Source organism: Eurosta solidaginis, chromosome 5, assembly GCF_040869045.1.
Source record: "Eurosta solidaginis isolate ZX-2024a chromosome 5, ASM4086904v1, whole genome shotgun sequence".
Taxonomy (NCBI): domain Eukaryota; kingdom Metazoa; phylum Arthropoda; class Insecta; order Diptera; family Tephritidae; genus Eurosta; species Eurosta solidaginis.
The window spans coordinates 41156004-41444361 of NC_090323.1; the positions used below are offsets into that span (position 1 = coordinate 41156004).

A 288358-nucleotide genomic window follows, 5' to 3' on the forward strand; every position below is an offset into this window, starting at 1 on the left:
TATACGTCCAACCTTTACGAAGCGGCCAGTGCAACTGACCAAATTTTTGCTGCGCATTCAAACGTCATTAAATAGGTTTGCCACAAAACCGCTGCCAGAACCCTCTCGGGATGACTGCTGACCGCCATTTCCACAATAAGGTGAAAATTTTCAATGTTAAATGACACAAATAAATGGTTAATCTTCTGGAAAGTCATCTTACGAGACACTTCCACACACAACAGATTACCGCATAACCGCTTCCCCGCAGATAGGGCAACATCCTCAAGATTATATACGTGATATCACGTGATTTTTTCAATACCGATTATTTTGATATATGGAAGTCTTTATCTATCTCTTTATACCTGCACAACAAACCGTTATCCAATTAAAGTCATAATACCCCGTGCACAAGTAGAGCTGAATATAACTACCACATCCATTTCTGAAGTATGCAAGAATTAAGTTTTCCACATTTTGATAATACGCGCAGCAGTTCTATGAGCGAATGCAAATATAGTGTTGTAATGGAAATGAGTGTAATGGTGTGAGGAGTAAATCAACTGCCCTTCGTTTATTCTGCTAACAAATTGGTTTGTCATGTACGTGTTGTTAATATTAAAATAATTTCAGAAAACATTGGCAATGCTTTTGTGCCAAACAATATGCTGCATTTCATTCTTCTATTGCCTTACGTAAAATAACCGTGTGCCCATATTGTTCCGCTCTAAATTTTCAAAAATAATCAAGATTACTTTTCGCGTTGACAGAGAAAAGTGAAAGTGAATGATATTTTACAGCCCAATCTTAAAAATCGCTTTTAGTTTGTGATCATTTAAAAGTAAATATCCTTGGATTCATATAGCATCTTTTACGAGTAATCAAAAGACTGAGCGAGACATCATGCCAACTTTTAAGGTGCAAGGGAAAGTGTACCATATGGCGGGGCTTCTCAATCGAAAACCAAAACTCTTTACAATCAAAGTAAACTATCCACATACATGGATGTGTACGCTAGGCACGTTGCGAAGCCTCTTCCGGTCAAGGCCAGTTTGTCCAGAATAAACTCTGAAATATTCAATGTTTGTACCGCATGTGAAGAGTCGACGAACGATATGTTTCACATCTTCACACTCTGCTAAAAGACAGATATAACAAGGTCTGTGAAACGGGTGAGACAAGCTTGGCGCTTGTTTGGATATCTTAATCTATATACATCTAATTTAAATATATTATAAATGGGAAAGTTTGGATGTCCAGACGTTTGTCTTTGTGACTCAATCACGTAAGAACAGCTGCACGGATTTTCATGAAATTTGGAACGCAGATAGGTAATAGTCTACTGGCTAAAACTTTTCTGAAATGAAAAGGGGGCGGGGCCGATGAACCCTCGAACAAATACTTTGTAATCACTTTTACACATTATAACTTAAGTATAGTGAACTTCACCAATATTACAAACTCAATGGGCCAAATAATCTGAGGGCTTACAAAGTGAGCACCCCCCCCTCCTTCAAGCCTCTGGTGCAAAATCCCGTCAGGGCCAACACTCCTGGATGATTTTCTGGATCCGTCCGGATCACTCGGAGTAATCTCGGGACTTTTTCTGGACTATGTCAGGGTAATTTCAGGACTTGTACGAGATCCTTTCAAGATGTTTTTCGGGATCCCATCAGGGTCATTTCGGGAGTTTTTCGGTACTACTTCAGGATCATTTTGGGACCCTTCCGGCATCATTTCTGGAATGTTTTCGGGATCCCTTCAGGGTCATTTCCGGACTATTACGGGATCATTTCTGGATGGTTTGCGGGACTCGTCCGGGATCCCGTCAGGGTAATTTTGGGACCTTTTCGGGAATGGGATTATGGCAGATGCTCGCATCCAAGAAAGTCGTTGGACCAAGCAACGAAAGAAGAAGATTAAAAATTGTGACATCTACAGGAGCGGCCATACAAATAAGCGCAGTTTCAGCGCCGGAATCGTGGTGGGAGAGGGACTTTGTTGCCAAGTACTGGCGTTCACGCCTGTGGACGAACGCCTCGCCGCTATCCGAATAAAAGCAAATTTGTTCAATATATCATTCATCTGCACTCATGCGCCGATAGAGGAGAAAGGCAATGAGGTGAAAGGCGCCTTCTATGAACGTTTATAATGCACACATATCTAGCACGAGGTTCATGCATAAAAATATCCACCCAGCTACATGGTGTCCTCCGAACGAAATACACGCAATCGGATCGACCACGTTACAGTAGACATGCCTCTAGTGTTTTAGATGTGCTCACAATCCGAGGACCTAACATCGACTTGGAGTATTATATCGTCGCAGCCAAGGAAAGCTAGACGTCGAAAGGCTGCAATGAAAAACCCCCAACTAGCCCTTATGTCAGAGTGGCCAGACAGGATGTCGTCTCCCACATTAGCTCACCACTAAACAGCTGTTCAGTGGCTACCCAGAGGAATAATAAATAAACTTATTTTTGGTGTACTTTCAAATTTAGCACCAAAATAGTGCAATGTCAAAGTGTTTGGTGTGATTGTACATTATTTTGATTTTTTATGTAGAACAACACCACAAAGTGCTGTCTTGGCACCAAATATCATAATGTTATGTAATTTCTTCCACATAAAACAATTTTTCTGCTAAAAAAAATCGTTAAGGCGGAAATCAACATGATGGTTAAAAAGGTGACTGTTGCCCGAAAAATCTTGGTAAACTTCTTGAAGTTAATGGATCCTCGAGGATCTCGGAATTAGGTGTTCGGCAAAAAAAAAAAAAAAAACTACTCAAAACCCCAAGGTGACTGCCTTCGAGTTGTTTATGTAAATCTTAGTTTTAGACTCAGAAGTCACAGTGACATAATTTCAAGTAAAAAACTTGGGGCTATGCCATTTGGAATTATGGCATGTATATAACCGCACATGTTTGTCTACGTTTTAGATTCTTTAACAAGACAAATGGGCCTAATGATTAGAAAATAAAGATTTGTTTTTTAAAGCTTTAACGTAAATTTTTCAGTTGTTTTCATACAAATTTCTAAAAAACGAACGTTTCCTTATTTATATTTATTCTCACGACACAATGGAGAACTTAATTAATTTCTCGTTAGCAATTCTGTTGTGTTCTTTTCAGTTGAATAAACAAAGGAATTACTAATTAAAACCCTATGAACGCTAGATAATATTTACTTTTTAATTCAAAATATATTTTTTACAGAGAAGAGTTCGCGTGTGATATAAGGCTATGCTCAACCTGGTTGCTATGGCCTCCAGTAAAATTTTAGGTGATCAATGGCCAATGGTCACACAAATCACTTTTGCGCAAATATTTCGCTTTATCAGACTTTCAAACGTTCGTCGTGCAATATCAAGTTGTAGGTACATCGTACAAAAAAGAAAAAAAAAAAAAAACAAGTCAGGAAGGCTAAGTTCGGGTGTAGCCGAACATTACATACTCAGCTGAGACCTTTGAAGAAAAAATAAAAAAATCACCACGTAGGAAAATTAACCTAGGGTAACCCTGGAATTTGTTTGTATGACATGGGTATCAAATGGAAGGTATTAAAGAGTATTTTAAAATGGATTCGGCCATAGTTTTATAGGTGAACGCCATTTCGGGATATCGCCATAAAGGTGGACCAGGGGTGACTCTAGAATGTGTTTGTACGATATGGGTATCAAATTAAAGGTATTAATGAGGGTCTTGGGAGTGGCCCTTAATTGTATATGTGAAGGCGTTTTCGAGATATCGACCAAAATGTCGACCAGGGTGACCCAGAACATCATCTGTCGGGTACCGCTAATTTATTTATATACATATGTAATACCACGAACAGTATTCCTGCCATGATTCCAAAGGCTTTTGATTTCGCCCTGCAGAACTTTTTCATTTTCTTCTACTTAATATGGCAGGTCTCACACCCATGTTACAAAGTTTTTTCTAAAGATATATTTTGCGTCAGAAAACCAATCCAATCACCATTTTTCATCCCTTTTTTCGTATTTGGTATAAAATTATGGAATTTTTTTTTCATTTTTCGAAAGTTTCGATATCGAAAAAGTGAGCGTGGTCATAGTCGGATTTCGTCCATTTTTAATACCAAGATAAAGTGAGTTCAGATGAGTACGTGAACTAAGTTTAGTAAAGATATATCGATTTTTGCTGAAGTTATCGTATTAACGGCCGAGCGGAAGGACAGACGGTTGAATGTGTATAAAAACTGGGCGTGGCTTCAACCGATTTCGCCCATTTTCACAGAAAACAGTTATCGTCATAGAATCTATGCCCCTACAAAATTTCACAAGGATTGGTAAATTTTTGTTCGACTTATGGCATTAAAAGTATTCTAGACAACTTAAATGAAAAAGGGCGGAGCCATGTCCATTTTGAAATTTTCTTTTATTTTTGTATTTTGTTGCACCATATAATTATTGGAGTTGAATGTTGACATAATTTACTTATATACTGTAAAGATATTACATTTTTTGTTAAAATTTGACTTTGAAATTTTTTTTTTTAAAGTGGACGTGTTCGTCATCCGATTTTGCTAATTATTAGTTAGCACACATATAGTAATAGGAGTGACGTTCCTGCCAAATTTCATCATGATATCTTCAACGACTGCCGAATTACAGCTTGCAAAACTTTTAAATTACCTTCTTTTAAAAGTTTGCGGTGCCACGCCCACTGTCCAAAATTTATCGTGTTTACGGACGGACGGACGGACATGGCTAAATGAATTTCTTTTTTCGCCCAGATCATTTTGATATATAGAAGTCTATATCTATCTCGATTAGTTTATGCCGTTACGGATTACCGTTATGCGAACAAAGTTAATATACTCTGTGAGCTCTGCTCAGCTGAGTATAACAAATTTCGACTGCTGAGTAAAATATCACTCTATCTCAGCTGTAATTCCGAAAACGTCCTCTCTCGGAATTTGTTTCATAAACGCCATATTTCAGAATTTGTTTAAAGAAAAAAATGTTGAAATGGAATGTTGAGCTGAGATACGGTGATATCAAAACACTCAGCAGTCGACCGGTACAATCATACCATCTAATTAAGGGCGCATCCAATCTTGTATTAAATCTTGAACATATTCACAATTTACGAGTACGATAGAACATATTAGCAGTTTGGAAACAGTTGGAACTAATTAAGTGTATGCTTTGTTCTTTTCATAAAAATATAAAGCTAATATAATAAGAAATTTCTATAGAAAAGTCATTTTAAAAGCTGTATAAATATTTTGTATTTTTCATCATTAAGAGCATTGAAATTTTAATTAGGCACTTCTAACCAAAAATTTTCTCAAGTTTAACTTTGTTGAGTGAAAAAATAAAAAAAAATCCGTTCTATAAATTGCTTTAATTCTAATGAGGAAGTGCTTTTATTGTTCAAATTCCTGGAATCTAGAAGTAAAGGTTTTTGCTTATTTTGTATTCGACACGTGCCAACTATGTATAAATAGCGCCCACAAAATTGATCTTGGTGTACTTTATACTTAAAAAGCGGTGGAAATAGTCTTAAACTAAAATGTATCTTCGCAATTATTTAGCGCTCTTGTGTTTCATGCTTGGCTGCATTTTGACTTTTTCGAATTCGGAATATCGCATGGCAGGTGGCACTGATTGGAATATAGAAAAAACTGCACATTTGGTAACAATACGTTATAACAACCAAGATCGTTGCGTTGGTTCAATAGTCACTTCGCGTAAGGTGGTCACAGTTGCAGATTGTGTAATTAATTTAGATGTGAACTTGTTCACTGTTGCAACTGGTGTAATGGACCAACAAGTCCTCAATGTGGAGAGTGCTGATCATCCATGTGGGTATAATGCCGAAACAAAACATTTGAATATTGCTGTGGTGAAAGTGCGTAGTTATATTAACCTGGGTGAAAGAGTAAGAATAATACCCTTTTGGCCTTGCACATTTGACAGGAGCAAAGAAATACAAGTTAGTGGATCTGGTTGGACAACTGCAGTGAATGGGAGGACTTCGGAAATACCCCAACCTTTTGTCTTAACTTCATTTGAATATAACGATTGTGAGCAGCGTTATCAGAGAGCAGGAATTACTTTCACACGAGCAATGATTTGTGCTGGTCATGCTACAGCTGATGTGTGCGTTGTAAATTCTGGGGCACCGGCCGTTATAAATGGAAGACTTTGCGCGGTGGCATCACACAATCTTAATTGTGCGAACTCCGATTTACCGACTGCTTTCACAATTGTAAATAATATTGAAGTTCGACGCTTTCTAGCTGAAAAGATTCGGTATTAATTGCAGGGTGTTGTTATAAATCGACTACTGCGTGGAAAATCCCCCTAACTCGGCTGAACGCCACATTTCAGAAACTTTTTCATACACTTGCAGCTCACGTCAAAGCATATAGAAATTATTCTAATATAGAGCTTTTTCGAAACGGCAGCTGAGATATGGTGATATTCCAATCAGTAGTCGAAATGGCGTTGTTTATTTGTGTTATCTTCAAATAAATGTTTATAATTCCGATTTAAAAAATATATTTTTGATTCTATGCAAAGAAAGTGTGACCAAATGCCTTAGGTTGTGAGATGAAACTTTATTCTTAGCTTTAAAGTTCCCTCTTTAATGAATAAAACATGAGATAAAAAGAAAATTGGGGAATAAGTACTTTATGCCCCTGGCAAACTCCGTATAAAACAGCTGATGCGATCAACCTTATGAAAATCAATGTATTCTGTTATTGATAACCATACCCTAGCTAAGCAATTTGTTTTTGCTTGAAGTATATAGGTGAGCCTAGCCTGAAGTTCACTTATAAATAATTAATTTTTTTCAAAACTCAATAAATCGCTTGAAGTAGGGGTAAATATCAAAAGATGTTAGGCATATTTGTTGCTTTTAAAATGCGTTTATGAAGAAAAAACTTTGAAAAGCTGGAGCAGTCGATACGATCACTGTAGCAGGTTTTATGTACCAGAACGATTCGGGATTTTTACAGATCTTGGGCTGTCATTTTCGTGTAATCCCATTTAACACGAATCGAAAGTTATTTTGATTCAAACAATCAATAATAAAAATAAAATAAAAAAATTTTAAACACTTCCTTTATATAAAGGGACAAAAATCAGCGAAAAATATCTCCTTATATAAATACATATTCTTGCTAAAGTTTGATTTTTAAATTTTGACATATAAATTGCAAAAATATTTATGAGAAGTAAAAATATAAAAGTGGAGCGCACATTACTTGGATTGGAAAGTTGGTAGGAAGGAGATATTATATTTATATTTTTACTTCTCATACATATTTTTGCAATTTCTATGTCAAAATTTAAAAATCAAAATTTAGCAAGAATATGTCTCTATATAAGGAGATATTTTTCGCTGATTTTTGTCCATTTATATAAAGGAAGTGCTTACAATTTTTTTATTATATTTTTATTTTCTCCTTTTCTTAAATTTTCTCGGCGTCTTATCCTATCTGTTAAGTTTTACGCTTGTAGCTCAATGACAACTTACATGAAGATCAATCCCAAATTCCTTCCGTTTCGTACGATTTTTCTAAATATGTCAGTCCGTGCGCCCCTTAGCGAAACTTTTTCTATTGTGTCATCGGCTGTCATCGACCTCTGAATTAAACTCTAAATTTTTAGCCTCTAGCTCACAGAGAAGTTACTTAAAATCCGGTTTCAAATTTCCAAATTATTATCTAATTTTTCGATCCGTGCGCCACCTAACGGAATTTTGCCCTCCTTTTCTTCCTTTGTCTTAACCTGTCTCTTAGGTTTTATGTTTGTAGAACAATGAGAAGTTACTTTAAAATCGATCTCAAAACACTAAATTTCAAATTCTTATCTAAATATTTCGATCCATGCGCCACCTAACGGAATTTATTCTCTTTTTCTTAAAATTTCTTGGCGTCTTATCCTATCTGTGAAGTTTTACAGTTGTAGCTCAATGAGAACTTACATCAAAATCAGTCCCAAAATACCCTCCGTTTCGTATAATTTTTCTAAATATCTAATCCCGTGCGCCCACTAGCGAAACTTTTTTTATTGTGTCATCGGCTGTCGTCGACCTCTGAACTAAGTTTGAAGTTTCAAGTCTCTAGCTCATCGAGAGGTTAGGTTACGTTAGGTTGAACTGGTCGGTCCATGAGGACCTCACATAGACTGATTGAGTCCGTAGTATTACCAAAAGTTTGTTTTAACGACCAAACTGAAAAACCCTATCAAAAACCAGGACCTATGTTATAAAATAACTCCGTCCTCTTGGCAAATACTAGAAGCTTCCTAGGACTTAAGCCACTTGCTGCTTCTAGATCACTCCTAATAGCTGGAGTCTTAGCCTGGCAAGTGCAGGGCACGAGCACAGAACGTGCTCGATCGTTTCCTCCTCCAACCCGCACTTTCTACATCTGCTATCACTGACCAAGCCTAATTTAAAGGCATGTGACGCCAGAAGGCAGTGTCCAGTCAGAATACCCGTCATGACTCTACAGTCCTCTCTTTTTAATGATAGAAGCAACTTTGTTAGTCTAAGGTTGTAAGACCTACACATAATCTGCGCCACTTTACAGCCCCGCGCTTGAACCCACGCCTTTCCCGCTTGGTCGATCATGTGCACCTCTCGCCTTCGCATAATCTCGCCCAGTCTAATTAGGACGTCTACGGAGCAAGCTTCAAGGGATGCGCCCTTTTTAGCTAGTTCGTCCGCTTTTTCATTCCCATCTATTCCCATATGCCCTGGGACCCAATATAGATGTATGCTTCTCCCTGTCCCCATTCTCTCCAGAGACTGCTTACACTCTAACACGCATTTAGATGCTGTGCTATGCGAGATTATCGCCTTAATTGCTGCTTGACTGTCAATATAAAAGTCAACACGGTTGCAGCTTAAGCTATTCTCTTCCAGGGTTTCTACTGCTTTGGTTACGGCTAAAATTTCCGCTTGGAAAACGCTACAGTAATCCGGCAGCCTGTAGGATCTGCCTATTTCCGGATCAGCACAGTATACCGCAGACCCTACTCCTTCCACTACTTTGGAACCATCTGTGTACACATGTATCGCCTCGTCCGCCATTTGCGCACCCTTACGCCAACCGTCCACCTCTATTGTGGCCTTAAGATCTCCCTCGAAGCTCAGATAGGGAATCAGGTAGTCTGTTCATCTTGTGATTGATGACGCTTCTTTGCTACCAGGTCTACAGGTGGAATGTGCAGAATTGCATACAGTGCAGCCGTCGGGGTTGTTTTCAGGGCTCCCGTAATGCTAAGCATCGATAGTCTGCATACCCCCTCTAATTTTTTGCGGTATGTTGTTTTTTGTGTGGCTTTCCACCAAACAAGAACTCCATAGTATAGAAAAGGGCTTACAATCGCTGTAAAAACCCAATGAGAAAGAGAGGGCGATTGGCCCCACGTACACCCCAGCATTCTTTTACATGCATAGAGTGCCGTTGAGGCATTCTTGACCCTCTCCTCCACGTTGAGCTTCCATGACAGCTTACTGTCTAGGATGATTCCTAGATATTTTGTTCAAGGTTTCTCCTGTAGGGTTACCCCTCCTAACTTAGGCCTGGGCCAATTTGGGACCTTGTACCTCTTTGTAAACAAGACCATATCTGTCTTCTCCGCATTGACCTTCAACCCGACATTAGATGCCCAGGTATGAATATCCCGAAGCGCCCGATCCATCAAAGAACTAATCGTTGGAAGGCACTTTCCACTTACGACAATTACAACGTCATCTGCGTAAGCCGTAAATTTTACGGGTCCCTCATCGAATCGCCTGAGCAGTTGGTTGAAGACCAGCGTCCACAGCAGAGGTGATAGCACCCCTCCCTGCGGCGTGCACCTGTCCACTGATTTCGTGGCCTCGTACAATACCCATTGTGATGTAATCTTTTTGCAATTTAACATGCAGCCGATCCATCTGATTAAGGCAGGATGTACTTTAATGTAGTTAAGCCCATCTATAATCACCCATTTTGCAACATTTTTGAAAGCCACGGCAATGTCCAAGAAGACTCTAGAGCATACTCCTTATATTCCAGGGATTTCTCTATGCTTATTACTACCCTATGCAATGCGGTGTCTACCGACTTGCCTTTGGTGTACGCATGCTGTGTTGTGGAGATCAGCTTTTCATCCACGTTGGACTTTATGTACACATCTATCAGCCTCTCAAAAGTTTTGAGCAGAAATTATGTTAAGGTAATGGGTCTATAGTCTTTGGGATACACGTGACCGATCTTCCCTGACTTTGGTAGGAAAGCTACACGAGCAGTTCTCCAAGAGTGCGGTACATGATTCAGCCTTATGCACCAATCGAATATTATTTTAAGCCTTTCCACGACCGCCATACTTGAAACTTGTGACATGGCCGGGAATATGCTGTCTGGGCCCGGCGATTTAAACTTAGAAAACGTTTCCACTGCCCATTCTTGATATCGGTCACCAAGCCCTGCACTACTAGCTCCGTAATCGAGGTGTGAGTGATGTGTGCTGGCTCTTCTAAACCGTCTCCCGATGGGAAATGTGTGTCGAGAAGCACCTCAAGGGATTCCTCACTATTACGTGACCATTCCCCGTTCTCTTTCTTTATTAGTCCCTGGACTATGTTTCCCTTTGCTAGGACTTTTTTCAACCCTGCTGTTTCGCTGGAGCAATCTTATGTCCGTACAGAAACTTTTCCATGAGTTTCTCTTCGCCCCGGTAATTTCACGCTTGTAGATCCTCAGTAGATCCCTGTACTCGTCCCGACACGCTTCGCTTCCCGCGGTGTTTACGAGTTTAAACATTTCTTTTACCTGTCTTCTTAGAAGACTCAGCTCATTGCTGCACCATGGCGGCTTTGATTTTCCTCTGAATCTTCTTAGAGGGCAAGCTTTGTTATACGCAGTCATAAGCGTCCTTGTTAGGAATTCATTCGACTCCTCCAGTTCCTCTACATTGGCAACCTCTTTGGGTCGTCCCAGTTTTGTTTCTACATGTTTCTGGAATTTAGTCCAGTTCGTATACCTAGTGTTTGTAAAGGTTCCTCCCATCTCTACCCTCTTTAGGGGGATGCTGAAGCTGATATACGCATGGTCGGAGAAGGATGGTCTATCAAGAACCATCCAATCATACCTTGATATATCACGCTCGGAGCTCAATGTAATATCCAGTACATTGCTGGATGTTGGACCAATTTATGTAGGGACATTTCCCCTGTTGGCTATCTGCAAATTGGTTTGCAGGATGTAACAAAATAGAGATTCGCGTCTCTCGTTCGTATCTGCTCCTCCCCACGCATTGTGGTGGGCATTTGCATCTGCGCCTATGACCAACCGCCCTTTGCGCCCTTCCTCCTGTACTAGCCTTTTGCACTCCGTCGGTGGAACTTCCGCAGCATGGGCCATGTAGCAGGACCGCAGGATAAATGAATGCTTATTCTTTTACTCAACGGCCACCGCTACGAGATCCTCAGTGGTGAAATTAGGCAGCATATATGAATGCAGCTGTTTCCTTAACATTACTACAGCTCGCACCCGTCCTTCCGTTTGCGCGTAGTAAACGCCAAACCCGCGCGCGCTAAGTCCAAAAACCTTTCCTCCCGATGGGAGCGACGGCTCCTGGATTAGCGCCACGTCATACGAACCCTCCTCAAGGGTTAGGAGGAGTTCGCTCGACGCCGCTTTACTGTGTTGGAGGTTTATCTGTAGGACTCGCAGCACCATTGGGCTGTTTGTCCCCCTCCAGCACCTTCTTCTTGACGTCGTCGTCCTCCCCTTGCCCTTTTGGTTTAGAGTATTCGAGGCCCCCTTCAGCCTCTCGTGACTGTTGTGCCGGGTGTTCCTCTGTGCGAGTCACAGCACCATTTGGCATTTGGTCCTCTTCTAACACCTTCGTGGTGACGTCAGTAAGTACCTTCCAATCCTGTGTCGGTATGTTCGGATTCTGATTCTGCAGAAGTCGCAGTGTATCCTCCGACTTCATCACGCATGGTATCCATACCTTAACTTTTGGTACCGTGGGGATTTGCGCTTTATCCACCACCTCAAACCGCGCGTTCGTGCCTTGCCCTTGGAGGTTTGGAACCACTTCCTCCAGCCACCGCAAGCTCGCGATGTTGTCGCACGCTATCATCTGCACACCATTATACCATCCCCCCGAATCAAAGGTTGGGAGGCGCTTACTTGGTTGTTCTCGCATCATCTTAAGCATGAAGCTAATAAGCTCCCTTTCCACAGATCTCCACCTTTCAGTAGTCATTTGTCCGAAAGGACTGCTACGATCAACTAGCGCCACAGCCAGTGACTGCTTTGCCACATCACTCATCTTCTCGGGAAAAGCCGGAGTCTTAGTGTTATCTCCCTTTGGCACCTCCTTGAAAGCCGGAATCTTAGCGTTCACTCCCTTTAGCACCTCCGAGACAGCCGGAGTCTTAGCCTTATCTCCCTTCGGCTTATCTCCTACTTCGGTAGTTGGAAATTCCCTCTGACTCGCAGCTTTCGAGGTAGTTGCTACCTCGCTATTGGAGCCCATCTGTCTTACAGCTTTGGGCCTACTTGTCTTGTCTATGCAACTGCCCTGCCTCGCGGCTCTAGGACTGGCACCTTTCTGCCTCTTGAAAGCAGGCTTGTCGCCTTCCGCCGAACGTTGCCTCTTCATTCTGCCATTCGACGCTTCTTCCTCCTCGTAACGGTTGCAGAAGCTAGGGTTTCTCGCAACAATCCTTTTGAACTGCCTTCGACCTACTTCTACCGCTTCATGGGCCCATTCCAAGCGCTCGATCTCCACTCCTGTTGGGTCGACCACAGCTCCCAAGCGTTGTACAGTTCTTAGTGCTGCACGGTACTGCGAGATAGCTCTTTACTTCCTCTGTTCCGTACCCTTCTCCACTATTCTCCTCCGTTTTCATTTGTGTGCTTCTCCAACACGGAGTTCATTAAATGAGCACTCCTCTCGCTCCCCGAGTCCGATGCATCGCTTAATTCGTATTTGGATTGCGACTCAGTCCTCCTCTTTACATCGTCCTTATTACAATCAGGTAATGAGTCGTTCATCTTGGTCGTACGACCACCTGCCCGACAAGGCGAGCTCAGCGGTCCAGTATTATATACGGGGAAAGAACCGTCCGCCACAGCAGCGCCCCTTACTGTGGTAAGGCCATAAATACTTCCAGAGGTGGCTCGGTATCGGGAAGGCTCCGTTCGAATACAGCCGAATTGATCCCCTGGCTGCAAGTCGTCCAATAGCCACGGTCCGCATAACACCCTGGATTAGGGGGTTGACAGTTCTTGGTCACCGACATCCCGCCGCCCTCCTATGAGGCAAAACGGCGTAGATGTCAGTCCTAAACAGCTCCGCCTCATAGTCGGGCGCTATGGAGTTCGGCTAAGCCCTCACACCAACGACAAGGTGCCTAACCTAGTGAGGGTCATCGAGAAGTTACTTAAAAATCGATTGCAAGATTTGTATGAAAAACAGACAAACATTCAACCGACCTAATATAAAGGAAATAAAAATATGTAAAACTATGGAATTGGTAGCAAATTGTTAATCTAATAAGTTATCGCGTCGTGGTGACTACCTAGTTCACCATGTTATTTGTTTGATTACCATTTTTGAGCTATTGTTATTCAAAAAATGCTTTTCGACTCGATGTGGAACAAGATAGGGATCCTGATGTAATTCGAAGAATCCATACAAGTTTCAGAAAAAGATATCGGCAGTGAACGGCTTGGTTACAAAGAATAAATTTACTACTCTTTACGAAACTTCACTCCCTCACTAAAGCAGGCAACTTGTCGATGGTGTGAGGGCTTAGCCCAACTCCATAGCGCCCGACGGGATGTCGGCTGTATTTGAACGGAGCCTTCTCGGGAAGTAATGCCGGCCTTACCACAGCAAGGGGTGCTGTTGTGGCCGACAGTTTTTATCTCCATTTTTAACATTCGAATGCTGAGCCTGTTATACTATGTTCAAACAGAAAAATAAATTGAAGCTATTTCGATTTAAATTGAGTGGTGTTCATACAACTCTATTTAGCTTACACAATAGTAATTTGATAGCTGGTTGGCTCATCTCTACAGTAACAACATATCTTTGTTGAGACTGTCAAAATGTGCGTGTTGGTATTAGGTGAATAGAATGGAATGAAAACATAAAACTTTGAAATTTTTGTGTGTTGTAAGAAAATGTGTTCAGTGTTTTGTTTTCATTTTGATTTTGCCATCTTCTTTTGATAGTCCCTACTCCAGTGAAATGAAAGACATAAAATCAGCTGATGAAATGAGCCAACCATATAGTTCAGCCATGCGTAAGTGACGTTTAAATATACTCAATAAACACACTTTACAATGTTGCATTTGCAGGTTGAAACAATTTATTACGCAATTTTTTTTAAATTGGCAATTTATTATTACAATTTATTATATGACAAATTGCGTAATAAATTGCCCAAAGAGTATAAATTGCCAATTTGGTGTGTGTTTGAACCTAGTATTATGTAAAAAAGTCACAATATCTTTGTATATATGCAAATTATAATATGTTTGATAGCTGTCACGGGTGGGACAAGAAATGTACGCAATCCATTAATGAAGCTATATATTCGAAAATCTCTGCGAATATATTAAAGTAGCTTGCTCCATATGTGTGACCCGGCCCATGAAAAGGTGGCTTATGACTAAAAAAAAAAGAACACTACTAAGCAACTGAAGGAATGCATTGTTTATCTTTAACAGCTGTTTCTCGCAATTTCCTTTTTGAGTCATACTTCGTGTGAAATTTTGCTAAGTTACAAAAGTTAGCTGTTTCGAAAAAGATTGAGACAAGTATGAATCAAATAACGAAAATAGCTCCTAACTCCTTTAATCAGATCTAGATAAAAAAAATAAAAATTTGAAAAATATCTTTCATCAGCACTGATCTCTTTGGGTGTTGCACGGAACCATTGCGAGTATTCCGAAATGTTTTTTTTTTCCTTTTCAAATTACGTAAGTTTTTACAATGAAGGGTTGATGAAATAACCAACACGGAAAGGTCATCTCAAATGTCAATTTGTAACTGTCCAAAAATGTATGCTCCCACGCATGCGCGAATGCATTCCACACACTTTTGAACATTTCTCTTCCGCGCCTTTTCCGTCGAACTTGAATTCCTATTTTACACATTTAGGCATTTCTAAACTCATCTGTTATGGTTAAGTGAAGAATTACAAACATAACATGTACAGTTCACAGAGGGTTCATATATGTATGTATGTAAACTACATAACAGAATGCATTCATGGGGTAATTAGAACTGAAGTCATGCGACCAAGCCTATTATTCAAAAGGTTGCGCATGTCGCTTGGTATTGTACAAGAACACAAATGAGAATTCAACAAAAGGAAATTTCACACACACACACACACACAATTCAATGACGTTTGAAAATTCCAAAATTCACATTCATGCAAATGTTAAATTCATCTATATATTAATACATCCATTCATTTACAGTTGGTTCTCATATACCCTGCTTTAGATATTACCCCTATATGATCTAAACTAATTCTTATTGAAACGTTAAATATCAAATTAATCACATATCCATTGCTAAAATATCAAAACCACAAATAACTAGAAATTCACATCAATATTTCGCAAAATTTTGCCCAATTAAATTTGTCATGGGTAATATCACAATTTGTAGTTCGCCTCCTAACTGACCGCATGCTATGGCTCACCCTTGTAGTTGCCTAATTCTTTCAAGCTATTGTTTAATTCTTCACAAATTGCTCACTGGATTGTTGTACGTGTAATTTAAGTGCATGTGTAGTCATAATACTATAGAACATTTTCACACGTGAGTTTGTTTAATTGTCGGTTTTGTGTTTACATATTGCAAATTCATGCTGTGAAAATAGTTTGAAATTGCCAAATTTAACCACAAATAATTTTAAAGTCCATTTGCACCATCTCTAGTTAAGTTAGAATTTAACTGCAGGATAGCAAGCTTTCATTTTCACCAACACCGAGTGAACAACGCCCGTTAAATCGATAATTGTGAATATTTTGTAGAACAAAGCGCAAAGATCTATTGTGAATACGCGAAAACAAACAAAACAGCTAACTTTTGTTTACAGTTTTACCTCGCACTTAATTGACAGTCGATGCTTCAGTTAGCATAGACAAAAGGAGAATTTTGATAACTTATAGAAATATGGTGAAAATGGTCTATATCTTGCTGTTGATGTTGTTGTTGTAGCGATAAGGACACTCCTCGAAGGTTGTAGGGAGTGCTATCGATGTTGATGGTCCTTTGCCGGATATAGATCTGGTACGTTCCGATAACAATCACCATTAAGGTACCAGCCCAACCATCTCTGGAACGATTTAGTATGACCAGATGGTACCTTCTAGGCCATCCCGCCCTCCCCACCATCTAGTTCCATGAGGAGCTTGGGGTCGCCAGAGTCGGGCTGCTAAAGAAACAGGATTCGCCACGGGTGAGGTGTGGTTGACAATTTAGTTTGGAGAAGCTATAAATTGAGCTGGAAAACCCATTCAAAGGGTTGCACTACACAACTCCTTGAATCAATTTGATGGTTTAAACTTGCAACAGGCATACCTGCCGCGGGTATATTCTAAGCCTCTAACCCGCTGGGGAAGCCCATGTCCTGCTATTACTGGGCACATTTAGTGGAGATACCCGCTGAGGTCGTGTATTTGTATATTTAACTAGATGTTAGCAATCTTTCTGATAGATTAATATAGACAGATAGATTTTCCACAAACACAGAGTGACCAGCCCAAAGTTAATTGGGAATTTTTGCTTTATTGTTGATGTTAGCATAGAAAAAACGAAAATTTCGATATATGGAGGTATCATAGGTAATGCACTGAAGATGGTTAAAACAGCTTTAATGGACTGCCCGAATCATAATCATTTTTAATTGGCGTTTCACCACCCACCTATGTGGTTTGCTCCGTTGCGTAGCAAGTCAAGCCTTGCTTTACTCTGTTACGCTATCCCTACTTCTTTATAACTGACGACAATTTCGAGCATCAAGCTTTGGAGCAGCAAGTCTTCCCTAACTTGTTCTTCTCAACTATTTAGAAGGCTCCCCTTCCTTTGTCTCAAATACGGTTGTCGAACAGGAACACTTTTTGGGCCGGAGCGTCTTCATCAATTCGTATACGGCAGCGGGACACCTGATGATAACACAATTTTGCTATTTTAGGGTTTTCTAAGATCTTTGCCTTTGTTTTAAAACAATTTTGTGGTTTTAGGCATATTGTTCGGTTAAGTTTAAAATTTAAACCGACTTTTGAAAACGCAGTAGTTAGCTGAGAGGCTTCCAATCTAGTACAAACCAGTTTGAAAAATTATTTAAATCGATGCATGGTTTAAAAAGTAAAGCTAAAATTTCGAAGCATACAATGAAATATCACCCGCCAGTAAAGGTTTAAAAAACAATTTTTTCAAGTGCTAAGTCGCTTTAATAAATGTACTCTTTAGCCGCTTTATGAAAGTTAGTGGAAACAAAACAAAAAGTTCAAAGTAAGTTAGTTCAGTTGGCTAAGCGGTTTGAGATGAAATCGCTTAAGCAATAGTCGACCAATACTAGACACTATTGCGAACGTGCGAATGAAAAGTACATGCTGTAACTAATTTTTGGGAGTTCCTGATAATTATGCACCTTCTGCTAACGTTCGAATCACTGAACTGTCGAATAAATAACTCCAATATTGAGTATTGTACAATGGTCTTTATTTAGACTACTTTGGGGGTAGTACTTCACAATTTCAATTATACTTCACTATTAGCATGTCTAAATCATACTAATTGACTATCGCAACATGGCCGTCGCGGTCCGAAGGGTAATAAAACAATCCGTATTCTTTAAATAATCTGCGTACATACATACTTACGTTATAAATGGCCAAATAAAACGAATCGATTCTCGTAAATTTTTTCATTAAAAAAAAAAAACAAACGGTTTTTACAATATCAATGAGAAAAATGAAAAATAAAAAAATAAGAGAAAATAGCTCATAGCTAATTTCACCAAACAATTTAATATTTTGCGCCATCAGATATATAAAACTCATGGACAAAAAAAATTTTTCACTTAAATTTCTTTCATGGAACCGGCTCTCAGTTACATAACTTCAAAACAAGTTGCTGATACAAGGTCCGCATAAAACAGGTCCGCCATTTGGTGACCCCTGGTCCAGACGTTTCACAAATATGCCTTCTAAAATAGTTGTATCTCGTGCTTGGTTATTTAGCTATATACATACACATATACATATCTGTAGTTTATGTTTTTCTTCTAGCCATATGCATGTGTATGTTTGAGTAACAACTTCTGCTCTTAGCTGCTGGCTACATATGTATATGTATGTGAAATAATCTATCTGCTTCAAGCTGCTGGTTTGTATGGAATATTCTTCGTTGCCTTGTACATAAGTCTGGCTGCTTGCTTTAATATGTACATGTACATAAGTGTGGCTGCTTTCTTTTTTTTTGTTATGATTATTTCCTAACATCATACTGATGCTAATATAAGCCACAATACGAAAGTGCAGATATCTTTCCATGCATTATGTTTTTTGCAAGTCTCTGATTGAGTGTCGAAAACGTATTGCGCCAGAAGTAGAAACGTCAAGGCAGCTAAAAAAAAAGTACCAATTAGCTGATAAACTTCCACCGCCTGTAGAGTTACGCCATGATTGTATCTAGATACAAAAAAGAAAAACGTGTAAGTAAATGACTTGCAAGAACAACAAATAATAATTTATTCATAATTTTGTTTTCATATTCATATTTCCTATGCTTGTTAGAATTTGTGCGTGGGATGTTGTATTAGCACCTGCTTTTCAGGTGCAGCTCAGAAAACGAAACTCATTCAAATAACAACTGAACAACAACTGTTTCAAATTTCCGTTATAAAAGGCTTCTTCTTTGCCAAGAATATATGAAAATTTGTTTAAAAAGAATTTTTACTTTTAAAAAAAAAATATAAAAAATAAACAATATGTGGGTAAAAATAATAATAAAATAAAAACGGTGACCGTTGTCATAATATACTTCAGAAAATTTTTTTTTTTTTAAGGCGGTCGCCCCTCGGCAGTGATTTGGCAATGTATTTCTGCTCGGAAAAGCCTCTCAGCGTAAATTCTTCTGCCTTGCTGAGGCTGTGTGGAGTCTTTGTGATCGTTTTTATTTTAAAATTTGGACGCTTAGAACTGAAAAAAAAAATTTTTCTATATGAGATTTAGAGTTCAAAATCTCACCTTCAAATTACTTAGATGGTGATGGCGCTATACTCGCTGACCAATTTTATTCAAGGATGCTGGCACAAACATGCTCTAAAGGATCTTTATGACTCACGACAAAATCACTTTCGGCCCGATTAGCTCCCAAAAACGAACAAACAGCTTTCAATACGGCAGCACGGTAAACTATAGCTGTATGCAGAGTTGGGAAAAAATTTATTCGAATAATGAATAAAAGATAAATTATTTCATTTTTCAGTTATTTCGTAAATATATACAGATAGTTTTTTTTTTTAAATAAACCAGTTTCACTTATCATATACCAAGGTGAATCGATACCAGGTGGTGGCAAAGCGAATTCAACCAATTCGCCGTGCAGAAAAATGTCAAATCAAAAGAAAACTTTAATTGATTTCGATTAACTGACATATTAAAGTACAAGACGCTGTATGGAAAATAATTGAGAAGAAGAAATCAGCTGTTGGGATAACAACACCTAGTACTGAGTTCGCCTTGTCATATAAAATTTTTTTGCTTCATATTTAAATGAGCAAACTATGAGTTTTTAGAACAAATTTTCAATCGGATAATCACAAAAAAAATATATATATATATTAGGCCGGGTCGATTTGTAGGGAGGCAAAAAAATCGCCCATCATATTCTAGGGATCAAAATGAGAAACTTTGCCGAAGGAACCATACCTCTAAAACGAATTCTGATGTACCCCCTTTGGGTCGTAGGGGCAAATTTTGAAAAATCCCACTTTGAAATGCCTATGTTTTTTCTTTTTGGAGTTTATTTTTCTCTTTAGAAATTTATTTAGTCAGAACATATGTAAATGAAAAAATGAATTTAACTTAGTAATAGAAAAGAAATTAAAAAAAAATATTAGAAATTAGCGTTTTTACAACCCCCTTTTAAAACCAAGGCATCACTGTGATGCATTTGCATGTCGTAAACATATTTGTGTGGGTTTTTTTTTCAACCGTTTTAAAAAATTAAGGTATCACTGTGACACAATTGCAGATCGTAAAATTGCTTGTGTTGTTTTTTTTAAGCCACCACAAGACACAGCAGGTAGAATTGAAATTGTCCTACCCAAAAGTTCGACCCAAAGGGGGGGGGGGGGGGGGGGGGGGACATCAGAATTCGTTTTAGAGGTATGGTTCCTTCGGCAAAGTTTCTTATTTTGATCCCTAGAATACGATTTTTATAGAGCAATGAGCGATTTTTAAATCGACCCACCCTAATATATATATATGTACATTAGACTGGGTCGAAAAAAAAGATGCCAATGTCCGCCCCTAAATTTGAAGATTATGTTGAGATGGTTTCGGAAATTTTTTTTTAAATTTTTTTTTGATCCTTCGAAATACAGCCGAAACGGGTTTTTCGTTGTAACTTGGTTATTTGACGTTCGATTTTTAAAATTGATATGTCATTATTTTGGCCTTGAGAAGCTTCACATTTCCGTTTAATGTCCTTTTAAGCTATGAAGTCGTTTTCACATGATTAGGTCAGCTAACAAAATTTGACCCCCCTAATGTATGTTTTTTTCCTTTTTTTTTAAACGAAAGTACTTAAAAATTCAAGAAAATGCTGCTTTGAAACCATATTACTAAAATAATAAACAAAGAAGTTATAGCACTTTCAATATTTATTGCAACTGTTATTTTACCTGATTCTTATTATACTTAGACCTGAAACTCATGATATTTTTGGAGGAACATTTGCAGGGTTTGCATTGAAAAGTTAATAAAGATATGCCAAATATCATGAATAGGGGAAGTCAAAGTAAATAAGTGAATAAAACCTGTTGTTTCGTATATATAATAATAACAGTATGCGACAAAATCAACTTTTTTACTGGGTATTGGACAAACCCCACTTTTTCGTAGAGATTGAGGCTTAAGTAAACAAAGTACTATCTCCGTTTTTCAAACTTAGCCACCAAAAAATAGATATCGGCTTACGAGTTTCGAAATTCTACATTTGTGAGTAGAAAAATTTTATTTTTGTAACTTCGAGAAAGCAGTTGCTGTAATTTTTATTGCCATTGTTGCCCTATGTCTTTGTCGAATTCTTCAGCACTCTTTATTTTACTCCACCGGCCTCTACAACTGGAGTAGTTGATGTGACAATAAAATAATATCGTCAGCAATACTTTCACAATCTTTTAACAGTAAGAGACATGAAATTTACGACCAGGAATGCTCCCACCATATTTCCAAACTAGAACTCTTGACATACTAGGGAACTACGCTTATCTGAAAGTAATTGCTTGGCGCTTGAAAATACTCTTTCTGAAGGCGCACTACTAGCAGGAGTAGCAAATATTTTTCGGCTTAGCTGGAATAATGGAGGATATTTAAGTTTATTAAACTCCCACCACTTTAGAACGTCAAAATCGTTGTGCATGACCTCAGAAATATTTTCATATAGCATAAATTCTTGTTGTACTCGGTCAATACTACTAGGAATGTTTTGAGGCTGGAGAAATCCGGAAAATAGGCATTCTTTTTCGTTTGAAAGATAATTCTGCTGACAGTTTTCATTGTTTATCAAACTGTCTTCATTTATTAGCCTTTCAAGCAAAGTTTTACAATGTTCTTTGACTTCATTTTTCTCAACAGCAGTAAACTGGGAGATATTGTTAGTCGGTGGGAACAGAAATAGAGCTATTTTATGAATCATTGTTAAATTACTAAGTACAGTGTCCTTAAGCAATGTTCGCAGCCGTATCCTCAAATCTTGTATGCATTCTGACTCATCGTTGGTTGATTCACAATGCAGCATTAAGTAGTAAACATATACTATTACTAAATGTAAAGTTGGATAGCTATTGCCTTCCAACTCTTCAAATTTAGCCAGCACTTTAAGGGTATCTGTTAAGGCATTTAAGCTTATTCCACTAATACAGCTCAGTTGACGATTTTCCTCCAAAATATTTCCAACGTCAATTATTTTTGAGAGACTGTAGCATGTAGTAAACTGTGTTCCATCTTCGGAGAAATGCTTTTAAGGGTTGTTGTTAATTGTGCATTGGCTCCAAATTTCTTGAAATACCTGACGACATGTGAACATTTTTCTTTCATTTCGCTAATATCGGCTGACTCGTTAAGATATTTTTCCACTATGTTGTGCAATAAATGGGTAATACAAAATATTTGGTTGTGATGTTGGAAAGCGGCTTTCATGTTAGTTCCTCTATACGTAACAATAATGGCTTTATCCAAGGAGCAATCAAATTCGTCCAGAGCTTCCGTCACTTTTTGCAGAATTCTTTGATCTATTGTGAAAAAGTTCATGAAAAAACAATCAGGGTATTCATCAGGGTATTGAAATAGGCAATTCTTACTGGTACAGGGATCGGAGTCCATGGACTTAAAAGCAAGCATTGACTAATTTTGCATTTATAATAAAGTGCAGCGTTAGTGATAAGTAGGAATGCTTTAAAACAGTTTCTGTCCATATATCCGAAGTGAGTCCAAGAAATCCGCCACTTAGTTCCTTTAATTCTGTTCTCATTTCATCGTAAGCAATTTTGTAGAGCTTGTCTATGTTTCTGGATACAGTGGTAGGGTGTGGTAGCAATTTTTTAAACGTCTACATTTGGACCATACTTGGCTCCTATTGACAATATTAGCTCTGTGTATTCCTGCAGGCCTTCATCCTCGACAATTTGAAACGATCGGCAATTTTTTACAACCCATCCTGTAACAGATCGGACAACGTCCTTTCTTGTTTCGTCATCAACATCTATTCGGGGCCTATTTTCAACTCGATCTGTAAAAGTTTTGTAACACTTGTGTTTGACTAAATTCAATGTGATCTTTGTAAAGGTTAAAACGCTACTGCAGTCTTTGCAAGCTACTACTTTGTCCAAAGAGCTGCCACCAATATCTGCTTTGCCGAAAATATTCCAAACTTTGCTCTTTCCGGCAGTAAAAATGATTTTATCGTCTCCCTTGACTATTTTTTCTTTTATTTCGGCAAATTGGCGATTTTTTACGGACATCGGTGAATTGGCTGATGTTAATTGGTCCATGATATATGTATATATTTGTGCACTAAATATTAAAAGGCTTCAGAAAAAGTATTGTGGTTTAGTTGGTGATACTTCAATGTAGTTATCCATTGGTATGATCTTTCTTCAGTTAATTTCTCTATTTATATAGTTCTATTCCGCGCTTTATTTCAAAGCGTATGTACATGTATTCTATATATACTGAAGTGCGTTTAATTATATAAATAGTTAAAGAAATATATGACATTTTTTTACAATGCAATATGTACATATATACATAAATATATCCTAACCCATAATCGATGGCCTTCAGGCAGGCAAGTGTCTATCATCATACAAGTGTATGCATGGTGATTAGCGGTGCACAACATATGTACATGTTTCAGGATCGTTAGTTATGGGAAATTCCCACATAAATTGAGAATGCCTACCATTGTTTTGTATCGCGGATTTTCATTGTCTAATGAAAATAGTTTTATGTATGTATGCGTGCATATCCATTTTAGGGAAATAACGTTTTACCAAATAATCAATGACATTCAGCCTAGAAGAATTCTATACATACATACATCATACAAGTTGATGGTGATAGGGATAACGGTGCAATATATATTTTGAAGTTTTGTTAATTTTTGAAATTTTTTTATGAAAGGCGGGAAACATTGCAAATTTCTCCAGCATGTCTGATTTGTAAACGTTTATTAGCTCTTAAGAAAAGATATTTAGTATTTTTATTTCTTATTAAAAAATTTTGCATTCGCCACTTAAAAATACCCATATTTTTTGTTATGTTTTTCATAGTTTCAACGCAAACATTGAACTTTTCATAAATGCACACATCATTTTAGAACGAAATCAAGTACATAGGTACTTAGTACTCATAGTATATTCATTGGTACAACTTGTACAACGTTTATCTCATTGTGCTTCTCGATGAGACATGTGTATGTATGAATTTCTTTGGTAATGATATGAATGCGCGCATATACAACGCAGACAAAATGCGGGTACATACAACTTCTCTTTGCATACTATCACTCATACAATACAAACTCATTGGCGTGAAGTAAAATGGATACTGAGACAGTATCAGTATGTCTCATTGTACATTCACGTGTGAATGCATTCATGCAGGACTCTAATATGGACATTTGTAATATAATTTGAAGATATATATTATATAGGCGTGGCAAATTGCCAAAATGTAGTAAAAATTCATAAAGTTTTTGTTTACACAGCTATAAATTCAAAACGGATGGATCGATTTCAATATTTATTTTTTGCAGTAAAACTTTGAAATATTTACATTTGTTCTGCACCAAAAAACAAGAAAACTTGATTCCTTTCTAATAGAAAAAAAATGTTTAAACAAAAGTAACACTTTCGCCAAAAAATGCAGTGCGTGCGTTTGTTCGCTGTGAACTGTGCGAGCAAACTTGAGTTGAGTGGGATATTATGCGTCACATACGTACATTCGCTAGCTTAATTTAACTTCGTGAGTAAATTTATATGTATTTCCCTATGCATGTATGTATTTTCATTTCATATCAGCTTGATTATGTATGTACATATATATGCATGTTGCCAGGTTAATACAACATAAATGGTTAAAAATTCATACATCTTTTAAAAAATACTCTTTCGTACAAAATTTTAAAAATTTCGTTAAAATTCTTAAACACTAAGGAGATTCAATCCATCTATCTCTGTACATATGTATATGAACTCAGAAACCACTCCCCGATTTTATTCAGATTTTCAGGGTCGCTCCACGGCAAACCGAAGTGTTCGTGCGAAGTTGCTTCCCGGAAAGGGGACTAGGGACCGAACGGTTCGATTTGCCTGAAGTTTTGTATATACACAGGTAGCCCTTTGCCTGGATTAGTATTTACGTCTGCTAGCATAAATATGTAACTGAGTAAAAGTTTAGCGTATTAACTTAAAACGCATCTTATCAATATTAGTGGTGAGCAAAATGTTTATCGTAAAATATGACAGAAAATTGACAGTAAAGCTGACAAATCATCCTCAGAAAATCTAAGTAGAATCACATTGTGGCGTTAAAAAAAAAAAACATATTGCTTTGCGTGCACGGCAAATAAAAAAAGTGAAAAGCCACAGCAAACAAATTTACTAAGTAAATAATAAATAGAACTAAGGGAAATAAGCATATGTATGTATATAAATCCATGTATAAATTTGTGTGCAACTCAGCACTTGACACTCCCAAAAAGCTTACCTATTTGTTGCTGATTGGTAAAATTTACGTTTTAGTCTAATAATTATTACTTAATGATATTCTTTTATGAATTTATTCGGTTCTTTGTAAAAGACAACTCCATATCGCCTTCCCATTTGGTTCAATTTCATAAAAACAACGTTGAGATAGGGCGCTTTTGAAACAAATTCTGTAATAAGACCTTTTCGGTTGTTAAATCTGAAAGACAAATCTGGCCCTACTTTCAGGAATTTTGTATCATATGGTTGATTTTCGAATTTTGAGACTATGTTTACAATATAGCAAATGCATGACTTTGGTATGTGTTTGTCAAAAAGTCAAATATCGAAGAGTGTTGATTGGAATCCCACTCCCGGGACAAAAAGGCTTTGAAGAGATTGGCAAGGTATAAATAGCTGTCAACTTGTCCATCCTGATGTCGCGTTGTTTTGCTTTTTCCGAAATTATTAACAAAAATAAGTAAGGAAGGCTAAGTTCGGGTGTAAGCAAACATTATATACTCAGCTGAGAGCTTTGAAGGCAAAATTGTCTTTTTCATGGATACATACAAATGTTAATACTAAAAAGCGGAGCAACTTGCCTTTGCTATCTTTCTTCAGCTATCAATTCGTTTTATTTTAACATTTTTTTAAATATGAAAATTTGGTTAAATTTGAACGCATTTCTTTATAATTTTTTTTAAATCACCCCTGAAATATTTTCGAAGCGCTCTTATAATTAATTTCTTTATCCTTAATTAACTTCGTTCATTTTAAATAGCTATCTGAGATGAATGCCAAAGAATCTAAATACTAAATTTCATTAAGATACCTCCAAATTTACTCAAGTTATCGTGTTTACCGACAGACGGACGGAGGGACGGACATGGCTTAATGAATTTCTTTTTCACCCTGATAATTTTGATATATGGAAGTCTATATTTATCTCAATTAGTTTATACCGTTACGGAATACCGTTATGCGAAGGAAATTAATATACTCTGTGAGCTCTGCTCAGCTCAGTATAAATATAGCTGCGTTGGTTTCGTAGGGTTTCGTAGATGGTTTATAAGTGGTGTTTAATTCCATATCAAATACGTTTGGGAAATATTGACCAAATTGTAGACCAAGGGTGATGTTGTTTGGAACGAATAAGGGAAAATCCTTCATCCTTTGTCAAATAAGGGAAAAACAATTACTAGGAAATGTTCCTATGCAAAAGTATAGCAAAATGTTTTGTCAAAGCCACGTTTATTTAATTTCTCTGCAATATGCGTCAATATGAACCTGTTTGTTTAACTAATTAAAAAGTTCCATTAAAGTTATAAATTAAATAGGCTGATTAGGCTCCTATCACAGAAAATTTATATGGAAGTGTTATTATAAACGCTTAGTAATCATTGTACATATATCAATTTGATAACACAATTCAACTGTGCAAATATACATATATATAAACAAACAACTACTAGGAAATTTTCTTATGAAAAATTATAGCAAAATGCTTTGTCAAACCACGTTTATTTAATTTCTCTGCAATATGCGTCAATATGAACCTGTTTGTTTAACTAATTAAAAATTTCCATTACAGTTATTAATTAAATAGGCTAATTAGGCTCCTATAACAGAAAATTTATAATGAAATGTTATTACGAACGCTTAATAATCATTGTACACATATCAATTTGGTAACACAATTCAACTGTGCATATATACATATTGTTACGAATATTAGCAACACGAAGGGGTACTACCATCTCTAAGCCGATGCTAAGCAGTGACTTGAGGCACATCAATAATTCAATCATTATGTCTACACATATGTACGTACACGCAGCAGAGAAGCAAAGCACAAACACATGCAGATATCTTATCTGATATATGCAATTATAATTGTGGAAGTGTCGCTCACAAACACACGCGCATATCTGTAGTTATAATTATAACAGATAACCAACTAGTAGATTCTAGAACAGAAGGGCCTAGAAGATACAACGAGGAAATCAAAGAGTGTAAAAGGCTTCAACAATAGAGGCGCTACAATCAGTGTCGAGCAATAGCAGTATTATTTTGAAAATCAGTTGTAGTGTTATTGTAAAGAAATAGAATAAAGGCCATTTTGCATTATTAAATATTGGAGTTATTTATTCAACAGTTTAATGATTCGAACGTTAGTAGAAGATTGCAAATAAGAGGATTTGCAGTAAATTCGTTACAGTTGGTGTCAGAAGAGGAATTGTTGAATAAATTCCAGAGGACAACAAGGACATGGCAAAGTTCAGTGAATTGAAGATCCAGCAACTGAAGAAGGAGTTGGAGAGCCGTGGATTGAATACAACCGGCATTAAACTCGAACTTCAGGCACGACTACGAGAGGCAATGGAAGCAGAAGGAATTAACGTGGAAGAGTATGTCTTTCATCTTGATGTCGACGAGACAACAAAAATTGGAGAGAAAAATGAAACATCGCAGACAGTGATGAGAACAGACCTGAACATGATTTTAGCTGCAATATCTGCTCAAACATCGACAGTGTCATCTCAACTGGCAGAACAGAAGACATATATGGCATCTCAACTAGAATCCCAGGACAACCGTATAACATCCAAGATGGAAGAACAAGAGGAGCGCTTATCATTACAGGTGACACAAATGTCTTCGCAGTTAGAAGCACAGAATACAAAAATTGTACAGCTCGAGGACAAAATGGATGCCGAGATAGAAGCTTTGAGAGGTCGTATACAGGAGTTGCAAATAAATCGCCCAACAGTTTCAGCGAGTAATCCAAAAGGAAAGACACCATCCTTTGACGGTTCTTTTCCTTTTCAGGTCTTTAAGCTACAGTTTGAGAAGGCCGCAGCAGTGAACAACTGGAATGCTGAAGATAAAGTTGAAAGGGCCTGCAGCTGAGATTTTACAAACCATTCCAGAGGGCGAACGGAACTGTTATGAAACATTGATGGGCGCTCTAGAGAGACGATACGGAACCGAGCATAGGAGACAGATATACCAAATGGAGTTACTGAACTGCTTCCAGAGGCCTGGTGAAACATTGCAAGAGTTTGCGTCGGATGTTGAAAGGCTGGCACATTTAGCGAATGCGGACGCACCCGTGGAATATAACGAAAGGGTAAAAATCCAGAGCTTTATTAATGGAATACGGGATATCGACACGAAGCGAGCAACATACGCAAACCCAAAACATTCACAGAAACGGTATCACATGCTCTGATTCAGGAAACAGCGTCGCTTCTGTGTAAGCCAGTTTTCAAAGCACGCCGTGTGGAAGTAGAAAGGCCAGAGTGGGTAGACGCAATATTGGAGGTGCTGAAAGGATCGCAAAAGCGGAGTGGAAGAGTTATCAAATGCTTCAAATGCGGGAAGCCCGGTCACATTTCACGTCATTGCGATCTTGGTCCCAATAGTTCCAACAATGTGGGTGGCCGCAGACGCAAAGATGGAGGAGACGAGCAAGAGCGTGTCAGATGTAAAGAACGAAAACTTGCCCCAGCTATTGAATGTCCTGTGATATCTGTGTTGCAAATTGGAAGAAAATCGAGCAGTCTTGCCGTCAAAGGAAAGCTGGATGGCAAGGAGCGTGTACTGACTGTAGATACGGGCGCATCTCATTCCTTAATCCGATCTGACTTGGTCAACAGGAGAGTAAAACCGTTACCTGGAGCAAGGTTACGTACGGTCACTGGCGAGTATAATCAAGTCCAAGGAGAAGTGGTATGTGAGGTATTAATTGGAAAGGTCATGGCTCTACACAAATTCATTGTGGCGGAGATTGTTGATGAAGTCATATTGGGAGTGGACTTCTTGGTTGACCATGATATCAAGATCGATATGCAGAGAAGGGTGATGCGTTATGAGAACCAGGATGTGCCACTTAACTTCAGTTTGGAAAAAGGGTTCAGCAGTAAGCGAGTGCTGGTGGAGGAGATTCGACAGAGACCACGAAAGTCAGGGAAAGTAGATCGAGCAAAGGTTGATGCAACAAATGGACCAAACAAATCAAAACCGAAGGTACCTGTGAGAGAAACACTGGCATTGAAAAGCCCTAACGGACGTACTAAAACGAAGGAAAGAATTTCGCAGAAAGAATGCAAGGGTGGTTTCAAGCCAGGGCACACTACTGTTGTGAAACGTCAAGACGATACTGATGATGCAAAGTCAATCCGTAAAGATCAAGCTCTGCGAAGTAGTTCTTCATTGGTCAAACAACAGAGTGCGAGGGAACGATCCAAGATAATGAGTAGTAAGATGAAACACAGGTACGATGAGAACAATAATTCGGAAGGTTTCTTGGAGGGAGATTTGGTACTGCTATACAACCCTCACCGGCGGAAAGGTGTTCCATCCAAATTTCGGTGCAGTTGGGAAGGCCCGTACAAAGTTGTGAAGAAGATCAGTGATACCATCTACCGCATACAAACAAATAGGAAACCACGAAGTAGAAGAGTGGTACAATTGGAGATGCTAGCAGCGTTTAGATCGAGAGACGGGACGATCAGACTTAGGTGGAGGGAAGTGTTACGAATATTAGCAACACTGAGGGGTACTGCCATCTCTAGGCCGATGCTAAGCAGTGACTTGATGCACATCAATAATTCAATCATTATGTCTACACATATGTACGTACACGCAGCAGAGAAGCAACGCACAAACACATTCAGATATCTTATCTTAGATATGCAATTATAATTGTGGAAGTGTCGCTCACAAACACACGCGCATATGAGAGCTATACTCGTACATCTGTAGTTATAATTATAACAGATAACCAACTAGTAGATTCTAGAACAGAAGCGCCTAGAAGATGCAACGAGGAAATCAAAGAGTATAAAAGGCCTCAACAATAGAGGCGCTACAATCAGTTTCGTTCAAGCACGCTATCTGTAGAGCAATAGCAGTATTATTTTGAAAATCAGTTGTAGTGTTATTTTAAAGAACTTGAATAAAGGCCATTTTGCATTATTAAATATTGGAGTTATTCATTCAACAGTTTAGTGGTTCGAACGTTAGTAAAATAAGAGGATTTACAGTAAATTGGTTACAATTGGTGTCAGAAGAGGAATTGTTGAATAAATTCCAGAGGACAACAAGGACATGGCAAAGTTCAGTGAATTGAAGATCCAGCAACTGAAGAGGGAGTTGGAGAGCCGTGGATTGAATACAACCGGCATTAAACTCGAAATTCAGGAACGACTACGAGAGGCAATGGAAGCAGAAGGAATTAACGTGGAAGAGTATGTCTTTCATCTTGATGTCGACGAGACAACAAAAATTGGAGAGAAAAATGAAACATCGCTGACAGTTATGAGCACAGACTTGAACATGATTTTAGCTGCAATATCTGCTCAAACATCGACAGTGTCATCTCAACTGGCAGAACAGAAGACATATATGGCATCTCAACTAGAATCCCAGGACAACCGTATAACATCCAAGATGGACGAACAGAAGAGACGTATTGCAGAAATGTCGTCAGAAATAACATCGAAGATTGAAGCACAAGAAACACGTATTTCAGAAATGTCGACACAGATTACATCCAAGATGGAAGCACAAGAGGAGCGCTTATCATTGCAGGTGACACAAATGGCTTCGCAGTTAGAAGCACAGAATACAAAAATTGTACAGCTCGAGGACAAAATGGATGCCGAGATAGAAGCTTTGAGAGGTCGTATACTGGTGTTGCAAATAAATCGCCCAACAGTTTCAGCGAGTAATCCTAAAGGAAAGACACCATCCTTTGACGGTTCTTTTCCTTTTCAGGTCTTTAAGCTACAGTTTGAGAAGACCCCAACTGGAATGCTGAAGATAAAGTTGCGGCACTGTTCATGGCATTGAAAGGGCCTGCAGCTGAGATTTTACAAACCATTCCAGAGGGCGAACGGAACTGTTATGAAACATTGATGGGCGCTCTAGAGAGACGATACGTAACCGAGCATAGGAGACAGATATACCAAATGGAGTTACTGAACTGCTTCCAGAGGCCTGGTGAAACATTGCAAGAGTTTGTGTAGGATGTTGAAAGGCTGGCACATTTAGCGAATGCGGACGCACCCGTGGAATATAACGAAAGGGTAAAAATCCAGAGCTTTATTAATGGAATACGGGATATCGACACGAAGCGAGCAACATACGCAAACCCAAAACATTCACAGAAACGGTATCACATGCTCTGATTCAGGAAACAGCGTCGCTTCTGTGTAAGCCAGTTTTCAAAGCACGCCGTGTGGAAGTAGAAAGGCCAGAGTGGGTAGACGCAATGGAGGTGCTGAAAGGATCGCAAAAGCGGAGTGGAAGAGTTATCAAATGCTTCAAATGCGGGAAGCTCGGTCACATTGCACGTCATTGCGATCATGGTCATAATAGTTCCAACAATGTGGGTGGCCGTAAACGCAAAGTTGGAGGAGATGAGCAAGAGCGTGTCAGATGTAAAGAACGAAAACTTGCCCCAGCTATTGAATGTCCTGTGATATCTGTGTTGCAAATTGGAAGAAAATCGAGCAGTCTTGCCGTCAAAGGAAAGCTGGATGGCAAGGAGCGTGTACTGACTGTAGATACGGGCGCATCTCATTCCTTAATCCGATCTGACTTGGTCAACAGGAGAGTAAAACCGTTACCTGGAGCAAGGTTACGTACGGTCACTGGCGAGTATAATCAAGTCCAAGGAGAAGTGGTATGTGAGGTATTAATTGGAAAGGTCATGGCTCTACACAAATTCATTGTGGCGGAGATCGTTGATGAAGTCATATTGGGAGTGGACTTCTTGGTTGACCATGACATCAAGATCGATATGCAGAGAAGGGTGATGCGTTATGAGAACCAGGATGTGCCACTTAACTTCAGTTTGGAAAAAGGGTTCAGCAGTAAGCGAGTGCTGGTGGAGGAGATTCGACAGAGACCACGAAAGTCAAGGAAAGTAGATCGAGCAAAGGTTGATGGAACAAATGGGCCAAACAAATCAAAACCGAAGGTACCTGTGAGAGAAACACTGGCATTGAAAAGCCCTAACGGACGTACTAAAAGGAAGGAAAGAATTTCGCAGAAAGAATGCAAGGGTGGTTTCAAGCCAGGGCACACTACTGTTGTGAAACGTCAAGACGATACTGATGATGCAAAGTCAATCCGTAAAGATCAAGCTCTGCGAAGTAGTTCTTCATTGGTCAAACAACAGAGTACGAGGGAACGATCCAAGATAATGAGTAGTAAGATGAAACGCAGGTACGATGAGAACAATAATTCGGAAGGTTTCTTGGAGGGAGATTTGATACTGGTATACAACCCTCACCGGCGGAAAGGTGTTCCATCCAAATTTCGGTGCAGTTGGGAAGGCCCGTACAAAGTTGTGAAGAAGATCAGTGATACCATCTACCGCATACAAAAAAATAGGAAACCACGAAGTAGAAGAGTGGTACAATTGGAGATGCTAGCAGCGTTTAGATCGAGAGATTTGTCTGATCGGGTCGATCAGACTTAGGTGGAGGGCAGTGTTACGAATATTAGCAACACTGAGGGGTACTGCCATCTCTAAGCCGATGCTAAGCAGTGACTTGATGCACATCAATAATTCAATCATTATGTCTACACATATGTACGTACACGCAGCAGAGAAGCAACGCATAAACACATTTAGATATCTTATCTGAGATATGCAAGTATAATTGTGGAAGTGTCGCTCACAAACACACGCACATATGAGAGCTATACTCGTACATCTGTAGTTATAATTATAACAGATAACCAACTAGTAGACTCAAGAACAGAAGGGCCTAGAAGATACAACGAGGAAATCAAAGAGTGTAAAAGACCTCAACAATAGAGGCGCTACAATCAGTTTCGCTTAAGCACGCTATCTGTCGAGCAATAGCAGTATTATTTTGAAAATCAGTTGTAGTGTTATTGTAAAGAACTTAAATAAAGGACATTTTGCATTATTAAATATTGGAGTTATTTATTCAACAGTTTAGTGATTCGAACGTTAGTAGAAGATTGCAAATAAGAGGATTTGCAGTAAATTCGTTACAGTTGGTGTCAGAAGAGGACAAGAAGGAGTTGGAGAGCCGTGGATTGAATACAACCGGCATTAAACTCGAACTTCAAGCACGACTACGAGAGGCAATGGAAGCAGAAGGAATTAACGTGGAAGAGTATGTCTTTCATCTTGATGTCGACGAGACAACAAAAATTGGAGAGAAAAATGAAACATCGCAGACAGTTACGAGGACAGACTTAAACATGATTTTAGCTGCAATATCTTCTCAAACATCGACAGTGTCACCTCACCTGGCAGAACAGAAGACATATATGGCATCTCATCTAGAATCCCAGGACAACCGTATAACATCCAAGATGGAAGAACAGAAGAGACGTATTGCAGAAATGTTGTCAGAAATAACATCGAAGATTGAAGCACAAGAAACATGTATTTCAGAAATGTCGACACAGATTACATCCAAGATGGAAGCACAAGAGGAGCGCTTATCATTACAGGTGACAAAATGGATGCCGACATAGAAGCTTTGAGAGGTCGCATACAGGAGTTGCAAATAAATCGCCCAACAGTATCAGCGAGTAATCCAAAAGGAAAGACACCATCCTTTGACGGTACTTTTCCTTTTCAGGTCTTTAAGCTACAGTTTGAGAAGACCGCAGCAGTGAACAACTGGAATGCTGAAGTTAAGTTGCGGCACTGTTCATGGCATTGAAAGGGCCTGCAGCTGAGATTTTACAAACCATTCCAGAGGGCGAACGGAACTGTTATGAAACATTGATGGGCGCTCTAGAGAGACGATACGGAACCGAGCATAGGAGACAGATATACCAAATGGAGTTACTGAACTGCTTCCAGAGGCCTGGTGAAACATTGCAAGAGTTTGCGTCGGATGTTGAAAGGCTGGCACATTTAGCGAATGCGGACGCACCCGTGGAATATAACGAAAGGGTAAAAATCCAGAGCTTTATTAATGGAATACGGGATATCGACACGAAGCGAGCAACATACGCAAACCCAAAACCTACATTCACAGAAACGGTATCACATGCTCTGATTCAGGAAACAGCGTCGCTTCTGTGTAAGCCAGTTTTCAAAGCACGCCGTGTGGAAGTAGAAAGGCCAGAGTGGGTAGACGCAATATTGGAGGTGCTGAAAGGATCGCAAAAGCGGAGTGGAAGAGTTATCAAATGCTTCAAATGCGGGAAGCCCGGTCACATTGCACGTCATTGCGGTCTTGGTCCCAATAGTTTCAACAATGTGGGTGGCCGTAAACGCAAAGATGGAGGAGATGAGCAAGAGCGTGTCAGATGTAAAGAACGAAAACTTGCCCCAGCTATTGAATGTCCTGTGATATCTGTGTTGCAAATTGGATGAAAATCGAGCAGTCTTGCCGTCAAAGGAAAACTGGATTGCAAGGAGCGTGTACTGACTGTAGATACGGGCGCATCTCATTCCTTAATCCGATCTGACTTGGTCAACAGGAGAGTAAAACCGTTACCTGGAGCAAGGTTGCGTACGGTCACTGGCGAGTATAATCAAGTCCAAGGAGAAGTGGTATGTGAGGTATTAATTGGAAAGGTCATGGTTCTACACAAATTCATTGTGGCGGAGATTGTTGATGAAGTCATATTGGGAGTGGACTTCTTGGTTGACCATGACATCAAGATCGATATGCAGAGAAGGGTGATACGTTATGAGAACCAGGATGTGCCACTTAACTTCAGTTTGGAAAAAGGGTTCAGCAGTAAGCGAGTGCTGGTGGAGGAGATTCGACAGAGACCACGAAAGTCAAGGAAAGTAGATCGAGCAAAGGTTGATGGAACAAATGGGCCAAACAAATCAAAACCGAAGGTACCTGTGAGAGAAACACTGGCATTGAAAAGCCCTAACGGACGTACTAAAACGAAGGAAAGAATTTCGCAGAAAGAATGCAAGGGTGGTTTCAAGCCAGGGCACACTACTGTTGTGAAACGTCAAGACGATACTGATGATGCAAAGTCAATCCGTAAAATCAAGCTCTGCGAAGTAGTTCTTCATTGGTCAAACAACAGAGCGCGAGGGAACGATCCAAGATAATGAGTAGTAAGATGTAACACAGGTACGATGAGAACAATAATTTGGAAGGTTTCTTGGCTACACAACCCTCACCGGCGGAAGGTGTTCCATCCAAATTTCGGTGCAGTTGGGAAGGCCCGTACAAAGTTGTGAAGAAGATCAGTGATACCATCTACCGCATACAAACAAATAGGAAACCACGAAGTAGAAGAGTGGTACAATTGGAGATGCTAGCAGCGTTTAGATCGAGAGATTTTTCTGATCGGGACGATCAGACTTAGGTGGAGGGCAGTGTTACGAATATTAGCAACACTAAGGGGTACTGAAAATTTTTAATTTTTATAAGCTTTTCTGATCTAATTGTTGTTAGTGCGAATAAAAGAGACTTGTTCCACCTTTTAACTCAACGTTTCGCCAAATTTCCTTGGCATCATCAGGAGTTAAGATATCTATATTTATTTAATATAAGAAAGCGAACATTACAATAAGTTTTGTGTATTTTTTTACATACATATATCTAGAGATATGTAAGGGGGAGGGGTACTGCCATCTCTAAGCCGATGCTAAGCAGTGACTTGATGCCCATCAATAATTCAATCATTATGTCTACACATATGTACGTACACGCAGCAGAGAAGCAACGCATAAAAACATTCAGATATCTTATCTGAGATATGCAATTATAATTGTGGAAGTGTCGCTCACAAACACACGCACATATGAGAGCTATACACGTACATCTGTAGTTATAATTATAACAGATAACCAACTAGTAGATTCTAGAACAGAAGCGCCTAGAAGATGCAACGAGGAAATCAAAGAGTATAAAAGGCCTCAACAATAGAGGCGCTACAATCAGTTTCGCTTAAGCACGCTATCTGTAAAGCAATAGCAGTATTATTTGGAAATCAGTTGTAGTGTTATTGTAAAGAACTTGAATAAAGGCCATTTTACATTTTGAAATATTGGAGTTATTCATTCAACAGTTTAGTGCTTCGAACATTAGTAGAAGATTGCAAATAAGAGGATTTGCAGTAAATCCGTTACAATATATATAAACAAACAATTAGTCGGAAATTTTCTTATGAAAAAGTATAGCAAAATGTTTTGTCAAAGCCACGTTCATTTAATTACTCTGCAATATGCGTCAATATGAACCTGTTTGTTTAACTAATTAAAAATTTCCATTAAAGTAATTTATTAAATAGGCTAAATAGGCTTCTATAACGCTTAATAAGGTTTTTCTATTTGCCGGGCGGCCGTCGTGGTGTGATGGTAGCGTGCTTCGCCTACCACACCGAAGATCCGGGGTTCGCGCCCCGGGCAAAGCAACATTAAAATTTTAGAAACAAGTTTTTTCAATTAGAAGAAAATTTTGTCTAAGCGGTGTCGCCCCTCGGCAGTGTTTGGCAAGCGCTCCGGGTGTATTTCTGCCATGAAAAGCTCTCAGTGAAAACTCATCTACCTCGCAGATGCCGTTCAGAGTCGGCATAAAACATGTAGGTCCCGTCCGGCCAATTTGTAGGGAAAATCAAGAGGAGCACAACGCAAATTGGAAAAGAAGCTCGGCCTTAGATCTCTTCGGAGGTTATCGCGTCTTACATTTATTTTTTTTTTGTCGCAACAACTTTTTTTGTTCATTTGATTACTGAAATGGTCAATTATGAATCAGTTGATTCAACATCTTGTTGCGCTGGATAGCAGCATTGAATGTCTGATATTCTAATAAAAATTGCCATAATTTTCACTGGCGCCAGCAATTTGATATCACTTTCCTTTCAATTGCTGCTGCCAAACTAACATTTTTTGTTGTCTTCTATTCTAAAATGTATTCCTCCATATGTTCGTTCCCTTGGATGTAAGCATCTACTCTATAATTTTGCCATTCATTCTTATTGAATGCAACCAATTTTATTGTCATTTTTTCCAACTTCCGCACTGTCGCGCCACTCCCTAATTCAAAGAGACACTCTAACAAGTTTTCCATATTTTATATATTTACTCCTTTTATCCCATGCATTTTTTATTTAGCAGAAAAAATTGCAGTATTGCATAAATTTGCACTTGCATGCAACAACGAATATTTTGTACACACACATACACACGCGCACACATAAACCTATGCTTGTTGCGTGACCATACAACGCCTTCGCACTCTCTTCTATTGTTGGCTCCCTGCTTTGGCCGTCAGTCCACCTCTGGGTGATACGTTTGCTCCTTGAAGTCGTTTGGTGCTCTATGTAGCCATTTTCTATTGAGGCGTTATAATTTATTTATGATTGTCTCGACGAAATGTGTGACCGACTGTCTGCCATGCTGTCTGTATAGCCTTATTTGTAATTTTGTTTGTTCCTGATTTTTCTTCCTTATTTTTTAGATTTTTGTTCGCTGAATAAACGCATATAAATCTGTTTTAAAAGCTTATGCGCTCAGTCGTAAAATCTTTTCGGAAAATTTATGAGAAAGAGTTATTGTTGTCAAAATTCAATCATTTATTAGAAGATGCATGCAGGTTAGGTTAGGTTAGGTGGTAGCTGCCCTGATAATGATAGCTCACCTGGACAACACGAAGGTCCGTTTTGATACCACATACACAAAAATAACGGCGGCCACCGTGGTGTGATGGTAGCGTGCTCCGCCTATCACACCGTATGCCCTGGGTTCAACTCCCGGGCAAAGCAACATCAACATTTTAGAAATAAGATTTTTCAATTAGAAGAAAATTTTTCTAAGCGGGGTCGCCCCTCGGCAGTGTCTGGCAAGCGCTCCGATTGTATTTCTGCCATGAAAAGCTCTCAGTGAAAACTCATCTGCTTTGCAGATGCCGTTCGGAGTCGGCATAAAACATGTAGGTCCCGTCCGGCCAATTTGTAGGGAAAAATCAAGAGGAGCACGACGCAAATTGGAAGAGAAGCTCGGCCTTAGATCTCTTCGGAGGTTATCGCGCCTTACATTTATTTATTTTTTTTTTTTACACAAAAATAACGGTGACTTAGATCTAGCTGCTTAGAGAATCATCGTTGGGTAGAAACGATAAAGCTCCGAATGATACCGATCTCAACTTTGAATAAATCCTCGGGAGATCCAAGTGAGTCGCGACCGAAGTACTTTCGCCTAGTTCTGGCAAAAGCTGGGCAATCAAGCATAAAGTGATTTGGTGATCCCACCTCACCGTCCTCCATACAGCTGCAGCAGGATGGAGTTTCCAAAATATTGAGACGTACCGCATGGATACCCATGGGACAGTGCCCTGTCAAAACCCCAATGACCATTGATAGGTGAGCCTTAGTGAACCCATTTATTTCAGCAGACCTCCTGCCATCCACTTTCGGCCAGAAAGATCTTACTACCCTGCAAGACGTGGTGGCCAACGAAATCCCGAAATCCCTACAGCCATCTTCATTCGGTTCAGTTGTACCAGGATACAAATAAAATAATTGAAAGTAGATTAACTGTTAAAAAATTGCCTCCAGAAGCCCCAAAACTATATACAGATAAGCCTTTTTTTGCATCATTGTTAAGATAGGCCAACAGAAGCGATTCTCCATTAGAGCTTACGATTTCGTCTCCAAAACAAGCGAATATTTCGAGATTTGAGAATCTCGCGAGAAGCGAAATTTACGAGTAAAGCTAGCGCGTTTCTCGACATTAAAATAAGTCCCTGTATTGCCAATATTATATCTAGAGCTTACAATTTCTTCTCTTGCACAAGCAAAAATTTCGATACTCGAAAAATCGAAAACTCTACTTCTCGAGAGAATCTCGAATTTCGAGTTAAGGCTCCATTACTGATACTTAGCATAGACTTGACTTGACTTGAGAACTGTCACTTACAGTTGTGTTAAATGAACATTGCATGTTACTGATTACTCAAAACTTGGCAACACTTAACTTGACTTAGAAGTCTGTTGAATTTTGATTTTCTATGTAAGTTCTAAGTGACGTTTACATTTTGAGATGCCAGTTCTTTGTTTCCATTTTCTTTTGACATTTTGTCATACAAATTGACATTTATTTAAAAATAAATTTCAACGCTGATTATGATGCCAGATTGTATGCGCCAAGTGGAGTATAATCGTGGCTAAGTTGCCAAGTTTACGCCAAGTCAAGTCAAGTCTATGCTAAGTATCAGTAATGGAGGCTTTAGTCAAAGAGCTAGCGCGCTTCTGGGCATTCAGTTAAGTCGCTGCATTGGCTGAATTGTATGTAGAGCGTACGATTTTTTCACGAAAGTCTCGCTTGTGTTGGGAAAGAAATCTTAAGCTCTATATAATACTGCCAATGCAGCGAATAAATTGTATGGCCGGAGGCGCGCGAGCCTTACTAGAATTTCGGTGTTCTGGAATCTCGTGAGAAGTCGATACTTGCTACAACAACCGAAATTGCTTTTCGAACAAACAAATTCGGGAAACCGTAAGCCCTACTCTTCATTCGTTTGCTAATAAAGTGGAGGGTTCAAAAAAAAGTCAGGCGCAATCGTTTTGGTTTTAAAAGGGTACTCAACAGGGAATATCTCCCCTCACCTAATCAGTTGCTCATGGTCAAGATGGTAAACGCCTTACTCCGAAATGACGAATACCCCGTGTAACATTATAGTTCTTTCTACGAGTATATAGTTACTCCCAGAACTCGCCCGCCCATAATTGAAGTGTATCATTGGTATTCTATGACAGTGCTAAATACCATTGAAATGTGTTTGGAATGTGCCCTCTTTGACTGTAAATGCAAAATGAAATGGTACTCGGTTGGCATTGTTATTAAAATAGCAGACCATGCTGTAAGGAGACTTCGAGGCCTACGAGAAGCGTTTTATTATCGATATCCGATCCATGGGTTCTTCAGTATTCTTACTAGGATTGACTTTATACCAGCATGACAGTAAATTGTGTATGCTGCCTCTTTTGCCAGGCAACTTATTTGTTTACCATCCACTTACGAAGGAAAGTAGTTGATGTTACAAAGGAAAACCCCCTTTCTAAAAGTTTAGGCGAGTGTTACTAAGCTTCGGTTCGGCTCGACTTGCTTATCAGTTCTCCATAAAAGGTTTGGAGCTACCGGTGCTACCCACGGTGAAGTAAAGTGTGTGTAAAATTAATCTCCCCATACTGACGAGTGATAGGAGTTATATCCGTTGATCAGCCTTAGAGTTGCACATCACTACCTTTTGCGCAAGCAGGCGAATAACTCAGATGGAGCTCAAAACAAATGTATTTTAGTGGACAGAGTAACGAGTGTGCATCAGCAGGAAAGTTATTCTTCTTGGCCACAGTTCCTCTTATAAGCCAGGATTCATAGCACCGTGTTGATTAGATTGTTTGGGGGAGATCCTGAGCAAAGGGAGCCCATTTGTGTTCGCTGTTTGCAAGATGATGACCTTGAATCGTTTCATACACAGTTGTAAAAGCTATAAAATAAAATTGAGTTAATGGATAGACGTCTTATACAAACGGCAAAGGACGGCCATTTTCGGTAGGTTAGGTTGAGCTGGCCGGTTCATGAGGACCTCACCTAGACTGAATAAGTCCGTAGTCTTACCAGCAGTTTATTTAACGACCAAACTGTAAAACCCTATCAAAAACCAGGACTCATGTTATAAAATAACTCCGTCCTCTTGGCAAATACTAGAAGCATTTTAGGACCTATGCCATTTGCTGCCTATAGTTCTGACAGCTGTATCACTCCTAATAGCGTAGCCTTAGCCTGGCAAGCGCAGCGCATGAGCAGAAAACGTAATCGTTCCCGAGATGGTCGGGCTGGTACCGTAGTGGTGCTTGCTACCGGAACGTACCGGATCTGCATCCGGAAAAGGACCATCAACATCGATAACACTCCTCAAGGGCTTCGGGGAGCGCCCTTATCGCTACAACAAAAACAACAGCACCAAACGTGTTCGATCTTTTCCTCCTCCAACCATCACTTCCTACATCTGCTATCACTGAACAAACCTAATTTAAAGGTATGTGACGCCAGAAGCCAGTGTCGAGTCAGAATACCCGTCATGAGTCTACAGTCCTCTCTTTTTAATGATAGAAGTTTGTTAGTCTAAGGTTGTAAGACCTATACATAATCTTCGACACTTTACAGCCCCGCGCTTGAACCCAACCCGCATGGTCGATCATGTGCATCTTTCGCCTTCTCTTAATCTCGTCCAAATAGGGCTGTCTATGGAGAGAGCTTTAAGGGATGCCCATTTTTTAGCTAATTCATCCAATTCTTCATTCCCATCTATTCCCATATGCCATGGGACCGAATATAGATGCAGATGTATGCTTTTCCCCTTTACGATGCTTCCCAGGGATTGCTTACACTCTAACACACTTTTAGATTCTGTGCTATGAGAGATTATTGCCTTAATTACTGCTTGGCTGTCAATATAAAAGTTAGCACAGCTGCAGTTTAAGGTATCCTCTTCCAGGGTCTCTACTGCTTTGGTTATGGCTACTATTTCCGCTTGGAAAACGCTACAGTAATCCGGCAGCCTGTAGGATCTGTTTATTTCCGGATCAGCACAGTATACCGCAGACCCTACTCCTTCCACTATCTGTGTACACATGTATCGTCTCGCCTGCCATTTGAGCACCCAGGCGCCAACCATCCAACTCTATTGTGGCTTTAAGAGCCCCCACGAAGCGCAGAAAGGGAATCAGGTAGTATTGCACCCATTTCACTCTTGGCTCCGGGAGTGCGAGCACTTCCGGTCTTATTACTTCTGTACTACAGGTCGCACCCTCACGCAGCGGCCATCGGTATAGCTTTCAGATGTAGTTGGGATTGGATATCAGAAAATGGCTTTGCTGACATATGTACAAGACATATTGATTACATCTCGTATTTTAGTGCTTTGTTGGATCAAAGAAATCTGGAACTTTTTCAACCAAAGTCGTCGGTCGGACTTTTAAACATCTGCAGGAGGAAGGCATAAGAACACCTTAGCATTAAATTTGGTGACCATATAACCCTTGTATTTTCTGAGAGCGAGAGAGAGATCATTGTAAGCTTAAGTCAGAGGCTGCGCCGGTTTCTGGGCATAAAAGCAGTCATGTCTTAAAATAAATAAATAAATGTAAGGCGCGATAACCTCCGAAGAGATTTTAGGCCAAGCTTCTCTTCCAATTTGCGTCGTGCCACTTTTTAATTTTTCCTACAAATTGCCGGGACGGGATCTACTTGTTTTATGCCGACACCGAGCGGCATCTGCAAGGCAGATGAGTTTTCACTGACAGCTTTTCATGGCAGAAATACACTCGGAGTGCTTGCCAAACACTGCAGAGGGGCGACCGCGATCTTCGGTGTGGTAGGCGGAGCACGCTACCATCACACCATGGTGGCAGCCATGTCTTAGTGCCTTGTAATATTGATTTTAAACAATGCCACAACTTGTCTGCAGTACTCTATGCTCAAACAAAGCAGACACCTAGCCAGACCTTTGGATATTGATGATATCATAGTTTGGTTCACCTACAATCTTTCGATGCTTACCTGTCTGGTCTTTGTGAATTATTGGTTTCGATGGCCAGAAGCGGGAGCGCTATAGCTGACTGCGGGCTCAGAATTTCGTACCTTTCTAGTCCTTTGAGGTTTGCGAATACCTCAGCCTGAAAGACTGAAGCGCAAATCCCAAAACAAAGGTGAAGTCCGTTTCCATTTTCTTTAACAAACTGCGCAGCCAGCTGTCAGCAAAGATTCTGGAATGTATGAGTTCAACATCAATATGAACCTTGCATGCCTTATTTGGGATTAAGCTCTGAGGTATCGGGTTTGTTTAACCACCTCGACGTGATTAACTCTGGTTTTTGATAGTTAACCTTTAAAATATTTTATAATCTGGTTGGGAGCTACGAGCACATGCGAAGGCTAATGAAAGAAACGAAATAAAGTTCTTATAGCTCAAGTCACTTAAAACAACTGGATCTGGGCCCTTATCGTGTTTTACGATCACGGATCGAAAACCATATTCCCTCGAACGATAGATATGAAACGTTCAATCTTTTTTTGAAAATGACAATCGGTTATAGATATTATGAGTACGAATTGTCCTTATCTCACATATGTATTAATCCGGTTCACCACCTTAGAGCTATTGTGGTTTCAAAAATACTTTACGATCGCGATGCGGGCCCTGGATCTGGAACAATTCATCTATGTTCGATAGGGTTGCCAAATATTTCTTCTAATGAGAGCGGTTTGTAAATGAAAACGCAGCGGTTTTGAAATCTACTTGGTACGATATTGCTGACTGGTGTAGAAAAGAGATGGTGAATTTTGACTTTGCAAAAAACCTTTTCTAGTTTTTTTTTCGTTTGAATGATCTTAGTAAATCGAAGACATTTGACTATCCAGAGAAACATCGACGTGGGATTATTTTCTGACAGCCCACTACTACAAGCGATTTACTAATGGCGATATACATATTAAGATTTTTAAAAATATTTAGAGTTAACATTTTTCTTTTCTAACATGTTTAATTAATTACATAACATGATCTAAACTTAAATCCCTACCCCAATTTCATAGTCGCATCGTTGTGAAATTTTTTTCAAAAATGCCACCAAATTGTCAATTGATGTGACATCATTCGCTTGTCCATCAACTTACGCGGTACCATCAAATGCCATAATAAATGAGAAAAATATTTTTCATCAACACAAAAATATGGTAATAACAATAAAATGTCATACAAAATTAAATGAAAAGCAAAAATATGCAATAAAGATTGTGGCAGCTCAACGAACGGGGTACAAACAGGGAATATTTAAAACAGATGACGGTATTGCGCGCTTAAATTTACTGTCATAGTTGAGTGTTAAATTGTAGCACCCAACGTTGCGTTCTTTCTTGTGTTTTTTTGTAAGTTTTTTGTTCATTGTTGCCATTGCCATTATTCGCATATTTTCTGTGTTGGTTTTAATGACATTCGAAACAACAAAGAATTCTGACAGCTTTAGACGAAAATAATAAATGTTTCATCTTGAACATTTATCGCCACCGCAACAACAATAACAAAAAAAAAAAAAACAACACAAGATTCTAAAAAAAGCACACGAATTTACAAGTAAAGCGTAATAAAATTGCTATGATGCAGGAGCAATGTTGCAACATGTTGCAATAATAAAGTGACACAAGTATGTACACGTATGTGTATGTGTAGCAGTGGCTGGACTGCCGCTAGTCACTTGTCAATCGTTTGACAACATGCAGTATACACATCAAACTGCACAACAACAAAGTAACGCTGTCATCAAGTGTTATTCTTTGACATTTTATTGCAGCACTTGCTGCGAAGGATGTCTGGTGGAAGTAATGGAAACGATAGAATAGTCAAGGCATTCGCAGTAGAGGGTGAAAAAGTTAGTTTTACCATACATTGGACTGAGAAAAAGGCGATATGAAGGATGCTAATGGTACCAATTTCATGTGGTGCGAATTTTCCATATATAGCAGACAGATATCGGTTGATTATTTTTAGGTTGTTTGCTATTGTATGAAGTGAATTCGCACACATGCCAAGGTGATTCCACGAACTGACAATGCTAAAATGCGTCGTTTTAAAAAGATCGACGGGCAACAGCATGCTAGGCTAAAATCGTTTTTCTTAACATCCCTAGAACCGATTTACTATGCACAAAGCCTGTGTAGCAGGACCTTATAATATCCATAGATTGTACTTAGCTGCCAAGGGCCAATGTTATATATCCCCGTAATGATATCATTAGTTGTTTGACACCTAGATATAAAGTGTTATAATACCAAAGAGCATACATAACAAGAGGCGTCAGTTCGTATGTTTGATATCAAACACTCGCCACAAAAGATTGGGGTTACTGACAGTTGCTTCCCACTTTTCGTTTTAATTTTCGCCGAATGTCAAAATAGTAGAGCAGTGTTGCCAGAACTTCTTTGCAGAAAAAAGGCTAGCTAAGAATAATAAATATAAATAAATGTAGGACGCGATAACCTCCTAAGAGATTTTAGGACGAGCTTCTCTTCCAATTTGCGTCGTGCTCCTTTTTAATTTTTCCTACAAATTGGCGAGACTTGACCTACTATTGTTATGCCGACTCCGAACGGCATCTGCAAATCAGATGAGTTTTCACTGAGAGCTTTTCATAGCAGAAATACACACGGAGTGCTTGCCCAACACTGCCGGGGGCGATCCCGCTTAGAAAAAATTTCTTCTGATTGAAAAACCTTATTTCTACAATTTGGATGTAGCTTTGTCCGGGGCGTAAACCCAGGACTTCGGTGTGATAGGCGGAGCACGCTACCATCACACCACGGTTGCCGCCACTAAGAATAAAAGCTAAAAGTAAAAGGCAACTTGTCCATATACATAAATAAGGCCCAAAATATTTCAATATCACAGTGCTATTCATCGTCTGATGTATGAGAATTAATGAGATAATTTCTCATAACAAAGTCGTGTCAGCATACAAATTGTGGCATAACAAAATCGTGGCAATATTTCTTACAGAATAAGAAAAGGGGTACAAAGTCAGCCATTTTGCAGTGTGACAGGTTACCTAGTTCAAGTCGATTCGCTTGAATGCACTAAATGTAAAATTTTGTTTTCAATTAATTTTTTCGCTGGCGATCTTATTGGCTCCATCAATGGCAAGCTTTATAAAATTACCAAGAGGCAAACGTGATTTTGAAATAAATTTTTAATTTAATCGATCGAAATATCTAACCACTAAAACTTCATCAACTACATCTACAAAATTTTTTTTGTAAAATCCGACATTACTCCTTTATATGCCGGAATTGCCTTTGTTCTGCTACAATTAAATGATTGAACGATTTTTAAATCTGTGCAGTAGTGAAAAAGACAAAATTATCAAAATCAAGGCTACTTGCTTAAAAATCACCACAATTTACAAAAAGGTACCAGCGCACCAAACAGAGTCCGAAGTGGCAACCGTGGTTTTCGTCGTGTTTTTGCGAACATCCATAAAGAGTAATGTCAGTAACCCCAATCTTAATCAGCGTGTAGTTTGGGTTCGAATCAAACATGTTAAGTGATGTCTCTTGTTAATTTATCCTCTTTGGTTTAAAGTTGCTTAGTTTATGTCAAAAACGATTTCTTGATTCAGTTTGGTAAAGCAGGAGATATCACATCAACCAGGCAAATCAGTTACATAACATAGTAGTTATTCTATAAACGAAGTAAGTCTTTAAGTTAGTTTACTTCTATGATATCAATGAAATTTAGAATAATGTTTTGTCAGCCTTGTAAAAAATTTTTTATGTAGCTTGGCAGGTTTACATTTTAGGGAAATGATATTTATGATGATATTGGTTGATTTGATTTTATTGATATGATTTTTATGATATGATATGACAATATATTAGGTGTTTTGAAAACAAAAGCAAAAGTCTCATCCCACCCATGCAACAATAGTGATAGTATAAAGGAAAACCGAACACGAGGCAGAATAAATGTATTGTCGATATGTAGCGACAGAAATAAACTCCTAACATTTGTCAAGTGATGCCAGTTTGCTGTATAATAATTCATGTTATGTGGAAGTTAAGATAAAAAAAAAAACGACTCAATTCAGCATATTCGTGCCAAAAACTGTATTATATATGATCCTTACAGAAAATTAAACCAGCTTTGAACTTGCAAATGGGCATGTGCTTGTGGATAAGCCATTATCGATAGCTGATAATTCTTCGAGATGTCTTTTAACTAATATATCTTTTTTAAGGGACTGCTTCCTACTTTGGTTTCCGGTGTATGCCGCTTCATTTACCATTGCATGTTGTAATAAAATTAAAAGCCGTCGCTAATTTAATCAGTCAAGTGAAATATGAAATTACTCTTCTGTTACAACTTTCAACTTTCGTTATCGCATCCGTCGTTTCTGAGGCTACTACGTCTGCTGCTGAACGCCCTTACCAACTTCAATTTTGATTGACATCTGTGAATTCACTTCATCGCCTCCTGCACTTATGGTATTTGCAGTGCACTTTCAATCCTTATACCTATAAAAAGATGCCCGAGTACATAACCGTCGTGTGTCCGCCTCGGTTAACTTAACGTTACGTCAAACACACAATTGTTGCCTCAAGTGCTTGAAGCGTTTCGCAAAATTCGCATCTTTCATATTTTGTGACAATGTTGCATTGCTGTTAAATTCTTTACATATTTGCATTTACAATTTTTTTATCCGCTAATAAAAAAAAAACGAAAAAAATGCTGTTGAAAACTCTCTTATATGTCTGTTTCTGGCTGGCAGTATGCTGCAATTGTTGTTGCAGGCACATGCTGTTAGTGCACTTAATAACTTCATTTTTGACACTTGCCTTGCAACCCTGTGCAGTTGTGTGGAATGAGCTGTGTTTGGTATGTGTGTGTATGGTGAAATGGTGCGAAATCTTTCAATGCATTAATGCCTCAGTTGGCTGTTGGCTATTTTTGTTGTTTTTTGTTGTTGCCATATTACGTCTACTTGATGGCTTTTAACTAATTGCTGTTCTGAAGTGTCATACGTTAAAGTTTTTTGAGTATTGTTTTTGTAAAATATTGTGTATTCTCAAACACCTCAGCTGTCAGCATTAATAAAATGTATTATACATTTATCATTTTTTTTAACCATTCCTTGTTTGACAGTTATAATACTAACGATTTCGATGTTTAAATGGGGGAAGAGTTTTAAATCCCCTTTTAATGGAAATAGTGCACGGAAAGCGCGGCGGAAGTTGCCGTGGCCAAAGTTGCGGAAAGATAAAGAGATGTTGATGGCAACATACAACGTGCCGCCAGTATGCTATTGGATATATGTAAACTAAAGACACCTAAGCTCCGTCTACATCAAAAGGTGCAAAACCTTGTAAATCAGTTCCTGCTACGATTTATGTGAAGTCGCGCAACACCGTAGTCCGGAAAGATATCGATCTTTTAAAAGAGGTGGTTTCAGTTTAACGCTCACTTCGCTGACGTAGAATTTCAAGAACCATATTAACATTTACCTCCGGTTGGCAGCCCAGCACACGAAATCCAAGTATCAGTTGCCACGGGTAATTTTAATTTTAATCGTAAAATAGTTCGATGTAACCACAATGTGTTTCGCATCTATTACAGCCCTGGTTGCAGAGCGATTTGGTATACGTATACATCTTATTCACGGTGGAAGCAATGGTATAGAGGACTACCTTTGGAGGAAGCTCAGATTTGCTTGCTAGTGAAGCTCCCACAACAAACAGTCCAAGGCAACAGAAAATTTCCTATATCTGTTGTCTTTTGGTTGAGGAGAATACCAGGAAACTTCTCCCCTGAAGAAGATGCCAAGGTATCGTGGTAGGCGCCCACTTGGTATTCCACACAGTCTATACTTACTGCAAAAGTCGTTTATGCCTACAATGTAAAGGCGTGAAGAAAGAAGACGACGGCAAATAGTTGGCCACCTTATTGACGCTTGGGATATATATTGTATTTTAGGCATCTCCATAGAGGAAGAATACAAAATGCATACATAAGTAGGCCTGTTTTCGATCTAGATACCGTAATATTTTAAACTCCTGCCTATTTAGGCTGAGTTCCCGGTCACAATTAGAAAGAAGATAATTAAAAGGCAAAACTGCATGTAGAACACATTTCATAGACTTGTCAGTTACAACAGATATTGGAATTGCGGTGTCTAGTATTTGCTCGGAATACGGTAACTCTATTGACACAATAAGTCCACGTGAATTCTTTATTGACCGACAAGCTAAACTTAACCTAACCTAAGTGAAATCGTGACCAGTCTAATATAAGACTCACATGTGAAGCATTCACACACCATGTTAAACGCCTTTTCTAAACTCCATGATGCTAACTCATCTCTATAAAATGCCACTGAATCACACTCCAGGGGCGAGTGTCTAAGCAGCATAACCTTGAGTTATTTCAGGAATAACATCTAAATTGATTGCATTGACTTGCTAAGGAAACGTTCGGTGTAGTAGTTTTTTCCACGACCGTTGACATAACAACAAAAACTAACCTGGTTAATATCAGGCTAAAGATATTCATGCAGACGTCTAAACCAGTTTTTGGATAGCGCTAGTTGCTTTCTGGCTATTTAGGAGTAGCTGCACTTAGAATAAGCTTGGAAAGTGCTGAGTTGACACCACTATCCACATTCGTTGGATTTTTTAGTCTTTACCCACACAAGCGTACCCAGAAGACTTTGTCGTGCCTGAAAATTGGTTTGCCCACATTTGAAAATGGTTCTTCATACCTCCTTTTAATCTCTATACCATCCACGTCTACTTACTGTTTCGTTCATTTCATTTTCTTATTCATGCCCTTCTCTTATCTTAATTCTCTTATAATTCCTACTCGCACTAGCACTCCCACTCCCACCGCAATTGCACCTCCAACTCTCACACCCACTCCTACTCCTAATCGCACTACCACTCCCACCCCATTACCTAACCCTGTAATTATATATTTGAAGCGAATCCTTAGAGCGACGGAAGCTGGAAGTTAGAAGTAATGTGAAACCTGTTCACCCTTGACTTCCGGGCCCTCGGTACAACTCAACAAGGAAATGTAAAACTAATTGCTTGATATAAACGAGAAAATCGCCCCCCCCCCCCCCCCCCCCTACTTCAACACTGCTTGTCATACAAATGCACGTGTCATTCGTCCGTGCGCTATTATTCTGACCCCCCGTTTGATTTGGCCAATTTTTATATTCCACTTTAGTTGTTATTTAAGTACATTTGATTGCATTTAGAGTAAACTTTTGCAGTAACGCGTGTCATTAATGATATTTCTTTTTCGCTTTTCGCAGCTGATGCCAGCCCATCCTCCCTTGAGTGCTGACTTGCAGTCACACAATGCATTTGGGTATCGTTTTTACCTTGTTGAGAGTACTTCGGCTAGAAGTGTGTAATCCATAATGATATCAACTAAAATCCAAATATAAACGTCGTTTGTGCACTCGTATGAAGTGAAAATCGATAAATGTGCAATCAGCAAATGAGCATTGGATGCCCAAAGGATGTATTTATAGAACAGGTAAGTGGGCTTAAGAGCATATGGGCTGTGGGGAATATATTTTACATTTTGCAATGTCTAATCAATATTTTGTGGTAAAATCATTAATGCAAGTGCAGTTGTGGGTAAATAAATGTGCATTTGATTCAAGCACAACCAATTATCGAAAGTAAATAAGTGTGGAATTCAAATCAACTAAACATAATTGAATTTAAATCAGCTTAATTCAGCTTTGAATTCTTTTAACTTGGCTAAACTCACTTATCGCCCTCTCTTTCTCATTGGGTTTTTACAGCGATTGTAAGCCCTATTCTATACTATTGTGTTTGGTGTAAAGCCACACAAAAAAACCTACCTCAAAAAATTAGAGGGGGTATGCAGACTATCAATGCTTAGCATTACGGGAGCCCTGAAAACAACCCCGACGGCTACACTGTATGCCATTCTGCACATTCCACCTGTCGACCTGGTAGCACATAGCGTTAACAACTGCAACCAGGCTCGGTGCCTCGGGGCAGCTTGAGCGCCGACCATACGGCCATAGTAAACGAACAGACTACCTGATTTCCTATCTGCACCTCCAGGGAGATCTTAAGGCCACAATAGAGGTGGACGGTTGGCGGAAGGGTGCTCAAATGCGGACGAGGCGAAACATGTGTACACAGATGGATCCAAGGTAGTGCAAGGAGTAGGGTCTGCGGTATATTGGTATACTGCGCTGATCCCGAAATAAACAGATTCTACAGGCTGTCGGATTACTGTAGCGCTTACCAAGCGCAAATATTAGCCATAACCAAAGCAGTAGAAACATTGGAAGAGAATAGCTTAAGCTGCAACCGTGTTAACTTTTATATCGAGAGTCAAGCCGCAATTAAGGCAATAATCTCGCTTAGCACAGCATCTTAATGCGTTTTAGAGTGTAAGCAGTCTCTGCAGAGAATCGGGACAGGGAGAAGCATACATCTATATTGGGTTCCAGGGCATATGGGAATTGATGGGAATGAAAACGTGGATGAACTAGCTAAAAAGGGCGCATCCCTTGAAGCTTGCTCCGTAGACGTCCCAATTAGACTGGGCAAGATTAAGCGAAGGCGAGAGGTGCACATGATCGACCAAGCAGGAAAGGCGTGGGTTCAAGCGCGGGGCTGTAAAGTGTCGAAGATTGTGTGTAGGTCTTACAACCTTAGACTAACACAGTTGCTTCTATCATTAAAAAGAGAGGACTGTAGACTCATGATGGGTATTATGACTGGGTACTGCCTTCTGGAGTCACATGCCTTTATTTTAGGCTTGGTCAGTGATTGCAGATGTTGGAAGTGCGGGTTGGAGGAGGAAACGATCGAGCATGTTCTGTGCTCGTGCCTTGCGCTTGTCAGGCTAAGATTCCAACTATTAGGAGTGATACAGCTGTCAGATATAGAAGCAGCAAGTGGCTTAAGCCCTAGGAAGCTTCTAGTATTTGCCAAGAGGACGGAGTTATTTTATAACATAGGTCCTGGTTTTTGATAGGGTTTTTCAGTTTGGTCGTTAAAACAAACTTCTGGTAACACTACGGACTCATTCAGTCTATGTGAAGTCCTCATGGACCGGCCAGTTCAACCTAACCTAAACTTACCATAACTTAACTAATGCAACTTGGATTCCGGACGCTAACAGCAATGTTTTGGAACAGGGGCACGTCGATGTAACTTCAGTTAATACCACATTGATCAGTCGAAAAAAAATCCAAAAAAATGAAATTTCGCAGGCTCGAAAATTATTTTTTTGGGTATGCGTAGTGGAACCTTTTTTTCTGGCCCAAATCCTATCGAAAAATCGATGGTGCGATATCGGTTAATAAATCGACCCAGTCTAATGTACAAGTTTACACATCGAACTTTACGGGTACTTGGTTCTCACGCCGTTTTTTCTTTATTAGAAGCCATCGTTAGCAAAAATTTGTTACTCTTACAAAATAAAGTTCGTATTTTGTTTCCTTATAACAATTTGGTTTTGTTTGTTTCGCCTTTTTTGTGAGTATTATTTTATTTTTATATGCTTGAATCATAATTAAGCTTAAAAAGTTGAAAGCCCTTTTCACCATCCCTATTTACTTACTTACATAATTTGCGCTTAACCGTTAAAGCGCGCCAGTCGCTCCTTATCTCTGCCAGCCGGCGCCAATTGGTCACACGAAGGGAGTTTAAATCGTTTTCCACCTGGTCCTTACAACGGAGTGACGGGCCACCCTCTACCTCTGCTTCTATAGGCGGGTTCCGATAGAAACACTTTCATGGCCGGCACGTCATCTTTCATTCGCATAACATGGCCTAGCCAGCGCTGCGTTTTAATTCGCTGGCCTATGTTGATGTCTGCGTATAGCTCGTACAGCTCATCGTTAAATCTTCTTCGGTACTCGCCATCGCCAACGCGTAGTGGTCCATAAATCGTTCGAAGAACTTTTCTCTGGAACACTCATAGAGCCGCTTCGTCTGCTGTTGTCATGGTCCATGCTTCTGCACCATATAGCAGGACGGGTACGATAAGTGACTTGTAGAGTATGCTTTTAATTTGCCGAGAGAGGACTTTACTTTTCAAAGTAGCATTTATTGGAAGAGTGATTGTTCGCTGGATTTCAGAGCTGATCTTGTTGCTAGTGTTGATGATGCTGGTTCCCAAAAAAGCGAAGTCTTACTATTTCGAAATTATGGCTGCCAACAGTAGCGTGGTTGCCAAGGTGCATATACGCCGACTCTTTGCTCGATGACAGGAGGTACTTCGTTCTGTCCTCATTCACCATCAAACCCATCTTTACCGCTTCTTTTTCCAGTTAGGAGTAAGCAGAACTAACGGCGCGGGTGTTTAGGCCGATGATATCAATACCATCAAGCATAAGCCAGTAATTCCACGCTTTTATAGAATATTGTTTTTTAGAGCGGTTAAGTTCTGCAGCTAGTATAATTTTCTCCTGCATCAAATTAAAGAAACCGGACGATAGGGGGTCACCCTGTCTGAAACCTCGTTTAGTTTCCAGCGGCTCAGAGAGTTCCTTCCCAATTCTGACTGAGCTTATGGTGTTGCTCAACGTCATTTTGCACAGCCGTATAAGTTTTGCGGGTAAGCCAAATTCAGACATAGCGGCATATAGGCAGCTCCTTTTCGTGCTGTCGGAGGCGGCTTTAAAATCGACGAAGAGGTGATGTGTGTCGATTCTTTATCATCATTCATTTATTCCATCATCATCGATTGCGGGATCGGTTTCGTCATCCCTGTGCGGGGTACCATCCCTAGTTTAGTTTATTTTGAACAAAACAAAAAAAAAAAAAAAACTTGCCAAGTCGCCTCATATAAAACGTTAATAATTGTTCTTTATTAATAGAAATTGAAAAGTGGTCATTCCAAACATTGGTCAATTTCAAATAAGAAAAATTCATAAATATTTATTAAAAGCTAGTTACATTATAAAGCATACAAACATTATAAAGTTATTGTTTCATATCATAATTTCTTACAAATCTTTACTTTCTATCTTTTATTAATATTTATTTTACTTTTTATTTACAGGGATCGCAATCGCAACAGACCGCCAATGATTTCGAAGCTCGACAAACACACCTGTTCACTGAGAGCAGAAGTCAACCCCACGGAATACAGGGGTAAAGATGGCATATCTCTTAAGCACTTTGCTAGTACGATGCTAAGAGCGCGAGCTGCTAACTACCAGAAATAACGCTCACAAACTTTACCAAAAAATCCGGCGACAGATAGAACGTTTAAAGCCCGAAGCAAACTCCTGTTAAAACGAAAACGGCGACCTGGTTACCCATGTCCAGAGGATGCTTCTATTATAGAGGGAATAGTTCTATATATGTGTGTATATATTAAGATAGCGATTGTACGCCCTGGGAGGATGATGAACCTGTGCCCGCAATCTATGATGATGGAATAAATATTCCCCCACCTGACTATGACTAAGTAAGAATAGCGATAACCATACAAGGCCGAAGGCGTTCATGGATTGCCAGTGCAACTATTCAAATACGGAAGCGACTTCTTAGTAAGGCACATGCATCAACTTCTATGCTAAATATGGGCGAACGAGTGCATACCTGATGATTGGAATATTAAGTGTTCTTTGCTCACTCCGCAAGAAAGGGGATCCTGCAAAGTGCGCCAACTATCGGCTAATCAGCCTTCTTAATATCGCATATAAGGTCCTGTCGAGTGTAGTGTGGGAAAGATTGAAGCCAACCGTGTATCGGCTGATTGGACATAATCAATGAGACTTCAGACCTGGTAAATCTACCAGCGACCAGATTTTCAGTATGCGCCAAATCTAGAAAAACCCCGCGAAAAAAGCATTGACACACATCACCACTTTGTCGATCTTAAAGCCGCCTTCGACAGCACGAAAAAGAGCTGCCGCTATGTCTGAATTTGGTTTCCCCGCAAAACTTATACGGCTGTGAAAAATGACGTAGAGCAACACCATCAGCTCAGTCAAAGGGAACGACCTCTCCGAGCCGTTCGAAACTAATTGAGACAGGATGACCCCCTATCGTGCGATTTTTTCAATTTAATGCTTGAGAAAATAATACAAAAGGGGAATTAAAGGCTCTTTAACAATGTTCTATAAAAGCGTGCAATTACTGACATATCATGGAAACTGGAAAAAAATAGGAAAAGATGGTTTCGATGGTGAATGAGGAGCAAACGAGGTGCCTGCTGTCATCGAGCAGAGAATCGGCGCAATTGCGTTTTGGCTACGACGGCACGGTTGACGTCCTTAATAACGAAATAGTAGTTAAAAGGAAATTGCGAGAAAACGCAAATTTATTTAGTGATTAAGCATTGATTAATTTAATTTATCTTATTTGAATTGAATAAACAAAATACACCGAAATGCTTTTTTGGTTTTGTGTTTTCTTAAGTTATCGAATGAGGTAAGGACAAGAAAGATTTCATAGCTGATTTTCTCAATTTCCACAAAGCGATGGACACCAGTTTCAGGAGGTTTCAGTGTCACCGTTCTTCGAATCAAAATAATCTATTCGGCCTAGGTATTGAATGAGCTTCAAACGGCTATAACTACGGTCTCAGATTAATTACTTTTTACCCGTACTATCGGGATTCATGAATAAGCCTAGTAGGTTCGATAGGTTTCTTGCGTGAGGAAAATTTTAAAAAGTAGTAGATGTAGAAAACATTGCTTACTATAACAGGAGCTCAGAATTTAAACACAAGCGGCAGCGGAAGCAATTGCCCTCTATAATGCTCCTTAGAGTATACTAAACATTTGATAGGTTTCTTGCGTGAAGGAGAAATTTAAAAAAATCGGAAATGTAGCAAAACTTGCTCACTCTAATAGGAGCTCAGAAATTAAAAGCAAGCGACAGAGGAAGCAATTGTATTACAAAATGCCCCTAAATGTATGCTACAAATTTACTCATTTGTATAACGCATTATATACGCCATGACAGGAGCTCAATATAATTTGTATGATCTTGCTAAAGAAGCGGGCGTGATATCTTTTTTGTTGGTTCGTGTAAATATGCTGTCGTTCGCTTACATTGAACCTTCTAAGTTTTTCTACTCCCTCCATGCGTAAAAAGCGAGCACGATTCATATAGCGTAACCTATAAATTGATTCTGTTGGCTGTTGTTATTAATCCTATAAACCTGGAAATAAGTATTTTTGTTATTCTTCAAAATCCACCCCTTCGCTGCGTTCTTTTGTTGTTCTCGTAATCAGAACCTGCTTTCGATGTTTTCACAGTAATCCCAAAAGGACATGACTCCCGACATATTTTTAGACTTGTAGTCAGGACCTGTATTTCTACACTTGAAGGATGTGGCCAACCTTTTCAGCTGGAAGAAGTCAGATTCTCATTGCTTTAATCAAGGCTTTAACGAAATTAGCACTCTCGTTATAAAATCGTCTATGGCAACACGGAATTTTGCAATAGTTTCGATTCCATAGCTGAGCCATCACTATTTAAACACGAGCTCAGTATTGAAAAGCACGATAATAGCATAGGTTTCTTGCGTAAGGAAACTTTTAAAAAGTGGGAGATGTGGAAAATGCTTACTATAACAGGAGCTCAGAATTTAAACAAGCGGCAGCAGGAGCAATTGCCCTCTACAATTCTTGTTAAAGTATACTAAACATTTTATAGGTTTCTTGCGTGGTGGGGAAATTAAAAAAAAATCGGAAATGTAGCAACACTTACCTACTCTAACAGGAGCTCAAAAATTAAAAGCAAGCGGCAGCGGAAGCAATTGCATTACAAAATGCCCCTAAATGTATGCTACAAATTTACTCATTTGTATAACGCATTATATACGCCATGACAGGAGCTCAATATAATTTGTATGATCTTGCTAAAGAAGATTGCGTGATATCTTTTTTTGCTAGTTTCGTGTAAATATGCTGTCGTCCGCTTAGATTGAACCTTCTAAGTTTTTCTACTTCCTCCATGCTTAAAGATTGAGTCTAACAATTGGTGGCTGTTGTTATTAATGCTATAAACCTGGAAATAAGTAAGTATTTTTGTTATTCTTCAAGATCCATCCCTTCGCTGGGCTATTTTGTTGTTCTCGTAATCAGAACCTGCTTTCGATGTTCTGACAGTAATCCCAAAAGGACGTGACTCCCGACACATTTTTAGACTTGTACTTGAGGAACTGTATTTGTACACTTAAAGGATGTGGCCAACCTTTTCAGCTGGAAGGAGTCAGATTCTCATTGCTTTAATCAAGGCTTTAACGAAATTAGCACACTCGTTATAAAATCGTCTATGGCACCACGGAATTTTGCAATTGTTTCGATTTCATAACTGAGCCATAACTATTTAAACACGAGCTCTCAGCGGGTGATAGAAACATCCATCGAAAGACACGATAATAGCTTAGACAGACAAAAAAACTAGACACATAAAAAAGTGTTATCGTGATACAGATTGGACACTATTTAAATATTGCGCATTTGAATAGGTTTTCAGAATATAAAAAACCGACGACAGAGTAAGTACATGATTGATACATTGCTGCTGAATGTATGCTACAAAGTAATGTGGCGCTATCTCAAATTTGCATTTCCTCTGAAAGCTTTAACAATGTGTGTGTTCGGACATTTTGAGGCGATGTATACGTCATTTAAGTACTTCAATTGTCGTCGGTCTTTTTATTCTGAGCACATATTCACTCATTGTGGAATGTAATATACCTAAAACTAACTAACTACCTTAAAACTAAAAAGCACCGATTTAACACCAAATACTGCTCATTTTAATAGGTGCTCAGAGTATAAAGAACGCCGACAATTGAAGTAAATGATTTATACCTTCCCCTTAAAGTTTGCTACAAAATTATGTGACGCTGTCTCAAATACGGCATTTCCTCTCTATCGTTATACAGGGTGCACGTAAATTGAATATAATATACTATACCCTATAGTAGACTCTCGAGAATATATAATATAGCTTTGCGATTTCTATACTATTTTTTTTTTTTTTTTTTAGAGTTACAAAACTAGATTTAAAATGTCCTACAAATGTTTTCGTGGACAATTAAATTTATTTTATTTTATTTTTTAATCTCAAACTGCGCCGGAAACTTTGCCAAAATGACGGTTCTACCTAAAATTAATACATTGTAAGAGCTTTTTGCTCAAGAAACAGACGCCGAATTGCTTTCGACATGGATAAAGGAGCTCCTTCGTGAACAGAACTTGAGATACGGCGTACATAAAACAGACATGTGCGTTCGTGTGAATATTTGGGTACAATCACGAGTCCGCTGCAGTAGAATAACTCATTCAACTCGCATAATATCCACCTAAATACTGTCGCAGGGTAACAATTTTCAAAAAAACTTCTCAAATCTTTTAAATTTCGTGCTCGCTAGCTCTATCTCAAGCTGATCTTGAAGACGATAGCACATACGCAAACATTTTCTGAAGGCTTTGCTTTAAAGCTTTAAATTTTTTTATTTATTAAGTGATAGTTCATCATCAATAAATAACCACCGCCTAATCTCCATTTACCTTAAGACCAAAAGCGTTGCAGTAGACTTCTTTCTAGCCCTTATCAGTCCAAACAAAGCTGTAAAGCTGTTTTCTGACATCGGACTCTGAAAACCATCCTTAACCCCAAGTTCGGTGAAGATACAGATAAAGTTGATCCTGAATGTTAAAAATATTTGTTTAATCCCAAACGATCGTATGGGATCGTATGTGTCCTTATCACAGCGACAGTGATAAGTGTCTGACAGATCCAGAAGTTGCTTAGAAAGGGAAAAAAGTCAGAAATTTTGCAAATCTTGTATACTCTAAATGTATGTTACACATTAACAGAAGCAATTCCCCTGCAGGTGTTATATATTTTAAGGTGCATGCACATTTGCGGAGCGTCATGAAGCAGCAGCGGCGCTACACTTTTTTACCTATTTGATCAACATTGTCGCTCATGTCGCGTGGTGTTGCTGCCTTTAAGTGTGAATTGCTTCATAAGAATACATGCAAATAATATTTCTGCGCGTCGTGCAGCTCAGTATGTCCTAAGCTTACGGCAAAATTTGATTATAATTTGATCTTGCTTTGTTTTTTTTTTTTTTTTTTTTTTTGTTTTGTAAATCTACTTTCCTTCCTTTCCTGCAACAACTAAATTTATTTTATTCTTTTTTATACCAATCTGTGCCTATATTTTGTCAAAATGACAGTTGTACCTAAAAAATACTTTCCGATGACTTTTTGCTTAAAAAACAAGCGTAAAATTTCTTTCCTCACAGATAAAGGAGCACCTCCATGAACAGAACGTTAAGATGGGCGTACATAAAATAGACGCGAGATTTATTCGTGTGAACATTGGAGCACAATCGGAGCCCGTCGCAGCAGAATAACTCGATCTTCCCATTTCGATCTAAATAGTGTCATAGGCTAATTATTTATCCGTCTTAATAGAAAAGTGACATGAACTCGCATAGTGCGCCTACGAATAGTCTCTACATTGTGTAAAACGCATTTTACCATACTCCTTCAAAAACATTTCTTAAAACTTTTAAATATTGCGATCGCTAAGTCTATCGTAAGCCGATCTCGAAGACAATTACACAGGTAAAAAAAATTTCCTATGGTTCTTGGTTTTAGGCTATAAAATTAATAAAATTCATAATCAATAAAGTATAACCTAATCTCCATTTCGCCTAAATCCGGCTGCATTAAAGAAAGCGCAGCAGTAGACTTCGAACCTTTCTTTATCAGTCAAAACAAAGCTGTAAAACTACTTTCTGACATCGGACTCATAACAGCTTACTTAACCTCAAATTCGAAGGAGATGCATATAAAGTTGATCCTGAATGTTAAAAATATTTCGTTTGATACTTCCTTATGACGCGCTAAGTAGTCTGCAGATCAAAATTTTGCTTGGAAGGTTTTTGCTTGCATGCACATTGGACGGCGCCTCATAGGTGTGAATTGCTTCAAAAGAATACATACAAAAAATATTTTCAGTAGTAGTGAAGCTCAGTATGTTCTTTAATTTAGTAACGTTCGAATGACGTGTGGACCAGTTACGGATAGAAATTTAACATGCAAATGCAAGAACAACGTTGTGATCCTGATATTTATCTGGTTCAATTTCTGATCCGTATAGCAGTTCTGTTCGTTTTGTTTTCTGTAGCAGATTTTTCGACAGCTTTGCTCGGCAACGTTTCTTTTTTTTTGATTTCGAATAGGTGGCAACCCTACTCAAAAATGTGCCTATTGTAATGCGGAGTGAAATACCTTTCGTTTGATACCCATATCGGCATATCTCATGCAATTTTTTTTTTAATTCCGAATAGGTGGCAATCCTAAATGGCAACCCTACTCAAAAATGTCCCTATTGTAATGCGGAGTGAAATGCCTTTCGTTTGATACCCACATCGGCATATAATGCAATTTTTTTTTTTGATTTCGAATAGGTGGCGACCCTAAACGGCAACCCTACTCAAAAATGTCCCTATTGTCATGGGAAGTGAAATAGCTTTCATTTGATACCCATATCGGCATATCTCATGCAATATTTTTTTTTATTTCGAATAGGTGGTAACCTTAAATGGCAACCCTACTCAAAAATGTCCCTATTGTATGCGGAGTGAAATACATTTCGTTGGATACCCATATCGGCATATCTTATGCAAATTTTTTTTAATTTCGAATAGGTGCCAACCCCAAATGGCAACCCTACTCAAAAATATCCCTATTGTAATGCGGAGTGAAATACTTTCGTTTGATGCCCATATCGGCATATCTCATGCAATTTTTTTTTAATTTCGAATAGGTGGCAACCTTGTGAAACATTCTGAGTGGCAACACCTAGGTAGAAAGTCTTAGAAGGTGATACATTATCTCTGTGCCAAATTTCATTTAAATCGGTAGAGCCGTTCCCGAGATCGTTCGGCTATACAAACAAACAAGAATTGCTCGTTTAAAGTTATAAGATAAAATAAATTTCACTGATAGGGAAAAGAGAATGTGGAACGCCACCATCAACAAAACAGTTGTTTTATATTAGTGCTGCCAGCAAAGATGATCCAGATGGTTCCAATGAGATTTGATCGTGAGCCAGAGCTCGATAACTCAATGGAACGCTCCTTTTATGTATGTGCTTTACTGCAACAGCTGATTGTTATTTGATCTTGCTTGTTGTTTTTTTAGGTGGTGTTTGTGTCAAATTACTGTACTTCCAAAAAATATTTTATTTTATGTATGTGTGTGTGGGCGAAGTTTTCTTGCGTGTTTATATCGTCTAATAGGAGCTCAGAAATTAAATGCAAGCTGCAGCAGAAACAATTGCATCATAAAATATTCCTAATAGTATGCTTCATATTAATAACGTACAGTGGTGGCAAATCCGTTGCAACCATTACATATTCTACTGCAACTGCTGAATATAATTTGATGTTGTATTAATAAAATTGGATATTTGTCTTTATTTGTTTCCCCCTTTTGTTGATTCCTTTTTACATTATTGCATTTTTTGTTTGTTTACCTACTAGATTTCGATAAATGATAGATAAAAATTCGAAAAGTAGTCAATTAAAACTAGCAAGTTCCACAAAAACTGACCATTAAGACGGACAACTAATTTATGTAGCCTCGCCTCTCAGGTATATAAGAAAACATGTCCGTAAACAGGGTGAGAAGGTGTACGCCAGGGGGTATGCCTTTCCCCCTTGCTTTAGGTCGTGGTAATGAACGACTTGCTTCAGGTCCTTGTGGACGAGGATAGGGGCTTTCAAGTAGGGACGGCCGAGTGATGACCGGTATTCTTGTCGCGGGTGATTATGAATACACTGAGGGACGTTTTACAGGTTTATCTGAGTATAATAGCCAGGCGGTCCGAATTAGGTAGATTAGCTGTCAACCGTAGCAAAACGAAACTTGTTTTGCGTAGCGAAAGTACAAGATTTCTGAACTTAGACCACCCTCTATAGGCCGAGTACTGCTGGTGCTTTTTGACAAAGTTATGTACCTTGGTATTATTCTTATAAGCAAAGTCCTTCGTGCAACAGCTATCCTAGCACTTAACGCAATGAATCTGTACCGAGTTGACATCGTGGGCAAAATGGCAGCAGTGGCAATACGGCTTCGTGACGCGGCACTACATTACAGGCACTCCAACATTCTAACCAAATTCCACTTAATCTCTGACATGACAGACTACTGTGCGCCGGCTTTCATTCCTGTTGCCACATCCACAACTCATATTCGCTCAAGGAAAGCATGGCGGGAGGAATTTATATGGGACGGGAGTCTGGTGAATTTGTTCACGGATGAATATATGTCAGACGGGAGGATTGAAGGCGAAGTATTCTGCCATGAGCTCAATGTTAGCCGAAAATTCAGGCTGCCAGGCGGAGCTAGTCGCTATAAAGGGTACGGCAAATGGCATGCTATCCGCCGTTGTGACTGTGAGGGAATTTAACATCCACTGATATATTCGGTGGATATCAAAATGCTAAGCTCTGTCCCACGGGGGCAAGGGCTGTGAGTGATTGCGTTCTTTGCGGTGACACCTAACGTTTTGGCAATACGGCTTCAAGACGCTGGATAATAGCTTTTTAGTTACTGTGGGCCGGCTTGCCCTCAATGGAAGAGTGGAGTAGTGAAATAATATTTAGGCGCTCTGGTATGGTGGAGAGCAGTAGACATTACTTCCACATTTAAAAGATTGGAAGAAATGCAGGGAATGGCGATGGTTGGAATAAGCGACTCATATTCTCTCAAGGGGGTAATGGAGCGAGGAACTAGTAAGGGACGGGGGTCTGATAAGCTCCTTCACGGCTCTAGGCTGGGCGGTAGGGTGCCACCTCCGGAGGGTACAACCACCTAAATCATATTTTCCATTCCTAACTATATATTAATCTCTTTCCATCTAATCGATTTCTTTCAGTGAGTATTTAAATCGCATAAACATTCCAACCTGTCCGTGGGATGAGCTACGCAGCGAAGTGTGTGATTCATTGAGGCCAAAAGTTGACAACGTCACTACTTAAATGGTATGTTTTAGCACGTGCCCGAGATATTTTTCATCACGCGTATGAATTTCAATGACACGTGCCGCTACTGCTCATCTGTGTTCGAGACGTCCTAAATACAATTCACAGTGAGTGCACACACAGATGAATGTCACTTCAAAGTTTTCTTTTTTTGAAGGGTGGAGAACTTTGTGGAGAGCAATAATTAAAATTCATCACACCTGTAAAAGAAGTTAGAAAGTCGACTTAATAGATTAACTTTAGCTCACGGGCTCTTTGCTTAATATTTAGTTTGTCAAGTTGAATTGCAGCGTGGTCTTTTGGCAGCACTTTTCTTACTGATACATTGTATGTTTTCCTATTTGTGTAGAGATCTGGAGCAGAGTTGAGCTTATGAAAGCCTAACTATTTATCGGATATGCACCAATGGCTCAGATATTCTTTTGAGTTGATTTGTGGTCTCAGTGAGCAGAATGAAGAGCCGTGTTACCTAGGGAAGACATTCGTAATCTGCCGTGATTGCAGTTTTTCGTCGTCTATCTTTCCTTGTATTTTCGGATGTTGTCCTTCCGTTTTAAGGCGTTCGCCGACATCGGATCCGATGCTATATTAAGTCCTCGAATAGTTCCTAAAACCTTGGAAGTATGCCATCAGTCTGCGCGCTTTTAGGTCGTGAGAATTTCATGTAGCTTTAGGTATGTCCGTGTAAATAAGAATGCATTTTCTGATTGTAGGGCCTAAACTACCTTCTTTTCCCATACAGGCCTCGAAGTCGCCTACTACCAACTCAATATCATGGTGGGTGCAGCGTTCTTAAGTTTGTTCCACGCGAAAATACGAATTTTTTCATGTCGTCCTTGAAATTGAATATAACCTTTACGAGCCCATATCCCGAAGCCTATCTGAACTACGGGCGGCTACAATGTTCGCCAGTTTAATATGAGGCGATGCTCTAAAGCTGTACTGGTTTCAGAATCATTTTGAGATCGAATTGGGGCTATTTAGGACCATTTCGGGTTTACTTTCCGGCTTACTTTAAGGTTGTTTTGAGGAACACTTCAGATTCCGAAAACTTTTGGGATCATTCTGGGCCTCTTTTGAAGTAATTTTGGGACTATTCGGAAAACTGTTCAGTACAATTTTAAAGATTGCGATATTATAGAGAGGTTGAGATTTTTCAGGTTTTACATACTAAATTCCTCGGTCAATAAGTAGCGCCTGTCGCGATTGTCGTTTTTTTAGAATCAATGTCAGCATTATTTTCTGATCAATTTGGAACTATTTCGTCATTTTTTTGCGGCCATTTATTGTTGATGATAATTTTTGAACTATATACGGACCAATTTTGGACAATTTTGTTATTTTTGGAATGGCCCATGCTTATAATTACCCCGACCAAACTCGCTATGATCAATGATCAGTTTTAAAATTATCACGAAAATAATCAAAACTAGATCAGGGATCTTTCTGTGGTCATTTCTGATCATTTTTGAACTAATTGTGGCTGAGTTCAGAACCATTTTGGGATGATTTTGTTGCTTTTGAGTTATATGATGATCGTTAGGAACCAAACTGGTTATTTCGAGGCCCCGAATAAGTCCAAATTACTCAATATGATCAATAGACCTAACATAGTCCCGTTTTAATTAATAGTTTTGTCTTTTTTTAAGAGACTTACTTTTTGTTACTTTTTCATTTGAAATTTCGAAAACTATCTACGTTAACTAGCGTTATGTGGAAATGAGAATAGTCAATTGCAAATGCGAAAGTATCACTTCGATAGAACTGAAATATACATTTAGTTGGGGAGATATCAGTCCCTGCTTGGGTTAGGTGAGCTTTTGATTGTTCGTAGACCTAGTTTTGCTGAGCGACAACGTGTCGAGAATCGAGCCTGTGGAAGTTATGCTTTTAGCACCATGCTCGTCAGTGCTGATATAAATCAAGACTGTTTGGCGAAGAGACACGTTGCCATCCCGCAGACAAGCGGGCGGCTTATTATAGAGCAACGACTCCAAAATATAGAGCAATTGGTGGATGAAGCGAAGGAATTTGACACTTGAAATATCGCTTTCACATTTTCAATTGATATTTTCTTATAAACAACTAAGTGTTCTCAATTTGAAATGGTGCTTACTCATTTACAACTGAGTATTTTCAATTATAAAAGAGGCTTTCGAATTTCATATGTGTCATATTATAGTGACACTTTCGTATATACAATTAACTGTTCAGACTTCCATGTGACGCCTTTCCATTTGCAACTCACTATTCACTTTTACAATTGACTGATCTCATTTCCATGTGACGCCTTCCCATTTTCAACTCACTTTACTCACTTACGATTGACTCTATTTCTTTCTATTTTCATTTCGTTTACAACTAACTATTCTCATATCCATGTGGCGCCTTCTCATTTTCAAATTACGATACACACTTACAATTGACTGTTCCATGTGACGCTTTCCCATTTTCAACTCACTATTCTCACTTTGAACTGACTGTTCTCAATTACCAATGACGCATTCGTACTTTCATTTGATGCTTTCTCATTTACAATTCAATATTATCATATCGAAGTGACGCTTTCACATTTACATTTCACTGTTGACATTTTTTTTATAAACCACTAAGTGTTCCCAATGTGAAATAGCGCTTTCTCATTTATAAATGACTATATTCAATAATAAATGTCGCTTTCGCATTTCATATTCGTCATATTGCAGTGACACTTTCGCATATACAATTGACTGTTCTCATATCCATGTAACGCCTTCACATTTCCAACTCACGATTCACATTTACAACTAACTGTTCTCATTTCCATGTGACGCTTTCCCATTTTCAATTCATTATTCTCACTTTTAACTGACTGTTCTCAATTACCAATAACACATTCGTATTTCATTTGATGCTTTTTCGTTTGCAATTAACTTTTCTCACATTGAAGTGACGCTTTCGCATTTACAATTGACTGTTCTCAATTGCAAATGGCGCTTTTGTATTTTCATTTGATGCTTTCCCATTTACGTATAATTCACTATTCTTATATTGAACTGATCTCATTTTCAAATTACGCTTTCTCATTTGCAACTGCCTATTCTCAACTACAATTCACACTTTCGCATTTACATCTCACGCTTTCTCCTTTACCACTCAGTAGGAATATTTCACAAATGAACATGAAACAGAAGTTTCATCTCAGAGCGCTGAAAATGTTAGGTATTTGGGCAGTTCCCTCAAGAGGCCTAGGTCTTTCATTCAATGATGTAATCACTGTACAACCAAAATTCTGCACTGTGTTATACATCCTAGCAACTATCTTTCTATATATTCAAGTATGTAAGTATGTATGTATGTATGTATAAATGAATGATTCATTTAAAATCATTTACTAAGTTGACTTGCAACGTGATTTTAAATGTTCTCAAAGGATTATGGATGCACATAAACCTGTAAGTAGAGCCCTTGTGACACATCAAACATCACGCAACGTCACTTTCATTCTTACAATTATGTAAATTTGTATAAACATATATAATCATCTTAGAATTTGCATATCATATATACACCACCCTCCACGCAACTACTTAACAACACCGCCCATCCTTTAACCCACAACAACCCATTGACTTCAATATAAAAACTTACTGCAGCAGGTACTACTTGCAATATGTTTTATGGTTCTTGTTGACAAAACAGTAAATAACATGTGTATGCAAATGTGTGTGTTGTTGTTGTCATTTAAGTTTAAGCGCGTAATGAGATTAAATTGAAAAAAAAAAAAAAATAAAAAAAACTTGTGGTGGTCTGTTTGGAACTATGAATGAGTAATTGTCGACTCCATTGAAAGTAAAAACAGGTTGATAACTGCGGTGGGTGGTTAGTGGTTGAGCAAGTGTGTTCGTTGGAAAGTCCAATTGCTATCCTGGAGTACTTTGTTCTTGTTGTTGTATTTGCGGTGCCAGGAGCGTGAAAAAAGTAGGTTAAATGCGGCTTTTGTTTATCAGAAATGAGTTTAATTGTGTCAAATGAGTAAATGTGCGTGGGATGGATGGATGGATGAGTGTAAGCATAAAAGTACGGAGTGTGTAATATTACACGGTGTGGGATTGTTTTATTTACATTTACTTTTTTGTTGGTTTTATTTTTCCCCCGCTCCTATTACAATTGCTTTACGGGCCTTTGACATGTACTTGTAAATGTCATTCTGCTATTGTTGTCTCTGCTGTTGTTATTCTTGTTCACGTTAACCCTTTTCAACATTTTTAATGCGTTTGTTGTCTTTTCTCCGCCTCTGCGTAAGTGAAATGCGTATTTTCGGTTTACGTGTGCTTCCAAATACTTTAAAATTTAATTAATTACATTTGCGTCATTTTGTTTGGCTTTAAGTACTATTTCATTGGCATCTGGTTTTTGGTATGATTGTTGACTCTGTCGATTAATGTGGTTTGAAGTAAAGTTGTGTGTGGTACATTGTACTAGAAACGGTGTGGTAAAGGGAATGTGTATTAGTAGTGTGAGGTAGCCGAGCTTAGCAGGCAGAATAGGTACTCTTGTAGGGTAGTTGTTATCTACTCCTAATTGAAAATGGTAAAATTAAAGGAAGCATAGATTTCTCGTGAAAGGTTCTCGGAATTGATTACAAACGAGCGCTTGAGAAAAAAATTGTATCAGTTATTATGAACCACCACAGGTAAATTTCTGCCAACGACACTTTGCGGCATTTCGCGAAGGCCACGGGGTATATCCGACGAAAACTCAACTTGTTGTGTTCGCAAAAAAGCAGACATTCCCATCATCCCTTGTCAAATTTGTTATGAAGATAAACTGGTTCGGCGTTGTGCCATCTTCAGTCTAATTGTTTGTTCGAAACGGAAAATCGTTCCAATTTACATTAATTATCCACCCTGTCGGAAAATCAACAAAACAAAATTAATCAAAAACTCCCTCCGTCAGTTTCCGAGGCTAAACGACACAGCGTTAAATCTCTCTTTTGAAGCCAAATATCTTGAAAGAAGAAACGTTAAGTGAGATCAAAGAACTCTCAGGCAGCTGCCAAGCATGCAAAGGGCTCCCGGGAATTGGGGAGTGTCACCGCATATCATCCATGGCATGCACAATACAGTTCTTCGGCCTATACTAAATTATAGAGCTAAACAAAAAGAACACCAACAGTGATGGTGCAAAGGGTAGCATGTTTTCATCAAGGAAGCGGTAAACGCAATTCTTCACTTGATGCCTCTACAAGTGTTTGTGCGGGTTTTGCCCTTTAAAGGGGCTGCACAACTAAGAAAATCTAACAGTAGAAATCAACAAACCACGAACACGAGACGATATTAGATGATTGGGGATCATAACTGGCCTAACATCCGACTACAACCATGTCACTACGGTGGTTTTTACATTCAAGCGCAGAACATGAAATATTCTCCGAAGGAAGAAGGGGAGGGCATTAAAATTAACATGGTCAGCTGGAAAAGGGAACTGGAGCCTGACTGTACTCAAAGCATCTGCAGGTAAATCAGTCGTACCGACTTTCTGACTCATACAGTGTCTTCCAGGCGGAAGCCTATGCCATAGAGAGAGAGAGCCAGACTGTCCCCGAACAGTATGGTCTCAGATAACGAAGTAGGCCACCTTAAAGCAGGTCACCTTAAAGATATTAGAATCCAACTTGATAAAGTCGGGCGGAGGTGTCGAGCCTTGCTGGAGCCCAAGAGGTATCTAAATCCTTCCAGCATGGTTTTGTCGCTGGTAGATCAACAGTTTCAAATCTTGCTGTTTTTAGTGAATATTGTATTGAATCTTTTTCTGCAGGTTATCAGGTTGATTGCATTTATACGGACTTTTCAAAAGCTTTTGACAAAATCCATCATAGTGTTTTAATTAAAAAATTAGGTTGCCTTGGTTTCCACTCTTCGTTTCTTTTATGGGTAAAGTCTTATTTAAGTAACAGACAGTGTGTTGTTTCCATTGATGGACAATCGTCTAGTCCGTTTGTAGCCACTTCTGGGGTTCCCCAAGGGAGTATATTAGGTCCACTTTTATTTATCTTATTTATTAATGACGTAAGTAGTTGTTTTTCATTCGCGAAGTGTTTGCTATACGCCGATGACTTAAAGCTATTTTCTGCCATTAAGACGCCAGATGATGCCTTAATGTTGCAGAATGATATTAATAAATTGCACCAATGGTGCCTGAATTCCTGTATCTCTTTGAATCCGTCCAAATGCTTTCAAATGACCTACTCGAAGTCAATTAATCTTCTAACTACAAATTATAGTATCTCTAATTGTGAGCTTCAATGTGTTAATGAGATTAAGGTCCTTGGTGTTGTCTTTGACAATAAGTTTTCTTTTAGTAAGCACATAAATTTCATAACCTCTAAATCATATTCTATGCTTGGCTTTGTAAGGCGCAATGCTACCAAATTCTCTGATCCCTACACGTTTAAGCTACTTTACATGTCTTTTGTTAGATCTAATATGGAATATGGCGTATTTATTTGGAGACCAAGTAGTCAAACTGCTATTACCAGAATTGAAAGAGTACAAAAAATTTTTCTCAAATATGCCCTTCGTCCATTAAACTTCTCTGATCCTATACCCGCCTACTCTGCGCGACTTATGCTTTTAAGCCTTAAGACTTTAGATAATCGCAGATCAATACTCTGCTTGTCATTTACGTATGATATTATTAATGGGTTCGTTGACTGTCCATATTTCTTGGATAGGATTCGATTTAATATTCCTCGGAGGTGTCTTCGCAGTTTTTATACATTTTATTGTGACAATTTTAAAACCCACTATTCCAGTAATGCTCCAATTGCTCGTGCTCTCCGTGAGTTTAACTCTATCAGTACTGTTGTAAATCTAGACTTTTCTGCTCCAAAACCGAAACTGCTAAATATGTTAAAATCTGCTTTCTAAGTACTATGTATTATTTTTCAAATAACTATCTCTTAACTTTAGTTTGTATCATAGTCTGTAAGGATTTAAGTCCATTGACTAAGTGAAATAAAGAAATAAATAACTACTTTTGCTGGGCTTCTGCGCACCGCGATGTTCAAGGAGAGCAATAATTAAAATTCATCACACCTGTAAAAGAAGTTAGAAAGTCGACTTAATAGATTAACTTTAGCTCACGGGCTCTTTGCTTAATATTTAGTTTGTCAAGTTGAATTGCAGCGTGGTCTTTTGGCAGCACTTTTCTTACTGATACATTGTATGTTTTCCTATTTGTGTAGAGATCTGGAGCAGAGTTGAGCTTATGAAAGCCTAACTATTTATCGGATATGCACCAATGGCTCAGATATTCTTTTGAGTTGATTTGTGGTCTCAGTGAGCAGAATGAAGAGCCGTGTTACCTAGGGAAGACATTCGTAATCTGCCGTGATTGCAGTTTTTCGTCGTCTATCTTTCCTTGTATTTTCGGATGTTGTCCTTCCGTTTTAAGGCGTTCGCCGACATCGGATCCGATGCTATATTAAGTCCTCGAATAGTTCCTAAAACCTTGGAAGTATGCCATCAGTCTGCGCGCTTTTAGGTCGTGAGAATTTCATGTAGCTTTAGGTATGTCCGTGTAAATAAGAATGCATTTTCTGATTGTAGGGCCTAAACTACCTTCTTTTCCCATACAGGCCTCGAAGTCGCCTACTACCAACTCAATATCATGGTGGGTGCAGCGTTCTTAAGTTTGTTCCACGCGAAAATACGAATTTTTTCATGTCGTCCTTGAAATTGAATATAACCTTTACGAGCCCATATCCCGAAGCCTATCTGAACTACGGGCGGCTACAATGTTCGCCAGTTTAATATGAGGCGATGCTCTAAAGCTGTACTGGTTTCAGAATCATTTTGAGATCGAATTGGGGCTATTTAGGACCATTTCGGGTTTACTTTCCGGCTTACTTTAAGGTTGTTTTGAGGAACACTTCAGATTCCGAAAACTTTTGGGATCATTCTGGGCCTCTTTTGAAGTAATTTTGGGACTATTCGGAAAACTGTTCAGTACAATTTTAAAGATTGTGATATTATAGAGAGGTTGAGATTTTTCAGGTTTTACATACTAAATTCCTCGGTCAATAAGTAGCGCCTGTCGCGATTGTCGTTTTTTTAGAATCAATGTCAGCATTATTTTCTGATCAATTTGGAACTATTTCGTCATTTTTTTGCGGCCATTTATTGTTGATGATAATTTTTGAACTATATACGGACCAATTTTGGACAATTTTGTTATTTTTGGAATGGCCCATGCTTATAATTACCCCGACCAAACTCGCTATGATCAATGATCAGTTTTAAAATTATCACGAAAATAATCAAAACTAGATCAGGGATCTTTCTGTGGTCATTTCTGATCATTTTTGAACTAATTGTGGCTGAGTTCAGAACCATTTTGGGATGATTTTGTTGCTTTTGAGTTATATAATGATCGTTAGGAACCAAACTGGTTATTTCGAGGCCCCGAATAAGTCCAAATTACTCAATATGATCAATAGACCTAACATAGTCCCGTTTTAATTAATAGTTTTGTCTTTTTTTAAGAGACTTACTTTTTGTTACTTTTTCATTTGAAATTTCGAAAACTATCTACGTTAACTAGCGTTATGTGGAAATGAGAATAGTCAATTGCAAATGCGAAAGTATCACTTCGATAGAACTGAAATATACATTTAGTTGGGGAGATATCAGTCCCTGCTTGGGTTAGGTGAGCTTTTGATTGTTCGTAGACCTAGTTTTGCTGAGCGACAACGTGTCGAGAATCGAGCCTGTGGAAGTTATGCTTTTAGCACCATGCTCGTCAGTGCTGATATAAATCAAGACTGTTTGGCGAAGAGACACGTTGCCATCCCGCAGACAAGCGGGCGGCTTATTATAGAGCAACGACTCCAAAATATAGAGCAATTGGTGGATGAAGCGAAGGAATTTGACACTTGAAATATCGCTTTCACATTTTCAATTGATATTTTCTTATAAACAACTAAGTGTTCTCAATTTGAAATGGTGCTTACTCATTTACAACTGAGTATTTTCAATTATAAAAGAGGCTTTCGAATTTCATATGTGTCATATTATAGTGACACTTTCGTATATACAATTAACTGTTCAGACTTCCATGTGACGCCTTTCCATTTGCAACTCACTATTCACTTTTACAATTGACTGATCTCATTTCCATGTGACGCCTTCCCATTTTCAACTCACTTTACTCACTTACGATTGACTCTATTTCTTTCTATTTTCATTTCGTTTACAACTAACTATTCTCATATCCATGTGGCGCCTTCTCATTTTCAAATTACGATACACACTTACAATTGACTGTTCCATGTGACGCTTTCCCATTTTCAACTCACTATTCTCACTTTGAACTGACTGTTCTCAATTACCAATGACGCATTCGTACTTTCATTTGATGCTTTCTCATTTACAATTCAATATTATCATATCGAAGTGACGCTTTCACATTTACATTTCACTGTTGACATTTTTTTTATAAACCACTAAGTGTTCCCAATGTGAAATAGCGCTTTCTCATTTATAAATGACTATATTCAATAATAAATGTCGCTTTCGCATTTCATATTCGTCATATTGCAGTGACACTTTCGCATATACAATTGACTGTTCTCATATCCATGTAACGCCTTCACATTTCCAACTCACGATTCACATTTACAACTAACTGTTCTCATTTCCATGTGACGCTTTCCCATTTTCAATTCATTATTCTCACTTTTAACTGACTGTTCTCAATTACCAATAACACATTCGTATTTCATTTGATGCTTTTTCGTTTGCAATTAACTTTTCTCACATTGAAGTGACGCTTTCGCATTTACAATTGACTGTTCTCAATTGCAAATGGCGCTTTTGTATTTTCATTTGATGCTTTCCCATTTACGTATAATTCACTATTCTTATATTGAACTGATCTCATTTTCAAATTACGCTTTCTCATTTGCAACTGCCTATTCTCAACTACAATTCACACTTTCGCATTTACATCTCACGCTTTCTCCTTTACCACTCAGTAGGAATATTTCACAAATGAACATGAAACAGAAGTTTCATCTCAGAGCGCTGAAAATGTTAGGTATTTGGGCAGTTCCCTCAAGAGGCCTAGGTCTTTCATTCAATGATGTAATCACTGTACAACCAAAATTCTGCACTGTGTTATACATCCTAGCAACTATCTTTCTATATATTCAAGTATGTAAGTATGTATGTATGTATGTATAAATGAATGATTCATTTAAAATCATTTACTAAGTTGACTTGCAACGTGATTTTAAATGTTCTCAAAGGATTATGGATGCACATAAACCTGTAAGTAGAGCCCTTGTGACACATCAAACATCACGCAACGTCACTTTCATTCTTACAATTATGTAAATTTGTATAAACATATATAATCATCTTAGAATTTGCATATCATATATACACCACCCTCCACGCAACTACTTAACAACACCGCCCATCCTTTAACCCACAACAACCCATTGACTTCAATATAAAAACTTACTGCAGCAGGTACTACTTGCAATATGTTTTATGGTTCTTGTTGACAAAACAGTAAATAACATGTGTATGCAAATGTGTGTGTTGTTGTTGTCATTTAAGTTTAAGCGCGTAATGAGATTAAATTGAAAAAAAAAAAAAATAAAAAAAACTTGTGGTGGTCTGTTTGGAACTATGAATGAGTAATTGTCGACTCCATTGAAAGTAAAAACAGGTTGATAACTGCGGTGGGTGGTTAGTGGTTGAGCAAGTGTGTTCGTTGGAAAGTCCAATTGCTATCCTGGAGTACTTTGTTCTTGTTGTTGTATTTGCGGTGCCAGGAGCGTGAAAAAAGTAGGTTAAAAGCGGCTTTTGTTTATCAGAAATGAGTTTAATTGTGTCAAATGAGTAAATGTGCGTGGGATGGATGGATGGATGAGTGTAAGCATAAAAGTACGGAGTGTGTAATATTACACGGTGTGGGATTGTTTTATTTACATTTACTTTTTTGTTGGTTTTATTTTTCCCCCGCTCCTATTACAATTGCTTTACGGGCCTTTGACATGTACTTGTAAATGTCATTCTGCTATTGTTGTCTCTGCTGTTGTTATTCTTGTTCACGTTAACCCTTTTCAACATTTTTAATGCGTTTGTTGTCTTTTCTCCGCCTCTGCGTAAGTGAAATGCGTATTTTCGGTTTACGTGTGCTTCCAAATACTTTAAAATTTAATTAATTACATTTGCGTCATTTTGTTTGGCTTTAAGTACTATTTCATTGGCATCTGGTTTTTGGTATGATTGTTGACTCTGTCGATTAATGTGGTTTGAAGTAAAGTTGTGTGTGGTACATTGTACTAGAAACGGTGTGGTAAAGGGAATGTGTATTAGTAGTGTGAGGTAGCCGAGCTTAGCAGGCAGAATAGGTACTCTTGTAGGGTAGTTGTTATCTACTCCTAATTGAAAATGGTAAAATTAAAGGAAGCATAGATTTCTCGTGAAAGGTTCTCGGAATTGATTACAAACGAGCGCTTGAGAAAAAAATTGTATCAGTTATTATGAACCACCACAGGTAAATTTCTGCCAACGACACTTTGCGGCATTTCGCGAAGGCCACGGGGTATATCCGACGAAAACTCAACTTGTTGTGTTCGCAAAAAAGCAGACATTCCCATCATCCCTTGTCAAATTTGTTATGAAGATAAACTGGTTCGGCGTTGTGCCATCTTCAGTCTAATTGTTTGTTCGAAACGGAAAATCGTTCCAATTTACATTAATTATCCACCCTGTCGGAAAATCAACAAAACAAAATTAATCAAAAACTCCCTCCGTCAGTTTCCGAGGCTAAACGACACAGCGTTAAATCTCTCTTTTGAAGCCAAATATCTTGAAAGAAGAAACGTTAAGTGAGATCAAAGAACTCTCAGGCAGCTGCCAAGCATGCAAAGGGCTCCCGGGAATTGGGGAGTGTCACCGCATATCATCCATGGCATGCACAATACAGTTCTTCGGCCTATACTAAATTATAGAGCTAAACAAAAAGAACACCAACAGTGATGGTGCAAAGGGTAGCATGTTTTCATCAAGGAAGCGGTAAACGCAATTCTTCACTTGATGCCTCTACAAGTGTTTGTGCGGGTTTTGCCCTTTAAAGGGGCTGCACAACTAAGAAAATCCAACAGTAGAAATCAACAAACCACGAACACGAGACGATATTAGATGATTGGGGATCATAACTGGCCTAACATCCGACTACAACCATGTCACTACGGTGGTTTTTACATTCAAGCGCAGAACATGAAATATTCTCCGAAGGAAGAAGGGGAGGGCATTAAAATTAACATGGTCAGCTGGAAAAGGGAACTGGAGCCTGACTGTACTCAAAGCATCTGCAGGTAAATCAGTCGTACCGACTTTCTGACTCATACAGTGTCTTCCAGGCGGAAGCCTATGCCATAGAGAGAGAGAGCCAGACTGTCCCCGAACAGTATGGTCTCAGATAACGAAGTAGGCCACCTTAAAGCAGGTCACCTTAAAGATATTAGAATCCAACTTGATAAAGTCGGGCGGAGGTGTCGAGCCTTGCTGGAGCCCAAGAGGTATCTAAATCCTTCCAGCATGGTTTTGTCGCTGGTAGATCAACAGTTTCAAATCTTGCTGTTTTTAGTGAATATTGTATTGAATCTTTTTCTGCAGGTTATCAGGTTGATTGCATTTATACGGACTTTTCAAAAGCTTTTGACAAAATCCATCATAGTGTTTTAATTAAAAAATTAGGTTGCCTTGGTTTCCACTCTTCGTTTCTTTTATGGGTAAAGTCTTATTTAAGTAACAGACAGTGTGTTGTTTCCATTGATGGACAATCGTCTAGTCCGTTTGTAGCCACTTCTGGGGTTCCCCAAGGGAGTATATTAGGTCCACTTTTATTTATCTTATTTATTAATGACGTAAGTAGTTGTTTTTCATTCGCGAAGTGTTTGCTATACGCCGATGACTTAAAGCTATTTTCTGCCATTAAGACGCCAGATGATGCCTTAATGTTGCAGAATGATATTAATAAATTGCACCAATGGTGCCTGAATTCCTGTATCTCTTTGAATCCGTCCAAATGCTTTCAAATGACCTACTCGAAGTCAATTAATCTTCTAACTACAAATTATAGTATCTCTAATTGTGAGCTTCAATGTGTTAATGAGATTAAGGTCCTTGGTGTTGTCTTTGACAATAAGTTTTCTTTTAGTAAGCACATAAATTTCATAACCTCTAAATCATATTCTATGCTTGGCTTTGTAAGGCGCAATGCTACCAAATTCTCTGATCCCTACACGTTTAAGCTACTTTACATGTCTTTTGTTAGATCTAATATGGAATATGGCGTATTTATTTGGAGACCAAGTAGTCAAACTGCTATTACCAGAATTGAAAGAGTACAAAAAATTTTTCTCAAATATGCCCTTCGTCCATTAAACTTCTCTGATCCTATACCCGCCTACTCTGCGCGACTTATGCTTTTAAGCCTTAAGACTTTAGATAATCGCAGATCAATACTCTGCTTGTCATTTACGTATGATATTATTAATGGGTTCGTTGACTGTCCATATTTATTGGATAGGATTCGATTTAATATTCCTCGGAGGTGTCTTCGCAGTTTTTATACATTTTATTGTGACAATTTTAAAACCCACTATTCCAGTAATGCTCCAATTGCTCGTGCTCTCCGTGAGTTTAACTCTATCAGTACTGTTGTAAATCTAGACTTTTCTGCTCCAAAACCGAAACTGCTAAATATGTTAAAATCTGCTTTCTAAGTACTATGTATTATTTTTCAAATAACTATCTCTTAACTTTAGTTTGTATCATAGTCTGTAAGGATTTAAGTCCATTGACTAAGTGAAATAAAGAAATAAATAACTACTTTTGCTGGGCTTCTGCGCACCGCGATGTTCAAGGGAATGAATCTGTACATGAGATGGCTAGAAAAGGTTCCGTAGGCGAAATAAGCGAGGCGGACAGCTCCGTACGACCACTGCTGGCTTATCTTCGACCAACTGGAATGATTTTAGGTCTCAAGATTCTTCTGGCAATGTTTGTGGAGAAACGGAACTAGCCTCCTTCTCAAACTTAACAAATCTGTGGTGAGGGTACGTGCGGGTTTCATCACAGGTCATTGCGCTATTACACCTATGCTCCGATGGTAGCGCATACCAACGAGCCCCTCTACAGAAGCTGTTAGGATTAGGATACGATTCATCACTTTCTCTGGCGGTGTCCAAGAGGGCAAAAAAGAGTACTCAGATTTCTGGACGCAAGGTCAAGGACAACCTGGCAGAGATTTTGAAGGTGGACATTTCGCTCTTTCTTAAGTTCATCAGGGAAAGCATGTTAAGGACTACTAGGAAGTAATCTGGTTGGACGAATGTTTCTGAGGACATTCGCTGAGGGCATTCTAAGCGGACAAAAATATCTCCCAGCGGAAGTGTGGGAAGTTCCTATGCATGCGCTCTTAATTCAATCTAAGCAAAGCCATGAAGCACCCTAAAATTTTTTGGTATAGTAAAATAAACAACCCCTTTACAATTCTGTGGGTATGCTCGCGAAGATGTAGAAAGACATTTGAATATGTTTGCTAAAGGGTGTTTCAACAAATAACAGTACTGGTATGTTGGCTTACCGCTCATCTAAAGTGGAATGAGCAATTATTTACATATCGGATTACCATTTGCATTAGCACTCAGTTCACAAAACTCTTCTATGCTTTAAGTCTTTTGTATGCATAAAATCCCAGAAATTAATGTTGACACCGTATTTCAACATTTAAACTCAATTTAATGAATATTTTGCATTCAAAGCTGAAAATAATTTAGTGCGCAATAGAAAATTTATATTGAAGTAGTGATGATGAGAGGGACTAATGGAAAGCAGATTTTTGTTGGTTATACCAAGTGTCGTGCACTTCTATGGCGTTTGCAACCAAGTGAGGAGTAAAGACGATAATATGTTGTGAAATAACTGGGGTAGAGTTCTTTTGGGGGATTATTCCTATTGGCTAGTAGCTCTAGCTTTTCACACTCAGACGTATATTTTTCTTTCAAAAAGATGATTCGATTCCCTACTCTCTGTGCGAGTCTATAATGTATGCGCTGTTCGTTGCGTACGCGTCTCCTAGGAATAAAATGGCACTTCTCCGCAGATACTACGAAGATAACCGGGAGCTTAGCAGAAACTGTTTGTTCAGCATTTCATGTTCCATTTTGATGATTAGGTGTTATAAGGAGACATCATGTGGCGGTTCTGAATACAGTGTTTGGCAGGTCTGCAGCTTCTTCTAGCTTGTTTCTCTTAAGTACCTCGATCATGCGGGGCAAATGTAGCACAGGCCAAGTGCTCTATAAGTCAGCAGCATTTCTTTGTTTTTGTCCCAAGTGCTGTTTGGTGTGACCAATTGGCGCCGGTTGGCGGAGCGAAGGAGCGACTGGCGCGCATTGTTGGACAGCCATAACTATTTAGACGGTTAAGCGCCAATTAAGTAAATTAAGTAAGCTGTTTGCGAGAGATCGGATGATCTTTTTTTTCGATTACTTTTTCGAGTAACTTAGATGCAATCGTGGGTGTATGTTCGTGGAAGTGTAGATCTCTATCGAGGGTCACGTTTAATATTTTTGGGTATCTGACAGCCCGTAGTGTTATGTCATCGACATGGATGTACAATAGTACTCATTATTTCAAAATATAGCCCAGCACAGGGAGCAATAGTGACTTCTTCTGGTAGGAAATATTTAGATGTTTCTGTACCGATGCCTGCGGACTACTGCAGTAATTCGCTGACCACCTTTTAGGACATAGATCCTTTTAGGTCTCGTAGTAACGTGCTGTTGTTGACGGAGTACTGTTCTGTGGTATGCTTCATCACATCAGGTGCTTTTTTGTGATTTCTGGGGTATCTCATGTATTCCTTCGGGTTATTTTGTTCATCCAGAAAACGGGTAGGCGTGGATGTGGGCCACGACAAAATATTGATTCTACTTGATGTTGGAATCTCAAATCTTGCGCACATCTGAAGCAATGGAATTTCTTTAGGCTTAAACCTGGTGCTGGCTATGACCACATTTCGAACATCGTCGACGTCGATCAGTCACAATCCGTTAGGGGAGGTATCAGTGCGGAGACTGAACTTCCCAAAAGTGTGGTGGTAAGCAGGTCCTTTTGCCGACCCTGACGCTAAAGCTACGACTTTTTTTTATAATGGCGGGAACAGCGCTCGTATGTGAGTTATAAGCACTCGTACAATGCGTCCTTTACCTCCATGGGTGCATAGGCGCAGATGCATGCGATATTAAAAAATTGTATATGCATGACCACTCCAATAGATGTCACAATTTTAATTTTTTCTCCTTGCTTCATCCATCGCATTTCTTGGATGGCGGTGATGTCGGCTTTTGCTTTCATGATGGCATCAACCAGCGGGAAACCGATACCAATCCCATTAAGGGAACGGACATTCCAGGTGCATGCCCTTAAATTGTAAGCCCTATAATGTCTGCCGGGATTTTTTTTTTCATCCGAGATTTTGGCAGGATCTTCGATGAAGTCTAATTTTAGGTGGCAGGTCCCAAGCCTACCTACAAACCGCTTAGCCGGAATGAGGAATTTATGATAAACGTTTATATAGCGAGCCGCTTGATGCAAGACAGGTGACCGCTTGCAGCCCCACGTTATGGTGATAAGACGCTGCTGATAAAGTCTCCCAGCTTAGACTTAAACCGTTTACGACGGAGTGGCTTAGCTATGTTGTCGCCGTATCATATCAGCTCCCCACCAATTGGATGTTCATTGGCTACCCAAAGGATACTTTGCCGCAAGCGACCGGAAGTAGTGAGCTGCTTGAACCACAGCTGAGCAGAGTATATTAATTTTGTTCGCATAACGGTACCCCGTAACGGCATATACTAAACGAGATAGATATAGACTTCTATATATCAAAAGGATCTGGGCGAAACAAGAAATTCATTTAGCCATGTCCGTCCGTCTGTCTATCCGTAAACACGATAAATTGAGTAAATTTTGAGGTATCTTAATGAAATTTGGTGTGTAAGTTTCTGGGCTCTCATCTCAGATCGCTATTAAAAATGAACGAAATCGGACTATAACCACGCCCACTTTTTCGGTATCGAAAATTTCGAAAAACCAAAGAAGTGTGATAATTCGTTCCAAAGACGGATAAAGCGATGAAACTTGGTAGGTGTGTTGACCTTATGACGCAGAATAGAAAATTAGTAAAATTTTGGATAATGGGCATGGCACCGACCACTTTTAAAAGAAGGTAATTTAAAAGACTTATTTTGTTTTGTTGATTTTCTGACAGGGTAGATAAATGATGTATATTGGAACGATTTTTCGTCATCCCTTGTCAAATTTGGTTTCGTGATTTCAGTATCGATTTTGTTCGTTCGTCAGTGTCGATTTTCGTTCTCAAAGATGATGGCACAACGCCGAAACCGGTTTATCTCGAAACCAAATTTGACAAGGGATGACAGAAAATCATTCCAATATACATCGTAATTTAAAAGTTTTGCAAGCTGTAATTTGGCAGCTGAGTATGTAATGTTCCGTTACACCCGAACTTAGCCTTTCTTGCTTGTTTTTATTAATATTTTACTTGTCAACGCTTCATGGTCATACTTTTTCTAAATAAAGTTTAAACACATTCAAATTTTATCTAAACAAGTTCTAGTAACAACAAAAATGTAAATCTTAAACAAAAAATCTACATTTTGTTGTAAAATAGCGGAACATTGAGTCGTTAGTTGGTCAGCGGAACGAGCATAATGCTCACAGGTGGTCAACCGAGCATGGCTAATGAGATGCCAACGCGCCAGAGTACATAAAAAAGTAAATAAAACAAGTAAGGACGGGACTGTCTTCGGCTATGCCGAAGACTTCATATCTTTCATGAATGAGGCTGAACAATAAACTTATCCCGTTCGTAATCTACGAATAATCGGATGTATAAGATAAGAAATATCTAGTGAACAGATCTACATACCTAAACGATTTTTAAGATAAATATAAAAAAAAAATAGGTAGGTGCTTTGTGTGAGGATGCAAAGTTTCAGGTTTTTTGTGGTCTGCGTGTAAAAACTATGACTACGAATCACGTATTTCAACAATATATGACGTAAACGTAACTATTTGATGAAATGTTTTGAATTTTGAAGCTTCTAGCCGTAAAAAAGGGGCAAAAAAATACAGTTTATATGGGGTATATAATATATGTACCACCGATCTCTGATTTTTTCAGACAACAATATATGCTATATACGTAAGCATTTGGTGAAATTTGAAGCTTCTAGCTGTTAAAACGGGGCAGAAATTGCGGAAAGTTTCTTATCTGAACAATCGGTTATATGAGATATATACTATATATACCACCGATCTCAATGATTTTTTCAGACAACAATATGTACTACACACGTAAGCATTTGGTGAAATTTGAAGCTTCTAGCTGTTAAAATGGGGAAGAAATTGCGCAAAGTTTCTTATCTGAACAATCGGTTGTATGAGATATATACTATATATACAACCGATCTCTATGATTTTTTCAGACAACAATATATGCTATATACGTAAGCAATCGGTGAAATTTGAAGCTTATAGCTGTTAAAATGGGGTAGAAATTGCGAAAAGTTTCTTATCTGAACAATCGATTGTATATATACAACCGATCTCTATGATTTTTTCAGACAACAATATATGCTATATACGTAAGCAATCGGTGAAATTTGAAGCTTCTAGCTGTTAAAATGGGGAAGAAATTGCGCAAAGTTTCTTATCTGAACAATCGGTTGTATGAGATATATACTATATATACAACCGATCTCTATGATTTTTTCAGACAACAATATGTACTACACACGTAAGCATTTGGTGAAATTTGAAGCTTCTAGCTGTTAAAATGGGGAAGAAATTGCGAAAAGTTTCTTATCTGAACAATCGGTTGTATGAGATATATACTATATATACAACCGATCTCAATGATTTTTTCAGACAACAATATGTACTACACATGTAAGCATTTGGTGAAATTTGAAGCTTCTAGCTGTTAAAATGGGGAAGAAATTGCGCAAAGTTTCTTATCTGAACAATCGGCTGTATGAGATATATACTATATATACAACCGATCTCTATGATTTTTTCAGACAACAATATATGCTATATACGTAAGCAATCGGTGAAATTTGAAGCTTATAGCTGTTAAAATGGGGTAGAAATTGCGAAAAGTTTCTTATCTGAACAATCGGTTGTATGAGATATATACTATATATACAACCGAACTCAATGATTTTTTCAGACAACAATATGTACTACACACGTAAGCATTTGGTGAAATTTGAAGCTTCTAGCTGTTAAAATGGGGAAGAAATTGCGCAAAGTTTCTTATCTGAACAATCGGTTGTATGAGATATATACTATATATACAACCGATCTCTATGATTTTTTCAGACAACAATATATGCTATATACGTAAGCAATCGGTGAAATTTGAAACTTATAGCTGTTAAAATGGGGTAGAAATTGCGAAAAGTTTCTTATCTGAACAATCGGTTGTATGAGATATATACTATATATAAAACCGATCTCTATGATTTTTTCAGACAACAATATATGCTATATACGTAAGCAATCGGTGAAATTTGAAGCTTATAGCTGTAAAATGGGGTAGAAATTGCGAAAAGTTTATTATCTGAACAATCGGTTGTATGAGATATATACTATATATACCACCGATCTCAATGATTTTTTCAGACAACAATATGTACTACACACGTAAGCATTTGGTGAAATTTGAAGCTTCTAGCTGTTAAAATGGGGAAGAAATTGCGCAAAGTTTCTTATCTGAACAATCGGTTGTATGAGATATATACTATATATACCACCGATCTCAATGATTTTTTCAGACAACAATATGTACTACACACGTAAGCATTTGGTGAAATTTGAAGCTTCTAGCTGTTAAAATGGGGAAGAAATTGCGCAAAGTTTCTTATCTGAACAATCGGTTGTATGAGATATATACTATATATACAACCGATCTCTATGATTTTTTCAGACAACAATATATGCTATATACGTAAGCAATCGGTGAAATTTGAAGCTTATAGCTGTTAAAATGGGGTAGAAATTGCGAAAAGTTTCTTATCTGAACAATCGGTTGTATGAGATATATACTATATATACAACCGATCTCTATGATTTTTTCAGACAACAATATATGCTATATACGTAAGCAATCGGTGAAATTTGAAGCTTATAGCTGTTAAAATGGGGTAGAAATTGCGAAAAGTTCCTTATCTGAACAATCGGTTGTATGAGATATATACTATATATAAAACCGATCTCTATGATTTTTTCAGACAACAATATATGCTATATACGTAAGCAATAGGTGAAATTTGAAGCTTATAGCTGTTAAAATGGGGTAGAAATTGCGAAAAGTTTCTTATCTGAACAATCGGTTGTATGAGATATATACTATATATACAACCCATCTCTATGATTTTTTCAGACAACAATATATGCTATATACGTAAGTATTCGGTGAAATTTGAAGCTTCTAGCTGTTAAAATGGGGCTAAAATTCGCGAAAATATATATATATATACTATATATACCACCATATATATACTATATATACCACCGATCTTTATGATTTTTTCAGACAACAATATATGCTATATACGTAAGCATTCGTTGAAATTTGAAGCCTCTAGCTCTTAAAATAGGGCAGTAATTACGAAAAGTTCCTTATCTGAACAATCAGTTGTGGGGGATATATACTATATATACGACCGATCTCATCAATTTTTTCAGGCAACAATATGTGCAATATACGAAAGTATATGGTGAAGTTTGAAGCTTCAATCTGTTAAATTGGGTAAGATATTACAAAAATCCTCTTTTTCTGAAAAATCGGTTGTATGGAGGATATATGCTATAGTGGTCCGATCCGGTCGGTTCCGACAAATGTCTAATCGGACACCCAAATACACCCGCTCACCAAATTTTATCAAGATATCTCAAAAATTGAGGGACTAGTTTGCATACAAACAGACAGACGGACAGACGGACATGGCTAAATCAACTCAGCTCTTCAACCTGATTATTTCGGTATACTTAATGGTGGGTCTATCTATTTTCCTTTAAGGACTTACAATTTTCGGTTTCGTGACGAAATTAATATACCATTTCATTTTCATGAAAGGTATAAAAATATAAAAAATAAAGAATTAAACTAAATAGTAGTGAAGTAGTTAAACATGGCATAGTAACAACAATACCAATGAAAGGGGTGAGCACATAGAACACAATCACTCTTGAACTATCATATGTAGGTATCACATGCAGCTTACCTATGAAACAGAGGGGTTAGGTCAGTGAATATTTAATTTTTGTTTGTTTTTTTTTTTTGTTGTGTTTTTTTGTGTTTTTTGTTTTATTACATACAATTTAGTTGATTTTCGAATAATTATGTTAGAATAACAAGATCATGATAAAATTAGAAAATGAACAGCATTAGAATAGAACTATGTATGTAGTATATTGGGTATGGTAGACAGTGTGGGCACGAGTGACCGATAGTGTTTGATGAAAACTGAAATATTACGTAATGAGCGTGGGAAGTGTTTAGCGCTTCTTCCCCAAGTATTTGGACATGGTTGATATTGCCACTGCTGTCATTGTTGTAATACGCGTTATTTCATTACACGGAGTTTATTTTTCTGAATTTGTTTGCTTTCAGCGAACTGGTAACAAGGCCAAATTTGATCAATGGCTAGGTTAGGTAAGGTTGAACTGGCCGGTTTGTGAGGGCCTCACATAGACTGAATGAGTTCATAGTGTTAGCAGAAGTTTGTTAACGACCAAACTGAAAAACCAGGACCTATGTCATTGCTGCTAGACCTTACAGCTGTATAACTCCTAATAGCTGGAGTCTTAGCCTGGCATGCGCAGGTCGTGAGCACTTGCTCTATCGTTTCCTCATCCAACCCGCACTTAATCGGCTATCACTGACCAACCCTAATTAAAATGCATTTGACGCCAGAAGACAGTGGCCAATCAGAATACCAGTCATGACTCAACATTCCTCTCTTTTCAAACAAATTGATAACTTTAGATAAAAAATCTTTAAATCGTTAAGTTTACGGTCAAAATTCTATATTTTTTCGATAACAATTCGATAGCAAACTGATATTTTTTCGATAACCAATCGATACTTTTTCGATTATAAACTGATAATATGTCGGAAACTCATCAATAATATCCTGGAAACTTTTAGATAACAGTTTGTATCGATATCAAGCCGATAATAAACCGATAATAATAACAGCTCGATAACTTTTCGTCTTAACTTATTTTTTTCAGAACCCTGCCCAATGCGTCTAAAATAGTCCGATAATAGACGGCCGCAGTGGTGTGGTAGTAGCGTGCTGCGCCTACCACATCGAATATCGTGGGTTGAACTCCCGGTGAAAACAATATCGAAAATTTAGAAAAAAGTTTTTTCAATTAGAACAAAGTTTTTCTAAGCGAGGTCGCCCCTCGGCAGTGATTTGGCAAACATCCGGAGAGTATTTCTGCCATGAAAAGCTTCTCAGTGAAAATTCATCTGCTTTGCAGATCCCGTTCTCACAGCGAGCTCATAATAGTCCCGACATAATCCTGAAATTATGACAAAGTAGTAGCGCGAGGACCGTTATAAAAGTATCTAGAAATAGTGTCTAGAAAATCCTGAAAGAAAGCCAAAACAACCCTGAAATTGTTTCAAAATAGTCCCGGAATTGTCCCAATATTACCATAAAATGTCTCGAAATGTTCCCAAAACTATCCTCGAAGAGTCCATGAACAATGATTTCAAAATGGTCCTGGAAATAGTCCCTATATGACCCCATAAATATATGCTATCGGGACGTAGTATGATGTTTCTGGTTTAAATTTTGAAGAATAACAATTATTTGCAAATTCTTCAAATAGCATAAAGTTAAGCTTACATAATATTAATTCTAACATAGCAGACGGAGATTTTCCATTAGAATCCATAGAAAATAAATCATACTAAAAGATAGCGGATTTTTGCCTATAAGTATACCATAAATGATATAAAGAAACAAATAAATATTCTACTGGAGGCGAATTTGACCCGAAGTACTTTAATGACATTAATTTTGAAGAACTATTGAAGGTTAAACCAATTTAAGTGTGTAACTCAGCAAATTTTATGCAAATATTAAATTAGAAGTTAATTAAGTTCTGTTTCTATAATATTTACCCATATTTTTCTGCCCAATAAGTTTAAGCGCCTTAAAATATGCTTCAGCAATTCCAAAAAAGCTAAATATGAGTTGTTTTTGTTGATTTTACCGCAGCTACTCTTTATAACTAAATTGATGATTTATTAACAATAATTATGTGTTATAAAAAAGTGTTATTTTCTGTTTAAGCTTTTTATAATTTTTATTGCTTTTGCTTCGCTAATTTAATACTCACTCTGTTTTTATACTAAGCTACTGTTAAAAGTGCCCATGTGTGTATGTACAGAGCTTAGTTCATTTTATTTAGCTTTTGTTTTATTCATTTTTAATTTTGCACCTATTTTATTAAGTAGAAATAAGTAATTATGCTAGCATGAGTATATAAATTTTCGTACATTAAGGTGATCCGTATAGCACCTGAAGTATTTTTAGCGTTAAACAAATCTATTAACTATTGGGAATCAAAACTGTGCATGTGTGAGGCATATAGAATCAAATATGGCTTAACCAAATGAATTCAAATTGACGCGATGAGTTCTGAATCATTTCAGGATGGTTTAGCGCATATTTCCCAATAGTAGTTAATAGATGGCGCTCTGCCCTAATTAGTTTCTCAGTAAAGCTAAATTTAGTATTTTAAAACGTTATTCGCAACGTAGTAAAATGAATAAATGTAAGGCGCGATAATCCCTGAAGAGATTATAGGCTGAGCTGCTCTTCGAATTTGCGTCGTGCTCCTTTTTTAATTTTTCTTACAAATTGGCGGGACGGGACCTACATGTTTTATAACTCCGAACGGCATCTGCAATGCAGATAAGTTTTCACTAAAAAGCTTTTCATCGCAGAAATACACTCGGAGTGCTTGCCAAATCACTGCCGAGGGGCCGCTCCGCTTAGAAAAACTTTCTTCTAATTGAAAAAAACTTGTTTCTAAAATTTTTATGTTGCTTTGCCCGGAGCGTAAACCACGATTTTGGTGTGGTAAGTTGAGCACGCTACCACCACCACACGGCGGCCGCCACACACTGGTGTGGATTTGGCTTTCAGTGGACTTACGGAAATACAAAAAATATTAGTTAATAACACAAAAACTTTGATGGGGATCGATTTTAAGTCTCATGACATGACGTTTTTATATATGAGTATTTTTTCATAAAGTCTTAAACAACTCTTAAAAAAAATATTTGATAATTCGTATTATACATTTAATTTTTTTATATTGAATTTACATTTAACAATCCCAAAAAGGCTATTCCAGCTTGTTCGTTAATTTTTTTTGTTTATATGATGCTTACTATTCCAGTTTGTTCGTTAGTACCAAAAGAGTAATTAAAAGCAAAAATTATTCGATCGGTCAATAGTCTATGAAATCTCCAAATATACATATATGTATATGACCAAAAAAAAAAAACAATTTTTATTATTTTAAGTAAATGTTGCGTTTCATATGTAGTATGTATATTCGTACCCAATTAAAATTGAGAAACTAAAATATTTAGTTTTCTGTATCATAGTCGAGGTTTTGCGGTAGGAGTAGTAGAGATTTCACTTCGTCGGATATTTCCTCATGCTTACTAGGTAATTTCGATCTCCTCGATGAAATAAATGGGTCAGAAGTAACTAACAAATTATTTAAAATGTCCTCATTTGTGGCTTTGCGGCTAGTTTTTCTTGCCTGGTCTCGACGATATGCTCTAAAATCTTTGTTTCTGGACTCAGCGGCTTCTTCGGACAACTCTCCAATAGGAATAGAACCAAAATGCTTTATTATTGAAGCTCCGTGCACTAAAATGTTATGCACATATGAAGGCATGTAATACCTGTATGTATGAGTGGATAGCCTGTCCATGCTTATTTTAGCTGAAAACTATGTTTAGTATGTCTATGACAGACCAAAATTTTAAACCCCATTTTTAATTTAGGAAAGATTTTAATTAAAGAGTATTTTAGTCATCGAATATGATTACGGGCCTATATAACTATTTACCCAGATCGTACACTCTTTCTGTGAGGGAGCACATTTTATTAGTCAATATTTAATTAATATTATTAGCTTTAATAAATTGTTTTAACATTAAATTTTCTCATTTCATTTAAAATTGGTTTTTTTTTTACTTTATTCAACAGAACTAAATCAGTTGGGACCGTTTTATGTTTTATGATCCGTGATCGATAAATGGCATATGTGAAATAGTGACAATTAGTACTCAATAGACCCATAATGGCCGCGTCACAATGAAATTTCTCATGTTCATCAGTTTTGATACAGAAGCAAAAAAATGTTGCGTTTATAAATATAACAAAACTTCAGACTTAGCAGTTGAAACTTATTTCGCCTTGACCATTTACAAAAAAAAAAAAAATTTGCGAAGCACTGTTAAAAATATTCTTACTATACAAAAAAAATACTTGCTAACATATTTTGCCTCCTATTCGTATGTTAAATTGTGAAAAATGGTAGTGGGGAAAAAATTACACTTGCAAAGTCTGAAGGCCTAAACACGTGCCAAATTCTTCTTCTTATGCTTTGCTTGCAACAAAAGTTGAAAGTTGGCTACTTTTTGATGGCAGATGACGCTGGTGGTGCGCTATTTGTTGCTCTCCTTGCAAATACATGCAATCTACTCATCATGTCAGCGCTGGGTGCTGCATCAAAAATCTTCTTTGACGCGGCCTTAACTTATTATAATATTTAGAAATAGTTTGACAGTTGCATAGTTATCGTTTGAGTGAAAATAGTTTTCAGTCACTGATCGTAAAACGTAATACGGACCTAGCTGGAATTTCCAATTCTGGTTAAGTAGATGATTTGTTTTTCTCTTTTTGATATACTATATGTATTGTCCTTTAGTTTAGCGTATTTTCACTTTGCATATGTTAATTTTGGTACATTTGCTTGCGATGTATTGCTGGGTCTTACTTTTGAGTCTTGCAGAGAAGTGACGCCGTTCAGAGAATTAAGAGAAATGTTTAATTTTCTCGGCCACTACCATTTCATGCAAAAGAAAGTACTCCAAGTACACATTTCTTTCTTGAACGTTTTCTTTATATGTGGATAGAACCGTTTAGTGTGTTAAAATTCACAGACTACAGAGATAACAACCAACATATACTTTTTCTTTTTGTAGCAATAAAAACACTCCCTGAAGGTTTTGGGTAATTTATTCAATAATAATGGTCCTTTGCCGGGTATCGCTCCGGTAAATTCTGGCAACGAGCAGGAAAGAAATACAAACCCGATCTTCTAGGTTGTTGTTGTTCTTGTTGCGATAAGGTTGCTCCCTGAAGGATTTGGGGAGTGTTATTGATGTGGCGGTCCTTTGCCGGATACAGATGCGGTACGCTTCGGTACCACAGCACCATTAAGGTGCTAGCCCGACCATCTCCGGAACGATTTATGTGGCCACATTAAATCTTCAGGCCATCCCCTCCCTCCCCACCCTCAAGTTCCAGGAGGAGCTTGGTGTTTAGTAGACTACTTCACAATAACACTTATACTTCGCAACCAATAGCGTGCTTAAATCAAAATGATTCTTCTTACTCAGCTTTCTCTCCTTTTATACTCTCTGCTGTCTCGTTCGTATACTTCTAGGCGTTTCTTCTTCTAAAATTTACTACTTAGTTACCAGCTATAAATTTAATATCTATAAACTACAGATGCACGTTTATAGCTTCTCGCATAGCCATAGCGCGTGTGTATGTGAGTAATACATACTTATAGTTGTTGGGTTAAAAAAACTGATTGAAATTGGAGCAATTATATAAACCTTCTAGGTAATACGAAACTGCGCATGCCCCAAATGTAGCATAAATAATTTATGCGTACATCACGTCCAAATTTCCTACCAATATTTGCGAAATTTCGCAATTTCTTTATCACTGACCAAAGAAAGGGACATCCTGGGGCAGAGCAGAGGAAGAAGTGGAATAAAAAGAGGGAACTAGAGAAGGTGACTGGTGAGGAGTAACAATGGGAGATATAGAGAGATTGGAAAGTAGGGAGGAGATGAAAAGAGAGGAAGAAGGAGGTGGTTGAGGAGGAATAACAATGGAGATAAAGAGGTAGGAAAGTAAGGAGGAGATGAAAAGGAGAGGAAAGTGGTTAGGTATGAAAGAATGAATATAAGAAAGTATCCGGCAGGGACTCTCTCTAGTTCCGAACTATCGCTGAACCAGTTCCAATTCAGTCCCCTCGCAGTACTTTAAACTGCCATTTTTAACATTTTGATGTACCGTGAAATGACAGTTGTCCGTCCATCTATGAAAAAACTGTTGGTTGATTATGATTGTGATCTCGTTGGAGATGATGCTCAGAAGACATGAACGGGAATTGGCTATCGGCTCTATGTTCTCTTCTTTGGCGGTATCTCAGCTTGTTAAACTACTTTTCTCCTTGGCTTTTAACGCATAAACTTCATTGATCCAAATATTTTGTTGCGGTTTTCTACTTTAGTACAGGAAGGAGAGTAGTACAAATATCTCTGAGGCGTATAATCCTAAAATGTTATAGGATCATATCTCGTTTTACAGTATAAAAGGCTTTCGATATGTCAAACTTCACTCAGAAATATTTTCCGAATAAAGATCTCTTGTAAACATCTTCAGATATTTTTTTTCGTAAAAATTCGAATGAAAAAAATCAAGCTCTACTAACTTCAGTCTAGCTGAGTTTCTAGCAAACACTTTTCATGGAGATGGTAAGTATCTAGCGATTTTACTTTGAAAACAGACAGCTTGTTTATTACTTCTGTCTATCTTGAATATCCACCCTATTATCGAATACTATTTCCAATGCTGTTTCTGTGACTTTTCCAACTGTCTGGAAAATATGTTCACCCTAATTCTAACAATTAAAGGAACAGACCTTTTTCTGCTTGGCATATAATATGAAGTTTATGATCCATAAACTTAGTTAAACTCAATTTGTATGCGTGAAATTTGCGTGAGGTAGACATAAGGCAATGTGCATTAAAAACTTTCTGGTACAAATATTTTGACAAGTTTTTTATGACACAAAATTGTTTCTGTATTTTCAACCATTGTTTTGGGTATCTGCCTTTTATTACGGAAGTTGTAGTGGGTGAAATCTTTATGTATGGAAATATACAGCTGCTATTGCTAATTTTTAATACGTAGAGGCCCACACAGCATTTAGATGATAAATTTTTGAACTTTCCTTCATATCAATACAATTTGATTTCTCCTTGCGAATAAATACTGAGTTTTCATACAGTTGAACAAAATAAATAATAAAATAAGATTACTTTTAATGATCCAAAACTGAAAATCATTTTTCGATCACTTTTTGAAATCATTTTCGAATAACTTTGACGAATAAATTTTAAGATTTTATAAAAATGAACATAGAGAATAATAAAACTTGTTTGCTTTTGATGATCAATAACTGAGAACAATTTTTCAATCACAATTCGGAATCATTTTTGAATTTACTTTCTTTACCTTCGGTGATCAAAAATTTAAAATCATTTTTCAATCAACTTTCTTAATCTTTGCAGACTACCTTTCTTGAATAAATGATGAATTTTTTACTTGTTAAAACTATACTTCTCATTGAAAATCTAATTGTTCGTCATTAGCTCACATTTTTTCAATCATAAAATCCAAAAAAATTACAAATATACAAAACATATTCAAGACTAAAAGTAATATAAATGCTGCTCCTTAGATATCTTCCAGCATTTCTCTAGATGCGGCTTTCCAGAAAAGACATACTGGATGGAACCGATGTACGGAAGTTGTAAGCTGTTTGAACCGCTGGTAAGTTAAGCTTGATTGACACACCTGGACCCGGCTTCAACATCCTCCATGAGCTATGATTGTCAAAAACATCCAGTTATATTCAAAGAATGATATGAGACATAGTAAAATATTGATTTTTAAAGTGACATCGTTACCATGATGATGATTATAGATGATGTTGGATGTTGTAGTCGTGTGTGTGTACAACGGTCAAGTTAATTACTACCTGCGGTTCAAAAAGCTTACTTCCGAGCTTCCGGATGCTTTCACCCACTGATAAAATATGATCTTTATTTAGTATTTAGTTATGTATTAAATATGATGGAAAATTGATCACAATTGTATTCACAAATGATTCCAAACCATCATTTAATATGATTGAAAAATGTTCTTAAATGTGATCAAAAAATGACTGTGAAAAGTAATCAAATGTTATTCCAAAAGAACTAAAGTACTATCTTCCACTAATATCAAGTATGATAAAAAGATGAATAAAAAGTGTTTAGAAATATGAATCATAAATCATTATTCAAGAACAATCACATTTAATGTACATTTTTCTCCCGACGAAACATTGATTTTCGAATAAAAAATACTTTTAAATTTGAACGTTTTCAATCATCTGGGGGTATGATATTTGAATATTTTTTGATAAAAATTTTCAAAAAATGCTGGCTGGGGGGAGAAAAGTTTTCAAAAAAATTTTTCAGTTCAACCAAATTTAACTAAGGTTGACGGCCGCCATAATGTGGTGGTAGCGTGGTCCGCCTACCTCACTGATGGTCCTGGGTTGAACTCCCGGGCAAAGTAACATAAAGACTTGAAAAAACTTGCTAATCGGAGACGCCTTCGGAAGTCTTTGGCAAACGCTCCGAGTGTATTTATGCCATGAAAAGCTTCTCAGTGAAAACCCATCTGCCTTGCAGATGCCGTTCGGAGTCGGTGTAAAAATATGTACATAGGTCGCGTCCCGCCAATTTGCAGGAAAAATTAAAAGGAGCATGACGCAATTGGAAGAGAAGCTCGGCCTAAAATATCTTCGGAGATTATCGCGCTTTGCATTTATTTATTTTTATTGACGTATCACACCTGATGTTACATAATAATATAATCGGGCTGCACTTTAAAAATATGGCGAGTCGGTTAGTAAATGAACTGACCCACAAATTGTGGGTTCTGAATCGGCACAGACAAGGTTGAGTCACTAGAAAAATTGATTCCGTGAGGTGTCTTATTGCTCAAACTGGTAACTGAACTTGAAAATTCTTTAGAAAGGTGTATATGTTTATCGTGTCATCGTTTAGAGACATTCTTACGAAAGTTTATGTATATTTGTCGAAAACGATAAAAAAATATGAGTTTTTTTGGGATGCAACCGTTGGAAAGACAGCAGCAGAAAGATAGCCTCCCCAAGACATCGACGGTCGATATACTATTGATTTATCTGCTACATAATGTCAATAGTTGCTTTTTTTGCAAGCGAGCTTGAAAAAAACGCCTCAACTATCTAAACAGTTTCATCTTCGAGGAACCATACATGTGGTGGAAGGACATTAGCTAATTGGCACTGTTTTTTAGCTGCTTTGACATTTCTACTTCTAGCTCACTGCGAATTGCGCAGCTGATACTCGGCCCAGGGTTATGCCTTTGAAATGCAAACTAAGGAGTAGCCGGTATACATTTGGTTCAGTGTTATACTATTAACAGCTATGGTAAGTGGAGCTTACGAATTTTCGAATTGTTCGAGAAGAAATTTCTGTCGTGTATCGGCTTGTTTCTCGCGAGATTGTCAAACCAACCGGGATCCTACGCGTTATTACTAAATGCGCTATTAGTGAGAGTCTACCAATGTTGGATTTTCTTCTTTTTTTGAAAGGGTACTTCAACCATGGGTCGAGCTTGGGATCCACTGTCCTGTTCCACTTTCTGCAGTACTGCTCTTCCATTGCTTTTGCCAAAATCGAATCGATTCATCTTGTGCCTGAAATGATAATATATCGTAAAAATAGTATATATCCATGGTTCCCGAATGGTCGGAAGAGACCTGCAGGGAACATGGGACTCAGTCAGGAAAAGCGACAGTTTCGCACTACAGGTTTAATGACTACCTCCGAACTGGTGCTAATCGAATGCAAAGGGGGACAGTTCGTAGCCACACTTTTACCCAAAGAGCTGAAGTCTTAGCTATATGTATTTAAATAATTTAATCAGTTAAGAACATATTCAAAAGGTTTGAAAAAGGTGAGCAATTGTCATTTCGTTGGTTCATTGGACATCACAATGTTAAAGTCTCAGTTGAAAGCACTGCGCGGGAACAGAATTAGAACTAGTGCCTTCTTTTAATACAATAGTTCCTGTACGCTTCGCTGCATAGAAGATCTTTGACTAGTACAAGCGTTGATGCAGATTAATCCATATGACTAAAGAATTATATCGTCTAGCGTATCATATACATGTTGGAAGTCGATAACTTATTAAGGTCTTTTAATATGCCGAAGACCCTTTTTTGGAATACTCTTCCCAAGTCAGTTTTCAATGCAACGTGGAATCCAACGCCAATGAGTTTTTTGAACCCCCAAGCCTCCGAGTATGTGGATTTAGTGCTTACTTATCACGACGGGTAAGCCTTACCGCGATAATATTCTAAGCACCTTACTTCAAAAGTTATGCAGTTCCTTTCCGAGAAAATGTATCTCCGATCCATAATTTTTATTTGTTGTTTTTCGGCCTTCAATATTTAAATTATTCAATTTTTCGAGCTCAAGGCCACGCATAAATAAAAAACAAAATATTTTATATCTTTCAATAAATATATTTGTTTAATGATTGATCGATATTTCGACCTCAATCTGAGATCTGAGATCAGGATGATATTTATTGAAAGATATAAAATATTTGGTTTTTTATTTATGCGTGGCCTTGAGCTCGAAAAATTGAATAATTTAAATATTGAAGGCCGAAAAACAACAAATAAAAATTATGGATCGGAGATACATTTTCTCGGAAAGGAACTGCATAACTTTTGAAGTAAGGTGCTTAGAATATTATCGCGGTAAGGCTTACCCGTCGTGATAAGTAAGCACTAAATCCACATACTCGGAGGCTCGGGGGTTCTAAAAACTCGTTGGCGTTGAATTGCACGTTGCATTGAAAACTGATTTGGGAAGAGTATTCCAACAAAAGTTCTTCGGCATATTAAAAGACCTTAACAAGTTATAGACTTCCAACATCGCCAAAAATTTAATGATGAACTGTACAAGGTCGAAGGATGCACAAAGGGGTTTCTTACCTACTTATCGGTAACTTTCATAAGGAATAAATTACTACTACAAAATCATCTCGACGATTCAACACCTATTAAGAATAAGAAAAATCATTTTGTTGTAATTTAATTATCGTGTGGTTTCTTATACACACATACTCATTTGACATAGGTACATGCTTTTGTGCAATCACACATTTTAGAATTATGCAATCATATTAATCATACATATGACTTATAAATATATCAAACGCTTCCCAGCTGCTTCTGAGCACATTTGGCTTTCAATAATCGCATTTGGGTTAGCCCTCGTAATTCATCAGCAAATGCACCACACCACAGAAGGTCATTTAATCACATCTGGGAATGTGAGCTCATAGTAAACGCCAACTGTTCGTATTACTCTTTCTATTGATTTTTCTAATTCGTCTTGCATTGCAGACAAACATTGAATTGGTGTAAGTCAAAGGATTGCAACAAAGTCACGTTTCCAATGTCTGTGTATACCTTTTTCTTAACAATCATGTGATTTTTTTCTTCGCTTGCGATTTTCATCACGTGATGATGCTTGAATCACTTGCGGATTTTTTTTTGTTTTTTTTTTCATTTTTATGAGCGCAAATAGCATTAAATTTTGTAAGAAATTTTTAAGCGTATCTTAGAAAGGGGGCAACAACTGTTTTCCAAAAATGTTTCATATGCTGCGAATATTTATGTTTGAAAGCTAAATAATGTTCAAGAGCTACTATTTGCTCATATTTTATAAACAAATATTTTTGCTCAAATATGAAAATATTAAACGCATTAATATTTGCAATATTATTAAATGCACAATACACATTCTCATGTACAAATATTCATATGTTGATTCTAAAGTCACGTTTAAAATGGTCTGTCGGACATGACGCGTGTGTACGCATAATAATTATGGCTCAGGTGTTCATCTTGTTGAAGTTAAAAGCATCCTTTTACATTGGTTTTTATGTTTTATTACTTGGCAATAGTTTTAACGATCATATGCTTTTATTCAAATTTCTTATGTGTATTCTACTTAAGTATGCATGCACAAACTTTTGTAAGTTTTGTTTGTCTAGCTCCTGCAGAAGAATGCAATTAGTCACTGTCATCGTACAGCTGTTGGTTTTTTGCAGCTCTCAAATACCTCAAGCGATGTTCGGAAAATTGTTAAAAGAATTCTGCAAGACATGCTCTAGATTATAACAATAAAGCTCAATGAAAAAATCATACAAACAGACAAAATTGGTTAATTCGTTGTAGTTCTATAAATAGAACGAAAACAGCAACAAAACCAAAGTTTCTTTGAAAACCGCCGTACCAAGCATAGCTTTAACACATAATTGCATACGAGGTATGCAATGTGTAAAAGATTAAAATATGCAAAAAGAAGGCAATTGGGAAAGACTTCACAACAGGCATGACGTAGCTGAATGCGTTTACAACCATTTCAACTATCGTAGGGGTGCGAGTTCGACTCCCACTCCCGGGAGAAAAGGCTTTGAAGAGATTTACAAGGTATAATCGAAACAGCTGTCGCCTTGTCCGTCCTGATGTCACGTTGTTTAAATTTTTCCCAAATTATTAAATAAATTATAAAAAAAATTAAAAAATTGCTCCAAATAAATGTTTTCATACATTTAAAAAAAGCAATATGGGCAATCCCCGATTATTAAAAATCATAGAAACAGACAAAATTGGTTAATTCGTTGTAGTTCTATAAATAGAACGAAAACAGCAACAAAACCAAAGTTTCTTTGAAAACCGCCGTACCAAGCATAGCTTTAACACATAATTGCATACGAAGTATGCAATGTGTAAAAGATTAAAATATGCAAAAAGAAGGCAATTGGGAAAGACTTCACAACAGGCATGACGTAGCTGAATGCGTTTACAACCATTTCAACTATCGTAGGGGTGCGAGTTCGACTCCCACTCCCGGGAGAAAAGGCTTTGAAGAGATTTACAAGGTATAATCGAAACAGCTGTCGCCTTGTCCGTCCTGATGTCACGTTGTTTAAATTTTTCCCAAATTATTAAATAAATTATAAAAAAAATTAAAAAATTGCTCCAAATAAATGTTTTCATACATTTAAAAAAAGCAATATGGGCAATCCCCGATTATTAAAAATCATAGAAACAGACAAAATTGGTTAATTCGTTGTAGTTCTATAAATAGAACGAAAACAGCAACAAAACCAAAGTTTCTTTGAAAACCGCCGTACCAAGCATAGCTTTAACACATAATTGCATACGAGGTATGCAATGTGTAAAAGATTAAAATATGCAAAAAGAAGGCAATTGGGAAAGACTTCACAACAGGCATGACGTAGCTGAATGCGTTTACAACCATTTCAACTATCGTAGGGGTGCGAGTTCGACTCCCACTCCCGGGAGAAAAGGCTTTGAAGAGATTTACAAGGTATAATCGAAACAGCTGTCGCCTTGTCCGTCCTGATGTCACGTTGTTTAAATTTTTCCCAAATTATTAAATAAATTATAAAAAAAATTAAAAAATTGCTCCAAATAAATGTTTTCATACATTTAAAAAAAGCAATATGGGCAATCCCCGATTATTAAAAATCATACAAACAGACAAAATTGGTTAATTCGTTGTAGTTCTATAAATAGAACGAAAACAGCAACAAAACCAAAGTTTCTTTGAAAACCGCCGTACCAAGCATAGCTTTAACACATAATTGCATACGAAGTATGCAATGTGTAAAAGATTAAAATATGCAAAAAGAAGGCAATTGGGAAAGACTTCACAACAGGCATGACGTAGCTGAATGCGTTTACAACCATTTCAACTATCGTAGGGGTGCGAGTTCGACTCCCACTCCCGGGAGAAAAGGCTTTGAAGAGATTTACAAGGTATAATCGAAACAGCTGTCGCCTTGTCCGTCCTGATGTCACGTTGTTTAAATTTTTCCCAAATTATTAAATAAATTATAAAAAAAATTAAAAAATTGCTCCAAATAAATGTTTTCATACATTTAAAAAAAGCAATATGGGCAATCCCCGATTATTAAAAATCATAGAAACAGACAAAATTGGTTAATTCGTTGTAGTTCTATAAATAGAACGAAAACAGCAACAAAACCAAAGTTTCTTTGAAAACCGCCGTACCAAGCATAGCTTTAACACATAATTGCATACGAAGTATGCAATGTGTAAAAGATTAAAATATGCAAAAAGAAGGCAATTGGGAAAGACTTCACAACAGGCATGACGTAGCTGAATGCGTTTACAACCATTTCAACTATCGTAGGGGTGCGAGTTCGACTCCCACTCCCGGGAGAAAAGGCTTTGAAGAGATTTACAAGGTATAATCGAAACAGCTGTCGCCTTGTCCGTCCTGATGTCACGTTGTTTAAATTTTTCCCAAATTATTAAATAAATTATAAAAAAAATTAAAAAATTGCTCCAAATAAATGTTTTCATACATTTAAAAAAAGCAATATGGGCAATCCCCGATTATTAAAAATCATACAAACAGACAAAATTGGTTAATTCGTTGTAGTTCTATAAATAGAACGAAACAGCAACAAAACCAAAGTTTCTTTGAAAACCGCCGTACCAAGCATAGCTTTAACACATAATTGCATACGAAGTATGCAATGTGTAAAAGATTAAAATATGCAAAAAGAAGGCAATTGGGAAAGACTTCACAACAGGCATGACGTAGCTGAATGCGTTTACAACCATTTCAACTATCGTAGGGGTGCGAGTTCGACTCCCACTCCCGGGAAAAAAGGCTTTGAAGAGATTTACAAGGTATAATCGAAACAGCTGTCGCCTTGTCCGTCCTGATGTCACGTTGTTTAAATTTTTCCCAAATTATTAAATAAATTATAAAAAAAAAAATTAAAAAATTGCTCCAAATAAATGTTTTCATACATTTAAAAAAAGCAATATGGGCAATCCCCGATTATTAAAAATCATCTTTTGCATATATGTATATTAGGGTGGATCGATTTGTATGGACGAAAGTTAACCGATATCGCGCCATTGATTTTTCGATAGTATTTGGGCTCAGGAAAAAAAGTTCCACTACGCATACCCAAAAAAATAATTTTCGAGCCTGCGAAATTTCATTTTTTTTTTTACTTTTTTCGACTTTAATTTTTAAGGTTTTTTTCATGACCTACTAAAAAAAATTTCATATGTATACCCTGTCCGAACCAAACATTTTTTTTTTCCAAAAAACTGTTATCGCCAATGTTTTTAGCGGAAATTTTGGGTCGGACAGGGTAAACATGAAAATGTGGCAATCAAATGAAAATTTTTTAGTAGGTCATGATAAAAACCTTAAAAATCAAAGTCGAAAAAAGTCAAAAAAATGAAATTTCGCAGGCTCGAAAATTATTTTTTTTGGGTATGCGTAGTGGAACTTTTTTTCCTGAGGCCAAATCCTATCGAAAAATCGATGTCGCGATATCGGTTAATAAATCGACCCAGTCTAATGTATATACCTAATTTGGTCCGCTGTTTTTGAGTAAAAGAAGTAAGGACATCTAAAGTTTCTACTCCCTTAGCATGCTCTCCGATTTAGACGGAAAATAATTTGAGGTAGAACGGCGTGTGTACGAAGAGCTTCAAATGCTGGCTGATAGGTATGATTCCCTAAAATACTATCAAAAAATCCAGCGGATGACAACAGGCTTTTATCCTGCAGTAATGATAATGGCCACCTGGTAACTGGCGTACAGAGTGTGCTTAATTTGTGATGGGAACACTTTACCGCATTGCTAGTTAGCAAGGGAGAAGACGAACCTAATAATCTGTTTTTGTTGTAGGGATTAAACCAACAACAACAACCTGATCGTTGTTGACGAAAAAAAAACTTCCGGCACCCGAATATGACGAAGTGCGAATGACATTATCCCGGCTTCGAACGAACGCATGCCTCCGGATTGAAATTCAAGAATTCTCTTTCCAATCCAAGAACACGCTAACTACTGTGGAATCAGCATGCTTGATATCGCGCTAAATGTTCTTCCTAGCTTATTGTGCGAAAAACTGAAGCACAAAGTCAGTTTAATAGTAGGGCTTTAGACCTGGTATATCTGCTATGCGTCAGATGCTGGAAAAACTCTCCATAAGAGAATCGAATAAACTTTTTATTGACTGCTTGTATGCTGTTTTGTCAGAGTTTTAAGTTCGCTACAAAGTTAATAAGGCAGCACCACCAGCTCCGTAACGATTGGAAGCACCTACCCAAGCCATTCGAAAACAAACGAGGCTTCATACAAGATTACTCCCTTTCGTTCGATATCTTTAACCTGCTGGAAAAGAAATGTTTAGCAGCAGAACTAAACCGCTATGGCACAATGTATTATAAGAGCGTATGCTGATGATATTGATTTAACAGGCTTTAACAAACTCGTGGGAGTTCTGCCTTATCTGAATTAGATAAAGAGGCGGTGAATGAGGACAAGACGAAATACTAGCTGTCATCCAAGAAAGAATCGGCGCATTCGAAAAGGCGCGCCAATCCGAACGAAAAAGTACAGCGGAGCAGAGCGTAGGGAGCAGAGCGCGTAGGAAGAATCTTCGGCGCACAATGAATATGCAGCGTTAGGCAAAAAGAAAATAGTCACAGGGCCATAAGGCAGCCCAAGCGTATTGAAAAGACAAAAGTTGTAGGATGAATGGACCCAAATAGCGATGTAGCAACTTCTTCGAAATCATCGAATCAGAGAGAGGACGTGAAAGTGGTGGTTTGCCAAGAACGGATTTGGAAGTTGATGATAAGACAAAAGGGAGGTAACAGTAAGACTCCAGCTTTCTCGAAGGGACAAAAAAAGGTCACACTAAGACACCGACTGCTCCCGTGACGATGACTGGCGTGTTGCAGCGCTGGCGCTGATTGATCTTAGCGATCCCTTTGGACAGATGTATACCGACCCGTGACTTGAAAGTACTTAATGCATCTCGACCTACCTCCTCAACATTACATTCACCAAATAATGTTGCACACACGGCTAGAGAAAATGTTCTGAAGCGCATTTAAAATTTATCTCAAGAAACTACTCCCCTCCTACTCTTACCACTACTCGCACTGCCCTTCCCCACTCCCATTCCCCCTTCCATTTGGCATTTTAATTCCACTCCTGCTCCCAAACCCATTTCGATTCGCTCTTCAACTTCCTATGGTATTCCAATTCTTAATTCCTCTCCAACTCCCAAGCCCATTTCCACTCGCACTTCCACTGCATCTCCCATTCCCAATTCCACTCACACTCCCACTTAAACTCCCACTCTCAATCTTACTCCTACTCGCATCTCCCATGCTCACCCCCACTAATTCTCTTTATTGGATAGGATATATAATGAATTTATATTTTTCCCAAATGGGGGCGTGGACCGCCCACTTTTCCAAAGTTCCATCCTCTCTGATATAAATATAAAAAAATAAATGTAAGGCGCGATAACTTCCGAAGAGATTTTAGGCCGAGCTTCTCTTCCAATTTGCGTCGTGCTCCTTTTTAATTTTTCCTACAAATTGGCCGGACGGGACCTACTTGTTTTATGCCGACTCCGAACGGCATCTGCGAAGCAGATGGGTTTTCACTGAGAGATTTTCATGGCAGAAGTACACTCGGAGTGCTTGCCAAACACTGCCGAGGGGCGACCTCGCTTAGAAAAATTGTCTTCTAATTGAAAAACCTTTTTTCTATAATTTTGATGTTGCTTTGCCCGGGGTGTGAACCCAGAGCATTCGGTGTGGTAGGCGGAGCTCGCTACCATCACACCACGGTGGCAGATATAAATAGTCTGAGCCAAACATAGACAGACTTTTGCCAAAATAAATTTAAACTGTCTTGGGGCGTGGCCATAAAAGTTAATAGCCAGACGGCCATAGGACACATACACAAATCTAACAATCGCAGCAAAGGTTTAAGCTATTTTTCTTATCTTCCGCCCATGCTTATCTATCTTCCTTCATTATCGTTCAACTTCTCACTATCAAATTCATGCTATATCGATTTTCATTACCGCATTGCTGCCATATTTCACTAATTTACTTCTACTTGTTTTCAGCTTCCACTTTCTAACGTTAGTTCATAGCAAGTTTCTATTCATTTACTTGTCCATTAATATATATTTACCAAATTTAACATACATAAATATTTATGTGCATATCAAGAAATTGGATATCTTATCGTTGAAAATATCTATAAGTTAATGTGATTGCCCATTTTGTTGTTGTGTTTACAACTTTCGTCTCGGTTATAATCATTTTTCAAAGTCCATCACACATCACTAAATAACAAAATAAATTGAAAATAGAAAAAAATGCAAATTAAATTAGTTACGTAGGTTTTTGATTTCTTCACTTAAATACTACTAATGAAATTTAACCGAAATTTTAACGCTGAAGGAATTTCCAATGGCACAATGAATCTACATAGTGTAATAATTTATAGCAAACCTACTAACTACTAGACCTACTTCATGCTTCTATGGTAGTCGTTGCAATCCGATGCCAGAACACCCAATGCGCACATCTAATGTGAATTTAAACGCTTTCTTCTGTTTAATTTTATTTTATGAAAACAAGTTTATTTTATTTAAGAATCATTTAAAGCAGTTAGTAAATTGTTTTTATATATATTTTTTGTTGTTGGTTGTAATTTTTCACTTTGTATGTGCTGTGTTATGGTTGTTATTTGTGTTTTGTTTATAATTACTTACATTGATCAAAGCCAATTAGATTCGTTGTTGAGTGGCACTTGATTGTGGGATGAGCTGAAAGAAAGTTAGATTTTTAATTTGCTGAACATTTTCTTAAAAAATTTTAATTTAAATAAGCAACGAAGCGATCAACATCTAAGTGAGGTCTTGTCAATATTACCGATCACTGACGGGATATATGTAAATATGGAGGGATCGGAGCTTTCGAAACACTGGCTTCTGAAAACTCAACTCAAACTTGAAATAAGTGAAGTGCTATCGGCTTATTATCAATTTGTTATCGATTTCAATAGCACTTCGATATCAAATCGACAACTTTTCATAAACAAATCGATACATTTTTGGTAATAACTTTTCGACAGCGAATAGACATTTTTTGAAAAGAAATCGATCAATTTTCGATAACAAATCGATCAATTTTCGATAACAAAACGATACGTTTTCTTAATGAAATCGATATTTTTTTGATAGAAAATCGATACTTTTTCGATAACAAATCGATAATCCATTGATAATAAATCGATAACAAGGTGATACTTTTCTGATAATAAACCGATAACCCTTCGACAGCAGCTTTTATCGATAACATACTATTAACATGCCGATAACATCTCGAGAAATTTTTGTATTCATAAATGATTTTTTCCGAGCCCATCCAAAATTATCTTTAAATAGTCACTAATATAAACCCGAAATTATATTGAAATAGCTCCGGAATGATCCCAACATAATCTCAATATAGTCCCGAAAAGGTCGTTCCAATACTCCCGATGTGTCCCTTAATAACTGCCAAATAGATCTCAGAATCTTACCTTAAACAATCCCGAAACTATCTCAAATAGCTCCGTAATGATCTCAAAGTGGTTCGATAATGATCTCAACATAGTCCCAAAATAGGAGTTTCAATACTCCCAATATGTTCCCTAACACATTCCCAAAATGATCTCAGAATAACACCTCAAACAGTTACGGAAAAATTCCGAAACCATGTCGAAATGGCTCCGGAATGATCCCAAGATGATTTCATAATGATTACAGCATAGTCTCGAAACAAACACCCAAAATGATCTCAGAATAGTACTCATACTTTCCCGAAAGTATCCCGAAATGGCTTTGGAATGATGACTCCATAATTATCTTAACAAAGTCCTCAAATAAAAAAAAAAAATAATATAATATAATAATATCCGGAAAAAATCTCAACAAAGTTCGAAAAGCTCCCAACATTCCTGCAAAAAATTCTCCAAAGGATCTCAAAATTATCTACAAACAATCCAGAAACAGTGGCAAAATAACTCAAAAAAACCATTGGCAATAAATCATCTCAGTGAAAGTGAGAAAACTTTTGAAAAAAAATTAATCACTGAGAAAAACCGAAAAATAAATGAATGTATTTCACTGAGCAACGACTTTTTGTTTGTGCTTGGCAATCGGTTGTTATCGGTGATAAACCGACTTGTCTTTTCTGGTTAACCGTTAAATGCAATCCCTAGTCAAAACCAATAAATAAATAGAAGTCGAACCTCGTTGACATTATCAGAGCATCTCAATGAGACTGCTACCAAAGAATGCAAAAGGAGATTCCGAAACGGAAAAGGCCACGTTATTCGTTCACGTATGTCAAGGCCTTTTTGACCATGTTGGAATATAAAAAACGAGCTTTCTTTTAAAATTAAGCAAAACTGTTTTATTCTGTGACATATACCTCAAAAAATTCTCTCTACGGACACAGTCAAGTTAAGAAGAAAAAGCCTCTGATTTACTACTTCTTTAGGCTTTCATATGTAAGCGTTTCAGAGTTTAACTGTAAAAAATTATTGCGACACTCCCGATCTGATCCTGAAAGTAGTTCCGAGGCAGCCAAGAAAATAATCTTGACACACAATCGCGAAATAGTCCGAAGATAAACCCGTCATGATCCATAGAAGGAGTGATATACGTATTTTTTGCTCCACTGAAACAGTTTTTTACAATGTAATCCCTAAATGTTCTCAAAATAGCTCCGGAAACATACCCGGAACGGTCCGAAACAGTCCCGAAATTATTTCGAAAACAATCCCGAAGTTAGACGGCGATAAACTTAAATAGTCTCGGCGATATTGTTGTGAAAATAACCAAGACATTGCTTCGAAACTGCCCCGAGAAAACATGAGTCACAATACCAAAACATTCACGAAATAGTGATAAAAAACTCGAGATTTTTCGAAAAGCCCCTAAAACAATCACCAAATAGGCCCGAAGTAATCTCTAAACTATTCCATACACAATCCCTAAATAGTCCCGCAATAATCCTGCAGTATTCTAGAAATAGTCCCGGAGAGATTCCGAATACAGTCATGAACTGCTCCAAATAGTTCTGAATCTATCCAAAAATTCATCTGGAAATAATCCCAAAATGACCGCGACATGATTACAAAAACAATACGAAAACTATCCCGAATTTGCCGAAAGTGATCCCTAAATAGCCCCAAAACTAACTCGAAACCTGCGTCAGTGCTCATTGTTGCTTAAAACCCTATCTACATGACCCGATTCAAAATTTTATTGGTAAAGGATAAACACAAGTATAGTTAGAGAAAAGAGTTAACATCTGCAAACTTTTCCAAAAATTCTGTATCTCTATTAAGCCTATTATCACTGTTCAAAGTCAAAATACTTAAAGTTAAAACGGCTTAAAACACGTTATAGGCCCTTCCAGACTACTGACTATCTGATTACAAAATTTCATCTTAACCCATTAAGAGGTTCTGACGTAATTGAGTCACAAATTCGTCTGTTCCTCCAAACCTTCATACTTATTATACTAATAAGATGTCTTAGCAAATACTTTTGGAATATTGATCTTAAAAATCTACCGGGGTTCTTCTTCTTTCACTACCTCTAAATATAGTAAATGCCTAGTAAGAATAATTCATAAAACGGTTGAGAATCGCAAGAACGTGTCAATCGAACGAAATACAGAGTATAATACAAATAATTTTTTTGAAATCCACTTTAACTGCCGAAATATTAAGCTTATATGTACCAGCCTTTGCGTACACCAAAATTAAGATTCATGGCGTATTTTAGCCCTGTGGCATTAAACTGAAGTAGCGACAACAAAAATTGCTACAAATAGCTGATATTTTGGTAACAGGATACGAAAACAGTGCAACAGTTTTGTGGTTTCCCGCACATATCAAAAACTGTCATACAACTAAAACATACATATGCACAAACATACATCCACCATAAGCCATATACCTACATACATACATATATAAGTTTTACTTATATGCGATGTAAATAATGCCTGCGGCCAGTGGTGGCATGTGCCGATGACAAATTTTGTCAAACACAGTCATTATTTGTTGTGCTAAAATTAGTGTTAACTATAGTTGTTGTAAGTACAAAATATTGTTACGAATATTAGCAAAACTAAAGAGTGCTGCCATCTCCAGGCCGATGCTAAGCAGTGACGTGAAATCACATCAATAATTCAATCATTATGTATCTACATAAACCAATCAATAATTGCGTCTACACATATGTACACATTCCGACGAGCAACATTTACATACAAGGCAGCGAGAGATGAGATGTCACACACAGATGAATTTACTTATACGCTTATGTGTGTGCGGGAGTTTGTAAACTACAAACTCACATATGTACATCTGAGAAGCGCTAAAAAGTAGACAATTGTAAACAAGTAGAAACTATATGAGAACTATATACACACGAATATAGTTGGTAAGTTCTGGAAATGGAAGAGCCTAGAAGTATGCAGCGTAAACTATAAAAGCGGGGCAGGCGAGTAAGAAGTAATTCAGTTTGAGTTGAGATATCAATCAGTTTGATTAAGCACGCGATTTGCCGGCCAATAGTAGAGTTTCATTTGAGTTATCAATCAGTTTGGTTATTAAGCCAGCGAGTAGCAAAGTATACATACGTGTAATTGTGAATTACTTTAATAAAGGCCATTTTTCCATTCTTCAATATTGGAGTTATTTATTCAACAGTTTAGTGATTCGAACTTAGCAAAAGGGCAAATAAGAGGATTTGCAAGTAATTCGTTACAATATGTACATACAGGATGTAGCAAAATGTGCAGTGGTTTCATCAACGTATGAATAGCTCGATCTAGTTAATAAAAACCACTCTAAAAAAGTATTACTAGCTTATATTATCGCTTTTTATAAAAGCCCACGATGTGTATATATTCCATCTACTTTCATTTGATATGATAGCTGAAAAGTTTTGCCAACTCTAATGATATGACCTGTACAGCAAACTTAGCATCAAGTCATATCTAAATATTCATTAAAGGCATATGACTCGATGTGATGTCAAATCGTATGACTTTTAGGGATGTGACATTATTTGATCTGACTTAAGTTTATGCAAAGAGGATAAATCAACAAGAGACATCACTTAACATGTGTGCTTCGAACCCAAACTACTCGCTGATTAAGATTGGGGTTACTGACATTTCTTTTTAAGGCTGTCCGCAAAAACACGGCGAAAACGACAGTTGCCACTTCGGACTCTGTTTGGTGCGCTGGTACCTTTTGTCAATTTTGGTGCTTTTTAAGCAATAAGCCACGATTTTGATATTTTTGTCTTTTTCACTACTGCACAGATTCAAAAATTCTTGGTAATTTTCAGGCATGCTTAACAAACGAAACGATATCATTTCGTTACGATAATCAACGTTAATAAACGAAACGAAGTCATTTCATTTCGTTTATTAACGTTAAGAACGCCAAATTAACGAAGTGACTTCGTTTCGTTTATTAACGTTGATTATCGTAACGAAATGATATCGTTTCGTTCGTTAAGCATGCCTGGTAATTTTATAAAGCTTGCATTGATGGAGCCAATAAGATGGCCAGCGAAAAAAATTAATTGAAAACAAAATTTTACATTTAGTGCATTCAGGCGAATCGACTTGAACTAGGTAACCTGTCACTCTGCAAAATGGCTGAGTTTGTCCCCCTTTTCTTATTCTGTAAGAAATATTGCCACGATTTTGTTATGCCATAATTTGTATGCTGCCACGACTTTGTGATGAGAAATTATCTCGTTAATTCTCATACATCAGATGATGAATAGCACTGTGATATTGAAATATTTTGGGTCTTATTTATGTATATGGGCAAGTTGCCTTTTACTTTTAGCTTTTATTCTTAGTTGCGGCCACCGTGGTGTGATGGTAGCGTGCTCCGCCTATCACACCGAAGTCCTGGGTTCACGCCCCGGACAAATATGCATCAAAATTGTAGAAATAAGGTTTTTCAATTAGAAGACATTTTTTCTAAGTGGGGTCGCCCCTAGGCAGTGTTTGGCAAGCACTCCGAGTGTATTTCTGCTATGAAAAGCTCTCAGTGAAAACTTATCTGCCTTGCAGATGCCGTTCGGAGACGGCATAACAATAGTAGGTCAAGTCTCGCTAATTTGTAGGAAACATTACAAAGGAGCACGACGCAAATTGGAAGAGAAGCTCGGCCTAAAATCTCTTCGGAGGTTATCGCGCCCTACATTTATTTATATTTATTCTTAGCTTTAAAAATTTGACTTCGCTTCTTTTAGCCTTTGTATATTGTCCATATAGCCTTTTTTCTGCAAAAAAGTTCTGGCAACACTGCTCTAGTATTTTGACATGCGGCGAAAATTAAAACGAAAAGTGGGAAGCAACTGTCAGTAACCCCAATCTTTTGTGACGAGTGTTTGATATCAAACATACGAACTGACGCCTCGTTATGTATGCTCTTTGGTTATAGCAAAGAGGATAAATCAACAAGAGACATCACTTAACATGTTTGCTTCGAACCCAAACTACTCGCTGATTAAGATTGGGGTTACTGACGTTTCTTTTTAAGGCTGTCCGCAAAAACACGGCGAAAACCACAGTTGCCACTTCGGACTCTGTTTGGTGCGCTGGTACCTTTTGTCAATTTTGGTGCTTTTTAAGCAATAAGCCACGATTTTGATATTTTTGTCTTTTTCACTACTACACAGATTCAAAAATTCTTGGTAATTTTATAAAGCTTGCATTGATGGAGCCAATAAGATGGCCAGCGAAAAAATTAATTGAAAAAAAAATTTTACATTTAGTGCATTCAGGCGAATCGACTTGAACTAGGTAACCTGTCACTCTGCAAAAGTAAGAAATATTGCCACGATTTTGTTATGCCATAATTTGTATGCTGCCACGACTTTGTGATGAGAAATTATCTCATTAATTGACCGTGGTGTGATGGTAGCGTGCTCCGCCTATCACACCGAAGTCCTGGGTTCACGCCCCGGACAAAGCTACATCAAAATTGTAGAAATAAGGTTTTTCAATTAGAAGACATTTTTTCTAAGCGGTGTCGCCCCTAGGCAGTGTTTGGCAAGCACTCCGAGTGTATTTCTGCTATGAAAAGCTCTCAGTGAAAACTTATCTGCCTTGCAGATGCCGTTCGGAGACGGCATAACAATAGTAGCTCAAGTCTCGCTAATTTATAGGAAACATTACAAAGGAGCACGACGCAAATTGGAAGAGAAGCTCGGCCTAAAATCTCTTCGGAGATTATCGCGCCCTACATTTATTTATATTTATTCTTAGCTTTAAAAAATATGACTTCGCTTCTTTTAGCCTTTATATATTGTCCATATAGCCTTTTTTCTGCAAAAAAGTTCTGGCAACACTGCTCTAGTATTTTGACATGCGGCGAAAATTAAAACGAAAAGTGGGAAGCAACTGTCCCCCAACCCCAATCTTTTGTGGCGAGTGTTTGATATCAAACTTACGAACTGACCCTCTTATTATGTATGCTCTTTGGTTATAGCTTAAAAAAAGTATCAAATTAATCTAAGAGGATCGGTATGATACGATCTGGTCTGTCCAAATTAGATATAAGCTAATGGGTATAATTGGTTTAATATAAGGCGATTAAACATCTTATTATATGGCTACTGATATTTTGCTTCTATCGTCATGTTATTTCGTTTGACTTCAGTTAGTCCATCCTGTTCCATCGAACTCTCAGACGTGAGTAGAGTGAAATTCAAAATCGCTTCCTGTCGATTCGTTGAATCGATTTTCGATTAATTTATGTTTACCTTTTGCACCATCTTGTACCCTCCGTTAATACTCGGATTGCAAGTTATGCTTTAACCGCTGCAATTACTCATATCCAGTTACAGCGAATATATAGCTAAAGGTTTATAAATACATACATATGTCCCTTCAAACCTATGTACTTACATTGTAAATTAATGAAAATTACCCTTTCAGCATTTCTGCGGCTGCGGTGGTTTATCCATTTTGTTAGCCTAGCAAAATGCATAAATATTACAAAATTTTAAATCGGTTTCAATGTTAAATTAATAGCACTCATCTATTTGCTTACGTTTTGTTAATTTACAACTATGCAGATATATTACTGGTAATTATTAAAATTTCTAAGTTATCTCTTTACGCCGACCAAGCTGAAATCTTCATAAAGTTTCAAGCATTTTAGTTGCGCTTTATAGCCTTAATTAACAACAAATCTTGTAAAAGTCTTAAACTTTCTTTGTGCGAGTATATTTGGGTGGCTGGTGTGTGTGTGTTAGCACACTACATTTAAATTTGCCACTTCTTTTATAGAATGACTTAGCTCTCCCAAAGCTATAAAGTCTTAAGCGCTTTTGTTGCAATTTTCTACATACAATCAGTCGTAAAGAGTACAATACTGAGCTCTGGTTGTGCTGTCAGGCGGACAGTGAAACTTTTTTATACTTTTTGATATGCACACTAGAAGCTTAGGATTTTCAATCATAATTTGGACGGGAAATACGATATACGCTGAGGGTAGTGGCCTTGCGGGAATTAAAGCTTTATATGACTTTAAAAACCCCATACTCGGAAGTTATGCTGCACAAGAGAGAGGACTAACTAATTTCATAATCAATAAGAAGGGAGGTCGCGTAGCCCTGATCTTATGCAATTTTCGCCTAGAGATTTGCATGGCAGTAAGTGATTTCTGATCTGACTCATGAGTGATGTGGCAGCTGAATGTAACAGCAACAACAAAACTCAATGTTATCAAACGAAATCAAAAAACAATTAAACTGAAGACGGCGCAATGGCGTAATCGATTTGCCACAATAACAAAATAACCATGCCCGATGTCGCTTTGAATGGGAATGAACCAAACCTAACATGTGACCTTCTGTCCTACCTCTTCCCTCCAATGACTCACAACTTACTTCCTTTTCCTTGCCGTTCCCCGTATTATAACTATTCTTTTCTCGTTCCAGTGTCTCGATCAATATCACCCTCTCCCTGGTTTTCGTTGTTTTCCAAGCCCATCTTATTTTCTCTCTACCTATCTTCTAATTTGTACGTTTTTCTATCTTTCTAATTTCACTACTTAGCCTTGTTTCCATCTCTGTAGACTCTTCGGTATTTTCTCAAATCGTTTATAATCTTAAGATTAATGGAGATGTTAGTTGCTCAATGCTGATATTGTGTAAGAACGAATAAGTCCGGAAGGCTTAAACAGTGTTACAAATATGCCAAGCTCTTTATCAAATTGAACCCTGTATCCCCCGTACTAGCAGCTTCTGGTACTTGTCCGACAGCCTCGGGAACGAGTATTTTGATCCTTCGAATTAATGGGTTTGTGGATTTTAGTCGCTTCTGCAAAAGGGTTATCTACCGTTGGAACATTTTAAGCCCTTAACCAGGAGCATGCTGATATAAGGAACGATGCAATTGAATGGAAATCAATTACCAATGACAAGAGCCCAATTTATTCCTGTCTCCTCATGTCGAATCCACTGTTGGCTATGCTGTTATTGAAGTGGCAAAAGACCACTCCTGTAGTATTGAATAGTCCTCCCTTTCCTATGCTGGATAAGAATCCAGTACGTACGGGTGCTGTTGTTGTTCGAACGAATTGATTTACCCATGTTGAGCTTCTAGGCCGCCTTATCTTACTTCTGTGGTCGAAATAGATGCTTTGGGTATAGAGCTAGGGAAGTTATTATGGGAATGAATACTGGAAGAAGACATGCCTACAGATAAGCCAACGGGTTGAACTGCACCACGCCTTGCTACTCACGGTTGTTCTATACATTTTAATGATGGTCAAAAATTTCCTTTATTCACTAAAGGAAATCTAATTTTTCCAAACCCTGAACGTCTGTAGAGGCCGGCAGATAATACCTTTTGTTTTGCTGAAACCACGGGTCGGTATTCCGTCTATACAGCCTGTCCATGGAGTGTTAGTTCACTCTACATTTTATTGATCCATACCTACTTTCGTTTCTGCCTTTAGATATTCAAGAAACAAAGCCAGTTTATCTATCTAATGCCTAGTTCTTATTAACAGTCGAGCAACTTCAGTTTTCGATATACCATTCGTGGACAGCAGGCTGTTAAAATAGCAACCAGCTGACTTGCAGTTATCTCCGCCCTGAAAAGCTTCTGGGCAGAAATTCATTCGCCTTAATGGGTCGGAAGTCGTAATGTAATATGTTGGTCCAGCCAATTTATAGGACAAATTTAAAAGTAACTCACTACAAATTGGAAGAGAGGCTTTGCCTTAATCTCCTCGCGTCAAATGAGAAACATTAAACGTGATGTTAGAAACGCGATTCTGCGATCATTCTTTAAGGGCAAAACTTGCATAAACAACTCACACGCGGAATCCAGTGCTCGTATGACATTGCCTTTCTCAATGAAGGCAGGGCCAGTGCAATTGTTGCTTGTTTAAAAAAGAAGTTCACATAGGTCTAAACACTGGTCTTCCTTGCGAGATGGTCGACAGCTCGTTTTCAAGTAGGAAAACCGCTGTTACCTGAATGTATACGATCATCACATTAAACCATGAGGCACGATCAGAATAGTGTAAACTTTCAGTTATGTTCTACAGGATTCTGGTGTAGCTCGGGGCCGCGAGTATTTAATGTAAGCATATAATTGGTTTACAATTAGCTTGGAGTTTAACATACTAGGCTTAGTGTTGATCATATACCGATCCTACAAGTAGAGCTACTTCCTAAGACAGCTGCATACCATATTGCAATGCCGTAGAATAGTACGAGATGTAGTACACAAGTAGGGCATTATGTATGCCTTTAGGACCCATATTTTACTCATGTATTCTTAAGAGGTAAACCAGGTTGTTAGCTCCATGATAGAACCTAACTCTAATAGGTTTGTCCATGTTTGAATCCAATTCTTAAACCCTTCAAACTTTTTTCATACCGCTACAATGTATCAACTTGGAACTTAAAATAAATTATTTAAAATCTCTACTTCTTTTCGCACTTCGGCGCAACTTATGTTCCAAAAATAAAAATGCCGAAACTCGTTATAAGTGAAAAAATTAACACCAATTTTCTAATGAAATGAACAGCCCATAAAGCAACTTGGCACTATAGCAAATAAAAAATGGAGTGCGAAATTTCTAATGAACAAGGCCTTCGTCTACACACCACATCCCCTTCCCCTCCTGCCCCGCAATATACACTTACGTACTTCAGCAAAGTGTTACAAACTTTCTCAGTAAAACGTGCCAAGAACTTTCATAAAAGTTCCATAAAATTTTTGTTTACGGCAAAAGGGCGCGGAGAAGCTGAGCCTTAAGAGGCTCTTAGGCTGTTGCAGTTTTGTTATGTTATCAAGTAATTTAAGGTAAGCTGTTACTTTTCGCGTGGAAACTACTACGTACGTAAAATGTAGGCGAGATAGTTTGAAAAAGTAAAATTATTAGCCGAAACCGAATTGGCGTGGCGGATATCGGTTGTAAGTTGCTTAGTGTTGTGCTGCAAAAGTAACAACAGCAACAAAATAAGAGTGCCTTTAATTGCATGGCAGCGCATTTTTATATACCCAGTGGCATTAACATTGAATAATGAAGGCTAAACTAGAGGGCAGACTATGTATTCAAGAGACAAGATTACATTGGTAGAAGATCTCTATAGACCGGGTGGTGACTCGTACAGCAGGACCTAGGTCGGAGTCGGAGTCTGAAGCGTTCAAACAAGTTTTACTCTAAACTAAACGGGTTTTTTATGTTTGATAAGTACGATTTCGGTTAAATTTCAATCAGTTTTTGGCATTCAAAATCTTTCTTATGCAAATTTTTAATGTTTATAAGCTTTTCTGATGTAATTGTTGATAGTGCGAATAAAAGAGACTTATTCCACCTTTTAACTCAACGTTTCGCCAAATTTCCTTGGTATCATCAGGAGTTAAGATATCTATATTTATTTAATATAAGAAAGCGAACATTACAATAAGTTTTGTGTATTTTTTTACATACATATATATAGAGATATGTAAGGAGACGGTGACCATGATTACACATAAAACAAAAATTACACTTGACAATAATGTTAATTTTGCACTTACTTACATAAAAATGTGTTGCTTTAAATATTAAAATATGTTAAAACCATTAAACTATTAAAACAAAATCAAAAATCGATACCATCGTTTTTTGTGGTAAACTTGTCACTATAAATGTTATAAACATAATAAATATGAAGCGGCAATATTGTCAGTGTCTTCTCTTCTGTTAATCGTATGTTCTCTTTTTTGAAGTATTCGAAGGCTCTCTATGGTGTATCTCGTTTTTTCTCTTTTCTCTTTGTCCAATATTCTTGTATTTGCAAAGTCAGCTGTGTGGTTGTTTATTACCGCGTGTTGAGATAAAGCTGTGCTTTGTTTTTGTTTGCGTATGTCGGCTTCGTGTTCAGCTAATCGCGTACCTAGTGTTCTTTTTGTTGTGCCAATGTGCACTTTGTCGCAGTTTTCGCTGTCGTTACCTTTGCACTGTATTTCATATACTACATTACTTTGTTGTTGGATATCTATAGGGCTTTTTGTTTTAGTGAAACACGTCGCTAGAGTGCAATTCGATTTAAATGCCAATGTTGTGTGGGATGTTTCCTTATTATTATGATCATGTGCGAGACTTTCTGTCAGCCTGGGAATGTATGTGACACTGAAGTATCGCTTTGTTTGGTTGTATATATTTGGGGTTTGTTTTGTTGTGTTTTTTATGTCCATTAGTTTTTTGTCGATTAGATTGGTTATTAAGTAGTCAGGGTAGTTATTCTTTTTAAGCGTCTTTTTAATATCTCTTACATTGGTCTCAAGAAACTGTTGATGGCTTATTGATAATACTTTATGTATAAAATTATTTGCTGTATTAATTTTATATTTAAAGGGCTGAGAAGAAAAATAGTTCATTAGGCGCCCAGAAGCCGTTGGTTTAGAGTACCAATCTAAAATCAAATTATTGTTGCTGTTGTGAATGCGGGTGTCCAAGAAAGGGATACTGCCATTTACTTCTTTCTCTATAGTGAATTGTAACTTGTTGTGGTATTTGTTGAGTGTATCTAAATTTATATTTGCGTCGTCCTTTTCAATAATCGCGAAGATGTCGTCTACGTATTTGACTAGAAATTTGATTTGTATGCCGTGTTGTTTTTGGAGTTCCATGAATGTGACAGACGCAAACAAAAACAAAGCACAGCTTTATCTCGACACGCGGTAACAAACAACCACACAGCTGACTTTGCAAATACAAGAATATTGGACAAAGAGAAAAGAGAAAAAACGAGATACACCATAGAGAGCCTTCGAATACTTCAAAAAAGAGAACATACGATTAACAGAAGAGAAGACACTGACAATATTGCCGCTTCATATTTATTATGTTTATAACATTTATAGTGACAAGTTTACCACAAAAAACGATGGTATCGATTTTTGATTTAGTTTTAATAGTTTAATGGTTTTAACATATTTTAATATTTAAAGCAACACATTTTTATGTAAGTAAGTGCAAAATTAACATTATTGTCAAGTGTAATTTTTGTTTTATGTGTAATCATGGTCACCGTCTCCTTACATATCTCTATATATATGTATGTAAAAAAATACACAAAACTTATTATAATGTTCGCTTTCTTATATTAAATAAATATAGATATCTTAACTCCTGATGATGCCAAGGAAATTTGGCGAAACGTTGAGTTAAAAGGTGGAATAAGTCTCTTTTATTAGCACTATAAACAATTAGATCAGAAAAGCTTATAAACATTAAAAATTTGCATGCCAAACAAACTGATCGGTAACAAAAATCTTCTTTCTTATGTTGCATTCAGATACAAAACTGCGGTGTGAGCATATTCGTCCAACAAAATATTTGCTGCTTAAGCCATATTGAATCACTTACCTTCAAATACGAACTTGAGTAGGAGCGAACGAGCGAATTCCCTTACACACGACATACTATTCAGAAAACGAGTTTAAGGATTTTGTCTGTAGACCTGAACATGGACAAAGTAAATGATAAATCTGCCGGTCTTCTTTTTGGTATACCGGCAGAGCATCTGAGAAATAGCATAGGGCAAATAATCTCCTGCAGATTTATTTAGTTTGAGAATAAGGGTCTTTTTTACTATACAAACATTATCATAGGGACAATGAGAAATCGCAATCGTGCCCTAACCGATGATTCTTCAAGCTTACACAGGAGGTCACCAAAATATAATGGTACCCAGTAGATCGTGTCTCTTATATCCACTTAGAAACAATATATGTCAATCTCAGCGAACTAAGCGATATGATTCCCTGCGATGCTGCGTGCTCAATGACCTAGCAAAAATGTGATGCTATAAAAACGTCCTTTAGCCCCCAAATTTACGCGCGGTACTTGATTTCATACCTTTTGTAGAGAAAGAACCTTGTATTCTTTGCTGAAACAGTTTTGTTATGTAGACCATAACAAAGTATGTCCTTAATTATATCTCAGTCCATTGAACAGTCAGAAGAAGGATTGTCGTATAAAAGAGGACGTGGGAGGTATAATGAACTGGTGAATAACTAATTGTGAAGCGATTTAGAATATTAGACCTGTGAAAAATACGGATGAACGAAAAGTTGATGAAAGTAGTTGCTGATAGCACAAACTTGTGGTGGTAAAAGGGAGTGCCGGAACGGCTTGAAGTTGAAGGACCGTAGTTTAATGCTGAAGAAATGAATAAATTGATATATACATAAGACTGGTATGTACATGGGTGCTTGCCAAACTTGACTGACCGGAACAGCAGTTTAGCCTATCTATCACAATAGATTCTGCCAGATGCTATCAAGAATACAGTCGGGACAGACAAGCGGAAATAAAAAAGGTTAGACAAACCTTATTGTGGTGAAGGGTGACCCCGAATTCCGTTGAATTCTAGAATTGTGATTAACATACTTTAGGACTAAGGTCAGCGAGGACTTAAGAAATCCCTGGTAGCTGTCACGCGAATACTTTTACCCGAACCACACTTTTTGCGAACCACACCTGACCACCTTCTTACGCAGGTTAGTTGCTTTCTGTCCCTGGACAAGTGCACTTCAAATGGGATGAAACTTGCAGCTGAAAAGAGTAGCGTTCACTTTCGTCAGTTCTTGATAGCACGACCGCAGCAGTACTATAAAGAATCATTACATCTAAAGTCTTTGTCCAGCCTTTTCAAGAACAAGCCTAAAATATCTCGGCCTGCCTAAAAGCGGCTCTGGTTCGATGATTGCCGCAACTAGAAACCAGCATGAATATGGTAAGTGGCTGAGTGGGAAGTGAACAAATTAACACAGAGCTTGGCTAAAATTCCACTTGAAAGTTGTTGTTGAGGTACATAGTTCAGTGCAGGGAATATGGACAATCAACGTGATGCGCCTGCAAATTTTGTAGGAGCAATAGTAGTGTAAAGGGTAGTGACATACATCTTTCAATAGCATGCTTTCATTCTTTTAAAGAACAGAAAAGGAAAGTTAGTGCTCCTAAAGATTAGATACATCAAACATATTCGTAAGACTGACTGTCGAATATGTGGGGGACGGAAAAACATGCACTTAGAAGTAACGAAAGGGTCGCATATTCCAGGGGTTTATGTGACATATGTAGATATAGTGAGACGCACACAGGACGAAGCGACCGAAGCAAGGCAGTTCAATGCTAGTTTCTCCGGATTACATCGAAAACAATCCTCAAAACTTCCGTTGAACGTTTGCTTATAACAACAACATAGACAAAAGAAGATAACGGGGAGAAGATAATAATATATCTCAGTCTGTTGCTCAGTCATTCTTAGCATTGTCAAAAATATTTTACTGTATTCAATGGGAAAGCCAGCACAATTTGGTATTTTGGGTAGTCACTTCACTTCCCACTTCTTATTCGCCTCGTTAAGATTTATTTTTTCATAAGCACTTAGAATGAAATAGTTAAACAGCTTACTGGGTCACGAGTTAAATAAGGAATTTTCAGATTTTCATTTCATTGCCATTGCTGACCACTTTGACTCACTCAGCCGCTAGAGTAGTGTAAGCCAAAAGTAAAGTACATTGCAAATCAAAGATCATAACTAAAAATCTGTATTAAAATTTTACTTTATTATACTTAAGCGTCACGCAAGTGAACATTTGGATTAAAATTACATGCCTACCATAAACGGAGGAGTAGGAAGGTTGGTGGTATTTAGGTATGAATGGCCAACCACCAGCCGCACAACTACTCTTGTGGTTACGAATGCTTGGCATGGCGCCAAAAAGCATGCCATCATATTTCACCACATAATTGCCATTGCTGACGTTGGCAGATTGTATTTGTTGTTGGCGAGGCTGAGAAATCTACAAGTTCTACCGCAAATTGCCACAATACAAATTTCGTAATGTGGTCGCAGTAACAGAAGTTAAAGCACTTTCAACAGCTCACAATTTCACAGCACACATTAACACCCACACCGACACATGCACACACACACACGTAGCTTCCATATTTAAGTTGTTCAACGTTTTTCTTTTTTGCTGTAATTCAATGCTTACTGTTGTTGTTGGTGTTGTATGCCTTTTGGCTGTCATTATCCTCATAATCGCTTTCTCTCTCAGCTCATCTTCGTTTTCATCTGCTTCATTATTATGATTAGTAACTTTAAGACAAGTCGTCTCACAATCTGACACCATCGCATCTGCTCATGGAGTTAAGTTTGCTTGCCTAGCGGAGCTAATCAGTTGGAATGTGAGCTGTGAAATAAGTTTTGCAAGTCTGTACCGCAAAATTTTCTGCTGACTTCAGCGTTAATAAATGCTTTTAGTTTTTATTGATATTAAATGTTAAGATAAACATTTTAAATGCCGTCGAGATCTATTCCAACTTAGCTGTGCGATTTTTGGTAATCTCTTTAGTCCATAATGACGTTAAATTTCTGAGTATTTGAAAGGACTAAACTCCTCATAGTAACTCAAAAGGATGAGTAGCATGTTCTGTTATTTTCCACCATAAATATGTCATAAGCATGGGAGGGTGTAGCAGTCCACGCAAGTGTGGAAAGCTTCTAACCGCCTCCCATCATGGAATGGCCAGGGCAATTCTCTTACATGCGGTTCAAACAGCTCATTATTTCCGATCCCTAGCGGTCAAGTATTCTCTCGGTAGCCACTGGGCTAATGTAAAAAGGTGACAACCTGGCAAAGCCACTGCAATATAATCGACTTAAGGGCTAGCTGGAGATTCCATCGGTAGCGTCTGATCACCATAAGGTGCGGCTTCAAACGTGATTCTGTCTTGGATCAATCAGCTCGCTATACAAAAGTGCAGGTAATAATTTCAAACCCGAGCATTCAATGTAATAAAATGAAAGCGTCGCTTTACTTAGCGGTCCTAGGAACGCACTCTTCGGTTGCATTTAAAACCTTACAAGTTCTGATGATCTTGACTTCCCAAGAGGGATAGACACTAAAGAGCAAGCCAGATGGTTTTTAGTTTGGCCGCAAAGGCAGCTACTGAGGTGCGCTTATTACTTCAACTATACATAAAGATCACTACAGATGCCTGATCTACTGGCCTTTGATGCTTCTGCGAAAGCGCCGATGAAACTGGGGAGCACATCTGAAAGAATTGGAGCGTTCGTGCCTTGGTACCCACGTTACTATTGAAAATATAAATGCGAGGCTCTTAAAGACTTCGGTCTATATCTGAACTAGCGTTATAGAGAAGTATATTTAATCTTACAAATCAAACGGAGAATCGCTCGTCCAAAACACTGCTACTATGAACTAAATAGTCAATTGAAGAGCAAGAGAGCTCTCTCGACGAACGAAAATCACGCTCTATAAGGTCTTCATCATTGTCGGTGTCGCGAGAAGAGGCGTTGGCCGCCGTCATAGCTGTGGATATATCTATAATGAAAACGGTGTGTGTCGAAGTAGGTCAAATGTTGAGTTGTATGAGGCAATGAATAAAAGTCCAAAGGCTTCGCTGACTAGATCATGTTATGATATTGAAAGAAGAGGCTCCGACTGAGAAAGTATTCCTATTGGCGCCCCTATTCGGATATAGACGAAGAGAGAGAGAGACTTCCAGTGAGTTGTAAGGGACACATGCAGGAAGAATTGTACAGGGACTGCTGGCATGACTTGTTGCGTAATGCCTTAAATCGCCTAGGTGGTTAAGCTGCAATTAATGATGATAATGAGACGTAAGACCATGAAATATCATCTTTTTTACCTCTTCGTTAATGGTGTTGAACACCGCTCAGAAGATGTACACCACAAATTCGCGGCTGACCTTGAATTCAGGAAAAATTATGTCCTCCCCTTCCGAAATATCACAACCAACGTTTAACCATCCTTTCAAACTAGTTCACTAAGGTAATTCCACTGAAGAATTCACACTCCACTCATCCCTTAAGAGAATACGTATGGTGGTAACTTCTAAAATAATCAGTAACAGGGAGATCAAAAGTGGTGTAATATTTGTGTCCTGGTGTCTCAAAATCGCTACCGATTTGCTTGCAAGGCTAACAAGGTGAACGATCTGCATGTTGAACGAGGAGCTCCGTTGGATCCAGGTAGTACCGCTCTTTGAAAGGTTACAAAATTTTTGTCAGCGAAAGGCGTTCATCGTCATCTACGGCTTTTAACATGGGTTTGGCTACTCCAACAGGGACTAGGTACTGCATGTGGAGGTGTGGGATTTTCCTTGGTTTACTTAGCCTCCATGGTGGTGATGGTGATGGGCTACACATCATATTTGTGTTTTTGTGTCCGGTTGTTGGCGGCCACCGTGGTGTGATGGTAGCGTGCTCCGCCTACCACACCGTATGCCCTGGGTTCGCACCCCGGGCAAGGCAACATCAAAATTTTAGAAATAAGGTTTTTAAATTAGAAGAAAATTTTTCTAAGCGGGGTCGCCCCTCGGCAGTGTTTGGCAAGCGCTCCGGGTGTATTTCTGCCATGAAAAGCTGTCAGTGAAAAGTCATCTGCCTTGCAGATGCCGTTGGAGTCGGCATAAAACATGTAGGTCCCGTCCGGCCAATTTGTAGGGAAAATCAAGAGGAGCACGACGCAAATTGGAAGAGAAGCTCGGCCTTAGATCTCTTCGGAGGTTATCGCGCCTTACATTTTTATTTTTTATGTTGGCTCACCGTCGGGCTCGGTTAATTGAAGAATATTGCTGGCAGAAAGCGCTCGCGTATTTTTTTAAGTCAAATAGAACTTCATAGCCGAAGGCAATTCATACTTGTTCGTTGTGTATCGTCAGATCACACAGGCTCACATTTTCTCGTTAACGCTACAGGATTGGCTCGGAGATGAGGCCATATATTCGGCATTTAACCAACAGCAAAAAAGTTCGCCGAAACCCATCAATGACCTTGCCAAACCTTAGGTTAGGTTGAATTGGCCGGCCCGTGAGGGCTACATGAGGACCCCTTACTAGATATCAGACGGATCCGGATGGGATGTGAAAGAATGCTCAGACTTTAGCAAATATCACTCGATCTCGGCTGTGTATGAAAAGTTGAAAACGTCCCACATGAAAATTTGTTGGAAAAACGCCTTAGCTCAGAATTGTATTCAAAACTGCGCTATCTTGGAAAAAGTTATACAAATTCTCTATTTTTTGAAACAAATTCTGAGATAGGGTGTTTTTAGAAAATATTCTCAGATAGGACATTTTCTAACAGGCAGCACAGATAGGTTGTTATTCTGCTGTTGTTGTTGTAGCGATAAAGGCACTCCACGCAGGTTTCTACGTCGATGGTCCTTCACCGGATCTGATATGTTCCGGTAACAAGTTACTGGCCCGAACATCTTACCTATCCAGAATCAACCGTGACATATAAAATGTGTATCCTGCTTTCAATGTGTCCCCACATGACACCAACCATCTCTTCAATTGTAATGTGGAACCAACGCCTCTAACACTTCTCTCACTATGATCCACCCCTGTTGAAACAGAAAGTTTCCTTGGGCTCCCGTTAAAGGACATTGATGACAATTTGTGAACGGTTGCACCTATTAGATGGGGCGAAGCACTGCTACAAGAACAGCAACAACCACATTGAACCTTCTAGTCTAGTGGAAGCAACATGGGTAAGCAATTTGATGCAGGAGTAGACATCGGCCGATTGCACGAACCTCTGGCGGGTTGTGGCCGTGTCTCGAGTGGAGCCGTCGTATTGTCTCTTTGTTCAACAATGGCGCCTCACTTTTGTGTAGATTTGTATGTCGTGATATATCTACAAAATTTACGTGGACTATTCGATCCAGACTCATAAGTAACGCGCTGATATGGGGACGAAAGCCTCGGGAGAACAGGTGGTAGCAGGAATTTATGATTTATTATTTCAAGATTAGTATAGCCTGACCAAACAGATGAATGTTGTCGTCCTTGTTGTTGTGATAAGGACATTATCTGAAGGCCTTGGGGAGTGTTATCGAAGTTGATGGTCCTTTGCCGGAAGTAAATCCGGTACGTTCCGGTAACAAACACCATACAGATACTAGCCAGACCATATCGCAACTATTTGGTATGACCAACTGCAACCTTTTAGGTCATCCCACCCTCCCATTCCCTTGATCCATCAGGAGTTAGGGGTCACCAGAGCCTCGGCTGTTAATGTTCGCCACGGGTAGGTGAGGTTGACAATTGGGTTGGAGAAGCTACATATTGCACTGGCAACCTCTTGAGAGGGTTGCGCTACACAAGCCTTGAATCAATTTCCTCTTACGCTAGGCATACCTACGCGGGTATATTCGAAGACCTCTAATCCGCTAGGGTGAGGGTGTCGTCCTTAGGTTTTGTTCTTATGGACGATAAATATTAGAACGCCTCTCTTGACCTTTCCCTTTCCCACGTTTTACCTATCTGATGATGACATTCTATAGACAAGTTCCTTGCCACCCTGCTAGCGAACTCAAAATGGAAATGAATTATTAAAACAGAAATACAGTTTCTTCCTAAATTTCATTTTTCTTGTTAATTCCTGCAATTTACAATAATGCAAACCAAACCAATTGCCTCAGCTTAGTTATCTTGAGTTCAAAATCAAATCAGCAAATAGTAAATAATTACAACAATCTAAATGCCACTCCTCATTTGCCTTCATTCAATTCACTACGTAAACTAGGTTACCAACTTAAGGAAAATCCATTTTCCCTTCTTCTTATTGCTACGCTGCGGCCTCCCAGCTCCCTTTATAAAGCCATTCAAGTAATTAACGCTAGAATTTCAAAAGTCGCCAAGTTCGTAATTATATTGAATAAATTAGATTAACAGCCAATTACAGTTGGCTACTCAACAACAGGAGCAATGGCAATACTGTGAATGTAAGAATGTTGTCTAATTCAATTTTGACCGACCACACTGCTGTTGCCAACGGCCTACTTTTACAAGACGATTCGGTATGAGGGATACAAGCATATCTAGATAAGGCGAGTGAGTGCAAGTTGAGCACGATTTACAATGAATCCTTTGCTTAGGCTTTAACATTGACAGAAGAGTTTAATGTTAGGTATAGATACGGCCATGTTACACAGAGTTTGTGGAACATGAAGCGATGCTAGGAGTTGAGGTACTCCTAAGATCTAACGCGCCCTTCTTTCCAAGTCGAAGTCTGAGGCGAAGTATGCAGTGTAGATGTGCACTAAAGCTTGAGACTCTTTGATGGTTTGGCGCTTGATGGGGACGGAAATATATGAAATGTAAGTGATTAGAGCTGATGGGAGTTAAAAAGCGCAGGAAATGTTCTCATTTACATTTTGTTGCCGATTTGCCGATGAAGAAATTGTGTAAATTGCTAATTGCAAAGTGTCTATCATGCGCGAACAAATTTATTGAGGAAAAATTCTTTATGAGCAAATAATTTGGTTTTATTGAGTTTTGTATTTAGCGAAGTTGGGGGGAAATATTTAATAGGATAATAAATTCCAAATTGACTTGGTAATATCTTGGTAAGAAAAGCAATTAGTTTTGCATATTTAGACAAATGTATAAGTAGAGAAAAAATGTATATTTTGTGAATCAATTAGGAAAGGATAATTTGCAGGAAGAGACGTGTTTGATCGAGTTTTGTAGAAAAATATTTGTTTTGTTTAATGAATTGGTGCAGGAAGAAATTTCAGGGTACTTTAGGTTGAACTGGTTGGTCAATAAAGACCTCACATAGACTGAATGTGTACGTATTGTTACCAAAACGACCAAACAGAAGAACCTTAATGAGGTCCTCTTGGCAAATACTAAAAGTTTTCTAGGGTCTAGCTGAATTGCTGCCTCGATATCTGGCAACTCTGCCGCCCCTAACAACTGGAGCCTTGATCTGGCGGGCGCAGGACACGAACAAAGAAGGTGCTCTACCGTTACTTCATACAGCTCGCACTGCTCGGCTGCTTTCTTCACCGCTATAATTTCCGCCTGAAATATGCTACAATAATCTACACAGTAAACAGCAGATCCGAACCCTTCCATTGATTTGGAACAATCCGTATACACGTGTAGTATGTTCAGCCATTTATGTACCCTGGCAGCAACCCTCCGTCTCAATTGTGGCCCCAAGATCTCTTTCTTCTTCTTCTCAGGCACGAGGTCATATATTCCGTTTGCCCGTTATTATATTGCGCTTTGCTGCTGTGGCCAAAAGGCCGATTTAAGGGTAACTTTTGGAAGAAACATTTAGGGATTTCAGTCTCATAAATATACAAAATTTCTGATAAAATACCCGAAATGTGAAGGTCACCTCTGTAGCAGCATATCTATCAATTATCGGCCCTTACTAAAGAAAGATATGAAATCACTGGAATCAATCGCAATTGAAAAGATGGTTGTTGTCACATGAAGACGCATAATATGCGGGACCAATATTGCGTATGTATGGCTTGATTCTGGATAAGTTAGCGTTTAACCTATTGGAGCATCCATATCAATGTTGTTCTAGAGTGACGCGCGTCTCTTTGGGAAGTATGCTTTCCTCAACTGCTATTTTTGGATATAAAAATAAAATAAATAAATGTAAGGCGCGATAACCTCCGAATAGATTTTAGGCAGAGCTTTTTCTCGAGTTTGCGTCGCCTTCATGTTCTATGTCGACTCCGAGCGGCATCCGCAAGGCAGAGAGTTTTCACCGAGAAGATTATCGTGGCAGAAACACACTCAGAGTGCTTGCCAAATCACTACCGAGTGACCATCCCACTTCCTTCCTGCCGCTGGTTAGCCATCATCTACACTAACTGCCTCAGGCTTAACTATATCCCGTAGTCTTGGCACAAGGTTAGGGTTATTTTCATTCCGAAGGCCGGCAGAAGCTCTCACGTATCACCTAAGGATTTCAGGCCAATCAGTCTCTCGTAGTTTCTTCTTAAGACGTTTGAGCGGTTGATTGACCTGTACCTACGGGAAAGGATACCTCGGGGGTTACTGTCGGCTTCACAGCATGCATACTGCAAGGGCAGATCGACGGAAACGGCTCTCCATTCGATTGTAAAGCAAATAGAGGGGTCCCTAGAACACAAAGGGTATGCTCTGGGTGCCTTTCTAGACATCGAGGGGGCTTTTAACAATGTCTTACCGGGGGCAATCGAAAGAGCTCTGGAGGGTTTAGGAGTCGAGGCGGCTCTGGTTGAATTTATTAACAAACTCCTATGCGGCAGAATTATTGCAGCGGAGTGGGGAGGGGCCATAATTAAGAGGAAGGTGTGCAGGGGCACGCCACAAGGGGGTGTTATATCTCCTCTGCTCTGGGTTGTGGTAGTCAAAGAGCTTCTTGTGGAGCTGGAGACCAATCGTTGTCGGGTGGTTGCCTATGCAGATGACCTCGCTATCCTAGTCAGAGCAAATTTCTGGGCACCCTGCGCGATGTTCTGCAGGGCTACTTGGATACTGTGGCTAGGTGGGCTGAATCATGTGGATTGGCGGTCAACCCGGAAAAAACGGAATTGGTTCTTTTTACAAGGAGATATAATATGCCCGATTTCAGAGCTCCCTCGATTGGGGGGGGGGGGGGGGGGGGAGATTGTTTTGGACAAGAAACTGTCCTGGAGGCCCAATGTGGAAGGGCCAGGAAGGCCGCCGTTGCCTTGTACTGCTGCAGAGGGGCTATCGGAAAGAGATGGGGACTCTCGCCAGGAGTAGTACACTGGCTTTATGAGATGGTGGTCAAACCGACTCTGCTATATGGGGTGCTGGTCTGGTGGAAAACACTGAACACGGCGAGCAGTGTCAGTGCAACGGACGGCGCTGATTGGTATCAGTAGCGCTCTGAGATCAACACCTACCTTGGCACTGAATGTCATGCTGAACATACATCCAGTGGATATTGCGGGAAAGGCAGCCGCGGCCCGGTCGTTGGTCAGGCTTCGTGATATGGGTTATGGGTTTTCTGACTTCGGACACTCTAGCCTTCTTACTTATTTCGACTTTATCCCGGACAGGACGGACTATTGTATGCCGATGACCGCTCCCTATGCAACCTTCACCCCAGTCGTTCCCCCGAGGGAGGAGTGGGGAAGAGAAATTATCTGGGGCAAGGGACCAGTTAACTTGTTCACGGATGGGTCGAAGTTGGACGGAAAGGTTGGCAGGGGGGGGGGGGTCTTTTTTCAAGAGCTAAATGTAAGCCGCAAGTTTAAGTTGGCTGATCACTGCAGTGTATTCCAAGCGGAAGTTGCTGCGATTAAGGATGCGGTGAATGGAATGCTATCCAGTGCTACTAAGGTTAGGGAGTTTAACATCTACTCTGATAGCCAAGCGGCTATCAAGGCCTTAAGCTCAACTACAGTGCGATCGAGGGTGGTCTGGGAGTGCCTGACCTCGCTTGCGATTGCATCGAATTATTTTACAATTAAGATTATATGGGTCCCGGGCCATAGTGATATCCCGGGTAACTGTCAAGCGGAACTCTTAGCCCGCATCGGTACCACTTAACCGGATGAAGATGGCTGTAGGGATTTCGGGATTCCGCTGGCCACCTGTGGACTGCTCCTCCATAACTGGGCCTCGAGTCAGCTCAGCAAACATTGGGTGGACACCACGTCTTGCTGGGTAGCAAGATCGTTCTGTCCGAAAGTGGATGGCAGGAAGTCTGCTGAAATATTTGGGTTCACTAAGGCTCACCTATCAATGGTCATAGGGATTTTGACAGGGCACTGTCCGATTGGTATCCATGCGGTAGGTCTCAATATACTGGAAACTCCATCCTGCTGCAGCTGTATGGAGGACGATGAGGTGGAATCACCAAATCACTTTATGCTTGATTGCCCAGCTTTTGCCAAAATTAGGTGAAAGTACTTCGGTCGCGACTCACTTGGACCTCCCGAGGATTTATCCAAAGTTGAGATCGGTATCATTCGGAGCTTTATCGTTGCTACTCAACGATTCTCTAAGTAGCTAGATCTTATCACCATTATTTTTGGTGTATGTGGTATCACAACGGACCTTCGTGTTGTCCAAGTGAGCTATCCTTATCAGGGCAGCCACCACCTAACCTAACCTAACCTAACCATCCCGCTTAGCAAAACTGTCTTCAAATTGAAAAAACTTGTTTCTAAAATTTTGATGTTGCTTTGCCCCGGACGTAAACCGCGGTGGGGTAGGCGGAGCAAGCTTCCAACGCACCACGGCAGCCGCCAACTATTACCATATTTACATATTTAAGATTCTCCCCAGGTTTAATATTTTGTGTTCCGATAGGTTCTCCAAATAGGGAGTTTGCAACAATTTCAGTCGACTTCAGCAGTGCTCTATAAAATCGCACAAGGACGCAGCTGCGACCTGAGGTAAAGAATAACAATCGCATCTGCGCTCAATTCGAGTAGTCCCGAGTCCTACGAATACCAGAATTTTAATCTTCCACTTGTATTTTATGGTTGAAGATTGTATGAAATGGCATTATGAGCAACTACTTCTCAAAACTCTACAGGATGTTTTAAATCCCCGATGTGTATTCCGTCCCACTATAACCACCTCCTTGATTTTAAATATTTGAAAAGGTCCTCAAGCCTTTATCATGTGTAAGAACATAATTCTTCTGCCAGAGAAGAATGACACAGTTGGTCCCCATATTTTCTTCCGTCCCCGGATGATTACAGTTGCAACATGAGGTATTGTGTATCGGTCCCATCTAAGAGCCCAGTGGACGTCCCTCCTCTTCTGCCTGCGGCAGTACAAAAACTTTAAACTATCATTAGCACTGTCTTAAGTGCGAATTGCTCTTGATAAAGCACTGGATCGAAACAATTTCCAAGATCTTGTTTTTGTTTGATATGTACATGAGTCGGTGAACATATAAAATCGCCACTGAGCTAAAACTCAAACGGGCAACGGCATCACAATATCCTTGATAAAAAAACAATGATCATATTAAGTCTTTTTACTTTACTTTCATTCAAGTAGCTCACTAACTGCTTTCCAAAATACCACAGTCGACTAGGCCCCGAACTCTGGCCACAAACTACACCTTTTCTAATATTATTTAATGGGCATATAGAGCTCCATAAGCCCATCGCGACAGTGTTGCCGTGGTAATTTATCTGAAACATAGGGCCAGAGCATTAGTGATAAGACACGCCTTGTAGAGTCCCTTTCAATGATTTAAGAATGAAAATACCTGCACCGAGTTGCGTGAGGTAGGTGAAGGAAGACTTTATCCTCTATGGTGCTCCAAATTGTCGTAAGTTATTGCTGATCGGGGATGCGGTAAGTGCAACGTTAGTATAGAGGATAATATGTAGAGGAAATTCAGAAGCTTTGTGATCTGCCGCTAAGTCCAATTAAGAATATCTTGCGTCACATGTAATAATTTATACGTAGAACTAGTTTCGAAATAGCGAAAATGACACACTCATAAACTGCATGTTCCTATGTACTCGTATGTCTTCGCTACTTTCTCTATATATTTGTTAAGCTTTCTTGTGTTACATTTTATATTAGTAACCTACAAAGTAGCGTTGCATGCAACATTAGGTAATGCAAGCAGAAGCAAAAACAATAAAATTATAATAGTACATACTTAATATTTAACACAGAAAGCTCTAGAAGTTCGCTAATAACAATAAGAATGATAGCGAAAAATGATAGCAACAGTAACAACGGCAGCGACGTGTGCAACATTATTTTGCATGTAAACCATTGTTCATACATTGTATATTATAATGATATTTGTTAGTATGTAAGTACATGCATGAGTCTTTCATACTTCATTAAGAGTAGCATGGTTTCTAAGGCATTGGGGCCATTACAAGCAATGACAGTAGAAAGTATGTTTTAAAGATGTAAGTATGCACCTAATTAGGTTATTGTGTTGTTGCAATAAAGACTTTAAATTGCTAATTCATGTGCGTAGACAGGTAATCTCACTGATTCTCAAACGATATTAGAAGGTTGTGTAATAAGACAGGTGTGGCGCTATTAAGACTTCTCGCTTAGAGCTTCAAGATTGTTTCTATTAGATAGGTTTTGAAGCTTCGTTGAAAAGTGTCCTAAAGTGTTGATTGTTTCGTAGTTGGAGCTACATTTATTTTATTTGTCATTGTCCGCCCCGAAATTGGTTTGCCTACATTGAAAAAGTGAATATTGCGTCACCTGATCATTATCTAACCCATTTTCTTCTACTTTGTCTTCTATTTCTCCATATTATTCTTGTCCAAACCTTATTTCGTTTATTTCCACATCCTTCTTATTGTACAACTCCTTCCTACTCCCAAACCTATTTCCACTCCAACTTACACTCTCACTCTCGCTTGCACTTCTCTTCTACTTTATCTTCCCTTTCTCCTTCTTATTACAGTCCATACCTTATTCCATATATTTCAATATCCCTCTTGTGCTGTACAAATAATAGCTGACCACGTGAACCGACGACACCTTCTTTTGTTCTTAGCGCGCTGGGTTTGCGCTATAAAAATTTCTTCTGCCACTTTAACTGACTTTTAGTTGGAGACTCTGAATGAGTTGAACTGACACGAGACAGAAACATCCCAGTGGATTAAGGGCTTAAAATATAGGCGCGATAAGCGGCGATTAAAATTTACAGACCGTATGCTCTCGGTGGTAGGGCCAGTACCGATGCATAGGCTTTTGCCAGTTCATCCGCTTTTTCGTTGCCGTCTGTATTCCTGTGAACTGGTACATATGTGAGTGTAATGGTCACTGAGTTTGCTACATTGCACAGCATCTTCTTACGCAAGTGGTGAATCCAACGCCATGAGCGTTGCTTGGCTGTCTGAGAATATGCATACCTCTCGACCGATTACAGTGTTCTCCAACAGAATGTAACAGGAAGATATTTGCTGAGTTTGGGAGACGGATTGAGAGTGGGACTTCTAGTTGTTCGGATAAGACCTCTGCACCAACACAGTAGGTCATTTTGGACCCTTCAATGAAGAGTGAGGTGGCACACTCCTTACATACCATGTGTCGGCTGAAAAATCCGCTCTTGAGAGTATCCTCATCTTTAAGTTCTTGTCAAAGTTCGATGTTGGCAATTTATTAGCTGAAATGGAAATGAGGGTTCTGGCTTTATTATACTCAGTTGAGCAGAGCTCACAGAGTATACTAACTTTGATTGGATAACGGTTGGTTGTACAGGTATAAATGAATCGAGATAGATATAGACTTCCATATATCAAAATCATCAGTATCGAAAAAAAATGTAATTGAGACATGTCCGTCCGTCCGTCCGTTAACACGATAACTTGAGTAAATTTTGAGGTATCTCCACGAAATTTGGTATGTAGGTTCCTGGGCACTCATCTCAGATCGCTGTTTAAAATGAACGATACCGGACTATAACCACGCCCACTTTTTCGATATCGAAAATTTCGAAAAATCGAAAAAGTGCGATAAATCTTTACCAAAGACGGATAAAGCGATGAAACTTGGTAGGTGGGTTGAACTTATGACGCAGAATAGAAAATAAGTAATATTTTGGGCAATGGGCGTGGCACCGCCCACTTTTAAAAGAAGGTAATTTAGAAGTTTTTCAAGCTGTAATTTGGCAGTCGTTGAAGATATCATGATGAAATTTGGCAGGAACGTTACTCCTATTACTATATGTACGCTTAACGAAAATTAGCAAAATCGGAGAAGGACCACGCTCACTTTTAAAAAAAAATTTTTTTTAAAGTAAAATTTTAACAAATATTTAATATCTTTACAGTATATAAGAAAATTATGTCAAAATTCAACTCCTCCGCCCTTTTTATTTGATTTGTCTAGGATACATTTAACGCCATAAGTCGAACAAAAATTTACCAATCCTTGTGAAATTTGGTAGGTGCTTAGATTCTAGGACGATAACTGTTTTTTGTGAAAAAGGGCGAAATCGGTTAATGCCACGCCCAGTTTTTATACACAGTCGATCGTCGGCCGTTAACACGATAACTTGAGCAAAAATCGATATATCTTTACTAAACTCAGTTCACATAATTATCTGAACTCACTTTGTATTGGTATAAAAAATGGCCGAAATCCGACTATGACCACGCCCACTTTTTCGATATCGAAAATTACGAAAAATGAAAAAAATGCGTTAATTCTATACCAAATACGAAAAAAGGGATGAAACATGGTAATTGGATTGGTTTATTAACGCAAAATATAACTTTAGAAAAAAACTATGTAAAATGGGTGTGACACCTACCATATTAAGTAGAAGAAAATGAAAAAGTTCTGCAGGGCGAAATCAAAAGCCCTTGGAATCATGGAAGGAATACTGTTCGTGTTATTACATATATAAATAAATTAGCGGTACCCGACAGATGATGTTCTGGATCACCCTGGTCCACATTTTGGTCGATATCTCGAAAACGCCTTCATATATAAAACTAAGGGCCACTCCCTTTTAAAACCCTCATTAATACCTTTAATTTGATACCCATATCGTACAAACACATTCTAGAGTCACCCCTGGTCCACGTTTATGGCGACATCTCAAAAAGGCATCCACATATAGAACTAAGGCCCACTCCTTTTTAAAAATACTCATTAACACCTTTCATTTGATACCCATATCGTACAACAAAATTCTAGAGTCACCCCTGGCCCACCTTTATGGCGATATCTCGAATAGGCATCCACCTATAGAACTAAGGCCCACTCTCTTTTAAAATAATCAATAATACCTTTTATTTGATACCCATATCGCACAAACAAATTCTAGAGTCACCCCTGGTCTACCTTTACTGCGATATCTTTAAAAGGCGTCCACCTATAGAACTAAGGCTCACGCCCTTTTAAAATACTCATTAACACCTTTTATTTGATACCCATATCGTACAAACAAATTCTAGAGTCACCCCTGGTACACCTTTATGGCTATATCTCGAAAAGGCGTCCACCTATAGAACTAAGGCCCATGCCCTTTTAAAATACTCATTAACACCTTTCATTTGATACCCATATTATACAAACATATTCTAGAGTCACCGCTGGTCCACGTTTATGGCGATATCCTGAAAAGGCGTCCACCCATACAACTAAGGTCCACTCCCTTTTAAAACACTTATTAACACCTTTCGTTTGATACCCATATCGTACAAACGCATTCTAGAGTCACCCCTGGTCTACCTTTATGGCGATATCTCGAAAAGGCGTCCACCTATAGAACTAAGGCCCACTCCCTTTTAAAATACTCATTAACACCTTTCATTTGATACCCATATCGTACAAACGCATTCTAGAGTCACCCCTGGTATACCTTTATGGCGATATCTCGAAAAGGCGTCCACCTATAGAACTAAGGCCCACTCCGTTTTAAAATACTCATTAACACCTTTCATTTGATACCCATCTCGTACAAACAAATTCTAGAGTAACCCCTGGTTCACCTTTATGAGTCACCCCTGGTCTACCTTTATGGCGATATCTCGAAAAGGCGTCCACCTATAGAACTAATGCCCACTCCCCTTTAAAATACTCATTAACACCTTTCATTTGATACCCATATCGTACAAACAAATTCTAGAGTAACCCCTGGTCAACCTTTATATCGATATTTCGAAAAGGCGTCCACCTATAGAACTAAGGCCCACTCCCTTTTAAAATACTCATTAACACCTTTCGTTTGATACCCATATTGTATAAACGCATTCTAGAGTCATCCCTGGTCCACCTTTATGGCGATATCTCGAAAAGGCTTCCACCTATAGAACTAAGGCCCACTCCCTTTTAAAATACTCATTAACACCTTTCGTTTGATACCCACATCGTACAAACGCATTCTAGAGTCACCCCTGGTCTACCTTTATGGCGATATCTCGAAAAGGCGTCCACCTATAGAACTAAGGCCCACTCCCTTTTAAAATACTCATTAACGCCTTTTATTTGATACCCATATCGTACAAACAAATTCTAGAGTGACCCCTGGTCCACCTTTATGGCGATATCTCGAAAAGGCGTCCACCTATAGAACTGAGGCCAACGCCCTTTTAAAAAACTCATTAACGCCTTTCTTTTGATACCCATATCGTACAAACAACACATTCCAGGGTTACCCTAGGTTCATTTTCCTACATGGTGATTTTCCCTTATTTTGTCTCCATAGCTCTCAACTGAGTATGTAATGTTCGGTTACACCCGAACTTAGCCTTCCTTACTTGTTTTTGACATAAAATCTTTCTTTTCCTCTCCTCATGTCCCTCTCAATCGTTTTCTGCATTCTGGGTTCCCCTATACCGTGAGCAGGGACGCTTGCACTTAAAAAAGTATTTTCTTAAAGCACAGCATAGGTTTTGGCTGGTGAAAGTCGAGGAAAATATGAAAGTAAGATAAGGTGCTTGTTTTTATACGCTATCTCAAGTTTTTATTTCACTAAAAATATCCTTCCTGATGTTCGTCGGTATAGTGTTAACTACTTTGTACTCTTTACTTTAATTTTTAAAATAATTTTAATTGAGTTTTCGTGTTAACTTAAAATTTTGAATAACTTCAAAAAAAGAAAATTCTAATTAGTTTTTGAAAATATCTGAACTCAAAAATAAACAAAATATAAATTTTTAAAATAAAATAAATATTTGGTTAACCACCAAATATATTGGCGATCTTACCAACGATGCTGCAATCGAATCAATTAAACCCCAATAAGTTCAAGAACGATATAATTTTCGTTTGACAAAAGTGGTGTAGTACTTCCGCGCAACCAATTTTTCTCATCTAGCTGAAAGTAGCTACCAACAGAAGCTCATACGAAGTTTCAACCGTCTTCAACCGTCATCTTGCCAATATTAAATGCAAAACTTAAAATATAAAAGACACGTGTGGTTCAAGTTATCATGAATTGTTTAACGCAACTTAAAAATATATGAAGAAAAATGAAAACAATCCAGTGTAACTCGTAAACTAGAACATTTTATGCAATACACAAAATTGCTTTGTAACCAAACAACCAGTTATTTATGTACATACAACATTTTTAAGTGCACGAACTGATTTGCGATTTGCGAAAGCAAAAAAAATGTTAAAGTAATGAAATTTTTTACAATTTGTGCATTCTACATGTATGAAAGCTATTTGCTCATCAGAGAAATCGATATACATAACTCAATAGACCTTCTAGTCACCAGACTGGCCAGACTTCCAACTACAATCAAAACGAAAATATTTATCAACAATCAAAATTTCTCGAATAACGTAAATGCCATTGCCAATCATCAATCAACTACTTATTAATTTTAATATTTTTTTATTAAATTAAATTTTATGTAAATACAATTTTTATTCTAATATTAAATTTAAAAATTTTCAATTATAATTTAAATTAAAATTTTAAACCTTTTAACTTTCAAATTTATTTTAAGATTATTTTTATATTTTAACAATTATTTAAATTTACTTATTTTTTATATAAAATTAAATATTTTATTTAAATTGTTAACTCCCTTTCCAAAAAAAATCTTAAATATTTCCTAATTTTCAAATTTTTCATTTTATTTTATTTTTTTTTTTTTTTTTCATATGGTTCTACGTTCACCAATACGAACTCGTAAATTTACAAATGCAGAAAATCAAAATATCAACCATACAAATAACATCATGACTCACAATACAACTCAAAATTCTAACATTAATACAACACAAAACAACATCTCTAATACAACACCAAATACTTCAACACAAGATAACTTTACAAATTTTCCTTCTACTAAATCTATTAAATTACCACAATTTTGGCAAGATTGTCCTGATGCCTGGTTTTTGCTTGTTGAAGGACAATTTGAAATTAACAATATCAATGATGATAATTTAAAATTTCAAAATGTTCTAATTACTCTTCAACGAGATACTATATCTAAAATTTTAGATGTTATTAACCCTCCTCCTCTTTTTAATAAATATGATACAATCAAAAAAATTATATGTGAAAGATTTTCTCTTAGCGAAGAAAAACGATTAGAACAATTATTTTCAAAAACTGAACTTGGTGATCGTTCACCATCTGAATTATTCAGATTTATGAAATCACTTATAGGTACTGACTCCATTGTAAGTCAAGAATTACTTTTCAAATTATGGATTCGTAAATTGCCACAAGAAATACAAATCCATTTAACTTCTAGTAACAATCAAAATAAAGATGAAGTAATTATTTTAGCTGACAAACTTTTTGATTTAATCAACAAACGTCATTCTTCCAAATCTCCTGTAGTCTCAAGTATAAATAATAATATTTTAGAACAATGCGTTAAAAATTTAATTGAATTAACCACGGCTATTTTTCAAAATTTAAATAAAATTTCTAATGATATTAATCAATTACAAATCCGTTCAAGATCTAAAGATAGAAATAGATTTAAATCTCGAAATTTTTCAAAATCAAGAAATTTTTCAAACAATCGTAATTTTACTTCACAAACAAATATTTGTTGGTATCACAAAAAATTTAAGAATAACGCTCTTAAATGTATACCCCCATGCAATTTTAATAAAAATCACAATTCAAATTCCGAACAAAATTTAAACTGAAGCGATCCATTATGACGGTGACGGATAATGGAACTATTATTAAACCTACTCGTCGCCTATTCATATTTGATAAATTCAATAAACTTAATTTTCTTATCGATACCGGTGCAGTTGTATCAGTTATTCCTTTTTATAAATTTAAAATTTATAAAAGAAATTCGGATCTTACTTTGACCGCAGCAAACGGTTCTTCAATTGAAACTTTCGGTACAAAACTACTTAAAATTGATTTAGGTTTAAGAAGAGATTTTGAATTTCCATTCATTATTGCGAATATTGATACACCAATTTTAGGAGCAAACTTTTTAGAAAAATTCGGAATTATTGTCAATATTAAAAATAAAGAAATAATGGATTCTACTACAAAAATTAAAGTTACTGGATCTTCTGGATTTTCTGATATTTTCTCACTCAAAATTCCTATTGTCGAAAATAAGTTTTCAAAATTACTTAATGAATTTCCATCTATTACCTGTGAACCAGATTATACTAAAAAAGTTAAACACCATACGGTTCACAGGATAGAAACAAAAGGTATTTTACCATTTTCGAAACCCAGACGTCTTGATCCAATCAAACTTAAAATTGCTAAAGCTGAATTTGAATTTTTAGTTAAAACGGGTATATGCAGACCCTCAAATTCTCCTATTGCATCTCCACTTCATCTCGTTCCTAAAAAAGAACCAAATGATTGGAGACCTTGCGGAGACTATCGAAGACTTAATTTTATTACTACACCAGATCGGTATCCTTTACCACATATTCACGATTTAACAATTGATTTAAAAAACAAATAATTTTTTTCCAAAATTGATCTTGTGCGTGCTTACCACCAAATTCCAATGGCAGAAGAAGACATTCATAAAACTGCAATAACTACCCCTTTTGGAATGTTTGAATTCGTAAGAATGCCTTTCGGTTTACGAAACAGTGCTCAAACTTTCCAACGCTTTATTAATGAAGTATTTTCTGATTTCGATTTTGTATTTACATACATTGATGACATTCTTATTGCCAGTGATAATGAAGATCAACATATAAATCATTTAAAATCAGTTTTCAAAAGACTTGAAGAATATAATTTAAATATCAAACCTTCAAAATGTACTCTCGGTGTAAATAAATTAAATTTTTTAAGTTACGAAATTTCAGGCGAAGGTATTAAACCATCTTTAGATAGAATTGAAATCATAACAAATTTTGAAAAACCAATTTCTATAAATAAATTACAAAAATTTTTAGGTATGATAAATTACTATCACAGATATATTAAAATGTTAGCAACAGAACTTAGTCCTCTGCATGAAATGTTAACACATGCAATTAAAAACAAACTCAAACAATTAAATTGGACAAATGAAACCACAACAGCTTTCGAAAATGTTAAAAAACTTTTTGCTAAAAATACTTTACTTACACATTTCGACAAAAATGGTACTTTATCATTAGCAGTAGATGCATCAAATGTTGCTATTGGAGCAGTTCTTCAACAAACTAGCAATAATATACTAGAACCTTTAGCTTATTTTTCAAGAAAATTAACTACAACAGAAACTAAATATTCAACATTTGATCGTGAACTTTTGGCAATTTATAATTCAATTAAACATTTTAAACATTTTCTTGAAGGTAGAACTTTTACAATTTATACTGATCATAAACCTTTAATTCATGTTCTAAATTCTAAAGTAGATAGATCTCCTCGTCAACTACGTCATCTTGAATATATTGCTCAATTTACAAATGATATTCAATATATACGTGGAAAAGACAACATAGTTGCCGACACACTTTCCCGTATTCCAGAAATAAATGCAATTTCAACTCAAGATATAAATTTAGAAACTTTATATAAAGAACAGCAAACTGATACATTTTTACAAAAAACCATTTCTGATCAAAATTCTAAAAATAATTTAAAAGAAATTCATATTCCAGTTATTAATTTAAATATATGGTGTGATGTTTCTGTACAACCTTTTCGACCTTATGTTCCACATTCTATGAGAAGAATTATATTTGACAAAATTCACTCATTATCTCATCCAAGTATAAGAACAACTAGAAAATTAATTCAAAATAAATATTATTGGCCTAACATGCGTAAAGAGATTAACGATTGGACTTCATCTTGCATCAATTGTCAAAAATCCAAAATTTTAAGACATACTAAATCTCCTATCCAAAAAATTCAAATACCATCAGGCCGTTTTGAACATATTCATATGGATATTGTTGGACCTCTTCCAATTTCAAATGGAAATTATTATATTTTAACAATTATTGACAGATTTTCACGTTGGCCTGAAGCTTACCCACTTAAAGATATTTCAACAAATACTATAGTAAAAACTTTTATTCAAAATTATATACCACGATTTGGTATACCATTGAATATTACAGTAGATCAAGGTTCACAATTCACCTCAAAATTTTTTACGGAATTAACTAAACTTTTAGGTTCTCATAAAATTCATACATCTCCTTACCATCCCCAAGCAAATGGCATGATAGAGAGATTTCATCGAACTTTAAAAGCAGCAATTATAGCATCAAACGACTCGGTTCATTGGTCTGACATTTTACCATTCATTCTACTTGGTTTACGAACTTCTATTAAAGAAGATTTAAAATGTTCATCTGCTGAACTTGTTTATGGCCAAACACTTAGAATACCTGGTGAATTAATTATTTCAAATAGTAATAAAGAACATGATTTTTCTAATGACGCTCTTCATAAAATAAGAGAATATTTTTCGCTTGTTCGTTCTAAAGTGTTTCATCATAATTAAGAAAATTTTTTCGTTCCTAAACAATTAGAAAATTGTGAGTATGTTTTTGTTAAAGTTCTTCGTAAATCTAATTTAGAATCACCTTATGAAGGACCTTTTAAAGTTATCTCTAAGAAAAATAAAACATTTACAATTCAATACAAAAATACTATTAAAAATATTTCAATTGATTTACTTAAACCAGCAAACATACTTATTAACACTAATTTAAATACAAATACATTAAACAACAAAAAACAAAAAAAGGTTACTTTTAATATTAATTAATAATTTGTTTGTTTCAAATTTTCTTGGAGGGGGAGTAAATATAGTGTTAACTACTTTGTACTCTTTACTTTAATTTTTAAAATAATTTTAATTGAGTTTTCGTGTTAACTTAAAATTTTGAATAACTTCAAAAAAAGAAAATTCTAATTAGTTTTTGAAAATATCTGAACTCAAAAATAAACAAAATATAAATTTTTAAAAATAAAATAAATATTTGGTTAACCACCAAATATAGTCGGCTTATCAGTAAAATCGAATTTTTTAAAGACGAATTATTTGGTTTGCATGGCAGACATATGTACATATTTGTTTGGATATATTGCAACAACAAATATTCAGTATATATGTATTTGTTTTATCACTTTTCCCCGGCATACTTCCCTCTGCAACCAACTAAGTAAATAAGATATTGTTCTAAAACGAAGACTCATGGCAGCATACGTATTTCAAAACATTCTCCCATATCATATCTACATATGTATATATGTATATGGATGTATGGATTGGAAATTTTGTGTATTTCTTTACATCTTTTGTTTGCAATGTGTACATATTTCTACTATTGTCTAGAAAAAAACGACAAAATGTGCGGGCATTGAAAAATCAAATTTGTAAACACATACCTTGTAAAAAAGCAACTAGTCTTCAACTAACACACAACTAGTATGAAATCGAAACGCAACGAGTCAGGCTACTATATCTTTCCTTATCAGCCGCTGATTTTGTTTTTTAATGTGAATGTTCTACGAGAAGTAATTTTTGAGATGTTCTCATATTAGTTCAAAGTTAGACAAAAAACTGTAGTTCACTCACCGAAATATGAAATTTGCCAAACACTGCAAACCAAGTATTTCACAAAACTTTGGATTTGTGTCAGTTACAGGTTTGATCTCTTTTGGACTAGTTCAATTTCAGTCAAGTAATGCTACACCATTTTCAGATTAAAATGAGAAATCTTCATCTTGAAATAAGAAAACTTAATTTGAAAATCAGAATAGACAAATTAAAATGGGAAAGCTTCAGTTTAAAGTAAGAAAATTTCATTTGAAAATCAGAATAGTCACTTCAAAGTAAGAATGGTTCATTTCAAAATAGGAAACCTTCATTTGAAAATAAGACAAGCCACTCAAAAACGATAATATTCCATTTAAAAATAGGAAACTGTCATTTCGAAAACAGAAATTTTTATTTTAAAACGAGAATCCACAAATTTAAAATGAGAAACAAATTTTATAACAATTTGATTATAATTAATTTCCTACAGGCATATTTTCTAAAGCTACAGCATTTGTATGGAAAGAGGATGGGTGTTGACGCTCGTGCACAATCACCGCCAGTTATGGTTACTTTAGTTTCGTCCACCAAATTTGCAGCCGTTATTCTGCTTAATTTTGCCCTAGAACAATGGGAACGGCCATGTGACTCATGTGACTCTTTACATATATTTTATCTTAGCTCAAATGGTTTCAATAGGGTTCTTCATTGGCGAATAAGGGCCAAGGCGTAACACCTGCGATCGTGCACTTGAATGGGTAGTTACAGATTCCCTATTGTAGAGTGACATGGAGGATTGTTGCAAATTATGACTAAGTATGCTAAGTTGTTGCCTTGGCTTTCCCATCGTTGTAAGACATTACCTATCCATGCGTTACAAGTCTCTTTCTAAACGGATGCCGCTGCCTATCCATTACAACAACACCAGATGCAGAAATAGGTCCAATGAGTTTAATATTTGGCCCTCTTGCTGCAGGAAGTTGCTGAATTGCACTATGTCCTACTTTGGAGCGACCTCTGGTATGACGACAAAATAAAGTAAAATTCGTTTAGTTGATCAAAAACAGATAGTTTCCCTACTCAATGAAATGATGTATGCAGCACGCTTCTCTTTATTAATGTTGCTGTTCGTGGTTATTGGCTCTGTGTGTACAGCTTTTCGTGTGTACAATTTACCGTCAATATAATTGCTAATCATATAAAGAGCCAGCGACACGTTGAACTCTGAGCAAACTCGCGTCTGAATTGCCGTAAGGGTAATACTTCAGTTCTGTTCTAACCACGAAACCATGACATCGAATTGTTCCCGAGAAAGGAGTTTGGGTTTCCAGCCGCCTCTTGTTTCATGTTCGGTGAGTCCAGACTTTATCTATACCCAAGCGGTTTTGAACGCCACACGTGCTGCGAGAGATATCCAGTCTTCCTCCCATCAGAAGTGGTCAAAACTCTGCTTTAGTCCTCCCTTGAGCTTTCGTTGTCATTATTTAAAACATTTTAAAACAAAATTTTCTTATTTTTAAATTAAAGTTTCCCAATTTAAATGTTATTTTCTCGTTTTAAATTGACTATTCCTATATACAAATGAATATTTCTTATTTTTAATTGCCTAATCTGATTTTAATTGATTTTTTCTCATTTTGAATTGAAATTTTCTCATTTTAAACTGAATAATCTGATTTTTATTTAAATTCTCATTTTAAGCTGAAAGTGATGTAGTTATTTATTTATCTATTTATTTATTTATTTGTTAGTCTACAAATTTTACAATTAATCAGACTAAATATGAATGAATGAATGAATATAAATGCTGATTACAGTGTAAAATTGACAAGCGTACATAGTGAGCAAAATTATATTATAAAATATGTATATACATATATTATTGAATCATTTGTCGGGACGGACTGTAATGCCCAGCAGCGGAATTGATTATCAGTGCTGTCGGAATGGACGTGATTTCGAGCAGCTGATGTATATTTAACACACAATAGTAGGGCTGCGATGTGTGGAAGGTTGGAAAGGACGTGATTCCAAGTCACCCGCCCAAAGTAACTATTGATTATTAGTGCTGTCGGAATGGACGTGATTTCCAGCAGCTGATGTATATTTAACACACAATGAGTAGGGCTGTGATGTGTGGGAGGTTGGAAAGGACGTGATTCCAAGCCACCTGCCCAAAGTAACTATTGATTATTAGTGCTGTCGGAATGGACGTGATTTGGAGCAGCTGATGTATATTTAGCCCACAATGAGTAGGGCTGCGATGTGTGGGAGGTTGGAAAGGACTTGATTTCAAGCCACACGCCCAAAGTAACTGCAGCAGGTAACAGATTTAGTTTAACATGTGATTTTGAAACAGTTATTTGTTCAAGGCAGTGAGTATATATTTTTTTATACTGTAAAGTGTGTCGCAAGTATCAATATTATTGCAGTGATTATTGAAATCTTGATACAGACAACGAAGAGGTTCATGCATTTGAAAATTCGATCTACATGTATTTAAATATAGTGGTTGGAAATACCGAGAAAGCCTAAAAGGGACATTAAACATCACCTCGCCAAGCAGAAATGGACTGTTTATCATCCCCCTTAATAGTTTTACCATAAATAAAACGCCAAGCATCTCCCTACGGCTCTGTAGTGAAGGCAGCTGTAAAAGTTTTAACCGGCTGCAATAGGGCGGTAGGTTCCTTGATGGATCCCAGGGCAAATTATTTAAAGCAAAGAGCGAAAATTGCTTCTGGACTGATTCCAATTTTTCGCTATGAATCTGATAACGCGGGTTCCAGATAATGGAAGCATATTCCAATATAGGTCTTACTAAGGATAAAAAAAGAGTTTTAGTGACATAGGGGTCATTGAATTCTTTTGACCATCTTTTTACGAATGCCAAAGTCCATTTTAGGGTCCATTATAACGCCAAGATCAGTAAAGTTTGTGACTTGCTTAATGATATAATCGCCTATCATGTACTGATAGGTTTTAAGAGATTTCCTCGTAAAACACATAAACTTGCACTTCGGTAAATTTAGTGACATGACGTTCACGTCACACCACTCAACCAGGTTATTCAGATCCAATTGAAGAAGTGAATTAATATTTTTCCCAATTCTAATCTTATGTTTCACTACTGGGTATAGATAAGACTTTCACAAAGCGTGTATGCAATGATAGAAAATTTCTCTATTTATCTATCTTCTGTTTGTGGCATGTTCAGAATTCTTTCGTGCGTTTGTGTGGGTGTGCATATGTGTACGTGCGTGTGCAGTTGCATTTTCTTAATTTTTCGTGTAAATAAGAGAAAAAGATATCCTTTGATTGAAATTTTATATTTCAAAAAATAAATAAAGCAATTACCTACCTGCACAACAACTACTGTATTTAACTATTAGAATATGGATGAAATAATAAAGTTTACCAAAAGTATTTAAAAAATCAAATATTTGAATTGGGCATGTGCTATGCGTAATGCATCTGCCCGCATTGTTCAAGCAGTAATTTGAGGAGATCGAATTGTAGGGAGATTGGAGATATTGAGAGCCTTGAACTGAAAAATTTAGTTCTTTTATAAAGGGCAACGGTTTGGCTTGTAATGTAGTTAAGGAATTCAGAATCTCAGTAATGTCAACAATATACATATATGTTTACTGTCGTGATACTTTTTAAAATTTTCTACGAATTCAAAGTGAAATATTTTAGTAAATTCCTGTAAATTTTCCAAGTCCTAACAAATAAGCCTCATTAAATTTAATATAAGATCGGTGGCCCAGGTGACGGCTGTCCGATAAATTTAATGAAGTAGCTTACGATATTCAAGGGGGAAGCGAAACTAAGCAATGGTAAAATAAAACAAGTAAGAAAGGCTAAGTTCGGGTGCAACCGAACATTACATACTCAGCTGCCAAATTACAGCTTGCAAAACTTCCAAATTTCCTTCTTTTAAAAGTGGGCGGAGCCCGCCCATTGTTCAAAATTTTACAAATTTTCTATTCTGCGTCATAAGGTCAACCCACCTACCAAGTTTCATAGCTTTGGTAATAAATTATCGCACTTTTTCGGTTTTTCGAAATTATCGATATCGAAAAAGTGGGCGTGGTTATAGTCCGATTTCGTTCATTTTAATAGCGATATGAGATAAGTGCCCAGGAACTTACATACCAAATTTCATTAAGATACCTCAAAATTTACTCAAGTTATAGTGTTCACGGACAGAGGGACGGACGGACGGACATGGCTAAATGCATTTATTTTTTCGCCCAGATCATTTTGATATATAGAAGTATATATCTATCTCGATTACTTTATGCCGTTACGGGGTACCGTTATGCGAACAAAAAATGGAGTTGTTTATTTCTGTACTGACGGAGATTTCAGGTGAGTCATTTGGGACGTATCCGCTTACTATGCTGAATGCGTTGTATCGGCAACTTGTTCTGATTCGGCTGTCTGATTTGAGTATCATAGGTTATAGTGTGCATTGTGCTACTAAATTCTGCTTCTCAGCCCTTAGTAACACGTTGATATTAAGGTGAATGTCTTTCGGGTAACTGGATACATGACAGTTTAGAGTTTTGACACTGTCGCTTTTCTGCATATATCGAAGAGCCCTCATTCCCAGGCAGTAGGGCCTGGAGAAGTTTCTAAATATTTGCCCACGTGTTACCTCTCTTCTCTTCTCTTAACCAATTTATTTAAAATTATTTCCCTCCATAAGACCCATCATCAGCGCGTAGGGTTTTTTAAGCAAAATGCAATCTAACGAAATAATCGATTGTGTGTTTATGTATGTAAGTATGCGCATACCGATAAAAAATATTTTACATCACATTTCTGTTATGTTTAACTGCAAAGCATAATACATTTTTTATAAACTTTTTTCCCTCAATCTGGGAGTGTCTTCTGCAATGGCAACATATTTCATATTTTCGCAAAATGCTAAAAGTTGTTGCGCTACCGAATAGACGGACGGATGGGCAGACAGCTTGGCTTTGTATGACTTGGCGCAGCAATATCACACGCTGTTACTGTTGCTATAATTTTTTTGTTGCTATTTTGCTATGACTGCTGGTGCTGCCGCTTCTGGTGTTCCTAATGTTGTATCACTTTATCGTTGCCTTTAGTGTTGCTGTTGTTGTTACTGCAGCTTGCTTTCAAGCTATTTTATTATGTTACTATGTCATATGGTGACATGCTGACATGCCAAAAAGCTTGTTTTACAGTTTTGTTGATTGACTAACTGACGTTATGACGTCGTGGCCTGCCAGGAACTGCGTTTGTGGCACAAGTTGCACGTTCATTTTGGTGACGTTGCTTAAATAGTAAAATTGCTTTGATAAAAATGCCTCAATATGCTTAAATGTATAATGAGGCTTTGGTCTTTTGGCTTATTAACAAAGGGCATATGCGATCATTTGAGTCCAATGTTGACTACATTTGGGACTAATTAAATTTGACAGTGAATTGTGAGGGATATGAAATTCCGTTAGAAATTTTGAATGCCAACATAAAATGTTCATTATCCCTTTGCGTTTTGGGATCGAACCGGTTGAACTAAAGTGAAGTTGGAGCAGACGTTTATCATATTTTTTTCAAATTAACCTAACTAGGAGCACTGAGGATTTGTTTATTAGTACGTCCTCTTATTAATAAACATTAATGGTATTCTACTCTATATCCCAACGCGAGAGCGAAATCACGCAAGCAGCACAGACAGAAAATTTCAAGCTCCTTCACACTCAAACGACCCAAGCTTTAATTTCAGTGAAACCTCCTTTAGTCCATCACATTCACTCCACGAATGCATGAACTGACTATGTGGGCTGAATTTGGATTACAATAACAACTACACTTCTTTTGGATAGTACAAAGCTTACAGCAGTCGTTGTAAGGCTTACGAAAATATTGCGCAAACTTGGGTCTGAGGCTAGAACTCATAGCATATACTGGCCGACCGATACTCGATATACTTTTCGACCGACAAAAGTGTGACAGTCGGCAGTCGAGGTTAGCTAAATGTATAAGGTTCGATGATACGCCTGTGTTGGGATGATAAGCGAGATAATACGCCTTGCAGATATTTTGAATATAATATACAACTGTCATTGTCAAGGGAGCGATATCGCAAGGTACACTTATACCAAGGGAGTTGCTACTCTAGACATAGAATACGTATATCAAAACATAAATTGACTATATCTATGATATGAAAGTATTCAAAACAGACTATATGACTATCCATTTCCGTTTTCTCGGACAATTCAAAAACAAACTTTGGTTTACGTCTATGCACCACTCCCGGTCCCGTCCATATGTTTTCGGCTCCTTATTTCAGCGAGTGTACTATCACCAAGATGTTAGCAACACATTACTGGCTAAGCAAAAGTACCAGTATTAGGTTAGCCATCTTCTCAAACCAATCACCTTAAACCGTAGGTTGAACTGGTCGGTCAATAAAGACATTAAATCCTAAATGGAAGGAAATTCAGTGGTATAAACACCGATTCTTTACATTGATTAATTCCAATAGCATCATTGCTAATTTATGTCAGTGTAGACTTGATGGAGATTGGAACAATTTTTTGTTTTCCCTGACGAAATTTGGCTTCGGCGTTGTGCCATCTTAAGTGTAGTTTTTCGTTCTCCGAAGGGGAGTTTCTTCGTTTTCTACCAAAACGGCATGGGTGTTGGAGGAGTTGCTCAGACATTTTCTCGAACAAGGACAATGCCTCAAAAGAAAGGAAATATTATGGTAGGAGCTCTATCCCCATTACTTTTCTGATTCTTTGCATTCGTTAATTCAAATACATAATCGCTAATTGAAGTCAGTGTGAACTTTTAACATCAATTAGTTAACCAATACGGTTTAAGGCAATTTTGCCGCTTATTTCTAAAACTCCGTCCTTTTTCACGTTTTAGCGACATACTTCTGTATCAATGAGGTACATAGTAGTTATATCAACTAACCTGAGTACTTAAGTGTATTGAAGACATGACGTACCCTGTCTACCGTCTAAGACTAATGTCCGAAAACTTTTGTATTTCCATGCATTCAGAGGTAGGAAACGGCCGCCGACTTGGTGTAGTGGTAGCGTGCTCCGCCTACCACACCGAAGTTCCTGAGCAAATCAACATCGGAGTTGGCATAAAACATGCAGGTCCGGCTGTCAATTTGTAAGAAAAATTATAAATAGAAGCAAATAGGAAGAGAAGCTCGGTCTAAATCTGCTCGGAGGTAGATTGCGTCAAGTTTTTATTAATATAATTTTCAGTAGCAGATTATAATTATAAGATGATGTCTTCTGCCTTCTTCTTTGGTGCCAAGTGTGATCTCGTTTATCTACGGTTTTTTTGCAGCTATGAATATTTTCTAATTATATTTTGGTAATTAACTAACTGCCCGAGTTTGTCTAATAAAGGAAATATTAGCCTACAAATCCCCAATTGGCTATTTGAGAAATTTTCTGTTTAGCATAGGTAGCAAAAAAAGCACAATTACGTACATTGCATACGAGAAAACAAACAAAACACTACGCAAAACCAAGACCTTCACTTCGAAATAGTTAACTTTTAACCTCAGCAGTCAACTTGCAACTGATTTGTTGCATATTCATAATGATATAGCTAAGCATACCATCTGTTTCCTATCATTGCTTCAAAAAATTTCCCCAGAGAGCAAAGAAGGGAAATTACCGTTTAATCTCCCATTAGAAAAACCTGTTTATGCTCATAAGTTTTTTTCAAGAAACGAGAACTACGCTCTGTCTCATGTTATGCTATTGAGTAAGTAAGGCACACGCAATTTAATACTGGCAATATTTGTATAAACCGTTTGCTCAATGCATTTTTTTTTTTTGAGTATTGAGTTATTTTGAGTAGGCGCAACAACAACAATTTGAGTTTGAGTGACTAACACAAATTGTAGTAGATTATATTAATTGAGTCATTTATATTTTTGCAATGTGCACTCAACCAATTTAACAATGCAATATTGAAAATATTATATACCCAAGAATATGTTACCTATAACAAATAAATTTTTTCGTTATCAGTAAAAACGAGAGTGTAATAGTTATAGATTTCGCATTGCTTTTTTTAGAGAAATTCTAGGTCAATTAAACTGCGTACATGGCAACTGCCACAGTAGAAATCAAATTGCACAATTTAAAGTTTATTATTGCATTGGAAACTTAATGAGCTTTTGCTTTATCACCATCTAGAAAATTCCTAAATTAAAAATTTTCAGCTGAGCTACTTGACTATTGTAGAAAATTGAAATAAGGGCAATTACTACCAATTATACATTTCAGATTTCGCGCATCCCGCATTTGGGTCTTAGGTCCCAAGCCATCAAATCTAAAATTTTGCTTCTAGGACCCATAATCGCTCATCCCAAATATTTTGTATACTAGACATCTGAGGCCCCCTGAAGTGTGAAACTTTTTGTGACATATCCAGACCGCAAATTTTTTAAGATCTCCGCGACCCACTTTTAAAAATGTCAATAATAGACATTAATTTTAATATGGAAAGATTGAAAGCATACGAAGAAAAGATGGATAGTTCTTTACAATGGCCTTTGGTAACCTGTGTGTTATGCAAGCAAAGAATGCTGTTTAGTACCCGAATCCCTCTTTTATACAGTTTAAGGTGCCAAAAATCATGTACAAGTCGTACAATATTAGACTTACAAAGTTATTCATCTCACTCCGTACTGTAGGCTCTTGATATGATTTCTTACAGCGCACTGCTGTCTTTCATCATACGCATATAAATTAGCTCTGGTCAAGGAAATCATTTGTCAGAAGTGCATTTTTCGGCTCCATATATAAAGAGTTGCATAGTTTCCCGACTTGGAAACAGCAAGTGGGGTGGGCTCTACAACGCTTCTATTATTAGCCAAGCGTACAGAAGGATTCTTTGACAAAGTTAATGATTCTTCATAGAGCTCTACAGTTTTGTTGCCGAATGAATTTATGGTAACAGTATGGATACTTTCAGTCTACTTGAGGTCCTTACGGATTTTACGCAGGTGACTTAAGTGTTGTTGTTGTTGTAGCGATATGGACACTCCCCGAAGGTTGGATAATGCTTGAAGACAGTTATTCTGGAGAGTATCGAGCTACTGAGTGCAGCGGTGAATTCAAAAGAAGTTTTAGTGATTTTCTCATTTGCCTTATGGACACATAAGTTTTATATCGACTACGCTCGTCTTTTGCCAATGCAGACACATTTTTCTTAAGAAGCTTTCTTTCTAATGACGAGACACCTTTTTCCAAAAATGTACTAAACAACTTTAACGGTAGTTGCCCTGAGAACTTCCAAAATTCTAACTTTACAGAGCGCCCCGGCAATCCCCGAATCCCCGATCCTACAAACTGTTACTTTATTCTGTGTTCCTATAAATATCGTCTTGCACGTAGATTTCTGGATGTTAAATTGTTGAGTGACTCTTCTTGTAACAAAAAGCCTCTTACCTGACCTTATCAGAGGCTAGGCTATAGCTCTGTATATGCTCCACCGTCTCATCGTCCACAAAGTAGGAAGGACAGGAAGGCCAGAAGTTCACTACGGTTATGCATATAAAATGTTCTACCGTCTTGTCCTCCTGTAGGCGTGAAGAAGCCTTAAAACCGTTAGTTACACTGTTAATTTAAAGCGACATACATCTTCCTAGCAAAACCGGGGCAGATGCAATCAAAATGCTACGCAAATTGGTCATCCTCCTCATGGCAGAAAATCTGCAAATCCAGCACTTTCACTTCCCACACAAAGCTTTGTTCAAGACTGTACTAAAGGCGGCACATATATCTAGAAAATTTACCGTCTTCTCAACCTTTCAAGTAAGGAAGGGAAATATGGCCAATACTTAAAATTCATCTTGAAACCGTCATACCTGATTCTCGAACACGATCTGAAAATCCTCGTCAGTTCTGTAAGAGTGGTGAAGAAATATTTTTGAGTATTAAACATTACTGAGGGATGGGTAAGCGGGATTTCAGTCGCTTTTTACAACACAGAAGCCTTGCCGCAGTTGTTTTCTAACTTCTAATCCACCGGATTCTGCATCCTTATATGAATGCATTTATCTAAAGCACATAACCAAAGCAGATACCGTCACATAAAATTTGCATATTTCTTATGTACGACTCTTAACCCGTTAACCTAACTCGTGCCCGCTTATGAAAAGAAGAAAACAGTTACCAAATCAAACCACATATAATTCAATAGTATGTGGCAGCAGTGCTACTTTATACTAAAAAAGCCACAGCAATGCAGTACTTTGTCGTCGTTTCGTCGTGCATCCTATCAAAGTAGGTCAGTAGCATATCCTAACGATTGCATTGTGAACTTATAGCGCCCCATTTCAATAACTTCCTCGGACCGTTATACACTTCTTTACGCAAACAAACACCCACTCAATAGCAACAAAAAAAAAGAGGTGTGAAGCAATCTGTGTGGCAAATATGTAAATAGGTACACATGAAACTTAAATTGCGGCGCAATGTTGCAAGGCAACCATCACACAAACTTGCATGAGGAAAGCGAGTTCAATTTTAGACAACACTGCTAGACTGTTGAGTGAAATATCTGCACGTTAAGGTTAAGTTTATGATTGCGTTGAAAAAAAGGCAACAAACCAGAGAAAGCCAAGGAAGAGAGAGAGAGCCAACAACCTAAAATTTCCCTTTGGTTGCGCAGCCACAAACCCTTCACATTGCATATATTGAGTGCGACAAAAGGCTGTTTGGTCTACCCACGAACCGGCTGGTTGTATGACGAGCTGGTGGCTTATCAAGTGGCAAGTGACTTCTGTTGCATTCATCCGCACAATATTCAGTTCAAATTGGACGGCCAACAAGTGAAGACGTAAAAGTTGATGTCGCACGTTTAGAATTTAGTTTAGTGAGAAAATAAATGCTCAGAAGTATTTCGAGTGTTTGAACGTGCGCGTGGAGCGTGCAAATATAAACAAACAAAGGTCAGATGACACTGAAGTGAATAGAAAAAAAAATATAAATTTATTAGATAAAAAATTTGGTGTAGTGCAAAAATTAAAAAAGAAATCTTAAAAATTAAGAATATACAATAAATTTCAACAATTTTAACAAATTTAAAAAAAAATCTTAAAAAACAAATTTTTTAAGTACAAAATATCAAACCAAAACTTTGTTGAAAAATGGAGGTCCTAACAACAGCTGATTATTTTTATGACACCACAACTTCTGTACCACTTGCAACACCTACCGCTTACCCCACCGATAGCTCACTGCTTGACTTATCCGCTTCGATTACGCCAAGTACACGTGATGTAGTCGAACGGCTATTACTTTCCGGCTCCGGTACTGGCTCCAATGCGCAACAATTTACACACAATCAAATCACCTTTGAGATACCATCACATCACGATCTTGAGCACATCAACAAATTGCATACATTCAATACACTTTTGCAGCGTATTGGCAATGTCGCATACGATACTGTAGCATCCTCATCAACACACGATAGTAGTAGTCGATCTACCGTGGCGTCAGCGGAGCAGGCACATCGCGACTCATTTCTACATCCATTTGGCGTAGATGCGACTGGTCCACATATAACGAGCGAACAAATTTCCAAGAGTGCTGTCTTAAATTTGGCCGATTTAAAGGCGAACAATGGCGTGGGTAGTGTGGGTGGCGGTTTCTTGGAAAGTTTATTTGGTGATGCCGATATGCATATGGTGATCAATTATTTATGGATTGGTGTTGTTACAGCGCTGGTGGTGTTATCCGTGATTTTCATTTTATTCTCCTGCTATTTTTATCGCAAGTTCCGGCAATGGAAGAAGTGCAGTAAGTATTGAAAAAAAAGCGAAAACAATCGTAAATTAGTTAGTATGTGCTGGATAGATTGAGTATATGGGCACGTGTGTGTTTACATTAAGGTGGAGCGCTATGGGTTAAGGATGGCGTACTGATTTTTTCTACAGATGGAAAAATCGAAACTATTCCTACTCGTTCTGCATCTATGGTCTTTTCAAATTTGCAACATTTTGCTTAAATGGATATAAAAAAAGGTTCACATTTTGAAGTGAAAAAATGAAGAAATATTTTTGTGAAAAAATTTAACCCTTTAGATCTCTCATGAAGGGGCTTTTTTGGCACATATTGTTGCGGGGTCGCTACACCGTTAAAATATTCACGAAAAGCAGGGTTAAACTATTGCAGAAAAATATTCGCTGGAAAGTTGTACCAAGGGTGGGTGCTCTTGACGGAAATCCTTCTACAAACAACATGAAAAGACAGGGAATTGCGCCTTGATTTATGCAACATATTTTTTAATCATGCTTTCTACTACATCTTTGTATTACTGATTAGATATTCATTAAAAAAGTTCGCTCGTACAGAAAATGTAAACTAAGAAACCTTTACAAAGTTGTTGCATACTTCAAGGCGGAAAATACCTTGTTTTCTTCTCCGTGGTCTTCGAAGTTCTTTGTACAAAAATTTTCTCTTGGAGCACCCCTAGTGAAATTTTCCGGCAAATAATTTCTTAGAACATTTTTAAACTCTACCTAACTCTTAAAAGCTATTTAATGCGAGTTTGTTTCTAAAAGAAGCCAAATAATTTATTTTCGTAACGAGTTCATATATTCTAAAAAATTGAGAAATTGTGCTATGAATAACCCAATTGAGTATTTCGATCCAATATGACAAAGAAATTTGACCAAAGAATCCACGATTTCAAGGTTTTTTCTACATGTTTCCTTCATTCTGAGTCGGATGTATTGCTCTCCCACAATTACTGTTGATCTGAATAATTTTTGTTTTGTTTTTAGAATGATATCGCTGGATAGCTTTGGGCCTACCCGAGGCCTTTTGGGGACTGTCCCCGAAACTATTTCGGGACTATTTCTAGGTTATTCAGGACTAAGAGGGGACCGTTTTTGAATCGTTTTAGACATCTTTTTGTGGCTATTTAAGGATTCTTTTAGTACTATTGTGGTACTGCTTCGGATCAGTTTGCTGGTTATTTGTAAAATTATTTCGAAACCATTTCGTGACCACAATGAGCATTTTCGTCCATATAAAGAAATTCATCTTTAGATGGTATGACAGGAGTCTATTAAAAAAAAAATAAAAGATGTAAGCAACGCGACATCTGAATGGACAAGGCGATAGATGTTTCGATTGTAAATGTCTTGAACCGGCACTGTAATGTTGAACGCTCTGCTGACAAACAGACTCGATCAAAGCCACGCTTTGTTTTTGTAGAGCTTTTTACTAATTGCCTTTTGCTGCATAAACTTATGCTTTCGTACAGAACATTTTTTTGCATATTTCTATAGACCAAAGCTATGCATTGTTGTAGGCAACGTATTTATGAACAGTCTTTGCATAATGCTATTTTTAGAATCGTTATGTTTTAGCGGATTAAGATTAAAACATAATGTAATGAATTCTGGGGATTTCTGATATTTATGCACCTTCTGCTAACGTTTGACTGTTGAATAAATCACTCCAATATTCAGTATTGCAAACTGGACTTTTTTTTAGATTACTTTGGGAGTAGTACTTCACAATTATACTTTACAACCAATAGTGTGTTTAAATCAAAACTGATTGATTATTACTCAGCTTGCGCTGCTTTTATACTCTCTGTTGCCTCGTCCGAATATTTCTCAAAAGGTCTAGACTTTTCACCTTCTAGAACTCTTATATCTGCTGCTTGGTAATTTGTTATATGCGTGTGTATATTCGAGTAAGAACTTCGGCTAATGATTACATGGGTGTGTGTGAGATATCTCTTCACTTCGAGCTGCTGGTTATGTATGTGCATGTACTTCTCGTCGCCTTCCATGTATGTGTGTAAAAGATGATTGATGTGTTCATTTACACAAGTGTAGCTTGCTTTAGTGTTTTTGTTTTTGAGCCTTTATTTACTAACAGCTTAGTAATGCTATAATTCGCCACAATAACTATACTAAAATTTAATGACCTACAAAACTTCATGCTCAGAAAAATTCTAAATATTTTAAGTTAAAAATTTACAATTTTCATGAAAATTCGTTCAATTTTTCGGGATTCCGCGATAACTTTTAAACTTTATATAGGTTTGTGATTGACTATATGATTCTTCGAATATGTAAAAGCTCACTCGCCTAGCCCTGTAATTTAGTGGAGGTTTTAAAACATCGCACGATTTAAAAAAGAAATATAATTACAATTTTAGATTTATTTAGAAAATCTAATTAAAGTTTTCTTTTTCACACAGCTTCTTTATAAGAATGACATTCAAAGACAGCTCTACCGATCATTTTTTGTTGCTGCAACTTACTATGTACATATGTGAGCATAATTTTTTTTGGGGTATTGTAAAACCTCGAAAAAATCAAAAATTTTTTTACATCCAATTATAATAAAACGTGGTAGTTATATGTAAACAAATTTGTTTGCATTAAAAAAAATTGAAAAAAGGGACACGATTAACGTGAGCTGATTATATAATTATATTTCGTTATTCAAATTTAAGACCCACCTTAATATGCATATTTATACGAACTTAGTACTGAAATTAATCGTTTATAAATAAAGCTCAATTGCGGTTACGAAATATTATTTATTGTGAGAAAAGATGCATTAAATATGTATGCAAATAACTTACAGTTATTAACTATCTGATAATTACTTAACAGAGCTCTAAATATTTTGAATTTAACTGCCATAAAAGCCATTGACTGATTAATTGCACATAAATAACTGGTCGTTATACAGTCGTGTGACTGGTTTTAATTAACGTTTATTATTGTGAATCAATTTATGATTAATTCTTATACAAATGCTTATTAGATGAAGTACTCAGTTGAGGTGAAATTCTGTGCAGCATTAAAGGAAATTGTAAAGCTTTTTTATATTTTCAACGAATTTATTAGTTTTTAATTAGACAGAAGTGTTTCTTTGTCAGATTGATGGACTAATTATTACTTGTGTTATATCTTTTCTTTTGATTTGCATACAAAAAAAAGAAAAGCTTCCTGTGCCTCTGCTCTTTGGTCGTGATCGCGGAAAAGTATGAGTGGCAAAGCAACGAAGATCCGCATAAATCGCCTCCTAAAGACTGTAGTTCTGGTGAAAAGTAGTTTGCGTTCACCCAATTAGGTACTCGAGCTTTTTCGTCCTATTATGTGTAGGTAATGAAAATTTTGGTAGCAGGCGCTAATAATGTTCCTGTCTGACGTTGGAATCAAAATATCATCATAAAGGCAAATGAGAAAAACACCTACTGAACAATGATTAAAAATTGTGTGAGAAATTGCGCAATGAAAACTTCTACTTATAAGTTTGAAGATCGATTTTTGCGGCTGCGGCCAAAGATAGCTATGCATTCAAATACGAGTACGGAGTGCCTTGTTGCACTATTATAGAATGATGCAGTTCAGTATGCCATTGAGATGAGTCAGATATACACATTAGGACTGTTGACTACACTAATACTAGTTCCGGTACCAGTATGATGTTAGAACCCTTCGTTGGAGGAAAGAGGAGACATATTTTACATACAAACATACAAAGCTCAGGTAGGAAACTTGAGCTCTGCTTATCTTTGTATGTTGCTACAACGGGTGATAAAACCCTCCTTAGTTCGATGACTTCATGGCCTAAGAAGTTAAGTCGCCTTTATCAATAGTCAACCAATTAGATAATAAGAATCAGTTGTCGTGGAAGAGCTATCTTTGTCAATTCAGATAGCGTCAAAATTTTTACAAGGAGCTGTTGAGCACTGAGCTATTGGCTCGGATGCAATTTTGTAGTTCAGTTGGCTCGTTATGTTTGCAAGTAGCATCGGTTTGCTGAAAATTTGCAAAGCTTTCGACAAGTTCTGCAGTATTAGTGCTAAATTTTCTAACGGCAGGGTTAAAAGGCATATTCTTTAGATTGCAGTATGAGTTATCAGTTCGTGCACGCTGAATAACTTTCTAAAATATCTTTGACCTAGTATGCATGATTCTAGATGCATTAATACCATTTTGACAGATCAGTCATGATGTTGCTTTTCACATTTGCATGGACTCTGATCAACCTGTGCTTGATAGAAAGATTCAAAATGAAAAGTTGATCATATACTTAAGCTCGAGCATAGCTCTGGTTTCCAAATATTATCGCCACTACATTAAAATGACCCACCCACCCTGGGCACTCGTTTACTCTGTCTATGCACGAAGTTGAACTACCATTGTCATTTTCAGTGCCCTTTTTCGTTTTTTTATGTGTTTCTTTCGCTCTGGCTAAATCAGTAGCCAAAAAGTCCTATTTGAAGTTTTGCACATCTTGTATACTGATTAATTTGATTTGAAAGTAGAAATATTTTTATATGTGAATTTAGATTGTATTTAACGTGAAAGTCTAGTTATTGCATGCTTTTAGGAGCCTCTCTGACAGTTTGAATGTTTTCTAAAGATCCAACTTGAAGACAATTGAAATAGTAAGCCGAATGGTAATAACTGAGATACGCTACCTTCAAATACCGTTAGTGCAACAGATATTTGCAAAGATGCAACTAAATTTTGTATAGTTATTTTTATGCGCATCTAACATTCTTTTAAAGGAATTTAATTTGAATATTTTTAGCTTTGTTTTGCAATTAAATTTGAATTTAAGCTAACGGAAAATTAAAATACTGCATGGTTCTAGGCGCGCATTATAATATTAAAAAGATTTTTAAAAATTCAACTTGAAGATATATAAAACTGAAATCAGGTACTGCATGGTAATAATTTAATGTAGTAATAGTTTTAATTATTAATTTTGATAGATATTTTCTAGAAGAACAGTCATATATTGTGCATACTTTTAGGCGCATATGCTACTGAAATTTTAAGACCGCGTATACGTTGCCCTTAAGAGTTCTAACTTTTACGTTATTATTTTCATAAATTTACTACAAAAATTTAATTTCGAAGTTTTTAAAGAGAAAATATTGCAAATAAATTTTTTCTTATGCAATGCCAAACTTATATTCCCCTACTTGTTCCTTATTTAAAGTATTTCTCTTATGCTCACACGCATCACATTCGTGCCTGATTGGTTTTTTGCTTTTAAAGCCACTACGTAATAAATCATTTACCACAAAATCCACTTAATGCCAACAAAACCTACAAATGAAACCATAACCAGCGCCTAAAAGCGTGCTTACAAAGTTGATGCGTCTGATCTGCTAAACAACGTGACTGAGCTTTATTTCGTTGCATTGACCTTCTTCATTGGTAATTTGCTCCAAAACTTCTTACACAATTAGCTGGTCGAAAATTCATTCTTGTTTTTTTTTTCTGTTTTATTTTTGTACCCTAGAAAAGATGATATATTTATGAAACTCCTACCAAATACTAAAATCCCTAATTGTACAACCATGTACTTGCGTAACAACTTTCGGCAATGAGTTGATCCCAACTGTCAAACTGTCAATTTAGCTAATGAGTGTTAAGAAACTTTATTTACTAAATAATATATATAGAATGGTAAAAACAAGCAAACGAAAACAAAAAAGCAGACAACAACACCTACACCTTGCATTCACTTAATAATAAACGCCTACGTCATTGAGCAGCTCAATAGCTCAGTTCAAGAGATCTATCAAAATTAATTGTTTGAGTTGTGGCTTAGTTTGCGTTTATTCAAGTGTTTGTGTGAGCTTGTGTGTGTGTGTAAATTTTGTTAATTGCATACAAATTTTTATATAGACATATACAAAGTTAATAAACATGCTTCTAGTATATAGTCGGTTTCATGCTTTCATGTTTGTTTACATTAATACAGAGTATAGCCTACATCTAGGCGCTTAACCATAAACAACTTAATTAGTTCAGTTAGCTGAATTAGTTGTGGGTGATGCTTTGCTGACTAGTTAGCTTGGTTAGTTTGTAGCTTATTGAGCTTAGTTAGTACGTCCCTTTTCCCGCTAACCGCGCTTAGACACACACCTTGATTTTACTTTGTTCAATCATTCACGTTTGTTGGTTACCCATTGAGCAACTTGCTGGACATGTGTCATTTATAATTTAGTGCTTTGGCAACAAAAAGGTAAAAGGATAAGGTTTTTAGGTCAACTGTTCACCGTAAACAGCTTGTTATGGCATGTGACAGTGAATGTGTTTGTGTATGCGCCTAAATGTATGCTACTTGTCACAAGTTTTTTTTTATTTATTTGTTTATTTTAGTTTTGCTTGCTTAATTTAGAATGTCCACAAACGTAGACAAGTATAAATTGAATGAGTTTGCTTCTAACACATGGTACACTCACCTTTTTTATCTTGCGCGACTTGCTGGTCTTTCTATAAATAATTAAGCAGCTTTACGAATCAGTTAAGAAATTTACGCATTAATCGCCTTTATTTAGTAGTCAGTGAGCGAAAACACAAAAAAATGCAGCAAATGAGCATATAAATTCTAGCAACTCTGACATTTCACAGCTTATCACCTCGGAAAGCTACAATTCTATTGTGGCCAGTTATATACAGGGTGCTTCACAACAGTTATTTAGTGGCTCAGATCATTAAAGCTATTTTAAAACTACAGCATAACTCTATTTATTTCATAAAAACAATTTAAAGCAATAAATCTGTCTCCCGATTTTAGTTTAAAAAAAAAAATAAATGTAAGGTGCGATAACCTCCGAAGAGATCTAAGGCCGAGCTCGTTCTCCTCTTGCTTATGGCCATAAGCTTGATTGAAACTTTGCGCACATATCAAGGCTCGATGACAATGCATTAATGTGATGGTGCGGTGACTTAAGGTCAACGGCCATAAGGTCAATTGGCCTTATTACCACTTTGAACGGCAATAAGTTTGATTGAAACTTTGCACACGTATCAAGGCTCGATGGCAATGCATTAATGTGATGGTGTGGCGACATAAGGTCAACGACCATAAGGTCAATTGGTCTTATTATCACTTTGAATAGTCATAAGTTTGATTGAAACTTTGCACACGTATCAAAGCTCGATAACAATGCATTAATGTGATGGTGCGGTGACATAAGGTCAATTTGCCTTATTACCACTTTGAATGGCCATAAGTTTGATTGAAACTTTGCACACGTATTAAGGCTCAATGACAATGCAATAATGTGATGGTTGGGTGACATAAGGTTAACGGACATAAGGTCAATTGAACTTGCGACCACCCCGAATGGCCATAGATTTGAAACCTTGCACATAATGCGAAGAATGCATTCCTTTATTAATGATAGAAGGGGATGCATGGCACATCTAGGAAAGAGCATACTGGATCCCTTTTTAACACGCTTTTGTTAGCTTGGCCTGTATCTATCTATGTATATATGTATCCATGTATGTATGTAACGGAATCTGGAGTGGAGTCGAGAGCCCCGGTAATGCAGAGCTTCGAACTCTGTTGCACCTTTTGAAGCATTTTAAGTTAGGTACTTTTAGCTAGTGCAGGCCACCAGACCAAGGCACCAAGGGCGCACAATGGCTGTGTAAATCCAGTAGGTCACCTTAGGGAAGAATCCCCAGAATAGCTCTGCTGCTGCCTTCTTGGATCGCTCCACTATATGGTCACTCCATAATAGATTCCTATCCAGAATGACTGCCAAATACTTGACTTGATCGCTAAACGCTAAGAACGTACCCCCAATTCTTGGCGGTGTAAGATTTGGTACTTTGTACCTCCTCGCGAAGAGGACAAGCTCGGTTTTATCCGGGTTAACTTCCAAACCTGTGGCGGGTTGTACTCCTGTAGCAGCTCCAGGATGTCAGCTGGGTCCGTTGGCGTCACTGGAACCCAGGCTCTAGCCCTTGGTCGTGAGGGGATATCCCGCGCCTCCACTACCTTGAGGCGCGCGCCCGGATATACCACCCCTATCAGCGTGACGGCGGCCCTATAGAGGTTTACCGACCTGGCGTCATCACAGGCAATTAGCTTGACATTGCCCTGGAACCACCCTGCATCGGTGTAAGATGGCGGTGGACCAGGGTTGTCTTTCTTAATCCTAACGGCCACCGTAGCGAGCGCGGCCTCGATCCACTTCCACTGTTGTTTCGGAATCCTGCCATCTTCGCTGCTCTCGTCTATAATGCCAACGATCTGCCGACCCTTGTCAATTTCGGCGAAAGACCGCGTCCAGCCCCCTGCGTCTTGGCCCTTTTCGTTGCCGTGGGGTTGGAATCATCCATGTACGGCTGGCGTTTCGAGATTTCATCACTCTCGACTAAAACTTTTAAAATTACTTGAACTAAAAAATTTAAAATAAATAATAGTTTAAAAAACTAAAAAAACACGCTTTTATAGCTAACCGAACTAAAAAATAGAAAATAATTTTCAATTAAAAAGAGTTTATATAACAGTAGTAGAGGGTCAAACAATCATTTATAGTTAATCACCTCAAAATAAAATTATAATAAAATTTAAGTTATTAACAGAATAATTTAATTCACAGTAAAAAGCGTGGGGTGCATTTGACTACATTTCATATCTTTCCTCTCAGATAGTTGCCAATAGAATGATTGAAACATTCAATATCAAGCACCCCACGCTTTTTACTGTGAATTAAATTATTCTGTTAATAACTTAAATTTTATTATAATTTTATTTTGAGGTGATTAACTATAAATGATTGTTTGACCTTCTACTACTGTTATATAAACTCTTTTTAATTGAAAATTATTTTCTATTTTTTAGTTCGGTTAGCTATAAAAGCGTGTTTTTTTAGTTTTTTTAAACTATTATTTATTTTATTAGTTACAGCTCATTAAATCCATAGAACTCGCCAATTCTAAAATCGTTTTTTCATAGAAAACTTTGTGCCGTCAAAACAAATAAGGCTGCAAGCCGTTCTATTATTATTTCATTTCGCTGTCAAAGAAAAGTAATGGACAAACCCATTTATGTATTTGAAGCCTAGCAATTTCGATAGGTTTTCGTGAATTCCTTTAGAAATCGTTAGATTTAATGATAAAGTTTCGATAAGGTTGATAGATGAATTGCCTGTTAAAGCCCTCCTGAGTCATGACTCCTAGTTTAGCGTCACGTACTTATTCTGAAAACCACTTTTTACGGCGAAGTTAACGACGCCCCTGAACTCTTTGACAAGCTTAAACCTTATTAAAAAAGTAAATGTAAAATCTAAAAAAAAAATTTTTGACCGCGTACCTTTGATGCACCCTGTAAGTTATTATGGGGCACATTTGTTCGTGTGCGTAAATCGTCCAGGATTTTTACTTGCAATCAATAAGCTGCTTGTTTCGCTGCATATCACTGAACAATGCAAAAAGTAGGAAAGTGTAAGTTGGTTGCGTAAAATACCTGCTCAATTTTTATTTATTACAAGCCACATTATTACTTACAGCGCATATGCTTTTATGTATTTTATAATGTGAATAAGCATGGGCCTTCTATATCTCCAACTGCTCTTCCACCTCGACCTCTTTTGCTACCTACTTGTTTGGTGGCTCTGGTCCTGCTGGATATGTAGATTAACATACCCCTACAAAGACTCTGTGTTTTGCATAATTTACATAACTACAAACGTAATTAAGCGTAAAGCATTGTGCCTTCAGATTATAACAGAACAAGGATCCAAGTAAATGAAGTGGCGTCCGCTGAGTTAATTATTAATGAATTTTTAGTACTTACAGCATGCTGGCATGTTTTTGAAATAAATCAGTTGAAGAGGTTGTTGTAGATATTGGATTAAGTATTGTGTGGAAAAAAGGTGCTTGTTTTATTATTGTAGAAGTGTTTTCTCTAGTTTAGATAGTTTAGTTAGTTGTACGAGATAGGTGGCGCTGGGGCGATTGAAACAACCAACCGAGGTCATAGCCTTTACCACATGACTCATTTCTCTTTAATAACTTTAATATCAGCTGTTTTTTAGATTTGTGTTATTTTAACAGCTATTCTACTTTGCCGTTCAAAGTAAATGACAAGAAGAAGGTATAGAAAATTGTTTCATAATTTTAGGGACGAATTTATATTTTTATTATATCTAAGCAGTCACAATATAAGTCTGAGTTGTCTTACCTTTGGCGAAATTATTCGGGGAGTAGTTAGTGTGAAATATTATTTAACCCATTCATTTCATTCAAGGTTGCAAAAAAATGTAAAGAGGATCCATTTGGAGGAACTAGTGGGTTTAACTGCTTGACGGCATTTTTCTACAAAAGAAATGAGGAATATTCCCCAAAAGCCGAGAAGCCTGAATTAGCCTCTATAAACTAAAGATTGTCATCACTATAACGGTGGCGCTTAAAATTTCAAAAACTTTATAAGAGCCTAAAAGTATGCAACGCTTAATTTTTGACAACTATAATTGCTAGAGGTAATTAGAAAAATTTTAAAGCATTGAATTTTGTCTGCTGTTAGGCGCCTTTGCTTTAAGAGACTATTTTCTCGCAATAGGCAGTCTTGCAATAGACGATTGAAACCCACATATTTAGATGATGACGACGTAGTCATATGAAATTGCTTGCGATATGATCGGGTTGATGCTAATTTACGAAACGTTCCGGATCAATGACCGGCAAAGGACTACCTTCAGGGATTGTGCTACCAAACCCTCAGGGATTGTCTTTATAGCAAGAAGAAGGCGAAGATTTAGATTCAGAAAAAAAAAACAAAAAAGAAGTCAGCATTTGCCACGATCGAAATCAAATTAAAATCTCCTTTTGCCACTAAAAGTTAGTTTGACTGGAGTATGCCAGGTAGCATTAAAGTCTTTGTTCGGAAAGAATAAGTTACTATCTACCTAAGTTTACTCATGAGCCTACAAGTATAACATTCTTATGACAATTTATGAATAGATATGGCGCCTGAACAGAGTCAAATGCGTCTAGAACTACATTTTGTACAGCGCAGAATCGAACATTCGAAAGTTGATAGCGGGAACGAGTCTTAAGTTCCGCTTTGTACTTTAAAATTTAATTTACTTGTTGCGCCTAAAATTATGCAATATCAATGTTGCTGTTCTGTTAGCCGCACGATATTGCTTTACCCTTTGGACCAGGCATGCGTAACGAACGAAACGATATCATTTCGTTACGATAATCAACGTTAATAAACGAAACGAAGTCACTTCGTTTCGTTTATTAACGTTAAGATCGTCAAATTAACGTTAATTTGGCGTTCTTAACGTTAATAAACGAAACGAAATGACTTCGTTTCGTTTATTAACGTTGATTATCGTAACGAAATGATATCGTTTCGTTCGTTAAGCATGCCTGCTTTGGACTATTTGTGTTGCGCTTTTATCCTTCTTTATTGATTAACTCAACCAAAAGTGACAGCTGATGTATTTTCTATATACTACTTCAGCTCACAATAAAAATCAAATGCCAAAAACAAAAAAAAAAACAACAACTCTAAACTGACAGATGAATGATATGAATGCGTCACAGAAAAATTCGAAATAAAATTTGTATGCGTTGTGGCGATAACGTGACCTAAAACTCGTGCATTTATATGCAAAAATAAAAACAAAAATATTTATATACAAAAACAAAGCAAAATAAAAAAAAATGTCAAGTAAATTCAAAACGCGTTGATACCGAAAGGTTATTTGCCCATGTGAAAAAATGTTTTAAAAATAAATGTAGTGAAAATATTACATACATTTTTTTATTTATCGCCATGCAAATTCATCATCATTGACAAAAATATAAAAAAGTCAGCGAAAAAATGCCATAGGCAACATTTGCGCGATATTTCACGTTTAATTGCCGCACGTAAATTAATTTTTTTTTTCGCATACAAAGAAACTTTAACATGTGTACATGTACATAGATATATGCTTGAATTTTTACACATTTACCACATACGCATTTTTATGTTTGGCGTGTGTGTAAATTTTTTTATAAATTGTTTAATTTTAGTCACAGTCAGTCGACACACCCAACCGTGCATGCCATTTACACGTCGAGTTGTAAAATTTACATAACATTCCAACACGTTTGCATACTTTATGGCGCGCAGCAAACTTGGTCAAAGTAAAAAAAGCGTTAGTAAATTTACATTAACGCCTGCCCACCCACACGCATGACCTATGTCGCATATGTTTGTTGGGTGCTAAAGTGAGCAGCAAAAAACGGAAAGCCATCAAATGAATAGCAAATAAATGCTCTCATATGTATAACATAGCATACATTTGGGCGCATATGTTGCACAATATTTTGAGTAGTCGGTTGTTTTGAGTGAACAGTGGGCTATTTCGAAGCAATTTCTTTTAAAGTTTACTAAACTACGCTAGCTAGACAAAAATTAATATTCATGTAAGCCTCAAAAGGATTGAAACGATTTCGATCAGTTAAGATATATTTTTCTGCCAATATAAGTCAAAATTTCCACATTTCAAAAAAAAAAAAAAACAGAAATTTCCAAAAATTTAAAATCTTTTTTTCGAAACTTGCAAAATAACTTTTAATTTATAACAAAAATCTTATTTCCTTTTTTTGAAAGGAAATAAGTAAAAAATTGGACACTTGAAAAGTAAGAAAATGAAGTTTTTTGCGAAAAAGTAGTATTTATTCTACTTATTTTGACTGCGAAAAATTTTGAACATTTTTTTGATACTAAAAATGCTGGTTTGAATGTTTGCGAATTTAAAAAAATCACAATTCGGAAAGATTTCGAAAAACTAAATTAAAAATTACGATGAAATTCGGAAAAATATAATTCAATAAGATTATTTAAATAAAATAATAAACAAAATTTAACAATTGTTACTCATTCGAGGAAATTGACCGTAATTGTAAAACCATGCAATATTTTAAAATTGCATTTCCTCAATAAAAGAAAAACTTTTTTCGTTAAAATATAATATTTTTAAAATTTAAGAGTTTTGTCTAAAAAAGAAAAAAAAAAGTACATTATCTTATCTTGGATTTTTTATTGCGAGGAATTTTAGCGTTATCTAATCCTAAAAATCTTATATCTTGCGGAATCCGATAATATTTTGCATTTTTTTTTTATTTTTTTGAGATTTTCGATTCGAGATTTGGCGTTTGGTCTAATATTCTAATTTCTTATATATTTCGGATAATCGAAAAATCAAAAAAAAAAAAAAAAAAACATTGGAAAAATTTGTATAAGCTTCTAAATAATTTTCTGTGTTTCAAACAACCTTAAGAATTTCAAGAAAATTTATTAAATAACCCAAAATGTACAAAAAATTCAAAAAAAATGTTTGTATATTGATTTGTGAGTAAATAACTGCTGTTTTGTTAGGTCAGGCTAAACTGGTCGGTTCATGAAGAACTCGCTTAGACTGAATGAGTCCATGGTGTTACTAGAACTTTGCTCAATGACCAAACTGAAAAACTCCATCAGAAATTAGGACCTATATTATAAAATAACTCCGTCTTTTTATTTACCAAAAGCCATTTTGTTAAGTCTCAGTGATTTGATTTGATTACATTATTTTACTCTGCCAAAAAAAAGTAAAAAATTCGAGTTCCAAAAAATTTGTTTTAAAAATAATATTCAAATCATGTAAAATATGTTCTTAGCATTTAAAATCATTTTACATTTTTCTACAAACTTTTCAAAACTACCCCACTGTGCAGCACTTGCACGTACTTAAATCATATAAATTTTATATAGCCATTTTTTTGTGACAACTTTTCCGCGCTGTCACATGTGGTCGACGATGTTTGTCATTTAAACTTAATGAAATTGCAAGCCAAGCAGCGCCAAGAAATATGCAATAAAAAAATTACATTATGGAATTGAGTAATATAAAAATATAATACACATTCAAATATACATTTTCTATTAAATTTTTTGCCAATATTTAAACAACTGAACTCAATTGTTCTGATTGAAAAAAAATTATTGCACTTACACTTACATAAACCACTTTTCATAATTAAATAAATATTTTAGCTTTAAAGCGGCCTACATTTAGGCGCAGCAAGCCGCATCAAATGCAATCAATTCTTTTACATTTCCACAATTAAAATATTAATCGCGCATAACATGCGAAATGCATAAATGCACTTAACTTTATTGCACTTGTTGCATATTTTAGTGCTGTGGCGCGTTTTTTTGTTTGTGCTGAAAAAAGCTGCTTTAGAGATTGAATTGAATTTATTGAAAAACAAAATTTGTTTGATTTGGCTTGCGCAATTGAAAGGCGTGCGTATGAGCGGTTGGCTTTGTTCAGCAGTCTGCAGTTTTTTCCTGGTATTATTAATTCATTCCCACGAGTTTGCATATATGTATGTGTATGCGCGTGCTATTTTGTTTTTGTATAGCTGTAGTGGTTAAATGTCAGCAATTTCCGTTATGCATGCATCTACTATTACATACACACATGCAATTTTTTCTCCCCTACACTTCTCGGGCGCTTCCATTTCGTGTCAGCGCAGAATCATTTAAAAGCAGCCTCATTGCGCCTAAAAGCATGCCTTGTGAAAGCATATCTTTTCAAAGCGTTGCAATTTAACTTCAATGTGATATGTACGTATGTATTTTACATTTGCATATGCATATAACCTTAAGCTTCTGGTATGCGATAAAAAAATAAACATTTTTTTATGAAAGCACTTTTCTCAAAAGAGAATACTTACAACATATTTTTGTTCGATTCATTTTCACTTTGATTGCTACCCCATTGCTACCATTTAAAGCGAGTAAAAGCTTCGCTTTACAACACTAATGGAGCGTACATATGTATGTGAGTGGAACTATTCGACGATGTACTATATATAAATCAATTTTTTTGTAGAGTATTTATTCATCATGAAACATTTTTAAGCTAGATCAGTTTATATACATATATCCGTAGCAGATTCAAATATATATGCGCCTTAAATTATGCAATCATTTTATCCGACTCATTCTTCTTAGTCAGAGCTATCTTAAAATGGGAATAGATATTTCCATTGCAGATATTTATGGAGTAGTTAGGAACTATCGAAAAAGGAGAAAACATCGTATTAGAAGCAACATGTAGAATTTCGGTCTTGTTCGGCACGAACGAAATAGCACTAACAAGAGTACTAGATCCAAACTGTAAATTTATACGCTAGTTGGGAACTCTCGAAAAGTGCCAATAAAAGAACTATTTCTATAGTAGAAATTTGTATCTAGTTCGGAACTACAGAAAATATAATGCAGTGGGGACAATCTCCACTGTCTAGGACATTGCCATGTTAAATCGCCAGTTGAAAGCATGCAGATAGTGGCCGAACTAAAAGTGGTTCCGTATGCTCCCCAAAACTTTCGGGGAGTGTTTTTGTCGTTAATACAACAAGAACAACATAAATTAGCCTTAATCCGGTGCCATAATATTTAAATTGTTTCTGGTTCTCGAGATATTTAAACTCATTTTTCTTACTCACTTCTCTTTTTCATCACAAAAATTTCCTATAATTACAAAACAACATATGAATTTTGAAAGTGGAACTATTTTCCCTGTAAATGTATTTTTATTTTTTGTAAGGTTTTCTTGCCGATTTGACATGTGTTCGAAATTAAATTATATTCAACAAATAAAACAAAAGCATTTAAGGTTAAAGAATTATATGCATTACCCCCATCTGCTCAACAACTCCAAACAAAATGTAGAAGTCTGCCTGAAAGTATGCTTTACACATTGCCTTTACTCGCAGCGTTCAAAAATGTGGAGTACAAAAACTTTTGTCAATATATAACAAGTAAATATTGGGAATAGATAGTTGGTATATTTGGAATTTTAATGAAATTAAGTTTTCGTGGAAGAATTACGTATTGAATACAACCGAAAAACGTAGTTTTTGTAACTTTATGAAAGAATATCTCGAAGACCAGATTCAAAATGCGAAATCCGATAAATATGATGGAGTGAAATATTCTGATTAAGCGCATCGAAGACCTTTCGAAAAGTAGTAACTAAATTCTGGCTATGGACTTTTTTCAAATTTTGCCAGTCTGTGTAATATTTTTAGTACATACACCATATGCCAACCTTTTTTTAATATACTGCAACAACAAGAAAGTTTAAAAACGAATATCTCAATACGTCGTTGTGAAAGAAGCTCACTTTTTGCACGCTCTTGCTTTTCAGTTGCTTTCATGAATTTTTTTTTTAGGAAAAATTTTATTGCATTGTCTCACTGGGGTTTTCCCCGCCTTTCACCACTAAACATAAAATAATTATTATTGAATTGAGTCAAACCATTCATGTGCATTCAATACAAGCAGACAACAAGTGTTTTCTATCAATGAAAGCCGAAAAACTGTTGGCAGCGTGAAAGAAATAAAAAGAAAAACAAGCTTTCATAGAAGTTGTGTGAAAGCTGTAAAGCGTTGCAGTTTGTATTTTATGAGTACGAGGCAAATGACGGACATATACAATGCATATGTTGTGTTTATCTATGACTAAACAACAACAACAACATATTTTGTGTTTTAGGTATTTTATTTTATTTTATAATTTTTAAGAATTCTTGTGGCCCACATTTTCTTGGCGCAAGCAGTCGTCGACTGTTGCTAACGCGTCATATGAGTTGTGAGTACTCATCCCAGCTACAATAAGAAGTGTGAGTACTCATAGCACTTGTCGTGCTTTGACAGCTGTAATATTGACGTTTTAGATGAGATATTTCATTTATTGTGATTATTTCTTGATGTTTATTTCTTTTCCTCAAAACAGGTATTGAATTCGTTCTTATGTTGTTAGAAAATCACCATAAAAGTGCCATAGAGCCTTCCATGTTTTTATTTATTTTTTTTATTATTTTATGGATTTTCAATTAACCCATAACAAACGCATGTGGGGTCCCTCCTTGCAGTACCCTACCTCCACTCTTACGTAATATTCTCCCTCTTATCGTTTATTTGTTACTTTATACTGGTAAAGTGTTGTGGAAAATGCAATAGATCGATTTACACGCACAAACCTCAATATTTAATCTCCCCACCAAAGGCAATGTCTGTCTTTGCTGTGCTGCAAATCCCTAAGGCTCCTTGTCATACACATTAAATACCTTTGATTGACAGTTTTTGCTGGTAACCTAAAACGCCTGCGTTTAATGCCCACTTTACGGTCGGTCTTTCTTGTCGCTTAAGTTGTTTAGTAGGATTTAAAGGATTCCACTTTGCTCTTCGTTGCGTTTATGTATTTATAAAAAATAAAAAAAAATATTATTCAAGTTTATTGTGAAAGATTCTTAAGACGATAAGAGCATTTATGGTGAAAAATCTCTTAAGTTATGTGGTTTTGTTTTCCAAAAAAAAAAAAAAAACAGCAAAGTTGTGTTTTGATGGCACAAGGTATAAGGAATGGTGTAAAAATGCGAATATAAAATAAATATTTATGTATAGGAGTGTCTTAAATTTATCCTAAGATCATTTTTAAACGTCGAAAAGCTTTCAAGTACATGAACGAGCTTTGACATAAAAGTGATATTAATTCCTTGCCTGAGTTATTTTTCATTATAAACCAATCTGAGTTTAGATACAGCTGCGAACAGAAAAATAGCAGTGACAGCTTTCATCAAATTAATTTTTTCTCGATATTTTAAGAAAAAACTTTTTTGAGTTTTATAACTGAAGCACACCAAACTCAAGTTAACGACAAAATTCCAAAATTCCAGAAAAATTTTACGAAAATTTCAAACTTTTTATTTGGAGTTCTCGGAGTTTATTTGAGTATGCAGCCTTGTAGCCAAATGACTTTTAGTCTGACAAAGTATGAATTTAGGTCTCTCTGTAAATTTTCGTGTAAAAAATCAAAGCGAATTATTAGAAAAATTTAATTTGTGCTTTTTGTTTGACTAAAATTGATAGGCTCCAAATATTGCATACTTAGAGAAGCTTTAGTTGCGAAATTTTATTTTACTTTATCTTGTTTTAATTTATTTTGTTTTATTTTATTTCACTTTACTTTATGTTATTTAGTTTTATATTCTTTTTTATTTTATTTAATTAAATTTTATTTTCGCGGGTTCGAATCGAGCTCGAGGCCTAACAATAATTTTTTATCATTATTATTGTTATGATAAATTTTTTCTTAATTGAAAGAATTTTTAAATTAGAATAGAAGAAAGAAAAAATTTAGAAAACTGCCAAAGCTCGTTGTATAGATCCATTCGGGAACTGCTAAATTCCTTCATCGGCAACGTTTAGGCGCCGCTGCTATAACCATGCAGCCATCACATCGGTTTTTTGTTTGTCTTCATTAATCCTACTTCTATTCAGGTTCATGCCAATTGATATTCACAACACTGCGACATCTGTTGCAGAATGGATGTGAAAATTGGACTTGCTTGATGGCAATGCCGCCATAGTGTCATATTTTATTGACACTTTTTTCCCCGTGCTCTGGGATGTATTAACAATTTTTGTTGTTATATCGGCCTACTGATTTGTAAGATCGCGGGTTCGAATCGAGCTCAATTCTAATTTAAACATTTTTTCAATTAAGTAAAAATTTATCATAACAATAATAATGATAAAAAATTGTTGTGAGGCCTTGAGCTCGATTCGAACCTGCGATCTTACAAATCAGTAGGCCGATATAACAACAAAAATTGTTAATACATCCCAGAGCACGGGGAAAAAAGTGTCAATAAAATATGACACTATGGCGGCATTGCTATCAAACAAGTCCAATTTTCACATCCATTCTGCAACAGATGTCGCAGTGTTGTGAATATTAATTGGCACGAACCTGAGTAGAAGTAGGATTAATGAAGACAAACAAAAAACCGATGTGATGGCTGAATGGTTATAGCAGCGGCGCCTAAACGTTGCCGATGAAGGAATTTAGCAGTTCCCGAATGGATCTATACAACGAGCTCTGGCAGTTGTCTAAATTTTTTCTTTCTTCTATTCTAATTTAAAAATTTTTCAATTAAGAAAAAATTTATCATAACAGTAATAATGATAAAAAATTATTGTTAGGCCTTGAGCTCGATTCGAACCCGCGATCTTACAAATCAGTAGGCCGATATAACAACAAAAATTTTATTTTATTTTATATTCTTTTACACTTGGTTTATTTTAGATTTCCTTTTCTGATTTTATTTTGTTTTACTTTATTTTATTTTTTTAGTTTATGTAATTTTTCTGGTATTTTATTTAATTTAATTTAGTTTTTTATTCTTTTTTATTTTAATTCACTATATTTTATTTTATTTTGTTTTATTTTAGAATCTATTTTTTATTTTACTTTATATAATTGGCCTGGCATTTTATTTTATTTAATTTAGTTTTATATTCTTTTTTATTTTAATTCACTATATTTTATTTTATTTATATTTTTTTTATTTTAGATTTTTTTTTCTTATTTTATTTTGTTTGTGTTTATTTTATGTAATTTTTCTGGTATTTTATTTTATTATTATTTTTTTTACTTAGTTTTAATTAATTGTATTTTACTTTTTGTTTTAGTTTATTTTGTATTAATTTTTTATTTAATTTTATATTCTTTTTTCACTTAGATTATTCTATTTTTTTATTTTATTTTGCATTATTCTATTTTATTTTATTTATGTATAATTATTATATTTAACTTTTGGAATAAAAATGCGGCCACCGTGTTGTGATCGTAGTGTGCTCCGCATACCACACCGAAGATCCTGGGTTCCATTCCCGGGTAAATCAACATCAGAAATTTAGAACCAAGTTTTTTTCAACTAGAATTACTCCGAGTTTATTTATGCCATGAAAAACTTTTCAGTGAAAAATCAATTGCCTTGCAGATGCTGTTCGGAGTCGGCGTAAAATATGTAGGTCCCGCCCCTCAATGTGTGTGGAAAATAAAAAGAGCAAGACGCAAATTAGAAGAGAAGCCCAGCCTTAGTCTCTTCGAAGGTATATCGCGTCTTGCATTTATTTTTTTCTATGTCTTGTGCATATATTATATATTATGCGTTAGGATGGAGCGTCACATATTTTGCAATGGTTGAAAGGCGAGAACCCTTCCGAAGAAAATTACCCACTTGTTTATCCATTAATGCGAGTCGGGTTTTGCGATCTTGTTACTTACTCAGTGTTGGCAGGGATATACACCAAGTGCCCCTTTCATCATCTTCAGCTAGTCACTTAACTATAAGTTATCGAAATTCCCGTTTTTTCCTTGCTATTTAAAAAAATATCGAATGTCAGTTAAGTACAAGGCAAAAGTGTAAACAAAACTCAGCTGTTTTGTTGGTTTCTGTGTATTCACAATAGATTTTTGGGAAAATATTCACAATTATCAGTTTAACTAGGGGTTGATCACGCTGTGTTGATGAAAATGAAATTGTCAAATGAAGCTATCTGAGACATTTCTATCCTCCAGTTAAATTCCAACTAAACTACAGATGGTAAAAACAGCTCCTTACCAACATACCAAAACAAAGCAAAGTTAACAAGCAAGGAAAATGAGATTTATAAAAAACGTGAAAAAACGTTGCATACCTGAAGGCGAAATCTTAATTTTTTTTATTTCTATGGTCTTTCAAATTCTTTGTACAAGAGTTTTAACTAAATAACATATTTTATAAATATTTCCTAGCCAGATTTTCCATTTGTGCTCTAGTAGCATATTTCCTTCCATAAGCAGCCACTCAAAAACTGTCATAGTGTGAAAGACCATACCAAACAAAATTCGACCTTATTTTAAAGTCTTTTACATCTTCAAAATACTTACATAGCTCCCGCACATATTTAAGAAACTATTATTTTTTCAAAACTCTTTGGCAATGCCATAACCGTCATTCTAACCATATCTCTCTTCTTTTGCTTTCCTTCATTTACAGACAAGGACATACGCAATCACATGCATAATGACTTGTACGCCGATGGCCATATTGTCGCTTGTGATCGTTTAATGGATGCCCATGGCCAACATCCGGCAACAGCTGCTGGCGCTGCTGCTGCTGCTGCCTATTACCAACAAATCGAATCACCGCCCTGTTACACCATCGCCACTGGTCTACCAACGTACGATGAAGCATTGCATCATCATCAACATTTTGCTTATGGCATGAAATTTGTGTATCCAACATTAACTGCTGTGCATCATCATCAGCATCCAACTATTGGTGGTGGTGTTTATAACAGCAATTGCAACAACAACAATGCAGCAATAGCTACCATGATGTTAAAGCAGCAACAAATTGCGAACGACCACTGGCAGCAACAACAAGAGCAACAGCTAGTGAAACAGAAATCATACAAAGTATCGCAAACGGGGGCGAAGTCTGTAAAGTCGGCGCTAGCAGATGCTAATGAGTTGTTGGTGGCATCAGCAGCAGAAGGGTTGATATTGCAAATGGATGATGTACCAACAACTTACGAGTGTGATATTGCAGAGTTGCATAGTTTGAATTTGCCAGCAGCAGAAATAGGTGTTGCAGCACCATTACTTGGTGTCAATGCAGCCACCAACAACACGAGTACTGAGAAATCCTCATTGCTGGAGGAGGTCATTACCATACGCTTGGATGATATGACACCAACAGTTGCGCTAGCGGGCACAACACCAACACAAATAACAAGGCCAACAAGAACAGGGCCACAAACTTTGTATTTTAATGAGCAGTAACAGCAGCAGCTGGGGGGCGGAAGCTCTGTGCAACAGTTCGGTGCCGTGACGATAGCGTGATCATATTAAGTACGCGCCAACGCTTTTGCTATTTGATTCAACTGGTGGATTGACCGTTGTTGTCGTGTTGTTGTGTAAATATATGTAAATATGTATGTACGAGTATGCTGCTGATGAGAATGTAAGATAAAGTAAATACGATAAGCTACTAGCAGAAAAACTACGACGAGTGTAAAACAAAAACAAAATTCACAATCGTACAAAGAGACTAATTAACGTAATGACATTTCGAATGAGTCTGTAAAGTCCATCATTAGTTATTTTATGTTGAAACAAACTTATGTCTTTACATACAATATATAGTATATGTATGTATATGTATTAGGGATGTCAAAACCGAGTGATTTTTATTTTAATTTCGGGATCATGATATTTGACCAAATGTAAAGTCTAGCATACTAGTTATACCAATCCTGAAAGATGCAGGTTTTCGAAGCAGGCAATATGTTTTAGGGCTAAACATTACTAGCCCATTTTGTAAACAATCAAGTAAGGTCAGCATAACAAGGAAAAAAGAAATTGGGAAGAGTAAACTGACTTACATGGTATAGAACGTCGTCTTGAGCTCACTTGAATATCCAAATTCAAAAATTAGTCTTCGGTAGTGGCGTTTCAATGGGTCTATGACATAATCCCGTCCCGTTTACAGTCCCGAAATACATAATCAAGTACTGAACGAATCTTTAGTTAGTCACTGATCAACTGTAAATTAAGCGCAATTTTGAAGTGTAAACAAAAGTCAGCTGTTTTGCAGGTTTTCGTGAATTCACAATAGATTTTTACGAATTGTCCTACAAAATATTCACAATTATCGTTTTAACTAGGGTGGAGTCACTCTCTGTTGGTGAAAATTAAAATGTCAAATGAAGCTGTAGAGGGGTTGCTTTTCTTCAATTAATTTCTTATTTAAGCAGAAATGGCCAAAATTGCTCTAAAACCCGACAAAATAAAATTCAGTAACGAAATCCCACAAAAATTCCGACAAAATATAAAAATATGAAACAAATTAATTTCTGCAATTTCCCAACTTAAATATTTGTTCTATTATTACCGAAAATTTTAATGAATTGCTTCTTGTTGAGATTTAGAGTTTTCAATATTTTTCTTTATCGCCATATAAAGTTTCCTGTATACTGTGTATACTGTCTTGCCGGCTGTTTGTAATCTCTGAATTCTGGCATTGTGGTTTGGGTATTGTCGGGATTATTAAAAGTTTTCGGGATTATGTCTTGTCGCGTTGCTAAATAATAGTTTTCCAAACCTAACCGTTAACCAACACGAAGTCGATATATGTATGAGTGTTTTTGTTCTAACAAAGTGTAAGCCCTGTTGTTGTTGTAGCGATAAAGTTACTCCCCAATGGCTTTGGGGAGTGTTATCGATGTGATGGTACTTTGTCGGATACGAATCCGGGACGCTCCGGTAACACAGCATCGTTAAGGTACTAGCCCGACAATCTCGGGAACGATTTATATGGCCACATTAAACTTTCAGGCCATCCCTTCCTACCCCACCCACAAGTTCTATAAGGAGCTTGGGGTCACCAGTGCTTCGTCTGTTAGTGAAACGGGGTTCGCCGCTCGAAGGTGAGGTTGACAATTTGGTTGGAGAAGCTATATATTGCACTACACAACCCCTTGAATCCCATCTAAGCCCTAATTCCACCAATTTTAGTTTGTTGCGAGGTGGCATGAACCCGAAAATAATATGAATTTGTCAGTCGATAAAAATTTCATCCCCCTCAACTGGTTTGAGTTTGCCTTCACTGAATTGGTAAACGTAATCCTTTTTCAGGATGCAGCAGCCCATCGGACGCAGCACAATAACCCGACTTTTGAACAGCCAAGTAATATTATTTCAAAATCGCACAGCAGCCGTGTCAGTGAATCGAAAAAGCTCCTATTTTACCACACAGAAGGTTATTTGCTGAGAATATCCAAATGAAACTAGTTTTAATCATATAGATCAACGATGTCAACGCGATGTCAGTTATGGCTCTCAGTGGCTCACAACAACATCAATTTGACTTCGATTGGCTCAAAATTACAATAGAATAGAATATCACTCAAAGCAAACGGCGCAACAACAGCTCCCCATATATTCACTACTATCAGGCTAGTTTAAATAAGGTTGTAGTCGCATCTCTCCCTTGAGAAACCTTGACCTAGACACCCCTTATGTTGTTGTATCAGTTTTTTACACTGAAATGACAGCTCTTGGTTGGGAAAAAAATCGCGATTTGCTCCGGTACATAGAACCGGCTGCCTTGGGAAGCGTAGAGATATTTTCTTGTGTTTTTCTGAAAGAAAAAACGTCGTAAAATATACCAAATTTCTCATTAATTCAACCGAAATTTCTGTCAATTTAAGCTGTTGAATCGACTTTGCACATATTTTTGGTTATAAATTGAACGTTTCAACAGTCAAATCAACAAAAAATGTCATCATATGTAATCAAAAGCTATATTCACCTTACAGTTGTTACTTTCACCAAAACCAATGTTGAAATGGCCACAGAAATCAGTTATTTTAATAGAAAAATCAGTTAGATTATTTGATATCTGTCATTTTTGCAGACCATTCTTAACTTGAGCTCAACAGTTTTTCTTCTGTTGGAAATACTAGGCAAATTAACTTTACAGTTGTTACTTTCACCCTAACCAATGTTAAAATGGTCAAAGAAATCAGTTATTTAAACAGAAAAATTAGTGAGATTGTTTGAGAATCTGCCATTTTTGCTGAATATTCTCAACTTGAGATCAAAAGTTTTACTTCTGTTGAAATGACTAGATGAATTTGTTCTCTTGACAAAAAACTCGTCTTAATGAACCACAAAGCGATAAATTGTAACCAGTCATTCGTTAATTCAAGCACAAGAAACCCGATTTCCTGATTTTACTAGCGTAATTTCTTTCGATGCATTTGCTTCCAAAATTTCTTCAAACATTGTTCCACAATTCAGAAATAGAGTTACACTAATGATCGCGGGATCCCGAATTATTGACATTAGCTATACGTATTATACATATAATATGATGATATCCCTAATACTTCTACAAAAAGTATGTATGTATGTAAATATTTTAATTAAGTACTATTATAATACTTTCCAGCATTTGATTTCATTAAATTGCCTGTCGATTTTGTTTATTAAATTGTCATAACTTAATACTACCGTTATAATTATCAAATTATGATAGCATTATTTGTATTATTTATTTCTGATTTAATTTATTATATAACTTATATCATTTTGTGAAAGACTGATTGTTTATTTTGAATGTGAGTACTTTAGTATTTGCATGTCAAATATGTACATAACTAAATAACTAAGTAGATAGTTAGCAAGTAAATAAGAGTAGCTAATTGTATAATTAGTTAAGTTAGTTAAGAAAAATTTTAAATGATCTACATACATACAATTTAAAAAAATAATAACACGAAATTCTTAAAAGATTTTATTTGGTTTTTATTTGAATTTGGTTGATTCAGTAAATTTTTTTTTCTTCAGTAAAGAGCAAAGCGAATTCAGTACCAGGTGTTGTTATCCCTAAAGCTGATACTTCTTCTTGATTATTTTCCATACAACGCCTTGTACTTTAGTATGTCAGTTAATCGAAATCAATTAAAATTTTCTTTTGACTTGACATTCTTCTGGACGGCGAATTGGTTGAATTACCTTTGCCACCACCTGGTATTTATTCGTCTTGGTAAAGAGTAGTTGTTGTTTGAGAACTATAATTTTTCCAATACACTCACAGCTACACAATCAAGTACAAACATTCACACCTCTCACTTGCTTACACCAAATATTTTCAGAAAAACGCTTACACTATTTGAATACACGCGTTTGAACTTTCACAGCATGAAAGCTAAAAGCGACTGAACTCAACGATATGCTAAGATTCGTGATTGCCACGGCGAGATGAAAGAATGCATTATTTTGTAACATCAGAGGAACTGCAGCGGATGAAAAAAAAACGCTGATTGTTATATCAAGAAACAGAAGAGCTTTCAAGCTTTGACCACGTGAAACTTGAGCTTTCATTTACGTCACAATATGTATAGGAATGACATTCAGATTGCACAACTTTACATAATATTTTTATTATAAATCTAATATTTTAATATATTATTAAATTGGTCACGATAATACACATCACTAAAAACTGCGCTTGTTTTTTTTTTTTTTTTTTGTTTTGAGCAACAAATTGTCGAGGGAACTTATAAAATCTTGCATACAAAACCTTCAGCAGAAAGATATCACTGCAAGATATCATTCTAATTGAAAATTTAGTTGTCTCAGGCATTGCTTTTATCACACCCTATATCCTTGGGTTGACATCTAGACGTTTTAGATCACTGGTTTGTTTAGGAAGTTCTAGTTTTAGAATCTTTTGTTTCGTTATTGACAAATTACAAAGCGGACAGTGGAGTATTCAAATGGCTGAGTGGATAGAGGCATCTGTCTTAACACCAGTTTCAACGCAGGCTTACTTCAGTTCAAAGATCAGCACCCGAAAAGTTAGCTGATGAAGAAGGGTGCAATTTAGAAGTTTGCAATTTTTTCTAATATTATTGCTGCCCTCTAAGTCCATGTACTGACATTACAAGTTTCACTTTCGAATCAACGTTTCAAAGTCGGTTCATTAGTGAATGCAACCAAAAATATGTTTCGTATCTCGTAAAACAGAACTAAATTAAACAAGAAAGAACACATTTCCGACGGTTTTGAAGAGTTTCATCTCTGTTGATGTTCCTTCGTCGTATATTGATCCGAGTAATGTATCACTTGGCTTTAAAAACGTTTTCTAACTTTCCTTCGACTTTGAAAGCTATAATCAACAGTTCGAGTAATATTTTTTGAAACTCGACGAAGTGTTATCGTCAAAGGCCAGTTTGTGAGTTCATGACGTTTTTAGATCCACGTTCAGACTTGTAACTACCTCTCTCGACCTTTGAGTGGGTATCAGAAACTAGGTCTGTCGGTTACTTGGTAGAATTTATATTGCACTCAACCTCTGAGTATTGAACCAAAAATCTGCTTTCGTACGGGGACTTTTGGAGAATGTGATGGCTGAATGTACATATGTAGTACTTTTTCATTTCTGATATCTTTTTTTTTCGAAAGCCTATGCTGGAAGATAAACTCCTTACAGCTCTTTGACATGCAAAAATGAACTATATATTTGACTCAAAGGATTAAAGGCCTATGAATATTTTCGCGGTAAGCAGTCAAGTTAGTGAATAAATAGTCCTCGATGTTGTGGTGCCAGCACCAGGAAGTGCTAGTACCAAAACAAACAGAATTCAATCCGACAAAGGGTTGTCCTTATAGCTAACACTCTCTAAGCTTTCGAATTCGTCTGCTAAAGAATTTTACAAAAACAAAATAACTAATTAACAAATTATTATAGAGACAAAATGTGTTGCTTTTTTGACGATAGCATAAAAATGGGATTCAGCTGAAGTAAGCGAGATGAAAAATGCAAAGTAGTTAGCTGTAGTCATTACAGGTCAATCTGTCCTGGGTCCAATCTCGTTGAAACATCTAAAAAATAACATTAAGAAAATGCCTGGCGATGATAACATGGCAGTTTTAGCAATGCTAGCATCGCAATATGCTAGTAAATGTTCATTTCTTTTCAGCTTTTCCCTAATAATAAAAAAATAATATTTTAATAACTATTATTATTAACCGGTGTTAAGCTCCTGAGTTCTTAACTTTATGTTTCTTTCCTCGATTCATTTAGGCCATAAGAAACAAATATTTTATTTGGAAGAAGATTTTTTTGAAATAATGAAAGATCGAATGAAATACATACAGTTTTCTTTCTTTTTTAATTGAGATCGAAAACACTGTTTTTTTACTCAAAGTCCGCACACATTCGACTTTTGCGTCGTTTTGGCGCTGGCGTCACTTTGAAAGAACGCAAGTTGAAAATTTTCCTGCCACGTCAAACGCAAAAGGAAAACTCAGACTTTGATTTTGTTTTCATTTAAAAGAAGTAAATAACACATCTTTTTATTCGAAAAAGAAGATATTGTGGCGAATATTAGCATTTCGATACATCACTATGCTGCTACTAAGGAAATGCACAACAACAGTAAAACAAGCAGCCACACATACTAACAGCGAAGAAAATATTTCACATGCATACACATAGTCAGCAGCTAAAGATGTAAGCGCTCATGATTCAATCACAAGAGGTTTGCTCGACAGACACATTTTTTGACAATTGCAGCCATTTTGCTCCCAAATCGAATTGACATCCGTTAACTGTGTTGTTTCTTTGCGAATTTTTGAAAAATATTAGTAGTAGAAATAGGAAGCAATTATTTTACACCCGATAAGTACTTAACTGCATAATTCCTTAGAACATTTATTTTAATTTTATGACGAATTTATGAACTATGCCATGATCTATTAGTGTGGCTGAACATAGGTTTTATGAAAAGTACGGACATAAAGGAATCCTGTACTGTCGTAAACCTATGAACATACGAAACCTAAACTAATTCAAAATTCATCGTTCAACGGCAAAACTTCGACTATTAAATCGATTCACGTAAAAATGTCATTAGTAAATAATGGAGATGCCATATGGAAATGTACTCAGCAGGAGTCTACTGCTAATACGCGTCCAAAAATATCGAGAGGTGACCTCGACAACAATAATCCTAAGGCGGAAGAGAAAAATTGTATCCCTGTCCGGAGATATTTGCAGTTGAAGTTGGCGATTTTCATGTGGTTGTTGTAATGTTTTTGTGCACTGAAAATTATGTGTGCAAAGGGATTTTGCACGCATTTAATTTTGGTCCCACCTCATTGGTGGACCGGTCAGGGTAATTTTTTATAAACTCGGCTGAAGGCCGCCAACGCAACCCGGATCATTTATCGGTTTTTCGTCAATATCTTTTGAACGAGCTAAAATTTTGATTTCCGTCTTCGAATTATTGTTATCGAGGTCAATACGCGTCTTTTGACACTTTTCTCGATATTTTTGGGGCGTATTAAAAAGTCGACCTTCTGTTCTATTAATTCCGTATGTTCGGAATATTCGTCTCTATTTTAGAATTTGGACAATCGGTTTATATTTGGAATATTATGCATATTCGGACCTCGTGAGGTATTATCAAATGAACGTATTCCGAATATTCTAAATTAGCGGTTTATCCGGAACGCTTCCATGAATACTTAACGGAAAAGAGCTTTCCGAAATTTCAGAATAAATCGGTGAATACCCCCTGTGTAGCAGAACCGAACAATAAAAATCATGCTATCTCAAAATATTTTTCAAAATTTTCCGAATTCAGGATTTCTCACAAAACCGCCCTGTATTAGAGGTAGATTGAAGAACGATTCATCTGAGAATACTTTTCATAGTTAATGAATAGTTATGGCAAAATGCATTAAACTTATGCTCATGTAGGGAATTTTGGAAACAAATTTTGGGATAGTGCATTTTTGAATAAAATTCTAACATACAGCATTCTTCAAACAATTTCTGAAAGAAGGACCAAACCAACATAACACGAAATATTTGGACGAAAATGAATTATTTTCCCAAAAAATTTTGCCATTTACAAATTTATTATCACTACTAATATACTACTAAAGGTACTTGTCTACACAATTTCACTGAAGGGGATTGAATTATTCCCCGTTTTCCTTACTTCGTAAAAGCAACCCGTCCAGATTTTTCAATTTGGGAGTGTCAAAGATCTGTCATCATTGAAGAACAAACCTCTAGTAATAGAATCATGGTTAGCGCTCACACATATAACAAGAAGTCAAACTTGAATTTGAGTACATAAATGAGCAACTGTTCGAGAAGGGTGTTCGTGAAAAGTTTAGACCCTTGGAGAAATAGGCAACAGAGAGAATAAAAGCAGTCATGCTGAGGACTAATGAACCAGTTTGGTTGTTACACGTATAAGTGAAAAGCGCGGGTATTGTAATTGTAAAATTCTGTTACTATTAGTTCAGTTATTTATACGACAGTTCAGAGCTCCGAACTGCAACAGAATGTGCGAAATAATCAGGAATTCCTAAAATTCGTTACAATATTATTGAAAATTTAATAAAATCAATTGAAAATAGAATCAGCTATAATCACGGGTTGAAAACTATATTCACTCAAGCGATAAAAATTGGGCTATCCAACTATTTAAAGAAATAATAACATTTTATGGATATAGTGAGTATGCGTTATCCCTAGTTCACATATTTCATTAATCCGATACACCATTTCGGAGCTATTGTGATTTAAAAAACGATATTCGATCACGGATCGTATGTTACTATTCGGCCCCAGATCGAGCAAAATTCGAGGACCTAAATGATATGAAGTGACAACGCCAACAAAATGTAAGCTTTTGAATTCATTTTGCGTTACTTTGGCGTACCCGTTGCATTGCCGGTGGATTGAGAACACTGCCATTAAGAAGTGGGTGTTGAAAGTCAGCTGTTAACGCAACGTAAGCGCCAAAACGACGGATAAGTTGAATGTATTTGGGCCTTAACAGAATACGTTTCGAAGGAATTTAAAGAAATTGTAGGTTTAAAGTTATATGGAGATACACCTTAAGAGCAAGCTATATATTCCGCTAATGTCATTTTTGAGCCAAATATTTTTTTGAATTTCACTCCGAATTGCACTACACACTTACTTCATACAAAAATACATTTTACAATATTAATTGAAATCTTTAAAACTCTAACTTTTGAAGAAACTGAAAAAGAAATAAAAGAAATCTCACTTGAATGTAATTAAACGAGCTCAGTAAGGGTTTCAAAGCTAGTTTTTTACGCTGAAAAAGTAGAAAAATCACGGTGCTAATAATCTCGATTTCAAAAACAAATATGTACTAAAATTTAGACATATTTAGATCAGATACAAATGTATGTTAATTGATGTCAAAAAATTTTCGTTTAAATAAAAAAGTTAAATATGTACTATGTGTACTTAGCAAACATTTTCAATTCCATTCTCGAAATTTTTACTTTGTTTTTTTTTCAGCTATAATAAAAAAATTAAAAAAAAAATTACGCACCTTTAACTGATTCAATGTTTTTTATTGTTTCAATGGCTAAGATTTAAAACACACCCAAATGTACATACTATAATATTATTATTTGCATATACTCATATGAACATACATTTATAACAGCACTATTGAATAATGCACCACAGAAAATATTTATAATAGTAAAACAAATAAATAACATTGATCGATGAGATCGATTCTCACTTAGATCACCAACATCACGCTATGCAAAAATTATAAACAATGAAAAGTAAGTAAATACATACTAAAAAAAAATCTATTTTGAAAGCACTTTATTTAAAATAATTTAGACTAAATAGTGTTCTAAAACGATTGATAAAAGGAAAAACCCCTAAAAAATTTTCAGCAAAAGTGTTGCTTGGATGACTTACACAAATCAAAAGAAACAATCTGCTTTATTTGTTAATCATAGATGAGTAAGAATTTGTTTATAAATAAAAGAATAAACTAATAAACTAAATTAAATAAAATGTTTTTGTGTGGAATTAAATCTCAAATTAACGTAAGTACCTATGGCATGGAAATATTCATGTGAAATAATCTCTCTGCTTCAAGCTGCTGGATATGTGTATGGAATATTCTTCGTTGCCTTGTACATATGTAAGTGTAGGTGCTTGCTTTAATGTGAACATGTAAATAAGTGTGCCTGTTTGCTTTTTTGGTTGTTGTGATTATTTACTAACATCATAGTGATGCTAATATTCGCCACAGTATTATCGACGCAAAAAGAGTCGATACTCAAAATATTAATAACATCAATATAGTTCAGCGAATTTAAACACGGTGGCTACGCTAGCTATATTATGCAAAGCGAACTAAATATGATGCCCCGGCTAAAAATATACATATATATTTTTAGCTTTACACGCCTATGGAAGCAGAGGAAAAGGGCGCCCCCTCTCCGTAGGAAGAACCAAGTGAAAAACGAACTGAGTTTCCTTGCTGATACTAATTGCCACCAGCTAGAACAGCGAAGAAGTGAATAATGTACCTTAATGGCCATAACTGTTTAAACGGTTCAGCGCCAATTAAATAAGTGAGATCTAGTTATACACCTGAAATGATCCCGAAAGCAATATCGAAATGCCCTTCTAATGATTCTGAAAGCAACCCTGAAACAGCTCAGGAAAGACCTGAAGTTAACGCAGAATGATCCAGTAACAGTCCCCATAAATCCAGAAGCTGTGTGCATGAAAAGATTTCGAAACAATTCAGAAATTGAGCCGAAAAGATATACAAATGGCTCCGGTATGATGGCGCCACAGTCCTGAAATGATTCAAAAACTGTACTTGAATAGTTCTATGATCCCGAAGCAATTGGTCACCTATAATGATAACAACATATTGTAACGAATTTTCTGCAACTCCTCTTATTTGCAACCTTCTACTAACGTTCGTATCGCTAAACTGTTGAATAAATAACTCTAATATTCAATAATGCAAAATGGCCTTTATTAAAGTACTTCACAATAACACTGATACTTCACAACCAATAGCTGGCTTAAATCAAACTGATTGTAGCGCCTCTACTGTTGCTGCCTTTTATACTCTGTGATTTCCTTGTTGCATGTTCTAGGCGCTTCCAGAATTTACTTAGTTACTGCTATAAAATTATAACTACAGATGCACGTGTATAGCTTCTCATATGCGCGTGTATTTGTGAGCGACACTTCCACAATTATAATTGCATACTTTTGGGAGCATCTCAGATAAGATATCTGCATGTGTTTGTGCGTCTCTTCTCCGCTGCGTGTACGTAAATATGTGTAGACATAATGATTGATCTATTGATGTGCATACAAGTCACTGCTTAGCATCGCTTAGAGATGACAGTACCCCTTAGTGTTGTTAATATTCGTAAAAATATTAAAGTTGCCGGCATTTTTCATTTCATAGAAGTAGAACTGTGATGACGATCTTTTATTTTTGATCGGTATATAATGCATTACATACCAGTCCTTTTGTATGCAGGGTTCCTACAACACGAAATAAGTGAGAGCAAGTGCTCATACAAAACGTCTGCTCAATAATTTCGCTATAACTTATAAGAAGTCATCTGGTAACTCTGCGGACTCATTCAGTCTATGTGGGATCCTCATGAACCGGCCCGTTCAACCTAATCCATAAGAAGTTATAAGAGAGGAAAGTCTACATGGGATCCCAGAACTTTATGACAAGATAGCTTAATATTGTGACTGATAGTTAAGTCTGCGAACAACACCAATATTACCAACTTATCCCTATACAACCTCCTTAATCCGAAGCATGGCTAGAATTGCAAAGATTGATCTCTTTAAATTTTGGTATAAATAAGAAGTAACGATATGATAGCGTACTTACTCAATCCGCGAAAGATGGGATAGTTTAAGTGGAAAAGAGTCGTTTACTTTCCTAGCGTTTTGTTGAACCCGGACGTAACCACTACAATTTACAAGCCCGGTAGAACAGGTATTACGGCACGTGTTTAAACAATACTAATAATAAAAAATGAATCTGCGATATTGTTCTTCAAGAAAACGATTTTAGGAAGATTTTGGTATACCGTGGAGCAGCTTAAGCCTTAGTATTTTCCTGGATGTCTTCTCTGGCTGATATCTTATTTGTATAAGTAAATTGTTTTGCCTGGATTGAGAAATGCTGTAATGTGATTCCGAGTTACACGAAACCGTCCCTTAAGAACGAAGGTTTTGTTTCTACCAAGTATATTGATAACGGGTAGCGCAGTTCGAAATAGTCGAATACAAAGATCGGTATTAAAATAAAGAGTACCTAATAGATTTTTTGATTAAGCTTACTTTAGCTTGAGGTGTGCGAACGAAGCAAAACCTACTTAAAATGATAGGTTTTCTTATGCGTTCAAGTCATAGAATCGTGATTAGAATTCATTGATAGACACTTGACAGTTATATTCCTCTTTAATAGCTTATATGTCAGTATCATTTTACGCATTGTAATCACATTATAGTGATACTTATGTATGTATGTATGTATTAATGCTACTGGTTCCGCATTTTCTATCCTCAATCAACAAAATTACACTTGCTCTCCATAGCTACAGGTAAGATTCGCATCAAATACGCAAAAGAGAACTCACGTGTATCGAATTATTGATAAAATCAGGAACATATACTACATACATTAGGGTGTGACGTTTTCGGATATTTTTTCTTATTTTCGCTTATCTGTGGAAATCTTCTGTTTTTGAAGCTTTAAATAAATTCATACCTTAATTTAAAAGTATACCTGATACGTATTACCTCTGTACATTTATCAAGTAGCTAACTAATATGCATAACTCGCACGCTTCGTTCATCGTTGATGTATTAGTTATGCTTTGCATGCAAATTAGTTTGTCGCGCGTCAATAGCTTGTTTTGCTGCTGATTTTGTTTCCTTTTTGAGCGCGCTTTCAAGAGCTGCTAGTTTACGGCGCACGGTAGGGTATTTGAACGGTTTTTGTGCGCAAAACTATTTTCGCAGGCAGGTAGTTGGTTGCCGACAATAGCTAATCATAGATTAATGAACGAATATCGATAGAAAATCGTAAGTGAATATCGAAATAGAAATAGATACCTTTATATTGCAAATGCAAAAACTTTGTCGTTTGGCATGGTTCAAGAGATATGTATACACAATTCGATAGTATTTATTGATTAAACGATTAATCCACGTAGCACTTTAACATTTATTGATGAAACCTTAATTCAAGTTGTGAATTAATTTACAAGTGGGTAACTAGATATCATTAAGTGTCAATGCGCTATGTGAATTAATTGCTTTATCGATAACTACAGTCAATGTGTGTATATTAGACTGGATCGCCAACGTTTCTACAACAGTTTTAAAAAAAAAAAATTTTTTTTTTGGGTTTTTGGGAGTGTTTTGGTCGAAAAATTTACCCTTTCGCCATTTTTTTTTTCGCAGGCTCGAAAATTATTTTTTTTGGGTATGCGTAGTGGAACTCTTTCCTGAGCCCAAATCCTATCGAAAAATCGATGACTCTTGCGAATGTAGCGGAGCACATATGGCAAAGTACTTATGTTGTTCTATATCCCTTGACCCAAGCAAGCTTTTCGAAACTTTTCGTTTGCATTTTATAGCCGCCTACTTCTAGAATAATCCACAATCCATATCAAGGTTCTATCTCTAAAGATCCAATTTCTACGTGCGATTTATCGGCTGATCGATCAGTGCTGACTACTAACCGATTTTTATATATATCTCTTTAACAAAGTAAAATTCAAAATTTTTTGTTTTTGCAATCATATAGGCATATAATGTAGATTGATCCCCAATTTGAATCAAGGTTTCATCAATAAAGGTTAAGGCGCTAGGCGGGTTAATCGTTTTTTCGATAACTACTGTCCCTTTGTGTATTTTCCTTGAACTAGGCCGAATGGCCAATGGCAATACATAGGCAACTACTTGTAGATTAGTCCGCAATTTGACATAGAGTTCCATCATTAACCCTTCAAGGCAAAATTGCGAATGTAGCGGAGCACAAATGACCCAGCATCTAAGTTGCTGTATATCTCTTGAGCCAAGCAAGGTTTTCGAAGGTCTTCTTTTTGCATTTTATAGCCGCGTACTTCTAAAATAATCCACATTATATATCAAGGTTCTATCTCTAACGGTTCAATTTCTACCTGCGATTTATCGGCTGATCGATGAGATCGGAGCACTAACCGATTTTAGTATATATCTCCTGAACAAAGTAAAATTCAAAAGTTCTTGTTTCTGCACTCATTTAGGCACATACTGTAGATTCATGCTCTATTTGAATCAAGGTTCCATCAGTAAAAGCTAAGGCGCTAGGCGGGTTAATCGTTTTTTCGATAACTACTGTCCTTTCGTGTATTTCCCTTAAACCAGACCAAATGGCATTGCAATACATAGGTAACTGCTTTTAGATTAGTCCATCATTAACCTTTCAAGGCGAAATTGAGAATGTATCGGTACACAAATGACCCAGCACCTAAGTCGCTATATATCTCTTGAGCCAGACAAGATTTTCCAAACTCTTCTTTTGCATTTTAGAACTGCCCACTTATAGATCAATCCACATTTTGATTCAAGGTTTTATTCGTGTTATTTAAATTTTGCTCAATTTTTCCAGTAGGCATGAGCACTCTGAATCTGTTTGTAGCGGGGGTAACCCCCTCCTGTACATATTCTATGCCCTTTAGCACTGAAATTAGCGTCCTGCCGCACGTAGCAAACTAAAGGCCTTGAGAAACGTATCCTTGCTTTTACAGCAAGGGCGACCACGGAAAAACAACTTTACCGATTAACAAGAATGCTGCTTACTGGTCAGCGTTAGAAGCAAACGCAACAAGAAGAATGTGTGAACGCTACCGCGAGTGGAAAAGGGAATCAAGAATTATTTACAGGAAGAAAAAGGCAGCGTAAGAAAGGCGCAAACGCTAGGAGAATGAGCTACTAGCCACCATGAATAATGGACGAAAATGTTGTCAAACAATTTCGCGTCAGACAGGAGGTTTTCGGTCCGGCGAGGTAACACTTATTTGTGCTCGGAGGGAGTGATGAATGAAAAACCCAGAGAAGTTGATGAACCTGGGCCCGCAATCGATGATGATGGATTAAATGTTCCCCCATATGACGAAGTCATAATAGCAATAACCAGATTAAACAACAACAAGGCCGTAGACGCTGATGCTTCGCCCGGGCGTGGAGCTCCGTCTAAATTTCCTCGGACCGCGCCGATATTTTGATAATATGAATGTCCAATCGTGTCAGTGCATGGTTTCCTTTCACTTTGCGTTTGTTTTGTTGCACTTGTTTCGTTTAAAAAAAATTTTTTTTACCGTCTAAATAACTCAAGTAGCCCACAGTGCGACGTACGTACGGTGTTGCTCATTAAGGCTCCTTTCGTTTAAGTTGCGCACAATTTTTTTTCGCCGCTTTTGCTTGAAGCAATTTTTTTTACTAACTTTTTTTGCACTAAATAGTTTTTCACTGTTTATTGTTTACGTTGTCTTCATTTGTTAGCGTTTTTGTGACTTTTATGACTTGTGATAGCAAAAAATTTTAGCGCAAGACTTTGTTTTGTTGCGCAGTTAATTTAATGGTACGCATTTACGGACAAGGGATGCTACGGAAGCAGCCTGAACGGAATCACAATCGGAATCGCATTTTTCCAAATTTGCTTGATGAAATTGGAATCGATAAAAAATGCCTGAAACCAGGCTAAATGATTGTAATGTTCATCTACTTTCAACATGTCGGAAGATCAGTGAGTACCCTCAATGATTGTCGGGTAACGACACATTCATCAAACCAGACCTATTCCTAGTGGTCCTCAACCAACCAGTTGCTTTCTCCGATGAACCCAAGTACGAGTGAAGGATTCACCTTGTGCGCTTTACAGATTAATACGAATTTACGTTGACCCATTTTTATTGATACAATATTACGACCTTCGTTCTAAATAGGGTAATATTTAGACCCCAACAACCAAACAACTGTTTGATCTAGCCCCGCCTGCAAGGGGGTTAATGGAATATCTCAAAAACCACTATGATGAGATCCGGTACCCGCCAACACAGCCGTTTGATTCAAACAAGCACAAGGAGATCCTAGGCAAAATCCACACACAATCGATATACGCCCTTGCCAGGACGCGCTCGGTGAACTCTGTCATCAACATACAATATCCTACTATTGCAAATGAAGAAAGCACACTACCAAGGAAGAACGAGTCACCCTGGCCCAACTTCGTTACTGTAACAAGTTAAACTTTTACTTGTCCAGAATGAACCCCGACATACGTAAAGTATGTCCTGACAGCGACGTCTCCCACATGACAAGAACCATCTTTGCAATTGTAATGTGGAACTTCCGCCTCTAACATCAATCTCGTTATGGTCCATCCCTGCTGAAACTGCCAGTTTTCTTGGACTTCCGTTAGAGGACTTTGATGACAATTTGTGAGTGTTCGCGCTCATCGAATTGGGCGAACCACTGTTAACACCAAAACCTAACCTTTGTTCTAACTTCGTTTTCAAACAGTCGCAACAGCAATCGGAATCAGAAGTCTGAATCATTAAGAAGCTTTGAATCGGAATCAAAGCTCCGTAACATCACCAAACATGTTCGCAATATCACGTCCGAAGACAAAGACAAATTTGTATTTCAAATGAAATTAATTACACTTTGTTGTTCTTTTCACGAATTGAATAGTTTGTACCTGAAATTGACTTATAAAGTTTATATTGCTGTAACTGCAAAAACACTACGCAAAAATTTCCTTAAAATTTTTCGCAGTGCTACCGGAGTGACACCCCTTGACCGGCTTTGGTTTCCTTGAAAGTTCAAATGAAACTTTATTGGCTATTATTTTAGTAGAGTTCTGAACCACTTTTCATTTTGGTATCTTATATGCCAATAACGGTCTTATATGACATCAAAAAAGTTTCACTTGATTTGAAAAATAGTTCATTTGACTTGAACAAGGTTTCAGTTGACCTGAAAATGCTACAGAAACAGTTTAAAAGTGTCTCTTTTGTGTTACCTCGCCAAATCGCTAAAAACTGGACCTTAGAGCGTAAAGTGATTTGCGAATTCTAACACGTCATTCTACATCGAACTTTAGAGGAGGAGGTTATACAATATCATAGGTCTCATAAACAGTGCCTTCGGCGGAGCCCCTATCATCCAACTCTCGCAGGATGGATGTCGCTGTCTTGCATTTGTTTAGCTAATCCGAACAGCCGGAATCCGAAAGCTCATTTCCGTTAAGAGTTCGAATTTTGGGAAATTCCGCTTATTTGAAACCTTCTGCTAACGTTCGAATCGCTGAACTGTTGAATAAATAACTTCAATATTCTGTATTGCAAAATGGTTTTAGACTAGTTTGGGAGTAGTACAATTATACTGCACTTCGCAACTAATAGTGTGTTTAAATCAAACTGAATAGTTATTACTCAGCTTGCACTGCTTTTATACTCTCGGTTTCCTCGTTCACCCATTTCTCCTATGGTCTAGTAATTTCGCGAACGGTTGTAGCTCATGCTTGGTTACCAGCTATATATATGTATACATATTTATAGTTTATAGCCATATGAGTAAATACTTCGGCTAATGACTATATGTGTGTGTGTGAGATATCTCTTCGTCGCCTTCTATGTATGTGTATAAATGATGATTGATCCCAAAAAAACATTTTTGTCAATTCTCAGTTTGAAATACATTTGAGAATCAGTCCATTTCTCACATTTCAAGCGTTAGTTTTTAAATGCATTTCAAATAACCGTTGATAGCATTCTCAAGCTAAAAGGCACATTTTTAATATGGAATTTTTCTTTATTTTCAAATTGAAAATTTTTGGATTCTCAAAATTTTCTCAAACAAGAATAAAGCGGAATGAAATGGAATCCACTATTGTGCCACTTTCGGTAAGCAAATTTATTATTTGCCTCACTTCACTTTTAACTCGTTTAGATTTCTGCATAATGTAGTACAATATCACTTAAAAAATAAATAATTGTAAGACGCGATAACCTCCGAAGAGATCTAAGGCCGAGCTTCTCTTCCAATTTGCGTCGTGTTCCTCTTGATTTTCCCTAAAAATTGGCCGGACGGGACCTACATGATTTTATGCCGACTCCGAACGGCATCTGCAAGGCAGATGAGTTTTCACTGAGAGCTTTTCATGGCAGAAATACACCCGGAGCGCTTGCCAAACAGCTTAGAAAAATTTTCTTCTAATTGAAAAACCTTATTTCTAAAATTTTTGATGTTGCTTTGCCCGAGGTTTGATCCCAGGGCATCCGGTGTGGTAGGCGGAGCACGCTACCATTACACCACGGTGGCCGTACAATTCAATCACTTAATATTATTAAAATGTATAAATACTTCCTTAATTTTTCACTTTATGTCCAACTTCATCAAATCGCTTGTTTACATTTCCAGCTAAAGTTTTGGGTTTCATGAACACTTATGTACTTTAAAATTGGCGCAAAAAGTATTCACACTATTATTAATGAAAATATTCCATGATATTGATGGTTTTCAACCAGAATGGAACAAAATGCAAGCATATCTTAAACCATTCACAAGTTGAAGAACAACGTTTGAGAACAAGTTGAGAGAATATTTAGCTTCAAATGACTAATAATGCTGAGTATCAAACTGAGACTTAATTTTTTTTCAAACATTTGAGAGAAACCAATTTTCAAATATGTCGCAAATTCTTATCAAGTTGAAGATCGACGTTTGAGAATAAGTCGAGAAAATATTTTGTTTCAAATGATAAATAATGTTGAATATCAAACTGAGAATCAATGTTTTTCTCAAACATTTGAGATTTTTGTTTTCAGTGTTTGTTGGGATGTGTTCATGTGCACAAGTGTGGCTTGCTTTAATGTTTTTGCTGTTGTGCCTTTATATACAGCTTAGTGATGCTAAAATTCGCCACAATATATTTGGCCAACAAATTACATTTATCTTAAAATAGTCATTACAGAACTAGTAGATGCATTCGTAGACCATTCCCCTCCGTAGCACTTTTGGGCTCATAATTTAAATTTACTGCTTGGATGTCCAAGCTAATATTAAATTTCACAAGCGTAAGATTAGTGAATAGCATCCCATAGTCCGCATCTTTAATGGCGGTAACCTCTGCTAAAAAGAAAGAAACCTGAAATACCGGTCAACTTCGAGATCCACACAGTATGTCGCCAGAAATTTAATACTGCCCCTCAGAAATCTGAGTCCATCAGTCGTGTAAATCGACACAAAATAAGCGTTGACCTTACTTTTCTTCCTGTTTATTCTGCCAACTTCTGCAGGGGAAACTTGTTGGTATAAAATTTCATTAGAGCTCCGTGCGATAGCACAATGTTAAGTGCTCAACAACATATTCTTGAATTTTTCTCAGGTTATCATATAGAGTAGTCTGCCTCACTGGTATCCTGTAATTTCAACAGGATTGGACAAAATAGGCATAGCTATCAGAAAACTCATCTTCAGATGCCGTTCGGAGTTGGTATAAAACATGTTTTAGGAAAAATTAATAGGAGCACGATGCTAATTGAAAAAGAAGTTCGGCCCTAAATTTCCTTGGTGGTAATCGCGCCTTACATTCATTTTAGCGCCAATTAAGTAAGTAACTAAGATAATTTCCACTCCATCTGCGTAGGATTCTCTACTAATACGAGTATATGATTTGATTAACTGACGGGATATGGTTCCTGCTGGATGTCAGGTTATATCTTAAAATATTTAGTCCTCTTCTTATACGTTATATACTGAATAAGGTTGCGTGGTTGATTCGCGCCAATTATCGTGCCTTTTGATGAGTCGTATGTCCTGACAACAGCTCGTCAGTTGTCTCTTCTACCCTACTTCAAAGTTGAGAGAAGTGATTGCTTTCGTAGAAGGTACAGAGTATGTTGAAAATTTTCGCACAATATCAGCACTTTGGTCTCGAGCCTCTTCTATTATGTCCCAATGTACGGCTCAGAACCATGGCTTGTTTCAAGACAAGATGGGCCGAAGTATTTCACTCGATTGGGGAAACAGACATACCTGGCGACCGCTCCACTTTAAAATGTCTGCAGCAGCGAAGGTAACTAAGTCTTGGGTCGCTGTTTAAATCATTTTATTTCTCTCAGAATATATAGAAAGTTGTAACAAATCTGTCATCCGATATTACCGCAGTTGTATTCATACCAGTAACAGAGTTTCCAACTCGGAATAAGTTTAAAAATATGACGCCCTGGGTGGCACATGTAGAGGAAGTATCCTTATCTCACATGCTAATCGAAAGTCAATACCGTCTTCCTGTATTGAATTACTTGATCTATAAACTGTGCGGATCTATAAAGTGTGGCTGTAACTTAATTGATAACCAGGGCGACATTGAATACAAAATACTGACGCAGTAACAAAATCAATATTTGTGGGTTTGCCTTTTTGGATTTACCTTTCTAGTGACGTCTCGCATGACGTCAAGTTAAATAGCAACTAACGACAACACTAAAGAAACGTGTCCGCTTATCTCTGAAACAAAAAAGGCACCGCATGCGGTAGACATACGCAATTTGTTTTATTTAGTAGCCGCCACCGAAGTTGATTATTTTTCAGACCAAACTTATCTCTCAAGAAAAACTCAAACAATGTCTAGTGTAAATGTGTTAGCTTAGAACACTTTGAAGCTATTTTTTGTTTTGTTGCTAGCGCTGTTATCATCGCTCATTTTAGTCCATTAATTGTGTGTCAGGGTAATTTTTGAAAAAAAAAAAAAACAAAAAAACAAAAAAAAAATTGATTCACAGCTTCAGTTCCTAACAACAACTAAGAACATACATAGAATGGAATCTGTTATCTGACACTACACTAATTTGTTGTCTGTTAGTCGGGGAGCATTTTGGTGGTCTCCATAGTGTGAGTCATGTTTTACTTCAAATTGTGTCGCAAAGTAACTTTTTTGTATGAAAGTTTTATAAGGAAGTCGATAAGGCTGTAGGTAAATTAACTTACGATCACACATTTTATTGATACTCCTTTTGCTTTATCCATTTTTACTTCATTCTTGCTGCGTTCGCTAGTGTTTGTAACTCGTCAACACTTTTGTTTTAGACCGCTTCAACGTCCTTATCATTTTTATGACTTAGTCGAGTTGCGTCGAAGTGACCACCTCAAAATTAAGGCCGCTCACGTTAATCCTACTTTATTTCGCACTAAAAAATCGTAGGGTAGCTGTGAGATGTTAAGTGCTGAAAGCGGCTTTATGAAACACTTAAGAATATTCGTGAGTCGGCACTAAAATATAATGCAATTTTGTAATACAAATCGTTACGCTTAACTATATAGTTGAGTTGATCTGACCGCAAGAAAGGAAGAGGCTTGGAGAGTGAACATGAACCGAATCAGGAAAGGGAAAAGCGGAAGATAGGGGAAGGGAAAGGGAGAGAGTGGGAGGCAAAGAGTGAGAGGGAGGGAGGGAAAGGGAGAGGAAGCAGGGAAAGTAAATAAAAACGACAAGGGTTGGGGAAATAAAAATAAAAGGGGAATAAAGTGGGAATAACACAAGAAGGAGAATACAAAGGACACGGCAAATGGGAAAGTTATAGCGAAAGGTAAGGGAGAGAAAAGAGGAAGGTATAGGAAAGTCGTAAAAGGGAGAAGGAAAGGTAAACAGAGAGAGAAAGATAAATGGGAAATGAATGGAATAAAACAGGAAAGGCAAACCAGAAGGCAAAGGAATTGGAAAATTAAATGAGAAGGGGAAATAGAAATAAAAAAGAAAGGGAAAGGAAATTATAAGCAAAATGCACTTGGAATGGGATTCCCTTTAAAGGGAAAGCGAAATACAAAGGAAATGAGAATTTAAAGCTTGGATTTTGAAAGGAATGGGAAAATGGAAATAAAGCAATAAAAGGTTTGGCAAAGGAGAAGCGAAAGGAAATACAGATTGGTAAAGGAAATGGAATGGGGAAAAGAAAAGAAAGGGGAAATGGAATGGGGAAAAAGAAAAGAAAGGGGAAATAGAATGGGAAAGGGACAGGTGAAGGTAAAGCCAAATAAAAAAGGAATAAGAGAAAAACTGAAAGCGAAAGAAGCGAAAGCTTCTTGTGGTGTTCTTTCAAGCATATGTACCAAATTCCGTAATGTTGCATTTTTATGCTGTTGGGGGTGATTCGAGTTATTTTCGGTTATGTATTATTGTGTCGGTGGCCGTTGGTTGTCGTAGGTAAATCTATTGGCAACTTGGTTCATATTTATTATTAATTTTATGCCCCTTGATGCTTTTTAAGGTACTTCTGTACTAGCTCTTTGTTATTAGAAGTTGAAATGCATAATATGTCATCCACGTATCTAGCGTAAAATGACACGCCTAATTTGGGTTTCAATTCCTGTATGTACTTTTCTTCGAGGTTTCGCATGAAAACTTCTCATTTCAAGACCGTTTGGTTGTCTATATATTTTATATTTTATTGTGGAATTGAAAACAGTTTTGACGTAAAGTGGTTTTTAGCGTGTTCCTGATTTGCATACTTTTTACTTTTAATTTTTTTTTTTTTTTTTTTTTGTTTTGTATTATGAAGTATTATTGAGTTAACTATGTCCAAAATCTCCGATAGTGGTATTGATGTGTATAGATATTTTATGTCAAAAGATACCAAATCGTAGTTCTTTGTCAGCGGAACAGTCTCAAGTTTCTCTGTTAGTTCTATTGTGTTAGCTATTGCATATTCGCAGAGTATCCTTCAATAGCGTTTTTAAATATTTGAACACTTTGTAACAATTAATGATGGGCCTCATTAGAATGTTCGGTTTGCGGATTTTTGGTAGCGCAAACAGTGGAGGAGCCGATGGACTCATTTGGTCTAATCTATTGCCATGTTACAATCTACTATATTTGGTACATTTTTTATAGCAACTTAGATTTCTTTTTTGGTATATAACAGCGGGCTCTCTCTTATTCTACATTTCATTTCATTCTTCGGCTTTGGTTATTTATTCCTCTTTTTCGATTAGCACAGTGGTATTTTCTTTGCCCACACACACAACAAGAAGTAAACACAAAAATAAAAACGCAACAAAGCAACAAACACACAAAGGAGTTCGAACGACTAAAACTACTGACTTCTACCTACCTCAATCAGTCATACAAATCGATCAGTAAAAACCACTCAAACACAGCACACACACATACACAAACAACCATTTTGATAATACCTGCTCAATGTACCTGTAAGCGGAGAAATTTATTCTGCGTATATTCTGCCGATATACGTCGATTTTGAACTCAAATCAGGACTGGATATACCAGGAATGACATAAAGAGTTAAAATTCCTGGAGAAAATTGGAATTTCTCTTATTAACAGAATATGATTAAAGTTTAGATAAGTATACGTACTTTTTTAGTGAAGAAAGACAGACAATTTTACTTGTGATTTATACTAAGTTATCTTAACTCGGACACTGTTCAAATTGCTATGATTAACCTTAAATTTCACATGTGATAGCTTAGTTTCAAAAAATGTGTATAAGTCCGTGTGAGTACGGAAATCGACGAAGATCGTATGTACTTCGATTTTTCAGTGTTGAATAACTACTAGAAGCTAAATGTATTATGTGGCGGTAACAGTACCTACGAACTTTAAATAGAAGACAGACGACAACAACAGATCAGAACGAAAACTGACACTGATGATGGCACAACGCCGAAACCGGTTTGTTTTGCAACCAAATTTAGAAGGAATGACCGAAAATCCTTCCAATTTATATCGGTTAATCTGTATCAAAATTGATTGAATTCATGGCAAATATAAATTTGATTTTTCCTGGAGGCCTGGAATCGACCACTGTTTTCAAACTTAATGAAGTCTGCCTTTTTACCAAGAGAAGCCACCCTGAAAATTTCATAAAGATCAGTTGAGACAGTCAGTAGAGGCATAAAAAGACAAAATGTGCTAAATGTATTATTTTTTAAACAAATAAATTGAAAACTTAAATTTCTTTAAATTAACAAAACGCGACTTAAACTGTCGCCAGGTGTTGCTCATTAGCGGTTTGTTCACTCTAATTGATAGCACAATATAATTTATTTTGAATTTATACCGATATTTTCATATTTACGTTTATTTGTACATATGTAAATAGAACTAATTCAAATAAATTAGCGCAAATGTAGTACAGTTGATACAAATACTTACTAATTAGAAATTCAATGCATTGCGGAAATAACAATTTTTCTTTTCATAGCAATTAATTATGTTTAAAGAAATCGTTAAAAGAAGGAGCAAACAGCACGAAATAGCGTAATTAATTCTACAGAGAAAGACTGTAAATTTGCTAAAAAAACAAAAAACTAACTATTTTACGGGACTACCAAAAATAACTCACTTTAACTTAACTAAAAAAAAGTCAGCTATTTCATAAGGTGTCGTGCAGTGTTACCATAAAATCAATCATGTTTGACTACTTTTTGTTTGTCATGTCATGTAGGTGTAACCAACTCTGACTTTTTTTGGGCCATCACCATAGAAAAATCTTCCCATAATGACTGAATCGGAACTTTAGTTATCAGTGACTTATGATAAAAAGGGCTACATATATACCAAATTTCAGGCAAATCGAACCTTGAATAGAATTTGTTGGAATAGACCGGTTCCTGGTCCATTTCCCAGAAATAAAATATCGTGAATAATAATCTGGCCAAAGGACAATCTAGATACCAAATTTTAGGCAAATAGAACCTTAAATAGAATTTATTGGAAAATACCGGTCTTTGGCCTACCTCCCGGAAAGAATCCTCACAGGACCACTTTAACAGCTCGCGCAATAAATACTATTTTTTAGAATAGATCAGACCCTGGCCTACATTCGGAAAAGAAAGGAAGTACCCCTAAACCAAATTGTTTGACAAATCGCACTATAAACTGTTTTACGTAGAATAGGTCAGCCCCTAGTCGACTTCCTGGAATGAAAAGTTACTCAAGTATTATCTTTGTCAAAGAATTGTACCGAATTTTAAGCGAATTTGTAGCGAATTACGCCATAAATAAGATTTTTGGAATAGGTCAGTCCCTGGTTCACTTCTCGGTAAGAAAATGTTCTAAAAAATGAGCTCATCAAACAAATCGCAACATTTAGATTATTTAGCATAGAACGGTTCCTGTTTTACTTCCCGGAATGAAAACTTTCTCAAAAAGTTTCTCAAATAATGAGTTAGTCACAGAAGCACCCCTTTACTAAATTTCAAGTAAATCGCACCATACATTATTTTGTTTTGAATAGATCGGCCCCTGGTCCACTTCGTTCCACAGTTGTTTATAGCGGTATAGGTCTACACATTCCAGGCACTCTAGCATTCGTAGGAACTTCGACCTGTGCTTCGGACAAGACAGAAATGTGTGCCAGTAAATACTTTTTTGATAGCTCCCACACCTATATTCCCTCGAGAGAGGAAAGTGGTGAGAGTCTCACTTGGGAGAGTGTGCATACTGGTGAACAGCTTCACTGTTAGATTGAAGCTCCAATGAAAGTTTGGCTTAGCTTGGGGCTTCCACCATGGGAGTTGGAACTTCTAGCAGCACAATTACTTCTTTGTCTTCCGAGCTGTTTTGTCTTCGTCTTTTTTTGCATAGAAAAGCTTTAGGATTCCTAATCTTCTGGATCCTGGATCATAGCTTGTGAACCAGACGTATGCTGGGAATTTAGACTTCCACCTTACTTTACAACAGTAAGCTGGGCTAATTCTGAGTAGACTCTACTTTTTGCCTTAACTTTGGTACAAATTACTTTTGTTAAATAAAATAGAACGATTGAGAAGGCACGTGTTTTATTATAGTTCGTGTCTAGAACAATCTTCAATAATATGTATATCAAGAGTGGCGCCTCTTGCGAATTCAGTGCTGATTAGGGTTATCATGGAACATTACCCAATGGCAGACCATGCTGTGAATTTCAAAACACTGAAAAGGTCTTCCTCCTACAGTTTCATGTAAGAATGACGAAATGAAAAAATGTAGTTACTTCATGGTTAAATATTCAGCTTTTGCTTGCACTAGGCAAAAGTGTTTCCCTTTTGGCTTATATGCATCTTCGAAAAATTCCGTCAAAGGCCGAAATCAATCCTATTCAGAACTATATCTTTGCAACACAGCAGTCCAGGTGATCTCTTCAAGGGGTTGATAAGCTCAAAGAGTTGATAAGTGCATTACAAAGCTTTATAGCTTCAGAGCCTCTGCAACCCAATTGTCAACCTCATCATTGCGTGGGGAATCCTGTTACAAATATGAATGTATCATACAAATATTTAACAGGTGAGGCTCTGGCGACCACCAGCTCCTCGTGGAACTAGGTTGTGGGGGGCGGGATGGCTTTGAAGGTTTAATGTGGTAATATAAATCAGTCCCGAGATAGTCGGGCTATAGTACCTTGCCTGTTATCGGCATGTACAGGATCTATTTCTGGCAAAGTACCATCAACATAGGTAGCACTCCCCAAAACCTTCGAGCAGTGTTCTTGTCTTCTTATCCTATCTTATCATACGCCAGCATAGCGAGAATGAATATTTTCATATTATTTTTTAAATTTTTAGCACCAAAAGAAGATGTCCTTACACAATCCCAGTAGAAATCTTCCTTTACACTGCTTATGAATAGGACAATAGCTAGAGTTGTGACTACAGGTAGCAGATTGTCATTAGTTTGTTGAGCTGACTGGCATCTTCCGGTAACGATGACGGCAACAAAGTATTTAGCAACAGACAACCACCAACAGCTGATAATAGTTAGTACTTCATTAAATGAGTATGACATTTAAAATTATGATAGTCCACAAACTTTTCAATGGCTCGAAATATACAGAGTTTTTTCACATTAAACTATCATATGGCGTTGATTATGAGTACACAAATTTTTCTGACCTTTCCTTTAAGCAAATAATTTTTCATTTCAGGTGCAATATTAGTCAAGTACGTTAACTTATTTTGAGGAAATCATTTGACCTTGAAAGTGTTCTTAAAATTAATTTCGCGCAATAACCTAATTGTTTCGAAGTATATTACTTCGCGGAACTATTAATTTTTATAGTCGTCTTGGATTAACAAATCATGTATCTGTACAAGTTGTGAAATTTGTTGAAGAATTCATTAAATTTCCATAAAAATTTAAATTAACAAGCGGAAAAAGTAACAATATGACCGATTTGTTTCGATCGCTTAAGTTGCTGATATTTCTACGATAACACTTCGACTTAACGATATAACCGAGCAGTGGGAGCCCATTTATTACTCACTACGTACCGAGCCTGCGGACATCATGGTGTTCCAGCAAACACAGAAAACTAACTGAAACAATGACGAATGCCGCGCCAAGTTGGAAACGAAGGCCGTTGCTTACAGAGGCACGCGAGGGACGGGACGTACTTGTTTAATGCCGAACCCGAACGGCATCTGCAAGGCAGATGAGTTTTCACTGAGAACTTTTCATGGCAGAAATACACTCGGAGTGCTTGCCGAACACTGCCGAGGGGCGACCCCGTTAGGAAACTCGGCAGGTGACAAGACGCTTCAAGACCGGTGAATATGGTCAGATTGGAATATATATTAGTTTTGCCAAACCGCAAGACGATGCCATGTTACAGCGGAATAAGATTAATATCGCAAATTTGGTTCTATGTAGCACGTTGTGCAGAAGACAACCCCAAAATGACGAATTGATTGGATATTGTCAGTGCAGCTTTAGAGTTGATAAATTTATCACCAACCAGTTTTTAACAATACGCAAAATCTTTGAGAAAGCTAACAGCAGAATCGATATGCACCATCTTTTTGTCGACAGGCAAATAATAGATCGAATAAATTGTTTTGCCTGAATTTCAGTTCCTTACAAAGCTTGTACGGCTTTGGCTTTGAAGAACATCATCAGGTCCGTTATATTTGGAGAATATCTTAACGAAAAATTTGTAAGTAAATGAGGCTTCGGGCAAGGCTCCCTATAGTGTGATTTATTTTTTCTATAGTTTGACAGGTCGATTGACCAGAAGCATCTCGCCGTCCTCTAAGAGTAAGTGACCTGAGCTAAGCCTTTCCAAATAACGGCGAGTGGAAATTAGAATCCCGAAGCCTTGATGATGAACAAGAGTAGAAGATGTACGAAGAGCCCATCTAGTCGTTGAGTTGTATTCGGTTTGTTATCGATGGGTCGGAGATGTGTCATCCATTTTATACTATCTGTTTCTTAAAAAAGCCTCCTCGATAACAATGCCATAAATATTGAATCACTTTTTGATAGACATCGATAAATAACTGGAAACTTTCCGATAAGTACCCGATAACTTTCACACAAATAATCGATAATTTTTCGATACTTTTTTGATAATTTATAGATAAAATTCTGATAACAAAAATCTTAAAAAATGGTTAACTTTTCTATAGAAAATCGATAACAAGTCAAACCACAAATTGATAACACTCCAGTAACAAATCGATATCTTTTATTTCGTTTAATATTCGATAACTTTTCGCTAAAATGCAAAAAGAAAAGTTTTGATAACAAATCGATAACTTTTCGACAGTGAATAGAGAACTTTTCGATATCAAACCGATAAATAGTTTTTGAAAAATCGATAACTCATCGATTGCTTTTGTTATCGATACAAAATGTATAGCACTTCGATAAAAAATAATTGAACAATAAACACATAACCCGTATATAATAAACCGATAACTCATCAATAGGAAACTACGTACCACTTCGATAACAAATTGATGGCACGCCGCCCGGTTTCGGTTTGAGTTTTGCCCTCTAATTCTTTCCTCCGCTCTCTCACTTTTCTTTGGACTGGACAGTCTTATCGACATCTGGACTCTATCAGTATTTTTCAGCTCCTTGACACTAGAGTCTCATAATAACCATAACAGCCAGAGTGCATCAATGGCGTAAGAGTCCATCTTGCTAAAATCTGATATTGTACAGAGCAATTCAGCTACACTGGAGGTCTTAGGACATCTCAACGTCTGTGTTGTTGGGTCGTCTGATAAAGCAACGCTGAAGGGACATTTTTTGGGATGGCCACGACAGATTCCGAATTAAACATAAATAAGGCGAGCAGCTCCGTATTGTTACCACTGGGGTTTCTTTTTCTTGAGAAGATTGAGGAATATATTTTATTATGTAAAATACATTTGAGGTCCGAAGGTCTTTATGGCAACCTTTGAATAAGAAAAGTAACATGCTGCCTTCTCAAACTAAACACACCTACATTTAGAATACTTACAGGCATCATCACAGGTCACATTGCTACTGCACCGACACTTTTAATAGGCGTATGCTACCGAGCTTTCTCTACAGTACCTGAATATGAAAAGGAATCGACCCTTTCTTCATCTTGTAGCAGTGCTTCAACTCATCACTTTCTCTACCGGTGCCCGGATTTTCAGAAAAGAGTACTAAAATTTCTAAGTGCACGGTTTTTGGAAAGTTTGACGAAGGGAAGGAAGGCGGCTACTACTTAAGTTCATACGGTAGAGCAGTTGGTGGTTTAATGAAGACTTATTAGGAAGCATCAGGTTAAATGAATTCACCCACACGCCACACTCATCGAGGACATTCATAATGATGAAAAAGCTTTGGTAGTGGAAGTGAGGTAAGTTCACATGCATGCCCTCTCAACCTAACCCAACCTCTGAGTCGGTAATTAATTGACGCTATGACAACCTCTACACATGTATCTCTCTTTTTATGCAATCGAACTTTCATTAAAACCTAATTTAATTTCTTTTTCACATAAAAATTATTCAAGTTGCAAGAAAAAGAGTGCACTAAACTAGAGAATGAATTCTTAATTTATAAACCGTTAGAAAAGAACAAAAAACCGTGCAGGAGCAACCAAAGAACATTTGCAAAGTGCTGCTAAGTGTGTGGCAAGGCAAAAAATTAAATCAAATTAAAATCGCAGCACTTGTGGCACCATTGGTGCAACATTATACCGCTCGCGCAGCACTTATGTACGTCCGTCCCAACTGAGGATGAGGAGATGAACTAAAAGCTGTTATAGCGCGAAGAAGTCAAGTGCATTGTTGTTCTAATTCACTTGTGAATAATATTGTTTTGTGTTTGTATTTGTAGTTGTTTTGTGGTTGCTTTACTTTTCCATAAAGTATTGCATGCCAACATCTCACTACGATAATCCAACTTGTGGACACCTACATACCGCCACCCAGCGCACTCTGTGATATGGATGGCGAGATGCATTTGCCAGTTAGCTTTACTTTAAAGTCATCCACACAAGTGAAGCCATAATTAAGTTGGTATCTCTCTTTACTTTATGCTATGCGCAGCGAGTATTCGCATTTTAAATGTTGACAGCTACTCCGGTGACATGGTGGCGCAAACGAAGTGGGTGTACGTGGGTGATAGTGCGCTGCAGCTCTATGGAAGTTGTCACTGGTGTAAATGTCGGGTCGCCAGGGCCGAGAACATATGTTTCATTCAGTTTCCATACAAGTCAAGTATGATAAAATTTACTTTTTGCATTTATGCACCCGAGTGTGTATGTGTGTGTGTATTCATATGCACATTGCTGCCACTGCTGACCTAGTTCGGCAATTCGTTTGCGGGAGCTACAAGTACCATGTTAGCTATGAGTGGCGGCGACACTTGCTTTGAAAGGAATTTTCGAGCTTGCAGATTTGTCCGCGCTATTGCTTTGTGTAATAGTTAGTAGCGTCGAGCTTGGAACTCAGAGAGATGCAAATATATGAAGATATGTGTTTTGCAAGTGAAAGGTACATGTGTGATCTCTTAAATTCATTTATATTAAGAAGTGATATAAGAAATAAAGCTCATAAGAGTGGTTGTCACATAGATTATCATAGTCGCTAACTAGCAATATGTTGTGGCGTAACTTCTGTAATACAATTGCTTTACTAGCTGTAAAAATTCGCATGTAACTCAAACAGAAGGAGGCGCATATTTTTACTTGGAATAAGGGGATACGTGAGGATACGTTTTTGGCGTCAGCGACACTAACTATTCTGTAGTTTTTGTCGCCTTGTTATTTTCACTAAGAGTTTAGTTAGGCAGATCGTTTTCGAAGAAGAGTGCTACTAATATTTCCCGCAGGTTTGTGCCTAGGAATATATCAATAGTTTAACAGATATGGAGAAGTAGACTAAAATCCAAACCCCATATCCGGTTTATGCGCTTAGCTTTAAACCAGCCTAGTAAAACCTTGGGTTAGATAAGATTGGTTGGCAGCTGTGCAGTTAAAGAACAGCTCACTTGTATACTTTTATTTTAGACTGTCTTACCATATGCTCTAAAGGTGAAAACAGTATCGATCTAAAGATTTTCCTACGGAATGTCCGATGCGAAGTATTTACGCTTCTACCTCTCAAAGGCTGGATAGCTTACCATTAAGTGATTGGCTCATTCCAAATTGTCGTCTTCTATTCAGCTAACACAGCTTGACAGTTCAGTATAAATGAAGGCGTATAGCATGATCTCCCATTAGGCACAGTTTACACTCCAAAAATTATGAATGATTCAGCTTTTGTAAACCCTATTAGCTACGCCGAGCACTTGTAGTCAACAACTCACCAGAAAGACGTCGACTCATGGCAGGAGGTGGTGTCAGCTCAGCGTTTACTAAGCTGGCTCGAGGCCCACCTGCAGCCCGTGCACTGTAATATGTCCTACCGTGGATGAATTCGATGTTGGTCTGAATGCTGGAGTGCCCGGCCACAAGCCATCACATGGAATTAAGAACACCAACAGGAAATCATCATAATAAGCATAGTTTTACTTTTCAAATAGAATCGGAATTCACAATAGGCCTGAATATTTCTGCTAATAACAACAAAATGCAATTTTGTGGGTATAAGTAATAACAGCCAAAGTCATTATCTTTTGATTTTCAGAAAAGTTGTTTGAAAGTTAAAACTAGTGTATAAAATCCGCCGTTCAATTAGCTTTTTCAAGCTTGAAATTTTAATTTTTGGAGCAAGAGCCTAGAAAATTATGGAATTAAAGATGTGAGTATGGAGCATACTTTATAACGTCGCCTGAACACCCGCACCTTAAGTTCTGCTTACTCCAAACTGGAAAAGGAAGTGGAAAAGATGACTTTGATGGTGAATGAGGACAAAATGAAGTACCTGCTATTATTGACCAAAGAGTCAACGCATTTGCGCCACAGCAACCACGCCACTGTTGGCAGCCATAATTTCGAAATATTTTAAGACTTTGTTTATTTGGGAATCAGCATCAACACAAACAACATCAGCTGTGAAATCCAGCTAAGAATCACTCTTGCCAATAAATGCTACTTTGGACTAGGTAGGAAATTGAAAAGTAAATTGCTCTCTCGACAAACGAAAATCCTGCTCTACAAGTCACTTGTCGTACCCGTCTTGCTATATGGTGCAGAAGCATGGACCATGGCAACATCAGATGAAGCGGCTGTGGGAGCGTTCGACAGAAAAGTTTTTTGAGAGATTTACGCACATCTATGCGTTGGCGAGTAGCGAAGAAGGTTTAACGATGAGCGGTACGAGCTTTATGCAGACATCAACATAGTCCAGAGAATTAAAACTCAGCGGCTATGCTTTGAAAGATAACGCTCCAACTAAGAAAGCACTTATTTCAGAACCCGCCTATGGAAGCAGAAGAAGAGGGCGGCTTTTACTCCGCTTGAAGAACCAGGTGGAGGATGGCCATAACCGTTGGACGGCCAAACCGTTTTAACGGTTAGGCGCAAATGCAATAAGTAAGTAATGAAGCCAACTATGCCGGTAGCAACTCAATTTCGTCATAACTCCAATTTTAGCTGTTATTGCATGTTGCCACAATTTATTGTTGTTTTTACTCCCATTTGCCGACAATCGTCGTATAAATTTTTTTTAAATAGTTTGTGCTGGCAGCGACTGGGGCTAGCAGCAATTCACTATTGCTAAGTAGTTGTTGTTGTCGCTTGATTGCATTTGCAATCATCTTGCCACACAGTTGCATGCCTCTTGCACCATTTGCGACATCGTTGTCTTGGCAGCCTCTTTTTTTGTTTTGATTTCACATACTTTGTTGTCGCGCTCAACTGGTTTTACAACAATTTCGCACCTACTTTTCACAATGCATTTAGCAAATGGCTTTTAACTATATATTTCTAGAAATTTTTTTAACATAGAGTATGCTTTTTGGTGTTGCTTTATATCTAACATTTGAATGAGTACTTTTCAATGAATACGCGCTTGTAAATGTACTCATCATATAAGTGCGTGTATATCGCGGCTCATTGTTTTGGCTTTAAAAAAAGCTTTTACTTTTGTTTTTTTTTTTCTTATTATTATTTTTACACATTTTCATTGTTTGTCATACAAATTTTTAAAAATAATTTTGCTGGTATCTTTTTTTTATTATTTTTATGCCCGTTTTTGTGGAGGCAGCGGCGCTTTGTTTTTTTTTTTAGTGGCGCATATTTCTTTGAATTTGTATGCCAAAGCCGAGGTAGTTTCACATTTAAACTTAGGTTTCATGGAAGAAGAGAGTTGAAATGGCTATGTGGCAAACCAAATTGTTGATTGTTCAATGCCTAGGGAAAGTGTGATATTTGGGTTAAATTATAGTAAAAATGTTGTTTGTGTGAAGTGTCTAGTAATTTTGTTGTAAATTAGTGCAATTAAATTGTGAAATTTCTTTGACTTGTTAACAAGCCTATTATAACTTTCTTTACTTACTCAACTGTATGAGCAGTTAAATGTCTCTTTTCAGTAACACATACGACGCGCTATGAAGCTTATGATTGTTATGGAAAAATACAATGAGTATGTGTGGCTTAGAATAGGGGGATTTACTGCAGGGTCGTATGACCCTTAGATAAGAAGAAATGGATTGAAAATGAGTAAATCGTATTGGGAATAATCGTGGAAGTCAACTCAACTGAATGTGCAATTGTCAAGCTTCACTTCGGAGGAACCGCCTTAATGATCACGATAACTTCTACGCCAGTATGGAATACGGAATAGTTAAAAGGGTTGAATTTATGATACCAAACGGTCGGTAAGAACCTCCTAACAATAGCAGCTATGTTTTTCGGTCCAAAGTACCATTTTGCTTTCTAGAATGCTTTTTAGAAATGCACTTCTTTTCGATATTTCAACTACTGTGTAAGTGCTCAACTCAGCTGAAGGGCAGCAAAGCATCAAGGTTAACAGATTAGAGATTTCGTCCTAATTGAAGTGTTTGTAAAAAAAATTCGAGTTTACCAAATAAATTTTGAAATTTTTCAGTTCTCTACAAGTCACTAATCGCACCCGTCCTGTTATATGCCGCAAAAGCAGACCAAAGTTCTACTAAGGATTTGCAGACACCATGCAATGGTGATGGCACGCACCGAAGAAGGTTTAATGCAAAAGCAACGTACAAAAAAAAACTAGGGAAATCCTGTTCCCTTGGGATGATTGGAGCTGGAATCTGGGAATACTTGACATCTGCCCGCTTAAAAGGTAGTCTATACATATGTGCTCAAAAGACGGGCAAAATTTCAAAGCAAGCAATCTTGTTCCTCAGTGGAAATTTTTAGTGATTTATTGATTTGACACCGACTGAAGGTCAGTTTAATAATAATACCTTGCCGACCTGGTATTGGTATTGAGAGCCAAAGTGGTTATAGTTGACTTTATTGAGTAAGGGGACAGCACATCATCAGTAAAGTTGGAGGGGCGTAATCCAGAGGGGCATAAATAGGGTCACTTCAAATGAAATGATACTTCCACTACTTTGGATTGTAGGTGGAACACACTGCGAAAAGTTCTGCGGGGTAATCTACTAAATTGTGGAATCTATGTAGATGAATAAACGTAAAAAAAAAAATTGTACACTTCGCTAAAATTTTTGAAGCCCCTAATTTGCAGAGGGCAGAGCTTAGAAAACCTTAGCCACCTTTTGGCAAGTTTTGGGGCCTACTTCCATATAAAGGACACTTTTTCGTAATGATTTGTGTCATCTTAATACATTACTGAGGATATACACCAGATAATAAGTTAGGATGTAAGGGAATTGTACAAGGTGATATTTATGGCATGTTTTCTCAAAAGCCGAGTTATCTAAGTTTTTTTTGGATCCATACGCAGTTGTGGATTTCTATTTATATATTTCATCTATAGATCAAATCTTACAGACTAGACATGCAATTCTATTAAAAAAATTAGGTAACAGATGCTTACATATAAAAAAATATAGCATAACTTATAGAAATAGAAAAGATTAGATTTGTATTGTTGATGATGTCGGAATGGACGGGACTCCGAGCACCAATGTAGATAAATGCTTATAGGTTTTAAATGATTAGTCTTCAATATCTTTTTGATTAATAATAACGTCGGAATGGGCATGATTCCAAAAAGCAGATTTACAATAATCATACAAAAGGTTGGCCTGCATTGCGTGGGGGGTTGGACAGGATGTGTTTCCAAGCAACTCGTTCAAGTTAATGTCTTTAATTATTTAAGCAAATAAATATAGACATATGAATTAGAAACTGCGAGTGTCAGTTATTAATATGAGTGCTTTGTTTGTTTAATTCCTGACAAAAACTTTGGAAAATTTTGTGCGAAAAGTGATTGAAAATGTCTAAATGACCTGAAGTTATGTTCCTCTCACTAAGCAAAACTCGGCTGTTTAACATGCCTCTGATTAATTTCGTAATACACATTACATGCAGCAATTCCCAGCGACTCTGTAAAGTAGGTAGGTGTATAGCTTCCAGAGGGATATAATAGCGAGGAATATTTCATCCTGGATCCCTGGCAATCCCATCAAGGCAAAAGAGCAGGAATGGTTTTTGAACAAACTACAATTTATCATAATAACCCTGATAAATAGTCAAGTCGATTTATGATCATATCCGTGATGCCAACCACGAGTATCGAGGGAGGCAGAATGATGAGCGGTGTGAGCCGTGCGCAGATATGAAGATAGTGCAGCAAATAAGCGGCTTTGTTAGCTATGTTTTGTTATGCGAATGGACGAAGACGCTCCAGCAAAAAAGTATTTCAATAGACATCGCAGTTTGGGAGCAGAGAAAGTGGGAGAGATTTCCTTTGTGTTGGGATAGGCAGGTGGGGGAAGACTTGACCTCCCTTATCGTCGTGAATTATCGCTAAACTGGGAAAGCTGGTAGCTGACAACGTGGGTTCCTCATTACTGAGACATATTCTGAAACACTGTTACTACGTTCTATTCGCACATGGATTTTTTCGAACATGCTGAATTGGACATTCAGTCTAGTCAGCACTTTAGCTGCGGAGTCATTTCTACACGAAACAAGAGCACGCAGGTCATTGCGGTAAAACCATATAGTGGAGTCAATAGGAAACTCCAATATAGATGAATATTTTTTATCTTTTTTCTTTGTATGTGATAGGCATGGTCAAAACAAATACCATAATGGCAATTTTACACATAGGCGTAATGAAACAATTAGTCAAGTTTTCTACATTAAAGACCTAATTGAACTCAATCTTCCATACAAAAACAAATTCTTAATTATCTCATCATTGATGTATATTGGAACGATTTTCCGTCATCCCTTGTCAAATTTGGTTTTGAGACAAACCGGTTTCGGCGTTGTGCCATCATCAGTGTCGATTTTCGTTCTGATCTGTTGTTGTCGTTTGTCCTGTATTTATAGTTCGTAGGTATATGAGCAGGTATTGTCAAATTGATGCTTGTGTATATTTAGTTATGTGTATGTGCTGTGTGTTCATTCAGAACCGACGGTGGTTTACTAATCGATTTGTGTGGCTGACTGGGGTAGGTAGAAATCTGTGATTTTAGTCGTTTGACCTTCTTTGTCGGTTTTTTGTTTTGGTGTGTTAATTGTTTTGTGTTTATTTGTTGTTGTGTGTTTGTTGTACCTGTGTGATTAAGTTGTTTCCTGTAACAAGTTTTAAAGGCTCGAATATTGTGTCAGAAATTGTGTTTATCTGTTCGTTTATTATTCTACCGTCGAATGTTTTCTGTTTGTAGATTTCCATGTTTTCGAGTACGTTGAGACGTCGGCCCTTTTCCTGTATGTGAAGAACCCTAACTGTTTTATTGATGTTTGCTGGGGAACATTCATTCTCGACCATGTGATTCGCGAAGTTAGACTCGAGTATAATGTTTAGATTCCGTATTTTTTTGTTGCAATCTCTAATATGTTCTCTGAACCTCGTTCTTATTTGCCGTCCTGTTTGTCCTATGTAACTATGCTGGCATCCGCAGGTAAGCTTGTATACGCCGTGGCTGCTAAACGGATCCTCTGAGTTAATGTTAGTACTTAGTTTTCGCCCTAGATTGTTCGATGTTTTGAATGCTGTGTTAATGTTGTATTTTTTAAAGAAGTTTGCCAATTTATATGTTGCTTTTCCAGTATATGTCATAGCCGTCCAGCTATTATTTTCCTTTTCATTAATTCTTTTTGATTCTCCATTTGTCCTTCTGAGCTTATCTACTAGTGCTTTTTTATATCCGTTGTTTGCAGCGATGTTATATATGACCTCAAGTTCTCTCTTATATGCCTCTTGTGTAAGAGGTGTTATTTCAAGTCTGTGTACCAAGTGCCTTAATGCTGCATTTTTATGCTGTTGAGGGTGATTTGAGGTATTGTGTTATTGTGTCGTTGGCCGTTGACTTTCTATATATGTCATAGTTAAATCTTTTGGCTTCTTTATCAATATTTATCGTGAGGTCTAGATATTTGATTCCTCCGTCTTTTTCGGTTTCCATTGTAAGTTTTATATTTCCGTGCTGCTTGTTGAGGTACTCCAGTACAAGCTCTTCGTTATTAGTAGTTAAAACACATATTATGTCATCCACTTATCTAGCATAAAATGACACGCCTAATTTGGACTTCAGCTCCTGTATGTACTTTTCTTCCAGATTTTGCATGAACACTTCCATAAGAATTGCTGATGTGGGGCTTCCCATTCCAAGACCGTTTGTTTGTCTATATATTTTATTGTTGAATTGAAAATAATAATAAAAAATAATAAAAAATACAACATTAACACAGCATTCAAAACATCGAACAATCTAGGGCGAAAACTAAGAACTAACATTAACTCAGAGGATCCGTTTAGCAGCCACGGCGTATACAAGCTTACCTGCGGATGCCAGCATAGTTACATAGGACAAACAGGACGACAAATAAGAACGAGGTTCAGAGAACATATTCGAGATTACAACAAAAAAATACGGAATCCAAACATTATACCCGAGTCTGACTTCGCGAATCACATGGTCGAGAATGAATGTTCCCCAGCAAACATCAATAAAACAGTTAGGGTTCTTCACATACAGGAAAAGGGCCGACGTCTCAACGTACTCGAAAACATGGAAACCTACAAACCGAAAACATTCGACGGTAGAATAACAAACGAACAGATAAACACAATTTCTGACACAATATTCGAGCCTTTAAAACTTGTTTACAGGAAACAACTTAATCACACAGGTACAACAGACAAACACACAACAACAAATAAACACAAAACAATTAACACACCAAAACAAAAAACCGACAAAGAAGGTCAAACGACTAAAATCACAGATTTCTACCTACCCCAGTCAGCCACACAAATCGATTAGTAAACCACCCTCGGTTCTGAATGAACACACAGCACATACACATAACTAAATATATAGAAGCATCAATTTGAAAATACCTGCTCATATACCTACGAACTATAAATACAGGACAAACGACAACAACAGATCAGAACGAAAATCGACACTGATGATGGCACAACGCCGAAACCGGTTTGTCTCAAAACCAAATTTGACAAGGGATGACGGAAAATCGTTCCAATATACATCATTTATTCACCCTGTCGGAAAATCAACCAAACAAGATATCTCATCATTATTGCTTTATTGAGTGTCTAAAGGCTTGGTTTCCTCGGAAGTGGTGCCGCTAAATAGCGGCCGTTGCATAACGGTACAGTATGTTGTCAAAAATGTTGCAGTGTAAAAGTAATTATGTGGAAACTAAGAAGACGGTGAAGTTCACCGTAACGTAATATGGCGGCAGGGCATAAAATATTACGGCCGTCATGACGGTAGAAACTAGTTCATCACCGTTTTTTGCCACCGTTATTGTCAAAACGGTGAACATTTTGTCAAATAATTGAAATTATTTATAAAAAAAAAAAAACATTTTTGAATACAAATTTTTTATTGTAGGTACGTTTATTTAATGAAAATAATAAAAAGACTAAAAAAAAGCAAAAATGCAAAATAAAATTTTGCGAATCGTCTGCCGAACTATTCGTAGTTGCCAACAAAACGGTGCCGCTGAAAACAGTGAGTATGCCAGCCGCTCTTTGGCGGTCGTAACCGCTTTTGGAGGAAACCAAGCCTTAATCGAGTGAAAAATCCAGGCGGTTTTGCTTGGTGCTTCGAATTTAATTGTCAATGCAACAAATGACAATCAAAAATAAATTATTTTCAATAATTTACGAAGAATAGAAAAACACGAAAAAATTAAAAATTTAATTTAATTTTCGTTGCAAAAGATAATATGGCTTTTTCGAAAACAGGCACATATTTGGTTAGGTCCAACATCTATGGATAGTTCCGCATGCATTTCATTTTCATTGCATAAGAAGGAAACGGCTGCTTTTAACTATTTTTTGTAAAAACGAAATACTTTTTGGGGCTGCTGACAGATTTTCGCTTAATGAAGCAAAAGGCCCTGTATGAAAAGGGAAACTTAATTATTTCATTAAATAGAATCGTGATTCGGGTAAGTTTCTGTAGGAAAACTGTATAAATTTAGTATTCCACTGAATTTCCCTTTTTATGCTAACCATGCTAACACTACACTGAAAGAAAAATACTGGTAAAATCAACCGAAATACGGGTCAATTCAACCGAAATTTCTGTCAATTTTTATCCATCGCAACAAGATGTTGAATCAACTGCGCAGAAATCGTTGATTCGTAATTGACCGTTTTAGTAGTCAAATGAACAAAAAAAGGTGTTGCGACAGCTTTGTACGAAAGTACCTACGTTGCGGTATTTGCAAGGCAGATGAGTTTTCACTGAGATCTTTTCATGGCAGAAATACACTCGGAGTGCTTGCCGAACAGTGCCGATGGGCGACCCTGCTTAGGAAAATTTTCTTCTAATTGAAAAACCTTATTTCTAAAATTTTTATGTTGCTTGTCCGGGGTGTGAACCCAGGGTCTTCGGTGTGGTAGGCGGAGCACGCTACCATCACACAACGACGGTCGCCATATACATACGTAAATATGTGCATACATATAGTACACAGCATACATAAGTACAAAGTAGAGGGCGCAGTGAGCGTAAAATTCTCTTTGAAATTTGCTCATGTATTGACTGTTGATCGCTGTTGAAATGACCAGTGAGGTCAGTTGTGTTAACAAAAAAATTAGTTAGATTGATTAGGAATCTGTCAATTTTACAGAATTTTGTTAACTTAAGAGCGACAATTTCTCTTCTGTTGAAATGACTATACTAATTTGTTCGCTTGACAAAGAACTCGGTCGAATTAACCATAATTCGATCAATTTCACCGAATCTCCGTTAAGTCAAGAACAACAGAACCGATTTGTTGATTTTACTAGCACCATTTTTTTCAGTGTACATTAAGAAAGAAAATATTACATAAAAATATCATATTCCTTGTTTGTTTAAATGGTTACACACTTTTTGGATAACGCCTACGTAGCAAGGAAGTCCAAAAAAATTCAGCAAATACATATAAGTCTGCTTAAGTACTTAAGTACCCCCTTTTGAGCAGCATTTGCTTGTAGTTAAACATACAAGCAGACAAGTATCAAATATCTCAATACACTTCTCATATTCACAGTCGTTCTTCCTGCAACACTTACATAATACTTACACATGCAGCCTTTCAATTGTTATGAATCTTGCAGTTCAGTTGCTTGAGAGACCATTGTACACTTACAAATTTTTAAACAAATTTCTCAAATTACACTTTTGTACACACTTAGCACATTTTTAAGGATTATCACGTGTCCTTTGCGTAACAAACGGATATATGATCGGTTAAATGGCGGATGGTGGAGTAAGGTTGCAAGAGCCACCAAGTATCTTTGCCATGTATGGGAGGATCTTGTAACAGGAACTGTTTAATGCCTTTCTTAACTCATTCTTGCTTTGAAATTCACAAAGTACAAAAACAAAACAATGGGGTAAAAAGAGCAAAATACTTCCTGTGCTTTGTCACCTGCTTTGTTTGTTTTATGCTAAATAATATTGCGAAATATGAATGAATGAAGTGAAACACCTCTGCTTAATCTCTGATCAAATGTCTAGATAATCGCTGATGCATACTAGTTCAAGGTAAATTCAGAAACACATTGCAGTAGCACAGCTGTTCAAACGACTTTTTTAGAGTATACTCATAGATACACATTTGCTAAAGAATATTTCTTTACTCATTATTTTAATATCAATTTGATGATTCTATATAGCTCAGAAAAAATTGAAGTCAAGCAATAAGCGTGATTCAGAAAATACGTACATATGTATTTGCAAACGTTAAGCAAATATGTACACTAGACTGGGTCGATTTATTAACCGATATCGCGCCATCGATTTTTCGATTGGATTTGGGCTCAGGAAAAAAAGTTCCACTACGCATACCCAAAAAAAAATTATTTTCGAGTCTGCCTATCGAAAAATCGATGGAGCGATATCGGTTAACTTTCGTCCATACAAATCGACCCACCCTAATGTACACACTTGCTAGTGCTATCATCTGCCTTCTAGAGAACTTACTTTTGCTTATCATATGTGAATAAGCATCATCTTATCTATTTGGGAAGTCCACTAATCGAGTATTTATTTATCATCATCGCCCATAAGAAAGAAATAACCTACAAAACTTATGAAAATAGTAATAAATTTCACTCACTTAATAAGGCCGCCCCAATTACACATGACAAACTAGATTCAAGCGCTCTGAATTATAGTGAAAGTAAAGGGGGTCTCCAAACGAGTAAAAGTCATTCTGTGCGTACGCCCTGAAAGGAGCAATAACCATGAATCACTCCGAATACGATACATTTTACAACTCTTAAAGCTCTCTTAAACAATAAAAGCGTGAGTGCCAAGTATTCGTAAAGTATCTGCTTCATTACAAGCCGAAAAGTCGTCGATAGCACATCGATAAAAAGCCGATAACAAATGGAAAACTTTTCAATAACAAATCGATCAATTTTCGTTAACTAATCGAAACATTTTCGACAAGAAATCCATATCGGGAATTCCCATTAGTTTAACTACCTGTCAGATTGTTCATTTCCCAATTGCTAACTCCCTCACATGCCCGTCAGTCTATAATCCCGCGATTGTCCGTTGATGTGTGCACCTAATGGCTGCCAGTTGCGCAATCTATCTTTCCCCATATTTCTCTTCTTCTCTTACCTCAATCAAGTTTACTTGTCTCTCTCCATCTCCTCTCTACCTATATTGTTATACTTTTAATCTTACTCTTAAGGCTTCTTTTTTTCCTCTCAGTCAAATTATACTTGGGTTTCCCTCTTTACATTTTCCGCTCCACCATTTATGTATACATGTTATACCTTTGTTCTTACTGCTCCTATTAATTTTTTTCTTTTTCGTGTCCTTTATCTTATTAGTTTCCCTTTCTCTCACGCTCTACCTTGTTCTTTCTAGCTCCCCTTCAGCCTTGCTCTCTCCTCCTCCAATGCTTCTATTTCTATCTTTATCTTTTAAGCATACCTATAAACATTTCACAATTTTTAATTAATGAATCGATAACTTTTCGGTAACAACCCGATAAAAAATCGATTTCGATAGCAAATCGATAATTTTCTTTAACTAATCGAAACATTTTCGATAGTAAATCGTTAACCATTTTATAGCATATCTATAAATATTTGACAATTTTTATTTATTGAATCGCTAGCTTTTGGATAACAAAGCGAGAGCTCGTCGATAAAAAAAATCACAACTTTTCTATAACCGTAGTTAAAGGTAGCAACTTTATAACACTGCGATAGCAAATTTCGTCGATAGAAAACAGATAAATCGTGTGAAAAGAAATAGGTAATACGCCCATATCCCATCGTTAATGAACTGATAATTCATCGATAACAAACCGTTAACACTTCGATAATAAATTGAACAGACGATGTCCTGTTTCAGTTCGGGCATCGGTTTTGACGTTTCTAGGCTAACGCTCTGCTGACGCTAAGAGGAAAATGAGATGTATTTTCAGAGATATTAAAATCGGTAGAAAGGTGTGGGATCAACGATCTTGAGCTACTAGCCAACAGGAATAGCGACCGAATACTGTATAAAAAATTAGAGCGAAAGAAGAAACTCCTTTAAGAACGAAAACGACCACAGCTCTTTCCTTTGCATACAACGATGAACCGTTCAGGCAATTAGCTGTTAGGATAACAACACCTGGTACTGAATTCATCTTGACTGAAACGGTCAAATATCATGCATAATATAATTGAACGGGTACATTTCCAACTATTCCCTGCCCTATTCAGCAGAAAAGAAGATCATGCAAACTCTACCAACTACCTCTGATTCAAACCTTTTAACATCGCTTATGCGGTTCATTCCAGAGTATTGTGGGAAGAATTGAAGCCTGCCGCCAAGAGACTGATTGAAGTTGCTCAGGTATAAGTTGAAATGTTGAAGGATTTGGTTTACCTGTGAAACGGTATTATCGACAAATCCTTTCTAGATGGACCCAGAATAGATTAGTATTGAAAATGAGCGAAATCGCTATAACTTACCAAAAAATAGTTTGAATCAATGCTATTTCACTTATCAAGTTTTATTGTAAGAGGAAATGGGGAAACATTTTTTTAAACGGGCGCACAGTGTTTCGTGTAGAACAAGCTAGCTGGACAAACACAAAGTTCTTATTCCAAGAAAAGTGTAATGAGAAATGAAAGAAAACAAACAAAATAACGGGATTTTTGGTTTTTTTGAGATTTTTGCTCATATATATTGAGTAATTGAAGTAAGAAGGCAGGAGTGGCCGTAAAATGCATTGATTAATTTGCAAAATTCTTGTTGAATATTAAGATTCATATTTCTTTTATGTGAACACTTTTACATAATTTTTTTGACGGATTCTAAGCTCGAAGGTAAGTAAAAAAAAGGTATTTTTTCCCTATATTTTTAATTTTAGGGACAAAAAAGTTACATACATCCGCGGACATCCGGGCTTAATTTTACATATGTTATAGTCGCAAGTATACTCTAATAGTCGAAAGAAAAAACCATTGCGAATTCTTTGCACATCTATTTTTAATTTTTTTTTTTTTTGTAGATTTAGTTATCTCTACATATCAAATAGGATGTATGTACGTACCAGCTCCGACGAGATATTTGAACCTTTAAAGCTGATCTACAAACGGAAAAAGCAATTTCCTGGTACAGAGAACAAACACGTAGCCATAAAACACACAAATAAACGCGCAAGGTCAACAAGAGCACACCAAAAGCAAAAAGGCGAAGATCATTGACTTCAACCTGCCACAACCTACCGCACCAGTCACCAAGGCATAAAAACAGGTACATACAATGGATTGATGAAGATAAACCAAAACCAGGTTTCGGCAATACCAATGACGGCAACACTGCTCGTAGGTTTTTCGAAAATTCTGAGGCTAGTGCTGAGATTACGGGATTGGATGTAACGCTCATCAAAAGATTCGACACTCTCCTTCGCGCATTAGCATCTGGGTACAATATAAATAACCAAAGATTTGAAAAATTTGCGGTCGAGACTAAAAAACTATACATAGATCTCTATCCATGGTTTAATATGCCTGCTACAGTTCATAAAATCTTAGTGCATTGTACTGATATTATAAAATCAGCAATTTTACCTATTGGTCAACTTTCCGAGGAAGCACAGGAAGCCCGTAACAAAAATTTGAGACGATTCAGGGATTGTAACACACAAAAGCAGACGCGTGAAGCCACGAATGGAGATCTTATGAATATGTTGCTTATAACATCGGATCCTTTAGTTAACAGTTTTAGGGAGATACCTAAGAAAAAATTTAAAAGTCTGACTTCAGAAGTCTTAAATTTACTGTCCCCCGATAATGTTGAGGAGTCAATAAATACCCCAGTTGTTTCAAGCTTTGACAGTAGTGTTGCTGGTGTTCATGACTATTTCACAAGTGACTCATCCAATGAAAGTGATGATAGCGAATAATAACATAATTATAAAAGATAACCTACCCTATAACTTTTTGTTGGATCAGGTTTTATTCAATTTAAATCTATTGTCTTTTCTACTTTGTATGATACTTTACTTTTAAATTTTTGTATGTACATATGTACAGTCACTCACATAAATAAGTGGACACCCCTTTTTGGATAATTCTTACAATTTTCGCTTTCCCATAGGAAAATTTGTCACGATCTATAACAAAAACTAAATTATATTTAAAAAATTCGACGAATTTTCATAAAAAATTTAAATTTTTTTTCCGAATTTTTAGAATTTTTTAGAGTATTGAGATTTGTATTCCATTCACTTTAAGTACAATAAAGTAATATTCATAAGTCCTTTAAATTTTTTTGTATCTACGTCACTTATTCACATTAGTTACTGTATACGAAATAAGCAAATGTATGCATATGAAGTAAAATTTTGGAAAAAAATAAAAAAAAAGGACATATGGCTGAAAAAAATGACGTAGTTGTAATAAATGACTGCATATGAAACGGAAAATCTCATAAAATAATTTTGTCCAACTAGCTTGTTCTACACGAAACACTGTGGGGCGGTGCCAACTATTATGTAGAAAAGTAATTTATCTGAAATAAAATGTACAATTAAAGTTCACGGTGAGTATATAATGTTCGGTTATACCCGAACTTAGACACCTTTACACCTTGCAATTTGTGTACAGAGGCTGTATATATTTAGTTCTTGTCAATAATTTCAACCAAAATTTTGTTTCCATAGATAACTTGAAAACATCATCACATATAAATATCTGACGCTTAATAGCCCAAGCGATTTTGTTAGTTTCGTAACAAGTCACACTAGCTATTCCTGTTTCGTGAACACTGACGCCCCTCGAGGCCATCAAGGGAGATCGAGTCTTTCTCCAACTACTTCTTCCAACTCAGTGGTGGTCTCCCCTTTCCTCTGCTTCCAGCGAAGCCTTTTTGTTTTTTCGCTGTACTATATTTCCAGCCGCTAAAAGGTCATACAGCACATTTTCCAGAAAACTTTTCTCCCGAAAACTCCAAGAGCCATTTCATCCTCTCTCGACACCGCATATGATTCCTAGCCATACATTAATTCGCTTAATCTCGTCCAGTCTAATTGGGATGTCTACGGAGCAAGCTTCAAGGGATGCGCCCTTTTTAGCTAGTTCATCCGCTTTTTCATTCCCATCTATTCCCATATGCCTTGGGACCCAATATAGATGTATGCTTCTTCCTGTCCCGATTCTCTCCATAGACTGCTTACACTCTAACACGCATTTAGATGCTATGCTATGCGAGATTATTGCCTTAATTGCTGCTTGGCTGTCAATATAAAAGTTAACACGGTTGCATCTTAAGCTTTCTCATCTAGGGTTTCTACTACTATTTCCGCTTGGAAAACGCTACAGTAAACCGACAGCCTGTAGGATCTGTTTATTTCCGGATCAGCACAGTATACCGTAGACCCTACTCCTTCCACTACTTTGGAACCATCTGTGTACACATGTATCGCCTCGTCCCCCATTTGAGCACCCTTGCGCCAACCGTCCACCTCTATTGTGGCCTTAAGATCGCCCTCGAAGCGCAGATAGGGAATCAGGTAGTCTGTTCGTCTTGTTATTGATGACACTATACTACTATGGCCATATAGTCGGCGCTCAAGCTGCCCCGATGCACCGAGCCTGGTTGCAGTTGTTAACGCTATGTTCTTTGCTACCAGATCTATAGGTGGAATGTGCAGATTGGCATGAAGTGCAGCCGTCGAGGTGGTTTTCATGGCTCGAGTTATGCTAAGCATTGATAATCTGCATATCCCCCCTAATTTTTTGAGGTAGGTTGTTGTTGTGTGGCTTTCCACCAAACAAGAACTGCATAGTATAGAATATGGCTTACAATCGCTGTAAAAACCCAATGAGGAAGGGAGGGCGATAAGGCCCACTTACACCCCAGCATTCTTTTACATGCATAAAGTGCCGTTGAAGCCTTCTTCACCCTCTCCTCCACGTTGATCTCCGATAACAGCTTACTGTCTAGGATGATTCCTATATATTTTGTGCAAGGTTTCTCCTGTAGGGTCACCCCTCCTAACATATGCCTGATCCAATTTCGGACCTTGTACCTCTTTGTGAACAAGACCATATCCATCTTCTCCGCGTCGACTTTCAACCCGATATCTGATGCCCAGGTATGAATATCCAGAAGCGCCCGATCCATCAAAGAGCTAATTGTTAGAAGTCACTTTCTACTTATGACAATTGCAACGTCATCTGCGTAAGCCGTAAAATTTACGGGTCCCTCATCGAATCGCATGAGCAGTTGGTTGATGATCAGCGTCTACAACTGAGGTTATAGCACCCCTCCCTGTGGCGTGCCCATGTCCACTGATTTCATGCCCTCGTACAATCCTCATTGTGCTGTAATATTCCTGCAATTTAACATGCAGCCGATCCTTCTCGTTAAGGCTGGATTTAATCTCCGTTTATTGTGCAGAACCTCGTTTCCTCTATTTGGTCCGCCAACATCACACCCCAGCTGTCGCCTGTAGGTTAGAATGCCATAGATAGTGGTGGGCATTGAAATAGCCTAAATTAGTGCGATTATCGCCTGTGAGTAGTGCGCTGATGTCAGGGCAGTATCCACTGTGGCAACAGGTGATAGGATGGAAGTCGATGTTGATAATCTCTAAGTTTACATCGCCTTACCGGACAGATATGCCTTGACATTCCAGGAGACTGTTTCTGCGACCGATGTCGGGATTTGATTATATTGCACTGGTTGGTGGGAGATAAACGCGAGACCGCCTCCATTTCCGCTCTTGCGATCTTTTCTGCGCACATTAAAACCAGAGCTTTGCTGTGAGTGTGGTCCCTTGGATCGCAGCAATGCGGATGTTATGCCTATTCATGAAATCAACTAACTCCGTGATCTTCCCAGTCAACCAATTAGAGTTTGACTGCAGAATTCTGAAGTGCAACGGGGGAGACGTCGTTAGACTGGGGGTAAGTGACGGGTGACTACGCAAACGCAGCAAAACCATTTCTCTGGACCGGGGTCAGGTACAGGTCCCAAATTGGGTTCGAACCTTCCCGGAGCAGGAGAATATGGCGCAGTCCCGCTGCAAGGATCTGCTGGGAGGATGACAATTTTTTGGAGGGACGCAACAAGTTAAATGGGGGTTTCATTGAAATGACAGCCCCTGGTCGGGAAAATTTCCGAGTCGCTCCGATGCATAGAACCGGCTGCATAGGGTCATACTCTAGAATAGGGGTCGACTGCTAATACACGTCCAAAAATATCGGGAGAGGTGTCAAACGAAGCGTCTTGACATTAGTATTAATAATCCGAAGGTACAAATCTTAACTCGCTCAAAAGATATTAACGAAAAACTGAAAGTTAACCGCGGCATCAAAATTAAATCCGTGCAAAGTCCCTTTGTACACAAAATTTTTTTCAGCACACAACAACCTTACACCAAACACATAAAAATTGCCAATTTCAACTACAAAAACCTCCGGACAGAGATACAATTTTCCTCCTTCGGATTATTGTTGTCGAATTCAATCAATACGCGTTTATTGCCACCTCTCGACCCCTGTTCTAAACTTTTACACGAAAAAGAGTCAAATTGCACTTAAAAGCTATCGGAATTTATCTGAGCTATACCGATATAGTCAGAGCTTATGCTGCTAAAAAACAGGAATCGCCACGGGTAGGTGAGGTTGACAAGCGGGTTGGAGAAGCTATAAATTGCCCTGGCATCCACTTGAAATCGTTGTGTTACACAACCCGTCAAAATAATTGGGTGTTTTAGTTGCTTCTTACGACAGGCATACCTGCCGTGGGTATATTCTATGCCTCCCTAACGCGCATTATTCTTCCAACAAAAAAAACCAAAAACAATATTAAAACCGGTGTTAGTGTTGGAGCCAAATGGAGCTGGGCTTTAAAAGTATATATAAGCTTTCGTTTTACAAATTTGAGCTTAAAAGAGATTGCAGATTGATTCCAGAAGCTGCAGGTTTTATGATGCATGTTTGATTTATAAACAATATTTCCCCGGTAATAGGGAAATGGCCTATAATGGGATATTTATACGTCAACTTTGCTAGGGGCTTAAAGCCCATATAAAACAGCTGATCCAACCAATCTTATGGAAATCAATGTAGTTGGTCAATGGTGCCATAGCATAAGGCCCTAGCCATAACCATACCATAGCCAAACAATTGGTTTTTGGGTTTTCGCCATATCCATAACCTAAAAATATTTGAGTTGGTGAATTTATTAACTTTTTGTATATTTCGTTAATTGTTTTGGATACGTTTTGATTAAGACACTTATTATTATACCTTTCATGAAAATGAAATCGTATATTAATTTCGTCACGAAACCCAAAATTGTAAGTCCTTAAAGGAAAATAGATAGACCCACCATTAAGTATACCGAAATAATCACGATGAAGAGCTGAGTGATTTAGCCATGTCCGTCTGTCTGTTTGTATGCAAACTAGTCCCTCAGTTGTTGAGATAACTTGATAACATTTTGTGAGCGGGTGTATTTGGGTGTCCGATTAGACATTTGTCGGAACCGGCAGGATTGGACCACTATAGCATATATCCTCCATTCAACCGATTTTTCAGAAAATGAGGATTTTTGTCATATCTTACTCAATTTAACAGATTGAAGCTTCAAACTTCACCATATAATTTCGTATATTGCACATAAGAAACTTTGCGCAATTTCTGCCCCATTTTAACAGCTAGAAGCTTGAAATTCCACCAAATGCTTACGTATATAGCATATATTGTTGTCTGGAAAAATCATAGAGATCGGTGGTATATATATTATACACTTCATATAAACTGTCATTTTTGCCCCTTTTTTACGGTTAGAAGCTTCAAAATTCATCAAATTTCATCAAATAGTTACATTTACGTCATATGTTTTTGAAATACGTGATTCGTAGACATAGTTTTTACATGCAGATCACAAAAACGTGAAGCTTTGCATCCTCACACATAGTACCTACCTATTTTTTTTTTATATTTATCTTAAAAATCGTTTAGGTATGTAGATCTGTTCACTATATATTTCTTATCTTATACGTCCTATTATTCGGAGATTACGAACGGGATAAGATTATTGTTCAGCCCCATTCATGGAAGGTATGAAGTCTTCGGCACAGCCGAAGACAGTCCCGTTCTTACTTGTTTTTGGAATATGTTTGTAATTTCTTGCGTTTTCATCATTTTAATGAAATTTCACGATTTTTAGGCTAAGGCACCAATAACTGATGCCAATTGATATGGATAAGTAAAAATATGGTTATAACTATGTCAACTTTGCAAGGATCTGCTGGGAGGATGACAATTTTTGGGAGGGACGCAACAAGTTAAATGGGGGTTTCTTTGAAATGACAGCCCCTGGTCGGGAAAAATCTCGAGTCGCTCCGGTGCATAGAACCGGCTGCATTGGGAAGCGTTGAAAAAGGATACAAATTTTAACTTGTTCCACTACTAGCAGAATAATTTTCTTGATTCTGCTGAACCGGCCACCAATCTATGTTAGTAAAAGTGTCTAAGTTCGGGTGTAACCGAATATTATATACTCAGACTGAATTTCAATTGTACATTTCAGTTCAGATAAATTACTTTTCTACATAACACGTGGCACCGCCCGTTTAAAAAAAAATGTCTCGCCATTACCTCTTACAATAAAACTTGATAAGTGAAATATCATTGATTCAATTCTATTTTTTGCTAAGATATAGCTTATTATTTTCGTCTACGACCCTTTTAAAAATCTTGGATATAAAAGTGGGCGTGGTCTTTAACCGATTTCGTTAATTTTTCTTTAAAGGATTCCTTATAGTAAAGGCAAGCTCTCTGCCGAATTTTGTTACGATAGGTTTAACAATTTTTGATTTATGATTAATGATATTTGTAAAATTGATTTTATCATAAGTGGGCGGTGCCACGCCCATTTTAAAAAATGTTGTTCAAATTTTTATCAAGAGTCTAAATATCATCAGTCTATACATCAAATTTCAACATTCTAGGTGTATTATTTACTAAATAATCAGGTTTTTTGTGTTTTCCAAAATGTTATATATATAAAAAGTTGGCGTGGTTATCATCCGATTTCGCTCATTTTCAATACCAATCTATTGTGGGCCCAGATAAGCTCGTGTGCCAAGTTTGGTGAAGATATCTCCATATTTACTCAAGTTATCGTGTTAACGGTCAGACGGACGGACGGGCGTACGGACGTACGGACGAACGGACATGGCTCAATCAAATTTTTTTCGATACTGATGATTTTGATATATGGAAGTCTATATCTATCTCAATTCCTTTATACCTGTACAACCAACCGTTATCCAATCAAAGTTAATATACTCTGTGTGCAAAGCACGCTGAGTATAAAAATACTTGATATAGTAAACAAACTGTATCATTGCGGATACGTGGTACACTATGAGCGGTGTTAAAGAAAAACATATGTAGCTAATAGCTACTAGCTATAAACATAAAAAACGATAACAAGCAAACAAGCAATATGCATACGAGTACTAAAAAATAAACAGACATATGAGTAACACAATGAAAAACACGTTATAAAAATGAAAAATACAGAAATGTCTAGACAAACGACTTGTTGCTTCTGTGGGGCAACCATCTACCTTCTTATAATTCAAGAAAATAGCAAGTTTAGTTAACCATTTTAAACTGTGACATAAGTACTTAAAATTATTTAAGAAAAAATAAGCTTCAATATGGCAGGCAGCTCAAATTTTATCACCTTCTTCATACTAAGCATCAGTGTATGTGTTAAACAATGTTTGTGTGCTAACTTTCTTGTGGGACGCCACTTTCAGGTAATAATCAATGAAATATGTTGCATTGAGACTTTGGTAAAAGTCTAGAACAGAGGTCGACTGCTAATACGCGTCATAAAATATAGAGAGAGGTGTCAATAGACGCGCATTGACCTCGACAACAATATAGACTTTTACCGTTTAAATTAGGACACTCACTAACTAAAATATTTACTTAAAGGTGACGCACCCTGTTGATGACCTATCGGAAAAACAATTGTCAAAATATGGAAAACTTGAAAACATGACCCATTTACGTGATGCAGTGAAAAATATACTTATACCACGTGTGGCTGGTACAAAGGGACATGTGCGAGTACGCGACTACATTAGTCATAGTATACAAGACATGGGATGGTCTTTTGAGTGGGATGAATTTTATCAGTGTCCGGCTATTTTAGGCATTGTACATTTTCATACCATAATTGCAACACTCAAACCACATGCGGATCGGTATCTAGTGCTAACCTGCCACTATGATAGCCGCTTTGGAGAACATACTACATTTCTTGGCGCTATACACGCAGTACCATGCGCTATGCTACTTAATATCGCGAAAGTTTTACAAAATGAGCTTCAACAGTTTCGTAGAAAAGAACTCAGTTTAATGTTTATTTTCTTTGATGGACACGAGCCTCCACAGTTCTATGACGGGGACCGTTTCCCTTTTGGGGCGCGTAATTTAGCTAGGCGTTGGGCAGAGTATGGTACTTTGAATAAATTGGATATGTTAATATCATTGGATATGATTGGTTTAGACGATACGACATTTCGTAGTTTCTTTGCAAATACTAATGAATGGTTTGATCGTTTTACAGCACTGGAAGAGCGTTTGTCATTTGCCAATAAGTTATATCGTTGCAGAAAACCAAAGCACTACTTTGAACCTGATCCACTACATGATTATTTTTTTAAGGGTGATCATACGCCATTCAAAGAACAGAGCGTACCAATATTGCATCTAACACCAGAGCGACACCCAAGGGTATGGCACACTAAAGAAGATAACGAGTCAAAAATTGATTACGAAGCTACGGAAGATATATCGCGTATAATACGTTTATTTATAATGGAATACCTGCTCAGCGGTATAAATAAAAAAAATAAATGTAAGGCGCGATAACCTCCGAAGAGATCTAAGGCCGAGCTTCTCTTCCAATTTGCGTCGTGCTCCTCTTGATTTTTCCCTACAAATTGGCCGGACGGGACCTACATGTTTTATGCCGACTCCGAACGGCATCTGCAAGGCAGATGAGTTTTCACTGAGAGCTTTTCATGGCAGAAATACAATCGGAGCGCTTGCCAGACACTGCCGAGGGGCGACCCCGCTTAGAAAAATTTCTTCTAATTGAAAAATCTTATTTCTAAAATTTTGATGTTGCTTTGCCCGGGAGTTGAACCCAGGGCATACGGTGTGATAGGCGGAGCACGCTACCATCACACCACGGTGGCCGCCCAGCGGTATAAATAGATGAATGTATAATTTACAGAACGAACAGTAAAGGTGTATACATTTTTTTAAAATAACATTTCCATATAGGTAGTGGCGTCATGCTGAGCGTACCATATCGAAGATCCGTTGTCGGTTCAAGTGACGGGACAACTTACATCAAACAGCAAAAAAATAGGGAACAATCTCCTAAGGATATATATATCGAGGGGGGGGGGGGGTGCTTGACCTAGAATATTGGACGTGGTCATATTAAGCGTGCTTGTTACCGGAACGTAACCGATCCATATCCTGCAAAGGACGCTTTGTTAGAGGCGTTGGTTCCACATTACAATTAAAGAGATGGTTGGTGTCATGTGGGGACACATTACAAGCGGGGCATACATTTTGTATGTCGGGGTTGATCCTGGATAAGTAAGAGTTTAACCTGTTACAGTATCCAGATCTAAGTTGAGCTAGAGTGAGTCGCGTTTCCCTGGGGAGTATTTGTTCCTCTTGCGCTAGTTTAGGGAACTGTTCTTTGAGTACTGGATTCACAGGGCAATTCCCGGCATAAAGGTCCGACGCCTGTTTGTGGAGTTCACTGAGGACCTGCTTGTGTTTTTTGGCTTCATACGGCTGAGTTCTCAGGCGCCGTATTTCCTCATAATGCTTACGGAGATGACTCCTTTTTGTTGGTTCATCAATCAGAAGTCTGTTGGGATGCCCAGGTTTCTGGGTATTCAACAGGAACTGTTTTGTTAGCATCTCATTTCTCTCCCTGATGGGGAGTATTCTCGCCTCATTATGTATGATGGTGTTCTGGGGACATAAGAAGACAGCCCGTGGCGGTTCTGAGAGCAATAATTTGGCAGGCCTGTAGCTTCTTCCAGTGAGTAGTTTTTATGCTTGGCGACCATATAGGGGACGCGTAGCATGCAATCGGCTGGCCAATTGCTTTGTAAGTGGTAATGAGCGTTTTTTTGTCTTTTATCCAAGTACTGCCAGCAAGAGATTTGAGGATTTTATTACGGCTCTGAATTTTCGGTACAATTGCGGCTGCATGCTCACCAAAATGTAGATCCTGATCAAAGGTCACACCCAGGATTTTGGGGTGTAGGACAGTCGGTAGTGCAGTGCCATCGACATGGATTTTCAAAATGGTTGACATTTGGAAAGTCCATGTTGCAAATAAGGTCGCGGAGGATTTAGTCGGTGATAAAAAACTGGAGAGATCAGGGAGGTTGCCGTTTATTCTGTTGCAAAGCTCATCGATCTGTGGGCCTGGGCCTGTGGCCATTATTGTGCAGTCATCGGCGTAGGAAACAATAGTAACTCCTTCTGTTGGCAAAGGTAGCTTTGATATGTAGAAGTTAAACAAAAGTGGGGATAGGACACCACCCTGTGGCACTCCTTGTTTAATTCTTCTTGGTTTTGATGTTTCGTTTCCCAGATAATTTGCGGTCCACCTTTTAAGACATGGGGGAAGGGTAGACCCTTCCAGGTCTTGCAGTAACGTGCCATGGTTAACCGTATCAAAAGCTTTTGATAGGTCTAGCGCAACGAGTAATATTCTATGGTGGGGGTTTTGATTTAAACAGCAATTTATCTGGGTGATAATGGCATTTAGCGCGGTATGGTGCCATGGAGTTTTCTAAAGCCATTATGATGACAGGCTAGCTGCAAATTTGCTTTGAATTAGGGGAGCAAAATGGCTTCAAGCGTCTTGGCTACTGGCGATAGGAGAGATATCAGGCGATATGACTCTCCTATGTATGTTAGCTGATTTCCCAGGCTTTAGTAGCGGGACCACCTTGGCCATTTTCCATTTTTCGGGAATGACAAAAGTGGACAGAGACAGGTTGAAGACATGTGCTAAATTTTTGAAATCCTGTTTCCCAAGGCTTTTAAGCATCGGCATGGCTATGCCGTCTGGGCCCACTGCTTTGGACGGTTTAGCATGACCGATGGTGTCCTCAACCTCTTTAGCGGTGATGGTAATTGGAGACGCGCTGAATTTATGTTTATGTGCGTGTCTGTTGGCCCTCCGTCTATCTTTGTCGACCGTAGAATGCATTATATATTGTCGGCAGAAAGCACTCGCGCACTTTTTCGCATCCGACAGCACTTTATCGCCAAAGGCGATGGAAATTTTTTCATTGTGCTTAGACGAATTCGATAGGGACTTTACGGTGGACCAAAGCTTACCTACAGAGGTGACAACCGCTTAGGTGCTGCTCCCATTTCGCCCGCTTGTGTTCATCCACAAGCAATCTGATGTGTTGGTTTATATCCCTTATTTGGGGGTCGCTGGGATCGAGCTGTCGTATAAGGTCACGTTCTCTAGCTAAATTGGCGGCCCCCGCCGGAAAGTGGGGCCGAATTTCGGCAATTCTACCGGCGGGAATGAAGCGAGCCGAGGCGGATTCAATGACCTTGCGGAAAGCACGCTCCCCTTGGCGGGCATTAGTCGGGATAGGGAGGGCAGGAAAGCGGTTGTTTGTAAAGGATTTATATTCGTCCCACTTTCCTTTTTTAAAGTTTATGAAAATGCGTTTTTCTGTGAAGATGAAGTCGGTGGTACGCTCGAGCGAAATAAGTATAGGCAGGTGGTCGGATGCCAATGTTACCATCAGCTGCCAATTGACGCAGTTTACGAGTCCTGCGATCACGATTTATATATCTGGCGAACTGTGACAGCTCCCCACCATACGAGTGGGGGTGTCTCCGTTTATTCTGCAGAACGTCGTTTCTTCTATTTGATCCGCCAACATCTCACCCCTACTATCTGCCCGCAAGTTTGAATGCCATAGATCGTGATGGGCATTGAAATCGCCTAAGATAATGCGATTATTGCCAGTGAGTAAGGCGCTGATATTTGAAATTTTGTTACAAGCAAATCATAAGAAGAAGAATTTGACATTTGCTTTGGCTAAGGGTGTTCACTTTGCAAGTGAAATTATTTTTCCCACTGGTTGCTACTTTTTCTAACATTTTTCGCATTTAAAACAGCAATAGCACAATTGTTGTACACTCAGAGAAAAACGCCGTTCTAAAATCCAGCACCACCGGACTAAATTCAAGCTTTTCATGTTCTTACTTTTTTGTTCTTGAAAAACGAACGACCTGTTCTCAAAACAACAACCTTGTTCTTGAACTGACAACCATTTGCTTGAAAAGAGTACGGCTGGTCTTAAAATATGAACAAATGTTCTATTAATGATAACAATGTTCTTAAATTAAGTACAAGAAAAAAAACGTGACAATTCGTGGGCACTAAAATGTTAAATATAATATTTGGCACAAACTATCAAGCAGTTGTAGTGGCCGAGTTCGATCACCGTCGAACTCTGAAGTGTTTTAAAACAATTTTTTTATATTCTATTTTCTAACTCTTATTTTTCGTTCAGTTCCATTCACATATGCACAGGTAATTCTCAAAGTTGTTATGAAATGTTTTAAATATATATTCAGATTGCATCAACAAATGAGAAGAACTTTTGATAAGAGAAATATACGAAAAAATGCAATTATGCGTTTTTTCGAACCTTTTGGATTTTAATAATAATTTTTTGTTATTAATATTTTTTATTAATGACAAAAAAATTATTTATTAATAAAAAATAAATAAATATATGGTACCTTCCCACTCCCACCAATGTTCAAGCACAAACCGTTCTTGAATTGAGACCGAAAACTGTTAAATCTACCACAAACCGTTCTCGAAGCCTGAGAACGAAAAACCCAAATAGTGCTTATAACCACGCCCACTTTTTCGAGATCGAAAATTTCGAAAAACTGAAAAAATGCGATAATTCATTACCAAGGGCAGATAAAGCGATGGCAGATGGGTTGACCTTATGACGCAGAATAGAGAATTAGGAAAATTTTGGACAATGAGCGCGGCACCGTCCACTTTTAAAAGAAGGTAATTTAAAAGTATTGCAAGCTGTAATATGACAATTGTTGAAGATATCATGATGAAATTTGGCAGGAACGTTGCTATTACTATATGTGTTCCATATAAAAATTAGCAAAATCGGGGGACGAACGCGCCCACTTAAAAAAAATGTAAAAGTCAAATTTTACGTAACAAAAAATTTTATATCTTTACAGTACATAAGTAAATTACGTCAAAATTCAACTCCAGTAATGGTGCAATAAAATACAAAAATAAAAGAAAATTTCAAAATGGGAGTGACTCCGCCCTTTTTCATTTAATTTGTCTAATACTTTTAATGCCATAAGTCAAACTAAAATTTACCAATAGTTGTGAAATTTGGTAAGAGCATAGCTTCTATGACGATAACTCTTTGTGAAAATGGCCGAAATCGGTTGAAGCCGCGCCCAGTTTTTATACACAGTCGACCGTCTGTCCTTCCGCTCGGCCGTTAACACGATAACTTGAGCAAAGATCGATATATCTCTAACTTGCACAAAATCCATTGCAGAACCCTTAGCTCATCTCTTTCAAAATTGCTTGAACAGCGGAATTTTTTTGGACTCGTGGAAATTATGCTCCATAACTCCCATATTTAAGTCTGGTAACCGCAATGACATTTGCTACTACAGACCGATTGTTAAACAGAGTACTCTGGCAGAAATATTCGACCACGTACTTCAACGTAAATTGTTCGATTACGTAGGCAAGGCTATAGTGGAGTGTCAGCATGGATTTTTCCCAGGTAGGTCTACTTCCACAAATTTAGCTTTAGTTACTAATCAAATTGTGTGTGCTTTAGAGAACTCTGAGCAACTTGACGTCATATACACTGACTTCTCGAAAGCATTCGACAAGGTTGATCATACTATCCTAGTACGCAAGTTAGCCAAGTATGGAATAAATGGAAGCTTGTTGAAATTCTTCACGAGTTTTCTATCGAACAGAAAGCTCTATGTGGCAATTGAAGCCGACAAGTCATCTCTACATATAAACGCCTGGTCAGGTATTCAGCAGGGTACCCATTGTGGCCCTCTATTATTCTTAATTTTCATAAATGATTTGCCCCAAAAATTCAAATTCGCAAAATGTTTGATGTTTGCGGACGATGTCAAACTATTTCCAACGATCCGTAATAGCTCTGACTGCACTAACTTGCAATCTGATCTAGACTCTTTTTCAGGGTGGGTGCGCAGACAATAATTTATTTTTAAATACAAACAAATGCTGCGTTGTGTCTTATTCCAAAAAGACAACTGCGACATATTTTAACTACAAACTAAATGCTAACTCTTAATCGTTGTCAAGAGATTAAAGATTTGGGTATCATTTTTGACTCCAAACCTCTTTTTCCATTCATATTGACTTCATTGTTGCAAAGCCCTTTGCAATGGTTGGGTTCGTTAGACAAAACACCAGTGACTCTAAGGACCCTATGACGTTGAAGGCACTTTATATCTCCTTGGTCAGAAGTCGCCTTGAATATTGTTCAATAATATGGAATCCTTTTTATGAATCTAACTCCTATAAAATTGAAAGAGTTCAAAAAGTTTTTACGAGAATTGCTTTATGGATGCTTCACTGGCCAGACGGTCTCCCATCGTATACCAGCAGGCGCAAATTGCTTGGTCTTCAGGCTTTGCACGACAGAAGAACTTGTATCTCACTAATGCTTGCCTATAATGTAATAAACTTGAGCATAAATTGCTCCGATTTATCTAATTTGTGCATTCTATATATTCCACTGCGTGATCTTCGGCATAATAGATTATTCATCGAAATAACTCATAAAACGAATTACGCTACGAATGAACCTATAACTAGGACTATACATCTCGCAAATCGATTCAGTAATGTTCTTAATTTTAATAACAGCTTATATAAGTTTAAGCTTAAATTGTTTTCTATTTTTAACTAGTCTGTAAGAAAGCATGTACTTTTAGACTGAATGTATTAAATAAATAAAAAAATAAACTTAGTTCACGTACTTATCTGAACTCACTTTATCTTGGTATTAAAAATGGGCGAAATCCGACCATGACCACTCCCATTTTTTTGATATCGAAAATTTCGAAAAATGCAAAAATGGAATCTTGGCAGGAATACTGTTCGTGTTATTACATATATAAAAAAATTAGCGGTACCCGACCGATGGTGTTCTGGGTCACCCTGGTCCACATTTTGGTCAATATCTCGAAAACACCTTCATATATACAACTAAGGGCCACTCCCTTTTAAACCTCTCATTAATACATTCAATTTGATATCCATATCGTACAAACACATTATAGAGTCACCGCTGGTCCACCTTTGTGACGATATCTCGAAAAGGCGTCCACCTATGGAACTAAGGATTACTCCCTTTTAAAATACTCATTAACACCTTTCATTTGATACCCATATCGTAAACAAATTCTAAAGTCACCCCTAGGTTCATTTTCCTACGTGGTGATTTTTTTATTTTTTCTTCAAAGGTCTCAGCTGAGTATATAATGTTCGGTTACACCCAAACTTAGCCTTCCTTACTTGTTTTTTAATCGAAGATGAGATAAGGCGGCTTTGGGAGTATCGAGAGATAAGTTGTTCGTAAGGTAAATGAACCTCTATGTGTGGGATTCCGCGTGTATTTGGAAGCAGAGAAAGGGGAATGCATGTACTGTATTCTTATTGTAGGCTTATGTTAGTTACAACCACTTTCCGTTGTCTGCTGAATAAAGCTGGTGCTTAGGAGGGCGCCGCCTCCAGATCGTAGCATTCCTGGTACTTGCAAAAAGCGATTTACGTGGCGGTCGTCTTCGTCCCACGACCATTTAAAATAGATTAGATAAAATTATTTATTTATTACGGCCAGAAGCCTAATTCGTAAATTCGAAAAGATTACAGTTTTTATCTTATAGCTAAGGTTTTACAATATTCATATAATTTTGTTTTAAATACTGTTATTTGATTGCAACTTTTTATATCCATAGGCAGATCATTGTAACTTTTCAGACCCTTGTAGAAAATGTTCTGTTGATCAATTTCAGTTCTAAAAAACGGCAATTTGAAATTACGTTTGCTCCTCGTATTTATGTTGTGAGTTTGCTCAACTAATGCTATATTTTTATTTAAATACTCAGGTACATTTCCATGTTTGATATTAAATATGAATTTCATGGAGTGGAAAAAAATCTTTTGTTTCACACTTAACACGAACTTGGTCAACTTTTTATGTAAATTTCTTTATTCGAAAAATTAAAAGGAGAAAACACGTCGGAAGCCAAAAATGTAAAATTAATTGTCTCTATCCGATTTTCAATTGCGTGACGTGGGCCGCAGTTGTATTTGGCATGCGCGTTGCCAACTGCCCGCGCCTGTCAAATACAACTAAAGCTCCACGCACATAAACTACATTATAACATATTGCCTTATTATGTCCTTACACTTAGGCCTCACAGCTTAAATGAAGTCCAACAATATTAGCTTCTCTGGATTTCAAGAAGATAAAATACTGCACAAATCCTAGGCAGAAGTGCGCTGAGCCTTCTTCAAAGTTCGAAAGCTTGTTCTGGTTCATTGTCGGATATAATAGCTATCGTCCGGTGGCAAAATCCTGAGCCAGATAAATAGTTTTGCATCTAAATGCAACAACAACGATTTGAGCCAGATAAATCCAGATAGAAGTCTGGTTCAATTTGTGAGCCAGATAATTTGTTAATTACTTCTTTTTCGGTTGGCAACGCGGCCGTTAATATACCCTCCTTTTTCAAAAATAGATGTCGCTGCTTAGCCTATGATTTAAATGAAAAACAGCGGCGACATCTGCCTATCACATTTCACGTGTGCGAAAATTTCACGACATCTGCTTCTCAAGTCTCTCAATGATCCAGAGCATTCCCGTGAGAATTGAGCGTGAGCCGGAGCTGTAAAACTCACTGAAAGACGGCAAATGTAGTCACCGCTTACACAGATATCTGCAATCTATTGCATCCTTCGATTATTTCAAACTTGAGTCCTTAAGAGTCAGCAAACTTCCATATTATATGCTAAAATTATTGGGACGTGATTATAATAATTTTCATTGAATTATAATTAAACAAAACTCCGTAATTAAAATACAACAGCAAAGCAAATGATATGCAGCTGAGACGCATGACCTTTTGTTGTCCTTCAAAAAAAAAAAGGAGACTACTTCTTATGAAAATTCTTCGTTCACCGCAAATTTACACGTTTTCTCACGGACAATTTCTTTATAAAATTATGGAACAATGGAATTCTGCGTAGCAATTGTGGGCTCATAATTGTGCTCACGCTTCCAAATCAAATGGGTAGAAAATTTTCTATTGTCTGCTTGAAAAGGAAGAATCGAAAAGGTAAGGTGGTAAGTTAAGTTGGTAATGTGTAGGGAAGATTTCAATGTTGGTACCTGAGTTTGATGTTAGTTTTGTTCATTTGTGTTGCAAATTTTGAAGTAAAGACACAAACGTACAAAGGCACAAATAAAAATAAATGTACGCACAAATTATGACAATAAACAAGGACGCAGTAATGCTGATGAAGAAATGAGCTGCATTAAGGTTTTTCGAATGGAAAAAAGAAACTGCAAGTGGTGCATAGAAATACAAAATTCACGACTGCTAACAATAATCCATAGAAGTTGATGCATGCGCATTTGTAATTTATGCCATCCCACACAGCTGGACTCTCTGGCTACGTACTCGATGGCACAGCAAACCCAGCATCATCAATTCACACTACAATCTCTATTTGCCCTTTTAAAGATCTGCTGCTCAGTTGCAACAGATACTCGCAACTTTTTCATTCCAGCCAATGTGTCTGGCTGTGCGTCTATTGTAGTGATTTTTATGGCAAAATTCATGTTGATCTCTTCATTATGCTGCATAATATTTCAATTTGCAACAAACTAACAATGCAATTTCTAAGCAAAGTCTGTCTAGAAATAGAAATCAAAGAAGAATGTAAAGATAAAGTTAGCATTATCACTTCTGCTTGATGAAAAAGCAAATGTCGCAAGATATGAAGGTCGTTAGCAAAAAGGCTTCTTCAGCACAAGTAGCTCATATACCCAGATGTGCATAGTGAAAAATATCGGAAATCCCCTTTAGCTTAACTATGTATCTGTCAGATTGTTAATTTCCTAATTGCTAATACCCGCACTGCTCGTCAGTCTATAATCCCGCGGTTGTCCATAGATTTGTGCACCTACTGGATTTACCCTTCTTTCTCTTCTTCTCTTACTCTGCCTCTATCTTTATTGTTATACTTTTAATCTTATTCTTAAGGTTTCTTTTCTTCGTCTCAGTCAAATTATATTTGTTTTTTCCTCTTTCCATTTTCCTCTCCACCACTTATATATAGTTATACTTTTCTTCTTACTGCTCCCCTTATTTTTTTTAGGTTCCCTGTCCTTTATCTTCTTAGTTTTCCTTTCTCTCATGCTCTACCTTGTTATTTCTAGCTTTACTTTCCGCTCTTGCTCTTCCTCTTTCCACAACCCTCTTTCCTTCTCCAATGCCTGTATAGGCCAGCGGCAACTACCCCAAAAATGACATAGGAGTGACCAGATCATTCCTAGTCGCTAACAATAGCCTACCTTTATGTTTTCGAGGATGCTGAATCCGAATCTGAAATTTATTTTAGATATTGAAAATTAAAAACTTTGTCACACAACCTTTGAAAAGTATGCGGCGAGTCGTATTAGCAGAAAATTTTTTTTCCAAAATTTCCCTACTAATCGAAAATGCTTTAGAAATTTGGAACAACCTTTGCTAGTTTACGAATATGTTCACAAATATGCCATACAATTTTCAAAGAAAAATATTCATAATTGGTTGTGCGACAGCGAGTTGAACACGAAAAATCATGAAAAATAATTTGGCTCATTTTTAACGTAATTGTCGATTTTGACAATGTTCCCCCAATTTTAGGATAAAACAAGTTTCAGATTCGGATTCAGCATCCTCGAAAACATAAAAGATGGCTATTATTAGCGATTAGGAGTGATCTGGTCACTCTTTCGTGTTTCTAAGCGACTTTCTGGGGGTTTGCCGCTGGCCTACTATTTCTGTCTTTATCTTTTTATCTGCTCTTAACTCTTCCACTCCTCCTCGAGTTTGCTTTTTCTAACCCTTCACTTCCGGTTTATCTGCCTTTCCTTTTTCCTCTCGGCAAAATTGTTTTCTCTTTCCGTCAGCCTCTACCTTTTATTTATAGTTCTACATTTCTTCTTACTGTTCTAACAATTTTTTTCTTTTTCCTCTGCTTAATGCCTTAACCCCCCTCTCTTTCTCCCCTTCCGAGCATTCTCCTGTTGACTCTTTCTATCTTTTAATCTGCCTATTCCTTTTTGTTTCCTTTCCCCTATCCTTTTTCTTCCCCCTTTTTATATTATTTTCCCTCCTCATTGTTCCTCCCTTTGGCTTTTCGTGCCGCGCCCTATATTTGTATCCTCTTCCTATCTCCTTGCTCACCAAATTTCCCTCTTTTTTCTTCTCTCTGTCGCTTTCCGGTTTATAACACAATTTCTTTCTTTCCGCATTTCCGTATATTCTTTTTCCCCGTCCTTGTTTCTTTCCATCCTCCATCACTTTGTTCTCCTCTCATTCACCACATCTTTCTCTATCAATTTTTACCACTTTTCGCCAACTCTTTTTCCCTTCCCTTCCTGTTTATCATACTACTTTTTTTGCTCTCTAGCATTAACTTTTATGGCGCTCTTCACCCGACGAATGCCTCCATTTAGTATCCGAAAAAAAAAAAACAATTTATTCTAAAATTATGACGAAGCAAAGTATTAGTGGCGTACAATTTGTATTAACAAGGCCCAACCTCCCGACGGAAAGGAAGTTGGTGTTAAAGATTATGAAACCTTGCAACACTAGCGCGAGTCAAAAAACATAAGGATTGTCGGATAATATACGAATGATGGTGGATATGAACCTGTACCTATACATTTATCAAAGGCTGTAGATTTATTGGAAAATTATGTCGGATATTAACTTAATCAAGAAGCATAAATGCCTTAAAGGTTGGAGAAATATTTTTTCCATGTTTTTTGTGAGAGCGCGAAACGCTGAATCGACCTGCCGACCCTGGAGTGAAGTTATAAAACAAAATTGGGTTATCAACACCAGCAGCTGGGTATAAAATGATTCAAATGAACTTCACTAAACGATGTGATGATCTCTTAATCGCATCTAAATATATGTAGATATTTGATGTCTACAAACATATGAATTCGTGTAAACTAGACCGTATCAAAAAAAAAAAAAAAAGTTCGCCGTACACAATATGAAAGAATTCAGCAAGACAAACCAAAAATATTTCGAAAGTTTTTGTTCGATGCTTAACTATAATACATCAATATTACATAAATATTAAAAACAATTTGTCCTTTAAATCCTATATGAGAGTTTATGTTGTTTTAACATTACGGAGTTCTTCTAATAATTTTTTTTAATATTTCCATTGCTGACTATTTTTCTTCGACTAGCTTTACTTAGTCCCATTTTTCACAGGCTATTATGTGAGTGTGCAGGTAAAACACTGTCGGCAAACTCTGCCTAAATAATTTAATATATCATGCAATTTCCTCAATAAAGCTTTTATCTAGAACTAAATTAGCGGTCAATGACTTCTTTTAGGTTATATTATAAAGATATCACTTAACAGCACTATATAAAATATCTTGCTTCACATTAAAGCAACCAACGAATTTATGTAAATCCGCCTTTGTGCTTAGAAACTTTAAAACCTGTTTTACTTTAAATAATCTTCCGAGCAGGACCTATCTGGCGCCACTTTAAAAAGCATAGATCTTTATGAAAATAGATTCTCACGTTAAACTTTATAGACTTTGATAACTAAATTGGTGATCGAAAATTAAGTTTCAATATTTTGCCCACTTATTCCTGGGACCGAAGCATACAATAAATGCTAGGATAATAGAGAGGTCATACGTTGATCGCAAAAACATGTTGCGTTGACTTCAAAACATTGATTTTCTCGAATTTTTTTATGCTGACTTGTGTTTTTCTCACTTCAATTGAAAAATTCAGGAATACCTGGGTAAAATATAAGAACGCAATTTCGGATAACACTGTATACAGCTTCTTCGCTCTACTTTTTCCGGGTCTATGTAGAGCATCATTGCTGGGTTAGAGCATCATCATGGGTTTTCGTTTCAGTATGAGCCTGTTTATATCGCCGGTTTCCACTTTCATTACTAGGTGTATGGACTAAACAAGCTCTTATCTTTGTATCGATAAGAAAATTATGAAAGCGAAAGTTTATTGAACTCCGACATAAAATTATGATAACTTGGAAATGTGATCAGGGGGGAAAATACTTTTATTTTGCATTTTTTTTATACCGTCTAATGTAGATGCCGCCTAAAGAAGTGCAATAATTTTCTAAAGAAAATCAAAAAATTTGTCGTCGTCTTCCTCAAACACCCTCTTATACCACGCAGCGCAAGCCCTTGCAGTGTGGCTCAGTATGAGTTTTAAGTTATTCGCTAACTTCTCTACTACCCAGTACTTAAGTCATTTAAGAATTTTGCAGAAAAATGATTATTCTCTAAATTACAATTGATTTTTATTTCAACACATTTACAGCACAAGTTTTTCGCTTAAGCAACATTTTTTTTGTTGTTGCTTCTCTTATTGTTAAAACTCAATCATTGTCCTGCTGACAGCAGCAGGAAATACAAATCTCAAGTGTGTCTTACAAATTTTTTGCAGGCTAAAAATAAACATTTATGAAATTGTTTTTCTTTCTTAAAATCTTTTTTTTCCTCTTTTACATTTTTGATCACTAAATTTTAGTAGTCGACTTCCTGTAGTTATTTTGTGCAGTTTACACTTGTTTGTTTATTTTATTATTCTTTGACACGTATTCGTTTAGTATTGTGAATATTCTCTTGCGCAGGACATGACGCACACAATTAATATTGGAAAAATCAATTCATTAAAAAATTTTGTTAATCCCTGCGAGTGCCAACACATTTCTTTGAAATATTTTTACAGCTTTCTTTATAAATTTTTATGTTTTATATGACAAATGGAGTACAATTTTTGGTCACAGCCATAAAATTTGTTGTATTATGCCGAATAAGTAAATAAACAAGTTGTCCAAGTGTTTACATTGATATTTCACTGGCGAATATTTGTTCAAGAATTAATTGTTTATATGTATATTTTTTATTAGCTTAAAACTGGAAAAAATTCTTGTTTAACAGTTTATTCAGGTATATTTTTTATTTCTTTTTCCGAAAAATATGAGCTACTGTTTTAAGTAAACAAGCAGTTGGAGCACAAAAAAAAATGAAGGTAGTAAAATCAACAAATCACGTTTGTTATTCCTGAATTAAGAGTATTTAAAATTGATTAATTGATTTTCAAATTTATAGCATTTTGGTTAATGCATCATAGTGTTTAATCAAGAGAACAAGATTGTAAAGTTATTTCACAGAAGAAAAACTGTCTGTGAAAATTACAGATTCCCAATCAATCTAACTAATTTTCCAGTAAAACTACTGAATTCGTAGGTCGTTTCAAAAACGATTAACTGTCATTATTGTGGCGAATATTAACATTTCTAACATCACTATGCTGATAGTAAATAAACACAACGACAGCAAGCCATTTACAGACATACATAGAAGGCAACGAAGAATTTTCCACACACATAAGCAGCATTTTGAAGCGAAGAAATTTTTTCACATACACATATATTGTCAGCTGATAAGAGCGAAGAAGAAAGTGAAACAATCACACATCATGTTATCATCAGCTAAGAGCAGAAGCTGTTATTCACACATATACACGCATATAGCTGGAATAAGAACATAAACTACAGATATAACCAAGTATGCGATACAACTGTTCAAGAAGACATGCTCGTGAAAAGTTTAGGCCTTAGGAGAAATAAGTGAACGAGGCAAACTGAGATTATAAAAGCAGCGCGATGCAAGCGATAATCGATCAATTGATTTTAACAAGCTTTAGTGAAGTGCGCGTTAATTGTAATTGTGAAGTACTACTCCCAAAGTAATCTATAATATAGATTATATTATAAGGAACGTTTTGTTATACAGAATATTTGGGTTATTTATTCGACATTTCAGGGATTCGAAAGTTAACAGAAGCTGCAAAATAATCAGGAATTTTTCAAAATTCGTTACAATATTATTCCTCAGTAATTTTAAAGAAAAACTTATTCTTACGGCGCTCACTATCATGCTCTTATGACTATTGCGCCATTGGAATCTCTGTAAGAGCCAATGATATATTTTAAGATTTTTCATTCGTTGATTTGCGATGCATAAAAATTAACAGAAATATCGGTTGATTTGACCAGTTTTCTCCTTCAGTGAGGTTATTTCTTTTTCAAAACTTAACAATTCTCCTTTTTTAATGAGAGTATCATGGTCTTTCATTTTGAGTTCTTATCAAATATTAACCAACATTTTGGATCAAAAAAACCGATGTTCCAGCAACGAACCGACTCTTTCACACAGGCAACAGTTCCGTGGCCTACAAAAACAGCTAGCTTTGGACTACAGAATAACAAAATATCAGAACCCCAATTCTTACAGACTGGACATCGTTTCCAGAAGGTCGTATGCAGGAACTTGAAAAATATCTCAAAAATGCTCACAAGTTGATGACAAATATTTCCATGGAACATATACATATTCCGAAAACGAGTCATCTTCTATCAGTGAGTTATGCTCACGTTCGAAGTCGACGAGCAGTAGATATGATCACAGAGTCTTGTAACGCTGCATTTAGCGCCTCCTCTCCTGTTTCTCGGCAATGGAAAAAAACGGAAACCGTCATGGTCGAGCTCTGATATTCTCTCGCTCAGGAAGGACAACAGAAAACTCTTCAAACAAGCGAAACTTACCGGATATTTGCAAAGTTTACAAAAGTACTAGCCCGGCCATCTTGGTAACGATTTAGTATGACCACATGAAACTTTTTAGGCCATCCCGCCCCCCCACCTCCCCACTTCCAACATCCACGAGGAACTTGGGGTCGCCACAGCTACGGATGTTAAAGAAGCAGTATTCGCCACGAGTAGGTGAGTTTTAATATTGCGTTGGAGCAGCTATAAATTGCACTCGCATACCCTTGAAAGGGTTACGTTATATAGCCCTTGAATCAATTTGGTATTTTAGTCGCTTCTTACGACAGGCATACCTGCCGCTGGTATATTCTAAGCCTAATCCGCTGGGGAGGCAATCGCAAGATAGCATCTAATGCGTATGACATCTCTAAATATCAAGATACGTGCGACCCTAAAGGAAAACATTTTCACTATCATTGGCCTCTGTGACTAATATTTTACGTTTGAAGTCGATAGGCAAGTTATTTAAAGTGCCAAAATTCCATGTTTCGTTTGAGTTTTCTAATTATCGCCGCCTAGAAGAAATTGTTTTTCTTCTTTTGCTGAATTACCTCGGTGCCCTCATTTAGGGGTAAAGGTATCAAGTTTCATGCTGGAAGAGAATTTACTTAAAAATCGATCTCAAGATTTCCCTAGGTAGAATTGAAAACTGAATACACAGTGGAGTTTAAAATCTAGTGGACGGTGCCCAAATATGACCGAGCATTCAAGAACTCCAGCTGCGTTTTTTCGAAATACACACACCTTAAGGGCTTCCGCTTTGGTCACACTTAATAGCGCTACTAAAATGCTAGACTGGGATAACGCAGTTGCTTGGAAGGCAAGTTAAATTTTGATAAATATCCAAGTTCTTAAACAGAATATATTACAACTTTAGTTCACGTTTCTAGAGAAGTTACCCGAAACAAGGCGCCACTCCTTCCTCACTTTGGCGCCAATAATACCATTCGGCCCAAATATATGTCATTGAATGTGGCACATAATATTGAAACGACTAATCCATAATTACAAATTATAAACAAATTTAGTTCGAACAGCTGTTGTTCATCACATTTTCACATAGTAAAAGTTGAAAAAAAGCGGAAAATATTGAAAGCATAAAAATAATCAAAATGACATAACTGTCAAATCTTCAATCAAACTAATCCAATTTGCAAGCGGAGAATTCCAGAAACTTCCAAAAAGCCAATACATCAATGGCACAAATCCAAAACTAATAAACCAAATGGCTAGACGAGATTCAACATCAAATAATTTTTATTTCGTAAAATGCTCAGACATGCATTTATAGGGAGTACACATAAATATGAATGTGCACGGGTTGATATATTTGAAAGGCGCGTCTGCTGCAGGCATTCAAATTTTATGAGTCGATCAATAAATAAGCAAATGTTTATATTTTTGTACGCACCTTTCTACAAAGTCCCATAAAAATCATACCTGAGTTGTAAATATATGATAATCGGAATTCATGTCGTATTTCTAAATATTCCCCCGCGCACTGGACTGAAAGTGGACAAAGCAAGTCGCACTTGCCTGACAGTAGCAAGCTTGTTTGCTAGACTTGTCATCATCATTGATTGGCGCTTAACCGCCTTAGCGATTTTGGAAGTTGGAGTGTGGTCAACTCTTCCTCCACCGGCCTCTCTCAACTCAGTGGAAGTATCTCCCTTCCTCTGCTTCCAAACTGCGGTGTCGACTGAAATACTTTCTTGGCCGGAGCGTCTTTGTCCATTCGCATAACATGAACTAGCCAACGATGCTGTCGATTTTTATTCTCTGCACTATCGTCATATCTGCGTAAAGCTCATATAGCTCACGGACAGAACCACAAATCTTCTGGATATCGAACATTCCGAGCCACCACATAAGGACAGGTAGGATGAGCGACTTATAGAGCGTAATTTCCAAAGTAGCACTTGTTGGAAAGAGTTATTTTTGGTGTGATTTTTTAGCTGCCATGGTTTTTGCTGTTAATTCTTGTTTCCAAATAGACGAACTCCTTCACAGTCTAAAATTTATATCCGTCACTGCCAAGGCGCCGATTCTTTCTTGCTAGGCTAGGAGGCTCTCCCTCCCTGTGAATGATAGGTGATTGGAGTGCACTTTCATTGACCATCACATCTTCAGAAACATGGAACGTTTTTGTGAAATGAAGATTTCTGATATCATGAATTAGAGTTTCGCATATTATATATATAATATTTTGTAAATACAGTAAAAGTATATTTGGATGGCAATCGATTTAATTTATTTTCAATACGACGTGTTGCGTCTTTTCGAAAGTGTATACAGGATATATCTTAAGTTCGCTGCAGTTCTTAAAGCATATATGGTTGACAGCGGTTGAACGTTCTGACTGTGGCAAGGTTGCATTTAGGCCTACCCTACTTGGCACGACTTAGGTAAAGCAGTGTTTACAATTTATTTATTTATTTCATATTTACTAAAAAGTATTTGAAATCCTCTTGAAACAAATTTTTGTGTACGCCCTTGAACACCTCTTATAGTTAACCGTGTGCATGTGTCGTAAAATTGGGCGCAAGGTGTTTTATGGCTCCCCTGCAAAAACAAATTAAAATGCCCGTGGAGAGCTATCAAGTGCCGTTATCCTATGTTTATAAAATAAATTTATCTTTTTATAATGGCTATGTTGAATATATCGGCAGATATCTGTACGGCACAATGTATTGAATTAAATTATCAATCAATCAATCAAATTTGAATGAATTGTGCCGCATGCGACAATCAAATAAATATGCAACAAACGCTTCTCTACTTTTTTTTTTTTGATGTTTCTTATCAGTAGCATGTGGGTATTTGTTTTGTTTAGTTCGTTTTCGTTTTGGGGGTTAGATAATCCTCTCCCCTTTGTGGGTGCAGTTTGGAGTGTGCAGACGTTCAATGATGGTTTTAGTCGCGGTAAACGCACTTACATATATGTCAATCATTTCTCATAAAGTGGTATAAGCTTATGAATATTCTATTTAAAGGTTTATTTATTGATTGCAATATGAAGTGTTCTTTTTTAGAGTTCATTGACCCATTGTTCGAAAACTTAGACGATTAGGTTTGTTGGGGAAGTTTGGGTGTTTCCTTCGGGCATGTCACTGAGTTTGCTCAATGATATTTACCGCTATCACGATTGTCCGCTATCGGCTACTAAACAAAGTGCTTATCGTCCCTATTTGTGTATCATTCTAAAGGAATCATTACCGTAATCAAAAACTTTAATCGAAGCTGTGACGAGTTAGAGAGACCCAACAAAGTTTTTAAACTTCACACTGTGCTATCGCCTGTACAGAATACGCCGGTGACCATGGGTTTATAAGCGCAAGACAAAGCTTTATAGCTTCACAGCTTCCGGAGCCGGTATCGTAGCCACACATACCCGACTGGAATTCTGTTACAAAAATGAATGTATCACATATTTAGCAGGCGAGGCTCTGGCAACTATAAGTTTCTTATGGAACAAGGTTTGGGGGTGGGATGACCTAAAAGATTCTTCCTGGTCATATTAAATCTTTGCCGAGATGGTCGCGCTTGTACTTTAGCGAGCTTGTACCTTAGCGGTTATATATTCGCCAAAGGACCATCAACATTGATAACACTCCGCAAAACTCTGGAAAATACTCAATCAGCGCAATCCCCACCCACATCTTAAGATGAACGACATTTAAGGAAATTAGAATGAAATAACTCTGTTTAAACTTCGATCTAAATACAGTTAAAGCGTAAAACCTAAAACAAAAGTACGAATCATCTTATTCAGTCTCGGTGCAGTTGTTAACTACTACAGCAACGGTTGAGATATACGGAATGGAATACAGAGCTGTTATCGGAGGAAAGCAGAAATGAAGAACGAAACGAAGGACACGGAAAGGAAGTTATCGGTTTGTCATCGACAAGTCATGGGCGTGTTATCGACGAGTTATCGGTGAGCTATAGGCGTACATAGGTATAGACGAGTTTTGAATTTGTTATTGGAATTTTATAAATTCGCTATCGATAACAAAAGTTATTACTTAGTTATGGAATTTTTGTAGACGAGCTATCGGTTCTTATCAATTTACTGTCGAAAAGTTATCCATTACTAATAAAAACGTTGTGGATATGTTATCAAAAAGTTATCGATATGTGAACAAAAAATTATTGACTTTCACTCGAAAATTTATAGATTTGTTATCGATTTCGTATCGAAAAGTTATCGATTCGTAATCCAATGTCAATTTCTTATCGTAGTGTTACCAATTCGTGTTGTCTGGGGTCGAATGGTTGGAAACTAACCTTCCAAATCCTGATATTTAGTTTTCCGACAAACTAAATTCAGTCAAAGCAGTATATAGGCATCACTTTTTCAGTTCACAACACATCCATTTAACACAGCCTGTTAGAGGCTTCGTGGAATCATAGTAAATCATTTCCTAGCCAGTCGAGCTGGTATCAGAGCGCACCGTATTTGTTTCCGGACAAGGACTGCCAACATCAGCAATACGTTCTTCAATCAGCGTGAAATGCTTTTGCATTCACAATAACATAACTTTCTCAAAGAGATATGTTTTATTGATACCAATGTTTTAGTACATAAAGTACTGCTGCGAGTACAAAAATAGCAGTGGCCTTTTTAGAAAATTTGAAGAATTATATTCATATTTTTTAGTTTCGATAATTTAAGCACAGGATTCCATGTATTGTTTTAATTAAAATCGTGAAAACCAATCTCAAAAATGCTTTCGGAAAAATAAAAAAAAAAATTTACCAAAATTTGGAACTTTTTATTTACAATTTTCTGAAGTTCTTTGAGTGTGGACTTTTCTAGTCCAGCTATATTTTTTGTAAGAAAGAAAACCCTAAACACATTTTGGAAAAAAATTGTCAAAAATCAATGCGAAATTAGAGTTATTTATAAATTTTGACGTAGATTTCACGAATTTTTCGAAAACATTTTTGAGTTTGGTTTGAATAGTTTCAGTAACATAATTCATGCATTTTTATTCTAAAATTATTGAAAATAAAAAAAAAGACTGCATCTACAACTAAAAATTTGCCAGTGCTGTTTGCGTGTGCGCAACTGTATCTAAGATTTCGATATCGTTACCTATTCGTCTGCTTTACCTGCTGATTAATGTGCGTAAATATTTGAATAGTAATATTAATAATGAAATTTGACGCGAAACAATTTCTACTTCACCGATTTGCAATATGGGCCAACACAGAAGCCACCACTCTCAGTGACTATCCATACGGTGATGAATTAATTGATTTAACTCTGTATACAGGGTGATCCAAAATTACATTTCAATACTTTGCTAATGCGCATCTGGGGCAAAGACGAATAAAAAATATGAAATACATTTTTTGAGTTTCATACAACTTTTTTGATAAATTGGTGCTTTATGTTCTTATTTCAGCCGATTTTTACTCATCGCAACTCGGTCGATGGCGAGCGTATTTTTATCGGAGAAAGATCGGATATGGTACGTTCATTTCTGAAGATTTCCAAAAAGTGGAAAACATGTCGATAATTTCTTGATATTCTCAAAAAGTCATGGAAATTCATGGATATTCATGGATATTCGAAATTTTTGTATGTCTTCTTAAGTTTTTCTCACCGGAATTGGAAAGTTCAGGAAATTTTGCGAAAGGACACCAATTTTGCGACAACCCATTCAAAAATTTCAATATATATGTAACTTTCCGGTGAGAAAAACAAAAGTGGGAACAGTTTTGAGAAAAATCGACAACATCTACCAAGATGTGATGAGTACCAAGGGGCTACCATGAAGAGTTCTGAGCATCCACTTCACCTAAAGTTGTATGAAACTCATAAAAAATTATACCATTTGTTTGTCTTGGTTCCTTGGAATACGTGGGTGACGTATTGCAATGCAATTATGCATCACCCTATATCTGAGCAATTGATCAAGTATGGCCATGATGACACAGAAACACGTATAAAATGATACTCTGCAATAAATCTATAGAGAATTTCAAAATCCAACACAAAACTATATTTAGAGTAAGAAGAAGCAAGAGCGAGTTTATATGCAATAAGACCAATAAACAGGATGATGTACCTAAGATATCTTTTATAGGCATACCATGAGAATATAATACGATGAACTGATAAGAAGTGGGGAAAAATATGAATCATAGATAAATTTAAGAAAATTCAACGAGGTAACATTTTCTTGAAGTTCTGCCTAAAAGTAGTACATATCTGCATAAGGCATCTAACGCAAGAAACTAGCACACTACTCCTCTTCTCATGGGAGCATAAAATTTGCTAAAGAAATTTACTATCGAGTCGCTACTTGTGCGCCCGCCTGCCGTGGGCTGTGCTAAGGGATGAAATTACTTAAGAAAATACACTTGTTACATCCACAAGACTACGATGGTTACGCTGCGTGTGACCTTGCGCGCAGTTCGGTGATACGGACTTTAATTTACAAAGAAATAGAAACAAGGATGAAATAATAATAATTTTAATTATGAGAAAAAAGGAAATGGCTTTACCCACAGAGATATGTATGTATGACTTTGAATTACTATTAGTTACAGTAAAAACGAAAGCCGTACTGAAGGTAGTAATTACAAAGTCAGCCGGAGAATGTTGCTATGTAATAGCAGTAACGTTTTTGCGCTTGTCCCCTGCTATTCACATGCAGATTATGTTTGTAGTCATATAATTCTCAAAATATGAAAAAAAGAAGTGCAAGTTTACCTCGTCTTCATATCATTAGAAATTTCTCATTAAACATTATTTTTACTGTTGTGCCCCATTTAGTTATAAAAGTATCTGGAATTATTGGCAAAGGCCCTGGGAAACCTTTTAATAAACAGGCCCAAGGCCTGCTTTCAACTAGCTAGGTCGGGATCAGTGGCCACTGGTCGAGATATATCCAAAAAACGACTCAAAAATGGAAACAAGTAAGAGCGGTACTGGTTTTGGCTGTGCCGAATATCGAACGCCTTTCCTGAATGGAGTTAAGCAATAATCTGATGAAATTTGAAAAAATCATAAAGTCTGAACAATTAGTTGTATGGGATTATTATATATACGACTGATCTATACGATCTTTTTAGACAAAAAAGTATGTATATAAGCATCTTTTAAAATTTCAGATTTCTATTTGTTGAAATAAAGAAGAAATGATGAAAATCGTCTTATACAAAAAATCGGTTGTATGGGAGATATATGGTATGGTGGTCCTATCTAGTCGGTTCCGACAAATGATTAATTGGACATACTCTCCAAATCTCATAAATAGTATATCTCAAAGATTTAGAGACTATTTTGCGTCAAACAGACCGAGGGACAAACAGATGGGCATGACCGAATCAACTTAGTTTAGAAAGTTTCGAGAATATGAGCAAACTTAATATACCATTTCATTTTCATGAAAGGTGCAAAAAAGTACGAAAATCGACACTGATGATGGCACAACACGGAAACCGGTTTGTCTCGAAACCAAATTTGACAAGGGATGACGGAAAATCGTTCCAATATACAGCTCTATACTCTTCCTGCGCTTATTCTTATCCAAGTTTAACTATCACTACACTGAAAGAAATAGTGATAGTAAAATCAAAAAATCGATTCTGTTGCTCTTCACTTATCGGAGATTCGGTGAAATTGATCGAATTATGGTTAATTCGACCAAGTTCTTTGTCAAGCGAACAAATTTGTTCAGTCATTTCAACAGAAAAGAAATTGTCGCTCTTAAGTTAACAAAATTCTGTAAAATTGACAGATTCCTAATCAATCTAACTGATTTTTTTGTTAACACAACTGATCTCACTGGTCATTTCAACAGCGATCAACAGTCAATACTTGAGCAAATTTCAAAGAGAATTTTACGCTCACTGCGCTCTCTACTTTGTACTTATGTATGCTGTGTACTATATGTATGCACATATTTACTTATGTATATGGCGGCCGCCGTGGTGTGATGGTAGCGTAGTCCGCCTACCACACCGAAGACCCTGGGTTCACACCCCGGGCAAAGCAACATACAAATTTTAGAAATAAGGTTTTTCAATTAGAAGAAAATTTTCCTAAGCGGAGTCGCCCCTCGGCACTGTTCGGCAAGCACTCCGAGTGTATTTCTGCCATTAAAAGACCTCAGGTAAAACTCATCTGCCTTGCAAATACCGCAACATAGGTACTTTCTTACAAAGCTGTCGCAAAAACTTTTTTTGTTCATTTGACTACTAAAGCGGTCAATTACGAATCAACGATTTGTACGCAGTTCATTCAACAGCTTGTTCCGATGGATAAAAATTTACAGAAACTTCGGTTGAATGGACCCGTATTTCGATTGATCTTACCAGTCTTTTTCTTTCAGTGTATTACTCTTAATATTATCCTTATATTATTCTTACTCTTCCTGTACACTTCTTTTTACTAAATTCTCTAAAACCATTACGCTTATTCTTAATTTAACTTTCACTCTTCCTCTTGGTCTCTTTACTTCTCCAACTTCCTCTACTTTTTCTTCCTTAAGCCCCCATTACTGATACTTAGCATAGACTTGACTTGACTTGGCGTAAACTTGGCAACTTAGCCACGATTATACTCCACTTGGCGCATACAATCTGGCAACATAATCAGCGTTGAAATTTATTTTTAAATAAATGTCAATTTGTATGACAAAATGAAATGGAAACAAACAAATGGCATCTCAATCTGTAAACGTCACTTAGAAAATCAAAATTCAACAGACTTCTAAGTGAAGTTAAGTTTTGCTAAGTTTTGAGTAATCAGTAACATGCAATGTTCATTTAACAGAACTGTAAGTGACAGTTCTCAAGCCAAGTCAAGTCTATGCTAAGTATCAGTAATGGGCGTTTTATGCCTGTGTTTCTCATCACTTTTATGTCAGTTTGGCTCGAGTTTGATCCTTTTCCGCACATTACATTGCTAAATTACTAAAATAGTACCAAAAATTTTCCCTTCCTAATACTTTAAAATTCATGACCGGATTATGAGAGCCGTCAAATTTTTGTTGTTCTACTACTGAGATCACCTGCATGGTTTTATTGCGTCGTAATCTAAGCTTCAAATTTAAATTGCGTATATCTGTGACTAATCGATTTTTTTAAATACTCGATTGTTGTAGGCATTCTACCCGACCATCGAAAATCATCTTCAAAGAAAAGCTTCCGCTGCAATAACAAAGATAATAATGACGTTTAAAGACTATTAAATTAATTTGTCATTCTTTAGTGTCTACAAATGCTTTACATACTGGGAGGAATGTCTTCCTATAATTAATATATTTATAAATGTCCGAGCCGTAGATATACATTAATGTTTTTGTAAAATTAATGTGTGATTTTAATTTAACACTTTGTTGAATAATAAAACCTGACATTTAAAATTTTCTTACGCAACACCAATAAAAGAGCCAAAAAGATCAAATTGAAATCCAGCAAACATTCGGTAACAGCATCTCAGATTGCACAACGCGGAGGCCTGAATGCACCAGCGGGTAGGGAAAGAGGTGGAGGCGCAGTACAGAGAAAAAAAGAATTATGATTATCATTCCTGCATATTTTATAGATTTATCAGCAACCCAAATGAGTTCAAAGCAAAAGAGTAGCACAGTAGCACAAAGAATGTGTGTTCCGAGACTTACGACTTTTGTTTCAATGCGCTTTAATAGACCATAAACTGCAACAGTGAGCATTACAGCTCAGATACAATAATCCGTATTTGTGTCAACGATCAAAATGTAATTAATGTTGCATTTTGCAGCCAGAATGTCTTTTCGAAAATGAGTAGATGTTGCATTTGTAGCAAGCAACAGGCAACGCAACTAAGCTCATTTCGATGTTACAAAACTTAAAAGCTGATTAATTAAATGACTGCGATTGCAATGATTGGTCATAATGCACAGAAAGAGGGTGTTACAATATGGTAGCAAATTGAATTGGATTTCGATAGTAAAATAAAACAGTTGATTCTGGATGATCACGTGGTCCGGAGGTCAGAAATAAGCTTGTTTTCTTTACTAAAGCAGCTGATTGTTGTGAGCGAAAAAGCGTATTTCTTGAGCTCTGTACTATTAAATTTATGAAAATTTTTATAGCGAGTCAATGAATAACAAATGGTCGGCAGAACTTTCGAGATTCATTTAATCAAACCTGTTTTGTCGAGTTTCAAAAAATTTGCGGCCCGAATTTCCAAAAGCTTTTTATTTTGGCGAATATTAGTTGTTCGATACATCGCTAGGCTGCTACTAAATAAATGCAGAACAACATCAAAGCAAGCAGCCACACATGCATGTAAACAAAATCACACTATATCATGGCAGAACGATACAAGGTGGCAGCATGGAACAGCTGATTATAAACTTTTTTTATTTGATTTTATACATCAACTTCCGACGCAGTTCGATTTTGACATTTGTCCATCGAATTTACAAAAACAAAGTACATAGAAATTTTATTTATGTTTGTAGGTATGTCACCATGCTGGAGTACTTATCATTATACTCCACTGTAATGCAGCAATGGACCAACTCATGTTTCTACACGAGCATATTGTAAGCCGACCATTGCTCGTTTTTAACGATTGTAATCACTACACGATGTTTATTGGACTGTGGATACTCCATGGATTACTCTGATGTAAAGCTGGAGACATTGATGCTTTATCGGTAACCGTATCGGTAACCTTTTAACAGCTGATTCGACCAACCTTATGAGAATCAATGCAATCGATTATTGGTGCCGCTAAAGTCGTTACCGTATCGTAGCCAACCAATTGGGTTTTGGTTTACCGTCGTAACGATAAACAGCTGATTACGTTAGGGATACGGATACAGCTATACGACATACGGCACCAATGACTCCAGCTTAATGCGGAGCTGGAGTATATGGTCCAGCCCTAGGACATCGCAATTTTAATTGGACCATATTTTTTGTATGAATTGTGGTTAATTTTGGAGCACTCTGTTGGTCCATAGCGAGTACTCCATACATGCATGCATGGAGTACTAGCGATTTTTGCAGGGTAAGAGCAAAAGTTATTACTCACACATACACGCGCATATATGTAACTAGAAGGCAAACGTAAATATCGGATAAATAAAGAAATAAATAAGCAACTGTTCGCGAAAAGTCTAAACCTTAGGAGAAATATGCAAAGGAGGCAACATGTAGTATAAAAGCAGCGCAAGCTGAGGAATGAGGAATCAGTTTGATTTTGATACGCTATTAGTGAAGTACGCGACTATTGTAATTGTGAAGTACTACTAACACAGTAGAGATGCACATAAATAAAGAACATTTTGCTCTACTGAATACTTGAGTTATTTATTCGACAGTTCAGCGACTCGAACGTTAGCAGAAGGTGCAGAGTAATCAGAAATTTTCCAAAACTACCCTGCAAAAATCGTTGGATCATGTGGTCCACTGGAGTACTTACCATTGTACTCCACTGTAATGCAGCAATGGACCAACTCATATTTCTTCACGAACATATTGTAAGCCGATCGTTGCTCGTTTTTAACGATTGTCATCACTACACGATGTTTATTGGACTGTGGGTACTGCGGAGCTGGAGTATATGGTCCCATCCTAGGACATCGCAATGTTAATTGGACCATAGTTTTTGTATGAATTGTGGTTAATTTTGGAGCACTCGGTTGGTCCATAGCGAGTACTCCATACATGCATGTATGGAGTACTCGCGATTTTTGCAGGGTAGTTGCATTATATTACTTTCGGTTTATGTCTGGAATTAAAGGCATTATCGGACGAGGCTCCCAATTCAGTCACCCTCTATAATAATAACTCAAAAGCGCAACTTATGAACTTAAGCAGCTTCTAATTAAGCGCTGCCTATGTGTTGGAGATTGACTATAAAGGAAAGGAATAATGATTGCCACGAGAAAGACTTATTGGAAACATTTTTGATTAAGAATTTTAATGCAGAATAATTAACGACGGACAGGCTCTTAATTTGTTCTAGGCTGACTGCAGCCGAAATTGATTTGACAGTCACAAAACCATAAAATACTATATCTAAACTATGAAAGAGTCTAAATCAAGCCCACACAAATCGGTTAGTTTTCTAACAAACTCGTCTACATGGGATGTGTTTCAAATTTTTCAATACTTATTTATTATCTGAATAAGGCTTGGTACCAGTATTTCTATACGTTTTTCAACGGTTAATTATTTTGGTACGATTCCCCTTGATCCCTTGTCAATTTCATTTCCCAGGCAAACTTGTTTTGGGGTCGTGCCATTTTTAGTGTTGTTTATCTTCCCTGGAAGGAATGTCTTATCGGATCTAGAACCTTGCTCCGACTCTATGAGTAAGTAAGTAGCTTTGGCTTCAGAAGTCGGAGAAAATGACTTCCTTACTTGTTTAAATTAACTCTGGAGGAACAAAAATAACCTGCCATTCTGCAAATGGGCCTTAGAGCCGTTTTCATCCTCAGGTAGTCACTGACCTATAAGTTATCGAAATTCTCGTTTTCTCTTTGCTAACTGAGGCATCGGCTGTCAGTTAAGTGCAAGGCAAATGTCAAAACAAGTCAGCTGTTTAGGTGATTTTCGTGTATTCACAATAGTTGTTTACAATTTGTATTACAAAACATTCACAATTATCAATTAAACTGGGAATATACTGTGTTGCTGGTAAAAATGGCAAAAAAAAGTTATCGGAAGAATTGCTATCCTCCAGTTAATTTCTAACTTAACTAGAGATGATGTAAACGGCCCTAAATGGAGTTACAGTGCAACTCATTAACCTCCATGAAAATATAATAAATCCAGATGATGCTCTTAAAACTGATTAAAATCCTTTCCAAGGTTGAAAGGCTTACAATAAACAAATTTCAAGCCATGAAAATCTGAGAATGTAGCCTAAGAATTTTTTTCACTGCTCTCATTATAATAAATGGTAAATGAAATATCAATATTGTATGCCTAAAGGATAAGCTTCATTGTCTTATAATGTCTAATAAGATCAGTTTTTGTGACGCATAGAATCCAACCCTTTTCAAATTAAATTAAATATGCAGTCTAAAGACAGAGCTATGGAAAACATTATCAATGCATTTTAAAAAGGGATCGCGACAAAAAACATTCTTAAAACACAAATTTCCATTCACTCAAAGAATGGTCTTATTCATTATTTATCCTTCCATTGAATACGAAAAGGATAATGAATAATGCACCAACGACATGGATCAAATGACCAGATTTCTTTCTTTTTCAAAATAAGGACATATGGAGATACACATAGCTCTTTCAATAATACTCAAAGATAGCAATCGTTCAGTGTGCAGTATGCGACATTATCAAGATAAATTAGGAAAGAAATGGGTCCTTTGATGAGTAAGCAAATTCGGGTATGTCATTTGTTTACGCCCTAAATTTGGCAAATAGAGATTGTGATAACAATTTATGTGTGATGACTAAACGAACTAATGATCGCTGAATAATTAAGACAGGGTATTTTACTGAGAAATTCGTTAGGTTTTTTTAGTGAGTTAACCGTTTTTTGGATCAACGGAACTAATAATAATGTGACGAATATTACCACCTCTAAGGTTATTAAATAAAGGCACCGAAACATTTAAGCAAGCTACATAAACACATTAATCATCATGTGCACACATACATACAAGCAGCAGAGAGATACTCTCAAAAGCATGTCATCATCAGCTACTACTTCGCTCACATATACACACGCATATGGTTACACACTACAAATACACGCGCGTATGGCTGGTGACCAGGTAGAGGATTCTAGAAGAAGAAATGTCTAGACATTTGGGCAGAGAGTATAAAAGCAGCAGAAGCTGAGTAGTATGTAATCAGTTTGATTTAAGCAAGCTATTGGTTGCGAAGTATAATTGTTATTGGTAAGTACATACTATCAAGGTAGTCTAATAAGACCGTTTTGAACTATTGCATATTGGAGTTTTTAATTCAACAATTTAGCGATACGAACGTTAGTAGAAGGTGCAAAATAAGAGGAGTTTCCCTAAATTTGTTACAATAATAATTTGGAGTAACATACTTTCTAGGAGACTTAAGGCTTTTCCGGTTCCAGCTCTAAAAAAATATCCGGTTCTGAAAAATTTCCCAGTTCAAAAGAGTAACCGGTTCTAAGAAAGTACCCGGTTCTAAAAAAGTACCCGTCTCTAAAAAGTACCCGATTCTCTTAAAGTAGCCGGTTTAAGAAGTACATGGTTTAAAAATTATGCAGTTGAAATAAGTACTCAGTTTTTAGCCGGGTAAAAAAAAAACGGTTTCGAAGAGGTACTCGGTTCAAACAAGTGCTGGTTTTTTTTAAGTTATCAGTTCTTATTACTACTTCTTACTCCGTTTTGCAACAATTTTCAACAGAATTTTGATGTTGGTTGTCCTGTCACTTGTGTCCGGGACCATTAGTTAGTTGGGTCAGTACATAACTTTTATACCACTGATCCGATGCACAGGTGCAACCAGTGTCGGATTAACAGGCAGGCAGAATAGGCAGTTGTCCCTAAAATCGGGGCCCCCGAAAAATTAAAAGGCTTCTAAAATTTTCTTACAAACATAAAATTCCAGATAGTGAAAGAACTCAATTGGCCGCATTCAAAAGGCGACGACCAATAAACTAGACAAGGTTCCTAAAAGGACATTTCCGACTTATTTGACTGTCCGGGAAGTATAAAGGTGTGCAAGCAAGAATATTGAGTTTGAATGAGAATGCGATCTATGTTCCCCGTTCCGCGCATTCCCTTAATTTGGTTGGAGAGCATGCTGTGAAGTGCTGTTTTTATGCAGTAGATTTTTTTCGCGTATCAAAAAATAAAATAAACAATGAGAAAACTTTGAAGACATTGTCAACTACACGCTGGGAAGCACATTCGAATGCGACGAATGCAGTTTACGATTCATTTGATATCATCTTAGAGGCTCTAGAAATCTTTTCTGATGATGAATCACAAAATGCTGATACTCGTTACGAGGCGACGTGTATCGCGCATAAAATGCAATAATTCGAATTTGGTTTCATGTCTATTTTATGGAACTCTATTTTGACTGCTAGGCGTTTAGTGAGTAAGTCAGTGTGGATTAAGACAAGGTGCGGATTGGAATGCGCACCACAAAACGTGGGAAAGTAATTTACATAGAGCTAACATATGCGTGCCCTCTAAAGAGATCCAGGCGAAAAGCAAAGCAAAGCTCAGGGGCTGATAAGGAAAGTATAAGAGTACCTTAATCTTATCTTGGATGCATATTTTCTATTGAGATATCGTGCAAATAGTGTTAGGATAGGTGATTATAATCGAATTGGAGTGAGCGTAAAAATTGTTTCCGGGTTTAAATCGCCGGATTCAGAAGGAATATACAATTTGAATATAGAAAAGCAGAAAATAATATTTTATGGGTGCATAAAACTGCATCATGTGGCGCACTGTCGGAGGACGAATCGCATCGTCTACCTACCAAAAACAAGAAAGATCAACCATTTTTGCAATTCGAGGAATTGTGTAGCGCAGGGCTAGGGTTGCCAGGGCAGCTAATAGCCTCTTCAAACCATTGCCCACCTCACCTACAGGTACCGGATCCTGCTTATTAAGCAGCCGTTGCTCTATCGATTTGTCAATATCCGACAAAGGACTCTCAACATCGATAAAACTCTCCCAAACCTTCTAGTAGTCCCCTTAAAGCTACAAGAAGGGGGTGAAAATCAACCATTTATACCACAGAGTTGACACCCCATTAGCTTAACATATATTAATCCTATAGAAGTACACCGAACCTCACAAATGGTGAACCAACAGAAACAACAACAACAGTAAGAAGAGGAAATGGCCTTCAATCCATATACAGGGCGAAAGCTACCTCGCTCTGCAGAAGCGGCGGGCCCGTCGCCCAAGGTGACAAAATCGAAGAAAACGGAAGTCAAATGCGCTTGAGGAGCGTCGCCAGGCACTCCAAAATCAAAAGAGTGGAACTACAATACAGGTACCACTAAATTAAATGACCTTATTAAGAAGGCAGCGGCAAACCTTCCAATTCCGAGGGAGGGAGGGAATAAAGCTGCAAAGGTTAGTGAAAATAAGATGACCAAATCACGGAGATCGATCGATGATTGAATTCTTTAAAGGGCATAATTATATACAAGCGGAAATGAAGCTCTTGGCCTCTATAATCAATGTATACTATATCAAGCAAGCCCTGGCGGTGAAGGAAATAAAGCAGAAAATAATTGCCAATGATAGAGCTAAGGATGGATGCCCGCCATCCCGGGAAGAGCGTGGAAGAATTTGATGAATAAAAATAAAGAAGTCAAACCCACTACCATATAAAAGGACGTTACGCTAGGGAGTGAGGAGCTTTCAGCTTCGTTGTACCATTGGGTCCATTTTGCTGCTAGTGAAGATCTCTGTGTAAGCGGTACTTTCTTTCGGTATGTTTGATTCACAAATCTTCAGACTTAACCCGAAAACGAAAATTTCGTTCTTTATAAGCTCTAAGTTTTTACTGCCTATTCGGTGGGAATTTTGCACACCTGCATTAAGTTCACAATACCCAATGGGTTAACGGGTTTCTGTAGCTTTCAAAAATAAAAATTATAAAAATCTAAAAACCAGTTCAGCTCCTTTGTGGTTTGTTTCCCCCCACACACTTTTGTTGCATATGAATCGTCTATAAAAAATATTTGAAAATATTAAAAAAGGTATTGAGCTGCTGTCAGTAATTCAAAACTTTTGTCTAGCTAAAAATACAAAAGCACGACAAACGAACTCCCAAAGCAACACATCAAGAAAATATATAGCGATCAATTCTCGCGGTTTTCTTTGCCTGCGTTGACATACGAGATCATTTGCCGAAGAAAAGTGTTGCAGCAGATCATAATAAATGCGACAGCTAGAATATTGTGAAAAGAAAAATCTTTGTATCTGCCTTCAAACTAAATTGTTTTGTAACGCCAATTATGGGCCACATAATTTGAAAACTATTGTTCGAAACTCTATCCTAAGCTGAGCGCTGGGCTTGACAATGCACAAATGAGTCCCGGCAAAGGGATTTCAACACAAATAGAGACAGTTCTATAAAGAAGAAGAGTAAGAAGAAGAATTTGATCGTTTTATGCGAACAAGTAATTATAAACGTACATATGTAAAGAAAGAAAAAAAAAAAGGAAAATTCCCAGGCAACGAACTCATCCATCCATCCATCCACTGAACCATCTTCTATGAGGAAGCGCAAAAGAATAGCTAAATGGTGTAGCTATTTTTCTTTTTTTTGTTGGTGCGTAACCGAACGTCAAATGAGCAAGAACAGACGGTCTTTAAGTCGTAGCACACTAAATAATGCAACACGGAACGAAACAGACGGTGTACAGGGGATGAAAATACGACCAAGTGATGTACATAAAGCGGAATGAGCAGTTAAACTGACAGAAATCCATTTCCAGAAGAAAATTGGGTCTTTGTTATAAATTTACCTGCAAGAACGAGAAAAAAATTACAAAAAAAAAAGAACGAGGAAGAGCGAAAAGTAGTGAACATGGGCGTACGCAGGGGGGACGCATACTGTCACCTAAGCAGCGAGTAATACCAAAACGAAAGAATGACTAATGCTCTTTCACTAAATTCTTCTCAAGGCAGGGCCAGGAAAACCTTAAGATGAGCTAGGATGCATTGTACTGTAGGCAGCCTTCGGCCCAGATCACTCACCGAAAATTGTACACTGTATTTATGAGACTACAATCAAATCGATACTCCACTACTGGTTGCTTGTCTTCTGGAACAAGTTGGATAAGGCTAGCGCCAAAAGTCGTTTGTATATACAACATTCTGGCCATCTTCGACTTTGTATCGGATAACACATTCCGGTTTGTTGGCTTTAACAACTTCATGCCCTCAGAAGGGGATTAAGGTAAGGGGACTAATTAAGGCAGTGAGCTGGTTCACGTATAAATCGCAGCTGAGGGCTTTTCTATCAGAACCTCGATTTAAGCCACAAGTTCAAACTCTCCGATCAATGTAGTGTCTTCCGTGCAGAATTCGATGCAATTAAGGACATGGTGAATGGGATGATAGCCTATTCTTACACGGCTAGGGAATTTAACATGAACAACAACAACAACAGCATGAACTCGGATAGCCAATCGGCTCAACAGAGGTGCGATTGGGGCCGGACTGGGAAGCTTTACCTCGTTTTCAATTGCCTCGAAATTTTTGAGGCTGCGTATAGTCTAAGTACCGCAGCAAACCAATATTCTATACAACCATTGCATGGATCTTGTGGTGAATTCGAAGTTCTGCGGCCCACCCAAAGCGAAAACTACCTCTTGCCGGATGGGAATATCCTTCTCACCAAAAGTGAAGACAGACTGTTTGCTGAACTCATTGGCGTCACTGGTATTCATTTATCTTTGAAGATGGTAGTTATGACGGTGCACTGACCAATTGTACTTTATGCAGGCTACTCAATATATTGCATCCGCACCGTGTTGTATCTGTATCGATGTTGTTAACGTTATCAATTCCCTGGGATAACTTGACTTTGCCGTTGCGTAACAGGTTATACAGCTATCCCTGACGCCAATTGAGAAGACCAAGGGAGTTCAAGTTGCTCTTCACAAGTTCCTCTCAACTCTTTGGATGCATGTATCTCCCTTCCGCTGCTTTCAAACGTCTTATTTCATACTTAAAATAGCGCCTAGCTAGCGAAGTCTTTATGCTTTTATTAGTTGCACTATACTCATGCCTGTGTAAAACTCCTATCGGCAATCATTAAACCTCTATTGGTACACACCGCTATCAACACCGAAAGCACCACTGATCTCTCGTAAAACTTGTCTCCCGAATACCCCAAGAGCCATTTCATCTACTCTCGACACCGTATATGATTCCGATCCATACATCAAAACAAGTGTGCTAATTGTTGCATTTCCTGAGATTGTTTTCACTATAAGTGTTGGTTCTCCGAGAGACTCCTCCTCCTTCTCCGAGAACTTCTTCACTTTCCAGAATTTGTATACATATGTCAACGGTGAGTTTGCCGCCAAGCCACGAATGCTTTGATGGTAGCCAGATAATTGTCTTGACCTCGCCTATCGCAATACCCACTTTTTTGCCTCTACTTAATCCAAAGAAGACGCATTTCACGATACGATTGATAAGGCCATATATGTCAAGATTATCAACGTATCTACCCACCCTTGTCTGACTACGTCTTTGGAAGTGAAGCAATTATAGCAGACACACCGCAGAAATGTTGACGATAGCTGATGAATTGATCAAACACAGGTAGCCGGTTAGAAGACTTTAACTCGCGGGTTTACCAAGAGTTTCTGTGCAACAAGAGAAGAGAGGAAGATGTGGAAATAGAGAATGAACGATCGAGAGTGTGATCGAGCGGTATTGTAGCGGTAGAAGTGATCGTGCCAAAGATTGATGACGCACACAAATCTATTACAATTTTTTTTACACTCATAACGACTACTCAAACTGTGCACACAGAGAGAGGGAGAACTACCTGGTTGCAGATTAGATTATTTATTTGAAGATCAAAACGTTGAGTCGTGAGCGCACAAAGTAGTTTTGTGTGAACAGAGCAAAAGTATCTTATGTATGCGCATTGGCTGTGAAGAAAACAGTTTGGTTAGAAACTTCTTTGGTTGCAGACGTCTCTAAAGACTTGTAAAGCGCGAAGTAAAAAATATTAAAATAAAAAATCGAAAAGACGTAAAGTGAGCTAGAAAGTAATTGCAATTAAGAACGCGAAGTATATTAAAAAAATATATATATAATAAACAAAAAGTACTTAAAGAGAAAGTTGAAAGTATTAGCACAGCTGCAAATTTAATTTAAATCAAAAAAAAAAAAAAAAAACGATTAAAAATATATAAAAGGGAGCTGTAATTTTTTCATTCGCAGACTTCTCTAAGTGCACGTACACCAAAAAGAAACAAAATAAACCTTGAGTCGCCGATCTTTGAGAAAGGTAATCGACCGAGCGCATCTACATACGTGCGCTCTCATCACAGATTCGCATTTAATTTTGCTATAAACGTGATTATGGAAGCTTTAAGACATTCAATTAATTTCGATATTTCACACGATTTACCACCCTTCGATACATACGCGCAACAAATACTTGAAAATAGTAAAACAATTACATTACCTGCCACGCCCACAACAATGTCTAGTCGTTTAGACGCAAATTCATCGCATGATATTTTACAAAGAATTGGTGCCGCTCTACTTAATTCAGTGCAATTAAAAAAATATTCAAATAATCCATCATTTGTTGGTAGTTCTAGTACACCAGACACTAGTATGGATGTATTAAATTTACCTTCGCCACCGAATCATATTGTTATCGATTCATCGGGCTTTGAATCAGTGGATGAGCTGCAACGCCAATTGGAGTATGACAAATTTATGAATGAAGTGTGGATTGGTATTGTGCTAACTTTGATACTAATTTCGATTGTGTTCTGCATTTGTTCGTGTTTCCTGTATCATCAATTTCGCGCGTGGAAGAGAAATTGTGAGTATGCGCATGTTATCGTTAAAATTGTTGTTCCGAATCAATTTAATTTAAAAAAATATTATAGAAATAAAGTTATTAAAGAAAGTAGGTGCCTCAACTCAAGTTTTGGGCAAGTACTTCATGTTTCTCAAGTAAAAATAACTAATAAAATTTAGACCGAGCGTCTCTTCCTGTTTGCGTCGTGCTCCTTTTAATTTTTCCTACAAACTGGCGGAACGGGACCTACTTGTTTTATGCCGCCTCCTAACGGCATCAGCAAGGTATATGCGTCTTTTCTGAGAAGCTTTTCATGGCAGAAATACACTCAGATTTTTTGCCAAACCACTGCTGACCCCGCTTATAAAAATTGATTGTAACTGTAAAAACTTGTTTATAAATGTTTGATGTTACTTTGGCCGGGACTTCAACCCAGGATCTTCGGTGTGGTAGGCAAAGCATACTACCACCACATTAATTATAAATAAATTAAACTCCCTGAAGAAGGTGTAAATAATACCGAAACGCGTATGAGTAAAAGGTTAACTCTGTTTTTCGCATCAAAAAAAGAAAAAAAAGACGCTTGACCTCCACAAAAATACATGAAATACTTTACCTTGTAAAGTATCCAGCCATCCTTAAACTCAATATAACGCATTTCATTATAAAATTTCGAAAAAAATACAAGCAAAACGTAGCATAGAGATTAGATCACTTGGTTAAGATTTTATGATAAGAGACAAAGAAGTTTTAGAAGTCACTTCGAACCAATAGTTTGCTCTTTAACAGTCTCTAATCTAGAACATGGTACTAAGTTTCATATCCAGACTGCGATTGTCAAGCTAGTCTAAATTCGATACCTCGCCATAGTTCATCCATAAAGGTTGTGGTCCTTTCGGAGTGAGCTTAAGAGGATTTGCGAATAAATATTTGGTATCGTTAGCCGACTCGGGGCATTAATTTAGTATATGCTCAAATCAATTCGGTACGAGTTCAACAGGCTAGGCCGTTAAAAAAAGAGTGTCATATATTCAATAGACATCACAGGGAAGTAGAGCCTTCCTATTTAGGCCATATATTCACTTCTTACTTAAACATAAAAAGTAGGTGGTCAGGGAGCCAGGTTGGAGGGTATAGTTTCGAACAACTAGCCTATTTAATCCTTTCAAACTTTTCGGAACTAGCGAGCATATTAACTTCACCGAACACAAGCAACTGTTTGCAGCTTGACTACCACAAAGTATTAAGGCAATTCACGATTTATTGCATATGATTTGAAAAAGTTATGCATTTGCGTGAAAATGCTTCTGAACGTGAGCTACCTTAGTAAATCACCAGAGCAAATACCATAACTAATAAACGTGAACAACCCTTCAAGACACGACTTAAATTAAGACCCCTTAAATAAAACAAATATAGAAAAAAACAAGTAAGGAAGGCTAAGTTCGGGTGTAACCGAACATTACATACTCAGTTGAGAGCTATGGAGACAAAATAAGGAAAATCACCATGTAGGAAAATGTACCTAGGGTAACCCTGGAATGTGGTTGTATGACATGTGTATCAAATGGAAGGTATTAAAGAGTATTTTAAGAGAGAGTAGGCCATAGTTCTATGGATGAACGCCATTTAGGGATATCGCCATAAAGGTGGACCAGGGCTGACTCTAGAATTTGTTTGTACGATATGGGTATCAAATGAAAGGTGTTACTGAGCATTTTAAGAGGGAGTGGGCCTGAGGTCTATCGGTGGACGCCTTTTCGAGATATCGCCATTAAGGTGGGCGAGGGGTGACTCTAGAATGTGTTTGTACGATATGGGTATCAAACGAAAAGTGTTACTGAGCATTTTAAGAGGGAGTGGGCATTAGGTCTATAGGTGGACGCCATTTCGAAATATCGCCATTAGCGGGGGCCAGGGGTGACTCTAGAATGTGTTTGTACGATATGGGTATCAAATGAAAGGTGGTAATGAGTATTTTAAAAGGGAGTAATCCTTAGTTCTATAGGTGGACGCCCTTTCGAGATATCGCCATAAAGGTGGACCAAGGGTGACTCTAGAATGTTTGTACGATATGGGTATCAAACGAAAGGTGTTACTGAGGATTTTAAGAGGCAGTGGGCATGAGGTCTATAGGTGCCTTTTCGAGATATCGCCATTAGGGTGGGCCAGGGGTGACTCTAGAATGTGTTTGTACGATATGGGTATCAAACGAAAGGTGTTACTGAGCATTTTAAGAGGGAGTGGGCATTAGGTCTATAGGTGGACGCCTTTTCGAGATATCGCCATTATGGTGGGCCAGGGGTGACTCTAGAATATTTGTACGATATGGGTATCAAACGAAAGGTGTTACTGAGCATTTTAAGAGGGAGTGGGCATTAGGTCTATAGGTGGACGCCTTTTCGAGATATCGCCATTAGGGTGGGCCAGGGTGACTCTAGAATGTGTTTGTACTATATGGGTATCAAATGAAAGGTGGTAATGAGTATTTTAAAAGGGAGTAATCCTTAGTTCTATAGGTGGACGCCTTTTCGAGATATCGCCTTAGGGTGGGCCAGGGGTGACTCTAGAATGTTTGTACGATATGGGTATCAAACGAAAGGTGTTACTGAGCATTTTAAGAGGGAGTGGGCATTAGGTCTATAGGTGGACGCCTTTTCGAGATATCGCCATTAGGGTGGGCCAGGGTGACTCTAGAATGTGTTTGTACTATATGGGTATCAAATGAAAGGTGGTAATGAGTATTTTAAAAGGGAGTAATCCTTAGTTCTATAGGTGGACGCCTTTTCGAGATATCGCCTTAGGGTGGGCCAGGGGTGACTCTAGAATGTTTGTACGATATGGGTATCAAACGGAAGGTGTTACTGAGCATTTTAAGAGGGAGTGGACATTAGGTCTATAGGTGGACGCCTTTTCGAGATATCGCCATTAGGATGGGCCAGTTGTGACTCTAGAATGTTTGTAGAATATGGGTATCAAACGAAAGGTGTTACTGAGCATTTTAAGAGGGAGTGGGCATTAGGTCTATAGGTGGACGCCATTTCGATATATCGCCATTAGGGTGGGTCAGGGGTGACTCTAGAATGTGTTTGTACGATATGGATATCAAATTAAAGGTATTAATGAGGGTTTTAAAAGCGAGTGGCCCTTAGATGTATATGTGAAGGCGTTCTCGCGATATCGACCAAAATGTGGACCAGGTGATCCAGAAATACATCTGTCGGGTACTGCTAATTTATTTATATATGCAATACCACTAACAGTATTCCTGCCAATATTCCAAGGTCTGTTGATTTCGCCTTGTAGAACTTTTTCATTTTCTTCTACTTAATATGGTAGGTGTCACACCCATTTTACAAAGTTTTTTCCAAAGTTATATTTTGCGTCAATAAACCAATCCAGTTACCATGTTTCATCCCTTTTTTCGTATTTGGTATAGAATTATGGCATTTTTTCATTTTTCGTAATTTTCGATATCGATAAAGTGGGCGTGGTTATGGTCGGATTTCGGCCGTTTTTTATACCAAGATAAAGTAAGTTCAGATAAGTATGTGGACTAAGTTTAGTAAAGATATATCGGTTTTTGCTCAAGTTATCGTGTTAACGGCCGAGCGGAAGGACAGACGGTGGACTGTGTATAAAAACTGGGCGTGGCTTCCACCGATTTCGCTCATTTTTTCAGAGAACAGTTACCGTCATAGAATCTATGCCCCTACCAAATTTGAGAAGGATTGGTAAATTTTTGTTCGACTTATGGCATTAAAAGTATTCTAGATAAACTAAATGAAAATGGGCGGAGCCACGCCCATTTTGAAATTTTCTTTTAGTTTTGTATTTTTTTGCAGCATATCATTAATGGAGTTGAATTTTGACTTAATTTACTTATATACAGTAAAGATATTAAATTTTTTGTTAAAATTTGAATTATTTACAATTTTGCTAATTTTTATTTGGCACATATATAGTAATAGTAGTAACGTTCCTGCCAAATTTCATCATGATATCTTCAACGACTGCCAAATTACAGCTTGCAAAACTTTTAAATTACCTTCTTGTAAAAGTGGGCGGTGCCACGCCTATTGTCCAAAATCTTACTAATTTTCTATTCTGCGTCATAACGTCAACCCATCTACCAAGTTTCATCGCTTTAACCGCCTTTGGCAATGAATTATCGCATTTTTTCGGTTTTTCGAAATTTTCGATATCGAAAAAGTGGGCGTGGTTATAGTCCGATATCATTCATTTTAAATAGCGATCTGAGATGAGTGCCCAGGAATCTACATGCCAAATTTCATCAAGATACCTCAAAATTTACTCAAGTTATCGTGTTAACGGACGGACGGACGGACGGACATGGCTCAATCAAATTTTTTTTCGATACTGATGATTTTGATATATGGAAGTCTATATCTATCTCGATTCCTTTATACCTGTACAACCAACCGTTATCCAATCAAAGTTAATATACTCTGTGAGCTCTGCTCAACTCAGTATAAAAACTCGTGAATCTCGAGTTAATTGCAAAAAATTCGTGCGCAATGTTAGAAATGAAAGATCACACGCATATATTAATCAATTTCCTTTTATAGAATCGGAATAACTTTCATTGATACCGCTGGTAATCTAACCGCAAATGTTCTTGCAGGGAATGTCAGCTGTTGAAACTTTTTCTTCGGGATTGCATTTTAATAGCAAAGGATATTTAGTATTACATTCTGCAACATTTTTAACAGGTGCATTTGCATGTATTTTGTTGTTGTTGCATTACGAATAGTCTGCGGTGAAAATTTGCTATGCAACGTTGCGAGAATATTACACCATTGATCATTGCCGTTGCAGATAAACCATTCTTAATTTTATTAGAAACTTCTTTCAAACTTAATTAGGTTGCTAATAAAACAAATTAGAGGGCAAGAGCTCTCCAGTTGTGAGTCTTAAGCGCGTGTCTTATCCCTTGCGTCAGACTTTTATTATCACGCAGAGAGCAGGAGCTTCATCCACATCATATCGACGTGCCATGACAAAAGTAACACTTTCAAATTTTTTTTATAAAGACATGCTATGCAAAAAGTTTTGAATATTTTACTTTTTATGTTGCCGAATGAATATCTCACCACGGTCAGAGTAAAACTTGCTCCCATATAGTTTTTCCTTCTCCTGTAAGGCGTGCTGGCGCACTGTTTCACGCAGGTTGATAGCTTTCCTATGTTCACCTGTGCAAGGCAGACAGCTCAATGCAACTCTTGCTGGTTTTTGCTAAGCAATTGATTGCGTTCATTTGAAACAAAATATTCCTGCTGTCGCTCTGATCTCTGGTTTCCTCTGCACCACTTCTCTAAAATAATTTCCTTACTCTCCGTTTTTTGTCTTTCTCTTACCTTTCATATTCGTGTATATATCACTTACTATTTGAAGACAAATCGAAAACGGCGTTGAGCCATCTTCAGTGTCATTTCTTGTTCTCATTTCATTTACCTTACTCTGAATTTTTCTATTCTTATTTTATCTCTACTCCTACCCGTATTTCTACCTTTGCCTGTACCTCTGTTTCTACCTCTACATCTAAACTATCTCTTTGTAATTGATATCGAAAATTCCCCAAAAGTTACCCAATATTTTCTTAACACCTTAATCTCTGCCATATATCTGCCATATGATGCCTTCTTCATATTGAGATTAAAATTAAATTTATTTATTTTTTGTGTTTACCAACCAATTTGAACATAGTTTTATTACATTGAACCTATCTCACCTTGAGTTTTGATGGCACAACAACATCAAACAAGTAGACAACCAACTAAATTGACTAAATGTATGTGGGAATATGTGTTGATGTAAGCAAATGTGCTTGTGTTTGTATACATAAATTGGTATTAGTGTTTGATCAACTGCAACAAGCATTCATAATGCCAATATTTATGTTTACACTTGGCTAATAGCTTTGAATGCACTTTACATACATCAATACTAACATACATACATACAAACAATTTCAAAGCTATGGGTTTTGTATAAATTTGTATTGACTAAAGTTTGCTTATTTGACGGCAATTTCCCAATATCATATAACAAATGCATTATATTTGTGTCATACATACATACGCACAATTGACTTATGGCCAAGTGTATATACATATATTCAAATTTATACAAGCAGCACGTCTGCTTACTTTATTGAAATGAGGTATTTTGTGAAAAACCACGATATATTTTTTTAAATTAAAGCTTCAATATAACAAATGAGCAGACATATCTGTAGCTGAGAGGTAAACAGTCGTATGTCCAAAGAAGTGCATATGCAGAAATGAGCAAAACAACTAAAAATTTTCCCTAAATGATAAATGGAGATACAACGTTTTCAAATTTAAAAGTATAGGCAACCAACAATATTTGAGTTGCGACGTTTTGTCAGAATGTCAAGAAGAAAAATGTAATGTTTCAGAATGACAATCGCTCCATTTGGGCCAAAAAGGGGAGGCAACGATTGTTTACCCCTCAGCTACAGATGTGGAATGATGCAAAAAAGTATCACTAATAGTTTTTCTGCCCATAGAAAGCTACACAAATTTGCCTCAAATAAAACAAACTTTGCCTTTATCCAATCTAGTGCATACTCTATTGTATTGATGCAATTTTCGATGGTTTTTCTGCAGTTTAACATCACCGTCGTCTTTCAAAACCAATCTTCAATCAAACCTTCCATATATTCGAACAAATGTGCCGAACAAATAATCCGAGCAAGCTCTCTCAAATCCTTAATCTTACAGTAGGGCAAATGTGCTCAATAACCTGTTGATGAGTTGCTTGTCGGTCTCTATCTCAGAAGGAAGTTTGAAAATATTTTCTCAAGTGGTAGTACTTAAGCGAACGTTTCGAGCTTCTTATGCTTTTGCGCTCATTTTTTGTTCTTCTCTGCTATCTGAATAGCTGCGTAACTTCCAACGTTTTTAAAGAAACTCTCTCAAACCTCTACCGAGAGCTCTTGTCACATCAAAACTTGCATCAGAGTTTTTAGAATAACTTTTTTAAATAACTTTACGTTGTTTCTTGGTTCTATGTTCTGATATAGGTTACAAGTGGTATCATTATGATGTCATATGTAGCCTTTATCCCTTGGCTCTTTCATATCTGAAGGTTCCCATGGGTTGGTTTATTGTAGTTTTACCGGAGCAAGAGAGTAGAGATCACGATTTCTTTTGAAATGCAAGCGAGAATTTCGAAAGCCGAGAAATCGAGAACTCGACTTCTCGCGAGATTCTCATTTTCCGAAATACTCGTAAATCTTGGGAGCTTCTCCGCATTCAACTTAGTCACTGTATTGACAGTATTTTTACACTCATATGACATATTTATATTTTTTGTACATAATATTCAAATTTTTTGTCGAGAAATCGGGAACTCGGCTACTCGCTAGATTTTTGAATCTCGAAATACTCAAATTTAATTTATTCGCTGAATTCACAGCATTCTATGTATTTCGATATACATTTTACGAGAACTTCGACATTTGAGATTTTCGCTAGAAGCCGAGACTCGCGAGAAATCTATTCATAAGCCCCAGAAGAGAGTAAGAAGACGTCCCGCTGAAAGGATGTGCTTCGAGGAAGACGTAAGACATCAAATAGGATTGCACTGAAATGACAACCATTGGTAGGCAAAAATCAGAGTCGCTGCGGTACATAGAACTGGCTGGAGTGGAAAGCGCCATGGAAGGCTGCATGGGTCGAAACATTTGGTGGATTCTGTACTTCGCAATGTTTTATGTTAGGATAATGTTAAACTCATCTTAACTATTCACCATATCCCCGATTTATTCATGATCGAAAATGTATTTATGCATCTTCGATTATAAGAAGGCAAAGTCAGCGTAGATGTCTGACACACGCCGCAAGAGCTACCAGGCGCAAAATTTTAAAACACATTGCGTGAAATTATGTTGCCGGTTTTGTCTCACCTAACCAGTTCATCCACTTTACATTTTCCTTCAATAGTTCTTTGACCAAGGACATTCCTCTATACGATTGATACTTATGTAAGTATAGGATCTACTTTTTGGGAGATCTGCGGCATTTAGCAATAGACTTTCTGTTGTGGACTCCTGATCTCAGGCTATTTAGTGCCTTCTGGTTGTCTGAGAAAATATAAATATATTCCTATAGTGCATCGAGCAATTAATTAAAGACTTCTTAAAACGAAAGGACTTCAGATTACAAGGCATTACATTAGTCAGAAAGGCCAAAATAAGACAAAAAACTCCATATAATGTTATAAAATGGGCCTATCCGCTTTACCGGGCAGTATATGTAGATAATTGAAGTTATTTAAAACATTTGACTCCTTTCGGATTTTTTCTTAATTTGCAAGACCCACAATATATTGTCACATTTTTTCATCGGAGATTCCTTTCATTATCTGAAATTCGGTCCAGAATAAACTTTTCAATTTAATTAACATTTCTAATGTTCAGCTATAACATAGTCTTTGAAAATTTTCGAAAAATCTTGGCTTAAGCTTACAAAGATATTGTTTGCAGATCGTCGATTTTTTTCTTCCAGTCGCATGGAAAATACCCGCAGATCTTCCAATTGTAAGTTCTGGCTGGCTGGACAAAATGTATTATCATGAGATAAACAAATCTCTATATCAGATTGCGTTTGTAGTTCTAAAGGGTCATTTCAATATAAATTAGAGTTTAAAAGAAGCCGTAGGCGAAATTTTAATATACATACTGAGTTCCCAAAAGAATATGATCCACTCACTTTTTCCAAGTAAATTTTGCTATTTAACAAAGATGCAATCGCTCTCTGTGGCTCCCAACAAAATCACTTCGGCTCCGTTAGGCTCTCAAACAATAAGCAAATTGATTTTGCTAGCATAAAACTGCAATGTATCACAGCATTCTGTGAATTGTGTTTGTTTGGTGTACACTCAAAGAAAACGGTATAACAGTTGATCGACATTCATTACTACAATCCATCCAATAGTCGGACCTAGAAAGCTTCTAGCAATTGACAGGAGGACGAAGCTAATTTATAACATGGGTCGTGGGTTTTAGGAGGTTTTTTCAGTTTGGTCGTTGTACAAACTTCTGGTAAAACACCATGACTTCACTCAGTTCAACCTTACCTAACCGTCAAATTGTTGTAAAGTTAATATCATTTCTGTTGTATGGTCACGTTAGTAAAAATTTTTAAGGTGACGTTTTTGAGTATTTAAGTTTGTACAGATGTGTCAGTAATACGTTGACCTTCGGTAGCAAAAAAGTTTTGGGTGTACAAATTTTGTCTGTGGTATTCCGATAAGCCAATAATTGTAGTCTTTATTGTCTTTGTTATTTAGTATGGCTCTTTTAGCTTAATTTCTCAAGCCACATTGCTCTATACGCCACTCTCTGTCACTAGAAAGTCATTTTGAAAGAAACTCTGAACTTTCCACTTAAGCCCTTATACTTAATTAAGTAATTGCGTGATATTTAGCCTTATATGGTTTAAATAAGGAATATCTGGGAGCATTTTATCGCAGACTATTTTGCAGAACACCGTCTCTTAGAGTTTGTATCAAGAACGTTCTAAACCAAAAATTTCACATCTCTCTTGCAAGCATTTCTAAAACTTCAGGCGTAAACTATTCGAAATCAAATGAAAAAATTTCAAGTTTCTACTTAAGCCATTTTTCTTTAAACCTTCGATGTAGGGCAATCACATATGAATACCTTATATGTTTTTTATTTTTATTATTTGTAATGAAAGTTATAATATGTTAATATTTATTATGGCTAAAAGTAAAATTGATGCAGTGAAATGATATCACTTAAGTAAGTACTCGGACTTTGGTATTTAAAATTGGTGCCATAAAATACAAACTTGCGAATGAGTGTTTACTCACAAACACTTTATCTGGGTTATGCCAAAAATATTTCAGTTTTCTTATCTATATACATATTTTATAACGATTATTTCTACAAAATATACATGCAATTGTTAGTATAATTTGTACATACCCTGTAGGAAAATTTTTAAGTGCTGTGCAATCGGAACTCATACAAGCGTAGCATAAATTTCTTTTATAAGCAATCAGCTATCAAATGTAACGTGATTTTCTTCTAAGGACCGACTCAATCAGTCTATGTGAGGGCCTCATGGACCGGCCTGTTCAACCTTCTTCTAAGGATTGGTAATTCTTAACCGTTGTATTACATTTTAAGGTGCAAAAATAGATTAATATTATGAAATTTAGATTTACACAACATCTATAGCTACTATTTCGTTGATTCCTAAGAGCACCGACAATAATTTCAAGAAATATCAATTTATGTTGTTGTTATGTTAACAGTGCTTCGCACCATTCAATTCGAGCGAATACTCATAAATTGTCATCGAAGTCCACTAACGGGCGTATAAGGAAACTAGAAGTTTCAACAGAGGTGGATCATAGGGAAATCTGTATTAGAAACGTAGGTAACACAGTACATTTGAAATAAGTTTGGGTGTAACGCGGGGACACATCGCATGCAGGACATGCATTACCTATATTGGGGTTGATTCTGGACAAGTAAGAGTTTAACCTGTTACAGTATCCAGAATGAAGTTGGGCCAGGTTGACGCGTGGTAGTGTGCTTTTTTTGCTGCAAGTGTGGGATAGGGTATATTTATAGCTGGGTTCCGCAGGCGCGTGCTGGCAAAGGCGTTAACCGATTATGATTTCATTTTGCCTAGGGCCTCCTTATGCTTGTCTGGATAAAACGGCTGTATTGGCAGGTTCCGGATCTCATCATACTCCCTTTACCCATTTGGGTTCATTTATTGTCTCATGAACCATTAATATGATTACTAAAATAACGGTAGCTCAGGCGCTTATTTTTTTCTACGCTTGAGATAGTTCCCTTTTGCCTACGCAGCTCTTTTTCTGCATCACAAATTTCGATCAATCGTTATTCATTTTCCTACAGGGTATGTATTGATTTACCATTATGTTAAGTTTTTTGTTTAAAGCTTTTGATATAGCGTTGTGTCACTTTTTAGTTAACTTAAGATTAAACATTATTAACTTTTTATTGTGCAACATATCTCTTCAACGATGTGATTTTGATTTTTGATTGCGAATTTGAAATAAAAAGTGACGCACTTAGCAAGCGTTAAAATTAATTGAAAATGTTGGAATTTAGTTGTACATTCAAACTGATTCTCATTGATAACTTAAATTAGTTGATTCTTTATAACTAAGTTTAGCATTCATTGTCTTGAAGGCCTATATGCTGATATATTTTCAAATATGCATACAGTTGAGGAATTTTCTTATGTAAACTTTAGCGAATTTAATTTAATGACAATTTAAATGTGTTTGATAGTTCCTAATTAATTAATGTCGGTCTGTTGTTGCATATTTGCATATTATTTAAACAAATCATAACGCTTAGTTTACGCAAGAATAGCATAGCGTTTATGTGTGATATAAATGTTACAATCAATGAACAGATTCATAAAACGAGCTCTAATTTATTGATTTGTGCTAATACAGTCAGTTTGATTCACTTTTAGCACCTTTAAAAATTTTGCAATATATTAAAATAAATTAATATTTCGCATATTTTGATATAATTAAATTTTAATAGTTTTTCTCTTGGGATACTTAATATAAATTAAATATATCTACGAGTTTTTTTCAGTTTCACCGCTTGAAATGCCAATACCGAAGTCAAAAATATCACACAGGGGTATATATTTTGGTCTTAGTTGAAGATGGTTAAAGGGTGTCTCAAATGGGCAAAGTTAAAATTTTTCCACGGAGATTAAAAAAATTAGAATTTTTTCTTTATTTCTTAAACCAAAAATTGATAACACTGTAACGAATTTTGGGAAATTCCTGTTTATTTTGCAACTTCTGCTATTGTTCGAATCTCTGAACTGTTAAAAAAAAAAATCAAATATTCAGTATAGTAATACCTCCTTCATTTACAACTCTACTGTAGTAGTAGTATTTCACAATTACAATACTCGCGTACTTCACTAACAGCGTGTTAAAATTAAACTGAATATTATTCCTCAGAATGCGCTGCTTTTATACTCTCTGTAGCCTCGTTCGCATATTTCTCCTAAGGTCTAGACTTTTCACGAACATGTCTTCTGGAACAGTTGTATCTCATACCTGGTTATTTAGCTATATGCGTGTGTATGTGTGAGTAACAACTTCTGCTCTTAGTTGATGATAACGTGATGTGCATGTGAAATTATCTCTTTGCTTCAAGCTACTGGTTATGTGTATGTGTGGCTGTTTGATTTGATGTGTTCATGTACATAAGTGTGACTGCTTACTTTAATGTGTACGTGTACATAAGTGTGGCTGCTTGCTTTATTGTTGTTGTACATTTATTTAGCAGCAGCATAGTGATGTATAAAACTGTTAATATTCGCCACAATACTATAGAATACGATAACATATATACATTTTATTCAGATTGCAAACGTTTAAGGTGTCTCGTACAGATGTCTAACTTCAGATTTCTCTATGAATACTCAACATATTTAAATCCGTAATTTAACAACTATTCGAGAGACCTTAACTTTTCCAATCCGGACCAAAATGTATATCTCATAGCTTCTGGCTATAGTATGTACTATTAATTTGGGCATTATATTCAAAGAAACTTATTTTAATTTTTCGATTCTCCATCGAAAAATCTTAGCTCTGACCCTTGTGCGAGACAACTAAACCGTCTTCAACCGTTATAAAAATGTTTATCTGATATTATTGACCTTTCTATCATCATTTGAAGGTGTGAGACTGAAATCATTTATTTGTGTTATAAGGACCACCCTAATTACACATATATAAACAAATTGACTTGTTTTTTTATTGTTCCCATTGTATTTTATCAAATAAGTGGTAAATTCCGTAGATAAAAAGCCATTTAACTCAAATTAAGAGTATTATAAAATTTCGAAAATATTTTTTTAAGTATCTTAATCAAATATCTAACAAAATTTTATTATGTCAGAAAAGTCTATGTAAACATTAATATGAATTTTTAATTAACAACAATGTGAATTTGAAATTAAATCCTTTAAGCCAACATAAACCAGAAAAATCTCCAAAAATTTTTTTTATTTCCACGCGTGTCAGAAGTGAAACACACTTTTCGTATAAAGTTCATATTGTAGGCTTTATTGGGCTAAAACTTTGACAGTTTCTATATGATGATGCAGTCTTATAACTTTTTGTTATCTAAGGTTGCCACCTATTTGATGTTTGGTTTTTGTTTAAAGATAATTACTAATACGGATATCAAACGAAAGTTACTTTACGTCGTATTCAAGGCGGAACCATACAAGGTGACAGCAGGGCGAATAAAATACACATTCCATGTATTTTGTAGGTGCTTCCAAATCAAAAAAAAAAAAAAAAACCGTATGTGTGGTCAGTATCTACGAAACTGGACTAGATATTGAAACTAAAATCTTTACAAAAATCCCCCTAACAGCTTGGCTTGTTGCGTATATTTTGGCCAATATCTACGCAAATACTCAGAATATCATATTGAAAAAACCACCTTATCAACGTCTCTAGTTTCATACACATATCACGCAAATACATTCCAGGACTTAACGCGCTGCCTCAGAATCTGTTTAAAGAACAGCTTATCTCAGAATAAAATATGTTGAATAAGCGTTAGAACAAATCATTTACGAAAAAGAACAGTTCATTCTTCAACCAAAATCAGTATCTCAGATTTTGTATTTGTATCAATTGTAATTTTATTTAGTAGTCAGCATATTTGTTAACTCTCGATACCTATTCTCCTCTCATTACAGATCGCAGCACCGTCACACAATCCTTAAACGGTTTAGAAAGCGAAACGAGAAAACTCTATTCCGATATGGATGATCCCGTGCCAGAATACACACTCGTCTCAGGTTTACCTTCCTATGAAGCCGCGCTTGAATTGCTCAATAAAACGCCACAATCCTGTCTCATAGTACATCCCAGTGTTTTTAATATATTTCAAGTAAATGAGAAAAATTCAAATGAACAATTACAACAATGTGTCCAACATACTTCACAGTCACAACAGTTGTTGGAAGCAACCGCACCATTATTACCGTCCAACAATACAACACAAAATCCAACAAACATTCTAATGGCTGGTAAAGCCTACGCTCTTTTACCCACCTATGAGGAAGCCAATAGCCAGCAGCTACAGAATAATCTGCCACGCTCACCCAGTGTCACTGTGACAGCTGTCAATGAGAAGTCAACTAACGTACCAAAAGAACAAACAAAAGAAAAGAAACACATCGCTGCCTCGATGACAACGACGAATTCAGCGCCTACAATAGCAACAACAATGGCAATGTGTCCAACAGTAATGACAGCGACTGCTACAGCAACATCAGCTACAACAACAATATCTAGTAATAGTGAAGCAGCAAAGCATATCAAAATTGTTGATTGCTGACCGACCGACCAACCGGCAAAAGTCTTGACAAGTTCTGTAATTGTCATTAATGACACTTGAGTATAAAAGTTTGACAGTTTTCGAACTGACACCGCAACTGTGATATAGTTTGAATAACTTCATACCTACATACATAAATGTTGTTGTATTTAGTTTTAATAGTTATTTATTTAAACGAATCGTGCAGGCATACATATAATACAATTAAGTGTATGTATGTATAAGTTACAAGTAGAAAGCGAAAATTGAATTCTTACTTAAGCAATTCGAATTTTCGAAAACTAAATTTTATCGGATATATGTATTTTACTAGCGCAACTTTGGAAATACAATTTCTAAATTTGAATTTTTCGAAGTTCGAAAATATTGAAATTTCGTAATGATTTTTATTCGAAAATGCACCTTTGAATAATATTTTGTTAGCGCAACTTGGGGAAAAAATTTTCTAAGTTTGAAATTTTTCGAAGTTGGAAAATATTGAAATTTTCTTAATGATTTGTATTGGAAATTGCACATTGGCATAATGTTCAAGGTACATATTAAACAATTGCACTAAACTTATTGCTCACTTGGAAAGAATTCTATACATTTTCCAAAACTTTTAAATTTCGAAAATTAAAGCCATTACTCAATTTGGAATTCACTGAACAAAATTTGCTTATTACCTTTATAGTTAAGGAAACTTTTCTAAGCAATCAGTGTGCCTTTGTCAATTTTTGAATGGAATTCTTTACTCGACTTATAATTTTAAAACTTTCGGAATTTTAAATATTTTCGAAAAGACGTTTTTTCCAAATAAGAATTTTTTATCAATTTTAATAAAGCTGAACTCGTATTTCAGAAAATTTTCGAACTTCGAAATTTTTCGAATTTTGAAATGATAAAATTTAATTGCGAAATTAAACTCGAACCAGTTTTAGTATAAAGCTTCTATGTATTAGTGACCTTTATAAAGACTTAAGGTTTTAGAAGTTTACCTATATACTTCAGCATTCAACATTATAGTCAATACGAAATCATTCCAAGCATTTATTTATTTTTGTAATGTAGTATTTAAGTAAGTAATGAATGTGGTAATTAAAGAAAACTTAAATTAAAAACATATCAGTTTTTCTTTTTTAACGAATCGTATGTATAGTTAGAAGTTTAAAACTACTCCACAATTTACCTGAGTATTCCAGGGAACATCTACTGGAGAGTACTTTCCAAAAAGTCACAAAAAATCCCTTACGACCACTGCGCGAGCTTCCCTAAGTCCAATAATTCATACTCGAGTAGTAATGTGACAAAAAAGGAACACAAGCTCCAATGACTTGCATCAATATACCACAAGAAAAATAACGGCGCTTTATTCGCAGTTTTCTCTAATCCAGAATGTCCCTGGCAAAACTCTATCCAATGTGCTAGAAAGAAGCACGAGTTTTCATTCTATGAACTTTGTCCCCGTCCTTTTTTGTCGTGCCTAGAAAGCGAGATTTCCTTTCTCTGCATATGACAATAGTACGCCTAGTTACTGGATGCACTCCAGCGAAATTTTCCAGCTCAGCAATCGGCCTTAGCAAAAGAACGCGTAAGCCAACTTAATCAAGCGAGCCGCCAAATTAGTTACCTCAACGCTGAAATCAAAGGACTGGTGTATAAGTGGCCATATAACCCAAATGGGAATGTAGGCATAGCATCTGCTGTTGAAAGCGATTTATAGTTAAAACCCGTTGGCATCGGAAAAGTCAGCCGCCGATGCTGTTAAAAACTACTGGAACTCACATAGTTATATATATATATATATATATATATATATATATATATATATATATTTCATATTTCTTTCTACAAACTAAGCTGGCTCCAATAACCACCCAGCTTCTTAATAGTAAGACATCCTCCCAGAGGAGAGTTGGAGACAGGACTCCTGAGCCCATATTCAAGTTTATGAGATTTTTGAGCCAAGCATTAGCATTAAGAGCGTATATTCTGTGAGCTAAGAACACGGCGGCCGACAAGGTGTGGATATGGCCTGCCCCGCCTACCACACCTAAGGCGCTGCGTTCAAGCCCCAGATTGATGACAAATGCAATGCGGTATCTCTGAAAATTTTTCACTTTCTCCTACAGTATAATGAGAATATATATAGATATACCCGGGGTCCCACAAAAGTTTTAATCCCGAACATTTCGATACAATAGTAAGGCATTCTTCGATCACCCTGTTTTGCTAAGGATTTTAAAGACCGCTTGGCTGTGTAAATAAATGATTAAATTCCTGGCAGTCAGTGCACTTAAAATCATCGGGTTTAGCACATGTTGTTGTTGTTGTAGCGATTAGGTTACTCCCCGAAGGCTTTGGGGAGTGTTAACGATGTGATGGTCCTTTGTCGGATACAGATCCGATACGCTCCGGTAACACAGCACCATTAAGGTGCTGGCCCGACCATCTCGGGAACGATTTATATGGCCACATTGAACCTTGTATAAACGAGCCAGCCTGGGTCCTGCAAAAATAAATCAGCATCACTTAATATGGGTTTTGCATGATCTATGACTACATGGATGAGTTGATAAAATTTGAATGAGTCAACAAGAGTAAGACTCAGCGAGTGTTTAATAACTCAAATTAGAACAACAATAACGGAAAATTGAAAAAAAAAAAAATAAGAGTGGTAAGAATGGTAATAAGCAAAGCAAGCAAGCAGCTATACATACATACTGCAGATAAGATCGAAGAAGAAAGAGAAACAATATCACATCATGTAATCATCACCTAAGAGAAGAAGTTATTTTATACCAGGGATGCACCTTAACGTTAAGCTAATCGTTTATCAAAAAATTTCCACCGTTTCCGTTGAAACACTTCGAAATATTATCGATAAAGAAATTATCAAGATAAATTGTATCTCGTTTTTAACCGAAACGAAAAGCTTTCGTTAACGTTAAAAACGTTAATGAAAACGTGATACTTTATGTTTGAATTATGCTGGCAATGCTATAGCCATGGTGAAGCCGTAAGGTGGCAACAACGAGCGCATATACACACACAAACTCTATGTAATTTGTTTGTGTAATTCGTTGGTGGTAATGTCAAAAATACTCTGAGAAATGTTCGTACTGTCAAAATTCATGAGAAAAGTTGCAATCAGCTTGGATAATGCTTTCACCTTTAATGACTCCGCCATCAATCAGCTTTGCCAGCATAGTTTGAAATTAATAATCAACATAAACGATTTGATTTCGTTTTGATATGGCAGAAAACGAAACGAAATCATTTCGTTAATTTGACGATCTTTACGTTAATAAACGAAACGAAATGACTTCGTTTCGTTTATTAACGTTGATTATCGTAACGAAATGATATCGTTTCGTTGGTTAAGCATGCCTGTTTTATACACACATAACCAGCAGCTAACAGCGAAGAGAATATTTCACACATATGTATGCGGCAATAAAGTGCGCATATGGCAGATATTAATGTATGTAGCCAAAGCCAATAAGAGATATATTAACGAAAATAAATAAGCAATTATTCGATACGGCTGATCGCGAAAAGTTTAGACCCTGGCAGAAATAGGTGAATGAGGCGAACTGAGTGTATAAAAGCAGCGCAGTCCAAGCGATGGTCAATCAGCTTGATTTTAACAAGCTGTAATTGAAGTACGTGAGTAATCTAATCGTGAAGCGATTCTAACTATAACAGAAGGTGCAGAATAATGAAGGACGAGTTTTTTCGTTGCAATTTGTAATCATACCGAATTTCTAGACGAGTTTCAGAGCAAGCGGGAATTCAAATTATAAGGCTCTAGAAAATTGTGTTGGAGTTTGTGGTCGAATTTACATAGTAAATTCAAGGGCGAATGAAAACTCGGTGGCAATTTTCAGAGACACTTTTCGCAAAATTAAAGTGCGTAAACGAACTTTGATTAGATTTCTGAGAATTTGCTAGCAATATTAAGACAAATTGTTAACTGAATAATCAACTTTTTCAATTTTTAATGATTTTTTTTTTTTTTTTAAACGGCAGCAAATTTCGCTGTGAGTTCCTAAACGTGACTTAAGGCAAATTTGAAGTCTTACTTCTAACTCCAAAGGGACTGCTTTTGTAGGACTTTACTTGTTGTAAAGTTATCTGCATACAGTAAAAGAGATTAAGATAAGTACTAAACTGACACCATTATAGTCGCCATCATCACTTTAAAAATTCATAAAACAAGTTTTGAAAAGCAAAATTTCCTCTAATTTCCATTGATTTCGTATATTACTGTTATGGCTCTTGAGGTGAATATGACCTACTTCTGCAGCATATATTTTAAATATTATTATTGTGTATCAAAATAAGTTAATTAAAAGTAATTTTAACTTACAGCTACTTAAGCATATTAAGCTCATGTTTTAAATTTTTTTTTCTCTGAAAAATTATTTATGTATGCGTCAAAATCAACCTTGACTGATCGCCATCAAGTCTGATAGTTAAAATTTGGGTAATTTAATTGTTCAAAAAAGACTTTACATAATATATTAACTTCTTCGAGAATAAACTAATGTCCGTAAATATGTATTTACATATGATTACTGGATTTATATTATTTTAGTTATTTATGTATACAAACATCAATTAATTATGTAACTGCTTTAGGACACAAATCTCGTTAAGCTCATTATTTATTTTATGTTTTTAGTCAAATGATGAGACGATGGATTTGTTTATATGTAAAAATTCAATATTTATGTAAAGTAATTATGCAAGCAAAATTTAAAATGAGAAACAATTTGGGTTCGGTGCTTAAATATCAAAAGAACATAAAAGGTACGTTGGAAGCGTGATGTGTGAACAGATTTTATTTTGGGTAGCCATAGCTTGAACAGGTACCGGAGCCGAAGCTATAACCGTGGCTTTGATCGTTACGATAGCCGTACATCACTTTCCAGCACAATGAACCCAGTCAGAGGCAGATATTCAACGGGTCATGCAAAACTTTGACAAGGAACACTTTCAAAGACAACCCTACCATGTTTTCGACAGTGGTAATGGCGTATGCTTGACGGATAAACAATATTGCTAATGTAGCGAATGGAAGGTTGAAGTTACGAGTAGAGGAAAGAAAATCAAAATCGCGGATCTGCGGAAAATATGCCACAGAATGTGGGTTGCGCGTGGAAGGACTGAAGCTCTAGAAAAGTCGGAAGCGTAAAATATCGCAAAGAAAGCTCTCGGCGCTGCCATCTAGGGAAGAAAACTTAGATACTGGAAACAGGGATTCAAGGGGTTCATAAGCGCAATTTAAAGCTTCCGCAACCCAATTGCTAACCGAACCAGCTCGAGGGGAATCCTGTTACAAATATAAATGTATCATACACATATTTAACAAGCGAGGCTCTGGTGACCACTACTTTCTCATTGATCTAGGGTGCGGGGGCTTCATGACCTTATTCAATGTGGTCACACTAAATCTTTCTCGATATTGTCGGGCTAAAACCTTATTGGTGCTTGTTACTGGAACGTAACGGATCTGTATCCGATAAAGGACCACCAATTTCGAAAACACTTCCCAAAACCGTCGTGGAGTGACTTTATCGCTAAAACAATAACAACATGTTGGAAATAGCTTACGTCAATCCTCTGCGACTGGATATGCCAAAAAGCATCTTTCCATTCCCGTCGCTATAGCGCATGAGAGGGGAGTTACGCATCTGCTTACTGCACGGCCGTCGTAGAGAGAGAGCGGAGCAGAAGCGTGTAGAGATCCTGTTGCCATGCAGGTGCGAGAAAAATCGACCCCATGGTGCCAGAAGCCAGAGCAGATGCGGTACTGCGGGAAAGTGAACCAGGACGTGGTTAAAGCGATCACACAGAGGAATCGACTGCTTCCTTACTGATTTTTAACGATTAATTCCTTAAATAGCTTCACAGAATAGGGAGTTAGAAACACAAACTGCCGTACAGTTTCAGCAGGGTTGGACAGTAAAGAAATGGCAGTTACAGGCGTTTGCTTCATATTACAAATGTAATATCACTTTGCATACAGGACACACATCACGAACGCCGAATTTGAGACTGGACTAGTGCGAGCTTATACTGTTACAGTATACAGTTCAAAGGTGAGCCAGAGTGGTGATGCTCATCTCTCTGGAAGATCGGTTTTCTTCTTTTGCAAGAATTCGATATTTGTCTTTGATAGCGAGAGAAAATTTAATGGTTTAATAGGAGACTAAGTAGGTGGATGAATTGCTATCCAGCGCTACTACGGTTGTAGAATCACACAATCCTTAAACGGTTTAGAAAGCGAAACGAGAAAACTCTATTCCGATATGGATGATCCCGTGCCAGAATACACACTCGTCTCAGGTTTACCTTCCTATGAAGCCGCGCTTGAATTGCTCAATAAAACGCCACAATCCTGTCTCATAGTACATCCCAGTGTTTTTAATATATTTCAAGTAAATGAGAAAAATTCAAATGAACAATTACAACAATGTGTCCAACATACTTCACAGTCACAACAGTTGTTGGAAGCAACCGCACCATTATTACCGTCCAACAATACAACACAAAATCCAACAAACATTCTAATGGCTGGTAAAGCCTACGCTCTTTTACCCACCTATGAGGAAGCCAATAGCCAGCAGCTACAGAATAATCTGCCACGCTCACCCAGTGTCACTGTGACAGCTGTCAATGAGAAGTCAACTAACGTACCAAAAGAACAAACAAAAGAAAAGAAACACATCGCTGCCTCGATGACAACGACGAATTCAGCGCCTACAATAGCAACAACAATGGCAATGTGTCCAACAGTAATGACAGCGACTGCTACAGCAACATCAGCTACAACAACAATATCTAGTAATAGTGAAGCAGCAAAGCATATCAAAATTGTTGATTGCTGACCGACCGACCAACCGGCAAAAGTCTTGACAAGTTCTGTAATTGTCATTAATGACACTTGAGTATAAAAGTTTGACAGTTTTCGAACTGACACCGCAACTGTGATATAGTTTGAATAACTTCATACCTACATACATAAATGTTGTTGTATTTAGTTTTAATAGTTATTTATTTAAACGAATCGTGCAGGCATACATATAATACAATTAAGTGTATGTATGTATAAGTTACAAGTAGAAAGCGAAAATTGAATTCTTACTTAAGCAATTCGAATTTTCGAAAACTAAATTTTATCGGATATATGTATTTTACTAGCGCAACTTTGGAAATACAATTTCTAAATTTGAATTTTTCGAAGTTCGAAAATATTGAAATTTCGTAATGATTTTTATTCGAAAATGCACCTTTGAATAATATTTTGTTAGCGCAACTTGGGGAAAAAATTTTCTAAGTTTGAAATTTTTCGAAGTTGGAAAATATTGAAATTTTCTTAATGATTTGTATTGGAAATTGCACATTGGCATAATGTTCAAGGTACATATTAAACAATTGCACTAAACTTATTGCTCACTTGGAAAGAATTCTATACATTTTCCAAAACTTTTAAATTTCGAAAATTAAAGCCATTACTCAATTTGGAATTCACTGAACAAAATTTGCTTATTACCTTTATAGTTAAGGAAACTTTTCTAAGCAATCAGTGTGCCTTTGTCAATTTTTGAATGGAATTCTTTACTCGACTTATAATTTTAAAACTTTCGGAATTTTAAATATTTTCGAAAAGACGTTTTTTCCAAATAAGAATTTTTTATCAATTTTAATAAAGCTGAACTCGTATTTCAGAAAATTTTCGAACTTCGAAATTTTTCGAATTTTGAAATGATAAAATTTAATTGCGAAATTAAACTCGAACCAGTTTTAGTATAAAGCTTCTATGTATTAGTGACCTTTATAAAGACTTAAGGTTTTAGAAGTTTACCTATATACTTCAGCATTCAACATTATAGTCAATACGAAATCATTCCAAGCATTTATTTATTTTTGTAATGTAGTATTTAAGTAAGTAATGAATGTGGTAATTAAAGAAAACTTAAATTAAAAACATATCAGTTTTTCTTTTTTAACGAATCGTATGTATAGTTAGGAGTTTAAAACTACTCCACAATTTACCTGAGTATTCCAGGGAACATCTACTGGAGAGTACTTTCCAAAAAGTCACAAAAAATCCCTTACGACCACTGCGCGAGCTTCCCTAAGTCCAATAATTCATACTCGAGTAGTAATGTGACAAAAAAGGAACACAAGCTCCAATGACTTGCATCAATATACCACAAGAAAAATAACGGCGCTTTATTCGCAGTTTTCTCTAATCCAGAATGTCCCTGGCAAAACTCTATCCAATGTGCTAGAAAGAAGCACGAGTTTTCATTCTATGAACTTTGTCCCCGTCCTTTTTTGTCGTGCCTAGAAAGCGAGATTTCCTTTCTCTGCATATGACAATAGTACGCCTAGTTACTGGATGCACTCCAGCGAAATTTTCCAGCTCAGCAATCGGCCTTAGCAAAAGAACGCGTAAGCCAACTTAATCAAGCGAGCCGCCAAATTAGTTACCTCAACGCTGAAATCAAAGGACTGGTGTATAAGTGGCCATATAACCCAAATGGGAATGTAGGCATAGCATCTGCTGTTGAAAGCGATTTATAGTTAAAACCCGTTGGCATCGGAAAAGTCAGCCGCCGATGCTGTTAAAAACTACTGGAACTCACATAGTTATATATATATATATATATATATATATATATATATATATATATTTCATATTTCTTTCTACAAACTAAGCTGGCTCCAATAACCACCCAGCTTCTTAATAGTAAGACATCCTCCCAGAGGAGAGTTGGAGACAGGACTCCTGAGCCCATATTCAAGTTTATGAGATTTTTGAGCCAAGCATTAGCATTAAGAGCGTATATTCTGTGAGCTAAGAACACGGCGGCCGACAAGGTGTGGATATGGCCTGCCCCGCCTACCACACCTAAGGCGCTGCGTTCAAGCCCCAGATTGATGACAAATGCAATGCGGTATCTCTGAAAATTTTTCACTTTCTCCTACAGTATAATGAGAATATATATAGATATACCCGGGGTCCCACAAAAGTTTTAATCCCGAACATTTCGATACAATAGTAAGGCATTCTTCGATCACCCTGTTTTGCTAAGGATTTTAAAGACCGCTTGGCTGTGTAAATAAATGATTAAATTCCTGGCAGTCAGTGCACTTAAAATCATCGGGTTTAGCACATGTTGTTGTTGTTGTAGCGATTAGGTTACTCCCCGAAGGCTTTGGGGAGTGTTAACGATGTGATGGTCCTTTGTCGGATACAGATCCGATACGCTCCGGTAACACAGCACCATTAAGGTGCTGGCCCGACCATCTCGGGAACGATTTATATGGCCACATTGAACCTTGTATAAACGAGCCAGCCTGGGTCCTGCAAAAATAAATCAGCATCACTTAATATGGGTTTTGCATGATCTATGACTACATGGATGAGTTGATAAAATTTGAATGAGTCAACAAGAGTAAGACTCAGCGAGTGTTTAATAACTCAAATTAGAACAACAATAACGGAAAATTGAAAAAAAAAAAAATAAGAGTGGTAAGAATGGTAATAAGCAAAGCAAGCAAGCAGCTATACATACATACTGCAGATAAGATCGAAGAAGAAAGAGAAACAATATCACATCATGTAATCATCACCTAAGAGAAGAAGTTATTTTATACCAGGGATGCACCTTAACGTTAAGCTAATCGTTTATCAAAAAATTTCCACCGTTTCCGTTGAAACACTTCGAAATATTATCGATAAAGAAATTATCAAGATAAATTGTATCTCGTTTTTAACCGAAACGAAAAGCTTTCGTTAACGTTAAAAACGTTAATGAAAACGTGATACTTTATGTTTGAATTATGCTGGCAATGCTATAGCCATGGTGAAGCCGTAAGGTGGCAACAACGAGCGCATATACACACACAAACTCTATGTAATTTGTTTGTGTAATTCGTTGGTGGTAATGTCAAAAATACTCTGAGAAATGTTCGTACTGTCAAAATTCATGAGAAAAGTTGCAATCAGCTTGGATAATGCTTTCACCTTTAATGACTCCGCCATCAATCAGCTTTGCCAGCATAGTTTGAAATTAATAATCAACATAAACGATTTGATTTCGTTTTGATATGGCAGAAAACGAAACGAAATCATTTCGTTAATTTGACGATCTTTACGTTAATAAACGAAACGAAATGACTTCGTTTCGTTTATTAACGTTGATTATCGTAACGAAATGATATCGTTTCGTTGGTTAAGCATGCCTGTTTTATACACACATAACCAGCAGCTAACAGCGAAGAGAATATTTCACACATATGTATGCGGCAATAAAGTGCGCATATGGCAGATATTAATGTATGTAGCCAAAGCCAATAAGAGATATATTAACGAAAATAAATAAGCAATTATTCGATACGGCTGATCGCGAAAAGTTTAGACCCTGGCAGAAATAGGTGAATGAGGCGAACTGAGTGTATAAAAGCAGCGCAGTCCAAGCGATGGTCAATCAGCTTGATTTTAACAAGCTGTAATTGAAGTACGTGAGTAATCTAATCGTGAAGCGATTCTAACTATAACAGAAGGTGCAGAATAATGAAGGACGAGTTTTTTCGTTGCAATTTGTAATCATACCGAATTTCTAGACGAGTTTCAGAGCAAGCGGGAATTCAAATTATAAGGCTCTAGAAAATTGTGTTGGAGTTTGTGGTCGAATTTACATAGTAAATTCAAGGGCGAATGAAAACTCGGTGGCAATTTTCAGAGACACTTTTCGCAAAATTAAAGTGCGTAAACGAACTTTGATTAGATTTCTGAGAATTTGCTAGCAATATTAAGACAAATTGTTAACTGAATAATCAACTTTTTCAATTTTTAATGATTTTTTTTTTTTTTTTAAACGGCAGCAAATTTCGCTGTGAGTTCCTAAACGTGACTTAAGGCAAATTTGAAGTCTTACTTCTAACTCCAAAGGGACTGCTTTTGTAGGACTTTACTTGTTGTAAAGTTATCTGCATACAGTAAAAGAGATTAAGATAAGTACTAAACTGACACCATTATAGTCGCCATCATCACTTTAAAAATTCATAAAACAAGTTTTGAAAAGCAAAATTTCCTCTAATTTCCATTGATTTCGTATATTACTGTTATGGCTCTTGAGGTGAATATGACCTACTTCTGCAGCATATATTTTAAATATTATTATTGTGTATCAAAATAAGTTAATTAAAAGTAATTTTAACTTACAGCTACTTAAGCATATTAAGCTCATGTTTTAAATTTTTTTTTCTCTGAAAAATTATTTATGTATGCGTCAAAATCAACCTTGACTGATCGCCATCAAGTCTGATAGTTAAAATTTGGGTAATTTAATTGTTCAAAAAAGACTTTACATAATATATTAACTTCTTCGAGAATAAACTAATGTCCGTAAATATGTATTTACATATGATTACTGGATTTATATTATTTTAGTTATTTATGTATACAAACATCAATTAATTATGTAACTGCTTTAGGACACAAATCTCGTTAAGCTCATTATTTATTTTATGTTTTTAGTCAAATGATGAGACGATGGATTTGTTTATATGTAAAAATTCAATATTTATGTAAAGTAATTATGCAAGCAAAATTTAAAATGAGAAACAATTTGGGTTCGGTGCTTAAATATCAAAAGAACATAAAAGGTACGTTGGAAGCGTGATGTGTGAACAGATTTTATTTTGGGTAGCCATAGCTT

General features: G+C 37.0%; 3 protein-coding genes and 2 long non-coding RNA genes across 6 annotated transcripts; 4 read left to right on the forward strand and 1 right to left on the reverse strand.

Annotated features, from left to right (window-relative positions):
* Positions 1-17917: 17917 nt before the first annotated feature.
* Positions 17918-177574, reverse strand: LOC137233972 (uncharacterized). The gene is made up of 4 exons (XR_010947626.1): positions 177400-177574; positions 103074-103127; positions 19251-19424; positions 17918-18692 (listed from the first exon to the last, which is right to left on the reverse strand). It is a non-coding gene; the product is annotated as an uncharacterized lncRNA (long non-coding RNA).
* On the forward strand, positions 47960-55395 carry LOC137233971 (uncharacterized). The gene is made up of 3 exons (XR_010947625.1): positions 47960-48108; positions 50324-50550; positions 54073-55395. It is a non-coding gene; the product is annotated as an uncharacterized lncRNA (long non-coding RNA).
* comm (commissureless) lies at positions 151030-177738 on the forward strand. 2 transcript variants are annotated; one of them, XR_010947623.1, is made up of 3 exons: positions 151030-151988; positions 172874-173730; positions 177540-177738. XR_010947623.1 is itself a non-coding variant. In XM_067757533.1 (2 exons), exons 1-2 carry the CDS (start codon positions 151334-151336, stop codon positions 173659-173661), a joined length of 1443 nt encoding a protein of 480 aa, XP_067613634.1. In that variant the 5' UTR covers positions 151030-151333; the 3' UTR covers positions 173662-176889. The 2 variants fall into 2 exon arrangements, 1 of the variants encoding a protein (XP_067613634.1); XM_067757533.1 differs by lacking the exon at positions 177540-177738 and having other exon boundaries at positions 172874-176889.
* A 47419-nt stretch (positions 177739-225157) lies between these two features.
* On the forward strand, positions 225158-226707 carry LOC137252103 (glutaminyl-peptide cyclotransferase-like). Its single transcript, XM_067787334.1, has 2 exons — positions 225158-225401; positions 225583-226707. The coding sequence occupies exons 1-2, from the start codon at positions 225300-225302 to the stop codon at positions 226522-226524; spliced, it is 1044 nt and encodes a 347-aa protein (XP_067643435.1). The 5' UTR covers positions 225158-225299; the 3' UTR covers positions 226525-226707.
* A 34579-nt stretch (positions 226708-261286) lies between these two features.
* On the forward strand, positions 261287-277730 carry comm2. Its single transcript, XM_067791582.1, has 2 exons — positions 261287-262207; positions 275995-277730. Exons 1-2 carry the CDS (start codon positions 261733-261735, stop codon positions 276636-276638), a joined length of 1119 nt encoding a protein of 372 aa, XP_067647683.1. The 5' UTR covers positions 261287-261732; the 3' UTR covers positions 276639-277730.
* Positions 277731-288358: the final 10628 nt, after the last annotated feature.

Excerpts from the sequence above, each read along its gene's own strand:
- comm (XM_067757533.1), top strand. The coding sequence starts at position 151,334 with ATGGAGGTCCTAACAACAGCTGATTATTTTTATGACACCACAACTTCT. Across the intron at positions 151,989-172,873 it reads CCGGCAATGGAAGAAGTGCA|ACAAGGACATACGCAATCAC; the intron begins GTAAGTATTGAA and ends CTTCATTTACAG.
- LOC137252103 (XM_067787334.1), top strand. The coding sequence starts at position 225,300 with ATGGCAGGCAGCTCAAATTTTATCACCTTCTTCATACTAAGCATCAGT. Across the intron at positions 225,402-225,582 it reads TTGTGGGACGCCACTTTCAG|GTGACGCACCCTGTTGATGA; the intron begins GTAATAATCAAT and ends ATTTACTTAAAG.
- comm2 (XM_067791582.1), top strand. The coding sequence starts at position 261,733 with ATGGAAGCTTTAAGACATTCAATTAATTTCGATATTTCACACGATTTA. Across the intron at positions 262,208-275,994 it reads TCGCGCGTGGAAGAGAAATT|ATCGCAGCACCGTCACACAA; the intron begins GTGAGTATGCGC and ends CTCTCATTACAG.